We start from the raw sequence: 288,358 nt of genomic DNA, 5'->3' as shown, positions 1-288,358 counted from the left end.
GGTCTAAAATACCGGCTACGAATATTTCAGTCGAACCTGAAGGAAGGTTCTGAAGTTCCGCTCTAGGTTTTACCATTCGAACATGTTCCTCAGGTCGAGAGGTATTTATAAATATTTCTGCATTACTTGCTTCCGAAAGATGGAGCCCAATGCAGCAATATACTGCTTCTTGTGCAGATATGTCTGTGCCTGATATAAATTTGTGACCTATATGTTTAAGTTTTTGCTTAATAGTCTATTTTCCAGCATTTACCTCTGATATAGCTTTATTTAAGAGCCTAGAAATTCCCCTGTTAGACTTGTTAATATAATTAATTATATATGAACAGCAAGCATATGCATCCAGTATATATTAGATATCCATATTTGCTCTATGGAGTTCCAAAATCAGAGGATTATAAGCGTTTATAAAACGATCCTGTAATTTTCTTTTTAGAAAAATTTTGGGTTTTGTTAAACTTGACCTTAGGGCTAACAAATAGTCATCAAAAGACATATTTATTCTACTATCAGACAGGAAGTGTTCAAAATCGTTTAAATTAGAAATGTCTTCTGTAGTCATATTTGAATTTAAAACGTTTTGAATTTTGAAAAAGTTTTCCTTGTGTCTTTCTGAATTTTGACTTGTTTCTGTAAGAGGTAACAGTATTTGCGTTGTAGGCATTGGTGGATATGGAATACCAAAACGACAAAACTGTTGTCCTCTTATTTCCCTAGTACAAGACCGACTGTGGTTATGCTTTTGATAACCCAAATAATTTTCTAAGTGGCTGATCGAACCATCAGTAGAAATATAATTGTCAATAAAACTAATGACATCAGGGAATGTCTGAGGATCTTGAAGGTTGATCCTGGGAGCATTATTAAGCCAATACATGCCATGTAATTGCGGGGAACCTCTCTGTTGAAACTCCACTCTCCAGTAGAAATTTGTAACAAAATGCTGTCCAAAAATGCCGGCGTTATCTTTAAAAAGCTTAAGAATTTGTCGATAGCGGTACTCAAAATATCTAGCACAAGTAACCGCGTCTGACCGAATTAAGCGATATCTATCTTGGGTTATTAAACTGTTGGCTTCCTCTTCCGAAATATCTTTAGAATCAACAGTTTTAGAGAGGATGACCAAAAGCTCAACCCACTGAGATTCTGCAGCCGATAAAGTGATAAAGAAGGTTGGAAGCCCAAATTGGGGAATCATAGCGATTGCCTTTTTCTTCTCAGCTTCCCAGTGCGCAGGTGAGGATCTAACGCCTTTCAAAACCTTCTAACCATCATCGTGTTGAATCAAGTTTTGAACAAAGTTTTCGTTTAATAGATTTTGGGCCGTAACTCGGTTGCGACCTGAAAACTTTCTAAGGCAAATGAATATACTATTCTTAATTTGTAGCAGTTCTAATTTTTTGTAATCATAGAACAACTTTGGAATGGTACACGCTCTTCTGTCAAAACGGCGAATTTCAGAACGTATTATCTTGCTATACGTTTCAGAGCATGTACGCTTCTGCGCAACGTATATTGTTCCAAATGACAACTCTTCTGAATTATTATCTTGAATTATGTCAATTGGTCTTTGTGCTTCACCTGGCGCTATAACTAAACGGTTATAGTCTAAGTTTTCTACAGGAATATTGTCCAAAAGAGTTTCTTGACCGCCTGGATTTAGCTCTGAAGGAAAAAGACCCGTGGGAATATTATTACCTGAGGGATTATCATGAGAAGTTTGTGCCGCATGAAAAGATTGAACCAATCGGGAATCCTCTGCAGATGCAACAAACGGAACTTCTTCTTGGTCATTAAATTCTGAAATCCAGTTTTTATTAATATGTGTGTTGAGCTCACGGTACAGAGGGGTATTCACTAAGAACTGCAAAGCTTCCATAATCTTTGCGGGGCGTATGTTATCGATCATGTAATCATGCTTATATTCCAAACGCCTTCTTAAGGCAATTTGTATAATATGAGCCTCATCAAAGGACCTTGGTAGAGATGTCACAATATTGTTAACAGAAATTGGTATATTAACAACAGCACCTTTGAACAAACTCTGAACTTGATATCCTAACGGACGGATTGTCATAAAAGGCAATCTAGGCATTATGAGACGTTCTTCAATTGGGGTTAAACCTTTCAAACAATCCGGTATTTCAGGAAAGTCTAGACCGTTACTTAAACATATTTTTGGAACGTTCTTTTTAACAATTAACAATTTAACAGCACAAAAATTGAAATTTCCATCTGATGGAAATTTTTGCATTAAAAAGAAGGCGGATGCAGCATTCGGGTGACCTTGCCGCCGCAGCAAATACATATTTCAGTAGGGCCCTTATTTAAATTTTGGAAATAAATGTTTTTGAAATCTGTTAAATTGCCACTATTATCAGTTTCTATAACATTATTTTCTCTCGTTAATCGGATTCGTTGGGACTGCCTTTGGATTTCAATTTGTCTATTGAGTGGGTTGTCTCTACGAAGGCGAACTTGACCTTGTCTAAGACGTCTCTAATTCAAAATTTCTTCCCTCATACCCCTCCTACTAAGCTGTCGACGTTGTGTTTCTCTATCACGCTCCCCTCTCCTTATTTCAGGATTTCCTCTTGCATGTTCCCTTTGCATTTGATCACGAATGCGCTCTAAATTCCTATACTCAGGATTTCTTGCGCGAAGTTCTCTATGATCCCTAGTGTTCCTACTTTGTTCATCATAACGTACGTCAGGTTTTTCTCAACTAGATCTATGACCTCGAGTATTTCTTATTTGCTCTTCAGAGCGAATTTGCGGATCTTGCCGCCTTGTTCTATGTTGGACAGTATTTGCAATTTGCTCAACAGATCGAACCTCGGCGTCTTCACGCCGAGACCTATGACCTCGAGTATCTCTTATTTGCTCTTCAGAGCGAATTTTCGGATCTTGCCGCCTTGTTCTATGTTGAACAGTATTTGCAATTTGCTCAACAGATCGAACCTCGGGGTCTTCACGCCGAGATCTATGACCTCGAGTATTTCTTGTTTTCTCTTCAGAGCGAATTTGGGGATCTTGCCGCCTTGTTCTATGTTGAACAGTATTTGCAACTTGCTCAACAGATCGAACCTCGGGGTCTTCACGCCGAGACCTATGACCTCGAGTATCTCTTATTTGCTCTTCAGAGCGAATTTGCGGATTTTCCCGCCTGGTTGATTTGTATTGATAATTTGTTCGGACAGACGTACATCGGAATCTAATCTACGATTAGCGTGACTTACAGTATTTTGTGACTGCTCACTATCTTTATATAAAGAGTTTGCACGAAGAACTCTCATACGTCTTCTATTCTGAAGACGACTTAGTAATATAGATTTTCTACTTAATCTAGGCATAATTAATTAATAATAAATGAATTAATATATAAAATACTTATAGATAATACTTACATAATTCAGTCCGTCCGGGTGTTAAAAGTTGGTCCTAGGTGCTGCTCTCTTTCACTGTAATTCCTTGTAAGTCCTTGCTATGCTATTGTTCGTCACTATACACTGTACTGTGTAATACACTAAAATTAGTTTGAATAAAGCACTTTGCTTGTAAAGACATCTAGTGAAACTGAAACTACAAACACAGTGTACTGATATTTATTATACTCTTGCAACATGTTGGTACAGCTTACGTACTTTTGTATACCTATATATTACTTAGCTATTCACTAACATAATAATACATAATATTTAGTTATAAGTATATTTTAGAAATTAGTAGTTTATTTCATTATATTGAAATTAAGTTCTCGGAAAATCCCTCCGTAAATTACTTTTGTTAAACGCTTTCTAAAACAGGGGGATCTATGGTACCTATTTTGAAGGGTCTACCCATGAAGGCTACATTAACAATAACTTACATATAAGGTTGTCAAGAACGAAGGAAAGCTTTAAAATAGCGCGAATTTCGGCGTTAGTGAACTCCATGTTTACACGTCTATAACTGTTGAACGCAATATCCAAACTAATCATGCATAGCGTTGTTTTGTAGGTTATATCAAGACCTTTCAAATTATGTACAGTGTTGCCAGATACGAGCTCTGTAGCGCTTTGTACATAGCAGCGAAATTCAAAAGACAAAAAAGCGTCAAAAGATATTTGACAACCTTATATAATTAAGTATGGTATACACATATGTAGAACAGGTATGTATATTTTCTTCTTTCTGTCTTAATATCTAAACCTTTCATAAGCTGCCAACGGCGCTAGGTAAAAATGTAATTTTCTTGAGTTTACAGTTCACCATATTAAAATGTGTCGCAAAACTGAAATAATAGATAATAGCATTTTAACCGATGGGTTCGCAGTTTATCTATTACCACATAAAAATGATGTTCGTCCAGCACATTGTTGTCTGGTATATTTTATAATAAGTTCAACATGATGGCTGAGAAAATATACCTAACCACTGATTGTCACCAAATATTAGAAGAAATATATGTATATAGAAATCTATATCTATCACTTTAGGTGATGCAAACAACTCTTTGGTGAACAAAACTATACTCTGTTGCAACATGTTGCGAAAGTATAAAAATGTTGCGAAAGAATTCAACATTCAATACTCGATTATTATTTGGTATCTTATTAACTTTTGTTATTGATCATAGATTTATTTTGTGTCAATACTATTTTTTTCTCCGAAATGTTAACTTTAATAAAAAGAAGCTATTTAACTCAAACATGGTATATGTGATATAAACTGAATCAAAGGGGTTAGATTTAATATGTGGGGTATATGAGGTTGCTGTTGTACCAGAGGAGCGTAAATCAGTATATTAGGGTTATAAGGTTTAAACAGTGTCTAGACCAATTTTATTCATATGCAGCGATATACATTATTTAAAAAAAAAAACTGTCCATTTAATTTCATTAAATTATCAAATTGACGAGAAAAAGTATACCATAAGTAGTACATGTGAGCTGGGAAAATCAAAGACCAGAAAATTCCTCCAAACCATATATTGAAAAATGTTGAATTAAACATCCATTATTAAATGATATCGTGATTAAATTACAATCAAATTTGGTATCTTCTTGACTTATATTAAAGGCCATAAACTTAGTCTCACTTTTATTGCTTGAAGTGAGATATACATAAGTATGAATGTGATATTAAATCCACCAATGTGGCTAAATTTTATATAATAAGCTTAGGTGGCAAACGTCAACCAGAGAATCGGAATCCATTATATGAAGGTGTGAGGTTTAGACTTAGTATATACTAATTTCATTCTAATTCAGCGTCAAACCACATAATTTTTAAGAAATCTTTTCCACTTAATTTCGTTAAAATATCACGTTGATCAACCGGAACGGTGTAAAGTCAGGTGGAAAGACGGAAATCATATATACCTATATTGGGGATAGAGAAATATATTAATTTTGACATTGCTATACTCGAGAACATATTTTAAAGCAATTTTATATATAAAAAAATATATTAATACTCACTGACCGACATATTCGGCATAAAACTGGTTAGAATAACGAAAAGCATTATAAGTAGTATATGGAATTTGAGGGCAGTATTAACCCGATTTTATTAATTTTTTCCAATACCACATACTACTAACATGCCACAGACTAATAAAATGCTCCCACTGTTTCATTAAGGTACCTCACATACCATCACCAATCAAATGGACTAAAGTCAGACGAATGTTCGAAAATCCTGATATTAGTTACATGGGGGCTAAGGAAAATTTTCACCCGATTTGATCTTGTTATGAGTAAAACACGCTCTCTCATTTTCATTGAGATAACTCACATATGCGGTATAAAGTCACGCGGAAGTTCAAAAATATTTATATTAGATATATGAGGGCTACAAGAACTATTGATCCGATTCAACCCATTTTTGAAACAAAGACAAACTATTATCGATAATTTCATTTATTTATTCTATTATATGAATTTCAATTATATATCTTACACAATGGCCGATATTTACGGTAAAAAGTCAACTATAGGTACTGGGGTCCACATATTCAGTACCTATGGGCTTGAACAGTTTTGGTTCGATTTAGAGAATTTTTGGTCACAAGGTGGCATACTTTAAACGTATTATTCACGCAAGGGTTTACGCCGATATAATCATTGTTGCTTGATTTGCATAGTGGAAAGTGAAAGAATCAAGTGGAATTTAAAATGGTGTCATATGGAAAATAGGCGTGGTTGTAATCCGATTTCGCCTATTTTCGCACTATGATATAGAAACATGAAAAGAACGTTACGCACCGAATTTGGTTGAAATCGGTTAAGCAGATCTCAAGATATGGGTTTTCACCTAAAAGTGGGCTGTGCCACGCCCACTGTCTAATTTTGAACGCGGTTCCTATAAAGTCATCTTATACCATCTCAGAGATAAAATTTAATGTCTCTGGCGTGTTTAGTGCTTGATTTATCGCGCTTTTAGTAGTTTTTAACAGTACCATTATATGGGGAGTGGGCGGAGTTGCCACCCGATTTCAACTATTTTCACACCGTCAATAGAAGTGCTAAAAACATTTGCTTCTAGTGAATTTTGTTATTATAGCATTAGCGGTTTAGGAGATATGCACATTTAACCAATTAGGGGCGGGACCACGCCCACTTTAAAAAAAAATTTAACTGCAGATGCCCCTACCTAATGTGATCTCTTGTACCAAATAACAGTCTTGTATCTTATTGCGGAGCTTAGTTATGACAATTTATTTGTTTTTGATTAATGGCGTTTTGTAGTCGTGGCAGTGGTCCGATTACGCCTATCTGCAATACCAACCGTCTTACTGTACCAAGAAACATGTGTACCAAGTTTCATAAAGATATCTCAATTTTTACTCAAGTTACAGCTTGCACGGACGGACAGACGGACGGACGGACAGACAGTTACTTGGAATTCAACTCGTCTCTTCATCCTGATCATTTATATATACATAACCCTATATCTGACTCGATTAGTTTTAGGTGATACAAACAACCGTTAGGTAAACAAAACTATTATACTCTGTAGCAACATGTTGCGAGAGTATAATAAATTCTCAAAATTCTTACTCGATATGTTTATTGTCGTGCTCACATCAATAAAAAAATTTTGGTCGTTATAGCGAAAAAGTTTAGGCCCTATCGCATATGTGACTTAATTCAAGAAGGCTGTTGTAGCGAAACGGCGTATAACCATATAACGAGCGCCCGTATGGTGAGATATGAGTGTATTAAGGAGCGGGGCCAAACCCATTTTTCGAACAAATGACAAATGTCCCTCGATGTCACAATCTCCTTTATATTTTTATACTCTTGCAACATGTTGATACAGAGTATAATAGTTTTGTTCACCGAACGGTTGTCTGTATCACCTAAAAATTATTCCATTAGATAAAGGGCTATATATGTATATGTAAATGATCAGGATGATGAGACGAGTTTAATTGCAAGTAACTGCCTGTCCGTCCGTTTGTGCAAGCGCTAACTTGAGTAAAAATTAAGATATCTTGATGAAACTTGGTACACATGTTCCTTTGCAAAAAACTAAGGCCAAGTTCGTAGATGGGCGTAATCCAACTACGTCCACGCCCACAAAACACCATTAATTGAAAACTTATAAATTGCCATAACTGAGCCGCAAATTAAGATCACATTAAAGCCTCCCCTTAACCTGCATCTTTAAAATCTTCAAAAATAAGGTGTGTCCCCGCCCCCTGAAAAGTGTAATGAATATATCCCTCCTTACAAATAGTTTGTGAAAACTGGTGAAATCGGATGATAATCCCGCCCCCTCCCCATATAACGATTTTTAGAAAAACTACTAAAAGTATTATAACTCAATAACTAAATGCTTCAGAGACGTTAAATTAATTAATTTTCTCACGATGTGAACTGTTCAAGCCCCTAGGTACCGAAGATGTGGACCCCAGTGCCCATAGTTGACTTTTTATTGAAAATACCGAGTCCCTTCCTGACAAAAGTATTTCTAAATGTCAAAAATGGATTGAATCGGGTCAATACTTTCCTTGGTCCTCATATACCTTAATAATATAAATATTTTCGAACTTCCGGATGATTTTATACCGCATATATCGGCCAATATTTGAGTAGAATATAAATGAATGCATTTTTATGCCTAAAATTAGTCAAATCGGGTGAAAACTTAACCAAGCCCTTATATAACTAATTTCAGAATTTTCGAACATCCGTCTGACTTTACTCCATATACTTAGATTGGTGATAGTATGTTAGGTGCATTAATAAAACCCAGGCAGTATTTTATTTGTACCTGGCATGTTAATAGTATTTGCTATTGGCAAAAATAGATCAAATCGGGTCAATACTACCCCCAACTCTCATATACTACATTTAATGATTTTCGTTTTCTAACAAGTTTTATGGCGAATATGTGGCGAATATGATCTCAAGTATACCTGAGCAATGTCCAAATAAATGCAATCAGCACATCCCTTTCTCTGCCCCCAATATACCCCATATTCCGTCTTTCCATCTGACTTTGAACCATACAGGTTGGAAAAAATTTAATATTTTAATTTAATTAAATAGAAAAGTTCTCTTAAAAATTTTGTGGTTTACCGATGAATTAGAATGGATTGGTATAGACCTAAGTCACTATATATTAAATATCGCTTCTTCGGTTGAGTTGATATCACATGTATCTCATTTGAAGATGTTTATAATATAATTTTAGCTGACGTGAACTAAAATATAGCGATAAAATTAAGTCTAAGTTAATGATCTTCAATATAAATTAAGAAGTACCAAATTTGATTGTAATCTTTTCCCCATTTTTTCGAATACTGAATGCAAAATTCTTTCGCAACAATTTTTATACTCTCGCAACCTGTTGCTACTGAGTATAATAGTTTTGTTCACCTAACGGTTGTTTGTATCACCTAAAACTAATCGAGTTAGATATAGGGTTATGTATATATAAATGATCAGGATGAAGAGACGAGTTGAAATCCGGGTGACTGTCTGTCCGTCCGTCCGTCCGTGCAAGCTCTAACTTGAGTAAAAATTGAGATATCTTTATGAAACTTGGTAGACATGTTTCTTGGTACCGTGAGACGGTTGGTATTGCATTTGGGCATAATCGGACCACTGCCACGCCCACAAAACGCCATTAATCAAAAACAAATAACTTGCCATAACTAAGCTCCCCAATAAGATACAAGACTGTTATTTGGTACACAGGATCACATTAGGTGGGGGCATCTGCAGTTAAAATTTTTTTTTTTAAGTGGGCGTGGTCTCGCCTCTAATAGGTTTAATGTGCATATCTCCTAAACCGAAATCGGGTGGCAACTCCGCCCACTCCCCATATAATGGTACTGTTAAAAACTACTAAAAGCGCACAGCCCACTTTTAGGTGAAAACCCATATCTTGAGATCTGCTTAACCGATTTCAACCAAATTCGGTGCGTAACGTTCTTTTCATGTTTCTATGTCATAGTGCGAAAATGGATTACAACCACGCCTATTTTCCATATGACACCATTTTAAATTCCACTTGATTCTTTCACTTTCCACTATGCAAATCAAGCAACAATGATTATATCGGCGTAAACCCTTGCGTGAATAATACGTTTAAAGTATGCCACCTTGTGACCAAAAATTCTCTAAATCGAACCAAAACTGTTCAAGCCCATAGGTACTGAATATGTGGACCCCAGTACCTATAGTTGACTTTTTACCGTAAATATCGGCCATTGTGTAAGATATATAATTGAAATTCATATAATAGAATAAATAAATGAAATTATCGATAATAGTTTGTCTTTGTTTCAAAAATGGGTTGAATCGGATCAATAGTTCTTGTAGTCCTCATATATCTAATATAAATATTTTTGAACTTCCGCGTGACTTTATACCGCATATGTGAGTTATCTCAAAGAAAATGAGAGAGCGTGTTTTACTCATAACAAGATCAAATCGGGCTAAATTTTCCTTAGCCCCCATGTATCTAATATCAGGATTTTCGAACATTCGTCTGACTTTAGTCCATTTGATTGGTGATGGTATGTGAGGTACCTTAATGAAACAGTGGGAGCATTTTATTAGTCTGTGGCATGTTAGTAGTATGTGGTATTGGAAAAAATTAATAAAATCGGGTTAATACTGCCCTCAAATTCCATATACTACTTATAATGCTTTTCGTTATTCTAACCAGTTTTATGCCGAATATGTCGGTCAGTGAGTATTAATATTTTTTTTTATATATAAAATTGCTTTAAAATATGTTCTCGAGTATAGCAATGTCAAAATTAATATATTTCTCTATCCCCAATATAGGTATATATGATTTCCGTCTTTCCACCTGACTTTACACCGTTCCGGTTGATCAACGTGATATTTTAACGAAATTAAGTGGAAAAGATTTCTTAAAAATTATGTGGTTTGACGCTGAATTAGAATGGAATTAGTATATAGTAAGTCTAAACCTCACACCTTCATATAATGAATTCCGATTCTCTGGTTGACGTTTGCTAACCTAAGCTTATAATATAAAATTTAGCCACTTTGGTGGATTTAATATCACATTCATACTTATGTATATCTCACTTCAAGCAATAAAAGTGAGACTAAGTTTATGGCCTTTAATATAAGTCAAGAAGATACCAAATTTGATTGTAATTTAATCACGATATCATTTAATAATGGATGTTTAATCAACATTTTTTAATATACGGTTTGGAGGAATTTTCTGGTCTTTGATTTTCCCATCTCACATGTACTACTTATGGTATAATTTTTTTCGTCAATTTGATAATTTAATGAAATTAAATGGACAGTTTTTCTTAAAAATAATGTATATCGCTGCGTATGAATGCAATTGGTCTAGACTTTGTTTAAACCTTATAACCCTAATATACTGATTTCCGCTCCTCTGGTACAACAGCAACCTCATATTAAATCTAACCCATTTGGTTCAGTTTATATCACATATACCATATTTGAGTTAAATAGCTTCTATTTATAAAAGTTAACATTTCGGAGAAAAAAATAGTATTGACACAAAATAAATCTATGATCAATTACATAAGTTAATAAGATACCAAATAATAATCGAGTAATGAATGTTGAATTCGCAACATTTTTATACTTTCGTAACATGTTGCAACAGAGTATAGTTTTGTTCACCAAAGAGTTGTTTGCATCTCCTAAAGTGATAGATATAGATTTCTATATACATATATTTCTTCTAATATTTGGTGATAATCAGTGGTTAGGTATATTTTCTCAGCCATCATGTTGAACTTATTATAAAATATACCAGACAACAATGCTAAAAAAGTTTCTTAGAGTGCTGGACTTTGTATAGAGCAAAAAAATCTTTCTACAAAAAATTGCATGAAATAAATATTAGTAATGTAGTATCAAAAGCGACACATTTTAATATGAAGGTCATGAAGTGAACTGTAAACTCAAGAAAATTACATTTTTACCTAGCGCCGTTGGCAGCTTATGAAAGGTTTAGATATTAAGACAGAAAGAAGAAAATCTACATACCTGTTCTACATATGTGTATACCATAATTAAATTTATGTAAGTTATTGTTAATTTAGCCTTCATGGGTAGACCCTTCAAAATAGGTACCATAGATCCCCTTGTTTTAGAAAGCGTTTAACAAAAGTAATTTACGGAGGGATTTTCCGAGAACTTAATTTCAATGCAAAGAAATAAACTACTGATTTCTAAAATATAAATATAACTAAATATTATGTATTCTTATGTTAGTGAATAGCTAAATAATATATAGGTATACAAAAGTACGTAACCTGTACAAACATGTTGCAAGAGTGTAATAAATATCAGTACACTGTGTTTGTAGTTTCAGTTTCACTAGATGTCTTTACAAGCAAAGTGCTTAATTCAAACTAATTTTAGTGTATTATACAGTACAGAGTACAGTGACGAGCAATAGCATAGCAAGGACTTACAAGGAAACAGTGAAAGAGAGCAGCACCTAGGATCCAACTTTTAACACCCGGACGTACTGAATTATATAAGTATTATCCATAAGTATTTTATATATTAATTCATTTATTATTAATTAATTATGCCTAGATTAAGTAGAAAATCTATATTACTAAGTCGCCTTCAGAATAGAAGACGTATGAGAGTTCTTCGTGCGAACTTATTATATAGAGATAGTGAGCAGTCACAAAATACTGTAAGTCACGCTAATCGTAGATTAGATTCCGATGTACGTCTGTCCGAACAAATAATCAATACAAATCAACATAGAACCAGGCGGGAAAATCCGCAAATTCGCTCTGAAGAGCAAATAAGAAATACTCGAGGTCATAGGTCTCGGCGTGAAGACCCCGAGGTTCGATCTGTTGAGCAAATTGCAAATACTGTTCAACATAGAACAAGGCGGCAAGATCCGCAAATTCGCTCTGAAGAGCAAACAAGAAATACTCGAGGTCATAGGTTTCGACGTGAAGACCCCGAGGTTCGATCTGTTGAGCAAGTTGCAAATACTGTTCAACATAGAACAAGGCGGCAAAATCCACAAATTCGCTCTGAAGAGCAAATAAGAAATACACGAGGTCATAGGTTTCGGCGTGAAGACCCCGAGGTTCGATCTGTTGAGCAAATTACAAATACTGTTCAACATAGAACAAGGCGGCAAGATCCCCAAATTCGCTCTGAAGAGCAAATAAGAAATACTCGAGGTCATAGATCTCGTCGGGAAAATCCTGAGGTACGTTATGATGAACAAAGTAGGAACACTAGGGATCATAGAGAACTTCGCGCAAGAATTCCTGAGTATAGGAATTTAGAGCGCATTCGTGATCAAATGCAAAGGGAACATGCAAGAAGAAATCCTGAAATAAGGAGAGAGGAGCGTGATAGAGAAACACAACGTCGACAGCTTAGTAGGAGGGGCATGAGGGAAGAAATTTTGAATCAGAGACGTCTTAGACAAGGTCAAGTTCGCCTTCGTAGAGATAACCCACTCAATAGACAAATTGAAAACCAAAGGCAGTCCCAACGAATCCGATTAACGAGAGAAAATAATGTTATAGAAACTGATAATAGTGGCAATTTAACAGATTCCAAAAACATTTATTTCCAAAATATAAGTAAGGGCCCTACTGAAATATGTATTTGCTGCGGCGGCTTATGGTTTTCACACCAAGTTCGCAAATTAAATTTCGAAACTATTGCGCAAGGTTACCCGAATGCTGCATCCGCCTTCTTTTTAATGCAAAAATTTCCTTCAGAAGATGGAAATTACAATTTTGTGCTACTTGCAAAAATGCGATTGTTGAAAAGAACGTTCCAAAAATATGTTTAGCTAACGGTCTAGAATTTCCTGAAATACCGGATTGTTTTAAAGGTTTAACTCCAATTGAAGAACGTCTCATAATGCCTAGATTGCCTTTTATGACAATCCGTCCGTTAGGATATCAAAGTCAGAGTTTGCTCAAAGGTGCTGTTGTTAATATACCAATTTCTGTTAACAATATCGTGACATCTCTACCAAGGTCCTTTGATGAGGCTCATGTTATACAAATTCACTTAAGAAGGCGTTTGGAATACAATCATGATTACATGATCGATACCATACGCCCCGCAAAGATTATGGAAGCTTTGCAGTTCTTAGTGAATACCCCTCTGTATCGTGAGCACAATATACATATTAATGAAAACTGGATTTCAGAATTTAATAACCAAGAAGAAGTTCCGTTTGTTGCATCTGCAGAGGATTCCCGATTGGTTCAATCTTTTCATGCGGGACAAACTTCTCATGATAATCCCTCAGGTAATAATATTCCCACGGGTCTTTTACCTTCAGAGCTAAATCCAGGCGGTCAAGAAACTCTTTTGGACAATATTCCTGTAGAAAACTTAGACTATAACCGTTTAGTTATAGCGCCAGGTGAAGGACAAAGACCAATTGAGATAATTCAAGATAATAATTCAGAAGAGTTGTCATTTGGAACAATATACGTTGGGCAGAAGCGTACATGCTCTGAAACGTATAGCAAGATAATACGTTCTGAAATTCGTCGTTTTGACAGAAGAGCGTGTACCATTCCAAAGTTGTTCTATGATTACAAAAGTTAGAACTGCTACAAATTAAGAATAGTACATCCATTTGCCTTAGAAAGTTTTCAGGTCGCAACCGAGTTACGGCCCAACATCTATTAAACTAAAACTTTGTTCAAAACTTGATTCAACACGATGATGGTTACAAGGTTTTGAAAGGCGTTAGATCCTCACCTGCGCACTGGGAAGCTGAGAAGAAAAAGGCAATCGCTATGATTCGCCAATTTGGGCTTCCAACCTTCTTTATCACTTTATCGGCTGCAGAATCTCAGTGGGTTGAGCTTTTGGTCATCCTCTCTAAAACTGTTGATTCTAAAGATATTTCGGAAGAGGAAGCCAACAGTTTAATAACCCAAGATAGATATCGCTTAATTCGGTCAGACGCGGTTACTTGTGCTAGATATTTTGAGTACCGCTATCGACAAATTCTTAAGCTTTTTAAAGATAACGCCGGCATTTTTGGACAGCATTTTGTTACAAATTTCTACTGGAGAGTGGAGTTTCAACAGAGAGGTTCCCCGCAATTACATGGCATGTATTGGCTTAATAATGCTCCCAGGATCAACCTTCAAGATCCTCAGACATTCCCTGATGTCATTAGTTTTATTGACAATTATATTTCTACTGATGGTTCGATCAGCCACTTAGAAAATTATTTGGGTTATCAAAAGCATAACCACAGTCGGTCTTGTACTAGGGAAATAAGAGGACAACAGTTTTGTCGTTTTGGTATTCCATATCCACCAATGCCTTCAACGCAAATACTGTTACCTCTTACAGAAACAAGTCAAAATTCAGAAAGACACAAGGAAAACTTTTTCAAAATTCAAAACGTTTTAAATTCAAATATGACTACAGAAGACATTTCTAATTTAAACGATTTTGAACACTTCCTGTCTGATAGTAGAATAAATATGTCTTTTAATGACTATTTGTTAGCCCTAAGGTCAAGTTTAACAAAACCCAAAATTTTTCTAAAAAGAAAATTACAGGATCGTTTTATAAACGCTTATAATCCTCTGATTTTGGAACTCCATAGAGCAAATACGGATGTCCAATATATACTGGATGCATATGCTTGCTGTTCATATATAATTAATTATATTAACAAGTCTAACAGGGGAATTTCTAGGCTCTTGAATGAAGCTATATCAGAGGTAAATGCTGGAAATTATACTATTAAGCAAAAACTTAAACATATAGGTCACAAATTTATATCAGGCACAGAAATATCTGCACAAGAAGCAGTATATTGCTGCATTGGGCTCCATCTTTCGGAAGCAAGTAATGCAGAAATATTTATAAATACCTCTCGACCTGAGGAACGTGTTCGAATGGTAAAACCTAGAGCGGAACTTCAGAACCTTCCTTCAGGTTCGACTGAAATATTCGTAGCCGGTAATTTAGACCGTTATGTTCAAAGATCCGATCAGTTAGAAACTCTTTGTTTAGCTGAATTTGCATCTAGGTATAAGTATTTTAAATCTAGTAGAAGAGCACAAGATAGTGATCATGAAGAAGAAGATAGGAAAGACGATAATTTACCAGAAAGCGGGGTTGTCATGCCTCTTAAAGACGGTAGCGGTTTTGTGAAAAAACGTACCAAACCTTGTATTATTCGGTATAGAAGGTTTAACCCAGATTTGGCCAGAGTTGAGTATTTCCGCGAAATGTTAATGCTTTACTGTCCTTGGCGGAATGAACAGCAAGATCTCATTGAAAACGATAATGAGCAGACTTGCATAACACATCGTATTATAATTGAGGAAAATCAAAGAAAATATGATGTTTTTGAGCAAAGAGAACTTGAAAATGTTGTAAAAAGTCTTTATAATGAAATAGACTTGGACGAAGGTGCTCAAAATGAACTACCTATCGTGGAAAATGAGTTCAGAGTGTTGGCACTTCCAGAAATAAACCCAAATATAAATTTGCTAGACTTGCATGGCGAAGATTCAACAGATAATGGCACCGAATCTGATTGCAATATTAGACTTATTAAACTACCCCCTTTAATTCCAGTTGAGGAATTATTTTCTTTAGTTCAAAGTCTAAATACTAAGCAAAGAACCTATTTGACACATTTTATGCACCACCTAAAAAGAAATCTCCCATTTTATGAGTTCATTGGCGGCGGTGCAGGTGTAGGAAAGAGTCGTTTGATATCTGCAATATATCAAGCTCTAAACCATCGTTACAATTCTATACCTGGATCCAATCCAAGTTCCTTAAAAGTTCTTCTTTGCGCACCTACGGGTAAAGCAGCATTCGGAATAGGTGGAATGACCCTTCATTCAATATTCTCTTTACCTGTTAATCAGTTGAATAGAGAGTTGAGGCCACTTAGCAATGACACAGTGAATTCATTGTATTCCAGACTTATCGATTTAAAATTAATCATAATTGATGAAATATCGATGATAGGTGCTCGTATGTTTAGCTCTATTGATGCGAGATTAAAACAAATTTTCAAAACAGACAGCCCCTTCGGTGGTATACCGATCATAGTGTTTGGTGATTTGAAGCAACTCTCACCTGTTGGAGATAGGTGGATATTCTCTCCTAATCCCAATGATGCATACCGCACTTTCACCCTTGGGCTCAGTCAGTCCCAATAGAAGCTTTCCTTTCAACTGCAAAAGACTCAGTTAAAGGAATTGGTATAAATGAAAATGATAATATTTTGGAAAGAGTTAAACTTTTCAAAACTTCTGAAACGCAGGGACTGCCCTATGAATTGACACTAAAAACCTCCGTATATGATTACAGTGAACATAAACACGTGTGATGGCTTGGTTAATGGGACAGCTGGACAACTTATGCAAATTGATTTCCATTGTTCTTTTCCAACAATTCTGTGGATTAAATTTTTGGAACCTTCTGTTGGTTTGATAGCACGATCAAAAAAGCCTCATCCTCTAGAAAGTTCCTGGACACCAATCGAAAAAGTTCTAAAATCTTTTCAATATAAAAGAAATGAGCAAATTTCAATTGAAAGAAATCAGTTTCCAGTTGTTCCGGCTGAGGGAATAACTATTCATAAAAGTCAGGGTGCCACATATAATAAAGTTGTAGTTCATACTCAACCCAGATTGCCTAGAGCTTCAATATATGTCGCTTGTAGTCGAGCTACTTCTGCAGAAGGTCTATTCATCATAGGAAATTTTATTCCTCCTAACAAATTTTCTTAATCGGATCCCGTATTTAGGGAACTGAGGGAATTGAACACAAATAAAGCTTTGACAACAAGTTTCAATTTTATGATTTACCGAACATCAGGACATCAAATTTTATTCCATAATGTTCAGAGTCTTCACGCTCACATTAATGATATAAAAAGCGACTGTTTGATGCTATCTTCAGATATTTTATGTTTTGTAGAAACTTGGAGTTATCCTTGCGAAAATTTTGATATACCAGGATTTACTCCAATTAACGAGCTGGGAATAGATAGCACGGAAACAACCAACAGAAATAAACGGGGCATTATAATATATGCAAAGCATAGTATTGCTTGCTCTATAGAATCAAAGGCTGTAAAGAAAATTTATTCAGGCCGCAAAGTTTTAGAAGCGGTTGTGTTTAAATGTTTCGATATTAATATTCTGGTTCTATATAGAAATTCAGCTTTCTCTGTCAGACAATTAATTGTAGAACTTCAGGAAGTCCTTACTTCTGAGTTAGGCAATCAAAATGTGCTAATTGATGGAGATTTTAACATTTGTTTAATGTCTACAGGGAGTGCAATAAGAAATCTGCTCCAAGAAAACTTTAGTTCCCTGCTTGGTGCAGAATATTCAACTACACCTGCCGGTACACAAATTGATTGGGCATTTTCAAACATGGATCCTTCCCGTGTAAATGCAATTACTTTTGAGACAGTACACAGCTATCATGACAGTATTTGTGTCTCTATTTCGAACTAAAGTTTTCAGACTTAGTGCAATAGTTCTTAATTTTTTTTTTCAAATATAATCGAATTGGAATGGTATAGGAATTTTGACAGTAGTTTTTAGGCAATTTTAAGAAAAAGATGTAAATAATCTAATTAAGAAAATTTAAATTATATATATAATTTGTTATTATATATGACATTATTGTATAAATATATGATAGAAATTAAATGTTATAAGGAAAAAAAAATATAATTTGGATATATGTATAAGAATCTCCACAAAAATTTATGTTTAATATTGTAAATATTATATACAAATTAATATAATAATATTATATAATTTTAAAGTTGTTAATATTTATCATTTTTAAGCTAAATATGTATAATAATATCGATATAATAAATAAATAATGTTATTCATGGTTCAAAAACGATTTCTTTTCCTACTTCTCAATACAGTTGTAATGCATTCTATATAAAATCAATTATAAGCGTATACAAAAAGCACAAGAACGATTTCTCATAATTTGAGTAAATTTAGTTTACAAATTGCTCTAATTATTTTCACTGTGAGTTAAATGTAAATAACTAAGGCAACAGTTCCTACTTCTAATTATTAAAATATATAAAGAAGTCTCAAACGAATATACCATTTAACTTTGCGAGCGTATAAAATGTTCGGTTACATCCGAACTTAGCCCTTCCTTACTTGTTGTTACGTGTCTTCGTGCATGTTGTTCTCAGAGGTTGAGTGTGGTGGTGTCGTCGGGGGAGCTTGAAATCCTTAGTGTTTCTAGGTGTGTTGTGTTTCATTAGGGCGCGCCAGTTTTACACGAGTAGAGTGGTGTGTATGTGTAGGGGAGGTTTATCTCATTTAAACACAAGTCCTGGATAGTGGTAATGCAAATCTATATTCACTACATCACGTCGTCTCGCCTTATTGTAGTTTTGTTTGTTGATTTTTCGCTATTAATTAACCAATATTATTTCTAAAAATCGTGAGGGATCCTACTTGGTCAGTTGAAACAACAATATTTTGTGATGTCAAAAAAAGTTCATGCGAAGGCCAAAGGGCCAACGATAGAATGCAATAGGTCAAAGGGACCGGGTGGAGTGCGAGCAGTTTCCAATGATTCCGCTAGTCAGGCACACAATAGTCTAATGACGTAGTAGTTTAATAACAACTATATAATTCATTTTTAATCATATATCACTAACCAGACGCTACTATATTCTCTTTTTGTTTCAAAAACTACACATATAACAAAAAGATTCTTTTTACAATCGGAAGCAATAATATTCCTGCAAACGCGCTTTTTAAACTTTCTGTGGGAATAACCACATTTATCTTCATATAAGGGTATTCTTCGAAACCATTAGGTATAAAAAACTTGACTAGGAAGATTATAAAATAGCATCCTGATCAGTTAAAGGCTGTTGGGGTACTCCCGTCTTCTTTTGTTGATGAAAACTCTATAGATAATACTTTTATTGTCAAGGTAGTTGCTAGATTAGTTAATTGTCTGCAGTTGTAACTCGAAGGTAAATCATCCGATCGCTTCTCTTTTTTCTGCTTATTTTGTATATGATTCTTTGTACAATTACCCCAAATTTTCGAATACATGAAAATGTAATATTGGAGGACCAAAAATCATCTAGGTTTTGTGCAATAAGTCTTCCATTTTGTTAACTTTACAATTTTTTAACAATCGTAGGACATTATATAAACACTTGTATACATATTAATAATATTTTTTTGTTTTTTTGGGCCCCAGTAAAACTCTCTAGACCTTTAAGTGACTTGTAAAATAGTGTACGAGTATAACTCTAAAAATCATGTTTTTTGAATTGAAACTATTTATGTACGAGTATACCATATTTATTAATTATGCATTAATATATCCTCAATGTTTTAAGATATTTCACGCAGTAAAATTCTAAAACTCATCTTTTTTTAGGTGGTCACACTTGGTATGCCCTTTAAAATGTTAAGACTTAAATAATTTAGATAGAATTCTATGTTTATTCATCTCTACTATATGTAACATACCTTATAGTTAAACAAAGTAAAAGGGGTTTTAAATCTAATTAAATTAATGTGTTTGTATGTAAATATGAATTTCAAAGTCAAATTAAATTCTAATTAAAGGCAATTATTTCCTATAAACGTGCCAAATGTCAATTGTTTAAGAGAAACAAATATGTATATATTGCCCTTATGTACGTATGTATGTATGAATGTAGCACACAAAAACTTTTGGCTAATATAGGCTCATAAGGTTTTAATTAATTTCACTGCTGTTGACAAAAGTCGTATTTTATCATTGTTTCTGCTCGGCGAGAAAGTTATTTTATGTTCGTTGACTTATGTTATGCGATTCAAGAGCGAATAAATAAATAATTCAGTGGGATTAATATGACTTTGTTAATGAGGATAATTCAAATATAGATTATGAATGGCCGTTAATTGTTTGATGAAGAGTTTAGCAAGACGCTTTGAGATTGTGGCATTTAAGCGATTCGAACCGAATGCTAATGCCTGTATGCTGTGCTGTATTTCAGATATGATATGTAGTTTTGAATGGAAAGGTAGGTCGAAAGAATTCTAAGCCGTAAGGGGCAACAATAAGCTATCATTAAACTTATTGTACACCCAAGAGAGTATCTGCTAAAAACCATTAAAAAATTCAGGACTGGATTTAATAAAGCATCTAGATAATAATAACCCAACGGCAAGGGGCGCAATCGCATACGAGAGTTTTTTAAGTGTTGAGATCTAAAACTGCTCAGCTAAAACTAGAGCTAAGATTTATAGTTACGATATAATAAATTGTTAAATTTTCATTTATTAAGAGAAAACAATAAAGTCTTTTTAATTTTGAAAAGTGAGTCAGATAAGTCAAATGTGCGGGAATGAGAATTAAAATCATGACATATGCGGCGGAATGGCTCGTTTAGTTCAAAATTTGGTATACAGGATTTTAGCAGTAAAGGTCTAAACTGCCTCGAAAGGCGAATCGGGATATTAAATTTAATTTCAGACAGGAGAAAAGAACTACAAACAGTTCCATTCAAAAGATTCACTAAGAATATTATGCCAAGCATTTCCCTACGACTAGAAAGTGTAGGTAGATTAATAAGTTTTAAACGACTAGTGTATGTAGGTAGACTTACCCTAGAATCCCATCGGAAATGCGCTAAGGCGAAAAGTAAAAATTGTTTTTGAACAGACTCTAACTTGTCAGAATGGATTTGGTAGCTAGGGTTCTATACAACAGAGTCATATTCCAATATAGGTCTAACCAAAGTTGTATAAAGTGTTTTAGTAATATACGGATCTCTAAATTCTTTAGACCAACGTTTAACCAAACTGAGGACAGCTTTTGCTTTCCAGACCATGAAGACTAAAATTAAGCTTAGGGTCCATATTAACTCCCAAATCAACATAATTAAAAACTTGCTCTAGAATATGATGTTTTATTACATAAGAAGAGTGGTGCACAGATCTACGGGAAAAGCACATCATTTTACATTTATTGAGATTCAATGGCAAATCATTTCTATCACACCATGCAACCATATTGCTTGAGTCTGTTTGCAACAGACACCTTTCCTCAGTTGAAGTGTATGATTTAAAAAGCCTTACGTCGTCAGCGTATAATAAAATTTTTGAGAATTCTATTACTGAAGAGATATCGTTAATAAACAACAAGAACAGAATCGGGCCAAGATGACTACCTTATCCCTTCCTTACTTTTATACTCTCGCAACCTGTTGCTACAGAGTATAATAGTTTTGTTCACCTAACGGTTGTTTGTATCACCTAAAACTAATCGAGTTAGATATTAGGGTTATATATATATAAATGATCAGGATGAAGAGACGAGTTGAAATCCGGGTGACTGTCTGTCCGTCTGTCCGTCCGTCCGTCCGTGCAAGCTCTAACTTGAGTAAAAATTGAGATATCTTTATGAAACTTGGTAGATATGTTTCTTGGTACCGTGAGACAGTTGGTATTGCAGATGGGCGTAATCGGACCACTGCCACGCCCACAAATCGCCATTAATCAAAAACAAATAAATTGGTATAACTAAGCTCCCCAATAAGATACAATACTGTTATTTGGTACACAGGATCACATTAGGTGGGGGCATCTGCAGTTAAATTATTTTTTTTAAAGTGGGCGTGGTCCCGCCTCTAATAGGTTTAATGTGCATATCTCCTAAACCGCTAATGCTATAATAACAAAATTCACTAGGAGCAAATGTTTTTAGCACTTCTATTGACGGTGTTAAATTAGTTGAAATCGGGTGGCAACTCCGCCCACTCCCCATATAACGGTACTGTTAAAAACTACTAAAAGCGCGATAAATCAAGCACTAAACACGCCAGAGACATTAAATTTTATCTCTGAGGTGGTATGAATTGGCTTTATAGGAACCGCGTTCAAAATTAGTCAGTGGGCGTGGCACAGCCCACTTTTAGGTGAAAACCCATATCTTGAGAACTGCTCTACCGATTTCAACCAAATTCGGTGCATAACGTTCTTTTCATGTTTCTATGTCATAGTGCGAAATCGGGCTACAACCACGCTTACTTCCCATGTAACACCATTTTCAATTCCATCTGATTCTTTTACTTTCCACTATGCAAATCAGGTAACAATGATTATATCGGGGTAAAACTTTGCGTGAATAATGCAAATAAAGTATGCCACCTTGCGGCCAAAAATTGTCTAAATCGAACCAAAACTGTTCAAACCCCTAAGTACTAAATATGTGGACCCCAGTGCCTATAGTTGACCTTCTACCGAAAATATCAGTCAATCCACAAAGAAATCTCAAACGAGTATACCATTTGACTTTGCGAGAGTACAAAAAGTTCGGTTACATCCGAACTTAGCCCTTCCTTACTTGTTAGTATGAAGTTTTACCAACATCTGAAGGCATTTGATTCAAGTTGCAAGAGTAAAATTGTTCGGTTACACCCTAACTTAGCCCTTGCTTAATTGTTTCAATTAACAGTATTTTGTGGGCCTGGCAATAGTTCGATTTCGTCAATCTGAAATTCGACCTCCTTATGGTGTTAAGGAACATGTGTACGAAGTTTCATCAAAATATCTCAATTTTAACTAAAGTTGTAGACGGAGAGACGTACAGAAAAACGCAGAGATAGACATCCGGAATTATATGCGTTTCATCAACTTGATCCAAGTACTTCAAGTTCTTCGACTTAAGCTACTTTCGCATTTAACCACAGATTTGATATCATTAAAGTAACGACTTGTCCATCATATTAAATTGTGTGAAACGATTAGCCATTAGAAGCTTTATACATTTTTGCCCACCAACAGTTCTCAAGCCCTGTGCATCACTTAAATTGTCAAATGAATTAGCCTCAAATAACTGAATTTCTTGAGTCAATGGACTTTTGTTGTTTGCATGATGAACCCTTTTCAACGTTTACACAAATACATACATGCATACTTATGTCCTACGTCTAAAAATGGCAACACACACTCAAAATGGCATTATACATTACTTAGATTAGAAACGTAGTTAAGTATGTGTACTTTTATACTTACTCATGCAAAAAATATAATATATATTCCAGACAGGAAAAAATCACAACAATAAGTGTATTTACAGCTACGAGAATATATATACTTTTGTAAGTGCGTGTCCATATAAATATTTTTATAGCAGTCACTTGTTTACTATTTTACTACGTACAAATGTAAACACACTTCAAAGTACATAGCTAAACGAAATGTGTATACACATTCGGGTGTCCCTAATTTCCAAAGTTAATTTGTATACTCTTACAACAAGAGTATAAAGGTTTTGTTCACCTAACGGTATCACCTAAAACTAATCGAGATAGATATGGAGTTATATACCATGAGTATATATAAATGATCAGCATGACGAGACGAGTTGAAATCCGGATGACTGTTTGTCCATCCGTCTGTCCGTCTGTCTGTGCAAGCTGTAACTTGAGTAAAAATTGAGATTAATGAAACTTGATACGCGTGTTCCTTGGCAAAAAAGGGAGAACAAGTTCACTGCCACACCCACAAAGTACTTAATTAAGATATAAAAATGTAATTTGGTTTAGATAATCGCAATAGCAAGAGGCATCTGTTAGTTATCTTATTTAAATATCTGTTAAACCACTTAAGATACAATATTCAAACTCGCTCAGGACACATTTCTTAATCACATAAGCCGACAATGTAAAAATGGATGAAATCGAATGTCCACTCCCCATATAACGGTTCTGTTATAAACTACTAAAAGCATGATAAATCAATAAATAAATACGCCAGAAGAGGGCTTTATAGTCACCGGGGTCAAAATAATTGCGGGTACCGCCCACATTTAAGTGCCCATATCTCGGGACCTACTCGACCGATATCGACACTTTAAAAATTGTCAGAATCGGACTACAACTGTTCAAGCCCAGATACCGAATATATGTACCTAATATGCAACTTTCAATATATATTTATAAATTTCCTTGGAAATATTTTCTCAAGTATACCTGAGCAATGTCCAAATTACTGCAATCATGCCCATCCCTTTCTCTGCCCTCTCCATTATTTTTGCATGAAATTGAATGCTTTAATTTTTACTTTTCGTATCCAGCCTTATTCAAATGGCTCCAAACGGTTTTTTTTGCAATGTTTAGGTCCTGCACAATTGTAATGGATGTTTGGACGCGGCGATTTCGATTAATTGATCGGACTTCCAGAGCGTGGTGCATCTTTGACATCGAAATTACCGGAACGGAATCGACGAAACCAAAATTGCGCATGATTCGCTGTTACAGTACAAGTAGAGTACAAGAGAGTCATGTAAGTTTCACTATTTATAACTCAAGAACGGTTTAACCGATTTGGTTGAAAATTGGTGGGGAGATAGCTTAGAACCGGGAAACGGACATAGGATATTTTTTATCTCTTTATGTTAAAAGTCAATACCATTCATAAATACAACAATTTTATTTCAAATCATAAGCCTGTGTTCAAAATTCATGTATCATTTGAATATTTTATTACTTCAAAAAAAATATATATAATAACAACACATAGCTACTGCAAGAGTAAAGTAATTTTTGTATACATATGTATATGGATTATACTGATTGTTGCTACTGAACAAAGCGGTTTTTTTAGGACCATGTGGAACCGGTAAGACATTTTTAATATCACAACAGAAAGTAGCATTGATAGTTGCATCGTCAAGGCATTGCGATGTGGCTGTTTTACCACTGCCTGGAATCGCCGACAGCCCGGCCATTTTTCGCTTATCTTAAGGCAATAAGATTAACGAATGTTTAAGTAATCGTTCTTATGGTGAAATGTTGAAACACTTCAAGTGACCATAAGTATAATATGTGCGAGCGATAGCAAACTGACCCACCATCAGATATATTGCAACTTCTAGATATTGGGAATGGTAGAATTGAACTGCAACCAAATACGCAGTGCGTCACGAAAAAACTTGATTAATTGAAAGTATATTCCTGAAAGTAAAAATTAATTTTTTGGATCATAACTGGCTCAATAATATGGCTACATTAGCGGCTAAAAATGTAGAAGCTGATGAAATTAATTTCCAATTGAATTTTCAGTAATTAGTTGTTGTCAGGATAAATATACTCTGAATGACATCACATAATCTTCGGTTGAAATTTTTTGACCTATTATTATTCAGCGCAACATTAATCCACCTCGCAACTGTACACGTTTGGTAATCAAAAAGACTACAAGAAAAAGGATTGTAGCAATCATTTTGACTAGAAAATTTAATGGAGAAATTGTCGTCTTGCCACGTTTTCCAATGATACTGTCAGAATGCACGATACGAATAGACCGTGTTTAAATCATTTTACTTTTCCCATGTACATATAGACCATGAGATTTTTTTATCTTTTGCATAAAATTTTTTATCTCCAAAACATATAAATCGGAACGTCTGAAAAGATATTGTAATAAAAAATTTTCAGCTATACAAAAAATATTTTTTTTTTCATAAAAACATTTTTTTTAAGTTATAAGCAATTAAAGTTATACATCGAATGTACTGACGTTCTTACAGTATCATGTCGTATTAATAACACAATTCAATATTTAATGTACTGCGAATAACTTTTAAAGAAATATTTCTATGGAAAAAATCATTCAAACCATTTTTATATAGTATTAAGCCTAAAACTGAAACTCCAGGGGGTGTCTGCAAAAAACATTTAACATGAGAAATAATGGAGACCCTAACACATTTTTATGGTATTTGCTAATGGACAAAAGGCAGCACTTGACATGTATTGTCAACAGAGAGTATGCAAATGTCAAGTGTACATACCCTCTAGGGAAATATGCGAACTACAGCGATATTGCACGAAGCTCTCTAGAAATGAAAGTAGCCTAGTTGTGCTTATCTACAATTCTGTTGCTTGGAAAAATTTAACATATATGTAATAAGTAAAGTATAATGAAACTCAAGCTAAAGCATATGTTAAATAATTTAGAAAAACTAATTCTTACCGCAAGGGGCTAACGCCACTCCAGAATAAAACAAGTAAAAAGGGACTACGTTCGGGTATAACAGAACATTTTATGCTCTTGCAATTTGCAAGGATCAAAGCCGGGAAAACACCTTCAGGTATTGGCAATAATAAAAAACCAATTTCATTTATATTGAGTATCAAACCATTAATTAATTTTATAACTTTTAAGAAAACGAGTACACTTAATTTTATTAAAATATCACACATTTTGTCACAAAGACAGGTCGAAAGTCGGAAATCCATATATAGAGTATATTGAAGGCAGAAGAATGAAAGGGCTGATTGCATTATTTTTGACATTGTTCGGTACTATACTTGAGAACTTATTTTCAAGCTATTTTCTAAAAATATAATTATATTACATTATATCATATATGGAGTAAAGTTAGCCGGATGTGACAAAATCCTGAATATCAGTTATATAGGGCTAAAGATAGATACACTGTCATTAAAAAAATATGCTGTCTAATTTTTATTGAGATAACTCACATATTGGCTGAATATGCGGTATAAAGTCACCAGGAAGTTCGAAAATCTTTATATTAAGTATATGAGGGCTAAGAGATGTATATTGGATGTTACAAACTTCGTGGCAAACTTAATTTACACTGTTCAAAGTATAAATATATATATTTTTCACTCGATACTAGTGCTAAAAATATACATATATAAAAGGTGGCGCATGAACCGTGCTACAAAAACAAACCGTAATAACTTTTATTTTAACCAATGCATTACATTTTTTTTTCTTTTATTGTATAGCAAATTTTATTTTATTTTGCATAATAAATTATTTTTAAAATTTATGGACCGTAAATGAGCTCCTGCTCAGCCCCGCATATTCGAAGCCTAATTAGGAAATTATTCATTGCACCCTGAAGGGTTAAAGTCGGGATTGCCTCAATTATCGATTTAACGGACTGGGTTTTGTTTTGTACACTTCTTTCTTGACATAACCCCATAAAAAAGTCTGGTGCAGTCAGGTCAGGAGACCTTGGGGACAAGCTGAAAGTGGAGTTTCTTGGTATTAATTTGTTTTCAAATTTTCATTTAAACCAAACGCTATTGAAAAGGATATGTCTTCGGCGCAGTTCTGGGTAAAAAAAACTCATTTTACATCTTTAAATAGCGGTGCAGTTACTGTTACACCATTTTCTTCAAAGAATTATGGCCCGACAATACACCTTGATGAAACTACGCAACACACAGTGACTCGTTCTGGTTGAAGCTCCGTCTCGTGGATTATTTTTAGATTCGATTCACTCCATATACGGCAATTTTGCTTGTTTACATTTCTGTTTAGATCAAAATTGGCCTCATCAGACATAAACAGATATTTTAACAAGTTATTGTCTCTATAGCCATTTCAAAATTCAAGTCGAATAGGCAAATCTAGAGGGTTTAGTCGACTTTTTATTTGAACTTTGTGTGGAAACAGGTTAAAGTCATCATGAATTATCCGTTGTAATGACCGTCTTCTAACTCCAAGTTGCGCCGATAAGTTGCGAGTCGAAACTCTAGGATTTGCCTGAATTGACGATGCAGCAACCGCGATTGTTTCTTGAGCACGAGCATACAGACCTCGATGGTATGATCTTCTTGCGATACTTCTAAATCCGGCAAACATTTGTACCAAACTGATAATGGTTCATCTACTCGGGGGAGGACCGCCAAAATCCCGTCTGAATTCCATTTGAACGTAAATCCAAATATCCAAAACCCTCTTTTCAGTATCCCAAGCATTCATTTTTCTAAAAATTTAAAAAATAATCTGCCAAACAAAATAAAACTAAGTCAAATATTCACACAGAAAAAAAGTTATTACGGTTTGTTTTTGTGGCACGATTCGTGCGCTACCCTGTATTACACAACAACATATCGAGATTTTTTTTATTCCCGACCACGTTTGTCACGTTTCGAAATTTTTATAGGATAATTCTATAAACATTTTTAGGAGATATTTTGAATATATGGTATATAAATATAGATCGAAAATTGGCGGAAAATATTTTCTGACCCTGGAACCTTACAATGGCCGGCCTACAGCCACCGATATGCTATTTCAAATTTTATTTTAAAATTTAATTGGTGTAACTCTAATATTAGATACTTATTAAAGCTTTTCCTGCTATTTACGAAGAGAGGATTTTACTAAGACGACTATTGAAATCTCATATTCGGATTTATGACGGCTTATAACTCGTTTTGGCTTGTTAACGACATAAATAACTAAAAACTTATAAATTTCCTAAGTGGGGTTTTAACGTCAGATGTACTCAGTGCAAGTTGAATTTGAAAATGTAGGTGGATTAGAAGAAAAAGCATTTTTTCCGTTAGCAATATGTAGTAACACCAAAAATATATAAAATCGGGTCAATACTATCACTATTTTCCATATACCTAATATAAAATTTTCAAAGTTCCGATTGGCTTTATTCCACATGTACGTACGATATCGTTAGAAAACTTAAGTGAACGTATAATATTGGTTATATTATAGTATACCGCCGAAAATATGTGAATTTAGTTAACGAAATACATAATACCCTTATACTACATATGTTCATAAAATGATTTTTGTTATTTTTACAAACCTTATGCCGATTATGTCGGTCAGTGTGTGAGTTATTTATTTATAAAACGGCTTGAAAATATATTCTCGTGTATAACTTAACAATATCAAAGGTTAATGCAATAAGCTTAGACCTTTCTCTGACCCCAATATACCCTGTATAGTGATTTCCAACTCTCCAACTATAAATCGTTTAGGTTGCCCAAGTTTTTAATGAAATTAAGTGGACAAGTTTTCTTAAAGATTATAAAATTATATTAATGGTTTAGCGCTAAATGGGTATGTAAGGTAAATAAGTTTTATGTGTAAGTTTTGGTGTAAACCTCATATCCCTAATATAATAAATTCCCATCCTTCGGTTGACGTTTTCCACGTCATCTCAATATATTCAATTTAGCCGCTTCGGTTGAGTTTATATCACATATGTTCTATTTAAAGATGATTTTAATATAATGTTCGCAAATTCGAATAAAACAAACAATAACATAATTATTTAATAAAATAGCAAATTTTAAATTTCATTTTAAAGGAGGTGAATTCTTTCGCAATATTTTGAATATAAAGTTTTGTCACACCTGAAAGTATTTCCCATACTTTAATCCTTGTAACTTACAAGAGTATAAAATGTTCGGTTACACCCGAAATTAGTCCTTCTTTACTTTCCAACAACAACACCAACTACACATACATAGGATAACAAAATTTATGTTTAATTTTCCCTGCAAAACTTTTCGGAACTCCATTCTTGAATGCGAACCTATAATTTATAATTTTCTACCATTTTGACTCTTCTGTTCTTCGATAGATTGGGAAATTCCTGACCTAAATTGGGCCTTGAAAATCTTAATGGCGGGTATTCTAAATATTATTCTACCTTATCCATGGTAAGCAAAATATGAGACTACCATACCAACATACAAATGAACTATTCAACACTCGAGTCGACGCCGAAAAACGCTTCAAAACAGTTTTCTCACATTGATCAGCTTCGGTCAGTTTCCACTCTGCGCTGTCCGTGCCATTTCGTGTGAAAATGTACCCGCATAGTTCTCGAATTCGTCAGCTTTGCTCTCGGCTCAGCTTTGAGCGTCCACCCTGCAGACTCCCTAAGTTGGTATTTCTATTTATTTGTATACAATGAATTTCCCTTGGGTGAACTGTGCTGTTTGATTGTGTGGTTGAACTTTCAGAACTCAACGAACTTTCAACTTGTTGTATTTTAAATAGATAAACTGACTGGATGTGCATATGTAAGTCGTCGTGTCTTTGTATGCCCTAAGTGATGGGTTACAATAAAACTTCTAATAATACAGGTGAGCTGACTAATTTTTCTTTGCCATGTTTGTGAGGCAATCAATCAGATTGAAAGGATTCCTATCAATTTCCTCTGGTATTTTAAATATTTTGCTTTCTTACAAAAAAGCTCTAACAAAAAGTTAATCATTCAATTTGCCGGTTTCATTTAATCCAGTACCTTTTTCAATTTTACTTCTTTTTAGTTTTGTACTTTATTTACAACGACCCTTTTTTTGAAATTTCCCTCCTGCTCTGGCTGTCAGTCTTCTTAGCCATAAATGTGCTCCCATCAATGATACTTGTTGAAGGAACTACTGCTGTCAACTTGCGGCCAATTTTCTAATTTTACATTTTTTAAAGAATGTTTGTAGATATACACAATTTTTTTACACACATGTATTTGCAAATAAGTTTAATATTTTATACTCGTACATAATTTCTCAGGGGTTATATACAGTGAAATAAATACCAGTGAAATACCAGTGAAAATAGTATACTCGTTTGAGATTTCTTTATATATTTTAATAATTAGAAGTATGAACTGTTTCCGCAGTTATTTACATTAACAGTGAAATTAATCAGAGCAATGTGTAGACTAAATTTACTCAAATTATGTGAAATCGTTCTTGTGTTTTGTTTCATACGCTTATAATTGATTTTATGAAGAATGCATTATAACTGTATTGAGGAGTATGAACAGAAATCGTTTTTTGACAATGAATAAATTTTTACACTCTCTTGCAACATGTTGCTACAGAGTATAATAGTTTTGTTCACCTAATGGTTATTTGTAATACCTAAAACTAGTCGAGTTCGATATAGGGTTATATATATATAAATGATCAGAAGGAGGAGACAAGTTGAAGTCCGGGTGACTGTACTGAGAACAAATATTTTAAGCACTTCTCTCGACAGTGTAAAAATGAATGAAATGAAATATAACGGTAATGTTAGAAGCTACTAAAAGCGCGATAAATCAAGCACTAAACACGCCAGAAACATAAAATATTAGAATTTTATCTCTGGGATGGTATGAGATGATTTTATAGGAACCGCGTTCAAAATTAGACAGTGGGCGTGGCACCGCCCACTTTTAGGCGAAACCCCATATCTTGGGATCTGCTTAACCGATTTCAACCAAATTCGGTACATAACATTCTTATCAAAAATCTATGTCATAGGGCGAAAATGAAAGAAACATTTCCCATACAACATCATTTCCATCCCAAAATTCCATCTGATTCTTTCACTTTTTTCTATGCAAATCAAGCAACAATAGCTGTATCAGAGAAAAACTTTGCGTAAATAATGCATTTAAAGTCCACCTTGTGACCAAAAATTGTCTAAATCGAACCAAAACTGTTCAAGCCACAAGATACTGAATATGTGAACCCCAGTGCCTATAGTTGACTTTTTACCGAAAACCGTCTTACGGTGAGAAACATGTGTACCAAGTTTCATAAAGATATCTCAATTTTTAGTCAAGTTACAGCTTGCACAGATAGATAATATTCGTTTGTGTATATGCTTGTGTTTTCAAAAATTCTTTTACCGGAGTTTGGAATTATTCTTGACTTTGTTTTAGAAAATAGTTTTCAAGATTACTTTCCAAAGTTTTAGTTAGTAGGGTTTCAGAACAATATTTAATTTGACCCTTATCCTGGGCACATCTTCATTTAGATCTTCGGTTCCTTCATCAGATATTTAATAATATTTCCCTCATTGACAATGTCAATATTACACAAGTATTATCCCGTATTAACAATTTCGTCGGATAACAAAGAGTCATCCGAATGCTGACTTTACTGATTTTCCGTTATAAGCTTCATCTGATAACGTCAATATGGAAACATTTTCCTCTGCATCAAAGACAAAAATTTCACTCACACTTTTTTGAAAACGAGCTTTTGAAAAACAGTTTTTAATTGTTTCCACCGCTACGTTGTCCCATGCAGTCTTTATGAAATAAACAGCCTTCAAAATGTGAAATGTTTTTGAAAGTTTTTTTTATTGAAATGTCTTCTACTCTTGTGAAAAAATATTGTATTTGTAGTGAAATTTTACATCTTAACATGTTTATGTTCGTCCTCACATTTTTACATATGGTAAATGTATGGTATGGTGTGTATGGTATTTACTCATATTATTTGTACATAGATATCGACTTTTCGGCTTAGTTACTCTACCTTTACTTCAATTATTGATCATCGTAGTCCGCAAATAACAGATTCGCGTCCGCTCATCAGAGTATTTTTATTGTTTTCTTTACACTTTCCTTCAGTAATTCAATTTTCTTGTCCGTTATCGAGAGGTCCGGACTGTTGTTCTAAAAAGCCAACGTGAATCTTGGTTCCTGAATTTTTATCCGGTTAAGAGAAGGATCCGTTTATTGGAGGTGTCCACAAGTAGAGGTTTCACTACGTAAAAATCTTATACTGATGATTATGTTTAGTTGCATTTTATCTAAAGGAAAATGATTTGGAAGACTTTTTTGTAGCTTTTTATGTTTTGCAACAAATGCTTAGATTGAAAAACCAAACTGACCTTTATACTAACATTATTTCAGGTAGCAGAGTGTTATCTTCACTTTTTCTTTCAAGGAATACATTCCTGGCAGTTTCAAAAAAAAAAAATGAAAAGAATTTCTGTATTTTGGTTTTTTTGTATTTTGATGTCGAACTCTTGTGAATAATTCCTTCTTTCTAAAATATTATTATTTTGTATCTGAATTTTCGCCTTTTTACTCAAATAAGAACCTTTTTCGCACATTCTGAGTTATCTTCGAACTCTCTACTGCAATAAGTGCCGTTTCAGACAGGGATGCAAAAGAGTCTGATGTTTTTCAAATTTTCTTTTGGTGTCGCTCTGGGCATTCACACGGTCAAAAAGAGTCCAGCAACTCGAGTCTAGTTTTTCTGCATTCCTTTTCACAAAATTTTCGTAAATATTTGTGCGGTTCGACTGCGCAACACCGCGCAACACTGCGTGCTGCGTATTTCATTTGTATGTTGAGATGATGGTCACACATTTTGCTTGCAATGAATTACCATGAATATGGTAGAACAATATGCATAGTACAAGTACCAACCCGCTAAATAGTTTCAAAAAAATACTAAAGACGGGAATTCCCTAATCCACAAGAATGTATTGAATATCCGCAACTAATATTTTCAAGGCCAAATTTATAATAGCAATTTCCTAATCTTTAAGTATTAAAAACTCATAATTTCTTTACTCCGTATTAAAAATTCATAATTTCTTTACTCCATAATCTATATCTTAATTTTCTCCTTATTTACAATTTGTCATAATATTTCTATTATTCTATGCATACGTATTTGCATATTACATACAAAAATAGATAACAGAACTCAAATTTGCGATCGAATTCATTTGAAACCGAGCGCTCTTGCAACCATTTAAAGAATTTGAAAGTGAAAAGGAATGCTGAAAAGGGTAGCAGCGAGCTGTTACGAACAAGAACACAAAGCGTGCCACCCGAACACGAGTGGCACGGTCCCTTCGTCTTTCCTCGTCATCCCCTCACCCACAATAAACTGGTATGAGACTCTTTTGCGTCCCAATGTGAAACGGCACTAACACACCATCATTTTCAACTCATCGATAAATCACATATGTCAGATATACATTTTTTTGCTTTGCTTCTCCCATCAAGTTCTCAACTACAACAATAATTATTGCAGGCAATACACATATTTGATGCTTACTCCAAAAGATCAAAGGCCCTTAAAGTAAACGAGAATCTCACTTTTAAATTTAAGGCATGAACTCTCTCAAAACATGTTTATTTAAATTTAAGTAACTAATCCACTCAAAAGTCTTCTAGTGGCTTTTAGCACTTTACTTGTACTAGGTTGTTAATGTTGATGTGATCTGACAAAATTTTATTTTAGGTTTAAACAGATATTGAACCCAGGTCCTGATTAGTAGCAACGTAGACTAACCACCACATCGTGACAGCATCATAGTTCCCTTTCTCTTGTCATTATTTATTTCAAATAACCATATCGTTCCATTATTATAATTTTTAAATTAAGGGACACACTACGCCAATACAAAGGACATGTAAAGAATGGAGCCTATTGATCAGTGGGAAACTCAGTATACATCAATTGGGTACACAGTTATATATCAAAAAAGGAAACGTAAAAGACGTTCACTAGGCCCTTCAGCTCAAAGACTGCTTGAAACAAACGACCACCACAGGGCATAACATAAAATTACTTTGGGCTATTTTGTGTGGTGGACAGATCAAAAGGATTATATTTCTAGAAAAGAGGGAATTGAGTATTATGAGTATATACCTATCTGTCTCAAAAACTTGGTACAGGAAAATTGGCAAAGTGCTGAGCAAATACTGAGGTTAATTCAACATAGAGTATTAGCTCTCTCAATGCCCAACCGGCAACTGTTTCCAACCTAAAAGAAACCGAACAAGTCAAACTACTGTAATAATTCTTCCAAAACTTTTTCTTATCAGCAGAAGAATACGTCCTACTTAATTTAAATAAGTTAAAACCATCTTTTAGTTATGGCCCAGACATGATACCCTCATGCTTCCTAAAAAATAGTGCCAAATATATTTACTTACCTTTGACAAGGATATTTAATTCCTCTCTTAAACACTTTATATTTCCTTCAATATGGAAACAGTCAATTATAATTCCTTTGCATAAAAGTGGATTTAGATCCAACATTGAAAACTATAGAGGTATCGCAAAACTATCAGTTATACCTAAACTTTTTGAAGCTATCATCACTGACCATATAACCTTTTCGATTTCTCCGTTAATTTCCTCATTTCAGCATGGATTTCGTAAAGGGAATTCGACTATAACAAACTTGCTTGAATTTGTAAACCATGTATTATTGGGTTTTAGGGAACATAAGCATACGGATGTTACATACACAGACTTTAGCAAAGCTTTCGATAAAGTAAATCTCTCGATTCTCATACATTAACTTGATCTGCTGGGCTTTCAGCAAAGATTCCTTCAATGGGTATCTTCCTATCTTTATAATAGAACACAACGAGTGATATTTAAGGATACACCTTCAGATACAATTAATGTTTCTTCAGGTGTTCCGCAAGGTAGTCATCTTGGCCCGATTCTGTTCTTGTTGTTTATTAACGATATCTCTTCAGTAATAGAATTCTCAAAAATTTTATTATACGCTGACGACGTAAGGCTTTTTAAATCATACACTTCAACTGAGGAAAGGTGTCTGTTGCAAACAGACTCAAGCAATATGGTTGCATGGTGTGATAGAAATGATTTGCCATTGAATCTCAATAAATGTAAAATGATGTGCTTTTCCCGTAGATCTGTGCACCACTCTTCTTATGTAATAAAACATCATATTCTAGAGCAAGTTTTTAACTATGTTGATTTGGGAGTTAATATGGACCCTAAGCTTAATTTTAGTCTTCATATTGATACCATGGTCTGGAAAGCAAAAGCTGTCCTCAGTTTGGTTAAACGTTGGTCTAAAGAATTTAGAGATCCGTATATTACTAAAACACTTTATACAACTTTGGTTAGACCTATATTGGAATATGACTCTGTTGTATAGAACCCTAGCTACCAAATCCATTCTGACAAGTTAGAGTCTGTTCAAAAACAATTTTTACTTTTCGCCTTAGCGCATTTCCGATGGGATTCTAGGGTAAGTCTACCTACATACACTAGTCGTTTAAAACTTATTAATCTACCTACACTTTCTAGTCGTAGGGAAATGCTTGGCATAATATTCTTAGTGAATCTTTTGAATGGAACTGTTTGTAGTTCTTTTCTCCTGTCTGAAATTAAATTTAATATCCCGATTCGCCTTTCGAGGCAGTTTAGACCTTTACTGCTAAAATCCTGTATACCAAATTTTGAACTAAACGAGCCATTCCGCCGCATATGTCATGATTTTAATTCTCATTCCCGCACATTTGACTTATCTGACTCACTTTTCAAAATTAAAAAGACTTTATTGTTTTCTCTTAATAAATGAAAATTTAACAATTTATTATATCGTAACTATAAATCTTAGCTCTAGTTTTAGCTGAGCAGTTTTAGATCTCAACACTTAAAAAACTCTCGTATGCGATTGCGCCCCTTGCCGTTGGGTTATTATTATCTAGATGCTTTATTAAATCCAGTCCTGAATTTTTTAATGGTTTTTAGCAGATACTCTCTTGGGTGTACAATAAGTTTAATGATAGCTTATTGTTGCCCCTTACGGCTTAGAATTCTTTCGACCTACCTTTCCATTCAAAACTACATATCATATCTGAAATACAGCACAGCATACAGGCATTAGCATTCGGTTCGAATCGCTTAAATGCCACAATCTCAAAGCGTCTTGCTAAACTCTTCATCAAACAATTAACGGCCATTCATAATCTATATTTGAATTATCCTCATTAACAAAGTCATATTAATCCCACTGAATTATTTATTTATTCGCTCTTGAATCGCATAACATAAGTCAACGAACATAAAATAACTTTCTCGCCGAGCAGAAACAATGATAAAATACGACTTTTGTCAACAGCAGTGAAATTAATTAAAACCTTATGAGCCTATATTAGCCAAAAGTTTTTGTGTGCTACATTCATACATACATACGTACATAAGGGCAATATATACATATTTGTTTCTCTTAAACAATTGACATTTGGCACGTTTATAGGAAATAATTGCCTTTAATTAGAATTTAATTTGACTTTGAAATTCATATTTACATACAAACACATTAATTTAATTAGATTTAAAACCCCTTTTACTTTGTTTAACTATAAGGTATGTTACATATAGTAGAGATGAATAAACATAGAATTCTATCTAAATTATTTAAGTCTTAACATTTTAAAGGGCATACCAAGTGTGACCACCTAAAAAAAGATGAGTTTTAGAATTTTACTGCGTGAAATATCTTAAAACATTGAGGATATATTAATGCATAATTAATAAATATGGTATACTCGTACATAAATAGTTTCAATTCAAAAAACATGATTTTTAGAGTTATACTCGTACACTATTTTACAAGTCACTTAAAGGTCTAGAGAGTTTTACTGGGGCCCAAAAAAACAAAAAAATATTATTAATATGTATACAAGTGTTTATATAATGTCCTACGATTGTTAAAAAATTGTAAAGTTAACAAAATGGAAGACTTATTGCACAAAACCTAGATGATTTTTGGTCCTCCAATATTACATTTTCATGTAATCGAAAATTTGGGGTAATTGTACAAAGAATCATATACAAAATAAGCAGAAAAAAGAGAAGCGATCGGATGATTTACCTTCGAGTTACAACTGCAGACAATTAACTAATCTAGCAACTACCTTGACAATAAAAGTATTATCTATAGAGTTTTCATCAACAAAAGAAGACGGGAGTACCCCAACAGCCTTTAACTGATCAGGATGCTATTTTATAATCTTCCTAGTCAAGTTTTTCATACCTAATGGTTTCGAAGAATACCCTTATATGAAGATAAATGTGGTTATTCCCACAGAAAGTTTAAAAAGCGCGTTTGCAGGAATATTATTGCTTCCGATTGTAAAAAGAATCTTTTTGTTATATGTGTAGTTTTTGAAACAAAAAGGGAATATAGTAGCGTCTGGTTAGTGATATATGATTAAAAATGAATTATATAGTAGTTATTAAACTACTACGTCATTAGACTATTGTGTGCCTGACTAGCGGAATCATTGGAAACTGCTCGCACTCCACCCGGCCCCTTTGACCTATTGCATTCTATCGTTGGCCCTTTGGCCTTCGCATGAACTTTTTTTGACATCACAAAATATTGTTGTTTCAACTGACCAAGTAGGATCCCTCACGATTTTTAGAAATAATATTGGTTAATTAATAGCGAAAAATCAACAAACAAAACTACAATAAGGCGAGACGACGTGATGTAGTGAATATAGATTTGCATTACCACTATCCAGGACTTGTGTTAAAATGAGATAAACCTCCCCTACACACACACACCACTCTACTCGTGTAAAACTGGCGCGCCCTAATGAAACACAACACACCTAGAAACACTAAGGATTTCAAGCCCCCCCGACGACACCACCACACTCAACCTCTGAGAACAACATGCACGAAGACACGTAACAACAAGTAAGGAAGGGCTAAGTTCGGATGTAACCGAACATTTTATACGCTCGCAAAGTTAAATGGTATATTCGTTTGAGACTTCTTTATATATTTTAATAATTAGAAGTAGGAACTGTTGCCTTAGTTATTTACATTTAACTCACAGTGAAAATAATTAGAGCAATTTGTAAACTAAATTTACTCAAATTATGAGAAATCGTTCTTGTGCTTTTTGTATACGCTTATAATTGATTTTATATAGAATGCATTACAACTGTATTGAGAAGTAGGAAAAGAAATCGCTTTTGAACAATGAATAACATTTTTTATTTATTATATCGATATTATTATACATATTTAGCTTAAAAATAATAAATATTAACAACTTTAAAAATTATATAATATTATTATATTAATTTGTATATAATATTTACAATATTAAACATAAATTTTTGTAGAGATTCTTATACATATATCCAAATTATATTTCTTTTTTCCTTATACTATTTAATTTCTATCATATATTTATACAATAATGTCATATATAATAACAAATTATATATATAATTTAAATTTTCTTAATTAGATTATTTACATATTATTTTTAAAATTGTCTTAAAAACTACTGTCAAAATTCCTATACCATTCCAATTCGATTATATTTGAAAAAAAAAATTAAGAACTATTGCACTAAGTCTGAAAACTTTAGTTCGAAATAGAGACACAAATACTGTCATGATAGCTGTGTACTGTCTCAAAAGTAATTGCATTTACACGGGAAGGATCCATGTTTGAAAATGCCCAATCAATTTGTGTACCGGCAGGTGTAGTTGAATATTCTGCACCAAGCAGGGAACTAAAGTTTTTTTCTTGGAGCAGATTTCTTATTGCACTCCCTGTAGACATTAAACAAATGTTAAAATCTCCAACAATTAGCACATTTTGATTGCCTAACTCAGAAGTAAGGACTTCCTGAAGTTCTACAATTAATTGTCTGACAGAGAAAACTGAATTTCTATATAGAACCAGAATATTAATATTGAAACATTTAAACACAACCGCTTCTAAAACTTTGCGGCCTGAATAAATTTTCTTTACAGCCTTTGATTCTATAGAGCAAGCAATACTATGCTTTGCATATATTATAATGCCCCGTTTATTTCTGTTGGTTGTTTCCATGCTATCTATCCTCAGCTCGTTAATTGGAGTAAATACTGGTATATCAAAACTTTCGCAAGGATAACTCCAAGTTTCTACAAAACATAAAATATCTGAAGATAGCATCAAACAGTCGCTTGTTATATCATTAATGTGAGCGTAAAGGCTCTGAACATTATGGAATAAAATTTGATGTCCTGATGTTCGGGAAATCATAAAATTGAAACTTGTTGTCAAAGCTTTATTTGTGTTCAATTCCCTCAGTTCCCTAAATACAGGATCCGATTCAGAAAATTTGTTAGGCGGAATAAAATTTCCTATGATGAAAAGACCTTCTGCAGAAGTAGCTCGACTACAAGCGACATATATTGAAGCTCTAGGCATTCTGGGTCAAGTATGAACTACAACTTTATTATATGTGGCACCCTGACTTTTATACATAGTTATTCCCTCAGCCGGAACAACTGGAAACTGATTTCTTTCAATTGAAATTTGTTTATTTTTTTATATTGAAAAGATTTTAGAACTTTTTCAATTGGTGTCCAAGAACTTTCTAGAGGATGAGGCTTTTTTGATCGTGCTATCAAACCAACAGAAGGTTCCAAAAATTCAATTCACAGAATTGTTGGAAAAGAACAATGGAAATCAATTTGCATAAGTTGTCCAGCTGTCCCATTAACCAAGCCATCACACGTGTTTATGTTCACTGTAATCATATACGGAGGTTTTTAGTGTCAATTCATAGGGCAGTCCCTGCGTTTCAGAAGTTTTAAAAAGTTTAACTCTTTCCAAAATATTATCATTTTCATTTATACCAATTCCTTTAACTGAGTCTTTTGCAGTTGAAAGGAAAGCTTCTGTTGGGATTCGACTGAGCTTAAGGGCATTGAAATTATTTGTCTCTTCATTGTACCAAAATAAATGTATGGCATCATCGGGAACTTCTTTGAAATTAACTACTCGAGTTTCAATGAGTGATATGTCCTCATTTGTCATAGTACCAGATGCCATATGATTTAATGCAATTGCAAAGGCCTGATCCTCCCGTGGTCTCATTATCTCTGTTTATTCAAAGTATTTAAATAACTCCCACAAAGGAATTAGGAGAGAATATCCACCTATCTCCAACAGGTGAGAGTTGCTTCAAATCACCAAACACTATGATCGGTATACCACCGAAGGGGCTGTCTGTTTTGAAAAACCATCGATATTTCATCAATTATGATTAATTTTAAATCGATAAGTCTGGAATACAATGAATTCACTGTGTCATTGCTAAGTGGCCTCAACTCTCTATTCAACTGATTAACAGGTAAAGAGAATATTGAATGAAGGGTCATTCCACATACTTATTCCGAATGCTGCTTTACCCGTAGGTGCGCAAAGAAGAACTTTTAAGGAACTTGGATTAGATCCAGGTATAGAATTGTAACGATGGTTAAGAGCTTGATATATTGCAGATATCAAACGACTCTTTCCTACACCTGCACCGCCGCCAATGAACTCATAAAATGGGAGATTTGTTTTTAGGTGGTGCATCAAATGTGTCAAATAGGTTCTTTGCTTAGTATTTAGACTTTGAACTAAAGAAAATAATTCCTCAACTGGAATTAAAGGGGGTAGTTTAATAAGTCTAATATTGCAATCAGATTCAGTGCCATTATCTGTTGAATCTTCGCCATGCAAGTCCAGCAAATTTATATTTGGGTTTATTTCTGGAAGTGCCAACACTCTGAACTCATTTTCCACGATAGGTAGTTCATTTTGAGCACCTTCGTCCAAGTCTATTTCATTATAAAGACTTTCTAGAACATTTTCAAGTTCTCTTTGCTCAAAAACATCATATTTTCTTTGATTTTCCTCAATTATAATACGATGTGTTATGCAAGTCTGCTCATTATCGTTTTCAATGATATCTTGCTGTTCATTCCGCCAAGGACAGTAAAGCATTAACATTTCGCGGAAATACTCAACTCTGGCCAAATCTGGGTTAAACCTTCTATACCGAATAATACAAGGTTTGGTACGTTTTTTCACAAAACCGCTGCCGTCTTTAAGAGGCATGACAACCCCGCTTTCTGGTAAATTATCGTCTTTCCTATCTTCTTCTTCATGATCACTATCTTGTGCTCTTCTACTAGATTTAAAATATTTATACCTAGATGCAAAATCAGCTAAACAAAGAGTTTCTAACTGATCGGATCTTTGAACATAACGGTCTAAAATACCGGCTACGAATATTTCAGTCGAACCTGAAGGAAGGTTCTGAAGTTCCGCTCTAGGTTTTACCATTCGAACATGTTCCTCAGGTCGAGAGGTATTTATAAATATTTCTGCATTACTTGCTTCCGAAAGATGGAGCCCAATACAGCAATATACTGCTTCTTGTGCAGATATTTCTGTGCCTGATATAAATTTGTGACCTATATGTTTAAGTTTTTGCTTAATAGTATAATTTCCAGCATTTACCTCTGATATAGCTTCATATAAGAGCCTAGTAATTCCCCTGTTAGACTTGTTAATATAATTAATTATATATGAACAGCAAGCATATGCATCCAGTATATATTGGACATCCATATTTGCTCTATGGAGTTCCAAAATCAGAGGATTATAAGCGTTTATAAAACGATCCTGTAATTTTCTTTTTAGAAAAATTTTGGGTTTTGTTAAACTTGACCTAAGGGCTAACAAATAGTTATCAAAAGACATATTTATTCTACTATCAGACAGAAAGTGTTCAAAATCGTTTAAATTAGAAATGTCTTCTGTAGTCATATTTGAATTTAAAACGTTTTGAATTTTGAAAAAGTTTTCCTTGTGTCTTTCTGAATTTTGACTTGTTTCTGTAAGACGTAACAGTATTTGCGTTGTAGGCATTGGTGGATATGGAATACCAAAACGACAAAACTGTTGTCCTCTTATTTCCCTAGTACAAGACCAACTGTGGTTATGCTTTTGATAACCCAAATAATTTTCTAAGTGGCTGATCGAACCATCAGTAGAAATATAATTGTCAATAAAACTAACGACATCAGGGAATGTCTGAGGATCTTGAAGGTTGATCCTGGGAGCATTATTAAGCCAATACATGCCATGTAATTGCGGGGAACCTCTCTGTTGAAACTCCACTCTCCAGTAGAAATTTGTAACAAAATGCTCTCCAAAAATGCCGGCGTTATCTTTAAAAAGCTTAAGAATTTGTCGATAGCGGTACTCAAAATATCTAGCACAAGTAACCGCGTCTGACCGAAATATCTTTAGAATCAACAGTTTTAGAGGGATGACCAAAAGCTCAACCCACTGAGATTCTGCAGCCGATAAAGTGATAAAGAAGGTTGGAAGCCCAAATTGGGGAATCATAGCGATTGCCTTTTTCTTCTCAGCTTCCCAGTGCGCAGGTGAGGATCTAACGCCTTTCAAAACCTTGTAACCATCATGAAAAGATTGAACCAATCGGGAATCCTCTGCAGATGCAACAAACGGAACTTCTTCTTGGTCATTAATTTCTGAAATCCAGTTTTCATTAATATGTGTATTGTGCTCACGATACAGAGGGGTATTCACTAAGAACTGCAAAGCTTCCATAATCTTTGCGGGGCGTATGGTATCGATCATGTAATCATGATTGTATTCCAAACGCCTTCTTAAGTGAATTTGTATAACGGGCGCCTCATCAAAGGACCTTGTTAGCTAAACATATTTTTGGAACGTTCTTTTTAAGAATCGCATTTTTGCAAGTAGCACAAAAATTGTAATTTCCATCTTCTGAAGGAAATTTTTGCATCAAAAAGAAGGCGGATGCAGCATTCGGGTGACCTTGCGCAATAGTTTCGAAATTTAATTTGCCAACTTGGTGTGAAAACCATACGCCGCAGCAAATACATATTTCAGTAGGGCCCTTATTTATATTTTGGAAATATATGTTTTTGAAATCTGTTAAATTGCCACTATTATCAGTTTCTATAACATTATTTTCTCTCGTTAATCGGATTCGTTGGGACTGCCTTTGGTTTTCAATTTGTCTATTGAGTGGGTTATCTCTACGAAGGCGAACTTGACCTTGTCTAAGACGTCTCTGATTCAAAATTTCTTCCCTCATACCCTTCCTACTAAGCTGTCGACGTTGTGTTTCTCTATCACGCTCCTCTCTCCTTATTTCAGGATTTCCTCTTGCATTTTCCCTTTGCATTTGATCACGAATGCGCTCTAAATTCCTATACTCAGGATTTCTTGCGCGAAGTTCTCTATGATCCCTAGTGTTACTACTTTGTTCATCATAACGTACCTCAGGATTTTCTCGACGAGATCTATGACCTCGAGTATTTCTTATTTGCTCTTCAGAGCGAATTTGCGGATCTTGCTGCCTTGTTCTATGTTGAACAGTATTTGCAATTTGCTCAACAGATCGAACCTCGGGGTCTTCACGCCGAGACCTATGACCTCGAGTATCTCTTAACTCTCATACGTCTTCTATTCTGAAGACGACTTAGTAATATAGATTTTCTACTTAATCTAGGCATGATTAATTAATAATAAATGGATAATACTTATATAATTCAGTCCGTCCGGGTGTTAAAAGTTGGATCCTAGGTGCTGCTCTCTTTCACTGTTTCCTTGTAAGTCTTTGCTATGCTATTGCTCGTCACTGTATACTGTACTGTGTAATACACTAAAATTAGTTTGAATAAAGCACTTTGCTTGTAAAGACATCTAGTGAAACTGAAACTACAAACACAGTGTACTGATATTTATTATACTCTTGGAACATGTTGGTACAGCTTACGTACTTTTGTATACCTATATATTACTTAGCTATTCACTAACATAATAATACATAATATTTAATTATATTTATATTTTAGAAATTAGTATTTTATTTCATTGTATTGAAATTAAGTTCTCGGAAAATCCCTCCGTAAATTACTTTTGTTAAACGCTTTCTAAAACAGGGGGATCTATGGTACCTAGTTTAAAGGGTCTACCCATGAAGGCTAAATTAACAATAACTTAGAGGTGGTATGTAGATTTTCTTCTTTCTGTCTTAATATCTAAACCTTTCATAAGCTGCCAACGGCGCTAGGTAAAAATGTAATTTTCTTGAGTTTACAGTTCACCTCATGACCTTCATATTAAAATGTGTCGCAAAACTGAAATAATAGACAGTAGCATGTAAACCGATGGTCGCAGTTTATCTATAACCACATAAAAAGGGTCTTTAGCTCTTTTGATACTACATTACTAATATTTATTTCATGAAATTTTTTCTAGAAAGATTTTTTTGCTCTATACAAAGTCCAGCACTCTAAGAAACTTTTTTAGCATTGTTGTCTGGTATATTTTATAATAAGTTCAACATGATGGCTGAGAAAATATACCTAACCACTGATTATCACCAAATATTAGAAGAGATATATGTATATAGAAATCTATATCTATCACTTTAGGTGATGCAAACAACTCTTTGGTGAACAAAACTATACTCTGTTGCAACATGTTGCGAAAGTATAAAAATGTTGCGAAAGAATTCAACATTCATTACTCGATTATTATTTGGTATCTTATTAACTTATGTAATTGATCATAGATTTATTTTGTGTCAATACTATTTTTTTCTCCGAAATGTTAACTTTTATAAAAAAAAGCTATTTAACTCAAACATGGTATATGTGATATAAACTGAACCAAAGGGGTTAGATTTAATATGTGGGGTATATGAGGTTGCTGCTGTACCAGAGGAGAGGAAATTACAATCAAATTTGGTATCTTCTTGACTTATATTAAAGGCCATAAGCTTAGTCTCAGTTTTATTGCTTGAAGTGAGATATACATAAGTATGAATGTGATATTAACTCCAGCAAAGTAGCTAAATTTTATATTATAAGCTTAGGTGGCAAAGGTCAACCAGAGAATCGGAATTAATTATATGAAGGTGTGAGGTTTAGACTTAGTATATACTAATTTCATTCTAATTCACCGTCAAACCACATAATTTTTAAGAAATCTTTTCCACTTAATTTCGTTAAAATATCACGTTGATCAACCGGAACGGTGTAAAGCCAGGTGGAAAGACGGAAATCATATATACCTATATTGGGGATAGAGAAATATATTAATTTTGACATTGCTCAGCTATACTCGAGAACATATTTTGAAGCAATTTTATATATAACAAGTAAGGAAGGGCTAAGTTCGGATGTAACCGAACAGTTTATACTCTCGCAAAGTCAAATGGTATACTCGTTTGAGATTTCTTTGTGGATTGACTGATATTTTCGGTAGAAGGTCAACTATAGGCACTGGGGTCCACATATTTAGTACTTAGTTGTTTAAACTGTTTTGGTTCGATTTAGACAATTTTTGGCCGCAAGGTGGCATACTTTAATTGCATTATTCACGCAAAGTTTTACGCCGATATAATCATTGTTGCTTGATTTGCATAGTGGAAAGTGAAAGAATCAAGTGGTATTTAAAATGGTGTCATATGGAAAATAGGCGTGGTTGTAATCCGATTTCGCCCATTTTCGCACTATGACATAGAAACATGAAAAGAACATTACGCACCGAATTTGGTTGAAATTGGTTAAGCAGATCTCAAGATATGGGTTTTCACCTAAAAGTGGGCTGTGCCACGCCCACTGTCTAATTTTGAACGCGGTTCCTATATCTTATACCATCTCAGAGATAAAATTTAATGTCTCTGACGTGTTTAGTGCTTGATTTATCGCGCTTTTAGTAGTTTTTAACAGTACCGTTATGTGGGGAGTAGGCGGAGTTGCCACCCGATTTCAACTATTTTCACACCGTCAATAGAAGTGCTAAAAACATTTGCTTCCGGTGAATTTTATTATTATAGCTTTAGTAGCTTAGGAGATATGCACATTAAACCTATTAGGGGCGGGACCACGCCCACTTAAAAAAAAATTTTAACTGCAGATACCCCTCCCTAATGTAATCTCGTGTACCAAATAACAGTCTTGTATCTTATTGCGGAGCTTAGTTATGACAATTTATTTGTTTTTGATTAATGGCGTTTTGTGGACGTGGCAGTGGTCCGATTACGCCCATCTGCAATACCAACCGTCTTACTGTACCAAGAAACATGTGTACCAAGTTTCATAAAGATAACTCAATTTTTACTCAAGTTACAGCTTGCACGGACGGACAGACGGATAGACGGACGGACGGACAGACAGTCACCCGGATTTCAACTCGTCTCTTCATCCTGATCATTTATATATACATAACCCTATATCTAACTCGATTAGTTTTAGGTGATACAAACAACCGTTAGGTAAACAAAACTATTATACTCTGTAGCAACATGTTGCGAGAGTATAAAAATAACGAAATCATCGCTCCCACTGCATTCGCTACTTTACAAGAAACTGCTGATGGGTTCACCAGAAAACTCACATTTATTAAGTCAGTAATGACGGACAGTTTACTTGTCAACTGACCTTCACTGTTATTGTTCAACAGAGACATCTTCGAATCATATTGCTTACATGTGTAAGAATGAAATTGCTGCTTCCGTTAATCAACAACTGCGCAAAACAATTTTTACTGTTCTTCTCGCCACAAACGAAAAGTGTTGCACGCTTTTTTGGGTTTGGTGTTCAAAATTTACATTCTTATGAAGGAGAGGAGTTTTCAAATATGATATACTTGTACATATATACGTAAGTTAAATAAGTTTCAAAAAAATATATATATTTAGTTAGTTTCCATTTGCATTTTTAAATTCTGAAATATCCACTGATTGAGGAAAGACGTACGCAGAGCTATTGAGGGGAAGAGATGGCATCGAGTGAAAATTTCTTTTCATATTTTTTTATTTAATTATATTTTTTGTTGCAATCCTTTTTTATTTATGTATATGATTATAAATAATTTTGATTAAAAGTTAAAAGAGTATTAAAGAAATCAAATTATATTATCTACTGCGCAAAATAATTTTTCACTTGTGTTAGATTTACAGTCATGACATTGCAGCTATGATAGCGTTTCAGCCATCACTGACAATTTTCAGCTATGATGGATTTATGGTCAGCAATGACTCAGAAAAAGACATGAGAGTGAACAGTATAGATATATAGTGAATCAATTCCTAATACACATGTGTTAAAGAGAGATGCAAACTCACACACATACGTTTGTTTACATCAGTTTGTGCTCAAGGCTCTTAAGAGAATGAACTTGTTCTGCGCGTTGACAAAATTTTTTCAGCTATGACTGTCATATTATCGGTCAGATGATTGTCACTTGTAGAGTATATACAATTCGACTGCCTAATTCAATTCGTTTTTATACTTCGATACAAAAGCGATCAAGCGCGCTACAATTCGTTTCGTCAGCGATCCTGTAACCATCAACTATTATCATTTCGTTCGACATCGATCCCACACAGCTATCTTTACCACAGTATTTAAATAAGTGTTAAATTTACAAAATAAAATTAGAATCCATTTAAGCCGTATAAAGTGCGGGTCGATTCCAGTACTGTAACAAGCTGTCGTGAGAAGTGCATGCAAATAGTCCACCCAAGACACTAAGCCAAACCAATTCTCATAACAATTCTTTCCATATAATCCGACCTCGTCGAAAGAGATCGTTTCCTGAGCCTATCGCTAAGTGACTTTGATGATAGTTAATTTTACGGTTTTACGCAACAAGGTTTAAATAACAATAACAATAACAAAAACTTGATTTATATAGTAGCTTGACTAACATCAAGCAAAGTTGTTTTAAAATAACTGTCGCAGGCAGCCAGGCAATAAAATGATTCTTTGTTTTTGTTGTTTTAGCAGCAAAAAACATTCCTGAAGAAATTTCGAAGTCCGTTCCGGTTACTTAGACCCGATTGTCGTGGAAGTGGTGATGATTTTTTATTAATATTCGGTTATCTGTTAAACGATCTTATATCATGTTCCCACCAAAAATTTTAAGTGATTAGATTAATATAATCTATTCACTAATCTAGACTGTTTTTACCATTGTATAAATCTACAAGTAACCAATCATTGTAGGCTTTTACAACGGTTTTTACTGCCGTTGGAGACTTATAAAATAGCTGTCTTTGTCTAGCTGACCGAAGCGGTGGCATTTTTTCTCGCCACAACTCTATTAGATCGGCTTCGGTCTCACTCTACATTACTCTCCTGATTTAAACTCTTGCAACATGTTGCTACAGAGTATAATAGTTTCGTCAACTATAAATTATATAAATGATTATTTTGTCAAAATCAAATATATAGAGTTATATATACATACTCGTGCATAAATGATCAGGATGTCGAGACGAAATCCAGGTCACTTTCTGTCCGTCCGTATGTCTGTGCAAGCTGTAAAAATTGAGATATCCTACCTGCACCTGTGGGCTAAAAATTTTTACTAAAATTCGCTTAGTACAATTCCTATAAGAAATCCTACCGAAAGTGTGAAAATGGTTTTGAAAAAAAATACTAAAAACGCGATAAATCAATAACGCCAAAGGCATTAAATTTTACACCCAGAATGACTCTAGAACACAAATCAAGAACCTAGGAATATATTCAGATCAAACTTTGCATAAATAGTGCGTCTGAGGTATGCCAACTAGAGTCTAAAAATTATCAAAATCGGAATAACACCGTTTCCACACATACTGAATGTGTAAGTTCCAGTGCGTGTGGCTAAATTTTGTCGGAATATCAGTCAATTAGTGAGATATATAATTGATATTCGTGGTGAATGTTTCTTTGATAATATAATACCCCTGTACCAAAAATGGGTTGAATCGGGTCAATACTTCATATAAAGATGTTCGTACTACCAGTTGACTTTATACCACATGTATTGGCCAATGTGGAAGTTATTTAAATGAAATTGAGAGATATTTAACTGATATTTAACTGATAGTCAGTATTTTGAAACATCCGGCTGACTTTACTCTATATACATATACGCTTATATTTATATATTTACATTTTTGCTTGAAAATAAGTTCTCAAGTATATTCAAACAATGTCAAAAATTAATGCAATCATCCCTTCCATTTCTCTGTCCCCAATATATCCTATATAGTGATTTCGGACTTTCCACCTGGCTTTAAACCGTTTAGGTTAATCAAAATATTTGAAATTTTGAGGAAATTAAATGAACACGATTCTTAATTAAATGAATTGGGTTTGATCTAAATTTCATATGCCTAGTACAATGAAACGGTTGAATTTAGTATCACATACATATATCTTCTATTTTTTTATGATGATTTTAGTATAATTTTTTGCAGACGAGATGTAAAATATAATAATAAAACTAAGCCTATAACCTTCAGAATAAGTTAATATAATACCAAATTTGATTGTAATCCATTCAGGATTCCATCGATCAATAAAGTTGAATCCTTTCGCTAATTTTTTTTTAATATACAGTTTATCCAGCAAATGAAGGTATTTAGCTGGCTTAGCGAGTGGCAAGAGTTAAAATGTTCAGTTACACCCGAATTTAGCCCTTCCTTACTTGTTTATTTTTTTCTAATTTTCTCCATTTTGACAGTTTGCAGTGTCTAAATCAGCTGTAATAATGTGAAAAATATCTCTATGGACAAACAGATGGCTCTAAATCAGAGTCGCACAGGGAGATTTCGAGTACTTTAGCTTCAAACCTCCTCGACGAAATTAACAAGTGTCAATCAATGCAAAATCTTGCTAAATCTAACAGATGAGTAAGATAATTTTCCCACCAGCCTCGGTCGGAACATGGTACTAATAGTACAAAAGCAAAACGTTAGCTAACAATTTTACTCATTTCAACAAGTTGCGGGACTATACAAATATTTTTTTATGTGGTAACGCTTTTGAATGGAGTTGTTGTTGTTGTTGTTATAACGATTATCTAATCCCCGTTTGGGTGATAAATTCTAGATTCGTTGTCGTCGAGGTCATCTAACGGAAGGCCCAGGAAACGAGCAGTTTCGACGGGATCGGACCATAGGGAGAGTGGTGTTAGATGAGTGGGGTTTGTTGGGCATGCAAAGAGGTGGTTAGTGTCATGCGGAGACTCATTGCATGCAGGACATGTGTTTGGTATGTCAGGGTCTATTCTGGATAGGTAGGAGTTTAACCTGCTACAGTATCCAGAACGAAGTTGCGCGAGGGTCACTCTAGATTCGCGAGGCAACTCGAGCTCTGTGTCTGCAATGGGTGGTGGTTTGACTCGTATTACGCCGTTCACTGAAAGGGAGTCGGTGAAGGTGTTAATGGCTCCACTGTGAATGGCGGTCAGTGCTTGTCTGAAGTTAGTTGCGTCCGAAGTCTGGTCGGCGTGCTGTCTGATGTCGTCGACGTAGTCAAGGAAGGACCTCTTGATGTTCCTAGGAGGCTGCTCCGCTGCAAGCAGGCGTCTGCAGGGGTGGTTTCTGCGAAAACATCCCAGCAGAAACTGCTTGGAGAGGAGCTCGTTATGTTCCTTAACCGGAAGCATACGGGCCTCGCTATGTAGGTGTTCGATTGGGGACATCAAGAGGCACCCCGTGATAGTCCGGAGTGCAGTGTTCTGACAAGTCTGAAGCTTCTTATTCTGCGTGTCACTGCATCCAGGCGACCATATTGCGGCTGCATAATTGAGGACCGGCCGGCCGATTGCCTTGTATGTTGCCAACAACGTTTCTTTGTCCTTTTCCCATGAGCTGCCGGCAAGCGACTTGAGGATTTTGTTGCGGCTCTGTACTTTGGCAGTTATCGCGGTCGTATGAGGAGTGAAAGAGCACAGACACAGCACCAAAGTGACGCCTAAAATTTTAGGGTTATTTACTGTCGGAATTTTTGTGCCATCGACTGAAATGTTCAGGTCCAGTCTGTACTCCTTCGTCCAATTGGTGAAGATGGTCGCTGTGGATTTAGTGGGGGAGAGTGTTGAGTTCCTTGCAGAAAAGAAGCGAGAAAGATCGGAGAGGTAGCCGTTTACTTTTGAACACATGCCATCGATTCCATTACCCGACGTCAATATCGTACAGTCATCTGCGTACGAGGTCATTGAAATTCCCGCTGGTGGCTGGGGGAGTTTTGAAATGTAGAAATTAAACAGTAGCGGGGAGGGGACACCGCCCTGCGGAACCCCCTGTTTAATTTTCCTGAGTTTGGAGTTTTGACCTCGAAATAGTACGGATGAGTGTCGACCGCTCAGGTAGTTCATGGTTCACCGCTTCAGCCCTGGAGGGAGCGTTGATTGTTCCAGGTCCTCAAGTAGCGTTGCGTGATTGACTGTGTCAAAAGCTTTTGACAAGTCCAACGCTACGAGGATCGTCCTCTCGCAGGGTGGCTTCTGGTTCAGGCCATGAACTATCTGGGCGTTTATGACGCTAAGTGCTGTGGTGGTACTGTGCACTTTACGGAAGCCATGCTGATGGTCTGCTAGGCTCAGGTGGTGGGTGAATGACGGGAGTAACAAGGCCTCAAGTGTCTTCACTACTGGGGAAAGGAGAGTTATCGGGCGATAAGACTCCCCTTTGTTGGCGGGTTTCCCAGGTTTCAGCAGTGGGACCACTCTTCCGACTTTCCACACATCGGGTATTTGAAGAGTGGATATCGACAGGTTGAGGACCTTGGTGGGGTAGTTTACTCCCGTTGGGCCTAGATGTTTTAACATCAGCATGCTTATTCCGTCAGGGCCGATGGATTTAGACGATTTCGCCTTTTTGATGACATTCTGAACCTCCCCATCGGTGAAAGTAAGTGGTGCGCAGTCTTTTGGCATTTTGCGCAGCCGTCGGGTAACACATCGTTTGGCCTTGTCGGTCGAAGGGTGCAGTATAAACTGCCGGCTAAAGTAGCTCGCGCACTTCTTCGGGTCCGAGGAGGCATGGCCATCGAATTGAATTTCAACCCGATCGTCATGTTTCCTCGGATTTGACAGGGCCTTGACAGTAGTCCGAAGCTTACTCACACCGGTGGAGAGGTTGCAGGACTTCAGGTGCTCTATCCATTTTGTCCGCTTATGATGGTTTACCATTTGCCGAATCTCCAAATTGAGATCCCTTATTCGGGGATCACAGGGATCGGCATGGCGTAAGGTGTCGCACCCATTTGCTAATACAGCTGCTTCGGCTGGGAAATTAGGGCGGAGTTCCGCTATTCTTCCAGCCGGTATGAAGCGAGCTGTAGCAGCAGCGATCACCTTGCGGAATTGACGCTCGCCAACGATGACGTCCATAGGAATGGATAGTGCGTTGAAGGTGCTCTCAGTAAATTCTGTGAAGCCGACCCAGTTAGCTTTGTTAAAGTTAACATAGGTGCGGTTATCCACAGAAATAAAGTCAGGAGGTTTCTCGATCGAGATAATTATGGGCAGATGGTCTGATGCAAGAGTTAGCATAGGTCGCCAGGTTATACTATTTATCAGACCACCGCTAGCGATGGTAATATCTGGCGAGTTATTACAGGTGCCCATAATTCTGGTGGGGGCTTCGTCGTTCATTGTGCAGAATGTCGAATCGTCTATCTGTTCCGCCAGCTCCATCCCCCTACGATCGTTTGACAGGCAGGAATTGGTTGGTCAGATTGGGAGTTATGCTGTCTATGTGAGCTCCTTAGGACCGTGGAGGTCCTATCTTGGCCACTCGACTGGAGTGGCAGCGCAATGCGCGAACATGGTGCAGGTTGCACGGCCGTTGAGGCAGATGTCGCATTATTGCGTTGACAGCATGGGGCCACGTAACTCGTGGTCCACTCCCTGTGTGTCTTAAGGCCCGAGCAGGTCTTAAGATGGCTCCATCCATTGCATGTATTGCACCTAACCGAGGTGGAATTTGGATGGAGCCTTTTGAATGGAGTCGATATAATTGCTTAATATTGTGATGAACGCGGAAGATAGAACAAAATTGAATCGACGATAAATTGCCGGCAGCCCTTATATAGTAGATCTTTAACAAAACCACGCCACTAGAACATTCTGGCAACTATGAGTTCGCTGACTAGTTGCTTCTGGCAATTTATCGTCGGTTCGATTTTATTCTATCATCAATCATCTCTTTCACAGCTGATTTTAAACCACGACTTGATGTTTCTGCAGTAATTAGCTGATATAACGTAATTAAAATGTTGAAAAAGTCTAAAAATATCGCCTTTCTTGGTATGTTCCGATTATACACAACCGCCGCGGCGGCAGCGGTTAAACCAAATTTAGTTACAGCTTTTCCCAGAAAGCAAAAGCCCTTAATCAGTTGTAAACGAACGCAGTTCCATTTATATGTACCAGCGCCGGCGGATAGTAACTTTGGAACAATACCGCTAGCTACTAGTGGGTGGAAGCATTACAAATCCAAAGATGATTTTATGGTATTTAACGCGATCTTAAGTAAGGCAGATATACAATCTGAGATGGTAAACTTAGATGAATTTCTCAGTTCAAACAATATTAGTTTTAATGAAAAATTGATGGAGAATCTCAGAAATTACCTGAAAATAAAAGCCTTAACGAACATTCAAACCAAAGCTATACCAAAAGTGTATGACAGTCATCATGTGTTGATTGCTGCAGAAACTGGATGTGGGAAAACACTCGCCTATATGTTACCCATTTTACAACAGATTATTGAACGAAAGCGGGCGCAAGCGGAGAATAGCATTCGAAAGTTCAATACGCCGTGGGCTGTCATCATTACACCTGGCCGTGAACTGGCAGTCCAAATAGGCACTGTAGCTGAAAAACTATGCCAGCACTCAGATTTCCAAATCAAAACGATTCTTGGCGGAAACACAAAGCGCTTAATGGTCAACCCCGAATTTGCGGATGTTGACGTTCTAGTTTCCACAGTGGGTGCTCTCAGCAAACTTGTAACAACCGGTATATATCGCATGGAAGAAGTGCGACATGTAGTGTTAGATGAAGCTGATACTTTGTTAGACGACAGCTTCTCCGACAAACTTGGATATTTTCTGAGACGTTTTCCTGTATGAAATTTTTAATGATTTTTTTTTTTAATATATTAACAAAAATGTATATACCCGTAGTTTCACAAAAATCACACACAGGATGAACATAATATCGGCACGCAACTGATATTGGCGTCTGCGACGATGCCTACAAACACAGAAGAAATATTACAAAAAGTAATAGATATACAGACGCTGCACGAAGTTTCGAGCCCGAATTTGCACAAGTTGATGCCACATGTAGAGCAACGATTTATGCGGATTTCGAAGCAAAGTCGGCCCTCCAATTTGATCAATTTAGTCAAAAAAGATATCGCTAAAAAGCATCCTGTCATTGTGTTCAGCAATAAATCGGCCACAAGTGATTTTGTAGATATATTTCTTAATAACAATGGTGTGCGAAGCGTAAATTTAAACGGCGATATGCTTATGAAAATACGTATTGGACGCTTTGAACAATTCCAAAACGGAAAGTATGATGTTCTATCGACTACGGATATTGGTAGCCGTGGACTAGACACTACAAGCGCACGACATGTAATCAATTTCGATTTTCCGTTGCACGTATCTGATTACATACATCGCTGCGGGCGTATTGGACGTGTAGGTGATTTGACACCATCTCTAGTTACGAATTTCATATCCTCACGGCGCGAGGTAGAAGTAGTACAGAGAATTGAACATGCGGCTCGAACGGGCGGTCTTCTACCGAACGTTAATGCGAACATAAAAAATATAATAAATAAACGAATATTGAAGGATATGCAAGCAGCGGGAATAAAGGTTCCAGAAGAGGAAGTATTTTAGGTTTACATTGATTTACATATTCTCCGAAAGAAAAGTTTTAATTTTTAACAAATTCAGTGTATTAAAACATTACATAACTTAATAATAAAATGTTTATATTCTTACATAATAGTAACTACTGAGTGGTACAATACGACGCTCGTTCGTTAACGGTTTATATAGCTTTCGTCGGGCTATAAGAATATCGTTATGTCCACTTAAAATTCCTAATGATTTAGATTCCGAAGCTGAAATTGCAGAATTTGTGGGCATCTTAGACTTAATTATTACTGGCCGACAGCCTGCAAACTTGAATCGTATATTACCAGCACGATTCATTTGTAGATTCGGTGATACCAAATCCGGAAAGACCTCTTTTATTTTTGGCTTGGGCTTCAATGCTTTGTTTGGATCATCCCCATGACACATAGCCGCAGCCAAAGCATTCCATTCTAAGCGACGTACTCCTGGTTTAGAGTATATTTTAAATGTGCCCAGCTTGCGCCGCAGAAAGCGTGTCGTTAAGAACTTCTCAAAATATCCTATGGTAGCAAAAGTTAATAAACATAAACATATTATGAAGAATACATACTTACGCGCATAATATAGTAAAAAGGGCTGTAATTGGTCTGCTCCACATAAATATTCTAGCCACTCATATAAAAAAATGTCATCAGGTCCCTTAATAAACACAGCGCTAAGCTTTAAGTATAAATATTTATAAATTACCAATAAAAGCAAAATGTATTGATCTAATCGAATTACCGAAAATTCGTTCCTATAACTTTCAGGTACATCATCTACGTTGAATTCGTAAATGAATGGTATGAATTCACGAAAAGCGAACTCACCCAAAGCGATCAAACCACGCACAGCACGACTTATGTATCGAAAATCTGTAGTAAAAAAAAATAATAATTTATATTACTAAAAATTAATTGATATTTTCTTTTCTAAATTCACCTCTTTCTATTGACACACTGCGACCTTTGAAAAATCGTTGTAATCTTCTCGTTATATGAAATATGCACTCCTTTTGGAAGTAACCATTTGAAGTTGCCAAATGACCTATTGTATCACACAAATCATCTACATGTTTCCAATCAACAGGACTGGCAAAATAAGGGGATACTTCAGGACTCATTTCAATATCACCATCTTGTTCATCATCAGTTTGCAATTTATATACCTTCTCTTCATTCGTATTTTGAATATTAAATATATCTGACTGGTCGATAAATTCTGACTTTACTTCCATTTTATCTTCAGCCTTTACTTCTTCTATTTCAATTTTTATGCTAGCACTGTTGCTTTGCTCCCCTGATTTAGAGTTCGGATGTATTTTTATGCTCTCATATGGGGCAAGCAGTTGTGATATAAGTATCTCAGATAAATGAAAATATTCCACACGTAGGTTTTGCAAGCGAGAATGTGTATTACACGAGCAGGCGCGAAGTAGACGCCAACAGCGCAAACTGATATCCTCATTTTGTTTAAAAGCCAATATTTGTATTAACTTAGAAAGAATAACACGACAGCAAGCACCAAGAAGGGGAGAAAAAGCCGCTTCTGAGAGAGCGAAATCTAGTTCATCTTCATTCCCATAAAGCAAGACTTTAATATAAAAATTAAATTAGAATTAGAAATAAAATAATCAAATTCTTTACCCTTAATCAAACTGGGAATAAATTTTTTAATCTGTTCATTTTGTTTGTCATCAATGGGCCAGGTGCATTCATAATCTGGACCATCTGTGATTTTCATGCTAACTTCTTTCTGATATTCATCCCGCAGCTCTATAATTTTATCCTAAAACAAAGAAAAAACGTCAACTTCGGTTCCACCGTACTAATAATACGCTTCACAAATACAAAAGATTCCATACAAGAACTTGATTTTGTCAATTTTGGAGATTGTATCGTTGCCTTGGACAATAATCCATCCCAAATTTCGTGAAAATATCTTGTCAAATAAAAAAGTTTTTCATACAAGTACTGGATATTGATTGACCAGTTTGTATGGGAGCTGTTTTTTGAAAAGAAAAGAACGTGTGCAAAATTTCAGATCGATACCCCACAAACTAATTGACTAGTTCGCCTATATACACACAAACAGACGGACATAGCTAAATCAACTTAGCTCGCCATGCTGATCATTTTTATGCAATAATATTCATAGGGTCTCGAATGTTTCTTTATGGGTATTACAAATGTCGTGGCAAATTTTATATACCCTGTTCAGGGTATAAAAATAAAATTTGAATACAAAAATTCCCCAAATCATTTATGAATTTACCGAATAAAAGAAGTAACTGCCATCGTAGTCAATGCGATCCCATTCGCTATCTATTGCACCTAATGCAGGCGGTACATCAGCATCAGTCAATACCTCATTTACCAAATCGTATGTAACGGTGCCGCCAGAATGCCGTGCATATGTTTTAATATTCTTTAATTTAAATATAAAAATACTCTTTAAAAATTAGCAAAAACAAAATAGAGGAATTTTAAAGATACTTACATTCACCAATTCCCATAATTTATAGGAAACATCTTCAGCGACACGAGCACATACTTCTGTTGATAATTCTAAATCACTCTGATCATGTTGCTCCCAAATAATTTTCACCGAGCGCCCTTCTAGTCCAGCATAACTTTTTGCGTGATTCTATTCAACCATTTTAAACAAATATTTTATTAACAGAATCTATGAAAATTCACATAACCACTTACCCTGAAATTGCTATTGGCGTCCGTGCCACAACCGCCACCGTTTGTAATGGTATTTAAAGATGAATCAAATAAATGACTAGGATTGCTGGTAGTAGGCGTAGTTGGTGTAGATATAATATTGTTCGATAAAATATTTGTTTGGTTGTTACCAAGACTGGTCGAATTTTTAAGACCGCTGCCACTGGTACCGGTTGTGTCAGATTTGGATGTTTTTGTACGAGATTTAGTGGCCTTTTTGCTGGATTTACTTGCCGGTGTTTTTGCAGACTCTTCTGCCGAATTAGAATTACTAGCCTTCATTATGGACTTTTCTTCCAAGCACTAATTAAATATAGTCATCACATAACTTTCAAATAAAATTATATACAACTAAAGAAGTGAGTCGCAAAAAAGAAGGATATCGGTTTTTATTAAACGATACGTGCCTTATTTTATCGTTTCAAATTTTCCATACGAGGGTAGGTGAGGTTATATGAAATAATTCATTAAATTTTTTTTTTGATAATTATTTACGTGAGTAATTAAAAATAATTTACAAGCAAAACAAAAAACGAAAATAAACTAAATTTACAGATTTGTGATCTTCGCGTCAAAGTAAGACGATTTAAGAAATATATATAATTTTCACCCTCCTTCGTTGGGGGACCTAAACTATACATTTACCAAAAAAATTATGTTCTCTGGTGACATTTGACTTTTTCCACCATAAGTATTTCATAAAAAGTATGATTGCTGAGCCATACATTAGGAAATTTATTGGAACCCCATAATTTAGTTTTATATAAATTGTTCTAATTGATGTTAAGTCTCATATTTTAAAAATATAATAAAAAAACCGAGCAGAGAAATAACCAATCGAAGACAGCTATTTTTTTATATACTCAGTTTATCGGTTCAAAGCATTCACTAAATTATTCTTATGTTATCGCTAAACTCATTTCTCAAAATCAGCTGTTTTGATTAGAAACAGTTGTGTTATACGCAGTCATCCTTGACGCAGTTCCGATATATGTATTTATAAATAAATCCTTAAAGCAAATAAAATGTCGGAGAGTGCCAATTTACGACAAAATTTACAAAATGTTCCATCAATATTTGAGATAAGTGCCGCTGAAACTCTGGATTCTCTTATCTATCCAGCACTTAGTAAAATATTTGATTACCTTAATTTTGGAGTGGACTTCAACCTTTTCGGTGTTAACATGGTAAAAGGAGAGGTGTCAGCTATATTGACATGGGTGCTCCAATATTTATATTTGCGCAACAGAGACTCTTCATTTGGAGAAAGTTTCTATGGTTTGCAGCGAACAGGCATTACATCAGGCGAATTAATGACGAGGCAGCAGAAAGTGTTATCTGCTAGTATCTTAACACTAATGCCAGTTTTAGAGCAGAAGTTAAAAACACGTAGTGCTCATCACGAAGATATTTCAATTTGGGAACGACAATTGCTTTATGCTCTTCGTGCGTACCATGCTTCTAAAGCGATACACACCTTCCTATATCTAATAAAATATGCCGGAAGCCACTCTCCTATTTTTCAAGCATTAAATTTATCATTGAGATACCCTAACGAACCACCAAAAGACGATAAGACCACATATGTGTTTCTTAAGTTACTCGAATTTTTTGCTTTCTTTCTCCAATTCATACAATGGTGGTATTCTAACGATCAGCGGCGCAAAATAGGAGGAACCTTAAAAAATCCAGAGCCATTTAAAAATAAGCCTAACGTGTCAAGAGAGAATACACTACCAAAAGGTGATTGCCCGGTGTGTCTCATGAAAATTCAAACACCCACCGCGTGCAGCATATCTGGATACGTATTCTGCTGGAAATGTATAATTTCCCACTTGAAAGAACGTTCTACTTGTCCAGTTACTGGATACAAAATAACACTTGATGACTTAGTTCGAATTTACGAAATATGATATTATATTAATCTCTATTGCTTATCACGCATTAACGAATTTAAGCAATAAATTTGATATACAGTAGGCTTTAGTGTTACTGTTTTCGTGGCTGTGGTTTGAATGTACCTACAGTGTTTGCTCAAAAACAAAAAGACAATAAAGGATATTTAATATAATATCTCAGTTAGATTTATTATTGCTATCTACTTATATGATTTTAGCACTAAAAATGTTTTGAGCAAAATATAACATACCAAGCACGTACATACATATGTATGTGCACTGTTTTGAGCGTACATTAATTTGTTTATTATTTATAATTCACTTCTAACCTTTGTGTAAAAAATAAGTTTTTCATTTGTAAAGTTAAGTAATCTTTTGACTTAATATATGCATATGTATACTTGCACTTAAGGTGCCGGAATAAAAAAAGATATATACTATTGCAATTGTAACAATTAATTAAAATTGAGATAAGTAAAGCCCTCGTTCCCAGTCAAAGGTAACGTGCATAGCATGGAAATCCCAGTATGCAGTCATATGATAAGCCATATTTGTTAGCACAACGACATACTCGAAAAGAGCAAAAAATGTGTAAACTAAATAAAAAGATACAAAGTACATTTGTTATTTGATGATATTTCATTCATATTATAACTTACCTCCTGGCTCACAAGACGAATTGTGCCGCAAAAAGCAGTAACCAGCCAAAATAAAAGCAGTTACATTAGTTATAAAAAAATTTCTTTTGTACAACAGTGATTTCTCTTCAATTGGCAAGAGCGATATCTTACGTCCGTTTTTGTTGAGAAAGTAAGATATAAGCATATACATTTCACTGCAGGCAATAAAAACAACGAAAGAATTTCGATGTATCGGATAATTATCTAACGATGTCCACAATGACAGACTTAGAAGCGCGAAATTCTCCACCAGATTTAGCAAGCATGCAAAAATAGCATATACACGTCGATTACGCCTTATTGTATCCTTATAGTATTGCATGTACATTTTGACAACAGCTATTCGAAAGGGTAATTGCATTGTAATCGCCAAACGCCAAACGGTTTTTTGTGGTTCGTAATTTCCAATGGCTGCCGATATTGAGGGTAAATAGTTAGGTACATCACAGTGCGTTGATGTTGAACGTTCAAATTCAAAGATTACCGACCAAATTACACAAAATGCAAAACTGCCAAGTGGCAGACTCACAACTGCAAAAGCAATTCTTCCAAAAGGAACGCGAAATAAAGGTTTTGGACCATCCAATCGGGTATATGTGGTTAATGTTGGTAACATATCTTAAAATAGTTTTGTCACAGTTTTGTCTACTTAATAATTAACATCGTACATGAATATATTAACACCCTATTTTTTCCACGCCCTCAATATGAAGACATTTTTGCTTAAATCGACTTGAATTAGCACCCAAATCAGCTGAGGAGTTTGACAACTTCTTATTTATTGATTTTGGTAAACAAAAATAATATATATGAATCGATAGTTCGATTATTTATTGATGTTCGATGTATTTTTCATCGAAAAATAATCGACATTGCTGTTAACAATTTTAGGGTCCAAATTTATTATCTTTATATTGTGACGAACACGGATGATAGAACAAAATCGAATCAACGATAAACTGCCAGAAGCAGCTAGTTAGCGAATTCGTAGTTGCCAGAATGTTCTAGAAGTAATGTTTTGTTACAGATTCACTATATAAGGGCTGCCGGATTGTGCAGCAAACACAGTTCTAGTTAGAGTGTTGTCGTGATAAGAACAATTGAGACATAAGCAAGAAGTTGTAAGCTCGAATAACGAGCAATAAGTGTTAAGTTGTTGGAGTTAGAAATATAGATAAGTGTGTAGCCATTAAATTGGGGAGTTTATCGAGAAATCCGTTACAATTGGTGTCAGAAGTGGGATTGTCAAATAAATTCCCAAAGAGAGAATTGTTTGAAAATGGCCAAGTTTAACGATCTGAAGATTCCACAACTGAAAAAGGAGCTGCAAAAACGTGGCTTTGCAACAAAGGGAGTAAAGTCCAAATTACAGTCGCGGTTAAGAAGAGCCATGGAAGCAAAGAACAATAATGTTGAGGAATATGTCTGTCAATCGGAATTAGAGGAAGAGACAACAAAGAAACAAGATAAGGAAGTGACTCAATATTCAGTAGAGGTTATTTATACTGCGTTGGAATCCTTCTTTGAAAGTTTTTCAGCACAGTTGTCAGCACCGAAAGAGCTCGACGTGCATATGTCAGCGCAGGTATCTTCACAGTTGGAAGAGGAGGAAGCATGTGAACCAGGATCTTCACAGAATAAAGAGCAAGAAGCTTGTATACCAGCACAAGTGTCTTCGCAGTCGAAAGAACTGAACGGGCGCATGCCAGCGCAGGTGTCCTCACAGTCGGAAGAGGAGGAAGTGTGTGTACCAGTACAAGGGTCCTCACAGTCGAAACAGCTGGAACTGCGTATGTCAGGGAAGGTGTTCTCACAGTTGGAAGAGGAGGAAGCGTGTGAACCAGTAAAAGGTTCCTCACAGGTAGAAGAGCAAGAAGCTTGGATACCAGCACAAGTGTCCTTACAGTTGGAAGAGCAAGAAGCGTGTATACCATCACAGGTGGAAGATCACCATAAAATTGAACCTGAAACGGATGACTCTGTGCAAGAAGATCCAGAATTGGAAGGTGCATTACATAAGGTGGAGTTGAACCAATGTACAACGATTGGAGAAATAACTACAGGAAAGCCAGTCACAAAATCATATTGGGCAGAACGGAGCAGTTTAAAGTTAGTGTATGGCTGCTTGCATCGAGTATGGAAAAGCGAAAATGGGCAAACCTTCCGAGGACTTATGGTTGTTCCAAGGGTTGGAATTCCTGATGTTCTTAACGTGCAGTACAAATGTCCAAGAGGAGGGCACTTGAGAGACATGAAATCCTTGGAGCATTCGAAGCAAAGGTTTTATTGGACTGGTTGTCAATCAGCTATAGAAAGGATTGCGAAATATGCTGAGAACATTGTAGCTAAAGGATCAAAGTCCAGGAGTCATGGGCAGATGAAACAGCACAATACGCGTGCGGCAGTTGAGAAAATAGGCGTGTATGAAGATGGTCCATTCCCCACCAATAAATTAGGAAATAGTCATGTTTTGGTAGTCAAGGACCATTTCAACGAATGGCCACAAGTATACACAATTCCTAACCAAGAGACTGAACCAGTGGCGGAGGCATTCATCAACAAGTGGGTAACGAGATTCGGTGTTCCAATGGAGTTACGTTCTGATCAAGAATGGAATCTCGAGTCAGCTTTAAATCAAGGGATGTACCAGAAACTGAGTATCCGGAAATCAGACTTAGGTGGAGGGCAGTGTGACGAACACGGATGATAGAACAAAATCGAATCAACGACAAACTGCCAATAGCAGCTAGTTAGCGAATTCGTAGTTGCCAGAATGTTCTAGAAGCAATGTTTTGTTAGAGATTTACTATATAAGGGCTGCCGGATTGTGCAGCAAACACAGTTCTAGTTAGAGTGTTGTCGTGATAAGAGCAATCAAGCTATAAGCAAGAAGTTGTAAGCTCGAATAACGAGCAATAAGTGTTAAGTTGTTGGAATTAGAAATAAAGATAAGTGTTTAGCCATTAAATTGGGACTTTTATTTAACAATCCAGTGATCGAACTCAAGAGTGAGTTACAGGTAGACGATTTATCGAGAAATCCGGTACAATATTGTGACGAATATGGATGATGACAAAATCGAACCGACGATAAAATTGGCCAGAAGCAACTAGACAGCGAATTCGTAGTTGCCAGAATGTACTCGATTAGTTTTATTAAAGATGTACTATATAAGGGCTGCCAAATTGTGCAGCACATACAGTTCATAAGAAGTTGTAAACTCGAATAGCGAGCAATAAGTGTTAAGTTATTGGAATTAGAAATAAAGATAAGTGTATAGCATTAAATTGGGACTTTTATTTAACAATCCAGTGATCGAACTCAAGAGTGAGTTACAAGGTAAACGATTTATCGAGAAATCCGTTACAATATTTAATCGTACAAGTTCAATCTTAATCCATAGTCAAGTCAAGGATGACATGATACGAGACTCTCTCATTTGCCCTAATATTTCTGGGAAACGAAATTTTAAGGAACGATACAAATACTTTTGAATAACGTGCAACCAAAATTTTTTTTGCTAATTTAATTTAAAACGTTAATCATAAAATCATTATGTTGTTGTTGTAGTGGCAGAATTTTTTCGAGTTGACAGTCCTAGGCCGGAAAAAATTTGGGTCCGTTCCGGTTACTTAGACCCGACTGTTATGGGAACGGATAAAATCATTATATTTTATTATGACTTGTATTGTTTCTTTGTTATAGTTTTTTTATTTATATATTATTTTGTTACGTTATATAATTTCAAAAAAATTGTATAATATGGATATTTGCGTGATATAGACTCACTCGGAAACCGAGCATTTAAAAATAATATCGAAATGCAAAATACACAAAAGGTATTTTTAAAATACCCAATTTATTTTCTTTCGACAGTGGCATGATTGACAATGTTATAAATGTAATAAAAAATATTTGGTAGATGTATAGTTTAAGTCAGAGATAAAGTTTGGGTTTCCCAAAAAAAGGAGCTCCAAAAATTGTTTTTTTTTCTTAAATCGTCTTATTTTGAGGCGAAAATTACAAATCGGTGAGGAACAAGTGAATTTTTTTAAATAATTTATTCACATTTTTTTAAATAATTTATTCACATGTAAGTATGTATAAAAATATATTTAACACACTTTGCTCATATTTTTCCAAGTACCTTATTTGTTGTTGTTGTTGTTGTAACGGCAGAATTCTGTAGAATTCACCTAAAATTTGTTTGTATCACCCAAAACTATTCGCGTTAGGTATAGGCTTATGTCTATATAACTGATAAGGGTGACGAGACGAATTGAAATCCGAGTGACTGTCTGTCCGTCCGTCTGTTTGTGCATGCGATAACTTGAGTAAAAATTGAAATATCTTAATGAAACTTGGTACCCAAGAAGGGGTGGTATTGCAGATTGGCGTAATCGGGCCACTGCCACGCCCTCAAAATCGCAATCTAAAAAGTGCCATAACTAAGCTCCAAATGAAGATACTTCTGCTCAAATATAAACGAGACTGGCTCAATAAAACAAAAACGGTTAAATATTCTTCAATATTTATTTTATCCCCTTCAAAATAGTCACCATTAGAGGCGATACACATATGCCACCTTTTTTTCCAATCTTCATAACACTTCTGGTAGGCCGCTTTAGGTATGGCTTTCAGTTCCTTCTTCGAATTCTCCTTTATGACTTCAATCGACTGAAAATGCTTTCCACGAAGCGGCAATTTGAGTTTAGGGAAAAGAAAAAAGTCACACGGTGCCATGTCGGGTGAATACGGTGCTTGCGGAACAATATTTACGTTGTTTTTGGTCATATAATCGCGTACAAGACGAGACGTATGAGCTGGCGCAAGGAACAAGTCGAGCAGACACACGTCTCATGCCCAAAACATCGTGAATAATGCTATGAGCGGATCCATTTAATATGTTGAGCTCACTAGCTATCTCTTCTTTACTTTTTCGACGTTTTCTTCGTTTATTGACGTTGCTGGACGACGATCATGGGGCAAGTTCTCCAGCGATGTACGGCCGTCCTTGAACGACTTACCAATCAAAAATACGTGAATGTGATAGGCAAGACTCCCCATATGCCTTCTGCAACATTTTCATTGCGTCCGTCGCACTTATTCCATTGGAATAACAAAATTTCAAACAAACACTTTTTGCTCAACGTTAATTTCCATAGTAAAATTCGAAAAACACACTCGAGGTTGACTTGTTTATAGTGCCGTAAAAAAAAAACTATGTGAGAGATCGCGCTCAAATTTGACATGTAAACATATAACAGTCCTTCCAACCTAAGCAAAAAAAAGTATGGCCATATGTCATGTCCTTGTCGAGTTATGAATAAAGTCTCGTTTATATTTGAGCAGGAGTATAACTGGAATTTTGTACAGGGGGACCACAGAGGAGCACCTGAGCTGAAAAATAAAAAAAAGAAGGCGTGGTTCTCCCCTTAATAGGTTTACTGTGTATTTCTCACAAACCTCTAAGGATATATCCAATAGGGTTGATTAGCATCTCCTCAAACGGTGTGAAAATTGGTGAAATCGGATAGTGACCACTCCCACTCCACAAATAACTGTTGAAAACTACTGAATGCGCGATAACTTATTAAGTAAATACGCCAGAAGCATTAAATTTCACATCCTATATAGTTCGGAAGGGAATAATATTGACCCGTCCAAAACTTGACAATGGGAGTGGCACCGCCGGAGAAATTCTATATCCCAGGACCTAATCCATCAATTCCAGCCAAATTTGGTTCAAACCATTCTCCTGATATACGTCTACTTCCTATATAACACAATTATAAATTCTATCTGATTCTTTCACTTTCTAGTACACAAATAAAGATACAATGAATGTATCGGGATAAAACTTTGCACATATAGTGCCTTTAAGGTTTTTCTTTTCATGTCTAAAAATTGCAAAATCGGACTCAAAATTGTTGAACTGCCCAGATATAAAAATGCACCCCAATATGTATTTTTACTGAAAATATCAGACAATCTGTGAAATATATTACTGAAACTCGTAGAGAATATTTTTCTGATAATACGTTACCGGTCTGTCCAATTTGGGTAGAATCGGGTCATAACTGCCTTTAGCCCTCATATATATTTTGACGAACACGACGCGACCAAAACAGAATCGGCGATAAATTACCACAATTAACCAGACAGTGAAATTCGTAGTTGCCAGAATGTTCAAGTGACGATGTTTTGGCAGAAAATGTGGATTTACTAATCTGCGTTCTCTGAACCTTCTCTATAATTCTACGCTCTCTGCCTTCTTATAATATACGTTCTCTGTCGCAATTATTATCGTTTTCATGTTTTGCTTTTCTCTATATTCTTATTTCCATTGCAGAGAGAAACGAATTTAGAACGCAAAAATACTTTAAGGAAAAGTACTGGATTTAATATAAATTAAAATATTAGAAAAAAAGAATTATTGTATAACATAAACTTTAATTTTAAATACGTTAGACTGCTATAAGCTACGGAAGAGATGACTATTTTAACGAAACCATCCAATGAGAAAAAAGGGGAGAAGGTACCACTGCCATTGGCTTTGGGTGGCCATGACGATGCATCATCATTCCGAGGAGGGGCAGCACACGGAAACCTTTTGGGTGTAAGTTCAGTTACTTTTTTTCTTTCTTATTTTGTACTTTTCGGTTAATTACAGCTAAGTAAAAAATTTGTGTTTTAAATGCTAATTACATATGGATGTGTATGTAAAGGGCACAAAATTAAATAAGTATTTATTTTAAATTTTGTATTATACAACAAACACAAGAGTTAACCTTCCAATTATTGTATTTCAAGTAAACAACAACATAACGCTATGTGATATTGGAGTTTTTTTCATTCTACATGCATACATACATATGTATGAACATGTTGTAGTTGCCATTTCGTCCTTTATAGTAGTGATACTTATTGATTTTCCTAATATAATTTTTTATTTTTAATATTATTTTAAAGAAATCCATACAAGTATTGGCAACAAAAAACTACTGTATCCCAACCCACAATGTAAGCAATTATATTGTTCCTAATATATCGAACAAATATTATTAATATTTTTCATATATGAAATTTTCGTACATATATGCAAGCTATTAGTCGAATTCATGCTACCACCTTTATACAAGTACGGGTATAAACATATTTACAACTCTACATGTTTGTATGTGAAACGGCTTGCCCAATATTTCAAATGCATTAGAAATATTCCTACATAAAAAAAAATAAAAATGAAAAGAAATGCCGTTAATAAAAATACACTGCACTAAATATGCTCAAAGTAATTAAAATAATAATATAATATTAAATTTTTATATGAATATTATTAACACAGGCTCACTATCAGGGAGACATAGATGGCGAATCTATGGTCTTCAATCGCCCACCCTCATGCATCAAAACTGTGTTGTTATTTCTAATTGCTGTCGTAGTCATGATGATGGGCCTACTTGGTGGATTTACTCTATATCGCGCTTATGCACCCACTACTTCGAATTTACATTACCGTGCACTTTGCGATATTCCATATATGCAGACTGGTAATATAACTATACCGCGTCTATATGAAGAACATGATGAGCTAGATTGGCGTAACCTCTTTTCGCGTTTTACAAACTACAACGGGAATAACGACTTGAGTGATGATTTCTTCCGTGAGGAAATCGATGTGGATATGAGCGATTCTGAAAGTTTCGCAAGAATTGATGTACCCGATTTCAAAGATGGACGGCGGGGACGTTTTATGCATGATTTTAAAAAGAATCAATCGGCAATTATTGATACCACAGCAAATCGCTGTTTCATAATGCCACTTGACCGTGACACCACATTACCACCAAAGAGTTTTGTAGATTTAATGCAAAAGATGGGCTCGGGATACTACAACATCGACACTGATCGCGTACGTCGCAATATGCGTGTAGTTACCCCGCCAGTAACTGATCTCTCAATGATCTCAGAGCGAATTGCAAACGAATGCTATGATATGAGAGTTTACATGATGGAGAACTACGTTTCAGGAGGTTAGTATAATTGCTAATTTTTTATACTCTCGCAACATGTTGCACAGAGTATAATAGTTTTGGTCACCTAACGTGTGTTTGTACCATCCAAAACTAATCAAGATATATATAGGGTTATAGCTACATAAATGATCAGGGTGACAAGACGACTTGAAATTCGGGTGACTGTAAAAGTTAAGATATCTTTATGAAATTACATAGGTACATACGTTCTTGGTGCCCAAGGAGGGTTGGTATTGCAGATGGGCGTGATCGGATCACTGCCCCGCGCAAAAAAGGCCATTAAACGAAGCCGTTCCCATAACAGTCCGGTCTACGTAACCGGAACAGACCCAGATTTTTACCGGCCAAGGACTGTCAACTCGGCAAAATTCTGCCGCTACAACAACAACAACGAATCCCTATAAAGTGCCATAACTAAGCACAAAATAAAGACACAAAACTGTAATTTGGTACAAGGGATCGCAGTGGTGAAAGGCGCTTGGATGCTAAACAATTCATAAAAGTTTCACCAAATCTTCTCTTATTACTATTGTACACTATAGAAATAGGCTAAATCGGTTGACAACCACGCCTACTTCCCATATACTAAACTTTTAAATTCCTTCTGATTCTTTCACTTTTCAGTATTCAGATCAAACATCAATGAAGTTATTAAGGTAAAACTTTGCACAAATAGTTTCCTAAGGGTATTTAATCTTACGCCTAAAAATTGTCATAATCGGATTATACTTTTGAAAGTCGCAGACACCAAATATGTGGACACCAGTGCATATAGCAGATTTTTTTACCGAATATATCGGTTAGTCTGTGGATTCTATTATTGAAATTTGGGGAAATAATATTGTGATAACAGCATGCCTTTTTGTCAAAGATGGGCAAAATCGGGTCAATACTTCCTTAGCCCCCAAATACCTAATATATATATTGTCGAACATCCAGTTGAGTTTATACCGCTACTATCAGTCAATATGTAAGAAATCTTAATAAAATTCCGAAAGAATCTCTTTCTTATAATAGTGTATCTTCTTATCTGTAATTGTAAATAATGGATGGAATACTTCCTACTTTAAAATATAAACGAAAGTCACTTCACCTTGCGGAATATAAAATGTTCGGTTACACCCGAACTTAGGCTTTCCTTACTTGTAGTTATTACTTTCATTAAGTCATCATATATGTAAATACACACTTGCAAATCAAACTATTAAAATTTATATAATTTTCAGTATTTAAACGTGAAGCTATTCCTGTGGCAGAAACTGACAGGTTCACTGAATTCATGGGCAAAGGTGTCGTTGAATTTAATTTGATAAATATGAATGATATAGAGGAATTTGAACGCAAACAGCAGTAAAATCATTCAAAATTTGTGTAGAAATCTTATACGTTAATGCCGGTGCTTGCAAGCATTTTTGTAGAATGTAGTTTGTATGATTGTAAAACTTGATGTTGATAAATGGACGGCTATATTTAAATTTAATAACCGAAAACAAAATTTATTTTTCATATATAATTAATTACTCTTATTGTATATTTTTATTGCAAATTATTGTATGGAGGATATATGCAAAATATTTTATATAAATATATTTGATTTTTTTATTATTTCAAAATTATCATTACTAAAACATTGTATTCCATCGACTTGTATTAATTTTATTATTACTAAAAATATATGAAAATTAATCATGATTTTTTAGATAGATTAAAAATTGTATTTTATATATTAACATCCGACTTTATTATATTCACTTGCGTACATTTCTTAAATAAAATTGAAATAACAATCAAAAATGCATCAAGTTAAGCGATCAAGTATGGTTAACAAATTCAACAAAAACAAAAAGAAAATTTAATGACAAACAATTTGAGCATACAAACAAAGCAAAAGTATTGTATTTTAAAAAACCCGAAATATCAATTATTGTGCATAAGAAACAATTGCGTACCTAAAAGAAAATTAATTGTGACAAATATTAAAATCGTGTATGTATATCTCAACATGCATCTGTATGTAATAAACTCGCAGTTCGGCAGAAGTAACATCTGTTGGTATCAGGTGGTGGTATGTTCAGAAAATTAGTAGAGTCTTCAATAATATGACTACATCATAAAAATCAATACTAAACTTCATTGTCGCACTGGTTATACATTATAATTATTTCCTATTACAACTTTACAAAAGATTTTAAGTAGTAACATACTTTATATATTCCAATGTACTATAATAATTATTAAATAAAATATATTCGAATTTTTCTTGGTCAATTTTTAAACACAAATTATTTTACATAATTTTAAAAAAGTATTTATTATATTCGATTGTGATGCACTAGTTCCATTTTACATAATTTGAAAGTGCCCCTACATATATTTTATAATCTATGCATATGATTGTCAAGTTTTGAATCGTTTGGAACTATTACTAAAGAAAGCACTCTCGATTTTGAACAAAACAAGAAAATGAGTTGAACATATCAACATGATTGCTTTTTACGATTAGTTCGATATTTAATGACAACAAGATATACAATGAATAAAATTTTCAATGTTAATATATGATGTTAATAAAGGAAAATCCCCTTCAGTCATAATTTTTGAGTTTTTATTAATATTTTATAAATTTACGGATAGTTGCACTCAAATTTCTCATCGTAGTTGTGATGAGCGTAATGAGGTTGAGCTAAGTTATATTCGCCGGCTGTCACGCCTTACACATACCTACTGGTACTTAGTAATGTCAGATGGAATTGATGCTGAAGTATTCAAAGCAAAAACCATGCGTATTTTTTTGGGGCCCTTACACATGATCAGTACATATGCAATCACTTTCCGGCAGCCACTACTTCTACTGTATTCCTGCGTGTGCGTAATTATTTTGGTGTTTTCGGAGAAGTCATAATACCAATTATGCCTTGAAAACTTTTTAAGTAAAGAACCTAATGGATTAAATGTTTTTTTTTTAATTTATTTATTTTACTCAGTTTACTTAAAACTACTTAATATTAAATTATTATATATGTATTCAGCCTTACAAACATTAAATATATTTATATAAAAGGTTGGCACAGCGCCAATGTGTGATCCACTCCAAAAGCAACTTTTATTACTTTGCCGTTCACTGCTGCCTTAAAGGGGAAAAATTGATCTTTTTTATGGCCTAAGCCTAGATGGCCGAAACGATTCTTGCCCCACATAAAGAGATCCCCATCAGAGTTTATCGCACCCATATGAAAAACGCCACACCCAATAGACGTCACATGCGTTTTGTCACTGAAGTCATTGCGACCGAACAAAGGTGGCAATAATTGTTGTGGTTTCGAAGTTTGCTCCACATAAGGACCAAAGCCTAGTATACCGTAACCCCAAGTATATACAAGTCCATCCTCATTTAATAGCATGCAAAACGATCCGCCTGAAGCTATATCTTTAATCTTGCCAATGCCTTTAGTTAAGGATAATGCGCGTGGTGTATTGACTTGGGTATCGGCATTTTCACTACTATCTAGTTGCCCGTATTCAGAATTTCCCCAGCCAAATACTTCTCCTTTATCGTTTAAAGCTAAAACACAATCGGATGCGCATGCCAACTTTGTTATGCGTTGATCAATAATTTCACCTTTGGCTAATTCAATTTCACTACTCGTATCATAATGTCCTTTTCCCGTTTGACCATCTGCACCCCAACCACAAGTGTATACACAACCCAGTTTAGTTAGGAACATAGTGTGATCTTGACCACATTCCACAGAGATAATTTCATCATTTGGCATACAAATTTCATTTTCAGATAGCCGGTGTATAACCGCACTACCACGATAGTCCTCATTTTCAATTATAGCTCGTCCGCACTGACCATATGAATTGTTGCCCATAGTAAAAATGGTTCCATTTTGTGTAACTACGACCAAGTGTGCACGTCCAGCGGCCATGCAACGCACTTGCATATCTGGGTCAGTTTCATTTTCTAGCCTAGGAAGATTTATGGCGCTTGGGTAGATTATTACATCTAATTTAGATGTATCTTTTAGGCTGCCCTTAACTTGAAATCCCAACTGTGAATCAGTATTTAGTCCAGAGCCAAAGACAGTCTGACCATCGGATCGTTGAACTGCAAAAGCAGAGAACCCATAGCCGGCCGCAATGTCTATGACATCTGTGTTAACTGAAAACTGCATTCGCGTTGGATGGTGGACTATTTCTGTGTAGCGCTCTTTGGCTTTTCGAATGTTAGTTTGTAGCCCCAGAGCACCTGTCTCCTGAAACCCCCAAGCATAAACTCGACGCTGTTTTGGATCTGACACTTTGGGAGTATAAGCTGTAAAGGGAATTAAAAGCTATTTATATCGCTCGAAAAACCATTCTACTTACTCAAAACCTTTGATTTATCTTGCATTAAAACGCTTCGTTTTGTTTTAGTAGTGTATTGACGTTCTGACAGACGGTAAATTCTTGTTAAGTTTCGCAACATTTTTGTAATCGATTTAAGGATTATTTATTATGAAATTAAAAAAACGAGGAACCACTACACGAAAAAAACTAGTTTGAAAATTTTTATCACAGCTGTTTTCGAAGTGCGAACAGCTGTCCTGGGCATGCATGAAATCGTGTACATAGGTATATTAAGGTGGTTCCTTTTAGTAAAATTAGAGATATTCAAAGTAATTATTATATATATGCATGGAGATCAATCCATTTAATATATTCAAAAACTTACAGCAAGTATACATGAAAATACTTTATATCTACATCTGTACATCATAATATAAATTATAATTGGTACCACTCAATTGATTCTCATAGATAGATAGATAGATAGATTAGTTTTGAGGTATGCACCGCGACCTATGATCTATTGTGCCCTGTGCCAGCGGTGGACTATGAACTACCTGAGCGGTCGGCTTTCATCCGTACTGTTTCGAGGTCAAAACTCCAAACTTAGGAAAATTAAACAGGGGGTTCCGAAGAGCGGTGTCCTCTCCACACTACTGTTTAATTTTTATATATCGAAACTCCCCCAGCCACCAGCGGGAATTTCAGTGACCTCGTACGCTGATGACTGTACGATATTGACGTCGGGAAATGGAATCGATGGCATGTGTTCAAAAGTAAACAGCTACCTCTCCGATCTTTCTCGCTTCTTCTCTGCAAGGAACCTAACACTCTCTCCCACTAAATCCACAGCGACTATCTTCACAATTTGGACTAAGGAGTACAGATTGGACCTGAACATTTCAGTCGATGGCACAAAAATTCCGACAGTAAATAATCCTAAAATTTTAGGCGTCACTTTGGACAGTCTGTGCTCTTTCACTCCTCACACGACCGCGATAACTGCCAAAGTACAGAGCCGCAACAAAATCCTCAAGTCGCTTGCCGGCAGCTCTTGGGGAAAAGACAAAAAAACGTTGTTGGCAACATACAAGGCAATCGGCCGGCCGGTCCTAAATTATGCAGCCCCAATATGGTCGCCTGGATGCAGTGACACGCAGAAGAAGAAGCTTCAGACCTGTCAGAACACTGTACTCCGAACTATCACGGGATGCCTCTTGATGTCTCCAATCGAACACCTACATAGTGAGGTCCGTATGCTTCCGGTTAAGGAACACAACGAACTCCTCTCCAAGCAGTTTCTACTGGGATGTTTTCGTAGAAACCACCCCTGTAGTCGCCTGACTGTAGCGGAGCCGCCTCCTAGGAACATCAAGTGGTCTCTCCTTGACTACGTCGACGACATTAGACAGTACTCCGACCGGACTTCGGATACAACGAACTTCAGACAGGCACTGACCGCCATTCACAGTGGAGCCATCAACACCTTCACAGATTCCCTCTCAGTGAATGGCGTAATAGGAGTCAAACCACCACCCATAGCAGACATAGAGCTCGAGTTGCCTCGCGAAACCAGAGTGACCCTCGCGCAACTTCGTTCCGGATACTGTAGCAGGTTAAACTCCTACTTATCCAGAATAGACCCCGACATACTAAACACATGTCCTGCGTGCAATGAGTCTCCGCAAGACACTAACCATCTCTTTGCATGCCCAACTAACCCCACTCATCTAACACCCTTCTCCCTATGGTCCGACCCCGTCGAAACAGCTCGTTTCCTGGGCCTCTCGTTAGATGACCTCGACGACAACGAATCTGGAATTTATCATCCAAACGGGGACTAGGTAACCGTTACAACAACAATATCTATTGTGCCCTCCCCTAAGTAATATCGACTCATCTAGCCCCAGCATGTTGATAAACTCCAATATTCTGCTGGGTGCTAGTGAAGCAAAACAATTCCTGTTTGGAAACATGAATCCCAGGGCCTTGATTCTGCGTCTGCAGACTGCTGTGCAGTTCATTAGCAGATGTTCTGGGGTTTCCGGCTCCATGTCACAGAACCGGCAGTTTGCAGAGGTGGCTAAGCCCATGTTGAAGACATGCCGGAATTTGTTCCTCGGGAGATTGATTACGACTTTAAACCGTTTGCGGTCGTAACCCCCCATTAGCAACCTGGCATGGCGCATGCCTTGAAGTTGTTGCCAACGTTTCTCCCTGCCTGCTCTTTCTTCCATTCGGAGCAGCTCTTTAATGGTATATGGACCAACCGCTATGCATGGTTCCGGTCCTACCATTTTTGTGGAGGCTGCAGAGCGGGCCAACTCGTCAGCCAGTTCGTTCCCAGCTATACCCCTGTGGCCAGGCACCCAAATAAGGTGCACTCGGTTTTGGTCTGATAGGCTGTTCAGCCGTTCTATACACTCCTGCACTTCTCATAGATGGCATTTCTTACGTTACCAAATTTGCAAACAGAATATAAAAATTTTTAATATATGTAAATAAAATTTCGAACCTCACCGAATATACATATGTGAGAATTGTGATATTTATTAAGAATTTATTCATATTTATTCTTATCCAAGAGATCTTTGGAGCAAAACTTTTAATAAAAGCCAGAGTAATATGTGCTTGAATTGCAGTGCCATCTATATTATTAAATTGATAACTTCAATATTCTTATATGTATAAAGCTTATGAAACTGATTGTTTTGGCAACACTAGAGAAAAGTAAATAATGTTTACACGGATACCCTGGTTCAGGTTGCAGACAGATGGCGATGAAAAAGAGTTGTTGGAACGAAATTGTCGGAGTGTCAAAGTATTGAAGAAAAATCGTGAACCAGTGAAAAATTTGATATAATCGAAGTTATTTAAAATACTTACACTGAATAATGTTATAATATAATGATTATAGTATTTAATGATATGAGTAAAGTGTATATATTCAATATATTTTGGAGTGTGTTGGCTAATGGGCGAAGTCACCAAGTGAAAATTTCAGTGAAGCAGATTAATTAGCTATAAAAATCAATATTAAATTAATATAAAAAATAACAATAAATAACGTGCAAAAGTGCTAAGCAAATAATTTACTATTATACCGGTTAAAGTCAATTCGTCGATTTTTCTACTCTGAAAAAATTGTTATAATTAACGAGCACCGCCCTTAAATAGTGTACCAAGTACCGAGTGTTGATGCGAATACATAAATAGAGTTCTTTGAATTTTTATTCAAACAATCTAGGACAATATATCTGGATTAACAACAATAATTTTTGGCATATCGGCGTAATGTTATTACATTAAAAGGCTGGGACTGTGCGAAATTGCTTTTCGATAAAAACCGAAAATTGTCTCCGGTAGGTACACACAAAAATTCATTCTACTTTTTGCTCCTCTTTTTATACTCTGTGCACATTCGCTCGTGTGCAATATGCGCTCCTGTTCCACAATTATGCTTGGTCGTACTCTCCACTCAATAAAGAGGGGATCTTCCTGCCTATAGATAGAAGAGTCCTTCGCCAATAAAGCCATATCTTTGGTTGGTGAATCTACAACAATTTTGAAAATTTTTTCCTTTGGCATACGTTTGGCCTTCCTGTTTCGATTTTTTATATCAACATATATATTGGTGATGGGTGGATAATGGATAGGGTGGAAAACCGTTCAGGCTCATTCGGTATGTTTTCGGTTTCACGAGAATACGAACACAATTCTTATGATTTGCGTTCTCAAATAACATTTAAACTCACCACACAATGCGAAAACTGGTTTTTCCGATTTAATGGTAAATAATTATTAATATAAACTAGTTTTCAGTTAAAAATTTTTAATTACTGTTTCATGATGAATTATAAAAATATATTCCTATTAGGAAAACACAATTTATGTTTTATACCCTTCTGAAATTAATAATATTTGTTTCATCCCTTAAATAGTTCCTCTTTTGCATATGAGAGCATTATTTTGCCGACTTCGGATGGGAGTTTCCATATTCACCTCCCTTGTTTTCGCGTCTTCCCAAATTCTACCTTCAAAAAAGTTTTTAATCTCCTTACATATAATTAAAAGCTATTTAATAAATATTATGTTTTTATATGGATAAAGTAAAATTTGGGCGTGGTTTATTGCATGTTCTATAAGTATATAGAAATTATAAATTAAATAATAATTATATACATTAAGTAGGTGCCAACATTTCAGCATAATACAAGTGTATATTAAAAACATTCAACTGTTTTTTGGATAAGGATCTGATAATATGAGACTGTGTGGGGTATAACTTTGGGAATTTTTTTTTTATTGTTTCTTATTTTCGTGTTAGTATACCAGTAAGAATTATTTACTTACATATATACTTTTAAGTTAAATAAAAACATATCTATATAATGGCACACGTTAGCATAAATTTTCTATCTATACAAACATATAGGTATATGCGGTCTCACATCGATGGTGGTGTGACAAACGATAATTCATTTGTCTTGCATTTCCTTTTGTGCCAATGACTTAACCTTTGCGTATATTATCAGAAAGGCGGTTATGGGTAGTGTTCATGGCTATGTTTACCAAACTACAGGTTGGTTGCAAAGTTTCTGCTATCACCAAGAAATAGCACTACTAGCTCCAAGTCACTACCAGCTTCCTCAAGTTGGTACATCTGTCGTGAGAACACACGCAAAGTTACAAGTCATTCTGTCAATTAATTCTTTGTTTACAAGCCATTTGAAGTTGACGTGTCAGTGAATTTTTTTAATATGGAAAAAATTTAAAATCGCACTGTGATTAGATTCTTTGTTTTGAAAGGTTTAAAAGCAAAGGAAATTCATGAAAAATTGTTAGAAGTGTATAGGGAGTCCTCATATTCAAAACGCACGGTTGAACTTTGGACAGGTGAATTTAAACGTGGTCGTACTAGGCTTGAAGCCGATCCACGCGAAGAACGACCACAAATCCCAGCCATACCAGAAATCATTAAGCAAGTTCATAATATTGTTAGTGAAGATCCAAGTTTGACTAAGCGTGAAATTGCTAATGCCATAGGCATCTCAGACGAACGAGTACTTCATATTTTACATGGAGAATTACATATGAAAAAGCTGTTTGGAAAGTTAGTGCCGCACACGTTAACAATTCACCAAAAACTGAATCGAAAAAAAATATTCAGGATAATTTGTACCGTATTCACCTGATTTGGCTCCCAGCATTTACTACCTCTTGAGAAACTTGAAACAATTCCTTCGCGATTTTCGTCGAATGAAAAAGCTATTAGAACTGTAGACGGGTATTTTGCAGAGATTCCAGTCATTATAGGAATGGCATAAAATTATTGGATGATCATTGGACTAAGTGTATTGAAATTAAGGAATATTATATTGAATAAAAAAATGTATTTCGTACCAAAAACAGTATTTCATTTCGAGCGCAGAAACTTTTAAACCAACCTGTATACACAAAAAAAAATAAAACACCACCTCACTCCTGGTAATGTAAGGTGATATTGGCAACACCACCACCAACAAAGTACTTTCCTTAAATTAATGTTTATATGCTACTTTTACTTAACGCAAACCTATTTCCATGTATGTACATATGTATGTATGTATGGACATTATTTCTCATGCCGTCTGTAACAAAGGCCTTTGGTAATTCTCATGGCTGTGTTTGAAGTTGATTAATATGTGGTCAGTAATACTAGTAAACGAATGTAATTTTTTTTATAGTATATGTATTCACATTATTCTCCATAAAATTTTTTTGCTCATATTAATATCACTTGTAAAATGCAATAATTCTTAAAATAATGGTCCCCCTAATCTAATAATTGTACATACAAATGTATTTGTTCTATGGCCTTATATTCACTTGAAGTGTGCACTCGGCAACAAGCAATCAGCAGCAAAGCCGGCATCAACAAATATATTCCAAAAACAAAATGTCCATGTATAAAGTATCTCTACCTATGTAAATTTGCCGATTATTTACAAATTTTATGAACGTACATCAGTATATAGTACATCATAGGTATATCGTACGTGTGTAGTGGTGTATGTCCACACAAATGCGTACAATTTTCATTTTTGTACACTTAAACTCTGATGACATTCTGTTTAAAAGGATTATTTCGTAAATTCCACGTTGAACGCGCATTATTTCATTAACGTGCTACATAGGTATATATGTACAGCTATTTGTACATGTACATATCTATATTAATTTTAGTTTTTATGTACTTCGTTACTCATTTGGCTTGTTGTCATTGTTTCTGAACATATACAAGTTAACTATTCTGCAAACCGCCGTAATTATGAGAGAAAACAGAGTTAACCAAATTTGCTTTTCCAATATCAAATATTTACATCCGAAAACAGTGTGCAGATTTCAGATAGGTAGTGGTTTTTAAGTACACGATGGGGTTTGTGCACATTTTAAAAAGGGCATTTTTATACTCTTGCAACTTGCAAGGATCAAACCCGGCGAGTTATCGAAAATCATGTATGTAGTATATGGGAGTTTGGGTAATTCGTGGACCAATTTCACATATTTTCGATATTAAACTATAGTATATCCAATATTATGCGTTCAGTTATACTTGTTAAGATATCTTACTCATGGTATAGTATTGACCCGATTTTATCTATTTTTGGCATTACTACATATTGTTTACAGATAAAGACGTTTTCTGTGTTTTATTAAGGTACCTCATATACTATCACCAATATATAATATAAATAGTAAAGCCAACCGAATGTTTGAAAATCCTTATATTAGTTATATGGAGTCTAGGGCAAGTCTTCACCCGATTTAGACACATAGATGCACCATTATTAGAAAAACACGCCCGCTCAATTTTATTAAGATAACTCCTATATTGGCCGATATATGGGTATAAAGCCAGTCGGAAGTTCGAAAACCTTTCTATTAGGTATATGGGGGCTAAGAGAAGTATTGACCCGATTCAATCCATATTTGATATACAGGCATAATATTATCTGGAAAAGATTTTCTCCGAATTTCAATTATATATCTCATACATTAAACGATAATTTCGGTAAAAAGTCAACCATCGACATAGGAGTCCACCTCTTCGGTCATATATCGAGCAGTTATGGCCCTATTTTGACAGATTTTAGACTTGAGATGGTATATATCAAAATCAATCTTGTTGCCAAGTTTTATTTCAATATATTCATTAGTGCTTGATTTATATACTAGAAGTTATGTGGAAAGTAAGCGTGGTTGTAATCCGATTTCGCCCATTTTTGCACTGTAACATAGGCAAGTCAGGATAATTTATTGGTTTTCGATTAATGGCGTTTTGTGGGCGTGGCAGTGGTCCGATTACGCCCATCTACAATACCAACCTTCTTATGCTGCCAAGATATCTCAATTTTTACTTAAGTTATAGCTTGCACAGACGGACGGATGGACAGACCGACGAACAGACATTCACCTGGATTTCAACTCGTCTCTTCATCCTAATCATTTATGTACCTTATATTATATTTAACTTGATTAGTTTGAGCTGATACAATCAACCGTTAGGTGAACAGAACTATTATACTCTGTATTAACATGTTGCAAGAGTATACAAGTATTTGAAACGTTCTTTTCAAATTATAGTATGTTATTTTTAAAAGTATACACTATCCAAATATGCAAAAAAAAAAAAAACAAGTAAGGAAGGGCTAAGTTCGGATGTAACCGAACATTTTATACTCTCGCAAAGTCAAATGGTATACGCGTTTGAGATTTCTTTGTGGATTGGCTGATATTTTCGGTAGAAGGTCAACTATAGGCACTGGGGTCCACATATTTAGTACTTAGGGGCTTGAACAGTTTTGGTTCGATTTAGACAATTTTTGGTCACAAGGTGGCATACTTTAAACGTATTATTCACGCAAAGTTTTACCCCGATATAATCATTGTTGCTTGATATGCATAGTGGAAAGTGAAAGAATCAGATGGAATTGAAAATGGTGTTATATGGGAAATAGGCGTGGTTGTAGTCCGATTTCGCCCATTTTCGCACTATACCATAGAAATATGAAAATAACGTTAAGTACCGAATTTTGTTGAAATTGGATAAGCAGACCTCAAGATATGGGGTTTCACCTAAAAGTGGGCTGTGCCACGCCCACCGTCTAATTTTGAACGCGGTTCCCATAAAGTCATCTCATACCATCCCAGAGATAAAATTTAATGTCTCTGGAGTGTTTAGTGCTTGATTTATCGCGCTTTTAGTAGTTTTTAACAGTACCGTTATATGGGGAGTGGGCGGAGTTGCCACCCGATTTTAACTATTTTCACACCGTCAATAGAAGTACTAAAAACATTTGCTTCCAGTGAATTTTGTTAATATAGCATTAGCAGTTTAGGAGATATGCTCATTAAACTTATTAGAGGCGGGACCACGCCCATTTAAAAAAAATAAATTTTAACTGCAGATGCCCCTCCCTATTGTGATCCTGTGTACCGAATAACAGTCTTGTATCTTATTGCGGAGCTTAGTTACGGCAATTTATTTGTTTTTGATTAATGGCGTTTTGTGGGCGTGGCAGTGGTCCGATTACGCCCATCTGCAATACCAACCGTCTCACGGTACCAAGAAACATGTCTACCAAGTTTCATAAAGATATCTCAATTTTTACTCAAGTTACAGCTTGCACGGACCAACAGACGGACGGACGGACGGACAGTCACCCGGATTTCAACTCGTCTCTTCATCCTGATCATTTATATATATATAACCCTATATCTAACTCGATTAGTTTTAGGTGATACAAACAACCGTTAGGTGAACAAAACTATTATACTCTGTAGCAACAGGTTGCGAGAGTATAACAAATGTACCCTTTAACCAAAAGATTAACAAATTACTCCAAATTTACTTTCGTTTAGGGGCCGTAAATATTGATTATTGTTGTGATTTTTATATGAAAAAATCAATAACTTTGATTCGACATACAAAAAAACAGATAATGTCATGTTAGTCCTTTTTCGATCTAAGCATTTCCATTATGATTGGTTAATTTCGATTTTTAATGAGTTTCTTCACCGATACCTCGCAACCTGTTGCTACAGAGTATAATAGTTTTGTTCACCTAACGGTTGTTTGTATCACCTAAAACTAATCGTTAGATATAGGGTTATGTATATATGAATGATCAAGATGAAGAGACGAGTTGAAATCCGGGTGACTGTCTGTCCGTCCGTCCGTCCGTGCAAGCTCTAACTTGAGTAAAAATTGAGATATCATTATGAAACTTGGTAGACATGTTTCTTGGTACCGTGAGACGGTTGGTATTGCAGATGGGCGTAATCGGACCACTGCCACGCCCACAAAACGCCATTAATCAAAAACAAATAAATTGCACTAACTAAGCTCCGCAATAAGATACAAGACTGTTATTCGGTACACAGGATCACAATAGGGAGGGGCATCTGCAGTTAAAATTTTTTTTTAAAGCGTGCGTGGTCCCGCCCCTATTAGGTTTAATGAGCATATCTCCTAAACTGCTAAAGCTATAATAACAAAATTCACTGAGAACAAATGTTTTTAGCACCTCTATCTACGGTGTGAAATCGGGTGGCAACTCCGCCCACTCCCCATATAATGGTACTGCTAAAAACTACTAAAAGCGCGATAAATCAAGCACTAAACACGCCAGAGACATTAAATTTTATCTCTGGGATGGTATGAGATGACTTTATAGGAACCGCGTTCAAAATTAGACAGTGGGCGTGGCACAGCCCACTTTTAGGTGAACACCCATATCTTGAGATCTGCTTAACCGATTTCAACCAAATTCGGTGCATAACGTTCTTTTCATATTTCTATGTCATAGTGCGAAAATGGGCGAAATCGGACTACAACCACGTAACTTCCCATATAACACCATTTTAAATTCCATCTGATTCTTCCACTTTCCACTATGCAAATCAGGCAACAATGACTGTATCGGGAGAAAACTTTACGTGAATAATGCGATTAAAGTATGCCACCTTGTGGCCAAAAATTGTCTAAATCGAACCAAAACTGTTCAAGCCCCTAAGTACTAAATATGTGGACCCCAGTGCCTATAGTTGACCTTCTACCGAAAATATCAGTCAATCCACAAAGAAATCTCAAACGAGTATACTATTTGACTTTGCGAGAGTATAAAATGTTCGGTTACATCCGAACTTAGCCCTTCCTTACTTGTTATTTTTTTTTTCCTGAAAAATAAAGATTATTTATGATTTATTATAAAATTAATCATTATCGGTAAAGAAAATTGTAAAATTTAATGTATAATCATTATTACGTGATTTTTAAAATAAAACATATCTGCTTCGGTTAGTAATATATTTTTGATAATAATATAAATGCATTCAACTTTTAATTTTTCAAATGTTTTGATTTTGCTCTTTATCTTTATTGCAACGTATCAATTTTGGAAAACTTAATAATTTTCTACTTTTTGGCAATTCTGTGAGAAGCTGCTTAGAATCCGAAAAATAACTGAAAAATAGTTTCATAGAATTATCCATTTATGAATTCCTAATCTCTGTATAAACAACATAAATGTTCATTTGTGTGTATATCAGTGTTTTAATTACTATACGGAAGACACTTTCTTTAGGCATGATGGAATGTTACCATTTCTTCAGCAATAAATTTATTTTACGTGATTTTCTCATTTTTCTGCAGCCAAATTAAAACACTGCTAGCAAAAAATATATGCTTTAATTAAATTTAGCCAACTTCACGTGCTGTCTTGGCTAGCGCTAGTTCCACATTGCGTTGGTATCATCCATTTCAGTATTGTGGGTTGACATTTGGTCTTAAAACTTTTCTACCTTTAAAGTATGCTTACTTTTTTCTTTCTTTCTGTCACAGTTATAGTTGTCTTCCATTCACGTTTTGCTTCATCAGAAACATGGCACCTCATTTTGTGCCATTCGTCATTTTCTCTACACTGCAAACTGAACAGATTTCCGTAACATACCAGAAGGCAACTACTGTGGTTGCCTCTTTGCTGAAGACCTGAAGGTCTTCACTTCAGTCTAATGAAGATATGGTGTGATCATAAAGCGAAAAAGTGACAAAAAAGGGATACAAACAATGAAAGAACTTAGAAACAAGCACTTTGAATAATAATTTTACTAAGGCAGGAAAATATCTACAAATGCACACATGTACTACAGTGTGCAAGTCATTATTTAAATAGAAGCAAGTGCTACGAGTATCTAACTCAAAGCGAAGTTCATTGGCCATAAACTGCAGTCGCTGAAGCACCAAATGAGGAGCTACTGTGGCAAAAATAAATTAAGTAAGCAGCAATGCTTGTCACATTCGTTTATTTACTCTGTATACATGTACATACATACATACATACATACATCCATATGTATGTGCATGCAATTAGGAAGGTGCTATATTGCTTTTCAGTGTGATCTTCTAACTGGCGCATGTGCCCCAAAGTTATTGATTGAAATCCACTATTCCTTACATTCTAAAAAATAATAGAAACAAGTAAGGAAGGGCTAAGTTCGGATGTAACCGAACATTTTATACTCTCGCAAAGTCAAATGGTATACGCGTTTGCGATTCCTTTTTGGATTGGCTGATATTTTCGGTAGAAGGTCAACTATAGGCACTGGGGTTCACATATTTAGTACTTAGGGGCTTGAACAGTTTTGGTTCGATTTAGACAATTTTTGGTCACAAGGTGGCATACTTTCAACGTATTATTCACGCAAAGTTTTACCCTGATATAATCATTGTTGCTTGATGGAAAGTGAAAGAATCAGATGGAATTGAAAATGGTGTTATATGGGAAATAGGCGTGGTTGTAGTCCGATTTCGCCTATTTTCGCACTATGACATAGAAATATGAAAAGAACGTTATGCACCGAATTTGGTTGAAATCGGTTAAGCAGATCCCAATATATGGGTTTTCACCTAAAAGTGGGCGGTGCCAAGCCCACTGTCTAATTTTGAACGCGGTTTCTATAAAGTCATCTCATACCATCCCAAAGATAAAATTTAATGTCTCTGGTGTGTTTAGTGCTTGATTTATCGCGCTTTTAGTTGTTGTTGTTGTAGCGGCAGAATTCTGCCGGGTTGACAGTCCTTGACCCAACTGTCGTGGGAACGGATCGTGCTTTTAGTAATTTTTAAAACTACTAAAAAACTATCTCGCTTTTAGTAGTTTTTAACAGTACCGTTATATGGGGAGTGGGTGGAGTTTCCACCCGATTTCAACTATTTTCACACTGTAGGTAGCGGTTCTAAAAGCATTTGCTTCCATTTGCACATTAAACCTATTAGAGGCGGGACCACGCCCGTTTAAAAAAAAATTTTTAACTGCAGATGCCCCTCCCTAATGTGATCCTGTGTACCAAATAACAGTCTTGTACGTTATTGCGGAGCTTAGTTATGGCAATTTATTTGGTTTTGATTAGTGGCGTTTTGTGGGCGTGGCAGTGGTCCGATTACGCCCATCTGCAATGCCAACCGTCTCACGGTACCAAGAAACATGTCTACCAAGTTTCTTAAAGGTATCTCAATTTTTACTCAAGTTACAGCTTGCACGGACGGACAGACAGACGGACGGACAGACGGACGGACAGTCACCCGGATTTCAACTCGTCTCTTCATCCTGATCATTTATATATACATAACCCTGTATCTAACTCGATTAGTTTTAGGTGATACAAACAACCTTTAGGTGAACAAAACTATTATACTCTGTAGCAACAGATTGCGAGAGTATAAAAAGAAAAGTTGTGTGTGTGTGCACCAAACGTATGTTAGATAAACGAGCGCACCAAAGCCCCTTGGCAATTAATATTTATGTATTTCTCATTCGGAGGCAGTTTAAAACACTTTATTGGTGCCGCCATAAATTGAAGTGAGGAAGATTCTGACCGAATTTAAGAATATACTTGGGTCTAGATTTGTGGTATCAAGTTTAACTTCCATAAACGCTGATGGGCTGTATATGGTGATCCATTTCGAGGTTCCCTATTTTTTTTTAAAGGAAAAAACAGAAAATTCAAACTTAATGGGAAATATTTATTGTCATTCGAAAGAACATTCCTTGGCATTTAATTTTTGAAAACTATCTCTTTCAAATGTTGGCCGTGGCTACGTCTCAGATGGTCCATTCGGTGACTCGTTCGAGCATTTCGACTAGTAACTGGCGAATGTCACGCGTGATGTTTTGCTCCAAGGCCTGAATCGAAGCAGGATTGTCCGCATAGACTTAAGACTTAAGGTACATCCCACGATCTTGGTGGCCAATCGATCGGCCCAAAACGTGAAATTATCTGCTCACCGAAGTGTTCTCTCAATAAATCCATTGATTGATACGATGTGTGAGAAGTGGCGCCGTCTTGTTGAAACCAAATGTCGCCTAGAAGCTTCAATTCCAGGCATCAAACAGTCGGTTATCATGGCGCGATAACGGTCGCCATTGACGGTTGCGTTCTCACCGGCATAATTTTTGAAGAAATATAGACGGATGATAACACCGGCCCACAAACCAGACCAAACCGTAGTTTTTTCTGGATGAAATAGCAGCTCTTGAATCTCTTCAGGTTGCTCTTCGTCCCAAATGCGGCAATTTTGCTTATTTACATACCCATTGAGCCGGAAATGGGCATCATCGCTGAACAAAATTTGGCTCAAAAATGTCGGATATTCTTGGAACTTTACAAGAGCCCATAGAGGGGATCGATGTCGCTTGGGAAGGTCGAGCGGCAGTTTTTGCACAAGCTGTATTTTGTACGCTTTCAATTTAAGATCTCGACGTTAAATGCGCCAAGTCGTTCCATACGTCAGTCCGAGTTGCTACGATCCACGCCGAAACAACTCTCCACGATCTTCGTGTACACTCTTAGCTATGGCCGCTATATTTTCTTTACTGCGTGCTGGACGTGGTCTATTCGTTCGAATATTATTCAATAATGAATGCTTCGTCTGGGAAAGATGGGTGATGGTGTTGCAAATAGTACGCTCAGTAGGCCGATTATGTTAACCATAAGTAGAGCGAAGCGCACGAAAAACATTATTTACAAAAGGTAAGTTTTCGTAATAAAGTTGGACGAATTGTAAACGTTGTTCAGGCGTAAGTCTTTCCATGTCACGACTCACGGTAATCTGTCAGAAAAGACTATTGAAAAGAGTAGCGTTATAAACAATACAATTCATGTATGTATACTCTTTGCGTTTCGTTGAAACGGAGTTGCCATATTTTTATACTGTCGCAACCTGTTGCTACAGAGTATAATAGTTTTGTTCACCTAAAACTAATCGAGTTATTATATTATTAATAAGGTTATATATATATAAATGATCAGGATGAAGAGACGAGTTGAAATCCGGGTGACTGTCCGTCCGTTCGTCCGTCTGTCCGTCCGTGCAAGCTGTAACTTGAGTAAAAATTGAGCTACCTTTATGAAACTTGGTAGACATGTTTCTTGGTACCGTGAGACAGTTGGTATTGTAGATGGGCGTAATCGCACCACTGCCACGCCCACAAAACGCCATTAATCAAAAACAAATAAATTGCCATAACTAAGCTCCGCAATAAGATACAAGACTGTTATTTGGTACACAGGATCACATTAGTCAGGGGCATCTGCAGTTAAAATTTTTTTTTTTTAAATGGGCGTGGTCCCGCCTCTAATAGGTTTAATGTGCATATCTCCTAAACCGCTAATGCTATATTAACAAAATTCACTGGAAGGAAATGTTTTTAGCACTTCTATTGACGGTGTGAAAATAGTTGAAATCGGGTGGCAACTCCGCCCACTCCCCATATAACGGTACTGTTAAAAACTACTAAAAGCGCGATAAATCAAGCACTAAACACGCCAGAGACATTAAATTTTATCTCTGGGATGGTATGAGATGACTTTATAGGAACCGCGTTCAAAATTAGACAGTGGGCGTGGCCCACTTATGTGTGAAAACCCATATCTTGAGATCTGCTTAACCAATTTCAACAAAATTCGGTATATGACGTTATTTTCATATTTCTATATTACAGTGCGAAAATGGGCGAAATCGGACTACAACCACGCCTATTTCCCATGTAACACATTTTCAATTCCATCTGATTTTTCCCCTTTCCATTAAGCATATCAAGCAACAATGATTATATCGGGGTAAAACTTTGCGTGAATAATACGTTTAAAGTATGGCACCTTGTGACCAAAAATTGTCTAAATCGAACCAAAACTGTTCAAGCCCCTAAGTACTAAATATGTGAACCCCAGTGCCTATAGTTGACCTTCTACCGAAAATATCAGCCAATCCACAAAGAAATCTCAAACGAGTATACCATTTTACTTGAAATGTTCGGTTACATCCGAACTTAGCCCTTCCTTACTTGTTAATTATTTAATTTTACATTCCAAAAAACTACTGCGATTTAGTTGGGAAATTACATTGCAATTAAATATATATGTACTTGAACAAAAAAAAAAGACAAGCCATGACGGTGAATATATGTATATTGATATTCTTGAAAGGGCAAAGTTAATAGATTTCACAGGAATAGTTCAGTTATATTTACAGGTTTCTGCGCAAATGAAAAAATACTGTTTTTGATACGAAATATATTTTTTTATTCAATATAATCTGCCTTAACTTCTATACACTTTTTCCAATGATCCTCCAATAATTTTATGCCATCCCCATAATGACTTTCTTGAAGCTCTGCAAAATAGCCGTCTACGGTTGTAATAGCTTCTTCATTCGACGAAAAACGCTTTCCACGAAGTAGTTGTTTCAGGTTTCTGAAGAGATAGCAGTCGCTGGGAGCCAAACCTGGTGAATACGGTGAATGCTCAAGCAATTCGTACTTTAATTCGCTGAACTTTGTCATTGTTAAAAAATAATTATATATAATATAATAATAATAAAACGACGCATAAAATCGGTTTTATTCTGCTCAAAACGCTCCAAATTACGCTGAAAAATTTGTTTTCGATCCAGTTTTTGTTGAATTGTAATTCTCCATGTAAAATATGTAGTACTCGTTCGCCTGAGATGGCTATGGTATTAGCAATTTCACGCTTAGTCAAACTTGGATCTTCACTAACAATATTATGAACTTGCTCAGTGATTTCTGGTGTGGTTGGGGTTTTAGGTCGTCCTTCGCGTGGATCGTCTTCAAGCCTAGTACGACCACGTTTAGATTCACCAGCAGACGAATAAAAAATCCCTTAGAAAAAGTCTTCGTACAGGGTACATAAGTCGAGCAAAGATATTCTTTCACCGAATTCTTCTTAAAATGTAATAGAAAGCCGAATATCCCCAACGTTTTAAATCTTCCGCTAGAGGTTTTGGCATGTATTTGATTCCAAAGGCCCAAAACTTGTTTTCATCGGACAAAATAACCTTCTGCCAAAACTTCCGGGGCTTGTTTAAGTGTTCTTTCGTGGCGATATAAATGACTTCCCGTGTGCGACTGGACTATTAAAACTAGCTTTTTTGTTTTAATTTTACGAATCGTGTAAGTGCAGAGGCATTTCTTAAAATTTTGAGCGATTTTGGTTGCAGTAAGGCGAAGGGTTTTGCGTCATATTGTCTGTCACATGGTTGTGTGTTTTACGCTTGAATTGATTGAATTGAATTGATGCTTCATGCACGCGGTGCACAAACTTATATTATATTACGGGATTTGAGAACAAAACCCAATAATAATCATCGAAAATCGCTTTATTGTGTTTTATTCTCATTCTCCATTAAGATCTATATACTTCTGCATGCATTTGAACCAAATGTCGAGCTTGAGGTATCTCTAAAAAAAATCGTTCTGAACGAATCAATCGTCTCTTCAGGTGTCGAAAAACGTTGACATCTTAGTTTATTAATATTGCCTTAAATAATAATCCATGTCAAATTTCGTGAAGATACCTCGTCAAATGAAAGAGTTTTCTATACAAACACTTGATTTCGATTGTTCAGTTTGTATGACAGCTATATGCTGTACTGATCTGTTCTGAACAATTGTTTTGGAGATAACATTGTTGGATTAGACAAAAACTCATGCCTAATTTCGTAAAGATACCTCGTCAAATGAAAAAGTTTTCCTTGCAAGTACTTTACTCCGATCGTTCAGTTAATATCGTTATTATAATTACCGTTCCGACAAATGAGCAGCTTCTTAGTAAGAAAAGGACAGGTGCAAAATTTCAGATCGATAGCTTAATAACTGAGGGACTAGTTTGTATATATACAGACAGACGGACATGGCTAAATCAACTCAGCTCATCATGCTGATCATGTACATATGTATATATTTTATAGGATCTCCGACGTTTCCTTCTGGGTGTTACAAACTTCGTGGCAAACTTAATAAACCCTGTTTAGGGTACAGGTATAATAATCACGTGAATATATTCGCGATTTAATTAGATTTTGTTCCTGAGGTGAATATTTTAAGTTACTGTAAACAACACAAATAGAGACCGTGTGTCAAAACGTTTTGAGTATGTATAACATCAAAAATGTAAAATTTTACGATAAAGTTGTCAGATTGCAACACTAGGGTTGCATATTAGCATATTATATACAAATCACATCACTAAAAATTGGAAGAAACAAGATTTAATGGTAGGTTTACGTTTTATGGCTGATTTTTCCATGAGGAGATCATATTTGAACAATTACCAACATGTCCCCACTGATACCGATATCGCCACGTAATGTTTATTTTGGTATACGTTTGTCGAACGCTATTATCGGGGGGGTAATACTCTAAAACGATTATATTATATATCGACAAAAGACCTTGACCCTATCACAAATCTGCCGATACCGGTTAGTTTACCTGTATAGTTAAAGAAGGTAGAGTACAGTTTTTTTAACCTAAATCTAACAGAAGGCGTACATACATAAAGGAATCATCTCATTCTACATTGTTCTCTGACAACAGTAAATCGCAACATTACAACGAAACTCCAATCCATTCTCAGTTCAATAGTAACGAAATAAGTTGGTCTCTATATATCACTACGGCTATGGAATAATTATTATCATTAAATTTCTCGATCCTTACTTCCCTGAAGTAGACTGGATTTCGAAGCAGTAAATCTGTTACTACTTTAATGTTAGCTAAAGTGATCTCGGATTCACGAAATTAGACTTCTTACCAACGTTCCTTCTGACAAGAACTGTGTACTCTATGTGCTGTCCCATGAAAAGCTTGCCTTAGTGCACATATACTATGTTTATTTTGCATTTTACATATTTGCAAGTATTCTACTCGAGGTGAATTCTAAATGAAGTTAATCTGAGGGCTGCCACGCGAAACTTTTTTCATTTCGAAATATTTTTAATATTAACAAACAGTAGCTACATATTATAGTACACTTATTTCATATATCTTTGATTTACTTTCATCACATCGACTTTTAATAAGCTGAAAAATTAAAGTATGGAGAAAAATTTGATAAATTTGAGTAATATTTTTGGTAAATAATTATATTTTTTTTAAAAAAATAGCAATACGGGAGCCCTGTTTTAATTAGATTAAATGCAAATCTGCTGTTTAATGTTTTCTGAATGCAAAAAAAAAGTGGAATTGTATAGAATTTTTTTAAATACATCAAAAACAGGCAGCAAATGTTGATGGATAAAATATTTATATTTAATTTCTGAAACAATTTATCAAATCAAGAAACAAACAGCAAAGTTGTACAGGCAATTTTTCACAACAATATACCCGGCACAAAAGATCAGCTGACTTAACGTTCAACTTAACTCTAAAGTAGTTTATGCACCCGAGTTAACACGTTTACCTATGTAAAAAAAATATGTATATTCTATCCAAGTTGACCATTTAACACGTGGTGAAAAAACGTTTATGAATGTGGGTTGAACTTACCCGCGTAGAATAGAACCGAGTAGAAATGAAGCATAAACATGGTAATAGCTAGCTAATCAACTCTTGCATTTTTATTATACTTTACACTATTTATTTATGTCAATTGTGGACGTAATACATTTCATAGTAAAACCCGATGACATTTGAAAATACATAAGTATTATTTGTTCGATTTAAGTCAAATATGCGCCGTTTTGTTCGTAAACTTGTTGCCAACGAGATGCCAACTTCATTATACCCCTCTCGTAGAAGGCTGCGTCCCTATTGGCAAAAAACTCGGAGAGCCAATTTTCACAGGCCTCTCTTGAGGCCAAATTCTCACCATTAACCGCGTTCGCCATAAACAGGAAAATATCGTTATCACTTGGTTCTAAGTCCGGACTATAAGGCGGGTGCATTAGGATCTCCATTCCGAGCTCACGGAGCTTCTAGCGCGTCACCAAAGACGTGTGTGGCCTGGCGTTGTCCTGATGGAACACAATTCGGCCTCTGTTGATCAAAGATGGCCGCTTCTGGATGAGTGCTGCCTTCAAGCGGTCGAGTTGTTGGCAGTAGAGGGTCGAATTGAGCGTTTGGCCATAGGGGTGCAGCTCGTAGTAGATGATTCCGTGCCAATAACACCAAACACACAGCGAACCTTCTTGGCTCTCAATCCGGTCTTGGCCAACGTCTGTGCCGCTACCCCGAGCTTTGACCACGACCGTTTGCGCTCGATGTTGTCGTAAGTGACCCATTTTTCATCGCCAGTCACAATCCGCTTCAGAAACGGGTCGATTTTGTTGCGATTCGCAGATGGAAATTCGGTCCATCATGTTTTTTTGTGTTAGTTCGTGTGGCACCCAAACATCGAGAATTGAATTCAAGGTTATGCAAATGGTTTCAAACGGTTTTCTGGCTTATCTTTAGTTCCTCAGCAATTAAATAAGTGCTCACGTGTCGGTCTGTTTCCACTATTTCCATGATTGGAACGGAACCTAGCAAACCACTTTTGTGCTACACGTTTGTTTACAGTATCGGGCCCATAAACTAAATTAATTTTCTCAGCCGCTTTTCCTGCTTTTTCGACTTGATCTAAGAAAAATTGTAAAATATAGCGAATCTTCTCTTCAATACTTGCCGTTTATGCTTCAATCAATCGAAAAACTGCCGAAGACAAACTTTTAGCGCGAACAAACACGTATAGTATGCCATGATGCGACACGTAAAGTTATTTAAGTTATTTTTATTATTAAATGAACAATATTGACTTGTCTGTTAGATATTTATATACACGAATATACAAATCTGATTATTTTACTAAAAATAAAATTCAAACTCTCACTCTTATCGATTCTATAGATCGGACCACTATAGCATATAGCTGCCATACAAACTGAACGATGAGAATCAAGTTCTTGTATGGAAAATTTTTAACTTCCCGCTAAGAAAATGGAAAATTTTCTAAAAATCGGGAAGATATTGGTTTCACCCCATTTTGCAAAAATCGAGTTTTCAACAGATCTCGACGTTCTGAGGGTCGAGGAAGCTTCCCCGAACATTTCTACGATGATGTCCGTATGTCTGTATGTATGTGTGGATGTATGTGTGGATGTATGTGTGTGTGTGTGTGGATGTATGTGACCCTCTTGTAACTATTAAACTGCTCAACCGATTTGAATAAACTAAACGGCATTCCAAAGGGTTTCATTGCACTTGAATTTCGTGTAAGTTTGGACCCAATCGGACCAGTAGATTTCGAAAAATCTCAAAAATAAAAATTTTGAAAAATCGTTTTTTTTCGAATTTTTTCCAAACGACTTGACCGATCGACACCAAAAACTAATCAGTTCTAAACCTTGAAGAAACACATCGTTTGCCGCAAACCGGGTCGAAATCGGTTGATTTACTTGCTAGATATCGAAAATTTCGAAGAATTTCGAAGAGCTCCAAAGCAGTGAAAAAAGCGAAATTTGAACGTTAGCGTATGAAATTAGAGGGAAGTTGCAGGGATGGCCCTTGAGGCCAACCGTTTTCCACATTTTTTTTAATTGACGAGAGAAATTGTTCAGATCGGACTACTATAGCATATAGCTGTCACACAAATTGATCGATCAAGTTCTTGTATGGAAACTTTTATATTTGTGAAGGGCATTATAGCCTCGGCGTAAATGACATTAAAGTTTTTCATTGTTTTAATCTGTAATAGATAATAATTAAATGTTAAAAGTTCTAATTCGTATATATATACAATTCTTGGGCGCACACGAGCAATGCTTTTTGGACGTTTTAGTTTAGTCCTTTTACGTTTTATCACTGTGGTCTAACCACTTGGCATTCCCGATTGTGTGTGCATTTGTGGAGGTGTGATGCCTTATGATGTGTAAGTGTCTGATATGTGAAGGACTCGGACACGTGTCTCTTCGCGACATACGGTATCAACTGCTGTGATTTGATGCATGCTCTCCAAAGGGTTAATGATTCATAATAGGGGCTCTAATACTTTATCTTATCATAGCTTGACCAATCTTGCTTATTATCATATCGTTAGTTATGAAGGCCAATACTTTATGGACACACAAAATTATAGTGTTGCTTCCTGAGACAGAAACTGAATTACATTACGCCTGGAAGACACTGCAGTGGTCTGGTAAACGGAATGCGATTTTGGTGTCTAACCACCTCCCACTTGATTATCTAGTTTGGATCCATTAGTGTAGATGCTAATCCCGTCATTCCTGTCCACCTCGTCGCTTTCCCACTCCTCTCCGGTGGGGAAAGCAATATTGTGGACCGAATTTAGATTCTATTCTACTGGATTGTGGAAATCCGTGGTAGTGGGTAGGAACGGGAATTTACTAATTATTTTTGAATGTCCCTTGTTGCAAGGGACTAATTGGGAGGATTCCCTCAGTCTGAGAGCTGACTTTGCTGCCAATTGCTTACAGAACAAGTCTGTTGGCAGTAAATGTAAAATGACGTTTAGTTCCTGGCTTGGCGTTGTCCTAAGAGCTCCACTAACGCATATACTGGCTGCTCTTTGTATATTTTCCATACGCCTGACCGCGTATTTCTTTTCCAATATTGGCCACTATACCAATATACCGCATGTAATAGAGTGCCGTAGCTGCTTTCCTCACCCTAGTTTTTTTTCCATAAAAGCTTCCTGTCTAAGATTAGTCCTAAGTAGCTTGCCTTATCTGCAATTGTTAGTCTGCTATCATTTAATACTTGCGCCGTATACTAGCTCCGTCTTACTAGCATTTAAGTTTAGTCCGCACGATACGGCCCAACGATTTATATAGTCTAAGATTGTTTGCCTAAGGTTTGCGAGATTATTCGGGAATTTACCTCTAACCGAAACTGCCACATCGTCAGCGTAGGCCATAATATTTACCCCGTTCTTTTCTAGATCCAACAGCAATTTACTCATTGTCAGGATGCAGGGGAGTGGGGATAGCACGCCTCCTTGAGGTGTACCCCTTTGGACAGATCTGCATATCGTTGACGCTCCCAGCGTTGAAATTATTGACCTGCTCGTGAGCATCTGTTCAATTAATTTTCTGAGAGGTTTAGAGATGTCCAGATCCTTAAGCGCACTCAGTATGGCCCTAGGCTGGATATTATTAAGGGCTCCTTCTATATCTAAGAAGACAATTAGAGTGTATTCTTTAACTTCCAGAGATTTTCCAATCTCCGCCACCACAAAGCTTAGCGCTATTTCTGCGGATTTTCCTTTAGAATACGCATGCTGCGAACCAGCCAGCTTTCCTGGTTATAGTTTGTTTCTTATATGTATTTCTATTAGCCTTTCTAACGTTTTTAGAAGGAATGAGGAGAGTCTAATTGTTCTGAAATCCTTTGGACTTGTATGCGAGATTTTGTCTGCCTTAAGTATGTATATTACTTTGACTTCCCTCCAAAGCGAAGGGATATAGTTTAATTAAAGCGCTCCCTTAAGAATGGTTACTAGCCAATCTATTATGTAATTCTGCGACTGATGTAATTGAGCCTGGAATAGACCGTCTGGTCCCGTCGACTTGAAGGGCTTGAAACTATTTATTGCCCAGCGTATTTTGTCTCTGACATTATGTTTATAAGAGTGTAGTCTATTTCTGCTCCGCTGTCTTGAGTATATTCTACAGTATGGCTTTCAGAGCTACCTGGGAAGTTTATTTAACATTAGTAGTCCTAGTGACTCTCCACTGGATATCGTCCAACTGCGGTCTGGCTTCTAAAGATATCCAATAATATGCACCGATTGTGCCATTCTTTTCTTAAGTCGAGAAGATTCTGCCGTGTTCTCGATATCATTACAAAAAGATTTCCAAGAATTTATTTTTGCTCTCCTAACTTCCTTTTTTTATGACCTAAGGAATTTTTAATAATTATCCCAGTCTGACTCGTCTCGGGATAGCTTAGCTAAATTGAACTGCTTTCTGCATTCTTTAATTTCGGGAGTCCACCATGGGGGCCTAATTCTACCCCAACTTCGTGTTATTGGAAAAGCCCCTTCTAATACTTGCCGGAAAGATTCCGTGAATCAATTAACGTGGATGTCGAGATCATCCCTACTTTTGGGCTGAAACGGCGGAGTCATAAGGATACATTTTTCCAGCTCTTGCATGTGCACCTGCCAGTTCGTTTTCCTATGATTTCTAAAGTCATTGCCCCTATCGGCCCTTTCCTCTATTATACATTCAATATACCGGTGATCCGAAAAGGAATGTTCTTCGAGGACTCTTCATTGGGTTACCCTGTTAAGTAGTTCTTCCGACACAAGGGTAATATCTAGTACTTCTTGTCGGTTTCTTGTGATGGCGGCCCTTCCCTTAGTACACACTATAAGCTTAGAGCCTAGAAGGTAATTAAAGAGACACTCACCTCTGTCATTGACATCTGTGCTGCCTCAGACCGTATGATGCGCGTTTGAGTCGTATCCGAGTATAGTCATGTACTTGGATGCCTCGCTATCCCGTACCACCTCTTACCATCAGAGGTGGCACCAGCGTTGTATGGCATATAGGACGACACCAGCCGGTAACTACTTATGCCCGTTTCCCAGCTTACTTCTGCTTTGGCGTTGTTGCTGTAATGATGTAATATAAAAACGTTAAGGTTTTTCTTTGCCATTATGCAGGCTCTGATTTTACCTTCACAATTTGTCATAAATAGCTTATAGTTCGGTGTCCCCAATCCGCAAATACGCCCTACATTAACCAATGACTCCTAAATGAGGAAAAACTCAGGCTGTTCTATTGCCACGCGCTTAATTACGGCTGCTGAAGCTAGTTTGATGTGATGAAGATTATTTTGTAGAAGACGCATTAACTATTGTTATATTTGCGTCTTCCTGAGAGTCTCTTAAAAGCTCTCTCTCAGTATTCATGTTTGAGAGTCTGGCAGGAAGCTCAGACCCGCAGCCGAGTCTGCATCGCGGCCCTATTGGTCTCCACGCCATATTCTGCTAAATTGTCCTCAAATGCCTTGCCTGCGTGGACAGGCTCGGATTGCAGGCTCTTATAAGTTGCAAAATTTGGTCCGGCTGTGATGGTGTAGCCGGGATCCATACCTTTGCCCTTGGTCTGGATGGTATGTCCTTTTTATCCACTGATACCAATTTTGCACCGGGGTATACCTTCCCTACCTTGGCTTTAGCAGCTTTGTACAATGCGACCGATCTCTCGCCGTCGCATGCAATCAATTTGATTTGGCCCTGGATTGCTTAGTAGCTTATTAGCACTTCCAGCGCTACATTTGTCAGCCTGCACCCATTTCTTTGGGAGCTCCCTCGTTAGCTCCTCTTTGGTTAGCGGTTGGATCTCTACTTTCCTCAGTAAATCCGGGCCCTAAATATTAAATACAGGCCACTTTCCGGCAGACGCACTACCAGCAGCAACCCCTTTGGCATCTTCCCCTCTTTGCAGCCGTGTTTTGGCTGCAGGGTTTGAATCTGGCTGCCTCTGCTTCCTTGGGGCCAGCTTTAGCTTCTGCCCCTTTACTTGTGCTTGCCTTATCATCAAGACCAAGCTTCACTCTTGTCCTTTTGCTGGTTGTTGCCGAGCTCGTTCCAAAAGCTGCTCTTTTATGTGAGCAACTAGCTCCCTCCGGCTTTCTTAATGGAGATCCGGGCTCCTTTGTATTTTTGTTATTAATGTTCATAATAGGTCTCACGATTGTGGGGGAAAGTATGTTTGCTTGCGCATAGCCCCCGCTACTCAAGTAAGGTTATCTTATTACGGAAGGCGCCAGGTAAGCTTCGTTCGAGACTAGGCTATTTAAGGGTCCCCAGTCAGGTTGATCCTCGGCACGGGTCGCATGACATCTTGATCCAGCCCTTTATAGTACCTCCGACCATGGTAGGGCTTCTTATCTGTATGCTGTGCTATTGAAGAACAACGAACACACAGGTAAGAAGTCTGACCTTAGCTAGATCCCTCACGACTACGGCAAGGGCTGACTGTTGCCAGCTCGTCCCCGCTTACGTCGTGAAATTGTGGTATCTATTACCAGACGGATCCCTCGGGGAGGGTTCAGCGGAGGATTTCTGAGAACCATGCAACCAGTAAAGTGTATTTTATATTTTCCCGATATTCGTTGAATGTTACACGATTAGATAACACGCTGCTATTGTGGCCAAAAGTGAACAATAACATGGTTCTTCATGCGGATTATTATGTATATTCCCAGCATAAATATTTGTTATATTTGAAACAATGGGAAGAATTAAAAATTAAGGAAGAATATTTTTTAAACGTTTGAATTTATTTCCATAAACTTCACCAATACCAATATATTACTTACATAAACATATTTATATTTGTTTATCAGTTGTGCACGCGACCTTCACCTTTAATGCTTTTTCTTTTTAAGGTGTCAGTATACATACATATTATACACAAATTTTGCATGGACGCACTGTAGACAAATGGAGTAAAGCAAACAATTGTTACGTATTATTGTTAAGCAATGAATGATTTGCTGACACAGTTGAAATATACCAGTCTTGCATTTATGCTTTCTTCCACTCTCTTCCGCTCCCGCTCTTTCCAGACTTCGCACAAGTAATTTGCAGATATACATACATTCACACATATATATTTTATACATACAAACATATGTATAAATTAAGTAGATCGGTTAAGCCGAAGTTATGATTCATTGGCTTTTGTATATTCATAGCTATATAAATATTTCTATTATAAATTAATGTTTTTCATAGCCAACACTATATATAATAGTAAATTCAAGCAGCACAATGGATTAATAAAGTTTCTGAATTACTCAGCTTGCTCCGGATAGTATACGAGTTTACCAGATTATTAAAGACATATGTTTAACAATTCGTTCTTCTCGGGTTCATTTGAGGTCGTAGGTGTATAGGAGTTTCTACAGACTTTTTAAGGCTATAAAAAAGATTTCTTATAATTTTTATCCGCTGTTTTGAGTTATGTGAGCTGGGTGTCTGAAAATTATAGTTATTTACAAGTATATAATATATATGTATGTATATCTAAGATCTTTATTGCTTTGCTCTGGTTTTAAGTTATACATACATAAATACACGCTGCTTTTATACCCTGAAGAGGGTATATTAAGCTTGCCACGAAGTTTGTAACACCCAGAAGAAAACGTCGGAGACCCTATAAAATATATACATAAATGATTAGCATGATGAGCTGAGTTGATTTAGCCATGTCCGTCTGTCTGTCCGCCTGTATATACGCGAACTAGTCCCTCAGACATCGTCGTGTTGACATTGCTCAGCAGATGTTGGACTCAGTCCGCGACGACCTAGATCTGATCCAGAGGGTCATAACTGGTGACAAATCATAGATTTATGCTTATGACGTTATCATACAAAATTTTATACAAATTCTTTGATCTATATTTTGGAATAAGCAAAACACAAAGACGAACCAAAACGCGTCCAAGCAAAACAGCTGTCATAAATTAACTAAACGTTCAAACTGACCGACCTTGTTGGCATAAATAAGGAATATGAGAACCAACCTAACGCAACAAAATCGAAAATCGAATGCACGTAGCCCGCGAAAATTCAAAACTCGTAATAGTTTTTGAACAAACCTTGTACCTTCATAATTTATTAGTAAAATAACAAATATTTATAAATATTAAAATTTTGAAATAATTCAATTGAGTGATTCGAAAAAGAGTAATAAAACCAGCGCAGAAGAACTCTATACGTATGGAACCAAATGTAAAATGCTCTCAGAATTCAAACGTTTATCATAAAGAAAGGTCACGGATATCCCTTATACAGAGTGTAGTAAAAATAAATCTACTATATTTTTTATTAAATTGAAGTTTTTTTTTGCATAGTTGGAATATTCAGATTTATATCTATTATGCACCCTTTAGTTCGATAACTTGTTACCATTTTTATGGTAATTTTATAATGTCACTCTAAAAGAAACCTTTGTCTCTATTGGCAAAAAACTGGTACGAACAACCAGCAAAATCATTCGCAATAGATAGGAATAGGTAGTAATTCCTTGGTGCGAGGTCTGGAATATTCGGTGAATGCATAAGAATCTCCCAACCATGCTCCCGAAGCCTTTGGCGAGTCACTATCGATATGTGTGGCCTGGCCTTCTCGTGACGGAACACAATTCCTCTCCCAAAAGCCAAATCAAGCTGCTTCTCGGCGATTCATTCTTTCAGTTCAATTGTTGACAGCACCCGTACGAGTGAAGAGTTTGGCCGGGAAGCACCTTATAGTAGATGACTGCATGCCAATACCAGGAAATACATACCAAAACATTTCTGACCGTTAATCCTGGCTTGGCCACAGTTTGCGCCGGATCACTGATTTCATGACGAGTGTTTTTGCTTGACATTGTCGTAAGTGACCCAAATTTCATCACCAGCAACCACCCGGTTCAGAAATGGATCCATTTCGTTTCGATTCAGCTTCGATTGAAAATTCGGTTAATAAGGTTTTTTACGTTAACGAGCTTCTTTTTGTATCCAGTCTTATTTAAATTGTCATTTATTGAAGAAAAACAAATCCTATCACGCTAGGTTACCTACAATCACTTAACTTTAGTTTAAGATTTCTTATATATTGACCGTTGAATACTTCGGCATATAGGGGGTTGCGATTGAAAACTCCGGTTGAAATATGTTTAAACTAATGTAATTATTCGAGAATAAATATACCACTTCTTAATAGAAATAAAAGGTAAGGAAGTTCTAAGTTCGGGTGTAACCGAACATTTTATATTCTCGCAACTTGCAAGGATTAAAGCCGGGAAATTACTTCAGGTGTTGGCAAAATTATATATTAAAGGAAGTATTGATCCGATTCAACCCACTTTCGACACAAAACAGACTATTATCGAGAGTTTCATTTATTTATTTTATTTTATGAATTTCAATTATATATCTTACACATTGACCGATATTTTCGGTAAAAAGTCAACTATAGGGCGTGGTTGTAATCTGATTTCGCCCATTTTCGCACTATAACATAGAAATATAAACATAATGTTATGTACGGTTGAAATCAGTTAAACATATCCCAAGTTTTGAGTTTTTACCTGAAAGTGGGCGGTGCCACGGTGCCATTTCAGAGATAAAATTTAATGTCTCTGGCGTGTTTAGTGCTTGATTTAGCGTGCTTTTAGTAGTTTTTACCGGTACCGTTATATGGGGAGTGGGGGCCCATTTTCACACTGTCGATAGAGGTGCTAAAAACATTTGTTCTCAGTGAATTTTGTTATTATAGCTTTAGCGGCTTAAGAGATATGCACATTAAACCTATAAGGGGCGGAACCACGCCCAATTAAAAAAAAAATTTAATGTACAGATGCCCATTCCTAATGTGATCCTGTATACCAAATAACATTTTTGCATCTTATTGTGGAGCTTAGTTATGGCAATTTATTTGTTTTTGATTAATGGCGTTTTGTGGGCGTGGCAGTGGTCCGATTATCCATCTGCAACACCAACTGTCTTAAAGAACCAAGAAACATGTGTACCAAGTTTCATAAAGATATCTCAATTTTTACTCAAGTTACAGCTTGCACGGACAGACGGACGGACACACAGTCACCCTCGTCTCTTCATCCTGATCATTTATATATATAACCCTATATCTAACTCGATTAGTTTTAGGTGATACAAACAACCGTTAGGTGAACAAAACTATTATACTCTGTAGCACCAAGTTGCGAGAGTATAAAAATAATATGGCCTGAACCGAACTGACTGAACTGACGATGAATATTCTAGTACTAGTTTATGTATAACGTACGAGGGTGAATTCGGTATTATTGTAAGCTGCATATATTGTAAATATAGGTTTAGTTGCTAACTTTTCTTTCGTGAGCTATAAATACTTTTCTCTGACCCATAGCGGATTTTGATAAGCCATGGCAGCTTCGTTGAAAGGCGCACAATAAATGTCTTTCTTCAAGAACCAACAATATCAAGTGTGTCGAATTACATGACGAAGTATTTTTTAGATAGTGGAAAACATAATGAAATGAATGTATGTGTATGTAGGTTAAGTAATCCAATTGTAGAGGGTTTTGAATATTTATACATATACTTGTACATATGTATATGCGGTTAAAAATAATGAGTTCAAACTAAATATTTCTATTAGGTTATGCACCCGTTAAAGTTTCGATAAATTTAAGAGTTTGAATATTAACTTTTACAGCTAATTGCTTTACACAGTACAAATATGTTCAAGACAGAGCTTACAATTAAAGTCAGCTAGCCTACGTACCATACGTGATTATTGCCTTTACATTTTTTGTTGCAATCATAAAATTAATTTATGTGTTTTAAATTTAGATTTTTTCTCGATAACACAAGTAAAAAGTGAATCCGCTGTCGTTTCGTTCGCTGTTGTTAAATTACCTTTTCTATTTGGCAAACGAAGTGTTTAACTTTTTCCATCACTGTTATAACAACTCTTGTTGTAATTGTTATTTGTTGTTTTTGTTATTACTGCTTACTGTCGCCATCATAAGGTTTAAAATGTAGTTTTTGCTTCCAGATACTACAACTTTCACTTGTTTTCGTTTGTTTGCATTTTGAATCTTGTCATGTCTCTACTACAGTTGAAGCATATCATGGAGCCACATGTAATTACGACAATACTAACAATTATTATTATTAGTTTCAAACTCATATTTACCATTTTCGGTTTTTACTCACTACTCATGCCTGATAAACGTAATTCATGTGTTTTTGTTTATTACGGTGTCCATTATTTCCCAAGCTGATGTTTTTTGAAAACGCCCTTTGAAGTTTCAGTTTTTGTCCTAAAAAAGACACAACATAACAAGCTCTTGATTTTAAATTTAAACCCTAACCAAATTATATTTTTTGTTCCAATGTATATAACATGGGATTATTTGATATTTTGCATAAAAAAAATATTCGACTGTAAAAAAAAGATCTTATTGTTTTTTTCTATAAACACATTCTTTAAAAGCTATACGCAGTTATTGTGACCAGAAAGTTTCCGAAAATTGAGATATCGTTGTGAAACTTGGTACACATATTTCTTGGTAAGACGGTTGGTATTGCAGATGGGCGTTATCGGACCACTGCCACGCCCACAAAACGCCATTAATCAAAAACAAATAAATTGCCATAACTAAGCTTCACAACAAGATACAAGACTTTTATTTGGTATACAGGATCACATTAGGGAGGGGTATCGGGTGACCACCCCGCCCACTCCCCATATAACGGTACTGTTAAAAACTACTAAAAGCCTTATAAATCAAGCACTAAATAAGCCAGAGACATTAAATTTTATCTCTGGGATGGTATAAGATGATTTTATAGGAATCACGTTCAAAATTAGATAGTGGGCGTGGCACCGCTCACTTCTAGGTGAAAACCCAAAAAAATTCGGTACATAATATTCTTCTCATATTTTTATGTTATAGTACGAAATGGGCGAAATCGGATTACAACCACGCCTATTTCCCATATAACATCATTTTAAATTCCATCTGATTTTTTCACTTTCCAGTATGCAAATTAAGCCACAATGATTATATCGGCGTAAAACTTTGCGTTTAAAGTATGCCACCTTGTGACCAAAAATTATCTAAATTGAACCAAAACTGTTCGGCTTAGGTTAGGTTATAGGGTCGATCCTAAGAAGGATTACACTTGGGCAGCTTAAACGCCGGTCCGTTGTGGTACCTAAAACTCCTATGAGCTGGATCAATGCCTATGACAAACTTGTTGAGACGGCCAATATCTATTTCGACCAGATCTTCTGGTCCGCCGAAAGTGTGATTGCAGAGATGTTTCATTCTCAGCCTAGCAAAAGCCAGACAGTGGAGGAAAAAGTGCCGGGATGTTTCCACCGCACCGCGTCTGCTGAGTGAATGCGAGGTCCATTGGTCCAGAGCCAGAACGCAAAACGTTAGTGGAGATCCAACTCGATACCATTCCAATGGGAGTGGGGCAAAGGGTGCCTCCCCTGTTAGCTCATCGGCAGTGCAGTTGCCAGCGATTCCGCTGTGACCAGGCACCCAAACGAGCTGGATCTTGAAGTGGCCTGATGCTAATTCTAGTGAGGACAGACACTTCTTGACTAGCTTTGAGGGCTAGCACGGTTGAGGGCTAGTATTGCTACTCTGCTGTCGGAGTGAATGCTCACCTCCCTAAACGAGGCTGCACTTCATAGCAGGACTTCTACCTCTACCTTGATCGCAGCCACTTCCGGCTGAAAAACGCTACAGTGGTCCGGTAGCCTGAAGATGAGATTGCCGGAGAGCTCTTTACAGAAACCCCCCCCCCCCAACATTCCCTCACGAGTGGCCGCAGTGGCGCAGTGATCCAAATTTTCAGGAATGCAGCTGAAGGAGGAGAGAATTGCGGCGTGTCCTTGTTCGGACCTCTTCATAGGCCCAGTTTCTCTGAGCCTTACAGCACACTTCGCAGCAATGCAACTGCCGGCAATGTCCGCAGGTGCTATGCTTAAAATAGTATTAAGAACTATCGTTGGTGTGGTTTGCAGTGCACCGGAGACTCCGATGAGCGCCGCTCTTTGGATCCGCACAAGCTTTTTAGCCAGAGTAGTCTTTACGAGCGCCCTCCACCATACGAATACACCATAGAACAATATTGGTTTGACTACGGTTTCGTAGAGCCAGAAAACCACCATTGGTGAGAGTCCCCAACTTTTCCCTATAGTTCCCCTGCAGCAATATAAGGCGACTGATGCCTTCTTAACTCTCTCCTCGATGTTTGGCCTCCTAGAAAACTTTCTATCAAGGATAAGCCCAAGGTATTTCACCTTATCAACAGGTTGAAGACGTGAACCCCAGAAAGAGGAGGGAGGCACATTTAGGATCCTCCTAGTAAATAAAACCATATCGGTTTTACTTGGGCTGATGGATAGGCCGTGTTTTATGCTTTGGGCGCGAGGCGTGAAAGCTGAACCTAATATATTTATGATCGGAAAAGGAATGGTCGTCTAGAATTCTCCATTCCGAGATCAAGCGAACAATTTCTCTAGAGGCTAGCGTGACGTCAAGGACTTCCGCCCTGCTGGCTGTCACAAAAGTAGGGCAGTTCCCCTATTGCAAATAAAAAGATCTACGCCACAAATAAAATCAAAAAGTGACTCATCTCTTGTGTTTGTGTCCGTACTCTCTCAGATGGTGTGCCTTGAATTGGCATCCGAGCCTATTAGAACCGCGGCTCCTTTATGACTGGCCTTTGCCAGAGCCCTCGTCAACAGGTTCGGAGGTGGCTCCACCTCGTCGTCGTGCGGCATATAGGCTGAGACAAGCCAGAGTTCTCTAGCACTGTCCTCCAGCCAAGCAGTGACAACGTCCTCGTTGCTGAAATTAGGTAAAAGAAAAACGTTAAGTTCGTTTTTGACCATCACACAGACTCTGGTTCTACCTGTGCTGCTTGCCTCCAGGAGCTAATGGCTTTTTGTCCTTAGTCCAGATATTCCATAGCTGCTCAGCCACGGTTCCTGGATAAGGACAACGTCGGCTTCGTCCCTTCTTAGACGAAGCAAAAGATCGGCGGAGGACGGTTTTGAGTGCTGAAGGTTAATTTGGAGGATCTTCATCCCCTCACTCTTCTCCAGCAGTGCGAGTTCCGCACCATCATCTGTGCCAGCGACGCCAGGCTCTTCGAACAGGCGCTCGAGACTAAAGACGGATCCATCATAACCTGACGATCCGCCCCCCGTGCTCACCGCATCCGAGAGGATAGGGTCGATATCCATTTTCGAGTGGGCATCTTTCCCGCTCTCTTCCACCCCAGCGGAGGCAGCGGGCCATCCGCCCTGGCCTCTGTTGGGAACATCCTGAAAACGACCCTCTCGAAGCCATAGCCTATGGCCCCTTTTGTGACACTGAGAGGAGCGAGGGACTCCTTGTTGAGCAGTATCCGCGCTTGCCGATATGGCTCCTCGGTCTTCTCCAGGAGGTGGGAAGAGATGGATTGCTGTACGGCAACATCTCTTCAATTTCGGCCGGAAGCTAGATCCGAGCCCGAGGCCGCATCGGAAGATCCGATTGGGCTCGCACGGCCCCACTTCCCCGTGACCCACGTCGCTCAGCACTTGTTTTGGCCTACTCAAGAGTGCTAGCATGCTGATCAAAAAAAATCTTGGCAGCCAACCGACGATCAGACTTCAGCTTTTTAGCTGCAGTCACGCGGCAGACTCATGCCGACCACCCTTGCCTTACCGCCCCTAGCGAAGATAAGCCAAGCACCCCCTGGATTTTTATCCTCACCCTTTACCGGGGACGATTTTGTCCCCCTCGGTGAAAGAGTCCCCCCCAGGGAACCGTCCACTATAGCAGAGGTCAGTTTGGACCTGCTTCCCCCCTCGTTCTAAGTATTTTTGTTAATATTCATTTTTGTTGGGTCCCAACTCAGAGCTGCTATCCGCCTTCCGGAAAGGTAGTCGCCTTTTATGGTCCCAAGGTTGTCTCAGTTACGAGGCCAAGGCGAGGGTTGACGCACGCCCTTATGAGGCAGTGCGTTCAGAGCCGACCATTGGAACATTGGAACCCGTTTCGACTCGATGAGGCCGTAAAAGGAAATTCGCAGAGGGAACTGAAGGCCTACAAGGCATATTTCGATGGTTAGAGAAAGAGGTGGCATCTGTGTATCGCTTTAGAAGGAGCATATTTTGAAGGCGACAAAATAAATATTGATGCAGATTTCGATGGTTAGAGAAAGAGGTGGCATCTGTGTATCGCTTTAGAAGGAGCATATTTTGAAGGCGACAAAATAAATATTGATGCATTAAACATTTTTGGTTATATTAACAATTTACGGAAACTTTCTGGTCAAATGTACTGAAAATGTGCAAAAGATCAAAAAGTCCCATATTAAATGTTTGGGAAAAGTAAGATGATTTAGGCACCTTTTAAATTGAAAATAAACTGCTTATTTTCGTTGGATTCTTTTTCTTTGGGGTAAAAACTGAAACTTCAACTTCTTCTATTACTATTTTCGCACGAAATATTATATATGATAAGGGTTTAAAAAATGTTTTGATAAAGCGAAAGTTATACTTATGTATTTTGTATAAAAATATCTAAATATCAAACAGAATTTTAACATTGTCTAAGAAGATAAAATTATGAACTAATAATGAAAGTTTTAATTTTTCGCCAAAATACTCGCTTTTCTAATAAATGAACATTGTGTATGATTCAGCTCAACTTTTATCATTAGCGATTTCTTAAGATTTTTCCGGTTACTTTCGATTACTGATAAACTGATACGTTAATAGCACACAACTCTTTATGACTTATACATATGTATAGGAGGGCAACTGCATCATGATTTAAAATGCTGAAATTAAAATGTAATGATTTTCGATTATAGTTCCTTCTTTTCTATACTTTTTTTTAAACGTCAAAGTCTGTAGATTTCTCAGTCTTGTACCTCGTCATCGTGGCTAAATTTACTTTCAGCAAGCTTTTTTTAGGTTTTGAGAACAGGAAATAGTCGCCAGGATTTTAAAGCATAAGCAGAATGAACTCGTTGAAAAAAATAATTTTATATATTTTTTTACAAAAGCCGATTTATTTGATATTTATTAGTGGATATGAAACATTTAGTTTTATGAAAATAAAAGTGATTGAATGTTCGACAGTAACATATAAACAAAACAAAACATGCGGACGAATAGGAAATCCATTAAAAAAAGTCTGCGTATAAGCACCGCGACATAAGGAGGAACATGGGAAAGTCCAAGAGGCGTGGTATTCAATACCGAATTCAGTTTGTAAAGCTCTAGTGTAATCTATGCTGAAAAGCTGTGCTCTCGAAAATAAAGGTTTTGTAACCAAATTCTTACATATATGCATTTTTTAATTATAATAGTCAACTATTTAGGAGTTTTGGTTTCATGATTCTATTTTATTGTGAATTGAAATTCCTGACAGTTCCTTTAAAAGTTGTCTGCTGATAATCCTTAAATTTCAATTAAGTTATTTTTATACTCTTGCAACCTGTTGCTACAGAGTATAATAGTTTTGTTCACCTAACGGTTGTTTGTATCACCTAAAACTAATCGAGTTAGATATTGTATATATAAATGATCAGGATGAAGAGACGAGTTGAAATCCGGGTGACTGTGTGTCCGTCCGTCTGTCCGTGCAAACTGTAACTTGAGTGAAAATTGAGATATCTTTATGAAACTTGGTACACATGTTTCTTGGTACCGTGAGACGGTTGGTATTGCAGATGGGCGTAATCGGACCACTGCCACGCCCACAAAACGCCATTATTTAAAAACAAATAAATTGCCATAACTAAGCTCCACAACAAGATACAAGACTCTTATTTGGTATACAGGATCACCATAGGGAAGGGCATCTGCAGTTAAATTTTTTTTTTTAAAGCTTGCGTGGTCCCGCCCCTAATAGGTTTAATATGCATATCTCCTAAACCGCTAATGCTATAATAACAAAATTCACTGGAAGCAAATTTTTTTAGAACCTCTACCTACAGTGTGAAAATGGGTGAAATCGGGTGGCAACTCCGCCCACTTCCCATATAACGGTACTGTTAACTACTACTAAAGCGCGATAAATCAAGCACTAAACACGCCAGAGACATTAAATTTTATCTCTGACTTTATAGGAACCGCGTTCAAAATTAGACAGTGGGCTTGGCACAGCCCACTTTTAGGTGAAAACCCATATCTTGAGATCTGCTTAACCAATTTGAGTAAAATTCGGTACATAACGTTCTTTTCATTTTCCTATGTTATAGTGCGAAAATGGGCGAAATCAGATTACAACCACGCCTATTTCCCATATAACACATTTTCAATTCCATCTGATTCATTCACTTTCCACTATGCATATCAAGCAAGAATGATTATATCGGGGTAAAACTTTGCGTGAATAATACGTTTAAAGTATGCCACCTTGTGACCAAAAATTGTCTAAATCGAAATAAAACTGTTCAAGCCCCTAAGTACTAAATATGTGGACCCCAGTGCCTATAGTTGACCTACCGAAAATATCAGCCAATCCACAAAGAAATCTCAAACGAGTATACTATTTAACTTTGCGAGAGTATAAAATGTTCGGTTACATCCGAACTTAGCCTTTCTTTACTTGTTCCTTTTGAAATGTTTAAAATAAATTTTATTAACTATAAAAAATAAGTGTTTCCTCTTAAGAACTGTGGTAACACTTTTTTTTTTGAAATAGAAAAAAGAAAATTGTTATTCTATTTTATTATCCGTAACTGTACATGCTATAAAGCCAACCGGCTGTTTGAAATTATTATATTTGATATATGGAGCTTATAGTTCTATTAAAAAACCTCATAGATTGACCGATACTTATGGTATAAAGTCAACCGGAAGTTTGATAGGGCAATTATTAACCCAATTTAATCCATTTTTGACACAAGAGTTGATTAATATCAGGAAAAGCTTCTCTCCGAATTTTAGTAATAGAAGTATATGTTTATCATAGATCGACCGATATTTTCAGTAAAAAGTCGGCCATAGTCACTAGGGTCGACATATTTGGCATCTGGGGACTTGAAAAGTTATTATCCAACTTTGACAATTTTTAGACTTGTGATGGCATACCATAAATACACCATTTGTGCAAAGCTGTATCACGATATATTTATTGGTGCTTGATTTGTATACTGTAAAATGAAAGAATCAGATAGATTTGAAAATTGCGTTATGTGGAAAGTAGGTGTGGTTGTGATCGAGCATTTTCACAATGGTTTCGAGCATTTTCACAATATGATAAAATGGAGATGAAAGGATAACTTATGTACTTAATTCGGTTGAAATCGGTTGAGACGTTCTTGAGGTACGTGATTTCATCTAAAGGTGTCCAATGCCTTTGCATGGCATCTTGACTGTGAAATTTATTGCTTTTGACGTATTTAAATAATGAGTTATAGCTTTTTTTGTAATTTTTGAACATAACTGTTGTATGGAGAGTGGGTGGTGTTATCATTCGATTTTACCGTTTGGACCACGCCCAATTTTAAAAAATTTTCAAACCTCTCTTGCAACTCGTTGGACCATATAACAGTTTTGTATCTTTCTATTCTATATGTTTGTTCTCTGGTTTTGCATTTCAATTTTCATAATTTTTGTGGACCTTTTTTGAAGCAGTACATTTGTCCACTAAACAAATTAAGATTTAACTTTTGATTGATTACACAGTTATAAATTCAAACGAATTAGGTCTTAATAGATGGGCAGACTGCACTAATATGTTATTGATGTCTATAGTATATCATATTGTATGTATGAAAGCGAGTACAAGTTCTAAAGAAATAGTTTCAATTAAAACTAAACAGTTACGGACATAGGGTGAGCGTCGTATTATATAAAAACTAATATAAAATAAATAATAGGCTTTATGAATAAAATATTTTTTAAATAGAACTGTTATTATCATATCTACACAATTTTTATCTATGTAACTTCTAAAAATATATGTAGTGGTTATAGAATATAATTTTGTAACTACTTAATCATTTCTCTTATACATACATATATGCAATGAATATTTGAACTTATATAGTCCCAGTAAGTGGTTTTTTGTTTAATAATAAAATTAAATTGAAACATACTGTAAAACAACTTTTTCACACCCAACTATTACATCCATTGAAGTGATATGAGATAATCACTCTGATAGCAGAATACTCTGTGAGGATTTATTACGACCGCAACTCATTTTGGGAATAATTATGTAGGTTCGCACATATACCATACAAAAATATAATTTATTTGCTATTTATTTAAATACAATGCATAAGTGTACGATACATACATACTACGTAATTTTACAGCACACCATCATATTTTGGATTTGTTACGAAATATTATTTTTTGCATTTGCTATTATTGTATATAATTGTTATTCTATTTGCTTATTTACTGCTAGTGAATGGCTTAATTTTAATTTGTTGGCATTTTCTCTTTCTTTATTTGTTTTCTTTCTGCATTTCTTGATTGATTACATCAACCAACTGAACTCGTATGCACATCAATTTTGGTTCAAACACATCATACACATCGCCAACTGTCGTCTATTCGTTGTTGTTATCGTTGTTATAGCAATGAATGAACTCAATTGGCAACGCGTCAGACTAACCGAGGGCAACATTGAAACTATTTTCACTTATACTCAGGAGCCAAATTGCCGCCGTTGTGATTAGCATCATCCATAAATCTAGTGAGAACCCGTAGGACGACGCCTCCTCCGCGCTTAGAGGAGCACTGGAATGTTGGAATATCCCCAACGATTTGCTCGCAATATCCCCGATTCCTCAACGGCGAGTAACGTACCGATAAATCAACAACAACATCAACATCAATTACACCATCACAATCATAATCACCAGCAATCACATAAACAACCACACGTATTGATAGGCAGTAGTAGTGGTGGTGGCTTAGTCGGTGCCCACTACCACCAACAATATCCACTTCAGCCATATCCAGCAACACCGGGTTCGCCAGCACATCAACATCGGCATACACCACAACAACAACACGCAACAGCGATTGCCGTGGCCGCCTCATATCAACCACGCTCACAGTCGCAACAGCAGCAGCAGCAACACCAACGCACCCTGTCGACCGCATCCAGTTGTAGTGCACAGCACAAGAGCGTGACCTTCGGTCAAGTGACGGCAGCGTCAAATATCGCCGGATACCCAGGCGATTACAGCGGCGGCAGCAGCAGCGGTAACTCCAGTTGCGGTCAACAATCAATGGCGGGCAACATGAAACACGGTTGGTACTAAACAAAAAGTAGACCGCATACATACATAATTGCATAAGCATAAACAATAATATATAATATAATAACATTAAACGTTGTTCCAAAAAAAAAAAATCTGCTAAAATAAATTTGAGTAAAACAGAAACATTTTTTACCGCTTTTTGTGTGAAGTCTAACCGTCGGGCAAAGCCGAGCATTAAGCGCGTATGTATGTTTGTGTGTTGCTACTTTAAGTCGGTTGTAATTGTTTATTGAATGCAAATTACTTTTGATATTTCTCTTTGGTATTTTACAGGCAAATCACAAGAAGACGTTTGCTACGTTGTAGCCAAATACGATTATGCGGCGCAAGGTGCGCAAGAATTAGATTTGCGAAAAAATGAACGCTATTTACTGCTAGACGATTCGAAACATTGGTGGCGTGTGCAAAATAATCGCAATCTGTCAGGTTATGTGCCTAGCAATTATGTGAAGAAGGAGAAACCGTCATTATTCGATAGGTGAGTTGGCGCCTACTTAAGTACTTAGAAGGAAAAATACAATTTACTGCAACTGAACTTACACTTTTTACTCTTTAATAACTTTTCTTGCTTTTTTATGAATGCTACACTAATTATGAGTCTTAATTTCTGTAATGTGTTAGTTTTGTCTATAATTTTGTTTGGTATTCATGCTGCTTTATATACTTTATGGTTTTCGTATTCGTAGTTTGCTCGCCTATTGTTTGCAATCACTACACAAAAAACACTAAAACCAAAATCAAATTGAAGATATTTTGTATTGAATGATTCGGTTATTCATAGATTGGCTGACGAGTAGCTAACAGGAATCTTAAAAAAAATGTATTCTTCTAGTATGTTATCCTGTCCACTAAAAGATTCGCCTTTAACTTTTCTAAAACTGTATATTGAATTAGTTGAGGAATATGATTTAATAGGTGATACACTTTCGTCTGCGGAATCTAACTCAATATTTTTCAAATATTTCCCAACAATTTTTTTTAAACCAATTTATGTTTATTTTATCAGACCGAATCGTTTTGTTTTTACAAATGTAGGTTTTTTTAAACGACTTATAAAGATATATATGTATATCAATCCGAGCTCAATGTTTTGATATTACTTGTAAAACGACAACCGATGCTAGAATAATTGTCCTTCACTTCGTATACAGGATTTACAAAAGTGAATTTAAAACTTGATAAATGTTTGGCAAATGATGTGTTCCAATTTATGGTGTTATTTGTTAATTGTTCTTCTGGAGAACATATTAGGAGAGTATCAACACAAGATAAAATATTGAGAATCTTATTATTAAAGTTGAAGTTGGGCATAAATGTAGCATTACATAATATACATAGATATCCTCCATCGTTATATTAATGGAAATCCACCCATATATATGGTACATATAGTTTAATCAAAAGTCCACATACCTATCCTATGACATGTAGCCCAACCTTCTTAAATTTGAATCGTTAGCAAACAATTACCGCGTTCATCCTTAGATTTGTTAATAAAAAACAAATAACTCGGTCTAATTTTGATTGTTAATTTGTACTTTGCTTTCTTGCAGCATTAAGAAAAAGGTGAAAAAAGGCTCTGGTTCGAAAACATTACCAAATTGTTCCCCCTCAAGACAAATTGAAAGTCCAACAATGTCGCGGCGTTTACCACCAGATCCAGCCGAAGCTATTGGCACTGCAATCGTTAAATATAATTATCAAGCCCAACAGCCAGACGAACTGTCACTGAGCAAAGGAACACGTATCCTCATACTCGAAAAGTCAAACGATGGCTGGTGGCGTGGCCAGAGTGGAAATGCCGTCGGATGGTTTCCAAGTAATTACACAACTGAGGATTGTGATAATGACGGTGAAATACACACATATGCCATGGCGGAGAATGTGCTGGACATTGTGGTAAATTTTTTTTTTATTTGTGAAATTTTTTACCAAATTTAATAAAATGAAATTTCAATGACATATACATACCATTAATTTAAATTATATTCACTTTAGGTCGCGCTTTATAGTTTCTCATCGAACAATGACCAAGAACTGTCATTTGAGAAAGGTGACAGACTCGAAATTGTCGATCGTCCAGCATCTGATCCAGATTGGTATAAGGCAAGAAATAATCAAGGTCAAGTCGGTTTAGTTCCACGCAACTATCTCCAAGAGTTAAACGATTATCTAGCTACACCGTTCCGCAATAATAGCGGTGGCAACGGCAATGGCGGCGGAGGCGGTAGCAGTGGCGGTGACTCAATCGATCGTCGCAATGACGGCATGTCAGCACAATCGTCACCACCTATGGCACCTATGGAAAGGCCAAATTTGGCTGGAAAATCTTGGTATTATGGCGCTATCACCCGTAGCCAATGTGACACAGTATTGAATCAACATGGACATGATGGTGATTTCCTTATACGAGATAGTGAGACTAATGTAAGCATAATAGTAGTGGTAGTATAGTCCTGGAACTAGAACTATTTTTAGTGTTTTTAATTACATTTTGTTATTATATTGTTTATTTAAAATGCTAAACTATTTTGTTGATTACGTATTGTCTTATGTCGAAAGACTATAACAACATTTAAGCAGAACAGGTAATACAGTTATGTAATGATTATTTTCGGCCAATTTAAATATCACTTATCATTTCTAGTAACCAAAAAGAAAGATCTTAGATATTCTTGAACTCAAAAACTCAACATAACGCTTAATTACTATCGTTCATACGGCAGTCGGTTCGACGTAACCGAATTAAATTTTCATCAGGTAAAGGACTGACTTAATACAATCTCCAATCGGTATCAGTCACGTTCCTTTGCTGTTCTGTATGCAAGATAAGAGTACGTAGCAATATAACTTGGGTCAGTTTATATCCTTGTTGGTGTTCGTTATGGACGTATTCTGGCCCGTGCACAATACGGTAGTAAAGTCTAACGCTTCCGAAACCACTATAAATGAAGCTGCAAAACAATGCAAAGCCACGGCAGTCACTCAGTGAATTTTGTACTAGCAACAACACCCATATATTAGACTTCTTCAATTTAAGTGCAATGAAAATTAATTAAGGAATGTCATTAGTTATTTAGTAGAGGAGAGTGTTAGGCTCCTTGCAGAGAAGAAACAATAAATTCGTGAAGATAGTTATTTACTTCTTCTTTGTCCGCAATTTTCTGCCAATGAAGAGAGTCTCAAAAAAGTCTCAAGTTGCTAACGGGCAGCACATGGGTAAAAGAGAAAAAACAGAGAAAAAAAAATTAACTTGCCAATTCAACCGCTTCAAATTATAAAGCTGTTCTATCGAGAAGCATGAATTTATAATGAAGCTAAGGAAATGAAACAGAACTTACAGGGAATCGAAATTATAGTGGAATACAGCTCCAGAATGATATGCAATGCTATAAAATACAATGATAAAGGGGAAAATCGTGGGGGAAAATTTCAAAAAAATTAATATTACAGGACAGACAGATTATACGTTATGTGAAAATCAAGCCCTACGCATCATCCAAAATGGATAAAAAATAATTTAAGCTTATCGGTTACTACTCTTATAGATCGTAGAAAAATATTTTAAAACGATTTAAAGAAAAGGAGTCCCCGGAAAGTAACTTATTTGACATTTGACTAAGAATAAAGTTCTCAAAAAAACATTTCAATTTGCCATCTAAAAAATGGCGGAATGTGCTGTGGACTGGTAAAAGCAACATTTTTTTGAAGGAACAAGGTCCAGAAAGTATGTCCGTCCACTACCAAACACATAATATCATACCAGGTACACTACCAAAACTTTTAAATATTGTGGTCTGAGTATTATAGTATGGCCTACCTTTTCGTACCATGGTGTCGGTCCTATTTCGTTGTATTGTCCTGGCCGGCGTAAGCACTGGACCTGAATTCAATTAAACATTTTTGGGGAGATGTGTGCAACAGCAAATCCATCAAGTAGAACACAACTTTGGTTAGTGTTTTAAGGATTCAATAGACTCTATACAACGTCGGTGTATGGATGTATTAAATAATAAAGGTTTTAAACCAAATATTAGTAAACTGAAAGTATGTAGTATTTGAAAATTGTATGGATAACTGGATTTTTTCTGTTTTTCTTTCAACAAAATAGTACTACTAATTTCGTGAACAGATTTTTAAATAAATTTTGTTAGTAAAAAATACATATTTATTAATTTTTTTTATGTTAGTTATTACACTACTACTATTTTCATTAATACAGCTGTTTGATAAAATATAATATTTCTTTCCCAATTTCAGATGGGTGATTATTCGGTTTCTCTTAAGGCGCCAGGCCGCAATAAGCACTTCCGTGTACACGTTGAGAATAGCATGTACTGCATTGGCCAACGTAAATTTCACACACTAGATCAATTAGTAGATCATTACCAAAGAGCACCGATTTATACGAATAAGCAAGGCGAAAAATTATATTTGGTACGACCGTTACCAAAGGCAAACGGCACGTAAGCAAACTACATTTGCGGCAGCAGTTTGGCATAATCCTCGTTATGCCAATACATTACATTCATCAGAAAAAAATATACGCAACTAAATAGTAACACACAACTCATAAATATATAAATATTCATCGATACTGGGCATTTTAGGAAGTTTGCTGATGTTGCTACTACTGCTGCTACTACCGTCTCGCGGTATCACCGCAACAAATTTAATATAATTATATAATTTTACCGATATACATAAATGTAATGAAATATACAACATTACTTATAACGATTAATGTGTAAATGAAAAGCCACAGCAAGCGCTAAAACAAAGTAAGCAAATTTAAAAACAATAAAAAATAAAAATAAAGCAACAACAAACATGATAACAATTAGAAAGAGATGAGTATCGTCAAATTATCACAATTTAATGCGAAACCTTTGCTATTTTAAGCTTTAAAGAGCAAATTAAATAACGTAGAAGCGACTACCAAAATACGAAAAATTAAATTTATATATTATACAATATATACATATATATTGCATAAATTTATGAATCAATTAATGGATACAAATATATATATATATATATATATATATATATATATATAAATGAGCGTAATAACTGGCACTTGCATATTATGGTATTATATATTTTAGTTGATAATTATTACCATAGTTATTATCTTCGATTATTTGTTCTTCTTCAACTCTAATGAAGACAGTTTTGAAGAAAGCAAGCACGGAAAAAAGCGGGTTAATTCGAGTTAAGTTGCTAACAATTTTCAAGTAGCCAGCATTTTCGACAATATTTGTTCCAGCGCTACATTACGCGCTGCAAAATGTGAACGTGTGCGCACTGAAATCTCATTGTTTATTGCAAACATATTTATAGATATTTATATTAGATTTAGAAGAAGCGATTGATTTTAAACATCAGATAAGTTTTTTTACAATGTACAAGTGAAAAAATATTTTGGTTGTTGCTAAAACTATTTTAGGTAGATATGAAAACACAATTTTTGAGCTTAATTGACTTAAATTAATGCTTCACTGTTTATGGGCGCGAGTTTGAGAGCATTTTTTAAGCGCGAAATTTGTTGTAAATATTTGTAATTATTAAACATACTATTTGGAGTAATATTTTCGAAAATAAAGTAGCATTTTCCTATATTCTACAAAAGAATTTTATTACACAAAGTGCTTGTCGATTTTTTAAATTTTTAAAATACTCATACTTATTGCTTTGTTAATTTTCATATGAGATAACTTGTTTTGTAACTTGGAGAACGCAAATGTCCTTATTGTTTTAGTTATTTTATGTACATATATATGATGACTACTCGAAAATTTAGTATTGGATCGTAATTTGTTCTTACATGCCTGCATTCCAAGAAAAGGGCTATGCAACTATTTGAAGCTTGTTTTGTCACTGAAATGAGAAACATTGCAGCAAATATTTGTTAAATTTTCTTCGAACAATCAGGGTTACATCTACGATAGAATTCATTTGTAGCGATGGATTGCGTACTTTTTTGATTGATAAAATACCGATATATATACCGATCCAAATTATGGAACAAAATCGCATACTTTTCCTTGTGTAATATTAAAATGCTCAAGCCATTTAGTAGGTGAAAAATTCAATAGTTTTCTTTCTGCACTCTCTGATGGTTTAGTGAAGTCTAACTTAACAAAATGTGAATATAATTTAGTGAAATGGAATCTAAAATAACGTTTAATATGATTTTCACTACAAAAAAATGAATGCTTTGAATGCTAATGTAAAATAAAATAAGTATATTATACAGTAAAAGCTTTTAAGGAAAGGTCTGATATGAAGTCATGTATATCCACAAATATAATTACCATATATCATAATTACAAAAGACAAAAAATCATACCATATGAGAAATTAACAAAATAATAAACGTATGAGGCCAGAGACTTTGCAAAAATGTGCTAAGAAACGAAAAAAGATTTTAAAGGGTTTGTGATTATGCTGGTTCGAATTTTTCTAACTTATCAGTTGCGCCACTTAAGTAAAAGAAAAAACAAACGAAAAATTCTTTTACAAAACACAATTTCAAAAATTATCAGCTATTTAGTCCACAAAAAAACCGAGTTTTGCGTACTTACAAATAGCTCCCTTTATTTTCGTACAGCTTGCACAGACATACTAGTATGTAGTAAGCTATATAAAGTAAATTGAAAAATAAACAATACTTTATATATACATAAACCATAAAATATTGTAACATGTACACTATAATATGCAAATAATATATGTATGAAATTTCATTACTATTATAAATTATTCAAAAACATATATTATATAAAAAATAAAACACTGAAAAAATGAAGTAAACATATTTTAAATAGAACAGACTAACGTAGGAAAATAAAAGTAATGATTATATAAACATATATATATGTGCTGTACTAGTATGTGTAAATGTCATTCGTGGTCTCATGCACCTATGTATGTATGTACGTAGCTGCTCAGCTCTGTAGTCAACTATTTAGCACTAAAACAACTGAGCAACGGAGCGCCAAAATCCGGTAAACACTTTCGAACCAGCCCAGCTGCTTCCTTTTATTATTAAATGTACTAAATTATTATATTATAAATATAAAAATAAATATTATATAAGTAATACGACAAAAATAATGCTCTAAAAGTCCCACTTGCGAATATAAATAGTTTAATTCTTAACTTTTTAAATTTAAAATATTTAAAAAAGTAATTATTATAAGACAGATAAAAGAATGCAGACGATTACTGCAGAGTGTTGGAACTTTAAATATGGAAGAGATATGAGTTTCAATAATAAATGACGAATATTTAGAAGAAATAATATTAATTTCGTAAGTAGCTTTTTTAATTTGTTTTAACTTTTCACTGTGTTCAGAACGAAGTAAATAGTCATTATTGATTGTATGCCAATATAATGCATACAAATAAAGTTATTTATGTTCTTTTTAATGTTTTAATTTAAATATAAAGCTCTATAATTGTACTCCTCTGCCTCATAAGTATAAAGAATATTCCCAAACGAAATCTCTTCATTGCCGAATTTGCGTTTATAGCCAAGCGCTATGCTTCCATTTCTTAAGAATGTCTTTTTTCATCAAAATATTAGGAAAGTCATAATAGTTCGGCGCTCTTGGTTATATGACCATTTTTTTTCGAACCATTCACGTAGATGTGCATATTGTGACCAAGAGCTCAACTGACTTAATAATAGTGCCGCAAGCAGTATAAAATAGTCGTTTAGAAAAATTTCATCATTCACTATGTGCTGCACTTGGGTAAGTTACTTATTCTTGCATATCTATTGCTTTCTCTATATATGTAACCAACATTTTTATATTTTTATGTAAGTATTGTAAATTTTTTTTTATTTGTTAAAGAAAATTTGTAAGTGAATGTAAAACAAAATAAATATAAATTAATGAATACACAATTAATATAATAAATATTATTAAATGACACAGTAAACCGAATTAGTACCATGTGTAGTTGTACCTTTTTTCTACTTATTTAATATGCGCAATTTTTTACTTTGAATAATGAACGGAAAACATGAAAACTATAAAAAAAAAAAAACACACACACATGTGCGGAAGATATCGTGTGCAAGAAATAAATGAGGTGAGGCGCAAAAATGCTACTAAGATATTAAAAGAGAAAATAAATGAAATGAGTGAACAAACTAGAAATTAAACCGAAATGGAAATGGAAATACGAATACAAAAAAAGCAAATACAAATGGAAATAATTGAAAAATAAATATTTGGCTTTTTATTTTATTCAACTATTGGCTCATAAGTGGTAAAAATGGACTTATACCATTAAATTTCATATTTATGATAGATTTCTATGTCGCGGTTGAATCACGGTACACATATAACAGAACATTTTAGTTTATAATACATGTATTTATACAAACAATCTTGATTGTAAAATATATCTTTGGTACCACTGTTCATAAATATTTTGGCGGCAGTTGAACTACAAAGTTTGCAGAATACTTGCGATACTATAACAAGATGCGGAAGGCCACTGAAGCCAGTATTCTTGAAAACGCAGATAACAACCACAAGTATGCATTTTTTGAAAGCACTGTTCAAAGTATTGGGCAGTATTGTTCAATATTTAAAATTTTTTTTTAGAACTCGTAAAAATAAACATAAAGATACTGAAAATAACGACGTTCATTCGAATTTAAAACAGTTATGTTTAGTAGGACTGAATTAATTTCTACGTTCGTCGTGAAATGACTAATTTGGCAATTTTAAAGAATTTGAAAAGCTGTTTACTATCAATTTATAAAAATGCAGCCTTTAGGCACAATTATTGCAATTAAAAATAATAATTTAAAGAAATTATGAATCAATAAAAAACGTAAGTTCTTAAAAAATATTTCACAATAAAAAAGTATGAATGTAAATATTAATTGAAAAAATGCATAAATTATTTTAAGAGCTAAGATATTTTGAAGACCAATTTTGGTAAATATTTAGTTAGTAAATATGTCATAAATAAAGTATACATATTTTCTTCAAAGATATTCAAGTTTGGAAGCACAAAAGTTCGCAAAATAGTTTAGGAAACCACTCAAGATCTGTTTCCTGATTTTTATATTTCTGCGTACTATGACAAATGTGGATTGCCCACTTAATTGTCTGCGGTAGGTAATCGATATCCACTCGTAATGTAAATTTTTGAATACCGTTGTGAACTGGTAACTATACTCGATCTAGTATAGATACGTAATAGGGTATTATAATATTACTTACTAATCTAGACGGGCTTAAGTGAATCAAATTGTGGTCAATTTATATGCCGATCGTTGTGAGACGATTATCGATGAGATAATACGGATACAGATAGTTTTGAATCTCATCAGCACCTCTTGGAAACCATATACCAACTGTAGTTTACCAGAAAAAGATCTACCATTTGAATTTATTAATGAGGAATCGTACTACGTAGATAATTTATGTAATTATTTGTATTTATTTATTTATTTGCATACATATAACTTCGTTATGATTTAAACTTTTGATAACTGATATTAATCGATACACTGCCTCAATTGTGAGAGATGTATAAATGCGTAGTGTTGTAATGAATAAATGTATGCATTGTCCACAATATGAATTTAAACACATAAACCACAATGATAAATTTAAAGGAAATATTTCATACATTAGCTTTTTAGTTATTGCAACAGAGTTTTTAAACGAATTCGAATACAAAAATATCTCAGACAAATAGTCGTTGTAAACTTTATAGTATAAAGTTTATACGAATAGTATTTTTTTATTCGTTTACTTAACTAATTAAGGCCACAAAGCAATTGATCCTTGCATAAGTAAAAAAAATTATACTTTTATAAATATTAAATGTTAAAAACACTTTTTGTTACTTTGGATAAACTCTTAAATCAAATTAATTTCCTTTATTTGTTACATTTGGAGTCAATTCTATCGATCACTATATACACCATAAATTATTATACATATGAATATAAATATTAATATTTTTAATAAAAATGATTTTATTTTCTCGTAAAATTAAGCTTTTTAATAATAGAGAATAGGTTGCATTTTTATTGAGTTCAAAAATAAACTTTAACAGGAAAATAATGTTAAAATGTTTTTTTTTAATTTTAAATAGCTTCATGAATTTTTTTGTAGTATTGTAATAATTTATCATATTAACAAATAATGGATAATAGTCAGGTTTGGTGTGTTCGTCCTTGAAAAGCTAAATGTTGATCACTACAAAATATATTTTGTGGAACTAGTTTTATTTTGGTTTCTATTAAGTATTTTATAATAGTACGTTTGATGTTGCCTAAGTTTTCTGTGAAGAACTATGTATATCTGTTTGGAAACTATTCTGCAAACTTTTGTACGGAATTGTTTTTATTTTAGGTATAATTTCCATCATTCTTTTTTGTTACATGCTTCTCCATCAATCTTGGAAAAAAGCCTAAAATAAATCATACTTTAGGAACTGATAGAAAGGAATTGAAGTAAAGAATTATTTGGCGCAACATCTACTGCTATTGAGTATGCCTGATGGTGTTGATCAAAAGAGTGTTACTTCAAATTTTAAGTGACATGCGAACTCTTGAATGTTTTTATAAAAATATTATTTTGTATAGCGATCGTTATTAAAAATAAGTTTTTATTTTATGGTCACGACCGCCAATTGAAGCCACGACCCATTGAGTGATAGTCATAGCAACGCACTCTTTTAGAGTAGCCTCCATATAGATAAGTTACAGTTATCAGATATTTCATGTATAACTGACACTTTCAAATATTTACAGATATTTACAAAGTAAACATCGCTGAGATCCATTCAAGGATATTGATTAAACATTAATAAGGTGGAATTAATGTTAGAACAATACTATACATAGATAAAATTTTTTGTAAGAGAGTGGCAACGATACTCAAATACAATTTATTAGAAAAAGTTACAATCACCTTCAACTTTTCAGCTCTGTCGAAGTGGTAAACTCTCAGCATAAGTTTTATTTTTTGTGGTTGAGTTTTCTAAAGATTTTAACTATAGTTGCTTGAAATTACTTAGCATTTATCTATTCACATTGTTATACCACAGTTGGTATTCTTATTTTTGAAGTAAAGTGCGTTGGACTCAGAGAAAAATGACAGAGTTTTATTTTGGCAGAGTCTAAAATGTTTTTTTGTCTATACCAAAAAGGTTCGAGAATGTTTTCATTTTTCTGATCGAATATTGTTAGAAGTAGAAACTTTTATCGAATCGAAATGAAGAACATGCTGCTAGATTTTCAAGTATAAGTTTTGAATATTTTTCAGAAGTTACGCAGTTTTATTTATTATAGCATTCAACGAGATAACTAACTACTTGAAATTCAAATAAAACAAAACCAATTGAAATTTCCACATGTTCAATATAATGTGTGTGTGTATATTTCGTTAAGAATGGAAAATTTAAATTTAGTGCTAACAAATGAAAAGGCATGGTAATAATATTGACTTCTTCAACAAGCTAAAATAAAAATAAAAAAATTAAAAAAGACATACGCATCAACATACATATACATATGTATTTATTTTACAAAAGATAATAACATTTTTTTTATTGTATTTTTATTTTAAAATATACATAGATGCAAAAAAAGGAGGATAAAATGGAGTTTCGAGTCTTAGCTAATTTGGTAAATAATCATACACACTCACACACAATAGTTTGTATCTAATTTTCTTGAAAATAAATATTAATTAAGAAATTTTATGGTAGTTTAAAAATCGTTTGAAGCATTTACAAATTTAAAAACTAATTTTCCACTAGGCAACAGCAAATAAATATTGTTAGCCTTCAAAAAAAAAATGTATTAACATTTGGTAACTATACAATGCCACAACTGACAAAGCTTATTTATTAAATTAACTGTTTCGTTAAGCGATATAGTCGTATGTATTGTTTGTGGGTTTAAACTTTTTTATTTTACATTTATGAAACCGCCTTTCTTCATATGAGATTTTTGCAAAATTTTCTACATATTGTGGCTATCTAATTATTATTTTTTTTACAATAATCAAAATATTTCATTTAATTTTGCAACGTTTCTATTTAATATTTAACATTTTTGATTTACATTTTACTTTTTATAGTTGAAATTTACATTTTATTAGGTCGTTGTTAAACCTAAATATGCTTAGTTTTTAGTTAGTTTCATTTTAAAGCATTTCCGTTTCATTTTGTTCTATACAGCTACTAGAGCATTTTTGTTGTATGTAACATATTTCTATGAATTTGTTCATTTCATTGGCCGGCAAAGGATTTTTCTCGTGTACGATAAAATTAAAGGGAATCAAATACTAAAACTTTCTCTTTTTTAGGTATGTATAAGTGTTTTTTGATTTTGAAGTTATATAGACGAATTTATGTATATTAAGTTATCAGATTATTCATACATATTATTAGATGTAAATGTATGTAAAAGAGATTTGCGCCTACTAAATATTTTACTTCGCCTCAAATGGAATATTTTACGCAGTATTTATATATATTTTAATAGTTTCTATATTTAAAATGTATTCCATTGTTAGAGTTTCTTAAACTCCTGCTGAGCAAGTTAAATCGAGAGCAATTCAGGCAAATCATTTCTAGATCTTTTTGGTTGGTTGTCATAAAAAGTATCGTTATTAATTTCTTTTCATATATACATATATGTATATATACATCAATTATATATACATATATATAAATTTCTTACGCACGGTCTCAATTTAAATATATTTGGAAACAATTAATTTGGTTTAATGAACATGATCAACTTTCGCCTCAGTATTAAACTAATATTCTTCCTGGAATTCATGTATTTGTATTTGCAGGACAATACACATAATTCCATGTCAGTAGTTATATATAAAGTTAATAAGGATGCGCTTTGTAGTTACGCTTGGGCTCCGACTCATACCGATTACCGCAAATATCTCATAAGAAGGGATTATTGGTGCTCATTGCACCGCTTGCCTGTAAATAGTAAAGCAAATAATCAATTAATACGATACTTAATTAATACATAATTGTTGGTGGTAAAATTCGTGACATACTGCAAATGGGTTGTTGAATGCTGCGCCGCCGCCGGCGCCAGTGGCCGCAATCGCCGTTGGCTGTAATGCTCCTAGACCGAACCCACAACCGCTTGGCCCAGCCCCCATTACAGTGAGCGGAAACATAGCAGACGTTGTGCCGGCTGAAGTTGCTGCATTACTAAAGCCGTTACTATAATTGTAGAAATGTGCTGCGGCTGGTGCATGTGACGGTATGCCATTGCCATTCGATATCACTGTCATTTGACCAAAATAATTTTGTGTTGCTGTTGGCGATGTTCCGTGAGTGACGGCCTGGAACGGATTTGCCTGCTGATGCTTGAAGGGATTAACGCCATTACTAAAGTCATCTAAAAAAATTGAATACATATTAAAAATATAATAAAATATGTTTTATATTGCATAAAATAGGGTATTATGTAAGGAGTTCGTGATTCTAAATACTACAACAAAATAAACAAAATAAGCAAACAATTGCGGGTTATTTTCTTGAGGGTTAGTCCAATCATTTGATATAAGAACTTTGTGACAAATAGGTAATTTCTTACTATGACTTAATATCATTATTTATTGTGAACTCGGTTTAAATACCAATACTATACTTGAATGATTTGAACAACCTTAAACCCAATCCGTATCACTTTTTACCAGTTTTATCTTCAACACTTTTTTGGAAAAAGGGTAAAGTTGTCAATAGTTTGCAGAACATTTACTTCTCACTCTTCTAGGAAATACTGCACCTTTTCTATCTAACGCAATTGAATCATTTGTAACAGTTTTTGGAAAAACTTGGATCATTTTAACCGTTGAAAATAAAAATGAAATTAAGATTAGATCAAAATCGTGAATATTAGTTATATGGGGGCAAGTTTTCGCCAAATTTTATGCATTTAAAGCACAAAGATACATTGTTATTAGTAAAACACGCTCTCTCGATTTCATTAAAATAACTAGCGCATTGGCCGATATATGTGTATGTATTATCAAAAAATATTTTCCTCGAAATTCAATTTCATATCTTACAAATTAACCGATATTTTCGGCAAAAAGTCAGCCATACGCACTGGGGCCACATATTTGACGTCTGGGTTCAAAAAAGTTATAGACCGATTTGGACAATTTTCGGTTATACATCCAGACACATTGATTTGTTTTTAATGCGTATACTGAATGTGAAAAAATCAGATGGAATTTAAAACTGTTATATGAAAAGTGGTTTTTTCGCACTGTAATGTAGGAATGTCAGGACAATATTACATACCGCATTTGATTACAATCGGTCGAGTAGGTCCCGAGATACATATGTCGTTTCGCCTAAATTTGGGCGGTGCCACGCTCATTATCCAAATTTAAGACCGCTATAAAAGCCTTTCGTACCACCTCGGGTGAAAATTTATACGTCTCTGGCGTATTTATTTTTAGATTTAGATCACTTTTAGTAATTTTTAACAGAACCTTTATATAGGGAGTGGGCGGGGCGGTTATAATCCGAATTCACCCATTTATACAGAGTGAGTAGGGATGCCAAAAAGATTTGCCCTGAGCGAATTGGGTTATTTTAGCTTAAATAATTTAGGAGATATGTACATTCAACTTATTAGAGGGCGGGGCGACGCCCACATTTTCATTATTTTTTTAGCCATAGATGTCCCTTGATAATGCCATTCTTTGAACTAAATATCAATATTTCATCAAATATTGTATCTTAGTTATAATACTTAATATGTTTTCGATTAATGGGCGTGCCAATGGCCCGATTCCGCCATCTGTAATACTAAACTTCCTTGGTGGCATGGAATATGTGTGCCAAGTTTCATCAAGATATCTCCATTTTTACTCAAGTTATCGCTCGCATAGACGCACAGACGGACGGATAGACAGACTGTCAATCGGAATTCAACTCGTCTCGTCATCTTGATCATTTATATACCTATATATAACTCCATATCTATATCGATTAGTTTCAGGTTATACAAATAACCGTTAGATGAACAAAACTATTATACTATGTAACAACATATTGCTAGAGTAAAATAATAAGAAAATGTAAAAGTTTAACCATTGTTTTTTTGAAATTGTTTACTTTTTTTTATAATACTTTATTAACAATTGCAAAGTTTACTTACTGGCTCCAAATGCGTCCACACTGTAGGCATTCACAACTGTGGCCGCTGCTTTGCTTTCCCGCAATTGCTCGTCCAGATCTTTGAGTGCCGCATATCTATCTTCGCTGGGTGTTGAGCTTAGTGTATTATTGTTGTTGTGGCTATTATTATGCTGATTATTCATCGTTCGAGAGTTGTTATTCGGTATGGGTAGACCTATGAATTAAGAAATTTTTGAGCAATGTAGATAAAATATTCGAAATTTAGCAACAATATGTTAGTGTAAAGAATATGGACGTGCGATTAAATATTGGCAAATATACTTATATACAATATGTATAGTTATAAATAAAAGTTTTTATACAAATCAGGGATTAATATGGCATTTGGCGTTTTCAACAGTAATTGCAGTAATCGGACCAATATAAATTTCCACCAGGTAGCTGTGGTATGTAGCCTATAAAGGAAAATATTAGTTCGTTAAATGATAACATACTACGAATAATCAACCAATTTGAACACTTCTAAAAAATAAATATGCACTGAAAATACTTTTTGGCCCAAGTTTTACTACAAAAATATTGCCGATGGTAATATAGTGCTATAATAATGTATCTAACGAAATAAAATTTAGCATATGAATTAAAACAACTACCATAGCCATTCTCTGCGATTGTACTGCATATCGTCACTTTATTATTATTATATTATTCCTATTTAAATCTACAAACGATACGCTAAATCTCTAGGTAATTATAAAACATAAAAACCAATAATAATGATAGGTCTAGTAAAAAGAAATCCATTAATGATTTCTGTATTAAATTGAAGAATAGTTAGAATGATTCGATTTAGTTTTTGTTCCATAACTTGTCTTTTTGAAGGTAATGTCATAATGCCACTCTCATAAAAACTTACGTTTCTATTGGCGAAAAAGTCGAAAATTCGATGAATTAGCAAAATTCTTAGCTATAAATATGAACAGGCAGTAATCACGCGGTGCCATTCCTCTACTATAAAGTATCGTATACCCACCCAATTAAGCCCCTCTTATTGGCCGCTTAAAGGTCGATTGCTTCTTTCAGCAATTATTGATAGTATTGGTAGTGAGCATCTTTTCATAAAAAGTAATCATCCCTTTCAGAAATGAACCGATTTTGTTGCGATTCAACAGCGAATTGCAGATGGGATTTCAGCCTTCTTCAAATGGCTACAAACGGGTTTTTATGCAATGTTTAGCTCCTGGACAATCGAAACTGTGCTTATATGACGAAGGAATCTACGATTTCCATTATTTTACAATACATCTATTGAAAAAATAAGAGATTTCGTTTTAATAGACCTTATATTATATACGGAGCAAAAATTTGCCTACTTCGCCTAATCTTCCGCAAAAATCGATATATCATAAGAAACTTAAGTATTGTCATGCAAAATAGACCAAAATAGCAGAACGATCCCGTCTACTTCCTATTTAACTCCGATTTGTATTCGTTCTCTATGTAAGACTTTGAAATGGATAAAAACATTCTCTGAAGAAAACTTTTTACATGAAATCGGAAAACAGCTCCGCTGAAATTTTCAGCTATAGTTTCATGAATGCCGTTAACATTACCAAATAGCGAAATAACAGATTGCCGCAATATATATTATGGATATTTTGAACCATGAGGGAGATATCCGGGTATAGTTGTAACACGCAACAAACGTAAAACTGCCAACCAGCTCAGTTGCTTTGCTTTAAAAAAATAATGGTATTTGTAAGTTTCGACCTAAATTTTCATATTTTAAGTACCAACGAATAAATTTAGTCAAATCGAAGCTTGTGCGATATGTATACTTATAAGAATACAACAAAAGCAATAATAAATTTAATATGCAACATCAACAAACAATAGGAAAACGTATCGAAAAAAGGCAGCATAAATTTATAAAAAAAAAAAAACAATAAAACAAACAAACGAATGCAATAAAATCAACGTCAAATGAAAAACATAACTTACACCAATTGCTACAAAAGCAATTACTATAAGGTGAGTGCAAATTGCAGGATGGATCTATTATTGGATCCCCCACTGGTATTGAATTACTTGGCATACAACCCTTCGTACAACTTCCTGAAATGCAATTTGGATGAAACGGATTGAAACATTCAGGTGGAACTGGCATTGGAGCCGGTTGCATTTGTGTTTGTTGTAAAAATGGATTTGAATATGCAGACACATGTGGCTGACAGTAAGATCGATTATATAACGTACTGTACGATGGTGTTGGTTCCAGACAGGCTTCAGCATTGGTTTCACATCCATTTTGTGGTCGTTTCTGCGCTGTATTTATAATGGTCTGTTGCGGTAAGGCGGCATAACTGAGGCCAGCAATAGTTGCGTCCACTTGGGAAGGTTGCCCATTCATGGGTGGCGTACAGATACCTGGGGAGCAGGGCGTGGCGTAGCCTGTCGGGCCATAAAACTGTGGTTGTGCGCAAAGTATGGGCGAGCACTGTTGTGGCTCGGCATTTAGAGATTTTGGAGCGCCCGCAACATCTGATACCGTAGCTCTACTGCCCATCATATTTAGGTTATTTGGTGGCCAAAAGGGTGTATTATTTGCAAACTGACACCAATCTATTTGCGGCACATTGCCAGCGCAGAAATTGCTCTGATCCGGATTAGGCTGTTGACTGAGAGCTTGATTACACACATTAGGTATTGGAGGCACACAATTGACCGGTGGACAATAGCCACAGTAGTCAGCTTGTTGTACGGGGCATTGGTCCGGTGGATAGGATTGAGAGTTTCTCAATTGGGATGCCAATTCAGTGACGGCATTTTGCATTGTTGAACCAAGCGCTTGTACTGGTGGCTTCTCGACACTATTCACGATTTTAGCTGGTTCAATGGGAGTATCACCGCCATTTTTCTCAACTGCTGTGCTCGATTTACGGTAGCCATTGGTGTCATTCTCCGCTGTGTCAGAATGTGTTGTGGCTTGTCTGATATCGGCATACAAATTTTTATCTAACACATACTCAGCTGCTGATCCAGACTGTGGTGTGGATCCAATATCGGTGGGAACTTCCGAACTTTTCGCACTTGACACAGAATTTTGTTTACTGTCTTTGCTGTCTTTTTGCTGGCCACCGGTGCAACGTTTTATCACAGTTTTTCTAATAAAACTATAATCGGCTGTATGGAAAACAATTATAAAATGTATCAAAGGAAGGAAAAATATAGTGAATCCTGTCAGGTGGTCAAAGTGCAAAGATTGTGTTTTTTGGGAAGAAAAGTAAATGACTTAAAATATAATGAATAATAGTGTTTATATAAAAGATGCCCCATTTGAATATTTTAAGATTTAAAATTCGTTTTTCGGAATTAATTAAACTAGCACATAATTTACCAACTTTAATGAACTCCAAAAAATAGTATTTTAGAATAAGCTAGAATCACTGCATGTATCCTGAGTCCTTTCTATTTAATATTCTGACAAGCTCCTTAAAATTTTATAAAGCGTAAATTCCTTACCATATTTCCATACTTTCATTACTTATATACATTTATATACATTACGATTATATTTGTTGTCCCTACTTTCAAACCAGCACTATATAATGTAGCGAATAACATATAAATTAACAACTAAATACCATATGTCATATACATAGTAATATAAGGTTGTAAAATATCTCCCTTCCGCTTTTTTGTCTTTTGAATTTCGCGGCTATGTACAAAGCGCTACAGAGCTCGTATCTGGCAACACTATACATAATTTGAAAGGTCTTGACATAACCTACAAAACAACGCTATGCATGATTAGTTTGGATATTGCGTTCAACAGTTATAGACGTGTAAACATGGAGTTCACTAACGCCGAAATTCGCGCTATTTTAAAGTTTTCCTTCGTTAAAGGCAAATCCGCTAGAGAAACGTTCCGTGAGATTAATGGTGTTTTGGGGGATGGTACTCTATCACTTCGAACCGCGGAGGAATGGTTTCGACGATTCAGAGCCGGTGAAAACGACACCATGGATAAGCCAGCCGGCGGAAGACCTGTGACGACAAATACCGATCAAATCATGGAATACATCGAGCTAGACCGGCATATGGCATCTCGTGACATCGCCCAGGAGATGGGAGTTAGTCACCAAACCATTTTGAACCATCTGCAGAAGGCTGGATACAAAAAAAAGTTTGATGTTTGGGTGCCGCATAATTTGACGCAAAAAAACCTTCTGGACCGAATCAACGCCTGCGATATGCTGCTGAAACGGAATATACTCATCCCATTCTTGAAGCGGATGGTGACTGTCGACGAAAAATGGATTACATACGACAATATCAAGCGAAAACGGTCGTGGTCGAAGGCCGGTGAATCGTCGCAAACAGTGGCCAAGCCGGGATTGACGGCCAGGAAGGTTTTGCTGTGTGTTTGGTGGGATTGGAAGGGAATCATCCACTATGAGCTGCTCCCATATGGCCAAACGCTTAATTCTACCATCTACTGCGAACAACTGGACCGCTTGAAGCAGGCGATCGACCAGAAGCGTCCAGAATTGGCCAACAGGAAGGGTGTAGTGTTCCACCAGGACAACGCCAGACCACACACTTCGTTGATGACTCGTCAGAAGCTACGGGAGCTCGGATGGGAGGTTTTATCGCATCCACCATATAGCCCGGACGGAGCGCCAAGTGATTACCACCTGTTCCTGTCCATTGCGAATGCCCTTGGTGGTATGAAGTTGAACTCAAAAGAGGCTTGTGAAAAGTGGCTGTCCGAATTCTTCGCAAATAAGGAGGGGGGCTTCTACGAGGAAGGTATTATGAAGTTGCCGTCTAGATGTAAACAGATCATCGAACAAAACGGCGCATATTTTAACTAAATCCGATCACTGTAACACTTTTTATAAAGCATTGAATGAAGAGCAAAAAAGCGGAAGGGAGATATTTTATAATTGAGCACAAGCAATTTTTATCAAACCAAGGGAAAGGAAAGCTAACTTCACATTATTTGCAATTCTTCCGAAATATTTCAAATGATTACCATAAAATTTGGGGAACCACAAGCAGTAACATTACTTTATTTCCAATTCTTCTTCACTTGTTAACCTGTTTGAAACTCAGTCAGATTCGTTCTAATTGTTTTTTGACAAGGATGAAATCGAAAATTTGTTTCACATTTGTTTTATTTTATTTTCTTAAGATATAAACAGTGATATTAAACAACTAAAATATGATTATAGGTTAGGTTCCAACAAAAAATGATGTTGATGGTTAAGATTTATTAGTTTGCGCCTATAGCGTTATTAAATACTTAGCTATGGTATATGATTTCAAAGTTATATTCAAACTGTATTTAATGTATTTTGACTAGCCCCTAATGAAATAATATAAAATCGGCCTATTAATTTGGTTAAGAGCTGAACTATTCGTGTTAAAACTACCACAAACAAGTAAGGAAGGGTTAAGTTCGGGTGTAACCGAACATTTCGTACTCTTGCAACTTGCAAGGATAAGCCGGATTTTATCATTGCAAGTTACAAGAGTATAAATTTTCGGCAGTATTATACGTTCAGTAAATTTTGATAAGATATCTTACATATAGACAAATTTATACGGTATGGAGCCAACCGGAAATTTGAATATGTTATGTTAGGTATATGAAAGATAGGGATAGTATTGAGCCGATTTTTCTATTTTTAGCATTATTACATATGAATAACAGAAAAACATGCTGTCTGAGTTTCATTAAGATACCTCAGGTGCCATCACCAATATAAAAGGATTAAAGTCAACCGGATGTTTGAAAATTGTAATATTAGTTATATGGGGTCTAGGGTAAGTTTTCACTCGAATTTATCTATTTTAGGAAAGGCATAAGGAAACATTATTATTAAAAAATACGTTCTTTCAACTTTGTTAAGTTAGCTCACATATTGACCGGTATTTGCGGTATACATCCAGCTCAAAGTTCGAACATTTTTCTATTAGGTATATAGCGACTTAAGTAAATATTGATTCGATTCAGCCTATTTTTGGACTACAGGCATACTATCATCAGGAAAGGATTTGCTCCGAATTTCAATAACGTATCTCACAGATAGGCCGATATTATCAAAGAAAACTTCGCGAAAGGATCTGAGGTCCACATAATCGGCACATAAGGGCTTGAATAGTTGTAGCCCGATTTTGACCATTATTGGTCATCAGGTGTTGCATACATAGGTACTTTTCGTGCAAAGTTTTATACCGTTATATTTATTGATGCTTGATTTCTATACTGGAAAGTGAAATAATCAGATGGAATTTTAAATTGTGTTACATTGGAAGTAGGCGTGGTTTGAGTCCGATTGCGCGCATTTTTGCACTGTAAAGTAGAAATATCAGAATAATGAATTGAAATCGGTCGAGCACCTCCCAATATATGGGATAAATGTGGACGGTGCCACGCCCATTGACAGCGGTTCCTATAAAGCCCACTCGTATCATCTCGGGTGTAAAATTTTGTTTATATCGCTTTTATTATACATTTATCGCACTTTTAGTAGTTTTCAACAAAACCTTTACATGGGGTTATCCTTCGATTTCATTTATTTTCACACTGTCGTAAGAGGTGTTGAGAAATATGGGCGATATAGCTTGAAACATTTTTCAAACCACAGATGAACAACTTAGTGCAATTCGTTGTATCAAATTACAGTTTCGTATCTTAATTTTGGCTTAGTTATGGCACTTTATACGTTTTCGATTATTGGCATATTGTCCTCGCCTTTTTACTAAGGAACACGTGCGGCAAATTTCGTACCGATATCTTAATTTTTGTTCAAGTTACAGCTTGCTCTGACAGACGGACGGACGAATAGACAGACATCTAATCGGATTTCAAATCGTCTCATTATCCTATATACAGGTTGGTTGTGAAGTGTCTGCCCTCGCCAAGAAATAGCACTACTACCTCCAAAGTCACAACGATCAGCAAAAAAGCTTATGGCATCAGTTTTTTGGGATGCAAAAGGATTTTGTTGATTGATTATCTGCAGAAAGGTAAAACAATCAACACTGAATATTATTGCAGCCTTTTGGATCAGCTGGATGAAAAAATTCGCGAGAGAAGTACTGGTTTGCAGCACAAAAATAATTTTTCATCAAGACAATGCACCTGCTCACAAAGGTGTTTTAACAATGACAAAATTCAATGAATTGAGGTACGATTTGCTTGAGTATTCACCGTATTAACCAGATCTGGTATTCATCAAAAACAACTTCTACCTCTTCAGAAAAATGAAACAATTCCTCCGCGGAAAGCATTTTTCGTCGAATGAAGAAGCTATTACAACCGTAGACGGGTATTTTGCAGAGTTTCCGGAAAGTATATTCCGTACCAAAAACAGTATTTTTTCATTTTTACAAATATCCGTTAGGTGAACAAAACTATTATACTCTGTAGCAACCAGATTTCAAATGTGAGTTACCGTTGCATTAGAAATTTACATACAAGTACTTGTATATACAAACAGAAGCATATGTAAAAATCAACTATAGTGGAGTATATTATACCGGAAAGCAATATATACATGTGTACTTACCAGCCGCATTAAAAATGGGCGCATGTTCGAAATCGGCAAAATTCTCGGATGTGCCATTGTCGATCGTATCGCTGTGAGAGCTATTGTCATTCGTCTGACCATGGCCATTTAATAGATGATATTGTTGTTGCTGCTTTTTCAATGGTTGTATTCTAGCATAGCCGTTACTCGATATCGCATTGGCACCTCCATTCGATATCGGATGCGAACTTATTTTGTTACGAGCCAATGTCGTTGAAGCATCGAAAATATTCGCCGAACCAAAATCGGCAACAAAGTCTGCGTCCGCTCCGAAACCGTTCACACTTGTCGAGCTGCTACTGTCCGATATTCGGCTGGATGTCATATGCAAGACATTGAGCCCATTATGATTGCTGCCGCCATTGTTATTTATATTATTGTTTTTCGGCATAAACGCATCTTGCAAATGGCTATAGCCGTTCTGTTGATGTTGTTGTGGCCGACTTATGGCGGACGTTGACCTGGCCGAGCTATTTGGTGCGGACACTGTTGTCGTAGTGACGGATTTATGTAAACCATTCATGGTGGTACGCTGTGAATTGGGTGGCGTCAGTTGGAAGCTTCGCTCTCCATTTTTGTATTGATTTTTAGTATTGTGCGCATTATGACCAAATCCGTTGGTCACATGCACAAAATCTATTTGTCCATCACCTTTGCTCTTGTAAGTGTTGCTGCCGTTTGATGTTGTTGCTGCTGAGGAGCTACCTGTTGCTGTAGTCGCCCTTACTCCAGATGTTGTCGCCACTTCCACTGCTGCCCCTGCCGCCGGTGCCGTCACCGAACTGCTTTTAAGTGAAACGGCATTCGTCAAAGATTTAAGTGGACTAGCTGGCTCCAAGTAATAACGTTTTCGTTCATATTTGTCAATCATCAATTCCCGCTGATCTTGATGTACGACTCGCTTGGGATCCCAAAGACCCAGCCAAGTTTTAGCGCATTCATCGTTTCCATGACTTTTTAGAAAATCGACATCGTCTTGTGTGAATGTAGCCATAGAAATGGATTTTACTCGATGTGGTGGGGTGAGACCGCGACTGTGAACGACAAAGAGAAAAGGCATGTAGTAACTAGGTTAAGTTGATGTAATTAATGTGAAATAATTTTGAAAAAAATATATGTTGCAGTACAAAAAAATTTCAATATTAGTTCAATTAAAACGGAAGCCAAAACGAAATTTCAAGAAATCTAATTTGAAAGAAGCTGATAGATAAAAGTTTAAATTAAATTCAAAGCGATATTCCAAAGTATATTTGAAATACGTACATACATACATAAATTTATATCGAGTTAGATGTTTTATAAAAGAAATCCCGATAAAATATCTGATACTAAAGTTTTTCGTTGCGGTTTAAATATGGTTATAATAGGCCTTGTAAAAATAAATCCATTATATTTTTAATTGATGGCTTTATTAAACTGTATCTCCCACACTTTGGAACCAATTACTCGTAAATAAGGCAGAATTTTAGTACGTTTAAATATGTTCCATGAAGTCTTTATCGAAACCTTTTGTAAATCATATTACCGCCAAATGGCTTTCAGTTCTTATATTGCCTATTTGATATACATATGTTGGCTTTTTAAAAGTAATGCATTTTTATTTGGAACATAGATATCACAGCTATATTTGTCAACGAATAGTAATTTATTTCCAATATAATATTATTTGGAAATGTACATAAAAGAATACCTTATGAAAATAATAACAAATCTTTTAAAAAATAGAGTTCAAGTATTCTAGACTTCAAAGTAATATTATTATAGAGTCGAGTACGTAATCTGAACCCATATGAAATGTTTCGGAAACATCAACTCAATTCCATTCTAACCTTAAGCCTGATTGAGCCCTTCGCAAGAAACAAAACTATTCTTTATTTTCTTAGCTTGTATGTCTTTGTTTTTATGTCGGTATCTCAAGTCTCAAAATGATCGAAATCGGACCGTGGACTCCAGATGTGGACTCTAGAGGCTAAGGCTGACTTTTGGCCGGAAATATCGGTCAATGTGAGAGATATGTAATTCAAAGGAGAAGAGTACCCTTTCCTGATAATATTATGTCTGTATATCAAAACTGGATGGAATCGGGTCAATACTTCCCTTAGCCCCCATAAACCTAATATAAAGATTTTCGAACTTCCGGATGACTTTATACCGCTCTCAATCAGAGAGCGTATTTTTCTAATAACATTGTGTTTTTGTGAAAACTTGACCTAGCCCCCATATAACTAATAATAGGATTGAGGTATGTGGTATTAGCAAAAATTTAAGAATCAGGTTAATACTACCCCCAACTCCCATATACTACTTATGATGATTTTCGTTATTCTAATAAGTTTATGTCGAATATGTCGGTCAGTGAGCATTATCTATATATCAAATTGCTTCAAAATATGTTCTCGAGTATACCTGGTCTATGTCTCATATCTCTAATATAATGAATTCCGATCCTCTGGTTGACGTTTTCCACATCAACTCAATATATTATATTTAGCCTCTTCGGTCGAGTTGACATCACATACATACAAGTATATCTAATTTGAAGATGTTTTTAATATAATTTTAGCAATAAAACTAAGTTTAATTTTATGGCCTTCAATATAAGTCAAGAAAATACCAAACTTGATTGTAATTTATTCACGATTTCATCGAATAATAGGTGTTTAATTTTTTCGTAAAATTTTTTCAAATGAAGGAATTTCTTGGTCTTTGATTTTTGCAAGTTTCAAGATCATAAAATGTTCGGTTACACCCAAAATTAGCCCTTTCTTACTTGTTTAATATCCAGTTTTGCCAGCACATGAAGGGAGTTGATTCTAACAAGTTGAAATAGCATAAAATATTCGATTCCACCCAAATTTAGCCCTTCCTTACTTGTTGTAATTAATACAAGAAAAAGTTAACTTCGGCTGCATCGAAGCATAACATAATACCATTCACAGGCGCATTTCTTTTAACAAATTCTTTATCTTGATTTTAATCGGTCAGTTTGTATGAGAGCTATAGGCTATAGTGATCCAATCTAGACCATATATTCGGAGATTGTACAATAATCTTAGATAATAACACTGGAAAAGAGTAGTTTTGTTTTATGAAGTTTCTTAGCCGATTTTGTAGGATTTTGCCACGCTGTATCCAAATCTGTAATCTGTTTTTCTCCAGCAGTTCGATTTTTCGTAATATGAATATGAACATATTACATTTTAATCCAAAAATAACAAAAAAAATTTAGAATTGAAAATTATATTGCCTTACTTAACATGAAAAAAACTTCTTGCATGAGTAGAAACATCAGTCCCTTTTTGAATGATCCAGTAGTAATCAGCCATCCTATTTGCATTCCAATGACCCTGGTATCGCTCTTCCATAGTGTGAATATCCTGATGAAAGCGTTCTCCTTTTTCTTCGCTTAAGTCGTCTAAATTTTCAGGGAAGCGGTCTAAATGGCTGAAGAGGAAGTGCATCTTGTTGCTCATGTTAGATCCAAGTATCTGGAAGTGCAACATTAGCTGCCCAATGCAATGAATGTAGTCTGGAGACTTTTTATATTTAAAAAATTTTGCACAACCCATATAAATTCAATCCATGCAGATTTCTTCTTATCTATCATACAATCAGTAAAATGTTGGTACTTTATTAAATCCCTGAGTTAAGGACCGTCAAAAATACCAGCGTAAATTTTTTGTGCTCATTTTCGGAAATATTTCACTTATATATTTAAAACATTTCCCATCCTTATTCAGAGCTTTTACAAACTGTTTTATCAGACCTAACTTTAACATATATGAATAGGGGATAATATTATATAATTGGAATTCATTACATTCAAATAGCCCTTTTTTATAGAGGAATACATATTTAAACGGCATTCTCTAAGCATATAGTCACCACAAAAACAGCACAATAACTATTCGAATCGTTTAAACAAGTCCTTTTTAATGTAGAAATAGCGATTTATTTATGCAATTTAGTAATTATTTGCCCTGAAAATTAATTCAAGCAAGCCGAGTAAGGATATTTCAATAAGTACCTGTTTCACTAAAACTAGAGCTACTAGAAAGAAACTGAGGGTAAATTTGAGATCAGTGACGTCAAAAACAGTTTATAAACTTCATAAAACAAAAACCAAGTTTAATTTTGTTTACTAGTGTAATCTATATCAAATAGGATCACCGAGGTTTTATTTATGGGAAACTTTATATGTATGTAATAAAACATTTATTGCAAACAATAATGTTTGAAAAAATTTTTGACTTATTAAAAGGTATTCAGTTTGAAAACCGTCGATCTTACAGAAAAATCCGTTAGACTTTATTAAGTACGCATTACTCATCAAGTATAAGTAGCATGTACATATTGTACATATACACAAATATTAGTGAAATTACTTTTTATTCATTTTATTGCCCTTATCCGGTATAATTCAGACACACGAAGACAGATATTCAAAAAGCTGTTTTATATATTTCCGCACTTAAATGAGCTATGATAACTTTTAAAAGTCAAATCGACTTCAAAATAACGTTTTGCTGGAAATAATTTGGTGGATAAGAATGTTTCAATTCATTGTGCTTCGAAATCCACAAACAAACATAGTTTTATGGCCGTTTGTACATACTAATGGACATAACATACATATGCATATAATTTGTGCATGCGTTGTTAACTACAGGAAGTCGCTACACCATATGGATACCCACTCAGCATGCCGCTCCAGTAATGGTGCTCACGACAACGCATACCTGTATAAATATATACTTTACAACCGCTTACAAAAATGTATTTTTATTTGGAAATTTAACGCCTGTTGCACAAAAAACCCAACTGCTACAAATCGAAGGAATATGTACATATGTATTATATATAAAAATGTTTGTAAGTACTTGCATAGGTAAGAAGTGCGGTATACATTTTTCGCAACACGCAAAGGCGGCAGCAACATAACGGGCCGACAGAACGGCAATCAGCTGGAAAGGTCGTTGTTAGTCGTGTTGTCTGGTCGACTGGAAATAATTACTCACCGCCGTTGTTACACAGCCAAACATACATATGTATATACATGCATAAGTACTTAAGTCTGTATGCTTTATGTACATATTTAATAGCACAAACAGTCACCGCCATTCCTCCCTTCCGTGCTTACCGCCCGTATCAAACCAAATTTGTCAAAAATTATGTAACGCAGAAATCAGTTGTTCTCTTTTATTTTCATTTCACTAATGTTGCCATTGTTCTATTATATACATGATTTTTCACACGTTTAGTTTTTTAGTTATAGTTTTCATAATGTAAAAGCTTAAAACTAAAATTTCAACTATTAAAAATAGTTTTCATATTTTTAAATAAGTGTATTCGACTGTGATTTTGAATTATTTTAAGAATATTTCAAATATATTCTAGTTCATTTTTTAATTACTACAAAATATCGAGATTGGTAACCCTGCATTGCAAGGGATTGCTCTCTCACTCTCAGCTCATTCGTTTCTACGGAAAAAATCCAATCTTCGCGGATATCCTACCCTACGGTCTGTTGAAGCGGATGGTAGAAGCGGTGGTGACTGTTCATTTACATTGCGCTCTCATAAGATAGGTCGTATCAGCTGATTCGGTTCACGGTTTTGCGTCGGTGACTGTTTCTGCCATAAGTTCTGTGAAGGTACGTTACGGTCTGTTTGTTTGTCAACAGTAAATACTAAGACATTAGCTTTACGAAGCAGGTAATTAGAGGAGAGACAATCATTACATATGTATATATGTTTGTATATATTTTGGTGCACTAACCTACAAGAAAAGCAGTTCACGCTGTTGTTGTTTTTCTTTCTTTGCATTCATATGTTAGTTATGTTCAAAAATAAGTAGGCTGCAGTCAAATATTGCATCGGCCAAAATAAATCGGGTATGGATTGCAGCTTCACTTATGGAGTGTTTAACATTCAATGTCAAAGTATTTACAGTTACGTCTTAAAGAGTATGCGGAACCTTCTAAATTTTGTAAGTTAGATATTGTGGACGAATAATGGGGGATAGACGTAGCTTAAAATATGAGATTATTAAAAAACTCCTTTGATCCGAATGAATTTTATGAAGACAGAGTCGAAATTGTTATCTACGATGTAAAACTTTTATAACGGTATTGCATGTACATTTGGTGGGAATAGGGATTGGTTGTTTGTGATAACAATTAAAATATATAGGAACAGATTCTGATTGTGGCTTTTTTTAATGAGCACACTTTATTAGTGAATATATTTCTGAAAATAAAAAAGGAAAAACGTTAACTTCGGCAGCACGAAGCTATAATATCCTTGATTTTGATCGGTTAGTTTCTATGGCAGTTATATGCTATAGTAGTCCGACCTGAATAATATGTTGGGAGATTGTAGCGCTGTCTTGAATTACGACTGTGATCAAAAAGTAAGGTGAAATTGTCATTTAAAACTTCCAGACATTAGGTAGGCATGTACTTTTTTTTCTAGGTTGGTAGGGTTGAATTGCAAATAACATTTGTTACGTGTCTTTTGTCGAAAGGTTTAATTATCTCCGAGCTACACGTTTTTTTTTAAACAACCAAAAGTGAATTTAACAATGGTTGATTTTGTTGAACAAAGAGCTTGCGTAAAATTTTATTTGCGAAACGAATATACTTGCGTGGATACGTTAAAAATATTGCGAAAGACCTTTAGTGATACAACTATGACACAAAAACGTTTATAAGTGGTACAATGTGGGCAAAGCGGGCCGAGAACGCGTTAAAGACGAACCGCGGTCTGAATGACCATCAACCTCTATCGACGCGGGCCACGTTAAAAAAATTGTAGTTTTAGCGGCCTCTGTGATAGTGTTGGAATACCAATTGGCTCAGCTCAAATCATTTTGAAGAATGTTTTGTGTCTCAAACGCGTCAAGTCCCGATTGATGCCTTCATCCCTATAATGCTTGAACTAAAACTCGACTCATATTGTTCCGCAACCACCGTATTCGACTGGGTTGGCTCCGTGCGACTACTTAGCAAACTCAAAAGCTCAATCCAGGGACCCCCGTTTTGACACGATTGAGGAGATAAAAACCAATATATACGAAAGATATATTGTATACCTATATATATATATATATATATATATATATACATATATATTTCATGGGCTCTTTAATTGTTGGATGACATTAATACAGTTGCATTTATTATTTTCCCTGAAATTTCAGGTAACGGGTGGGCACAACAATTTTTAAATTTGCAAAAAATATTAATAAGCATACGCCATCTATCATATTTTTGTGAAAAAAGTTGAATGAGACAAAGTGCTATACTGTTACATATGCATAGTTCAATACCGAACTAATTCTACCATTTAATAGTATTCCCATGTACATATAAAGAGGTTATTTTGATTATGATACCGCGAAGTAATTTTTTTGCCATGTCGTTCTAAGTTAAACGCGAACTCGGAATAGCCAATCTTTGAACAGAGGATTGAACAGAGAATAGATTTTAATGAAAAGACATAACTAAATGACATTACGTGGATTCCTTGCGTATAACATTTATGATAACTTGAGAGTTTGTAATAAAAAAATATCATTTGGGTTTATAAGCTAAAGTAGTGCGTATTCGCCAATATTTGCAATGATTCCGCATTAGATATTGGTTAACATCTCATTCATTCGAACATATACATATGTGCACTTAAATACAAGTATATCATAGAAAGATGTGTGATTGTAGAACTTCAATATAAATATTTTCCCCGTATGAGTTGGTCTTGACACAGTTCACTTAAATGCACATAAATAAACAATAGTAGCGAAACGTAAACACGAACGCACGTGTTTGCTTAATATTTTGCGATTTACATAACGCATTAACCACCTTATGCAAGAGTGCGAGAAGAAATCTTAAATCTGAGATACTTCTTTTTATACTCTCGCAACCTGTTGCTACAGAGTATAATAGTTTTGTTCACCTAACGGTTGTTTGTATCACCTAAAATTAATCGAGTTAGATATAGGGTTATATATATATAAATGATCAGGATGAAGAGACGAGTTGAAATCCGGGTGACTGTCTGTCCGTCCGTCCGTCTGTCCGTCCGTCTGTCCGTCCGTCCGTCTGTCCGTCCGTCCGTCCGTGCAAGCTCTAACTTGAGTAAAAATTGAGATATCTTTATGAAACTTGGTAGACATGTTTCATGGTACCGTGAGACGGTTGGTATTGCAGATGGGCGTAATCGGACCACTGCCACGCCCACAAAACGCCATTGATCAAAAACAAATAACTTGCCATAACTAAGCTCCGCAATAAGATACAAGACTGTTATTTGGTACACAGGATCATATTAGGGAGGGGCATCTGCAGTTAAAATTTTTTTTAAAAAGTGGGCGTGGTCCCGCCTCTAATAGGTTTAATGTGCATATCTCCTAAACCGCTAATGCTATAATAACAAAATTCACTGGAAGCAAATGTTTTTAGCACTTCTATTGACGGTGTGAAAATAGTTGAAATCGGGTGGCAACTCCGCCCACTCCCCATATAACGGTACTGTTAAAAACTACTAAAAGCGCGATAAATCAAGCACTAAACACGCCAGAGACATTAAATTTTATCTCTGAGATGGTACAAGATGACTTTATAGGAACCGCGTTCAAAATTAGACAGTGGGCGTGGCACAGCCCACTTTTAGGTGAAAACCCATATCTTGAGATCTGTTCAACCGATTTCAACCAAATTCGGTGCATAACGTTCTTTTCATGTTTCTATGTCATAGTGCGAAAATGGGCGAAATCGGACTACAACCACGCTTACTTCCCATGTAACACCATTTTCAATTCCATCTGATTCTTTCACATTCCACTATGCAAATCAGGTAAAAATGATTATATCGGGGTAAAACTTTGCGTGAATAATGCAATTAAAGTATGCCACCTTGCGGCCAAAAATTGTCTAAATCGAACCAAAACTGTTCAAACCCCTAAGTACTAAATATGTGGACCCCAGTGCCTATAGTTGACCTTCTACCGAAAATATCAGTCAATCCACAAAGAAATCTCAAACGAGTATACCATTTGACCTTGCGAGAGTATAAAATGTTCGGTTACATCCGAACTTAGGCCTTCCTTACTTGTTTATTATCTTGCCTTGCAGTACACAAAAGGCTTACTTGGACTACTCATTGTAGTTCAAAGAAAATAGTTTCTAAACGCCTGAAAAGTCATGAAAGGCGAAACAAAAGCGAGAGGAACCAACTTATTGCTGAATCGTAGACCACGAGATATCGGGGGAGGGGGCAAGGAAATGTGCAATATAAAAAGGCAGAACAGAAATGTGCATATTAGATTGTGTTGTAAGGAAAAAATGGCGGTCCGGCTCAATGGCAATTTTTCGCAATGGCATACAAACACACATCCTATTGCGCAAATTTTTCGTTTTCAGTGCATATATACCTCTAAGGTACCTGCTACGCATTTGAAATGTGTGCTAATGGCCAATGTCATACTGAATGCTTATATACCATGGCACTATTTCATGCCGCATGTTAGAATTAAGAAGGCCTTTATGGTGCTATGGTAATTTTATGTGGTGCACTTCTATAAATATATATGTATGCATGCACATATGGATATGTATATACATATTAGTATGTGATATACAAATTTATGTACATATGCACGCTTAATTACCTTCCGATTTTGAACTATATACTACATTACCGATATTCTATTAGAGTAGTTCAATATACAAGTATGTATATACTTTAACCAAAACAAAAACGATGTATCCTAATCATAAAACTACTTATGTAAGCTATTACGTCCAGTAAAAAGTTCGTGCGGTTTTTATCTAAGAGATGGCGTTATGGTCCATAGTACTACTTGTAGTGTTAGTGTGCTTTTACATTGGGTCTCAAAAGAGTCTCATTTTTTTCAAATTTTCTTTCGGTGTCGCTCTGTGCATTCACACGGTCAAAGAGAGTCCAGCAACTCGAGTCTAGTTTTTCTGCATTCCTTTTCACAAATATTTGTGCGGTTAGACTGCGCAACACTGCGTGCTGCGTATTTCATTTGTATGTTGAGATGATGGTCACACATTTTGCTTGCAATGAATTACCATGAATATGGTAGAACAATATGCATAATACAAGTAACTACCCGCTAAATAGTTTCAAAGAAATACTAAAGACGGGAATTCCCTAATCCACAAGAATGTATTGAATATCCGCTACTAATATTTTCAAGGCCAAATTTATAATAGGAATTTCCTAATCTTTAAGTATTAAAAACTCATAACTTCTTTACTCCGTATTAAAAATTCATAATTTCTTTACTCCATAATCTATATCTTAATTTTCTGCTTATTTACAATTTTTCAAAATATTTCTATTGTTCTATGCATACATACATATTTGCATATTACATACAAAAAATAGATAACAGAATTCAAATTTGCGAACGAATTCATTTAAAACCGATCGCTCTTGCAACCATTAAAAGAATTTGAAACTGAAAAGGAATGCTGAAAAGGGTAGCAGCGAGCTGTTACGAACATGAACACAAAGCGTGCCACCCGAACACGAGTGGCACGGTCCCTTCGTCTTTCCTCGTCGTCCCCTCGCCCACAATAAAATGGTTTGAGACTCTTTTGAGTCCCAATGTAAAAGTGCACTTACGTGTCACATCATGTCATACTATACGGCGCAGAAAACGTGTTTATTCGCGCTAAAAGTTTGTCTTTGACAGTTTTTCGATTGATTCTCAGTACGTTGTGAGCGCTCGTCAAAGATGGACATCAGCAAAGAGAAAATTCGCTATATTTTTCAATTTTTCTTCGATCAAGCCGAAAAAGCAGCCAAAGCGGCTGAAAAAAATAATTTAGTTTATGGGCCCGATACTGTAAACGAACGTGTAACACGAAAGTGGTTTGCTAGGTTCCGTTCCGGTAATTTCGATGTCAAAGATGCACCACGCGTCGGGAGGCATGTCGTCGTAAATTGCGATAAAATCATGGAAATAGTGGAAACAGACCGTCACGTGAGCACTTATTTAATTACTAAGGAACTAAAGATAAGCCAGAAAACCGTTTGGGACCATTTGCATAACCTTGGATTCAAAAAGAAGCTCGATGTTTGGGTGCCATACGAACTAACACAAAAAAACATGATGGACCGAATTTCCATCTGCGAATCGCTGCTGAATCGCAACAAAATCGACCCGTTTCTGAAGTGGATTGTGACTGGCGATGAAAAATGGGTCACTAACGACAACATCGAGCGCAAACGGTCGTGGTCAAAGCTCAAGGAAGCGGCCCAGACGGTGGCCAAGACCGGATTGACGGCCAGGAAGGTTTTGCTATGTGTTTGGTGGGATTGGCAAGGAATCATCTACTACGAGCTGCTCCAACAACTGGACCGCTTGAAGGCAGCACTCATCCAGAAGAGGCCATCTTTGATCATCAGAGGCCGAATTGTGTTCCATCAGAACAACGCCAGATCACACACGTTTTTGGTGACGCGCTAGAAGCTCCGGGAGCTCGGATGGGAGGTCATAATGCACCCACCTTATAGTCCGGACCTGGCACCAGGTGATTACCACCTTTTCCTGTCAATGGCGAACGCGCTAAATGGTGAGAAGTTTGCCTCAAGAGAGGCCTGTGAAAATTGGCTCTCCGAGTTTTTGCCAATAGGGACGCAACCTTCTACGAAAGGGGTATAAAGAAGTTGGCAACAAGTTTACGAACAAAACGGCACATATTTGACTTAAATCGGACGGATGTACACAAAGTTATCATCTTTTGAAAAATCAATAAAAAACCGAACGAACTTTTTACTTTACCTAATATTTCAAACACGTTCTATAACATTTTGTACCAGTTTCTTCGCATTATGCCTTGATATTTTCTCGGAATTTGGATGATATGGACGAGTCCGTGCACATTTGAAAGATGTCGGATCCTAATATTTGTTTCTTCGAAAGCGAAAAAATACTTCCCAGGGCATGAAAATTACCCAATATAGTTTTTTATACTCTCGCAACCTGATGCTACAGAGTATAATAGTTTGGTTCACCTAACGGTTGTTTGTATCACCTAAAACTAATCGAGTTAGATATAGGGTTATGTATATATAAATGATCAAGATGAAGAGACGAGTTGAAATCCGTGACTGTCTGTCCGTCCGTCCGTGCAAGCTCTAACTTGAGTAAAAATTGAGATATGTTTATGAAACTTGGTAGACATGTTTCTTGGTACCGTAAGACGGTTGGTATTGCAGATGGGCGTAATCGGACCACTGCCACACCCACAAAACGCCATTAATCAAAAACAAATAAATTGCCATAACTAAGCTCCACAACAAGATACAAGACTCTTATTTGGTACACAGGATTACATTAGGGAGGGGCATTTGCAGTTAAAAAAATGTTTTTTAAGTGGGCGTGGTCCCGCTCCTAATAGATTTAATGTGCATATCTCCTAAACCGCTAAAGCTATAATAACAACATTCACTGGAAGCAATTTTTTTTAGAACCTCTACCTACAGTGTGAAAATAGTTGAAATCGGGTGGCAACTCCTCCCACTCCCCATATAACGGTACTGTTAAAAACTACTAAAAGCGCGATAAATCAAGCACGAAACACGCCAGAGACATTAAATTTTATCTTTGGGATGGTATGAGATAACTTTACATGAACCGCGTTCAAAATTAGACAGTGGGTGTGTCACCGCCCACTTTTAGGTGAAAACCCATATCTTGGGGTCTGCTTAACCGATTTCAACCAAATTCGGTGTATAACGTTCTTTTTATATTTCTATGTCATAGTGCGAAAATGGACTACAACCACGCCTATTTCCCATATAACACCATTTTCCATTCCATCTGATTCTTTCACTTTCCACTATGCATATCAAGCAACAATGATTATATCGGGGTAAAACTTTGCGTGAATCATATGTTTAAAGTATGCCACCTTGTGACCAAAAATTGTCTAAATCGAACCAAAACTGTTCAAGCCCCTAAGTACTAAATATGTGGACCCCAGTGCCTATAGTTGACCTTCTACCGAAAATATCAGCCAATCCACAAAGAAATCTCAAACGCGTATACCATTTGACTTTGCGAGAGTATAAAATGTTCGGTTACAACCAAACTTAGCCCTTCCTTACTTGTTTATTAATACATTCTTTTATAATAAAAATATTAGGGTGGGTCGAAAAAATATGTTTTTGTTTTCGCTTGGCACTCTGAAAAATTGGTTGATAGACATCGCACATGGCTAATCTACTTTACTTCGCCTTGTGAATTATTTCTCTTATTGAAATATTCTATGTAGTCATAATTCTAACACTCTGTATAATACTAAGAAAAAGATAAAACACCTAACTGATGTATTCACCCAAAACGTCCTTGTTCTAAAGAAAATACTGAATACTTATTGAATGCAATTGTAGTAAGAAATTATTTTATTTTTGGCAGTGTGAAAAATTTAAAGTTCAATCCTTGAAGTGCTCGTTTTGCGCTTCCGTTTTGCGGTGGGTTTACAGGTTTTCCAATACTCAACTGTACCACAACTACTGTTGCTGAATTAGTAATTCATAGAAGAAATAGTTCCGACGAAAACGATTTTTCAACGAAACAGAACCTACAACGACATATATACATATACATTTGTACATAAATTCACTCACACGTGTTACTGGAGATCGAGACGACCTTGAGCTGAGCATTTTGCAACGTTTAAGTTTATTTTTATACTCTACTGCAGTGCACTCTCTTATGTACGTATAAATTTAAGCTCATATTATATTACATAAATATATATGTATGTATAAAAATTTACCCCACTTTAAAAATCTATTGCGCTTTCGTGTATAGGAGTGCATGTGTTCGTAGAGTGTACAGTTGAAGCAACTGATTGCAGTGTTTTCCATATTTGAAAAAGTATTTTTATACACATGCAGCAAAAGTGTTTTTTTTACCTATATAAAGTTTGCATGTGTGTATTTGTAATCAGTATTAGCCAAGAAAGTAGGCTATAGGATTGCATTTACACATTTGTATGGTTTTGGATTATAAATGGGTACGATATTGAAAGACGAGATTTTAGATTTAAATGAAACGCAATAGTTATAAGTGTTTGACAGTGATCGAATGTACCCAAAACTCTTTCTCAAAAGAAACGGTAGCACCCGATTTTTAAGATAAATAGTACATAAGTACTCACAATAACTCAAAGCTACTCAGTATACAAAATATTGGTGGTGGCTCACGAGAAATTATTTTGTGTAAAAATTACACAACTTTATTTCAGACATGTTTACGTTTTCGATATACAATTGGTATCCATTTATTTTTTGCTAAAATTAAAATAAAACATTTATATATACAATTTTTGTTATTATATTTTTTAATACATTACTATATAAATTGTGTTTAGCGAACTGAAATTTAGTATTTACATTGTGTATTTAATTAAAGTACCTTTTAATCTGATAAGTATTCAATATTTAAAAGTATTCGTTGCTTATTAACACAAATGATTTCTTGCAATATCCGTATATTTTTGAAATTTACGCGCACTACCGAAACTCACATAATTGTTTCACTCTTTTGAAACGAATAAATATTCAAATTTTCGTTTCCGATTACATTATTAGTCAAATAACAAATTTGAAATAAAATAGTTCATTATACACAATTCCTAAAAACTAGTAAATGAAGGTAGATTTATAAGTTACAAACGACTAGTGTATGGAGGTAGACTTACCCTAGAATCCCATCGTAACTTGTCAGAATGGATTTGGTTGCTAGGGTTCCATAAAATACAGAGCCATCGTAGAATAATGCGAATAACAAGCCGTTTTATTAACATGAGGACTAAACTATGACTACATATTTATTAGATAGACGGAAGTTGCTATATATATTATTTAATAAATAAATATAGGTTATAACGAAATGTATCCTTTTTTAACGAATTTTACATAATGTTCATTTTAGGAGTAGGAAAAGCAGTTTTAATAATTCAATTAGCTAGATCTAGAATGACAACTTCTATAAGTGGGTAAAAGAAATAATTAAACAACTGGATATTAATTCCTGTTAAAGGTAAACAATTTTTAAGACATGCACGGTCTTTCAACTAAGACATGCTGATATTAAAATTACACAAACAAGCTGTGTATACGCACGACCGCATATGTATATTGGTTCGGTTCATATTAACTTTAGCTTCGAAATGAAGGAATGATTCCTTATAGATGGGCGAAATCGGACCACTGCCACGCCCACAAAACGCCATTACTCAAAAACCTATAAAGTGTCAAAACTAAGCACCAAATAAGAATACAAAACTGTAACTTGGCACAGGGGATCGCAGTAGCTAGTGGCACATGTGGGCTAACAATGTTGAAAAAGTTGGCGAGAACCCGCTCTCTAAGAGGCTTAATGTAAATATGTCCTAAACTATTCAAGCTATTATAACCAAATTCGCTCAGGACAAAACTGTTCTGTTAAAAACTACTAAAAGTGCGATAAACAATAAAAAAATGCGGCAGAGACATAAAATTTTACCCCCGAGATCATAGAAGAGGGGTTAATAGTGCCGCTGTCAAAATTTTACGATTGGTGTGACATCGCCCAGATTTAGGTGATAGCCCATATCTCGGGAATTGCTTGACTGATTTCAATCAAATTCGGTTGGGAGCATTATTCTGACATGACTGCGACATATGCAGTGAGAAAACAAACCACGCCTACTTCTCATATAACAAAGTTTTAAATTCCACCTGAGCACAAAGGCATGCTGTTATCACAAAAATATTTTCCCCGAATTTCAACACTAGAACTCACAGACAGACCGATATGTTCGGTAAAAAATCAGCCATACGTACTGGTGCCCACACATTTGGTATCTGCGTCCATAAAAAGTTATAATCTGATTCCGACAATTGGGCGTAAGATTAAATACCTCAAGGACACTATTTGTGCAAAGTTTTACCCCAATACCTTAATTGATGTTTGTGCCATTGCCTAATTTTAACACCGGTCGTCAAGCCCTTCCCTATTATCTTGGTTGTGAAATTTAATGCTTGTGGCGCATTTATTCAGTAAGTTATCGCACTTTTAATAATTTTCAAAATAATTGATATATGAGGAGTGGGCGTAGTTATTATCTGATTTTATCCACTTTTACAGTGTATAAAGAAATGCTAAAACAAAAAAAAAAGCTTCACAGATGCAAAGGTTCCTTACAATAACTTGATTCCGATATAATTCCGTGAATTTAACTCGTCAAATAAAAAAGTTTTTCATGTAAGCACTTTACACCGATCGTTCAGTTAATATGACAGCTATATGTTATAGTCATCCGATCTATACAATTTTTTCGGAGATTGCATTATTGCCTTAAATAATAATCCATGCAAAATTTCGTTAAGAGACCTCGTCAAATAAAAGAGTTTTCCATATAAACACGATCCAGGTCCGATATCGGCCGTTCTGATAAATGAGCAGGTTCTTAGTGAGGAAAGGACAAGTGCAAAATTTTGAGAAAAGGCCTCAGCGTATTCTATAAGACTGTGCATATTTGCATGTTTTTTTATAAACAGTCAGATAAGTGTACAATTAACAATGAGAAAAAATATATTCAGAAATTATTTCTAATAAATGAAAAAAAATATATCCAGAAATTATTTCTAATAAACTTCTATAAAATAAATTATTTCGTTGGCAGTATGAAATTTGAACAACACAACAAGAAGTTATCTACTTGATTAATATTAGATATAATAAGAATATTCCATAGTTAGCAATGAATGAGCAAATGATGAGTTCAAAATATAACGAAACGAATTTAGCTAACGTACGTTGATTACACAACTGCTCAAAAGTCTCACATCTAAGAAAAGCATCAATTGTTTGTTGTCTGATGTAAAGAATTTCTTTGGAGGTTGTAGCGATGCTTTGGACAATTTGCCATGCCAAATTTCAACGAGATACTTCGTTAAATAAAAAAGTTTTCCATACAAGCACTTAATTCCGATCGTTCAGTTTGTATGGCAGCTTTATGCTATAGTGGTCCGATATCGGCGGTTCTGCAAATGAGCAGCTGCTTGGAAAGAAACAAAATTTCAAAACGATATCTCAAAAACTGAGGGACTAGTTTGCTTATATACATATATATATATACAGGCGGACAGACAGAGGGACATGGCTAAATCGACTCAGCTCGTCACGTTGATCATTTATACATGTATATACCGATGTTTCCTTTTGGGAGTTACAAGCATCGTAGCAAACGTAATATACCTTGTTCAGGATATAAATATAAATGATCAGCATGATGAGCTGAGTCGATTTAGCCATGTCCGTCTGTATACGCAAACTAGTCGCTCAGTTTTTGAAATATCGATCGGAAATTTTTCATATGTTCTTCTCTCCCCAAGAAGATGTTAATTTGTCGGAACCGCCGATATCAGACCACTATAGCATATAGCTGCCATACAAACTGAATGATCGGAAACCAGTGCTTGTATGGAAAACTTTTTTATTTAACGAAGTATCTCGTTGAAATTTGGCATGGCAAATTGTCCAAAGCATCGCTACAACCTCCAAAGAAATTCTTTACATCAGACAACAAACAATTGATGCTTTTCTTAGATGTGAGACTTTTGAGCAGTTGTGTAATCAACGTACGTTAGCTAAATTCGTTTCGTTATATTTTGAAGAGTAGCGAATAGAACAACCAGAATCATATAGATCGGCATATACAATACATACTTTTTTGTATTAAAGTGGATATCTGGGTAAATATTTTTACGAGGTTAAACTTAGCGTGCAGAAAGTTGACGAATCGAATACAACTATCACAAATATATAATACGTTTTCTTATAATATGTTGCAATTTTATTTTTAGTTAAATACACTATAAACATTTCAGAGCCTTCATCATTACAGTACCTACGGGTTCATTAGATGATGCTCGTAAAATTAGTTTAATTCCTTGCAGGGCCACTGGTCGCCATGCACATGATATCGGTGGTGGTGCAAGGTGAAAGCTGCACTATTTTTCAAGCGTCATATAGGTAACACGTCACAAGCAGGTTTACAACACTGTCAACTATTTGGCTTTTGGCCAAGCACAGAGTCATACAATAGCAACGATAACTTGGCACCCAGTCACTTGTACGTGTAATTTGCAGGATATGCTCTTCATAGACAATGGAATGGATATGCTTGCGAATACCAGTATGTACTCGTATGTACGAACATAAGCATAGACATTTTCGAATGGGCCTTCGTGTGGCGCTTAAGCAATAATGCACACTAGTTAGATACTTGAATTTAGTTACTTGAACTTGTTTTATTGGCAGGTCAAATATGTAAAATAAATGCATTGTATTGTAAAATAAAGACCATAGTATTAACCTTGCTAACATTTTTGTAAATGTTAACTAACATACACATTCATTTTTAGCTGGTGGGTTAGGTGAAATGTTAAACTAAGTAGTAATTCATTGTTTAAAGGCTTTTAAAAATGTTACTTACTCAATCACAATTTTCAATTTTTACTACCTACATATAGCGACTAAATTTGCGGTTCAATTTTCTGGTAATAGCACAAATGATTTAACCTAAGTATCTTGATTTATTTAATTAATTTAACATTAATATTTACTATTAACTTCGGAGCAAATTGCTATTAACCGTATAAATTAACAGCAGTAGAGCTACTGTTGTGACGTTATGAGCAATTTTTGGAGTGGACATCTGTGTATGTTATGTATGTTAGAGACGCTAACGTTAGCGACAGTTTCGATATTCATTTTAAAGACAGATACTCCACAACCTTATGAAAAACTTAAATTTTGTTGTTTAAGTCAATTAAACGAAAATATAGAATTTCTTACCAAATTAAAAAAATGTCATCCCAGTTCGAGCTTTGCGTCCAGAAAAACTGCTTTTGAATAAAACTATTATAGATTCACTTTAAAAATATTAGAAAGTAGTTTTGCTTACATCGCAATTTTATCTCCCAATTCGTGCACGTCATTAAGTGATTCATATATGCACACCTGGATTTCATAGAATATAAATACAAAAATGTTTTATTTATTCTGTCTACGCCCGGGCTGTCAAAGTTGCGTGTTCTTTTTTCAGAGTTAACCAGAAGTAAGGTAAGTTGCCCAGGCGATGTTAATTTTTTGGTTTTGATAGTTATTTTTTTCTACTAATTATAATAAATCGATCAGTTTTGTTAACCTTTAACTAGGGACATGACGTCTCATAGGCTACTGCTTTTAAAGTTAAATTTTGTCATAAAATTGCATCTAATGTAATCAAGAAAAACCAAAAAAATCACAAAAGTTTTTTCTGAAATAAAAAAATAAAAAATTTAACACCTACTCAATTTGGCACAAATCGACTTTAAAAAATCTCCTCTGTCTATAATCTTAGGCTGATACATATTGTATAATATGTAGGCATTTATGGCGCTCAAGTTCATAATGCGGTAAAATACCCCCATTGGCCACCTTCTCATTCGGCGGCTGCTGGAAAAAATGGAACACTTTTTATCTGCTTTATCAACGCCTCCTTTTGTTGTGTTATAATACAGAATAATTTCTGGCTTTTTCGTATTCTCAACAACTCGTCAATATCATCTTCATTGGCAGATTGGTCTGAAGCTAGCAAAAGGGCATTGAATTCCTGTTCAAATTATGGACTGTCTACTCGTAATATTTTTCTCTTTGATGAATTCGTGGGTTCACGTTTCTTAGCGTTTTCAACTATTTTGCATAAAATATTTTGAAAAAATATTTGTGTGACAAATAGGGACATGTAGCCTTACACGCTACGGCCGATTTTCTAATTAGTTATATAACGAACGTCACATCTGCTTCCTTCCGGGGTCATGGCAAGCGGGAGGAAGTCGTCAATTCTGAGAATTTGCAAAACACGCGACGCCTGTGAGACTACACGTCACTAATTAAAGGTTAAGCTTAATAATAAATATTTCAAATGAGTCGGTTGGCATTTTTTTGTTCTCTTGTCATGAAACAAATGGAACATTTATATAAAGTTGCCATATATGTAATGAGGAAACAATTTCATCGAAAAAATAAAAAGCTACAAGTATATGATTTTGTAATGTCTTTTCATTATTCACCTTATTTAACAAACATATACATAAATATATAACTATAATTATAAATTTTTCTCTAATCAACGAAAATGGTTAATTTCACAACAAATAAATAGGTTTCACTATACAACCACATTTGCTATAGATTGTTCTCTAAAGAAAAAATTAAGGGGTCATTCCATGTGACGATTTCAAAAAAACATAGTTTTTTTTGCATAAATCCAATTTAGAGCATTCATAGAATGTGCTGGTAAACTAATTTTCCGAAATTTAATTTAGTTGGAAAGTTACAGGAATGAGAAAGTAAGGTCTTTAGAGCGCGTAGCCTACACACATGAATTTTCGAACGTGGTTTTCTCGAAACTATAATTTTTAAACTGGCGTCCACTATTTCTCAAAAACGGTTATATCGATTGCTTTAAAATTTTAAAAGTAGATTCATCACACATGTGGCTATCGCCCGAACAGGATTTTTGAAAAATATTGAAACGTTTTTTCATTTTTTCAAAAGTAGCCACAAATAATTATGAAATTTTGAGTTTTAATATTTAAAGCATTTGAAAAATTTAATTTTCAAAATTAGTAAAAGATCCTAGTTCCGGCGATAACCATCTACCTACAGATTACCTTTTTTCAATGTGGGTGCCATTTGAGCGATAAATCTCGCAATTAACAAAATATTTTTGCTTAAAAATATTTAGTAAAAATTTGGAAGCTATGTGATTTTTCATTTTACTATGAAAAATTCCGAAAAAACCTTAAAAAAACGGCCGTCACACGGGATAAGCCTTTAAAGAGAAAAGAAAATAGTTTTTATTATACCATGTTAATATATTCTACATATCTGCATTATGGCATATATTAATTGTTTTAACATTGAGATTTTATCTTGCGGAAACTATATATAATCATATCACCCGATAGTTCTAAAAACCAAGCCCAGTTGGACAGTCTGTTTGGTGAAATATTTGATTGTGTTACATATCATTGAATCTAGAAAAATTATCATATATTTGATAATTGACATACTTGTATTTCAAAAGTGTTTTTAGCTATACGGCGAATTTTTTACGATGATCTTTATTTACCTGTGTTCAAGATTTCACTGTTCGAAACTTTATTGGTTGATTGAGGTAACTTGTGTAAAAATTAAATTTTTGTATTATTGACATCAAATGTACTTTTCACTTAATTAAAGATTTTATTGCACAACAAACAAAATGAGCATAAATAAAATTTGGGCTGCGATAGGGCTAAGGGGTTTCAAATATAAGGTTGTCTATCTCCCTTCCGCTTTTTTGCTCTTCATTCAATGCTTTATAAAAAGTGTTACAGTGATCGGATTTAGTTAAAATATGCGCCGTTTTGTTCGATGATCTGTTTCCATCTAGACGGCAACTTCATAATACCTTCCTCGTAGAAGCCCCCCTCCTTATTTGCGAAGAATTCGGACAGCCACTTTTCACAAGCCTCTTTTGAGTTCAACTTCACACCACCAAGGGCATTCGCCATGGACAGGAAGAGTGGTAATCACTTGGCGCTACGTCCGGGCTATATGGTGGATGCGATAAAACCTCCCATCCGAGCTCCCGTAGCTTCTGGCGAGTCATCAACGAAGTGTGTGGTCTGGCGTTGTCCTGGTGGAACACTACACCCTTCCTGTTGGCCAATTCTGGACGCTTCTGGTCGATCGCCTGCTTCAAGCGGTCCAGTTGTTCGCAGTAGATGGTAGAATTAAGCGTCTGGCCATATGGGAGCAGCTCATAGTGGATGATTCCCTTCCAATCCCACCAAACACACAGCAAAACCTTCCTGGCCGTCAATCCCGGCTTGGCCACTGTTTGCGACGATTCACCGGCCTTCGACCACGACCGTTTTCGCTTGATATTGTCGTATGTGATGCCATTTGCCGGTCTAACTCGATGTATTCCATGATTTGATCGGTATTTGTCGTCACAGGTCTTCCGCCGGCTGGCTTATCCATGGTGTCGTTTTCACCGGCTCTGAATCGTCGAAACCATTCCTCCGCGGTTCGAAGTGATAGAGTACCATCCCCCAAAACACCATTAATCTCACGGAACGTTTCTCTAGCGGATTTGCCTTTAACGAAGGAAAACTTTAAAATAGCGCGAATTTCGGCGTTAGTGAACTCCATGTTTATAACTGTTGAACGCAATATCCAAACTAATCATGCATAGCGTTGTTTTGTAGGTTATGTCAAGACCTTTCAAATTATGTATAGTGTTGCCAGATACGAGCTCTGTAGCGCTTTGTACATAGCCGCGAAATTCCAAAGACAAAAAAGCGGAAGGGAGATATTTGACAACCTTATATTACAAGTATAATGATTTTATTTCCAAACTTTTAAAATAGGACACTAATAGAGACAAACCGAAATGTAGATAAATGGCACACCATACACACAAGAAAAACTCGAACAGAACTTATAAGAAACATGTAAGGAAGGGCTAACTTTATTTCACAAAATTTTACGAAACATTCATTGTTCGATGAAAATGAATAGTTTATAATCAAATTTGTATCTTATTAACATATATTATTGGTCACAGATTCAATTAGTTTTATAACTATATTTTACTTTCCATCAGCGAAAATTATATTAAAATCATATTCAAATAAAATATATTTGAAATTCAACCGAAAAGGCTAAATTTAATATATTGTATTGAGTGGATGTGCAAAACGTTAAAGAGAAGATCGAAATTGATTATATTAGGGATATGAGGTTTGGACCAAGGTCAATATATCTGTGCTGTTTTCAATAAACTTTGACATTGCTTAGGTATATTGAAGAACATATTTTGAAGCAACTCTATAAATATAATATATAACTTATAAACTGACACCAAGGACATTATATGTTCGTTATAAAGCCATCCGAAAGTTTAAAAATCGTATATTAGGTATATGAGAGATAAGAGTAGTATTGAACCGCTTTTATCAATTTTTGCCATTATCACATATTATTAAGAGAAACAAGTACGAAAGAGCTAAGTTCGGGTGTAATCGAACATTTTATACTCTCGCAAATTAAAGTCATATACGGGATTTTCGTATATATTTTAGTCAAAAGTAGTAAGTATTGCATCCATTATTTACAATCACAGGCAAGAAAAAACACTAATATTAGAAAGAGACTCTTTCGGAATTTCATTAAGATTTCTTCAATATTGACCGATAGATGTGGTATAAAGTCAACCGGAAATTCGAAAATTATTATATTAGGTATGTAGGGGTTAAGGAAAGTATTGACCCGATTTTATCCATCTTTGGCACAAGGCCAAGCTGTTATCACAAAAACATTCTCTCCGAATTTCAATACTAGAGCTCATAGACTGACCGATATGTTCGGTAAAAATCAGCCATATGCACTAGTGCCCACACATTTGGTGTCTGCGGCCATGCAAAGTTATAGTCCGATTCCGACAATTTTTGGGCGTAAGATTAAGTACCTTGAGGACACTATTTGTGCAAAGTTTTACCGGTATACCTTCATTGATGTTCGATTTGTATACTGTAGAGTGAAAGAATTATATGGAATTTAAAATTTTGTTATATGGGAAGTAGGCGTGGTTGTCAACCGATTGCGCCCATTTTTATAGCGTACAATAGTAATAATTGGGTAACCTCACACACAAAATTTGATTGCAATTGGTTAAGTCTACGGTGCCACGCCCATTGTCTAATTTTCACACCGGCTCCTACTAAGTTCTTCTTTGTCATCCTGGCAGTGGTATTTAATGCTCTTTAATCAGGGAGTTATTACACTTTTAGTAATTTTCAACATAAGCGTTATATTGGGAGTGGGCGTGGTTATTATCTGATTTTACCTATTTTCTTAGTGTATATAGAAATGCTAAAAAGACTACTTCCCAGCAAGTTTGGTTTATATTGCTCCATTGGTTCATTAGAGAGCGGGTCACGTCCACTTTGAAAAAAAGTTTAGCCCCCTCACCACTAGGATCCCTTGCACCAAATGAGAGTTATGTACCTTAATTTAGTGATTAGTAATGACACTGTATAGGTTTTCGACTAATGGAGTTTAGTGGGCGTGGCAATGGTCTGATTACGCCCATCTGCAATACCAACCGTCTTACGGTACCAACAAACATGTGTACCAAGTTTCATCAATATATCTAAATTTTTATTCAAGCTAATGCTTGCACGAGCAGACGGATGAATGGACACACAGTCACTTGAATTTTAATTCATCTCGTCACCCTGATCATTTATATATATATATGTCTCGATTAGTTTTAAGTGATCCAAAAGACCGTTAATTGAACAAAACTATTATACTCTGTAGCAACATGTTGCAAGAGTATACAAATTAGAAGCATTTTTTATTTTGAGAATTATATAATATAATATATAATAATATAATACATACATTTTTTTAGAAAAACAACAAAACATCCATTAAACATATATACAAAATGAAAGTGGTGTTAAAATCTTATGTCACTCACTCAAGTTTGACAGTTGACTACAAAGGGCAACGGAAAAATCATCAAATCACATTTTTTTTTTAAAATGAACATTTGTAACGGATAGAAAAAATGACAAAAAAAAATGTAAAATAATAGAAAGAAGTATTAAACTATTTTAATTAAAAGACTAAAAATTAAAAACAAAAATAATAATTTATCGGTTTATACTTAAAAATGGACTCTCAAGCTGAAAAAAAGCTACCTAGCTTTAATAGACAACAACGAAGTATAACTTGAAAATTTTTATTTTTAAGCAATTAAGGAAGGCTTAAAGTCGAATGTAATCGAAAATTTTTTCAAAATTTTTAGTTTACATAATCCACTGCACCAAATAATAGGTTTATATCTTAATTTAGTGCTTAGTTATGGCTGTTAAAGGTTTTCGATTAATGGCGTTTTGTGACCGTGGAAGTAGTTCCAAGGAAGACGTATAGGAAGTTTCAATACGACGTCTTAATTTTTACTCAAGTTATCGATTGCACAGACGGACAGAAAGACAGTTACTCGGAATTCAATTCGTCTCGTCATCCTGGATCATTTATATATATAATTAACCCTAAATCTAACTTGATTAGTTTTAGGTGACACAAACAAAAGTAAAAAGTGTTGCAAGAATATAATAATCTGTATATCAATAATATGTATTTGGATAGATAGCAAATTTGAAAGAAAAACTGTACCACCCTAACATTGTGAAATGTATCTGTATATCATAAAGATATTGACCAGAAACATAAAACTGAGGACATATTTGATCATTAATTGCTTGTGTTTGTTCTGAGCTGACACCTGCAACTGATTGCGTAATACCTAGATACCATTAAATTACAACAAAGCGTGAATAATGAAAAAAAGATTAAAATGTTACACTACAAATGCTGACTGTGCATTACATTGACAAGCAACAAACCGGTAGCAATTAACTGAAGATTAACTGCTGAAAAAAGGGACATATAAAAACCGGAAACACAACAAAGGCTAAAATTAATTACAAACCTTACCAAAATTATGATTTATAGGTTGGTTTAAAAGTTTCTGCGGTCAAAATAAAATACTGTTTTGGTACGAAATATATTCTTTATTTAATATAATCTTAACTTCAATACACTTATTCCAATGATCCTCCAAGAGTTTTATATAATAATAATAATTATAATATAATAATAATAAAACGATGCAAGAAATCGGTTTTATTCTGCTTAAAACGCTCCAAATTACGCTGCAAAATTTGTTTTCGATTTAGTTTTTGTTGAATTGTTAACGTGTGCGGCACTTTCCAAACACTTTCATATGTAATTCTCCATGTAAAATATAAAGTAAAGAGAGCGGCTAACCACTTGAATCAAGTATCCGCATCTTCTATTGTACGAATTCAACTCTATAACTTTGTTGTTGCTTTTGCATGTAACTTTTTTTTTTTTGACAAGAGAGTAACGCGCAAAGATAGCGACCAGAGAAATACCGAATCGAAGACAGCTATTGTTTCTGCTCTTTAGCTTCAAACGAAAAATTACATTTCCACAAGACCTGATAAATACTGTGGATCCTTCAAAATACCTTTCATTATCTTAGTAGGGGATATGATGTGATAATATTAGTTCGCCAAATGTTCGGGTTGAGCAAAATTGGCTCTCACCCCAGACAACTTTGATGATATCCATTGTTTTATAGATTGAAATTAATTTTTAATAGCGTACTTTGACCATGAAAAGCCAAACCCTAGCGATCTTTTGCTTTTTTCTATACTCGTAACGACAAACGAATCATTATTTCATCGCCATATATGATAGGACAAGAGAGGGTCCAAGCATAGCAATTATTTGGGTGGACTAGGTTAAAAAAAGGGTTTAAAATTTATTTGATCGCCATTTAGATTTATTTCAGATTTTTTACAATTAAAATTAACGTGTGCAGACGAAAAGCCTGAATTCGGAAATAATCGTGGGGAAGTAGAAAGTGACTTAGATTGAATGAAGACGTCATCAGTGTATCAAATACTTATTATAATACCTTAAAAATTTATTACACAATATGTATAAATAGCTCTAAAAAATAACTTGATTAATTACATCGAACTAGATGATATTTCAAGTTTTTATATGGGAGATATGGAACTGTATCCATATGTTAGAGTATGTGCGGTAAATATGTATACACAATGTTTATTTCAATTTGTTAAGGTCGATACAATGGGTTGATCTCAAAATATGAAAAATTTGTATTTACTCATTTATTGTACTTACATACTAACAACATACATAATTTCTTTATGAAATTGTTTGACTATGACTTATCACCAAAAATATGCATATTGGATTATGGCTTTTAAAGTTTGAATAGGTAATTAAAAAATCTTCAGGGTATACATATGTATGTACATTTCTAAGCGAGTTCCTGTTACGTTAATAACAAAACGATAAATCAAATACATACAGACACAGCGCCAGTAACCACAAGAGAGAGAGAGAAGGTAAAAGTATTTACGTCTGCGATTGATAAGCGTGACCGCGCGGTACAGCTAAAAGAAAGTGAAAGTCTAATGTTGAGTATACATACTTGTATATGAATATGCATATGGTTGCGTGTGTGTGTATCTATGTACGTAGGTGCCTTTAAATCTGTATAAACGGATGTTTTTCGAGATTTCCCAGTTGCAACGTATTTTGTGGTCGCTGAAGTGTGTATACTGCATTTAGCTGCACAATGGCAGTGAGGAAACTCTAAACGAGTCTAAAACAAAACCGCTAAAAATTAGCTAAAAAGCCGCAGATAAATACTGTAAATATACACACGGACATTTCTACATATTTCTATAAGTATATACATATAAAAGTGTACATATATACTATATGTAGTAACCGAATTTAGGTGGAAGTAAAAAGCACTACTGAAGTCATGCAATTTCAAGGCAGGCTTATATACATCAGTAAATACGCATATATTTATGTGCAGTGAGATACTCGTATATTCATCTCTGCGACTTGATATAAAATAAATTGTGTTTAAATGGGTTTTACCCACTATACATATGAGAATTGCGTCAAAGGGATGCCTATCAAACCATTTTACACGAAGGGGTCTTAACAATTTACCATAAATTCCCCAATATGACCTAATTGTGTATAATATAAAAGATTTTTAAGTTTCAGAGCAACATCCTGCATGGGTCTAAGTCAGCGCTTTTTGTCATGTGGCATAGGTGGGAATTGAAGTGCGCGCGCCATTTTTCTACCATAACGTATGTACATAATCATGTGTAACTAATTAGCTATTTCTGTTACATATTTATTTGCCAATTATAAAGTCGGTCATATTTGCTCTACGTTTACAGCAAAGCAATAATACAGGAGCTAGTACCTCACTTCGATTTTAGCTTAAAATTATCAAAAAAAAGGTCAATCGCCTATTGGAGTTCATGACGCTGATCGTAATTTGTACCATATACCCATTGCAGCTGATAGTTGATCATCAGTGCATCAAACATGTGACCACCAAGTGATATGTCCTGAGGTCGAATGCTGCCTGAAATCCAAAACTTTAATAACGCTCAAGAACTAAGGTAAGCAAACCAGTGCATCTTTGATTTGAGAAAACTTCCAAATTAAAATATCGGGTCTTCGAATGCTACTTAAAATTTGCCTTGGACTAATTTCTCTATTTAGTAATTTATAAAATAAATATTAACTATGGTTCAAAAATTTATAGTAAATTAGGTTCGAAACAAATTAGTGGTCAGCTAGGTAAATAAAGGCAATAAAATACTCGTATGTATTTAGGGGCTTCATTTGATGGAAATATTTTTTCTCTGTGCTACCTAAAAATCTGTTATTTTAGAAAAAATAAAAAAAATTATCAATTTCTAATATAAATAACATGGGAATTTTTCTTCAGTTTCAATTCGACTAACAAGATTTCTTCGGTTATGTGATGGATATTTTTTCTGACTCACCCACCTACAGGAAATTCTGTGGGTGAGATGTGAAAATTAAATCTGGCAACATACCTAGAAGTATACAAATCAAAAGTGATCTGAAAATCAAATAAAAATTCCTAAAGCCTCATCCAAAAGTTTTTCTGTAGCCTCCATTGTTTACCATATGTATGCACGTATAAATAATTGCATATTTACCTCATAGCTTTATCGGCGCTGGAAATGTTCAAACATTTATTTGTGTACATTTAATATATTATAAACAAATAAAGTACGAAACAATAATATTTCACAGTGAAGTAAAAAAAAAAGAATTGATTGCTTCCGTTAAAGCACCCAGAAAAACCGAAGCCGATAACTAAAAGCTTATAAACCATAAAATCAGCCAAATACCAATGTTTATTTGAACGCAGAAATTAAGGAACAAGTGTATGCATTGGAAAGCAAATATAATTCTTATCACACCAAATAAGTATCGTTTATTTATTCTCATACTTTTGGGCTTATGAAACGAAATACATTGCCAGATTAAATTGCCATTAGCATCCATCAACTTCTATGTACATAGTGAGTTTTGGGTTGGTTACTATATATACATATATGTACTCTCTATACCATATAAAGCATATATGGTAAATAAGGCGACGTCATGATTGCAACCAGCTAAGCACGAGAACCCAACCTCATTGGCGGCCTGTTTTGAACTCGCAGTACTAGGCACCAGCCGACACAAAAAGTTGGCACGAACGAAATTGGAAAACCTAAACAAACCGAAAAGTAAACAGTAACAAGTAAGGAAGAGCTAAGTTCGGATGTAACCGAACAGTTTAAACTCACGTATAGTCAAACGGTATACTCGTTTGAGATTTTTTTATATATTTTGTTTGGTTTGCATAGTGGATATAGGCGTGGTTGTAATCTGATTTTGCCTATTTTCGCGCTATAACATAGAAATATAAGAAGAATGTTATGTACCGAATTCGGTTGAAATCGGTTGAGCAGATCCCAAGATATAGGTTTTCACCTAAAAGTGGGCGGTGCCACGCCAAAAGTCATCTTCTAAAAGTCATCTCCTACCATCCCAGAGATAAAATTTAATGTCTCCGGCGTGTTTAGTGCTTGATTCATCGCGGTTTTAGTAGTTTTTAACAATACCGTTATATGGGGAGTGGGCGGAGTTGCTACCCAATTTCACCAATTTTCACACTGTCGATAGAGGTGCTAAAAAACATTTATTCTCAGTGGATTTTGTTATTATAACTTTTGCTTAGGTTTAGGGGATATGCACATTAAACCTATAAGGTGACAGGACCACGCCCACTTTTTAAAAATTTTTTAAACTGCAGATGCACGTACCTAATATGATCCTGTATACCAAATAACAGTCTTGTATCTTATTGTGGAGCCTATGTATATTGCAATTCATTCGTTTTTGATAAATAGCGTTTTGTGGGCGTGGCAGTGGTTCGATTACGCCCATCTGCAATACCAACAGTTTTACAGTACCAAGAAACATGTATACCAAGTTTCATAAATATATCTAAATTTTTACTCAAGTTACAGCTTGCACAGACGGACGGACAGACAGTCACCCGGATTTCAACTCGTCTCTTCATCCTGATCATTTATATTATATATGTATATAACCCTATATCTAACTCGATTAGTTTTAGGTGATCCAAACAACCGAACAAAAGTATTGTACTCTGTAGCAATATGTTGCGAGAGTATAAAAATAATTGCGCTGCCGACTCAACAAGTCATACCACACACGCGTAGGTGCACACAGGCGGAGTTTACAAGGTAGCCTTACAAATACTTAAAACTTGCCGAAAAGTGTATTTATCAACAATTAACGATGACTGATGTTGTAGCTAGACAGATGATAGCGGAGTACCGGTGTAAATAAATGTATAACAAAAAATGATATATTTATTAATAATACATGGTATATATGTATGAGAAAAGTATTAATAAACTTTATGCAAATAAATTCTCATGGAACGATTTTTTGCGCTAGAACAGCTGATTTTCTTTGGAATAGAGTTTAAATCTTCAGCTAAAATAAGAAGTTACAGAACACAGACATCATCAAATGATGAGGTATGATGGATATACTTTTTTTTTACATATATGTATGTACATATGTATATATAAATATGTAAGTAAGTAGTTGGAAAATTTTAAAAGAGCAATGAAAAATACCCAGGAAACTGCAACCAAAGAAGCACAATTAAACTCATTCATATACATACAGTGTACAGCTGACGAAAATAACCCGGATAAATTGTTAGCATTTCTTTATTTAATTATTTATTTCTCTTATAAAAACAAAATACATTTTTCTTTTTCAATAACCGTTATTTTTTAGTAATATTATCAAAAAGAGTATATTAAACCAACCGTACCTTCACTTATTCTGTACACTGTATGTCTATGGACATATAAGTACATAGTGTATGTATAAGAAAACAGGTTTTATTTATTATACTAACGTACATCTTCGAAGTTGTTGCTTAAAGTCTTAAAATTTGCACTCGCTTTAGATATACATAGTTTTATATGTGTTGTACATTTATTTATATACTCGTATGTATGTATGTATGTATGTATATGCATTGTATACTTGTTTTCGTTCCATTCCATTTTAGTGACTTGTTTCGTTTCCTTTCCTGTTCTTTACTCATATTTCGGTTTAATTCATGAAATACAAAAAAATTTATATTTGTGTATACTATATTTACACTGTTTATAACTGCAATTTGGATGCGACCAGTTAGCCGGCATAGGTTCAATAACGGCTAAAGCAGAATAGCAACAGCAGCAGTGGCACCGGTTTCAATTTGGCAGCAAGCGCTATACATATATTTTTTGGCAAGCTTATGAATAGGCGGTGCGTTCGAGCCATTCATCCATACTAAATGTCGCCCGATTTAATTCATCCGTGTCGCGTTCTCGGAATATATCGATGTAGGTCTTTGTCTTCACGGCGCACATCAAAAAGTCATCAAAGCTGATTTTCCCCTCGCGTGACGTGTAACGACGTCCCAACGCATTCAACACTCGATTATTGAGGCGGTAACCAGCCGAATTGAGTGCGTCACGCAATTGGAAACTTTCTATTTCGCCACTGTGATCGCGATCGTAGAATTTAAATACCGCTTTCCATTTGGCAATGTCTGTAAGTAGTGATTCAAATTCCTCGAAACCCAAATTTCCCGATTGGTCTTTGTCCATCATAGCAACCATTGAACGGCAAGCGTCTTTCGAAAATGTGTTGCCATCGATCATGACATCTCGTAGTGAATGATCAAGTATGCGTTTAAGTTCCATCCAATCCACTTCCATATCGCTGCCAGCAATACTCTTGAAAAGGCGACGTAAATTCTCACGTTGTGGATCCTCTTCTTTAGGAGGCGGTATATTTGGTTTAATACGATCATCCACCTCACAATAGCCCACTGAATCATCGTTCTCATCCATAACGTTCGCAGTCTCCGAGAACACACGTATAATGTATTCACCCTCTTCGTTGGGATCAAAGGTTGAGGGCACAATAAGATAATTGCCAGGCGGCAACTTGAAGCGCGCACATACTTCGCGTGTGTTAATAAAATGTGGTGAACGTGCCACAGATGCACGATATTTGAAAAAATTTAGACCCTGTGGCCGTGTCTCCATGTCGCGATCGGTTAAGTGATAAATTGCAAAACCGATTGTTAGACACTCCATACCACGGTTTCGTTTTGAACGGCGATTCTTCTGCATCAATGCAACAATGACTGTACATTTGCCATCATCATCATCTTCATCAGGATCGGTCAGTGTGATCACATATTGCGGGTTGTGCCAGAAGGTTTCTAGAAAATTACGGCAACCGCCAGCTGTAACACCAGCTGCCCATTCACCTTCAAACATTTTCATTTCCCATTTTCTCTTGCCACTATCTTCCTGCTCTTCGGTCAAAGAGTCCGGTGACAAATTACAAATCTCCACACGATCAAAATTGTTAAGAAACTCTTGGAAAGGCATCCAAAATTCGCCGTCTGCGTCAAAAGTGAGTCCCAACTCTTCCTTCTGTGAATCAGGTATATAACGCCATTCTGCAGAGTTATCACTGAAAGGCCCGTTCCATTCGGCATCATTTCCCCAGGGATTGCGCATACGTATCATCGGCAATTTACCCTGGCGATTTGGCGTATGTATATCGATCATGCACACACGAGATATTGAATAGGCATGACCACGTATAAGACCTTGTGGAGTTTCTGCCTCAAATACATTTGGATCTGGTTCCAATGAGCAACCCATCAACGAGTTGCGATTCATGGCCTTAATAAGTATGTTAAATAGATTTGGTGGCGCTTCCTTTAAATCATACCATTCGGTAACGCCACCAGTGAAATCTTCCATAGCCTCGCATGTGGTACCGCCCTTAAGCGCCTCATAGGAACCATGTAATTTAGCATAAGCTTTTTCTAACAAAGCGCTCCAGAATTCATTGCGCTCTGTGGAGTGCATATATATCAGTTCTCCACGGTATGTTGGCAATCGATCATCAACCACTACTTCCACCCATTTACCATACTGCCAGAAGCAGAAATGGAATATGCCAGCGTAGTTTTCTTCAAAGCTTTGATCTGGCGGCACCACACGGAAGAACAAGTTTGGATCCGAAGTTAAATTTGCTGCAGCTGCCAGCAGCCAACAGTCGCCCAATTCACCTTGTTGCACATCGAATCGCGAGTAACCATCAACAAAGAACTGTGGATCATCGGAAATTTCGTGCGGACGCAGCCATTCAATGTAGCGATCAGGGCGACGTGAAAACATAAGTGAGTCATTATTCGCTTGAAAATCTGGATCTTCAAAAAATGTGCCGTTGTCTAAGCAACTACTACGTAGCGTATCATATGGTACATGTGAATCATCTCGTGCCCGCAATTCACTTGACTTCTCCTTCATCCAGAACATATTCTCGCTTTCAGGTACCTTTACAGCGGAAAAAGGTATCTCCGGCACACCTACAGAGGGCTCCTCATCTGGTGATGGTAGTTTCTCATTCGCTGATTCACTTACAATACAACCACCACCACCACCATATGTTGGCATTGCACCATCTGGTAGTGTAGGTATCGTTGGATAGAGGCTGGAAGGCGATGTAGGGGGTGGCACACTGTAAGGCAATGGCATGCCAGTTGGCATCATTGGATAGGGTAACGCCGGCGCCGCCGATGATGGATACGCAGTGGGATATGGCGCCGTAGGGTATGGTGCATACGGTTGAGGCATGCCAGTGGGGTAAGGCACGCTTTGTGAAGGTTGCGGCCCCAAGGTCGGGTACAGCGATTGTCGTGGGGGATATAGCATAGCAGATGATGGTGGATATGGTGCTGAACTTTGAATTCCAGGCATTTGCGTTGGTGAAGTTGACATGCCATAGCTTAAACGTACAGCGTTTGGATCTGGTGGTGCAGTTGGATACGGCAGCGACGGATATAAACCCGTTTTTGGTGTTTCACTAGCACTTTGTTCATTTTTATTATAGCCAAGTGCGGCTAAATTGACTAAACCAATTCCAGTGGAATGGTAGTTTTTTGGAAAATAGTTTCTGGGATCGTACATTTAAAATGTTTTGTGTAAATTTAAATTATATTTCCCTTGTTTTCTTTACTTTTGACACTAAATCGATACAAAAGAGATTCACTCGCACAGACGTTACACTTCATCAACTGCTTCCATACACTAATTTCAACGCATACCACGACAAGGCATCAGAACTGCTGCTGTTGAGAGTGGCTGACTGGCTGGTCGTGCTAAGTGAATTCAGTGTTGCATTGCGCCAGCAAGTATTTACACACGAACGGAGTATACAAAACAAAAATATTAATGTTTTTAGTTCGTTTGTCTGCTTTTAGTTTGTTTTTGCTTTCATTTTTCTTTTGCTTTTCGTTTCGCAAAGATGAAATTTATTGACATTACGCTCTCTGAGGAGAAATTGGCAAATCGTCGTGAAAAAGAGAGTGTCAAGCATAAATGTGACGCAGAAAATATGTGGATTTTTTGTATATAAAATATATCTTAAAGTTGTATGCACAAGTTTTCCGCTTTAAATTAAGAAAATGTGTATAAATATTATTAAGGTATTTTAGCCCAAGCACTTTCAACGCTCGTTATAATAAAAATCTTTATTGCACAACAAAACAATTTCCTTTCGTTTATGTCCATTGCAACCCTGTGCGTTGGACTGTATTAGCTTCTCACATCCATATGCAATCAAGGTTGAAGCGACTGTGCCTATTTCATATGCCTGTTTGTATGTTTAAACATTTCACTCGCTTGGCTCTCTTGGGGTTAAATTTATTGCCATTCAGCTGAATTTTCAGGTTATTGCTGCTGCTGTAGTTGTTGTTTATGTTAAAGAGAAATAATTGTGACTCACTAAGTACTACCGGCCCGACGAATCATATAATACGCGTATGTCGTTGCACATACATACAAAAACATTATATGTATGCGCATACATACGTATATATCGAAGCACAAATTTACCCACATAGCAGAGGCACAGTAAACGTATGGAGGCTTACAACAGCAACAGCTGAGGTTTAATAGAAACGAATTGCAAAACAACGCAATTCTTTCTATGCGATAAAAAATGATTGGTTAATAACACATACATGTTAAGTTAATTCATATAAAATACAATTTTATTTATATACACAATACAATTTTATTTATATATATTTGTCTATAAGTATGTTTATTGCATTATTTTTTATTAGAAATAAATAATAATACAAAAAAAAAAGAATTATTTCAATGAAGAACGTAACCATTATTTGAGTTTATAGACTATATAAGTAGCTGATTCATTGAACCTTAAAATGATCAGCAAAACAATTCGAAAGAAATTTATTTTCACCAAAGAAAGAAACCGATTGGCAACGAACAAAAAAAAAATAAATAAAAATTAAATAAAATTAAAACCAAACAAAATTGTTCCAAAATCAAATATTTAAAGTCAAAATCAAGTATTAACAAGTAAGGAAGGGCTAAGTTCGGATGTAACCGAACATTTTATACTCTCGCAAGGTCAAATAGTATACTCGTTTGAGATTTCTTTGTGGATTGACTGATATTTTCGGTAGAAGGTCAACTATAGGCACTGGGGTCCACATATTTAGTACTTAGGGGTTTGAACAGTTTTGGTTCGATTTAGATAATTTTTGGCCACAAGGTGGCATACTTTAATCGCATTATTCACGCAAAGTTTTATCCCGATACAGTCATTGTTGCCTGATTTGCATAGTGGAAAGTGAAAGAATCAGATGGAATTTAAAATGGTGTTATATAGGCAATAGGCGTGGTTGTAGTCCGATTTCGCCCATTTTCGCACTATGACATAGAAACATGAAAAGAACGTTATGCACTGAATTTGGTTGAAATCGGTTGAGCAGATCTCAAGATATGGGTTTTCACCTAAAAGTGGGCTGTGCCACGCCCACTGTCTAATTATGAACGCGGTTTCTATAAAGCCAATTTATACCATCTCAGAGATAAAATTTAATGTCTCTGGCGTATTTAGTGCTTGATTTATCGCGCTTTTAGTAGTTTTTAACAGTACCGTTATATGGGGAGTGGGCGGAGTTGCAACCCGATTTCAACTATTTTCACACCGTCAATAGAAGCGCTAAAAACATTTGCTTCTAGTGAATTTTGTTATTATAGCATTAGCGGTTTAGGAGATATGCACATTAAACCTATTAGAGGCGGGACCACGCCCACTTTTAAAAAAAAAAGTTCTAACTGCAGATGCCCCTCCCTAATGTGATCCTGTGTACCAAATAACAGTCTTTTATCTTATTGCGGAGCTTAGTTATGGCAAGTTATTTGTTTTTGATTAATGGCGTGGGCGTGGCAGTGGTCCGATTACGCCCATTTGCAATACCAACCGTCTCACGGTACCAAGAAACATGTCTACCAAGTTTCATAAAGATATCTCAATTTTTACTCAAGTTAGAGCTTGCACGGACGGACGGACGGACAGACAGTCACCCGGATTTCAACTCGTCTCTTCATCCTGATCATTTATATATATATAACCCTATATCTAACTCGATTAGTTTTAGGTGATACAAACAACCGTTAGGTGAACAAAACTATTATACTCTGTAGCAACAGGTTGCGAGAGTATAAAAATACAGTAGTGATTGGATGATGGTTGCTATAAGCTAAATCTATGATGAACTCACTAATTTCTTCGTAATTCCTATATTATGTAGTTTTAAAATTTAATTTTTTTAATTTAACACCAAGTCTAATTCTTACAATTATTACAGAAGAATTTAAAATTAAATTGCTAAAAAATAGGTACATGTAACACCTCTACTAGGTGCATGTCCGAGATTTTCTTTTTTCATGTAGTTCGGAAACTGATTCGACCCAGGTCTTGGGCAATATTAGTGCGCACCTCTAACCACTACGAAAACAATTTACTAATTAAGTGTCAGTTAACGAATTTAAAATCCATCTTGATGCATAAGTATTACATAATATTATTCGGAATCTTCATTATACAATTTTTGATAACAAATACGGAATACCTAAAAGCATCGTTTATAAATAATGTTTTATTATAGAAAGTCTTTACCTGATTAAACTTTACTTAGCTCGGACTCAAAAAAGTGTCTTTGAAGTAACTGGAAAATATCTTAGGATTAAACCGATAGAGAATTTCTGAACTGTTCACAGGTATCATGTGAATAAATACAATTTTGAGAGACAGGCAATCAAATACGGATTAAAAATAAAATCGGGCGAATACCAAACTGACTAAATTTGTAAATGTCTTTCTCAATTCAGTATAATTTTATGTTTTTATGCAAATTATTAGTATTTTTATGGACAAATACCCTTTTCTAAAATTTTGTGCTTATGCAAAGTTTTTCTTATTCGAATTATTTTTATAGAAAAAATTGATTTTTCATATGAAACGTTATTTTTTATTCTCAGAAAAATTCTGCGATAACCATTATTTGACCCCTAGTGTATTATAAAAATATATGTGTTTATTTATTTTATATTGTAAATATAAAATAAACAGATTTTATTATTCCACTTTATTAAGAAAACATTTATACAATTATATAAAATTATGTTGTCACTCATCCGTAATCATCATCTTAGGGTGCCTGCAGAGCGAACGCTAAAGGACGAGCCGAGCCCAAAGCTGACGAATGCGAGAAATAAGCTTCAAAACTGTGTGCGTACAATTCCATACAAAATTTACCAGGCATCGCAGAGCGTGGAGCTGATCAATGTGAGAAAAAAGCTTTGAAGCACTTTTCGGCGCCGATGCGAGATTCAGCGCGGATTTCGGCGCGTACTTTGCTATTATACTGTTCTGTTCCGTTTCTTATTCGTAACAGATTCTTTTAACTACAAAGGATTTAATTCGAATATCAGCTCGGCTTTCAACTGACGAATGCGATAAATCAGCTTTAAAACTCTGCCCGATTTCATTCGATATCGCTTTCGTCAGCTTTACGCTCGGCTCGGCTTTAAGCGCTCTCTCTTGACAAAAGTTAGCTGTGTTTTCTAAAATTCCAAATTTTTAGTATGCGCTCGCCTTTTTCACAACGACATTATGGCCAAAAGGTTACATAAAAGATTTATAATGTTGCTATATAACTTTACTTTTTGAAATGAGTTCTTCTGAGTAAGAATATGTTATTAGAAATTAATATTGAAATTAGTTTTAGTCATATTTTTTACAAATATTCAAAAATAGTGTACGGCGAACTAATACCAGCTAATGTCGATTTACCCCAAACATGTGGCTTATCGAACATGTAACTTGTATAAATGAAATGTAATAACCTAACCTACTGATGATAGAATATAAAAAGATTAAACCACTTTATTGAGATATTCACACACTTTATTCAATTGAATGCATTTGGCTAGTAGCGAATAAAAGTTAAACAAAGCGAATTAAAGACCACGGTACAATCTTTAGCTTTATAACACAGGTATAAGAAAAGTCATGGAGCAATTTTAAGTATGTATTCTTAAAAATGTTGACACTGCAAATAGAATTGAATTGCGCATAACCGTTTAGTTTTTTTTTTATTTAAAATAAACCTGAATGCCGAAGGAAAATTGGAAATACGAGTGTTTTTAATACCACAAAATGCGGTGTGAAACCTGCGAAATTTTTTGTCTTCGTACTATTGTTTATTATGCTTCGCTGTTTGCTCGTTTCCTACGAATGCAAATGTATTTAAGTCAACGTTATTAAGTAGTAGTTAAAAAATTTTAAATAGATATTCGCCAGATTACAAAATTTTTATAGGTGTTCCATCGCTGTCACATTGTGTCTATCTGAGCTCAATGATCCGTTTGCGTTATTAACATCGTATTAACGAAATGATATTGTATGTATAAGTCCATGGATTGTAGACATTACGTTTTAAAACGGCCGACTTTATTAGTCGAAGTTATTACGCCGTATTATTAATTAATTGTGATGAACTTGAAAAACTGGTGCAGATATAATGAATTTCATGATAAAAAGTGAGCTCAAAGTCAGACTCAGTTTTGCATTGAAGATATGAGAAGGTCATCAAAGATACTGATATATAGCTTCAACAAAGCAGTAGCTTCCTGAGGAGAAAAGAACGTGTACAAATTTTCAGATTGATATCTCAAAACCTGAGGCACGTATATAAAGAAAGACGATAACGAATCACCTCACGCTTATCACGCTGATTATTTATATGTATATGTCACCGACGCTTCTTTCTGGGTGTTGCAAACTTTATGGCAATCTTAATATATAATAATTTGGACTAAGGATCATTTTATAAAAAGAAAATATTTTGAAATCTTTGCCATCGTTATATCATAATTATTTTAAATTTTCTACCGTATGACTTCGTGTGCACTTTGTGGAAGTGCGGCATAGAATAATATTTTAACTCCAAAGGATAGCCACTTAAATATCCATGTTCAAATTTTTTTGTTTCAGCTTCTTTATTGCGCACCTTTTCCATTACGTCAAATTCAGTGACAGTCGTAGTCAAAGCATATACCTTTTTTAGCACATACCATACTTTTTGAGCAAAATAACAACCTAGTGGAAAAAGTTAAACTAATGGTTGTCCATCAAGTTACTATGAAATGTCAGCATATTTCAATTCACAACTTTTTGTTATTTTTATAATATTTCTTGATGTCACGAAAATATACGGCACTGAAGTTTTCTATTGTCAATTTAGCGTAAACAAATTTAACCACGAATAAGTCATTTTGTTAAGTCTATCCCTTCCATATGTCATTATGTTCAGTTTATCCTACTCATATTTAGTATATGTCCAATCAAATTTGTAAACGATTTTAAGCGCAATCTACCAGTCTGAATAGTTTCTTTCCTGTATTCAATATGAGACTCACACGGGTATATATATGAACAAAATCAAATGATCGGTGAGAATTTTTGTCCGAATACTTTATTTTATGTGATCCAAAAAATACATACATTTTTTATGCTTTTCGTTTATATAGGAAATTTTATCGGTCTAAACTTGTTCTACTCATCGGACAGCGTATATACTTTTTTGAAGCACTCTCTGAACATATTTTAAGATCATCGATATCGACAAATGGATTGTGTACCGGGCATAAAAGTTCGGTTGCGCCAAGTTATTTATTTGATATTTGTTGACGACGACGACATTGTTACGTTTTTGATCTTTAGTAGAATTTTGGCTTCTTTGCTGGTGAAATCTAAACAAATGACTAGTTAGACCATTGTCTCCGTCACTGCGTGCAGTTAAATAAGACCAGCTGTAAAATCAAATTGCTTTGATTGTGTGTGGGGCTGGACATGTACAAAACATTACAAAGTGGGAGTAACAAATAAAAAGTTGACGCAGATTGTAAGCTGGCATTTATTATGCATAAGGTGTTGTACATACTGATATACATAAATAAAAGCGCATATTTTTATACTCTCGCAACCTGTTGCTACAGAGTATAATAGTTTTGTTCACCTAACGGTTGTTTGTATCACCTAAAATTAATCGAGTTAGATATAGGGTTATATATATATAAATGATCAGGATGAAGAGACGAGTTGAAATCCGGGTGACTGTCTGTCCGTCCGTCCGTCTGTCCGTCCGTCTGTCCGTCTGTCCGTCCGTCCGTGCAAGCTCTAACTTGAGTAAAAATTGAGATATCTTTATGAAACTTGGTAGACATGTTTCATGGTACCGTGAGACGGTTGGTATTGCAGATGGGCGTAATCGGACCACTGCCACGCCCACAAAACGCCATTAATCAAAAACAAATAACTTGCCATAACTAAGCTCCGCAATAAGATACAAGACTGTTATTTGGTACACAGGATCACATTAGGGAGGGGCATCTGCAGTTAAAATTTTTTTTTAAAAAGTGGGCGTGGTCCCGCCTCTAATAGGTTTAATGTGCATATCTCCTAAACCGCTAATGCTATAATAACAAAATTCACTGGAAGCAAATGTTTTTAGCACTTCTATTGACGGTGTGAAAATAGTTGAAATCGGGTGGCAACTCCGCCCACTCCCCATATAACGGTACTGTTAAAAACTACTAAAAGCGCGATAAATCAAGCACTAAACACGCCAGAGACATTAAATTTTATCTCTGAGATGGTATAAGATGACTTTATAGGAACCGCGTTCAAAATTAGACAGTGGGCGTGGTACAGCCCACTTTTAGGTGAAAACCCATATCTTGAGATCTGCTTAACCGATTTCAACCAAATTCGGTGCATAACGTTCTTTTCATGTTTCTATGTCATAGTGCGAAAATGGGCGAAATCGGATTACAACCACGCCTATTTTCCATATGACACCATTTTAAATACCACTTGATTCTTTCACTTTCCACTATGCAAATCAAGCAACAATGATTATATCGGCGTAAAACTTTGCGTGAATAATACGTTTAAAGTATGCCACCTTGTGACCAAAAATTTTCTAAATCGAACCAAAACTGTTCAAGCCCCTAAGTACTAAATATGTGGACCCCAGTGCCTATAGTTGACCTTCTACCGAAAATATCAGTCAATCCACAAAGAAATCTCAAACGAGTATACCATTTGACTTTGCGAGAGTATAAAATGTTCGGTTACATCCGAACTTAGCCCTTCCTTACTTGTTAAACATACATATGTACATACATATATAGCAAAAATATATATACATATAAATAAATGTGTAATGAATCGTCGTTGAATAAAAACAAAGAAAATTTACAACGTTTATTCTAAATGCTCACTGGCATAATGGAAATGTTGAATAATTTAATAAGCGTATTCTGATTTATTCACATGTTTAACTTCCTGATGATTTTTTTCTAGTTGTAGAATATTTTATATATATCTGAATAGATATTAGAGCATGTTTTGACTCTTTAATCCGTATCCTCAGATTTCTAAATATAATGCTTTTATCTATACTAATATTATAAAGAGGAAAGATTTGATTGTTTGTTTGTTTCAATTGAAAAGGCTCCGAAACTAGTTGACGGATTTTCAAAATTGGGAAACTACACTCGCTCCGGTGAACATAGACTATATTATATTTTCAAAATAGTTAGAGTCATTACTAAAAGCCAATAATGTAACTTAAGGTGTAAAAAAAGTACCAAAAAATTCCTTACATAGCGTGCGCTGGAAATACTATTGATTTTAGAACAAAATAACGTACTACGACTTTGCAAAACATATATGTATTTATCTATGACGCGACAGTATATGTCTAACTGTTATAGTTAAGTCACAATAAGCGTTATTTTATTCAAAACAAGAAAACGTTAACTTTGGTTGCACCGAAGCGATAATATTTAGAACTTTATTCCGATCATTCAAATTGTATAGCAGCTAATATATATCTATACTATATTATAAATGCGAAAGTCCGTTTGTTTGTTAAGCTTTCACGCAAAAACTACTTAACAGATCATCATGAAATTTTGTACATATACTCTTAGAGGTGTCAGAATGAACATAGGATACTTTTTATTACAAGATTTATAAATTTTTTACGGATTATTAAAAAAATTATTTTGGAAGATTATATATGTTTGGAAAATAAATTTGAAAATTTTGAAATTGAAAAAAAAAAGTTTGGCAGAAATGATTGTTTGTCGAAAAAATTAAAAATGAAAGAAAACATAAATGTATAAAAAACGTAAATCAGAGAAATAACACCAATATTATACTCTTATATACTTTAAAAATGCCTCGAAAGCGGAAATCTGCGCTATCAAGAAATTCTTCGTCGGTCCGTAAAGCTAAAGTTGCACGAAATCAAGAATCTGAAGTTCACGCAGAGCTGAGAAGACAACAGCAAGCAGAGCGACAACGTGTTTTGAGAGCAGCTGAAACTTCTCATCAGACACGAGTACGTTCAGAAAGACAGGCTAAGCAGCAGGACGCTAGAAGAGCGACGGAAACGCAAGAACAATTGCAGGCAAGAATAATTCATGATGCAGAAGTAAGGACCACGCGTCGTCGAAATTTCATGACTAAGGATTGGTCTGTATTTAATGGTACTGGTTTTCAATATGATCTCTTAGTTGAGTATTCTAATCATCCCTTAATTGTTATTGGCTCAATGGATAAAAAATGTCAGTATTGTGATGCTTTTAAATGGAAAGATGAAACTGCTGGAATGTGCTGCAGCACTGGTAAAGTTTCACTTTCATTACTTGGTGAACCAGAAGAACCTTTAAAAACTTTATTGTTTAGTGTTACAGATGAGTCAAAACGATTTCTAAGTAAAATAAGGAAGTATAATTCTTACTTTAGAATGACATCCTTCGGAGTTGATAAAGTGATAATAATGCTTGGATTTTCACCAACCTTTACTGTACAAGGACAAATATATCGTCAAATTGGATTACTTTTTCCAGGAAATAAAGATCAGCATAAATTTTTGCAGGTGTATTTTATGGGTGATGAACAAAATGAAGTAAATCTTCGTTGCCAGTATATAGATGGAGTAGAAAGAGAAACATTATTAAAAATTCAACGAATGTTACACAGTCACAATGATTTGGTGAAGATTTTTAAAAGTGCGATAGACAACTGGCCTTCAGATAATTACAAAGTTGTCATTCATGCTGATCGAACTACACGTGGTGAACATGAGAGGCGTTATAATGCACCGATGGTCAATGAAGTTGCTGTTTTGGTTACTGGTGACCCGTGCTCACTTCGCGACATAGTGTTACGAGCACATGATAATGCGTTAAAGCGCGTAGCTGATACTCATAAATTTTATGACGCTTTGCAGTATCTATTAATTTTCAGTAAAGGTGAATCAGGACATCATTTCAATATTTCAGTCATCAATCCGACAACGAACGAGCCAATTCCAAATAAAAAAGTTTCCTGTATGGACCTTTATGCGTATTATATGAAGCATCGAGAGCATGACATCAATCTGCTTCTGCGTACAAGCCATCTCTTCAATAAATTTTTAGTAGATATGTATAATAAAGTAGAGAGTGAACGTCTTCGTTACATTTCTCTAAATCAGAAAAAATTAAGTGCTGAAAATTACATACATCTACAAGATGCGATTAACGCAAATGATAATATTAAACCTTATGCAATTGGCAAAATGGTTATTCTGCCGTCCACTTTTGTGAACAGTCCCCGTTATCGAATGCCATATGTACTCCATTGAATGGCAAAAACGAGGTCTACCGCATGTGTACATATTGATTTGGTTAAAACAGAAGCTACTTCCTAATCAAATAGACAAAATAATTAGCGCTGAAATTCCAGATACAGAAGAAGATAAAAATCTGTACGACACGGTTATTAAAAACATGATTCACGGTCCCTGTGGAACTCCAAACCCTGCATCACCTTGCACGAAAGATGGCAAGTGTTCAAAAAAATATCCTCGGGAACTGATTAGAGAAACAGTTCATAGTGATAAGGGTTACCCGTTATATAGACGAAGGGCGCCTGCAGATGGTGGTAAACATGTTAACATTCCTACTCACAGTGGGGAATTAAAGAGTTTTGATAATAGCTGGGTTGTGCCCTATTCGCCAATTTTGTGTAAAATTTTCAACGCCCACATAAATGTTGAAGCCTGTAATTCTGTACGTGCGATTAAGTATATTTGCAAGTATAACAATAAAGGAAGTGATCAGACAATCTTCAATTTGCATAATAAAGATGCTGTGCAGGTCCCCAATGAAATACAAAAATACCAAGCGGAAAGATATGTCAGTAGCAACGAAGCCGCGTGGCGGCTTCTTGGTTTTCCACTGCATGAAAGATATCCTACTGTTACACATCTTGCAGTACATTTAGAAAACGGACGGCGTGTTTTTTTTAATGACAATATTTTTCAAGACAGAATTTTGTCTCCCCCTGAGACAACATTGACTGCGTTTTTCAAGCTTTGTCAGAATGATAATTTTGCAAAGGCATTATTGTACTCTGAGGTCCCCCGTTATTATAGATGGAACACCTCCAACACCAAAAAAACAATGGCAACGTCGCATTCAAGTACACCTGTAGAAAATCAACCTGGGGTTAAAGTATCAGATGCTCTTGGTCGTGTCTATACCGTGCACGTTACAAATTTCGAATATTCTTTTGTCTGCGTATGTTATTGCACCATGTTAGAGGTCCAACTAGCTTTGCAGAACTTAAAATTGTTAATGGTCAGAGATGTCAAACATACAGAGAAGCATGTGAGGCACGACGATTGTTAGAAAATGATAATCATTGGGACGAAACTATGGAGGAAGCCGTACAATGTCGATCACCAGATAGAATAAGGAAACTTTACGCTACACTTTTATCTTTTTGCGGTCTTTCTAACCCTCAAATTCTTTGGGATCAGTACATAGAATGCATGGCATGACATGTAAAATATCTTCAACATAAACTTCAGCAAGTACATACAGATATGACTTTCAATGAACATATTTACAACCAAACGCTAATTCTAATTGAAAACAAGGTTTTACAATTGTTGGAAAAAATTAGATGATTTTGGAATGAAAAGTCCTCGAAGAGATAATGAGGATGATTTTAACAATGAAATTGCTCGAAAGCAAAATTATGATTTCATAGCACTGCAGCAACAAGTTGAAGAATTAATCCCTCTGTTACTTCCAGAGCAAGCTCGTGTTTTCCGTCAAGTTTTACATAGAATATAATCCGGCAAAAGTAGAGTCTTCTTTCTCGATGCACCAAGAAGAACAGGAAAAACGTTTTTGCTCAACTTATTATTAATGTACATCAAAAAACAGACAAATAGCAGTTGCAGTAGCTTCTTCGGATATTGCAACAAAGGTTTTAAACGGCGGCCGTACTGCACATTCCGTTTTGAAATTACCATTAAATCTTGCACAGGAAGATTAACCCATCTGTAATTTCAGTAAAAATAGTTCTCGAGGTAGTAATGTAAGCTTTTAGTGTGGGATGAATGTACAGTGTCTCACAAAAAGGCTATAGAATATTTAATGGAGGAATGGTAGTTTTACTGGTTATGTATAACTTTCAAGAGAATTTTGTAATTTAGTAGCAAATGATGTGGATCTCATTGCCAATGTTTTTCCAGAGTTGAAACAAAATTTGAGTAGTGATCAGTGGCTGTGCACAAGAGCAATATTAGCAACAAAAAATTAAGTTGTTAATAGAATCTATAATGACATTTTAAAAGAGGTGGAAGGGGAAATGATGGAATATTTGTCAATGGATACAATTGTGGAATTAAGTACATCATATCCTGTTGAGTTTTTAAATTCACCTGAACTGTCGGGTGTACCATCTCATAAGCTTAAATTGAAACTACCAGTAATGCTTATGCGAAATTTAAATGCTCCTCTGCTATGTAATGGAACACGACTTCGGATAACGAAATTGGGACAGAACATACTTGGCGCTACTATTTTAAGAGTTGTTGGTAAAGGAAAAAGTGTGATCATACCTCGGATTCCAATTATTCCCACTGACCTTCCATTCCAATATAAAAGCGTTCAGTTTCCCACAAGGACAAACATTACAGGTGGCAGGAGTACATTTAGAAAAGTCATGCTTTTCACATGGTCAACTATATGTAGCCTGTTCGCGTGTATCTAATGCCCGGAATCTAGACATATTTGCACCTAACGGAAAAACGTATAATATAGTTTATAAAAATATCCTTGATTAATCATCTATACTGCTTATTTTTAATTGTTACATTTCAAAATTATTTATTTTCGTTATAGTGAAATATATTTTAATCTTTGTTGTATTGCTTCAATAAAGTATATTTTAAAATTCATTGCATTTAGTAAGTTTTTCAAGTAAGTAATCCAAGCCAAGCAATAAAATATATTCTTTATATTGATCCGTTTCTACTATAATGATATCTGATACTTATTTGATGGATTCGATGCGAGCGAAGTCACGGGTAAAAGCTAGTATGATATAGTGATCTGATGTGAACAATTTCTTCGGAGATGACATTGCTGCCTTGAATAATAACTCGTGCTTAATTTCGTGAAGATACCTCGTCAAATGAAATACTTTTTCATACAAACATTTGATTCCGATCGTTCAGTTTGTATGGCAGCTATATGCTATAGTGATCTGATCTGAACAATTTTTTCGGAGATAATATTGTTGGCTTAAATTCAAAAATTTTGATATTAGTTACATGGGTGCGAGGTAAAATTTTATCCATTTTAAGCACAAAGATACCTTGTCATAAGTAAAACATGCTCTCTCATTTTCATATGAGATCTGTAGGAAGTATTGATCCAATTCAACCCGTTTTTTCACACAAAAACAAATAAAATGTTACGAACCGAATTTCGTTGAAATCGGGTAAGTAGATCCCAAGATATGGGTTTTCATATGAAGTCATTTCATAATAGAGAGAGAGTTAAAATTTTATGTCTCTGGCGTGTTAGTGCTTGATTTGTCGCGCTTTCAGTAGTTTTTAACAGTACCGTTATATGGGGAGTGGGCGAGGTTGTCACTCGATTTCACTCATTTCAACACTGCATCTGCAATAACAACCGTCTTACGGTACCAAAAAACATGTGTACCAAGTTTCATAAAGATATATCCATTTTTACTCAAGTTACAGCTTGCACAGATGGACAGACGGACGGACGAACAGACAATCACCCGAATTTCAACTCGTCTCTTCATCCTGATCATTTATCTTATTAACTTATACTGAATTTAGTTTTATTAATATACAAGGTGCGTTCTAAAGTAAACAGTAAAAAAGTAACAAAGTAAACTCTAGTGACGTCGTCTTTATGTCGTTAGAATCTGCTATGTAGTGCGTTAGAATCTGCTATCCTTTATCGACTTCCAGTAAAAATTTCATGACATCACATCTATTGAAAGTCAAGTTATTGCGTTGTAAGTGTCAGTATGTTTTTGTCATCGGTGCGAAAATGAGCTTCGAACAAAGAGCCAACATTAAATTTTGTTTTAAAATTGGTAAAACTTTTCCCGAAACGTTTCAATTGATGAAACACGTTTATGGCGATGATTGCCCATTTCGTAGCTGAGTGCACGAGTGGTTTCAACGTTTTCAAAATGGTCGTGAGGACATAAATGAGAAATGAGCCGAAACCCAAAAAATCGCGCCTGGAGAAGTCAAAAGTGAAGACAATGCTGATTTGTTTTTAAGATTCCAAGGGTATTGTCCACAAAGAATTTGTTCCACCCAGCAAAACGTTAATGCGGTATTCTACCTTGGAGTTTTGAAGCGTTTAGTGTGCCATATTCGACGTGTTCGGCCCGAATATCACGAAGCTGGAAGTTGGCGTTTGTTGCACGATAATGCGCCGTCTCATCGATCGACGCTTGTGGCCGTGCGGCTTCTACCTTTTCGGAAAAATGCATTTGCCGATGAAAGGAAAGCGTAATGCAGACGTGAAGGCCATTCAAAAGGCTTGCACCGGTATACTGGCGCACGATACCGGGCAACGAGCTAAAACACTCGTTCGACATGCTTTTGGACCGTGCAAAAAGCTGTATTAAAGCAGAAGGAGACTTTTTTGAATAAAATTAATTGATTTTGCCGATAAAACCATTTGTTCTGTCTTTTTTTTAAAAGTCCTGTTTACTGTGGAACGCACCTTGTATTTTAATCGCGTCAAGGAAAATTATATTAAAACATCTTCAACTAAGATGTATGTTTGTGATATAAACTTAACGGAAGAGGCACAATTTAATGTGTTGAGTTGATGTGGAAGATGTCAACCAGAGGATTGAAATTTATATATTAAGCACATGAGGTTTAGACCAAGGCCTAGGCCAATTATATTCATATTCAGTTTTCAAGGAAACTTATCCATTTATTGTAGTTTCAGTAAAATATCACACATTTAGACCAACCTGTACGGTTTGAAGTCAGGTGAAAAGTTGGGTGCCAAGTAGCATATGTAGCAAGTTCCATCAAGGTATATAAATTTTTACTCAAGTTATCGCTTGCACGGACAGACGGGCAGACAGTCACTCGGAATTCAACTCGTCTCGTTATCCTGATAACTTATATATGTATGTATATGTAGCCCTATATCTAAATCGATTATTTTTGGGTGATACAAAGAATCATTAGGTGAAAAAAACTATTATACTATGTAGCAATACGTTGCTAGAGTATAAAAAGTATAATATATTATATAACGACAATGTGTACTAAAACGTATGATTTAATAAGGTAGGAAAATTCAAAAAATAAAATGCTTTGATTCCAATAATATTTAAATGTATGGTATATGGACGGGTATTTTCGGTAACTATTAAATGCATTACGAAGCATTGCTACCAACAAATTAACAGGGTTTTAGAAACCTTACCTTGACAGACCATGTCAACGTCCACATTAAGGGCTGAGCCAAAAGTTATTCCTCTAAAATCATATTAGTTCACATGCATACGAGTACAATAACATTTAATTGACAGCCGCAACTAGAAAAATAAGGTTGTCTTACATTCATAATTGATTTAAATTAAGTTAAGTGCACTTTCTCGCACTCAAGCAAATCAAAAGCAACCATTCCTTCGGCGAAATTAGCGATAACGCGTTCACCTATTGACTCTGGCGGAAAAATTCAAGGAAAAGATGAACGTAAAACTAAAGTAGCCTCATATGTATAAATATACACTACCAATATGTGATACAATTAAAAACAAAATTCCACTGATTATATATTAGAAAATAAAAAAGGGATTTTAAAATGACTTATAGAAAATTATATTTTTTAATTAACATCATAATGATGTCAATACATTTACTATATAAACTAACCTGTACCAATTATAAAACGATTAATAGTATACTCGTGTTATTTGATTTAGGTATTCAATTCAGTCCATAATTGAACTAAATTATTTTGAATTTATATATATTGAACTAGTATGAAACTGATATAATTCTGACCAAAATCTGTCAATTGACATCTTAAAGAACAAGTCAAGTATAGTCTTAATTGAAACAAGAAAAAACATTAACTTCGGTTGCACCGAAGCTATAATAGCCTTCACAAATACATAAGCTCCTTACAAGAACTTGATTTCGATCGTTCAATTTGTATGGCAGCTATATGTTATAGTAATCTGATCTGAACAATTTCTGCGGAGAATAATTTGTTGCCTCGTGCCAAATTTCGTGAAGGTACCTCGTCAAATAAAAAAAAATTCCATGCATGCACTTTACTCCGATCGTTCAGTTAATAGACCAACTATATGCTTTAGTCATTCGATCTGAATAATTTCTTCGGAGATTGCATTGCTGCCTTAGAAAATAACTCATGTCAAATTTCGTGAAGATACCTCGTCAAATTTTATACTTTTCCATTCAAGCACTTGATTCCGATTGTTCAGTTTGTATGCCAGCTATATGCTATTGTGGTCCGATATGGGCCGTTCCGACAAATGAGAAGTTTCTTGGTGAGAAAAGGACAGGTTCAGAATTCCAGATCGATAGCTTGAAAACTGAGGGACTAGTTTGTATATATACAGACAGACGGACAGATGGTTAAATCAACTCAACTCGTCATGCTGATCATTTATATATATGTTTTATAGGGTCTCCGACGTTTCCTTCGGGGTGTTACAAACTTCATGGCAAACTTAATATACCTTGTTCAGGGTATAAAAAGACAGTTGGTAGACTATGTAGCTGAGCACATACCGGTGGTGGTGTCGTTTTTATACTCTCGCAACCTGATGCTACAGAATATAATAGTTTTGTTCACCTAACGGTTATTTGTATCACCTAAAACTAATCGAGTTAGATATAGGGTGATATATATATAAATGATCAAGATGAAGAGACGAGTTGAAATCCGGGTGACTGTCTGTCCGTCCGTGCAAGCTCTAACTTGAGTAAAAATTGAGATATCTTTATGAAACTTGGTAGACATGTTTCTTGGTACCGTGAGACGGTTTGTATTGCAGATGGGCGTAATCGGACCACTGCCACGCCCACAAAACGCCATTAATCAAAAACAAATAAATTGCCATAACTAAGCTCCGCAGTAAGATACAAGCCTATTATTTGGTACACAAGATCACATTAGGGAGGGGCATCTGCAGTTTAAACTTTTTTTTTTAAAGTGGGCGTGGTCCCGCCTCTAATAGGTTTAATGTGCATATCTCCCAAACCGCTAATGCTAAAATAACAAAATTCACTGGAAGCAAATGTTTTTAGCACTTCTATTGACGGTGTGAAAATTGACACGCCAGAGACATTAAATTTTATCTCTGGGATGGTGTGAGATGACTTTATAGGAACCGCGTTCAAAATTAGACATTGGGCGTGCACAACCCACTTTTAGGTGAAAACCCATATCTTGAGATCTGCTTAACCAATTACAACAAAATTCGGTACATAACGTTATTTTCATATTTCTATATTATAGTGCGAAAATGGGCGAAATCGGACTACAACCACGCCTATTTCCCATATAACACCATTTTCAATTCCATCTGATTCTTTCAGCAACAATGATTATATCGGGGTAAAACTTTGCGTGAATAATACGTTTAAAGTATGCCACCTTGTGACCAAAAATTGTCTAAATCGAACCAAAACTGTTTAAGCCCCTAAGTACTAAATATGTGGACCCCAGTGCCTATAGTTGACCTTCTACCGAAAATATCAGCCAACCCACAAAGAAATCTCAAACGAGTATTAAATTATTAATAAACATTTGACTTTGCGAGAGTATAAAATGTTCGGTTACATCCGAACTTAGCCCTTCCTTACTTGTTACAAGATGATTTCACGCATCAGTCATCACAGTGGCGCATGGATCCATTGAAGTGAATGACTCGCCATGTTAAACACCGTGTTTAACTTTTAACTTAAGACTCTCTACGAGTAATTTGACTTTATAAATAAATGTGTGATAAGGCAGTTTTTCCTTCGCCTTCGAGGGGGGAGTTAGCCACGCAATAGCGGAATTGTGCATTGAACTTTCCTGATCGGTAACAACAGAATAGATACGAGTATTTTTTAATTACCTTGATAATTAATATACTAATAATTAAGTGACTAATTTATATTTTAAAATTTCACATTAAAACGTTTACCTGAATAAATTAGTCATTAAATGCTTCTTGATGTTCGAAATTGCTTAATAATAAAAACTCACGTTTGGTTACCATTTGAAACTCCTATAAATGACATAAAAAACTAGGCATGCGCTGGTTGATCTTCCAAACGTTGTATTGAGGAGTTTAATGGAACCTATTTGAATAAATAATAATTTTGAAAGATAATATGATGTGCATTTTATTGTATATCCATAAAGTTCGGTTATTTTTAAAATACACCTTTTATGTACAATAAATTGTCAAATTTTTTGTGGATACATAAGAACATATATAACTCAGAACTTTTTTTGCAACCATACTACAAATATCAATTCAAGAACATTTTTATTAAAAACCTCTGATTTGCACAATATACACAATTTAATCTTCATTGTAAAATAAAGGCAAACGTCATAGTCAGATGAAATGAACAAAATTTCAAACGATGTAACCTTCATTTGGCCACAACTGTATGCAAATAGTTGCTGTTTGCGGATTAGTATGCACTAAAGTACTTATATAGGAAGTACGTTTCCTTAAGCAACACTTAAATTGTAAACATAGACACTAAATGATATTCCTCTATGAACATCTCGTGCTATAAACTTGAATATATTCATTCATGGGTCTTCTTCAATGGACAAATGCAAATGCTCGTGTGTGTATGTAAATAGATTATCGGTCTGTATATATACTTAAATATATCAAGCTCAAAGCAAAAGTTTTTATTTTTATGTAATCTATTGTACACACATTCATTCATATGCGTCTATGCGAGTTCAATACCTTTGTAAATGGAGTTCAATGCAATATCACCAATTTGAATCCGTCTTTCCTTATGTCGAGATGGAGAGCCACAAATATTGATTTGCTTTAAGTGTACTTGGTTTTTGGCTATCTATGTATATTTGCGTAAAAGATAAGTATGCACTTATGCCATGATTCTGATTTCAATACTTGATTAAATTATATAAACAAATGCTGTTACGCTGATCCACAAGAGATCGGCATCTTTGCGAATGGAAAACGTGAGCGGCCACAAGCTATTAAAGCATACAATTAAAAGCACTTAAAGGAATGAGACGCAAATTAATATTTATATTACTATTCCAAGTAAAGAATACATAAACTGTATATATATATATGTATTATATATACATATGTATTTATGTATACAAAATACTTCACGTTTAAAAGTCAAATCACTTAATTACTGTTTTCCCAGTATAGCTAAGTCAACAATAAGTTTACATAAATTTATTATTCAATACAAAGTTACTGATCTACTGATATTGCATTTCTATTTGCCTTGTCTTATTTGCTTGGCATCTTTTGTTTTGATTGACAATTTTATATTCATAAGCAAATGAATAAGTTACACAAAAATGGGGAAACCTATTAAAAATGGTGAAATATAAGGATTTTTTAATTTTTTATTTTATTAAATTAAATATATAATGTGTATTTACCCAAGCATAATTATTAATAAAAAAACAGATATGCTCTCGAAGCAATTTTGCCGACAAAAATGTCTTTACCAATTATGATGTCATTGATACTTCACAAAATATTAACACATTTCAAATTTGTTTATATACAAGAAAAGAGATTTCCCCTAAATTTGTGCTATTTACAATTGCTTTGACCAATAAACTCGACCGAAGAGGCTAAATCAAATAAATGTTATAACTATTGAGTTGATTTGGAAAACGTCAACCAGATGATTGGAATTCATTATATTAGGGATATGAGGTTTAGACCAAGGTATACATTCTAATTCGGCGCCATACAACATAATTTTTAAGAAAACTTGTTCATTTAGATTATTTAAAATATATATTCAACAACCTGAACGGTTTAAAATCAGGTGGAAAGACGGAAGTCATTATATGAGGTATATTAGGGTCATTGATTGACATATTCGACATAAAATTTATTAGAAAAACAAAAATCATTATATGCAGTATATGGAAGTTGGGGGTAGTATTCAGGGGTGTTGTAGGATCTGATAGTTGTCAGAATCAGAATTGAAACCGATAAAAAAATGTAGTAGGTGTCATAAATTCAGATAGTATTGGTTTGGCGTCGAAACAGAAATTGTATCGGTTTTGGGTGTCACGAAAACCAATTTTATCGGTTTTGTTTTCAGAGACAAAGCAAGAGGATAGTCGCTAACAGATTTGAAATGTGTAATTAGCAACCAAATGCGTCTTTACAATAAAGCATAAAAGCATAAAATAAACATACAAGTAAATGCAAACCAAATTTCACATGCGACTTCCCAGGTGGATTATTGTGATTTTTTAATTTAAATAAAAATAAAAATAGCGGCACTCATTGTAAATTTTAGTTCTTTATTCGGTACTTCAAATTTATCGAATTTATCATTTCCAAGTTTTGTCAATTCGGACAACTACGCAAATCTGTCTTCGATTCCACAACAGCCCTGATTGATTCGATTTTATGTATTGTTTGCCAATGACGAGTGTGAAATTACATTAGAAATTTCCAAAAACCTCACACAATTTACTTAAAAACATTGCGTATTAGTAACAACTAAGTAAGGTTATTTTATGTCATACATATTATTAATTATTTATTATAACAAAGTTAACGTATTTTGAAACAATTGTTATGTTCCTTATATTGTGTGATATTATGATATTAACACACAAGTAAAAGATACGACTAAACAATTTTATATCAAATTTATTTATTAAAAATATAAAGAAATGTAAGATTATTCCAAATCTGTATGTTCACAAATTCTACTATGCGGACATAATAATTAAAAAATACATATTACATACATTATTTAATACATAAAATTGGCATTAGTAGTTCAATTGATTATTTTTTATACCGGCACAGATGTCGGAAACTAGGTGCACCGCGTATCGATGGATGTGCCGCGCGTTCAGTGAGAACAATGGGAGGGGAGGACAAAAAATTCAATATCTACGGAATAGCATAAATGAACAAACTTGTATTTGCAGATTATTAAACATGAACGTTTTCAGCGTTGTTTTACATATTTTAGCGTGACAAACGCATGAAAATAAAATTGGCGATTTAGCGTAATTCCACTTGACTTGGTTTAAATACATTTATTTTACGAAATGTATACAAATACGATTTTTATTTATTCAAATTTAAGAACTTGTTATATAGATTTACACTAATATCGAGTAATACTCATTTGATTTTCTAATTATCAATCAATTATTTCATCATAAACTACTTATACAAAAATCTTTTAAAAGCATATCTGATTGATTTGTAAAAACTTTATATGGCGTAAACAATGATCTTGTGTATTGCTAAAACAAATATTATCCATTATATATACACACATTCGTCCTCATATTTTTCTGATCTACTCGAATATTTCTTCATAATTGGCATGTGTCAAAAAATGTACAAAAGTATCTCTCATATCTGAAAAAATAATACGTGTGCTGAACACTTAGGCCAATCTACATAAACACGTACAAGTATTTACCAAGCCAAAAAACATTAATTATTCACAAAATTTAATTATTATTTGTTTACGTCTAGGAAACTTCTTAAATTGAAATCACACACTATTTACATTTTAAATAACTGAAATCAATAAACGATAATTTGCTTAAAATCAGTAAATAACATGTAAGGAAGTTTTCGGAGTAAGGAAGCCCGGAAATTTTTATTGTATATATATTTTATTATATGAATTTCAATTATATATTTTTTAAAAAATTTTAAATTGCAGATCCCCCTCCCTAATTTGATCCTGTATACCAAATAACAGTCTTGTATCTTATTGTGGAGCTTACTTATGACAATTTATTTGTTTTTGATGAATGGCGTTTTGTGGGCGTGGCAGTGGTCCGATTACGCCCGTCTGCAATAGAAACATGTGTACCAAGTTTCATAAAGATATCTCCATTTTTACTCAATTTACAGCTTGCGCAGACAGACGGACGGACAGTCACCCGGATTTCAACTCGTCATTTCATCCTGATCATTTATATATATACCTATAACTCTATACAAACAACCGTTAGGTGAACAAAACTATTATACTCAGTAGCAACAAGTTGCGAGAGTATAAAAACATTTATATGGAGTAAGGTCAGCCGAATGTTTCAAACTCAAGAATACATTTATATGGGGCTAAAGCAAGTTTTCGCCTGATACACTGAAATTAGAAAAACACTAGCACATTAGCCGATATACATATATGGTATAAAATCAACTGGAAGTTCGAAAATCTTTATATCAGGTAAATGGGGGCTAAGGGAAGTATTGATTCGATTCAACCCATTTTTGACACAAAGGTATATTATTATCAAAAAACATGCAAATTTTTATCCCGATATATTAATTAGAGCTTGATTTGTATACTGGAAAATGAAAAAATCAGATGGAATATATAATTGTGTTATTTGTTCGGTTCGGAGATATGTGATTTACTTAAATGTGGGCGGTGCCACGCTCGTTGTCCAATTTTGACACCTGATCCTATGAAGCGCTTTTGTGTCATCTCGGATATAAAATTTAGTGTCTCTGACGCATTTCGTTATTGATTGTTATCGCAGTTTTTAACAAAACCGTTATATGCATAACTATTTTCGCTTTAATTAAAAAAACATTGGAAAGTTACAACATTCCTTTAAAAGATTACCGTGAACAGGGCTACGAAATGGTAGTAATATGAGCGGTAAATATGAAGAAGCGCAAAATCACATCCAACGGAAAATTAAGTATGCAGGTCTTTCGCCCTGTGGTGCCCACACGCTAAATTTGGATGGATTCAACTTGGCTGAACGCCATCCTTGAGCAATGTTTCAATATTTTCAGTAATATCTTACAACATTGGGAAATTCTGAAATCCAAAATACCCAATTCACTTCACTGTCTTCCTCATACAAAGTGATCTGCCAGAATCGATTCCGTCAAGCCATTTGCGAAAAATCTTCACGGATTGATAAACAGCGCAGAAACTCGTCGGAACGTTGAAAGAATTTTAAATAAATGAGCAAATTTGAGTACGTTTTTATGGCCTCCATATGGTTTAAAATCATTCAGTCAATCAATGACTGAAACTTAATTCTTCAAGAGATGAATGCCACCATCGACGCTGAAGTTAGAAATATACACTAGGTAGAAAAAGTCTTCGCTCACTGGGTACAAAATCTTTTGAACTAAAATAAAAGTTTGACTAATTGACCAATTAAAAAAATTTTTTTTTGTGTTATCAAATCACATCTTTTCACTTAAAAAAAACGTTTTGTCATGGAATGTATTAATTTTCTCGTATCTTGAGCTGACATTTAACTCCATTCGTCTAATATAACGGTCTTGAACATTTCTTTGCTGGTAATCGTATGTGTGCGAATTCTGCGCTCCAATAAAGCCCATAAATGCTCAATTGGATTGAGGTCAGGTGATTGTGAAGGTGAATGTAGCTGTTTTGTAGCATTATAAAGAAGCCAACGGCGAACAAGTTCCGCTGTATGCTTAGGGTCATTGTCCTGTTGGAAACAAAACACGTTTGGCAATCCTAATTTGTCGTTTTAAAATATTTAAATAAACAAATTTATTCATTAAATTTTCGATAAACTCAATACCACCAACTCCACTTGCTGCCATACACCCCCTCAATTGAACTCCACCCCCACCATGCTTTACGGTTGAAGTAAGATTTCGCGATTCAAAGGCCGTACAAGTTTTTCGCCACACCATCTGTCTTCCCTTTTTCCAAATATGCTATATTTTTTCTTATCCGCTTCATACGGTTTTTTTTTTAAAGAAATAAATGGCTTTTTGCGTGCCACTACTGGATGACGTATCGCACTGATGACTCCGTTCTGCTGACAACTCGTCCAATTTCACGAAAGCTTTTACCGTCCTCTAATTTTAATATTATTTTGCCCTCATCAACACTTATTTCTTTGCCTTTTGCACTCATTTCGATTAAAGCTGAATAATTCGAAAAATTTACTCACATTTTCCTTCGATTATCTAAACCTGTATTATTGACACGTCCAAAAAATTATCAGCTCTTAAACGCGTAGAAACTACAAAAAACTAATGTAATAAGCAGTGAGCGGATACTTTTTCTGCTTATTCTCCATTAGTATGCGCATCTGATATTCTGAAAAGAACTTCAAAAATGCATATATTTATACTCTCGCAACCTGTTGCTACAGAGTATAATAGTTTTGTTCACCTAACGGTTGTTTGTATCACCTTAAACTAATCGAGTTAGATATAGGGTTATATATATATAAATGATCAGGATGAAGAGACGAGTTGAAATCCGGGTGACTGTCTGTCCGTCCGTCCGTCCGTCCGTCCGTGCAAGCTCTAACTTTAGTAAAAATTGAGATATCTTTAAGAAACTTGGTAGACATGTTTCTTGGTACCGTGAGACGGTTGGTATTGCAGATGGGCGTAATCGGACCACTGCCACGCCCACAAAACGCCATTAATCAAAAACAAATAACTTGCCATAACTAAGCTCCGCAATAAGATACAAGATTGTTATTTGGTACACAGGATCACATTAGAAAGGGGCATCTGCACTTTTTTTTAAAAAGTGGGCGTGGTCCCGCCTCTAATAGGTTTAATGTGCATATCTCCTAAACTGCTAATGCTATATTAACAAAATTCACTAGAAGCAAATGTTTTTAGCACTTCTATTGACGGTGTGAAAATAGTTGAAATCGGGTGGCAACTCCGCCCACTCCCCATATAACGGTACTGTTAAAAACTACTAAAAGCGCGATAAATCAAGCACTAAACACGCCAGAGACATTAAATTTTATCTCTGAGATGGTACAAGATGACTTTATAGGAACCGCGTTCAAAATTAGACAGTGGGCGTGGCACAGCCCACTTTTAGGTGAAAACCCATATCTTGAGATCTGCTTAACCGATTTCAACCAAATTCGGAGCGTAACGTTCTTTTCATGTTTCTATGTCGGAATCGGACTACAACCACGCTTACTTCCCATGTAACACCATTCCATCTGATTCTTTCACTTTCCACTATGCAAATCAGGTAACAATGATTATATCAGGGTAAAACTTTGCGTGAATAATGCAATTAAAGTATGCCACCTTGCGGCCAAAAATTGTCTAAATCGAACTAAAACTGTTCAACCCCCTAAGTACTAAATATGTGGACCCCAGTGCCTATAGTTGACCTTCTACCGAAAATATCAGTCAATCCACAAAGAAATCTCAAACGAGTATACCATTTGGCTTTGCGAGAGTATAAAATGTTCGGTTACATCCGAACTTAGCCCTTCCTTACTTGTTTATTAATATTATTATTGAAACACATTCCACGGATTGGTGAGCGGAGACTTTTTCTACCTAGTGTATAAAGCTTGCTTGTGGATTTGTAATTTCTGCGCGATCAGAGAAAAGCAATTTATAATTAATGCAAAATTATGGCAGAGAACTTAGAACATTTCGAAACAATTTTATCATCAGCATGAAACAAAAACACAGAAACGACCTACATGAAGAAGTGGATGTAAATAGCAGTAAAGAAAAAATTTAATTCTAACGAAATCGTTCTAATTTCTATGACAGTTCCATGATATGAAATAAGATGAACTCAACGCTCCTGCAAAAAATTTTGGCAAAAAAGTTCCGTTGATGTATAAGTTGTCCAATGAAGCTATTCACTTCAAACACGTTTACGATGCATATTTTGATAACCTTCTATCATACAACTTATTGAATATTCGAAAATTAGGAAGACTTTTCCCAAATATTTGCATCGCTTGGATAATATTTTAAACTTTACCAGTTTCTGTTTCAAATATGGAATTAAAAAATCGTTTAGTGCTTGAGCAGGGATCAAACATTTTTATCGATCATGCTCGTCATTGGGCTACACTGTGCCTAGACTATTACCGACGCATTCGCTGTCGCCAAAGCTCGAAAAGCTCACTTCTAAGTTCCAAAATATTGAAGATTGAGGGATTTTAAACAGTAACAGTAGGTTTCAAAAGAACCGCTTTATCATTAGTTATGTAAAGGGTGTTTTTTTAGAGGTATAGAACTTTAAATTGCAATAAAACAACGATGGATTAATTGATTGACATGAAAGAATATCTTGTGGCATTACATTTTAAATATGATTTCTGGCATGCGACCGCCACGGCTAGCTCGGATGTAGTCCAATCTGGACTGACTTTTTCCAACATTTGTGGCCGTATGTCGGCAATAACACGGCGAAAGTTGTCTTCCAAATGGTTAAACGTTTGTGGCTTATGCGCATAGACCAATGACTTTTCATAACCCCACAGAAAGTAGTCTAGCGGTATTAAATCACAAGATCTTGGAGGCCAATTCACAGGTCCAAAACGTGAAATTAGGCGGTCATCAAATTTGTCTTTCAATAAATCGATTTTCATGGTTGTTCAATTCAAGAATGAAAAAGTTAGTAATCATGACTCTATACCGATCACCATTGACTGTAACGTTCTGGCCATCATCGTTTTTGAAGAAGTACGGACCAATGATTCCACCAGCCCATAAAGCGCACCAAACAGTCAGTTTTTCTGGATGTAACGGTGTTTTCTTTGTTGACGTAGCCATTCAACCAGAACTGCGCTTCATCGCATCATATTATAAAAAAACGACGTAGTTTGCGATACGTATTCCGCACAGAACCATTATTTTCGAAATAAAATTGCACTATTTGCAAGCGTTGTTCAGGCGTGAGTCTATTCATGATGAATTGCCAAACCAAACTGAGAATAAATCACTGCTGCTGTTAAATCAGTCGCCATCTTGAACAGTAATGCCAACTTAAAGTTCTATACCTCAAAAAAACACCCGATATATCGATAAAGAAAGGTTTGAATGAGTTGATTCAGTTTTGCTATCGTTATATCTATATATTCCAGTATAATCTGAAAAAATATTTTTTACTGAAAGTCTATGTATGAACTGATTTATACATTATTGATTTTCAAAATCGTACAAAACAAATTTGTTCTACCCAACATCAACAAGAAACAAATTTGATAAAGATGTGATGACAGCATAAATCATTACGTCGTATTTGAGTTATTCTTGGAAAACATTGAAGTAGTAATGGGAAGACAGTTAATAAAATTTATAAAGTATTAGATAAGTTCCTGTAAGGAGGAAACCTGCACCTTTTTATCCCTGAGCCCGATTTTACACTCGGCGGCCCTCTACATACTTGGATAATGATTTGCGTTATTTTTACAACCCTTATGTCGAATATGTCTATCAGTTTGTGAGTTTTATATTTATAAATCTGCTTGAAAATAAGTTCTCGAGTATACCTGAGCAATGTCAAAGGTTAATAAAATTAATGTATAACTCCTAATGGCACTTATCGGTATGAGAGTCTTTATAGCAATCAAACTCAGTTTTCAATGCATTCCGCTCACTACCAACAATAGTAGAAAAAGTACCGTTAGAAAAAAAATAGTTTCTATAGAATTTATACAGTTTATTTTTAGAACACGAACACATTTTTCAGTATTTGATAGATATATAATGTCTTTATAGCAATTAAACAAAGTATATTTTAGTACCTTAATTCATGTACATATGCAAAAATGCGCTTTGTAAAGAAAATCTGTATAAAGGTACTAACTTAAGTGGCGCTAACAGTAAAGTGCCTACATTCGACTGACTCATAGCCACAACAGCTGCAGTCAAGTGTCTGTCATCCGCTCTGTGTTCTGAAAATGCCTCTAGTGAGGATTACGCAGTAAAACTTTAAGTGTGCGTTACCTTTGAGAGACTTCAATTTAAAAGATACACAGCTTAATATAGGAGACTAAAATATATCCAAAGCGTAGGTATCTATCTGAACTTGGTTACGGTATATGATATCAGTTGCATAAGTTTGTAATTTTCCTATGCTTACCTCTGTTAAAAGGGCTCGCTCATATTAATTCGTATGTGTATAAGGAGATTTTCATGCGCACGTTGGCTTAATGACTTTACGTAAACCAACGAAGTTTTCTTGTAATTAAATATGCAGTACCCGAGAAGAGCACATAGAAAGAAATAACTTACATTCGTAGGCACATAAAGGATAATTAAACTTATAGTTGCGAAGAAAACACTTACCTGTAAAGAGAAAAAAATGGTTAATAGTAAAAAAATTTTGTTGAGCTTAATAACATTCATATTTCATTAAACAATAATACTAAAAGCTAGTTTCATTTATATATTCATAAAAGAATATGAGATCAAAATAAATGAATATATTTCTTACTATGTTTTATCCTTCATTTCATTACACATTTTGAAATCGATCACTTTCATAGGGTATTTTTATTGATAATTGGAATATTACAATATATAATTTGAGTTAGTCCAATCGTTAGAAGTGATATCAAGCAATTTTTCAATACTCAAAACTACAGATAAATTACAAAACTATTATTTTTAATTTTTTGAGAGAGCCCATGATCTCATAGTTAGGGCTGGTAACGCTGAAATCAAACGCTATTGAACAAAAAACTGGCAAAACTGTGAGTTGCCACTAATAGCAGTTTATTTTCAATGAAGTGGATTTTGTTGTAAGAGAATACATAATGTACTACTAAAAAAATTAAAAAATATTTTAAATCTAATTTTTTTTGGTTTTTAAAACGATTTTCGAAACATAGATTTACTTTTAACGTTATATTTTGGTTAGCATTTTATGGTCTCTACTCTTGAAAATGTTCTACTTTGTACTCTTTTATTCGATCAAAACTGAAATCAACTGGCTTCATAAGGAAAACTGTATGGAGTTTTTACAGACGGTTTTCATTCGGTTTGTCTTCCGATTAAGTTTGCACTTTTGATACGATTATTTTTCACGTGTAAATAAAGATGCATATCCGACAGATATGATACCTAGATCTTTTTTGCGAAAAAATTTACAAGCGTCTTAGCTACAATAAAATATAAGCGTGTGAGAAAACATCAATGTTTTTTGTTCATTTGTAGTTTTTTCCCAATCGGGATTTAAAATCACGGGATCAGCTCCGTTTAAAAACCACTTAGCTATGGGGCTCCTTTGACCGGTAGTTACCCGTAAGCTAGTGGCAAAATGTATGCGCAGTGAAGTTTTCCTTACAGTCATTTAACAAATAGCTACTGGAAAACAGATATCTTTTAAAAAATCAAACACAGGTGGTGTTTCATTTTAGTGTTAGTGTTTGAAGAGATTTTACAGATGGTTGGAAAATTTATCTTGAACACTTATTCGGGAACCAACCTGGTTTAATCAAATAAATATTTGTAGTTTGTGTTGCAATTTTCTTACATTTTCTTTTTTACCGAGTATAGTTTTCGAGATTTGCTTTAGTTAATGGGAGAACGGAATTAAGGAAAAACTAAAGCTCAAAGTATTATTAAGATATTGGATAATGGGTACTAAAATTCAATACAGAACTCAAGTTTTTTATGTTAAACTTGCAGGGTATAATGATATTTGTATATATAGGGTATTAACCAACAGATCTTGAAATTTTCGAAATCTTCAGCAGCAAAATAGAAATGAAGAATATTCAAAAATGTCAAAATAGTCCTTGCGATATACTACAGTTATCTCTGTACTTTAATGATGACCATATGGGACATATACATAAGTACATATTTATATATATGATAGTCATACTAATATTCTATGTAATAGTTCAAAGGTGCAGTAGTGGGACAAAATTCATATGATAATACCGAAGTTTTGATATAGGCCACGGCGAGTTTTTAGGTTGACAACAGTCACAGTTGTTGTTATCTTTAGTGAAAACATATAATTAAGCTAAAATCTTAATTAGTTTAACCTCAATATGAAATATCATTTATTGTTTTAAGAAAAAAAAAAATTAAGTTATTTAAAAGTATAATAATTACTGTGTCATGTGCTTAACATAGTATACGTACGAGTGTGCTTATAGCCAGAATAGCGCTCAACTAATAAATCATCACTCTATGCATATTTGTGTCACCAAGTAAAATCAGAATATTCGTATTTATGCCAATCAGCATATTTTATCTGCGAAGCCAATAGCTTTTGCAGCAACATGCTAGAAATAATATTATGGCAATAACTTTAAAAACGAGTTGGGTTAGAGTGAAATCATTTAATAAAATACACAATAAAGAAACCACCGCGCAAAGAATGAGGACAAAGGGCTTTGGTTGGTAACTAACTTTTAGAGCCATTGAAATACGTATATACGTATATATGTATGTATGTATATAGAAAATGTGTGATATATTGCAGTATATGTGGGCGTCCATTAGCACAAATAAATAGGAACTGTGGCGTCAAATCCCGTTGGTGGCAAATCTGTAGGCGCCGTAACATTTTCGCAATATTAGAAATACACACAAACATATTTACACTGTGTTACAAGCTTAAAATATAATTTTATTGTTAGTAGTAGCAGATTGGACGTAAAATGTGATTGCTATGATGGAAACTTGGTATGAAAATGTGTTATTTGCGAAATATGTATGTATCAATGTAGACTTTTATGTGTGTGATTTTCTTTTTAAGCTGGTTAAGAAATAACTGTAAATATATATGAAAATAAATTTCTAAATGATTACGACTCATTTATTATTTATTTAGTATAAGCAAGTATAAGCAATACCTTTTTATATGTGGTACAGACAGACAGACTTTAAACAGAGTTGAGGGAAATAAATTGCATGACGTTAAGTCGATTACAAAATTATACTTATTTGTAGTATAAAACTTGATATATACAAAAATAAGAAATTCGATAAATGCAAAAATAAAATGCCATTTACAAGAGATAATACACCGAAGCTTAGAAACTCGCTGACAAAATATTTTTTTTGGAATAAAAAAATTGGAGTGGCTACCTCCACATGACAGCTGACGGTAAATCAATAGAAATTAATTTTTATCTATTATAGTATTTTACTACTTTCTGTATCCCTATTTTAAACATACGAACGTGAATAATTATATTTATTTGATAAGGACTTAAAGAATCTCTAAGGGGAGTACTGCCACAATTGTCACTAACGGGTTCAAGTAATTATTAATTAGTCACAACTAATGCTTCTACCGTCGGTTTCGTGGAATATTCGCGAAAATTGAATTCTTCTCATAGAAAGGAGTCAGCTGATTGCTCTCTTACAACGCAGAGTTACCAGTCTCGATATTTTGTAATATACTCATACCTCGCCATACGGCCGCTCATTATACAGCGTTTCGCTATAATGGCCTTCTTGAATTATGGCACATTTTCGATACGGTCTAAAATGTTTCGCTATAACGGCCAAACATTTTTTTATCGATGTGAGCACGACAGTAAACATATCCAGTGAGAACTCTGTAACCTTATACTTTAAGAATTTATTTTTATCCTTTCATTGACAAAGAATGAGCATCCTCTTAGAAAACGATCCTGACGTCGAACGTAGAGCTATAGTTTCTCGAGGAATTAACACAGCATTAGCAGTTATAAATCTCTTAAAAACGAAATAGACAAGAGGACAAGACAAACAACGTAGGACAATTTTTTTCAGGTCCATCCTTATCAGCAAAAAATTATGATGACTGTATTCTGCTGCTTACCATTTGTTCATCATCTTCAGATTTAAATGATTAAAAAAAATTAATTATGTAATACATACATATTCACTTTTGTTTATAGATTGTTGGATTTTGGGGTCCGATATTTTTTTATGTATAAATATATATACTTGTTATGTATGTATTTTTGATTTAATGGAAATGAAAAGATAAGAATGACTTTTGAATAATAAATCATGTTACATATTTAACAAATTTGAAACCGATCTCATTGAATTTGCATGAATTTGTATTAAAATAATTGATTCCTTATACGGCTTTTCGCTTTACAGCCTAGTTTCGTGGAACGTATCTAGGCCGTTAAGCAAGGTATGAGTCTAATTAAGAAAATTAACTAGAATATATTTGCAATATTCTTAAACTAACTCAAAATCGCAGTCGAATACAAATATTTATACAAGGTGCGTTCCAAAGTAAACAGTAAAAAAGTAACAAAGTAAACTCTAGTGACGTCATCTATATGTCGACTAGTGCGTTAGAATTTGCTATCCTTTATCGACTTCCAGCAAAAATTTCATGAAATTACATCTATTGGAAGTGAAGTTATTGCGTTTTAAGTGTCAGTATGTTTTTGTCATCGGTGCGAAAATGAGCTTCGAACAAAGAGCCAACATTAAATTTTGTTTTAAAATTGATAAAACTTTTACCGAAACGTTTTAATTAATAAAACCAGTTTATGGCGATGATTGCCTATCCCGTAGCAGAGTGCACGAGTGGTTTCAACGTTTTCAAAGTGGTCGTGTGGACATAAATGAGAAATGAATGCCGAAACCCAAAAAATCGCCCCTGGAGAAGTCAAAAGTGAAGACAATGCTGATTTGTTTTTATGATTCCAAGGGTATTGTCCTTAAAGAATTTGTTCCACCGGCCATAACGTTAATGCGGTATTCTACCTTGGAGTTTTGAAGCGTTTGGTGTGCCATATTCGACGTGTTCGGCCCGAATATCACGAAGCTGGAAGTTGGCGTTTGTTGCACGATAATGCGCCGTCTCATCGATCGACGCTTGTGGCCGATTATTTGACCAAAAATCAGATTTTAACAATCAACCACTCCCCGTATTCACCTGATATGACACCGTGCGACTTCTACCTTTTCGGAAAAATGCATTTGCCGATGAAAGGAAAGCGTTATGCAGACGTGGAGGCCATTCAAAAGGCTTGCACCGGCATACTGGCGGCCATACCGGGCAACGAGCTAAAACACTCGACATGCTTTTGGACCGTGCAAAAAGCTGTATTAAAGCAGAAGGAGACTATTTTGAATAAAATTAATTGATTTTGCCGATAAAACCATTTGTTCTGTCTTTTTTTTAAGTCCTGTTTACTTTAGAACGCACCTTGTAAATAACATAGGTAAAAATGAACAATGAAAACAAAAGAGAACAACAGACTTTGGCATTGCGGGCGTAACTTTTGACAAATTTCGTTTGATCACGGTCACTAACTGAAACATAACCCAAAGCACCAGTGGAAAACAATTATGCTTGCTTGGATATTGAGAATATATATTAAATTTAAAAAATATAAATATAAGAATTAATATTAAAATTATAAATTGCGACTAGTTTCTTTCTATTCCTATTGCAGTAAAATGGGAAGTCCTTAAAAGTTTAAGAATGGATAGTTCTCTTTCGTACACTTCCTCGCATAAAAGGATTCAGTTAGTCATAGGACAGTATGATCAAAATAAAGATATCAAAGTGGGAAAGTATCCTCCTCATTTGATCTAGGATAGAACCGAAACCAAACATGGAATTGGCGCTTTTTGGCTAGTTATGCTTTTTTATACCCTGAACAAAATATATTAAGTTTGCCACAAATATTGTATTACCCTGAAGGAAACGTCGGGGACCCTGTAAAATATAGATACAAATGATGAGCTTATTCGACTTTGCCATATCCGTGTGTCAGTTTTTGAGATATCGATCTGACATTTTATTTTACGAAATTTGGCACAGATTATTGCCCAAGGCAACGGTACAATCTTCGAACAAATTTTTCAAAAATAGTTCCATGTTTTCTTAATGGGAAAAAACATCGTAGATGCAAAGCATAAGCTTAATAAGTGTCATGACAAATGTGGCTCAGAATCTCTCTTAAATTTGACTTCTATTTAATAAAGGCCACAACATAAAGGACACAATCTCAGAAAACATCGTGAAAATTCGTGATTTTGTTGGGTGACCATAAAATGAAATTAGGTGAGTTAGTTTTTGTTGTTGAAGCGCCAGAAAACATCCCTTAAATAATTTGGAATGTTTGTTACTCGATGAGAGTCGTCTAAAGAGTCCGAAACCACAAAAGTTTGCCGGCAAGGTTGTGGTCAGTATTATTTGGGATTCACATGAAATTATAATATCACTTCTCTTCTATATGAGCATATATAAGTACAAATATATACATAAATACAGATACATTTAGATACAGATAAGTAAATACTTGTGGTAGCTATATCCATACTTTATTCAGTATATGTATACACAAGTACATCATAGTCTTAATTTATTTCTCAGCTTCAATACTTCGGTAAGTGACATGTTAATTATAAAAATGCACTTTGTGCGGTAAAACCGGTTTCACCACTATAGTAGTGCGAAAAATCACGCAAGCTTCAAATTTTAGCTTTGAGCAAGATATTATTCACAAGTTTTTTTTCAACTAATTTTAGAAGATGTTTTAGTTCAGATTTATAAACATTAAGCGGGGTCTACAGTGTTTTGCCTGATGGCATAATCTCGAATTTGTTTGTGTATAACAATACCCTTTGCCTTTCGAATGCATATAGACACACAAACTATACATTTAAGAAAAAATCAGTTCATAACGGATGATTTATTTTGAAATTGGTGCCAATGATTTGCGAAAGAAGCATTGTTTATTTTTGGCAATAGTGTACATAATTTTTCTTTCAGCTACGAAATATATACGAGTATACATAAGTATATACTTGTAAATATATACTATATACATAGAGTATATGCTTTTTTCAATTTTCACTCTCCTATGCCGTACTTATCATTAGTAGCATCAAAGTACGACAATAATAAAACGAAATCCTAAAAAAGAAAAGCAAAAGTCAAATATTTTACCAGAAGCAGCAACAGAAAAGTTCAAGGCAAATAAAAAGTTTAGCACATACCCGTATATAGTTATATGGTATATATATACATATGTACATATATATCTGCGAAGTTGTATGGGTGTGAGTGCCACGTCAAGGAAAACTATGATAAATAAGCGACACACAAAGAAATTATGCAAATAAATCGAAAACAACATTAGCATTAACGTAAGCACTGCAGCCTCGATAGGGCAATGATATTTTTATTACTTTGTCTCTTTTTTTCCATCTGCCTCGTCTTTTGTCGTCACATTGAAAATTTGTACGAAATGAGAAATTCTATTATCAATCAGAGCAACCCGCAGAGATGCAGTAAAATCCCAAGTAATGACATTATTGTGTTGCTATGTGTATATATGTATGTATAGGTATATACATATGTATGTATTTAAGTCAGGCTTTTATTTCGGTCACAAAAACTGAAAACGAAAAGAGCCTACTGCTTGTAGGAACAGCTGAGTGATGTATTGACTTTAAGATGGGTGACAGAATATGTTTCAGGGAGCAAATAAACAGTTTAAAAGTTCTTTAGTTATGTTTATAAATCTACTTAATTTTCTTAACTTAGACTTTATTGATTTTTTGCCATGTGCTTGGATGCATTAATTTTGTTATTCATCTCTTAGTAGGAGAGCTTTTATGACTAGGAATTAGAGTAATCATTTGATAATCACTTTCATCAATTTAATTATGAAAATCGATGCGTCGATGCTTTACGTTTCCTATATGTACACAATTTTGTTTTATTTCACGTCTGATGAGGGTTTTCTAATCAATGGTCATCCCAAAACAAAAGATAGATTTAGATAGACAGCGTAGATTTTCAATCAGTACAAATGTTATTATGTCGGGAAGCTTAGAAATTCCAAAAAAATTTGTTTTCCCTCAAAAACCCACTTAAGGGGTTACATGGGTTTCACGGTTTCAAAAAACCAAAAGATTTTTTATTGTATTATTTAATTCTATAAAACCTCTGGAATATTGTCCTAAGTTCTCAAGTTGATACCAGTATATGTTTTCGAGATACAGCTTTGAAAAGTTGCGCGCTCGAGGTCGGCTATATGGTTACTTAAAACTTTAAACGCGTTTTTTTCGAAACTGTGTTTTCAAAGTCGGTTGTCAAGATTTCTCGTGAACTACTCAACCGATCTTGATTAAATTTTATAGAGGTGTTTGAGATAAAATTTACTCGTACTTGGACGAAGGATTAATTTTTTCAATTACAATTATTTAAAAAAAAAATGTCGAGCAAATTTGACCGAAATTTTTATTTTGTTGGAAAAAGGTCTGCAAAAATTCCAATTTAAACTTTCTTTTCCTTCGCTTAAGCACCAGTCTATGGTCTTAACTAAAACTAAAATATATATATTTTTTTGATCCTGCCAGGAGGTATGCTGACAACGCCGACGCACCTTTTTTTCGAGGGGTCACCGGAAATGACTTACAATGGCGGAGTTTTAATTTCTTTTTTTTTGAAAATCTCAGAAATTTTTCTTTAAATGTGTATATTTAAGACACAAAAAAGTTTGAATTAAATAAATAATTTTTTATATAAAAAAAAAATTATTGAAAATGAGATCTTTTTGTATCCTTAAGCTAACGATCTTTTTGAAATTTCTGCACAATAGTCCATAGAGTCCTTAAGTTTTTAAAAGCAATACCAAATAAATTTATATATTTATTTTTGATAGTGATTTATCGTTCAAACCATTCACAGTGGTAAAACTGGTAAAAAATCTGTAAAACAAAATTTGATACCATTGAAGAAAACGGCTATATCACTTTAACTATGATTTTGCTTTCATTTGTACAATTTTTGACAAGAGAAAAAGGGCGAACAGAGAAATAGCAAATATTTATTTAAATACACATAACTTTAAAAGTTTTGAGTACAGGAATTCTCAACTTAAATGTTTTTAAATATTAAATTCAAAAGTTATTTTTAGTATACCCATAGCAGGGATTGTTTATATACTAAAATAATGGTTTGAAATTTTAAATTTCAGTAAAAAATAGGTAACTTCAAATGAAATTCACAAAATTTGTAAGATGAACAAAAAACTAAAAGTAAATAATCAGTGCTATACATCTAAGCCCTAACAAAATTAGCACCCACATTGTGAATTTGATTCTTTATTGAGAAAAGTGAAGTCAAGTGTTTCAAAACGCAGGAAGCCAAACAATTTTAAAAAGGCTTAACCAAATCGAATGCTTTCTGAAATTAAATTTGAAAATAAATAAAGAGAGAACTGCAAATTGGAATGTCACGCAGGAAACTTGATTACAAGAAGCCACACATAAGACACCTTGTACCTTGGAATAACTTTCGAACATACAAGGTACAATTCAAAAGTTCCAGGACTTTTTAAACAACGCGGCTTCTAGTGGCGCCATCTGTCTGAAATTGTTATCCCTCAATTGTGTATTCTTCAGTGTTATCGTATAAAATTTATATAACAGCTGACTTGTATAACAGCTGAGATATCGCGCTACATGTGACATTACATTTGTAGTGTCGGTCGGTCAACAACTCCCCGTATTCACCTGATATGGCACCCTGCGATTTTTATTTGTTCGGAAAACTACATTTGGTCATGAAAGGAAACCGCTATGCTGACGTTGATGCCATCCAAAAGGCGACGACCGCCATCCTCAACGCTATACCGACAAATGACCTAAAAAAGTCATTCTATAACCTTCTTGAACGTGCAAAACGTTGTATTTAGGCGGAAGGAGACTATTTTGAAGGCGACCAATAAATTTTTCAAAAAAAAACGAATAATATTCGTTTTTTAATAAAAGTCCTGAAACTTTTGAATTGCACCTTGTACATATGTGCGTTTATCATGCATTTCCTGTATGCAGTTATTTTTAATTCATGTTTTTAGAATTATATGTAAATACTATGTGTGTATTTAAATATGCGCAAACATGTGCAGCCGCCTGAGAAGAGAAACTAATTGGAATTTAGCAGCGACAACTCTCGTATTACTAAGAGCCAGTTCATACACAGATTCTTTTGTAACCAAACAGGTTTATTGTGGTATTGCAAGAGTGGTCGGTTTTAAATGAATATATACCATTCGTTCAGAAATTTGAATTCTGTTATCTATTTTTTGTATGTGATATGCAAATATGTTTGCATAGAATAATAGAAATATTTTGAAAAATTGTAAATAAGGAGAAAATTAAGATACTCAAAATTCAATTTAAATTTTTAATAACATACCGCATAACTGCAGGGAGTTTAGTTCAAATATCATTTTATTTAAAACAAGAATTGTAACTAATTCAAGAATATTTTATAATAAACAGAAAAAAATATGAAATAAAAAAAGTATGGGTTTTTAATGCTTAAAGATTAGGAAATTCCTTTTACAAATTTGGCCTTGAAAATATTAGTAGCGGGCATTCAATACATTCTGGTGGATTAGAGAATTCCCGACTTGAGTATTTCTTTGAAACTATTAACCGGGTATTATTCATATTGTTCTACCACATCCATTGTAATTCCTTGCAAGCAAAATGTGAGACCACCGCCCAACATACAACTTAAATATGGCACACACTCTAAGTGTCACGTAGCCGAACAAACATTTGCGAAAATTTTATGAAAAGGAATGACAGAAAAACTCGATTTGAGTTGCTGGACTCTTTTTGCTCGTGTGAATGCACAGTGCGACTCCAAAAGAGAATTTGCCGATAATTAGGGTCAAAAGAATCCCCATGTAAACGCAGTATAACCAAACAGACGTAAAATACATTTTAAGCATTTAAACATACACAGGCATACGCATATCGTTATATATTGCAAAGTGTTATAGAAATAAACAGAGGGTTTGATTTTTCATAACTTACATATAGCACATATAAGCCTATGTATGTGAGCACACAATTTATCAAGTTAGGGCTTACTCTACAAATTTAAAAACAAAAAGTAAGGAAGGGCTAAGTTCGGATGTAACCGAACATTTTATACTCTGTCAAAGTCAAATGGTATATTCGTTTTAGAAAAAATATTAATACTCACTGACCGACATATTCGGCATAAAACTGGTTAGAATAACGAAAAGCATTATAGTATTATATGGAAGTTGAGGTTAGTATTAACCCGATTTTATAAATTTTTGCTAATACCACATACTACTAACATGCCACAGACTAATAAAATGCTCCCACTGTTTTATTAAGGTAAATCACATACCATCACTAATCATGTGAAGTAAAGTCAGACGAATGTTCGAAAATCCTGATATTAGTTACGCAGGAGCTAGGTAAAATTTTCACCCGATTTGATCCATTTTAGGCACACAGATAGCAGGTTGTGAGTAAAACTCGCTCTCTCATTTTCATTGAGATAACTTACATATTGGCCGATATATGCTAGACAAAGTCACCCGGAAGTTCAAAAATCTTTATAATAGGTATATGAGGGCTTTAGGAAGTATTGATCTGATTCAACCCATTTTTGACAAAAAAAACATACTATTATCGAGAGTTTCATTTATTTATTTTATTATATGAATTTCCATTATATATATACACATTGACCGATATTTTTGGCACTGGGGTCCACATATACAGCACCGATATAATCATTGTTGCTTGATTTGCATACTGGAAAGTGAAAAAATCAGATGAAATTTAAAATGGTGTTATATGGGAAATAGGCGTGGTTGTAATCCGATTTCGCCCATTTTTGCACTATAACATAAGAAATGAAAAGAATGTTATATATTGAATTTGAATGTCTCTGGCGTGTTTAGTTCTTGATTTATCGCGCTTTTTGTACCGTTATACGGGGAGTGGGCGGGATTGTCACCCGATTTCACACTGTAGGTAGAGGTGCTAAAAACATTTTCTTCCAGTGAATTTTGTTATTATAGCTTTAGCGGTTTAGGAGATATGCACATTAAACCTATTATAGGGCGGGACAACGCCCACTTTTAAAAAAAATTTTAACTGCAGATGACCCTCCCTAATGTGATCCTGTGTACCAAATAACAGTCTTGTATCTTATTGTGGAGCTTAGGTTTGGCAATTTTTTTGTTTTTGATTAATGGCGTTTTGTGGGCGTGGCAGTGGTCCGATTACGCCCATCTGCAATACCAACCGTCTTAAGGTACCACGAAACATGTGCACCAAGTTTCATAAAGATATCTCAATTTTTACTCAAGTTACAGCTTGCACAGGCGGACCGACGGACAGTCACCCGGATTTCAACTCGTCTCTTCATCCTGGTCATTTATATTTATATATATAACACTATATTTAACTTGATTATTTTTGGGTGATACAAACAAACGTTAGGTAAACAAAAAATAATAATTCTTTAAATAAACTAATAGAAATATTGATCGAAAAATACTTGAATCTTCAGTGTTATAGGAATGGCCTCACATATCAAATTTGGTTGAAATTAGTTCAACAGTTTCTGAGATATAGGATTTCATCAAAAGGTTGGCGATGCTACACCTAATTTCCAATTTTTACACCTCCTACTATGAAGCTCGTATTTCAACATAACCGTTATATTGGGCGTGGGCGTGGTTATTATCTGAATTTTTCACAGCGTATCAAAAAGTGCTAAAAACACTTCTTCCCAGTAAATTTGGTTGAGTTAGCTTCAGCGTTTTGGGTGATATGTAGATTAAACCATTTAAGGGGCGTGGCTACACCTACTTACAAAAAAAAATTCAGCCAATAGGTGTCTTTTGTTATCTTAATCTAATGCTTGGTTATGACACAGGTTTTCTTTTAATGGCGTTTTGTAAGCGCGGCAGTCGTCCGATTACGCATATCTGCAATACCGACCTCTTTGGGGCCAAGGAGCATGTGTACCAAGCTTCATCAAGATATCTCAATTGATACTCAAGTTATCGCTTGCACAGAAAATCGAATATCGCGGCAGTCGTCCGATTACGCATATCTACAATACCGACCTCTTTGGGGCCAAGGAGAATGTGTACCAAGCTTCATCAAGATATCTCAATTGATACTCAAGTTATCGCTTGCACAGAAAAAATTACAATTATAACAAGTAAGGAAGGGCTAAGTTCGGATGTAACCGAACATTTTCTACTCTCGCAAAGTCAAATGGTATACTCGTTTTAGATTTCTTTGTGAATCTTGCCGCCTTGTTCTATGTTGACCGATATTTTTGATAAAAAAGTCAGCTATAGACACTGGGGTCCACATATTGAGTACCTAGGGGCTTGAACAGTTTTGATTTGATTTTGACAGTTTTTGGCCACAAAGTAGCATACTTTAAACGTATTATTCACGCAAAGTTTTACGCCGATATAATCATTGTTGCTTGATTTGCATACTGGAAAGTGAAAACATCAGATGGAATTTAAAATGCTGTTATGCGCACCATAGCATAGAAATATGATAAGAATATTATGTACTGAATTTGGTTGAAATCGGTTAAGCAGATCCCAAGATATCTGTTTTCACCTAAATGTGGGCGGTGCCACGCCCATTGTCTAATTTCGAACGCGGCTCCTACAAAGTCAGCTCATACGATCCCTGTGTTAAAATTTAATGACTGTTTAGTGCTTGACTTATCGCGCTTTTAGTAGTTTTTAACATTACCGTTATATGGGGAGTGGGCGGAGTTGTCACGCGATTTCACACCGTAGATAGAGGTGCTAAAAACATTTGTTCTCAGTGAATTTTGTTATTATAGCTTTAGTAGTTTAGGAGATATGCTCATTAAACCTACTAGGGACGGAAGCACGCCCACTTTTGAAAAAAAAATTTAACAGCAGATGCCCCTCCCTAATGCGATCCTGTGTGCCAAACCAGCCTTGTATCTTATTGTGGAGCTTAGTTATGAAAATTTATTTGTTTTTGATTAATGGCGTTTTGTGGGCGCAAGAAAAATGTGTACCAAGTTTCATAAAGATATCTTAATTTTTACTCTAGTTACAGCTTGCACAGACGAACGGACGGAAGGACAGTCAGCCACCCGGATTTCAACTCGTCTCTTCATCCTGATCATTTATATATATATAACCCTATATCTAACTCAATTAGTTTAAGGTGATACAAACAACCGTTAGGTGAACATAACTATTATACTCTGTAGCAACATGTTGCAAGAGCATAAAAACATACATTCATACATACAAGAAGCTAATAAAAGCGTTAAAAAATAGCGTAGCACATGGCAACCATATAGCTATAACAGTAAATTTAATTAAAATCAAAATTTATTATACTTAAATTTTATTGAATATTTTGCACTTAGTAGAAGAGATTTCGAAAAATTGACTATCGACCCTAATGTTTTCATATGTTCTAATCAGTTTAAATTGCAAAAACTATAAAAAATAAAAATAATTATATACATACATATGTATGGAAAGTGTGAAAATAAACAAAAGCATTTTACGTCGCAATAATTCTTTGGATTGAATTTTGCGCGGGCGAATTCGGTAGCTCACACATTCCTCTAACTTAATATACAAAATGTGCATCGCATAGGTACGTTATATACATATTTATATATGTATACATATAAATAGATTTATGTCAATGTATATAGAATTGTAGAAATACATAAATACAAGTACATGCATATATATTTTGTGTACAGCCTTGCACTTGAATTTTTAAAACGCAAAAATAGTCTGTGCACAAAACTGCAATCAATATGAAAATGCAAACTGTTAACTGTTTTATAGTTAGTTATGTATTATTGAAAATAATGTATAATTATTTGTTATTTTTTTATTGTTTTTCTATTGAATTGTGTTTTGTAGCCTGCTTGTCTAATCTTATATACTTCAAGAACCGGCTCACAATTTTATTTCCTTTTTCATTGTATGGGTCATAAACATATGTATACAAATACATATGTTGTTATCGTAAAAAAAAATATTTATAAGCCTAAAACACTAGTTTTATATTTTTATACTCTTGCAACATGTTGGTACAGAGTTAGTACAATAGTTTTGTTCACCTAACGGTTGTTTGTATCACCCAAAAAAAATCGAGTTAAATATAGGGTTATGTATATGCAAATGATCAGGATGAAAAGACGAGTGGAACCGGATGTCTGCCTGTCCGTCCGTCTGTTCGCGCAAGCTGTAGCTTATACATGAGTTCCTTGGCAAGAAAGGTTTACACAAATAGTGCTTTGGGTGTGTCATCTTGAATCTAAAAATTGTCAAAATCGGATCATAACTGTTCAAGCCCTCACATACCGAATAAATGGAATGAAAAGTCGTATGACTGCCTTTTTGCCGGTAAATATGTGAGACATATTATTGAAATTCGGGGGAAATGTTTCATTGATTCATTAATACCATATTATATTACCTTAGCTCTCACATACCTAATATACAGATTTACGAACATTTAGTTGGCTTTATACCACTTATATCGGCCAGTGTGGTGTTTCTGTTTTAATGAAATTTGGAGAGCGTGTTTTTCTAATAAAAGTGTATCTTTATGCTTGAAATAGATAAAATCGGGCGAAAACTTGCCTTAGTCCCCATATAACTGATATTCACGATTTTGAAACATCCGGCTGACTTTACTCTATATATTTGTATACGTATTTATGAAATTGCTTGAAAATAAGTTCTCAGGTAACCTGAGTATATATTTCTCTGCCCACAATGATTTTAGCATAATTTTAGCTGACGGGAAGTAAAATATAGTAATAAAACTAAGTGAGTCTATGACCTTCATAGTAAGTTAATACGATACCAAGTTTCATTGAACAATCAAGTTGAATCTTTTCGCTACATTTCTTAATATAAAGTTTTGCCCCCATCTGAAGGGTTTTCCCCGGCTTTAATCATTGAAAGTTGCAAAGGTATAAAATGTTCGGTTATGCCCGAACTTATCCCTTCCTTACTTGTTGTTTTTATATTAGAAAGCAAGTATTTCTACTAAGTTGTATTCGTATTGTAATGTAAAAGTGCAAACGCAATTTAACTGTACAAAGTCAAAAGCAATAATGTTTTATAACGGTGTTTTGTGCATTAAAAATTCTATATATTTTTTACAATCAATTACTAGTTCAGATCTACTATAAGGACAAAATAGAAATTATTGACTGATTCAATTCTGTAAATTCCTAAGTTATTAAAAGCGGTAAGTGCACTGAGATGATTCTTACCATGTTCGAGGCTCTGAATGAAATGATTACTTCATACATAATAAATATTTAATTATAATCCATATTCCTATTTATTGTGCGAAGATACCATGTCTATTTTGCGTTTATATTAAAAATATCTCATAACTAAGTGCAGGTGGAAAAGTTATAAAAGCAAATAGATTTATGAATTCTATCAGAGTGAAAAATTTTAATGCCAACACCTCGCTGACCTGTCAGAATCATAACTGCTAGCAGTTGATAAAATTTAAAAATCGTTTAGAATGCTTTTCAATTTATTTTCAGTGCATACATGTACAAGGTCCGGCACTCGAAGTGTAACCAACTTCCGACCGCCCGCGCAGCTGACGCACGGGCATCAGCTGTTTGTAAGTTAGCTAAATGACAACTTAGAATATTGTTTACAAGCACACAAAAGCATATTGCCGAGAGTGAACGCAAAAAAAAAATAAATCTGTAATGGACTTCAAACGTAATAGTGTGATTACATTATATATAGCTAGAAAATCACAATCAGCGAATGTTCGAGAGCTCAAACACCTAAAAGTGAATAAAGTTTTCGTTTATCGCACCATAACTCGATATAATAATACCTCTAGCATCGCAAAACGCCATGGTGGTGGTCATCAAAAGACTGCAACGTCATGTGAGATGGATAAAAAAGTGAAGGAGCGACTTGAGCGAAATCCCCCACGAAGTGCCTATCAAATGGCCAAAGAACTGAAAATATCTGACCGTAGCATCCGCCGCATACTAAACAAGTAAGGAAGGGCTAAGTTCGGATGTAACCGAACATTTTATACTCTCGCAAAGTCAAATGGTATACTCGTTTGAGATTTCTTTGTGGATTGAATGATATTTTCGGTAGAAGGTCAACTATAGGCACTGGGGTCCACATATTTAGTACTTAGGGGCTTGAACAGTTTTAGTTCGATTTAGACAATTTTTGGTCACAAGGTGGCATATTTTAAACGTATTATTCTCGCAAAGTTTTACCCCGATATAATCATTGTTGCTTGATATGCATAGTGGAAAGTGAAAGAATCAGATAGAATTGAAAATGTGTTATATGGGAAATAGGCGTGGTTGTAGTCCGATTTTCGCACTATAACATAGAAATATTAAAAGAACGTTATGCACTGAATTTGGTTAAAATCGGTTAGGCAGATCCCAAGATATGGGTTTTCACCTAAAAGTGGGCGGTGCCACGCCCACTGACTAATTTTGAACGCGGTTCCTATAAAGTCATCTCATACCATCTCAGAGATAAAATTTAATGGGGAGTGGGCGGGCTTGTCACCCGATTTCACCCATTTTCACACCGTCAATAGAGGTTCTTAAAACATTTTCTTCCAGTGAATTTTGTTATTATAGCATTAGCGGTTTTGGAGATATACACATTAAACCTATTAGGGGCGGGACCACGCCCACTTTAAAAAAAGTTTTACTGCAGATGCCCCTCCCTAATGTGATCCTATGTACCAAATAACAGTCTTGTATCTTATTGCGGAGCTTAGTTATGGCAATTTGTTTGTTTTTGATTAATGGCGTTTTGTGGGCGTGGCAGTGGTACGATTACGCCCATCTGCAATACCAACCGTCTCCCGGTACCAAGAAACATGTCTACAAAGTTTCATAAAGATATCTCAATTTTTACTCAAGTTAGAGCTTGCACGGACAGACGGACGGACGGACATACAGTCACCCGGATTTCAACTTGTCTCTTCATCCTGATTATTTATATATATATATATATATATAGTTATAAACAATTCTTCAATTCTCAAAACGATTGGATTTACTTGACTGAACGTTCAAACAAGAATTTTAGTCATCGATTGGCCACCAGGAGGCAGCACCCGCCACTGGTAATGGATTGGGCCGCTGTAACCGCAGATGAGCGCTCTAATCGTTTTCATCGAGCGTGGTAGACCATGGACGTTCCAACAAGACTCGGCACCATCCCATAAAGCTCGAGTGAACTAAGAATGGCTGAAAAACAACGTTCCGAACTTCATAACGTCCACACAATGGCTCTCGAATTCATCATATGATAATCCGATGAATTGTTTCCGAATTTTGTGTTATTTTCACACATTTTGTACTTTGAACTGATTAAAAGTTATATTCCAAACTGAATGTATGGCCATTTTAATTGTTTACACTTCGAGTGCCGGACCCTGTAATATAAATATATGTAAAATTAATAAGAAAAGTTGAGCTAAGTTTAGATGTAACCGAACATTTCATACTCTTACAACTTTCTAGGACAAAATCCGGGGAAATACGTTTAGGCGTTGGCAAAATTTCATATTCAATAAAGAATGTGGCGAGAGAATTCAACATTTACTATTCGACGAAATCGTGAATGAATTATGATCAAGTTTGATATTTTATTAAGTTATATTATAGGTCACCGAATCAGTTAGTTTTACAACTAGATTTTATTTCCAGTCAGGAAAAATTATATTAAAATCATTCTTAAATTAGATTATCTGACATAAATTTAACCGAAGAGGCTAAATTTAATATATAAAGTTAATGATATTAGGATATGAGATTAAGGCCAAGGTCTAGACCACCGCCCTCTGTTTAAATTTAAAATCGGCTCCTACAAAGCCTTCTCATATCATCTCAGGTGTAAAATTTTATGTTTCTGGTGCATTTAATTATAGATTTTTCGCACTTTTTTTTAATGAAACCATTATATGGGGAGTGGTTACCATCCGCTTTTACCTATTTTTATGCTGGCCCAAGAACTGTCGAAATCATTTGTCCTGTGCAAATTTGGGTGATATATCTTGAATGGTTGGGGGGATATATACATACAACCTATAAGGGGACGGGGCCACGCCCACTTTTCTACAATTTTCCAATCACAAATGCAAATAGTTGTTACGATTCGTTGTACCAAATTACAGTTTTGTATCTAAATTTGCGGCTTAGTTATGGCCATTTATGTGTTTTCGGTTAATGGCGTTTTGTGGGCGTGGCGTGTTCCACGTACACGTGTACAACTTTTTATTAGGATATCTCAATTTTTGCAAATTTTTAGGGGATACAAACAACCGTTGGGTAAACAAAACTATTATACTCTGTAGGAACATGTTGCAAGATTAAAAATCTTATATGTATGTACAAAGGTATGTTTAAGGTTGTGCTGGTAGAATCTAGTGTCTTTGAGATATGCCTAAACTGGATAAAATCGAAAGAAAACTTGCCTGAGCCCTTGTATAGCTGATATCCATGATTTTGAAACCTCGGCTGATATATTAAATTTAGCCTCTCCGGTTAATTTTATATCGCATATATTTTATACGATGATGATCTAAGCAAATATGATTGCAATCTCTTCATGATTTCTTCAAACAATGATTTTACTAAATTCTTTAATTGAAGGTATTTAGCCGGCTTTGATCCATGCAAGCTGCAAGAGTATAAAATGTTCGGTTACACCCGCACTTAGCGCTTGCTTACTTGTTATACCCTGAACAGGGTATATTAAGTTTGCCACGAAGTTTGTAACACCCAGAAGGAAACGTCGGAGACCCTATAAAATAAATATATATATAAATGATCAGCATGATGAGCTGAGTTGATTTAGCTATGTCCGTCCATCCGTCCGTCTGTATATATGCAAACTAGTCCCACAGTTTTTAAGCTACCAATCTGAAATTTTGCACCTGCCCTTTTCTCCCTGAGAAGCTGCTCATTTGTCGGAAAAGCTATACTATAGCATATAGCTGCCATACAAACTGAATAATCGGAAGCAAGTCCTTGTATTGGAAACTATTTTTATTTGACGTAATATCTTCACGAAATTTGGCATGAGTTATTTTCTAAGGTAACAATGTAATTCACGAAGAAATTGTTTTGATCGGATGACTATAGCATATAGCTGCCATACAAACTGAACTATCGCAATCAAGTGATTGTATGAAAAACTCTTTCATTTGACGAGGTATCTTTACGAAATTAGGCATGAGTTATTGTTTGAGGCAACAACGCAATCTCCGAAAAATTTGAACAGATCCGATTACTATAACATATAGCTGCCATATTAACTGAACGATCGGAGTAATGTCCTTGTATGGAAAACTCTTTCATTTGACGAGGTATCTTCACGAAATTTGGCACAGAATTTTATTTAAAGCAATAGTGCAAGCTCCGAAGAAATTGTACAGATCAGATGACTATAACATATTGCTGCTATATTAACTGAACGATCGGAGTAAAGTGCTTGCATGAAAAACTTTTTCATTTGTCGAGGTATCTTGAGGAAATTTGGCATGAGATCGGATCGCTATGTCATGTAGCTATCATATAAACTGAACGATCGGAGTAAAGTGCCTGCATGGAAAACAATTTTATTTTTATTGCCGATTCACGAAATTAGATCTGAATCAAGTTATTGTAAGGAACCTTTGTATCTCTGAAGGGTATTATAGCTTCGGTGCAACCGAAGTTACCGTTTTTTCTTGTTTTTATTTGTTTTTTATTGTATGTGTGAGGCAACGTTTGTAAATTCAATACAGTAATATTTGATAATAAAAGTAAACTAAATGCATGTATTAAAACTTGATTGGGCATCGTTAACCAGAATATAGGGTTTCACCTAAAGGTGGGCGGTGCTACACCTACTGTCTAATTTTGAATGCGGTTCCTATAAAGTCATCTCATACCATCCCAGAGATAAAATTTAATGTCTCTGGCGTGTTTAGTGCTTGATTTGTCGGGCTTTTAGTAGTTTTTAACAGTACCGTTACAGGGGGGTGGGCGAGGTTGTCACCCGATGTGCACACTTTCGATAGAAGTGCTAAAAACATTTGCTCTTAGTGAATTTTAGTTATTATAGCTTTAGTCTTGCACAGATAGACGGGCGGACGGATAGACCGTCACCCGGTTTTCAACTCGTCTCTTCATCCTGATCATTTATATATATATAATCCTATATCTAACTCGATTAGTTTTAGGTTATACAAACAACCGTTAGGTGAACAAAACTATTATACTCTGTAGCAACAGGTTGCGAGAGTATAACAATAGTAGATTAAATGAAATTAACACTATATTAGAAGCCGGCAAGGGGCCTTTGGTGAACGATTTTGAATGTCTGTCAATGAAAAATTAGCCGAAGCGAAGAAATAAATTTGTCTGAGAGAAGATACCAAATATTTATGTAAATCATTTTGCAATTTTGTAGGATTTCCAAATTTCTGCATTTATATGATATCCTAAATAAATTAAATCGATTTTATTATTTGTAAAGAGTACTTGAATCAATTTCTTATTTTCTTGCTGTAACTGTAAAAATATTTACAAACAAATTTTATTTTTGTTGTATCAAAGTTATTGAAAATATAGCAAAAGACGAAAACTAGAAATAAAAACAATCGGAACTTTCTAACACCTTTTGAACGTGCCTCGCTGAATTTTCGATTTACAGCTAGGGAAGACAAGCTTCGAATGGTGGAACAATATATTTGATATAAACCATTATATAGATAAAAACCAATGTATCTAAACCATGTTTAATACCACTGAAAATTTATACTTACACCCAGATAATGAGCAAATGTCTTCTCTTCAGTCAATACCCTTTCCTGCAGGGTGTGCAAACTATGTCCTCCGCAAGCAAATGCCACCAATACAAGAGGTGTCCCAGACACAAACTCATACAAAATTGTAGGCATCAAGCCTTATAAATGGCTGTGTAGCTATGTAACTGCTCGAATAAAAATAGGTAAAGCGTTTCATTTATCTAGATTGCGGTAAAGCACGCAAATACTTGTGACTGACGGAAACAAATAAACCAAAACGTGTGTATGTATGTAGGCATGTATGAGCAACAAGTAAGTACAAACAACGCAGAATATATTGAATTCTTTCTAAATCTTCTAAAGCACTTCATTTGTATTTCACATTTTGCTGATAACCTGGGAGTGCACAAACGAACATATAAACACATACTTAATTCTAATTATTAATCAGCCGTTAAGTTGAGGCGCCAAAAAGTCTTTGTCGCAAATCCCCAAACATAAAATTTATTGCCTAATTGTTATCATTGTTGATTTGGCAGTCAGTCCAGCTGGAAGCCAAATGGCAATAGCACCATTCTGCAGAAAACACATTTATTCAAAATAATTCTTCAAATCAGCAACGTCTGTTTAGTAAGCCTTTGTCATGCGATTTATTGAGCAATTAAGTTGAGTGAAAATAATTAGCAAAATGACAAATCAATAAATAAGAATTAATCAAATCAATTTCCCTTACACAATTTAACGGCGAAACAGATTGATTGGCTGGTTTAGAGTAATTAACTGTATGTGGACCACTATAATTTTTAAATAAAGTTCGGAAGATAAGAATTATTTTAGAGTAAATATCTAAAAAAAAAAATGTATAAAAACATCTGTACCAAATAATTTTTTTTTATTGCTTTTCTTATATCAAAATAGTCACAGAGCTATGTTGCTGGGTTAAAACATTCGGCAGGTTAAAATCTGGGTCAACAGCGGACGGGAAATTTGCGTTTGGATTCAATAGGTTATATAATTATGCTTATACATATAATAACTTTAGTTCATAAAATGTATTAGTTCTCAGGTATGACTCATAATAATGTCTAATCGTTTCAAGAATATTTTTGCTGAAATGTTCAAATAAGTCATTATTTAAAATTCAATTTAAATTGCCCAGATAACAATAACTTTTCAATTTCTTTCTTAGTATACAAATACATATGTTTAAATGGAAGCTAATTTTATTACTTATAAATTTCTGTATTAATTCATAATTTCATAAGTAGTTATGAGTTATAGAAAGTTTTAGAACGTACCACAAAATGTATACAAGGAAGTGGAAAATATATTTATTAATAATAATAAGCCATGTTTCGAACTGCAATTTTAGAAAATAAGCCTAATAAAATGTAGCTAGCATAAAATTATTCTGTAGTGACTATACAATAAAAAGACGGTCGAATCAACACTATCTATGTTCTGAAATCACGTGATAGTTCTATTTTGAAAAACAAATTCCTACGGTACGAAACACGTTTTAGCCTAAAAACTCTAAGAATGTACCATTCGAATGTGGAGGAACAATTCGTAGACAGATGGTTCAGAAAAAAGCTTATAGCTATGGAGATAAAGTTGCATAAATAGGAAGTTTCCCAAATACAGAAATCAAACTACGAAAGAAACTTGAAGCAATGATTCATTGACATAAGTATCAAATTGCTGAAGACGAAATTTCACTCAAATGGGACATGATATGGGATAACGATTCGAAGCACACAAGCAAAATAGAAATTTTACATTAAGTATTGGAACAAAAATATCTTTTATGTTAGCAATCTTAGAATTTTCTCTTAATATGTACAACCATTTTACTGTATGAAGTATATTTTTACCCGATTTACTTTATTTAGTGACCATGTGTATAAATTTAATTTAAATTTGTGTATATTCAAACCTTCATTAACGGTTCCTAAATCGAAAGTTGAAACAATTACGTTTTGATGCAAATGTGTATGTAAATAAGAAAATTAAGCTTAATTAACTTTCATCTGAAATATATACAATATGTGTTCCAAAGTAAACAGGACTTTTAAAAAAAAGACAGAACAAATGGTTTTATCGGCAAAAACAATTAATTTTATTCAAAATAGTCTCCTTCTACTTTAATACAGCTTTTTGCACGGTCCAAAAGCATGTCGAACGAGTGTTTTAAAAAATTTCGAAAACATATAATTTTTTTATTTTATAATAAAAGAGTGTATATATTTTTTTAAATTTTCTGATTTTTTTTTTTTAATGATAAAAAAAAGCATGACATCGTTGAATGTCGAACCACCCCTGTCACACGATTTCGTCCCAGCCAATGTGTCAAGGACAGGTTAAACTTTAAAATATGAAAAATTAATTTTAAAAATTTTACATTAGAATACCCCATAAATACAACAAATACCAATCATATATTATGTAAATATATATCATATTTTTTGTGATAGACTAAAATGTATATGCATATGTACATACATACATATGTACCATATATGTATGTACACATAATAATTGATGTACTTTTTTTGCAGGCCAACAGTCCTTTAGTCCAAATTTGACAGACCTTTGCCGGAAAACCATAAATACGCGCTCGTTTCTATCATGCAGACCTAACTGTCGTGAGAAACTCTATAAATTAAACCCGTATCTAATTCTATGACCCCTACTGTAAGTAAGCAAGTCGTTAGATAGTCTCTAAATAAAATCAAAAAAGGTCAAACAAGCAAGTGACTTAAGCAAAGTCATGAAAATAATGATGTGTTGAATTCAAATTATCAAATTACAGTACCTAAGAAAGTAGCTTGCGAAATGTAACGTCTTTAAAATGCAAACATGCAATTTCACACAGGTAGTTACATACAATGGATGTAGGTATGTATATATTTTATTTTTATTTCTTTATTTTATATACATACATATGTAAGCAGTTGTACCCTGCTGCGAAGGAAGGAAGGAAGAGCTCTAAAGGTCAAATAACAAACTTTGCAAATGAAGCGATATTCTTAGCTGTCTACTTGTCTGCTCACCTACTTTTTTCTTACAACTGGGTCTGGCTTCGCAGCCAACAGCAGATACGTAACAGAAAGATGGAAATGTAAGGTACACCCTTATTTTAGTAGATAAAATATAAAGATAGCCTGGTTGAAGAAAAGATAATAACTAACTCAGTTTAGAGTTTTGTACCTTTTATCGAGAAAAATTGAAAGTAAATAGCATTTGAATAGCGATGTGAGCGTGTGATATGAAGAAAATGGCTTATGACTTAAAGAAAATGAGGATTATTTTTAAAAATTAGCAATTGTTGGAAAAGCAAACAGATCTTTCTTCAAGTAAGATGGTGGTAAGGTTAAAGATTCGCATATTAAATACTGTTATATGCGGAATATTGCTTATATAACTTATACAAATATGTATATACATATATGGTACATATGTGTATGTTGGCTTTTTGGATGATGAATTGATAGAATTTGAGGGACAGATAGATTATAGCGATAATTGGACATTCTAGCAGGATAACGCGCCGGAGAGTTTTTTAACTCGAGAAATATTCCGTTATTGGACCAACGAGCAATAACCAGAGATCTAAAACCCACCGAGGACCCCTGGGGAATACTTTCCGCAAGAGTTTTCAAAAATGACAGAACATTTCAGATCCCCAAGCAGTTAAAAGAGACAAGAGTGAAATAATATTAGCCCAATTACACTAAAATCCTTGGTAAACTCATTGCCATTTCATCTACAACAAACAATAATTCCAAGAGAAAAACATATAAAATATTAAAATTACAACTTCTTATATTAAAATAACAAAAAATGCACATAAAATTATTTACTACTGAATGAATTTTCGCTTTAATTTTTTTCAGTGCACGTGAGTCTTCATTCATTTTTAATTTTGGTTGTAACATTACTGCTAATATGAACAAAAAAATATAAATTTGCATACGTCAAATAAGGGTCCTACAAATGTGTATATGCCTCTAAATAGCTTATGTATTATTTTCATACGCTAAGCATATAGATTCCACAATAAGCTCTTTCACAGCAGGAATAAAGTCCCAGTTATCTTTACCCACCCAGGAGCACTTTTGTGAATTTTCTAATTAAAAATTTTTTATTTACAAATTCAGATTTTGGAAAAATATTTTTTAATTTAAAAATTGGAGTAACAAATAAACAACAACACTTTCAAGTCAATATCAGGAATGAGAAGGAAAAGAGTAATGATTTTCACATTTTTTAAAACTTTTAACTAAGTAATTAAACGTAAATGGAACAAAGAGTGTTAAGCTATGTTGAAATTTTATTAAAAGTAAGCTTTCTTTTTACAAAGAAAACTTAAATAGTAGAATACGAAATAACTACATATATTCGTAGGACCGAAATAATTAAAAAATAAAAAAATGTGCGTGTCGAAAACATATTTTTGTTTTTAATTTTTAATTATAAACTTGATTAACTTTTTTATTTTCAATCATGTTTCAAATATGTACATAAGTTTCTTTCTTTCAGAACAGAACATATTAGAGCAGGAGCAGAGCATCTTCTAAAGAAAATATTATTTTTTTTATAATTTTTAAATAATAATACCGTTATTGAAATGCCAAAATTTCTATGCGCAAAACTCAAAAGGCACTTATCCTATAAAATAATATAAAGCAATAAGAAATTAATGTAAACTACCAACACAAGTTACATGGCAGTAAATGGTAATATCCTCATCGAAAATCTGACAGTAATACTATATATGTATATACATATGTATGTAGCTTTTGGATAAAACAAGATTGCACGTTAATAGCCAGCGGAAATTATAGTAACTTGTGCGATTTGTATGTTAGTGAAGTGTGTATATTTTCTTAGGCAAAAGGCAAAATGTTTGGCTTCGATTATGTCCAATACAAGTATTTGCAACGGATACGTCAATCGCGTCGGTAATAGTTTATTGAGCATTTCCGCGTACAAAACGTAGCCAAGGAAATAAAATATTAGTAAATAATTCTACACCACGTACATGTGTGCATTTAGGCATGCCCCTTAACTACCGCTGCATACACGCTATACATATGTATGTATGTATGTCCATGTGAGACCAATGCGTGCACATTTTTTGAGTGAATGGCAGTCTAACAACTTCCTCATCTTCTCCCTTCCGCGTTAATTCTTTGCTGCTGCTGTAACAAGTTTTTGTATTAGCCACATACCAGCAACAACCAGTCGTCAACCTATTTAATATATGCCGCATCAAATGCGACCTGATCGCCAGCATTGTGCACTGTGAGGCGACTCATTAGCGATGGCGGAGTCACAAATGCAACAGTGGAATTCAGCTTAAGTAAATTGGGTCATTCGATCGTTAGAGCTAGAGTGAGAACATATGCAACCAACACAAGGGGAGCAGAAAATAAACATACATATACATATATCTGTATACATAAATATAAATAGGAATAGACTAATTTTTTTGCCTCCATTGATGAAAATACACAAACACAGCTCAGATACAAACATACGCTCTTATGGTTTGTGCGTCTCCATGCGGGGCTTCTCAGCGCACATAATTCCATAATTTTCATACGCTAAGCATACAGATTTATATACAGATGCGCATAACTGTATGGTGCAGCTACGCTAATAAACAGCGAAATGCACTAAAAATCGTTTTGTCTTAACACCAATATTTCTATAAGCTGGTAAAACTTTTTGCTTGATTTCAAATTTAAAATGGTTTGTCAAAATTTATTCAAAAAGTCCCGTTAGATTACAAACCTCAGGTCTTTTTCCTTAGTAAGCTTAAATTGCAGTTGGTCACGTAATTAGCAATGCAGCGTTTTAATACTTTTTCATCCACATTTACAAATATTACAATAAATTTGTAAAGTATAGCGCATATTTAGCTTGGTATAAAACGAGCAGACACAAATCTTGTGACGAAAGTACGAGAGTCATTATTATTAATATGCGCAACGATGGGAAGTCCTATTTTTAGATCGCTAAAGATCTCTAAAAGAATAGTCAACGCTGTTCAGTATTTTAAAACCCACAAAAACACACTAAAAGTGCCACACAAGAAAAGACCTCGTATAACTAGAGATGACGAGCGAATCGTAAGCGAATCAAAAAAAAATACCCCAAAAAACAGCAAATGAAATTCGAGTATATATTTTTTGGAAAAATGATAGGTTGAAACTATCAAAAGATGTTTAAGAGAAAAAGGACTCTTTGGGAGGATTTCCCGGAAGAAGAAACTGCTGTCAGAGCGAACTCGTAAAAGTTTGAATTCGCTGAGAAATGTCGTCATTGGACCCTAAAGGGTTGGAAAAGAGTCCTATTTTCGAATGAAACGAAAATAAATAGTTTGACCCCCAATACACTCGTCCCACGCTGAAGCATGGCGGTGGTAATATAATGATAATGAAGCTATAACAAAAATTGAGGGTCATATGGATCAGCGTCAGTAAATTGCTATACTAAGAGACGATGGATGGACGAAAATATTATTTTTTTTATTAGACTGGCCTTCGTGCACACCATTGAGAATCTCTGGGAACTAAAGGTAAAGATGGAATGGGAAGCAATTTCCAAAAACACTTGTGAGAAGCTACTTGAATAAATGCCTCCCAGATGTGAAGCAGTTATTCAAAATAATGGCTTTTCCCCAAAATATTATCTTTTCAATTGAAAAAATTAACTAAATACCAAGCGTTGATAATTATATGACTAAGCGGTTTTGGTAGAACCTTTTCCAAATAGTGAAAAACGTAATGCAGTATAAAATTAAATTAACAATCTACATATTATTTAAAAAGCTGTGAAATGGCGGTTAATTATCCTCAAAATTTTTAAATTACCTATTCTTGTCAACTTTTCGACTTATGAATGTTAACATGATTCAAACAGCAGCGTTGCTAATTAGGTGACTGCAGCTGTATGTAGATATGTATATTTTACAATTCTGGAGTATTGCATTACATGTGCATTATCCAGTTTATTTATGGTGGTGTGCGTGTTTGTCTTCTCATATGCACGTGCTACACTTGCCTGAAAATATGTACATAGGTATATACAAATATGTATGTGCGAACACTTCTGTGGCAAAACCGAAATCTACAATTTCATTTAATGAATAAAAGCTGACATTAAACTAGAATCAACCTATTTGCATTTTTATTGATCTTAATTAACCGATTTACTGAAGTGTTTTAGGTGTTCCATATGTGTGTACATCCATGTATAAAAATATACATAAGTATGGATGTACATACATGTGACCTAAATATTAATTAAGAGTAACTAAATAATGTTTTCAATTGGTGTACTTTTTATGAAAAGGTTTCCTTGCACTTAAAATTACTCGAAGTGCTGTAATTTTGCAGTTTGTTAATTTTCCCGTTTCTAGACAGTCGGGTCTACGTAACCGGAACGGATCCGAAATTTTAATAACTCCCAACTAGACAGAAATTCTCCTAATTATTTGAGAAATGTTTTCTGCTGATAGAACAAGAACAACAATTATAATTTTTTGTACACAAATACCGGTTAATATCCAACGTATATGTTGCAGTTTGTGTTTTAACGACCTAAAGGAATTCTCTTAGCAGTTTCAGCGAAAGTTGCTGTGATACAAACATTTCACCTTATTTAAATCCGAGTAGGTGAGGTTTTATGGGAACGACTGTTACTGGAATGTATTTCTCCAATCTAATATATGCTATGTTCATGTTATAACCCTACTTTTGAAACTTTAGTTAATGAGGGCTAAGGGAAGTAATGACACCATTCAACCCATTTTTAATACATAGACATACTATTATCAGGAAAGGATTCTCTTTGAATTTCAATTAATTCAAGAGTGGGAGGGGTTATCATTCGAATGCATTTCGTTGTACCAAATCAGAGTTTTTTTTCTTAATTTGCGGCTTAATTATGGCAATTTATAGGTTTTCGATTATTTTTAATTTTGTAGGCGTAGTAATAGTCCGATTAGGCCTATCTACTATACCGGACTTTTTTTGGTGCCAAGAAGTTTCATCAAGATATCTGAATTTTTACTCAAGTTACTGCTTCCACGTAAACATATATTTATTGACAAATTTAGGTATACAAAAGTGGTGTCGACTAATAATTAATATAAGAGTTTAGACATTGTCTAATCTACTTAATTATAAGAATGATTATTATGATATAAGCTTAATTATGACAATAAATAAATAGAGGCCAAAATTAAGGAATAAAATATATTTGTATTGTAGAAAAAAATAATAATAATATAATAAATGCTTACACTATAGTTATGAAACAAGTTCAATTATGTGTTGATAAATTGAATTACAGCAATTGGAATTATAATTTTGCGTTAGTTTATGAAGTCTGTCAGACGGTAGCTCTATATTAGACAGAAGGTGCAGATTCATAGTTAGATTGAATATATTACTAGTTTGTACACACACATATAAAAGTATTGTAGGTGTACATAAATACATACATATAAACATCTGCATATATGATGCGCAATTTGTTCATACTAACCTGGTAAATTTCACTTTTTAAACAACGAATACAAATAAAGATTATGAATTCGTTTCTACTTATGCAAATAAGTATATTCATACATACAAGTAGTTGTTTATGCATGTATATGGGCGTGTTGCCATTTTGCATACAGTCATGGCCATGACTTTGAACTAAAAAGTAATGGTTTAGAAATCAGTAAAACTAAAAACTATTCTGATGAACAAGTATGTATGAAAGCAACATACATTAGATATGAGCAAGCATACATAAACAGTGTCGGATAAAACTAAAGTACGAAGTTCACCTTATACACATTTAGTTAAAAACAAAATGTAAACGTTTTGCCAAAGTTTTAATTTTTCTATGAATACAATAGGATTATATGTTTAAAACACAAATTTATCAAGCTGAACCTCTTTTTACTACAAATAAGATTTTGACATACAAAAATTTCGCATAATATGTATATTTGCTAAGACAAAACTAAAGCACTAAACTATATTTATTTACTTATTGACCTTAATTTCAACAAGTCCCGTTAAAATTCCAACTGTAGTTAGAAACCGTTATTTGAAGAGTGTGCGTATTTTTAATACAATTAGATTAATCAATTGTGATCAACTCATGGTGTCAAGGATGACATGATGCGAGACTCTCTCATTTTCGCTGATTTTTCTGTTATTCTCTTTCCCTGATTATTAAAATCAGGGAATTTCGAACAGCTGATGTTAAAAAAGGCGGGATGCCAGAAATAAACCCGCTAAAAATAGCTAACAAAAGCAGTGCGAAAAGAAATTTCAAGGAACGACACAAATACCTATTATACTTTTGAATAACGTGCAACTAAATTTTATTTGTTAATTTAATTTAAAACGTTCATTATAAAACCATGATCTTTTTTTATGACTTGTATTGTTTCTTTGTTATAATTTTTTTATTTATATGCTATTTTTTATGTTATGTGATTTTTTAAAAATTTTATGATGTAAATACAAGTATATAGGGATGTATATGCGTTATATAAGCCTACTCGGGGACGGAGCACCTAAAAATAATATCGAAATGCAAAATACCCCCAAGTTTTTTTTATAATACCCAATCCATTTTCGTTCGACAGTGGCATGATTGGCAAATGTTATAAAAAATGTGGGTTTTGACAGCTCTCTCTCAATTCAAAGAGTCTCGCATCATTTCATCCTTGATGGTGTTGTTTTGTAATAATAAAAAAATATTTGTGAAATGGCGCGTAATAAGTCTCAAAAATTATAAGTCGTTTTCTTTCTTCGGGCTCCCTAACCACAATTTATGTAGCAGGTTAAACTCCTACTTATCCAGAATAGACCCAGACATACCAAACACATGTCCTGCGTGCAATGAGTCTCCGAATTGACACTAACCACCTCTTTGCATGCCCAACGAACACCACTCATCTAACACCCTTTTCCCTATGTTCCGACCCCGTCGAAACAGCTCGTTTCCTGGGCCTCCCGTTAGATGACCTCGACGACAACCAATCTAGAATTTATCACCCAAACGGGGATAAGGTAACCGTTACAACAACAACCACTAGCCTGCAGGACATGGCCATAGTGCGCTTCATAAAAAAGATCCCATTATATCAACTAAATCAATCCAGAGTGAATTGGGCTTGAATATTTCGTGCAGATCCATCCAGCGACGATCTGTAGAAAATAACTTTATAACCTGCAGAAGTGCCAAAAAGCCATAAATTTCGCACAAAACTTGAAAAGCGTGGCTTGAATTTGCAAAAGCTCATGCTAACTGGAGTATTACAAAATGGAGGAGTGTACTTTTTATACTCTCGCAACCTGTTGCTACAGAGTATAATAGTTTTGTTCACCTAACGGTTGTTTGTATCACCTAAAACTAATCGAGTTAGATATAGGGTTATATATATATAAATGATCAGGATGAAGAGACGAGTTGAAATCCGGGTGACTGTCTGTCCGTCCGTCCGTCCGTCCGTCCGTGCAAGCTCTAACTTGAGTAAAAAATGAGATATCTTTATGAAACTTGGTAGACATGTTTCTTGGTACCGTGAGACGGTTGGTATTGCAGATGGGCGTAATCGGACTACTGCCACGCCCACAAAACGCCATTAATCAAAAACAAATAACTTGCCATAACTAAGCTCCGCAATAAGATACAAGACTGTTATTTGGTACACAGGATCACATTAGAAAGGGGCATCTGCAGTTAAAACTTTTTTTTTTAAAGTGGGCGTGGTCCCGCCTCTAATAGGTTTAATGTGCATATCTCCTAAACTGCTAATGCTATATTAACAAAATTCACTAGAAGCAAATGTTTTTAGCACTTCTATTGACGGTGTGAAAATAGTTGAAATCGGGTGGCAACTCCGCCCACTCCCCATATAACGGTACTGTTAAAAACTACTAAAAGCGCGATAAATCAAGCACTAAACACGCCAGAGACATTAAATTTTATCTCTGAGATGGTATAAATTGGCTTTATAGGAACCGCGTTCAAAATTAGTCAGTGGGTGTGGCACAGTCCGCTTTTAGGTGAAAACCCATATCTTGAGATCTGCTCAACCGATTTCAACCAAATTCAGTGCATAACGTTCTTTTCATGTTTCTATGTCATAGTGCGAAAATGGGCGAAATCGGACTACAACCACGCCTATTGCCCATATAACACCATTTTAAATTCCATCTGATTCTTTCACTTTCCACTATGCAAATCAGGCAACAATGACTGTATCGGGATAAAACTGTGCGTGAATAATGCGATTAAAGTATGCCACCTTGTGGCCAAAAATTATCTAAATCGAACCAAAACTGTTTAAGCCCCTAAGTACTAAATATGTGGACCCCATTGCCTATAGTTGACCTTCTACCGAAAATATCAGTCAATCCACAAAGAAATCTCAAACGAGTATACTATTTGACTTTGCGAGAGTATAAAATGTTCGGTTACATCCGAACTTAGCCCTTCCTTACTTGTTTCTGATAAGTTCAAGTACAATATTAAAAGAACTGATGGATTAAAGCTGGTACGATGACCAAAAGGTCAACGTTTAAATCCGCATTATTTACAAGATACTGTGAAACATGGGGGAGGTAATGTAATGGTTTGGGGATATTTCTCAGATCATGGAGTAGGCCCGATCCATCAAACTTATGTCATCAAAAGGATCGTTTTATGTACAAAAACATCCTTCGAAACGTTATGCTTCTTTATGATGACGAGGTAATACCTTTAAAATGGAATTACCAACACGATAACTATCCGAAACAATGTGTAAAGGATTGGTTTATTTCCAATAAAATAGAAGTTTTGAAATAGACCGCGCAATCACCTGATCTCAATCCCATAGAGAATCTATGGGAAATTGTAGATCGTAAACTTCAGCGGGAAAATTGTAAAAACAAGGACTCTCTCTTTACCCAAGTCCAACGGGCATGGAAAAACATTTCTCAAGACATCTTAAATTAATAATTGAATCTATACCACGAAGATGTGAAGCCGTTATAAAAAACAATAGATATGCCACCAAATATTAACAACAAATACTATTGTAATGTGCTTTAGTTTTTTCGTATATATTTTATGTATATTGTTAACCTTTAGGTCATATTAAAGTGTAAAATGAATTAATATGTTACGTTTTTTTTTAATACATCAATAAAAATCTATATTTTTTTAGTGAAATAAAATAGAAAATATTAATTTAATAACAGTAAATAAATTTTATGCAGTTAAATGGTAGGTATTGTAAATTCCGTGCTTTAGTTTTGTCCGACACTGTATATGTATGTACATATGTATTCGTGTATATGAATACCTATGTATTTAATTACAAATGACATCTATCTACACTTTATATCTAGTGCGAATAGGATACAGCTTTGATCGTGATCGCAGTTGCTATTTTTCAGCAAGTTTGTCGATGAAGTTACAGTCTAGCTAAAAGTTGATTCTTTTAAATACTTTGTATTAAATTTTGTCCAAAGGCTTGTTAAACACATATTATTTTGGAACGTGATCCTGCTCTAAAAAAAAAATTTTAAGAAATCGGACAATATCTTTTTTTTCTCTTTTAAACCTGATAACCAAATTCATAGAAATCACAAATAATGAATCATCGATAAAGAAACCACTGATAAAACATGAAAAAGTTGAACCAATCTCAATTTAACTGATATATTTATTATCACTGATATCAAAGCTTTATGCATAAAATTGTTTGAAACAACTATGACTTTATAACCGGTATTTCAAAAAATTTCTAAAATTTATTGATTTTTCAGCGAAGAAAAAATTAAATCCGGTTGTTGTATGTGCCACTTATTGGTGATTTAAATATTATTGGAAGTACTCGGGACAACTAACAATGATTTTAAACTACAGTCGGTAAATAATTTTGGTATCTAAACATGTATAAAATATCTCATTTGCTTAAGAATAGTTTAAATGTTCACTTACAGCACTCCTGAACATCTGGTACAAACAAACGATCCAATTGTCATGTTAACGTACGTGGGACCCTTCTGGCCACAATCAAAACATTGCCTATTGCCACCACCGTTGATCACCAATTCTCTTAATACCTGCAGATACTTGTCATCCTGTTTCTTGCGAACCACAGCTGCCATATCCGCAATTTGTAATGAATGTGACTGCTTAGAGGTACTAAGTTGAGAATGAATTATGTTGTTTTGTTGTTGCTTTTCCCTGAGAATTTGTTGTAATATGTATGGTTCCGCAGTTGTCGTTTTGATCCCCTTGGTTGTAGCTGTTGGAAATTCAGCTTCACTGTCAGATGACGCAAACCGCTCTGTATCCGATGGTGGATTAGAGACAGACGTCCCTTGGGGATCCGTAATTTCGGAATGTAATGAAGAGTTGTAAACAAAAACGAATTGAATTTTGTTGCCTTGTTTTGTTTTTTCCTTAAGTATTGGAAAAGGCGACACAGTTCTTTAAAAAAATTTATAAATTTTTTAAAATCAGTTAATTTCACACGGTAGATTTTCCTATATAATTTTGATATTATTCTGCCCAGAATATAAGCTCCAAATCCCGGTGATTAAGAGGACATAATATGTGTATATTTGGGAGTACAAAATCACAGCACTACACTTTTACGTACTCGTCGCAACCAACCAAACTTATTTATGCAACTGCCACTGTCACTGACACTTTTTACAATGAATCCGCAACAACCATAGCAATTCATCGACAAGTAGTTAGGACCGTTATATATTTGTGTGCATATATATACTTGAATTTTTCTAACTATTTACACACTGCACTTTGCAAACAAATAAAACACCTTTTTATATATTAGTATTATAATCATTTAAATTTTTGCTTTGTTTTATATTGAACTGACGGGCTTTCGATATTAAAACGCATATTACGCGACTCTTGAGGAAAAGTTATTTAGTAAACATCAGCTAACAACAGATAATAAGAAGGACCGTAATATAAATTCCACAACAATACATCAATAAACCACGAAATATAATAAATCTACTACCTCTGTTCTTTTTGCTCAACTGAAAAATAACTTTTGGTCTAGTTAACGTCAAGAGAAAACTTTCAAGTCCAGTGTTGTCTAATGCATATTGAATACTACTTTTGTATGGTATGGATAGTTTAGCCTGCCCATCCCTAAAGCGGAGATACCGCTGTTTCCTGCACAAAGTAAATATGTATATCTTAAAATGTTTTTGGCAGCATTGTCATAGAATTTTGCAAATGGTTTCATGAATAAAGATAATTTCTTAAGTTAAATTAAAAAACAAATTACTGCAAAAGTGAAAAAATGCCAATACAACACTTTTGAATGCGTTCGTAGATCTTTGTAACGTTATTCTGTGTTTAGGTTTAGAGCACAAATGTTATGTGTGAAATTAACAACGCTTACATATGTTTATATTTTATAAATGATTATATTATTAACAAAATAAGAACACAGAAAGGTAGGCTGTTTTGTACATCTACCTCTATGTATATTGATGAAATGATAGCCTTTTGGTTACAGATCGTACTCAAACTGGCATATTTGACAGAAGCGCTTTTTGTGCATCTGTGGCGGCAGAGATACCCAACTCTCATGTCTGAGATAATGGGATGCCCAACTCTTTCCAGTATGAGAGCGCCTCAAAATACCCATCATTTATTAAGATTAAATGTTATTATACATGTATCCGTTAAACATATGCAGAAACCTGTTATACTCTCTTTTTGTGATTTTTTAATATATTAAACAATTGATTTTTGAACTTTCAATACGTAATCAAAAGAATAAGTGTATTGCTCTCAATTAATAAATGTTTTTAAAAATTTTCAATTGAAAATCAATACTACTAAGCCTGACATAGTTTTTCTGCATTCCTTTTCACCAAATTTTCGTAAATATTTGTGCGGTTCGACTGCGCAACACTTAGAGCGTGTTGCATTTCATTTGTATGTTGAGATGTTGGTCACACATTTTGCTTGCAATGAATTACCATGAATATGGTAGAACAATATGCATAATACCTAATACCTACCCGCTTAATAGTTTCAAAGAAATACTTAAGACGGGAATTCCCTAATCCACCAGAATGTATTGAATATCCGCTACTAATATTTTCAAGGCTAAATTTATAACAGGAATTTCCTAATCTTTAAGTATTAAAAATTCATAATTTCTTAACTCCATAATCTATATCTTAATTTTCTCCTTATTTATAATTTTTCAAAATATTTCGATTATTCTATACCATTCAAAGAATTTGAAAGTGAAAAGGAATGCTGACAAGGGTAGCAGCGAGCTATTACGAACAAGAACACAAAGCGTGCCACCCGAACGCCAGTGGCACGGTCCCTTCGTCTTTCCTCGTCGTCCCCTCACCCACAATAAACCGGTTTGGGATACAAAAGAGTCTGTGTGTAAAAGCGATCTTAGTGATCTTCAACTGTTCTGTTCTGTTTACATATTTTTCTATAGAACTTTGACAGTTGTTTGAGTTCAGTAAGTTTTGACGTTTAGCAATTGCGCTCTCGTTTCCAGTGAGAGACGAGTTGGGCATCTCTTTATCTCTGTCTCATGTCATTGAAAGTTCATCCTTATTGGAAGTAAGAGCCGACATTTGTTGACTTTGAGTTGAGTACAGGGCTTATACAATGGTGCAGTGCTTTGATGTAATACAATGAAAATTAAAGAAAACGTGAAATTGAAAAGCATGTGATGAAATCTTTTGTGACGTCATGCCTCGTAGTATTAATTTATAATGATACAAGATAAAAGATATTTATTAATTGAGAGCTAATGCGTTTAATTCACTTTATTAAGTATTAAAAATTTAAAAATCAGTAGTTTTAATATATGTATCACAAAAAAAGATTTAAATTGTTTCTCCATGTGATAAACGGATATATAAATATTAAAATTTTTAATCTTAATAAATTTTAAAGCCCAATATTTATTTTTTAAACTGATCTGGCTACAATGGAAAATGTTATAAAAGATGCAAATTTTGTGGCATCCCTTTATCCCTGCTGGCGGTGTTATTATATATTTACTGCTTTTCCTCACCACCTCTGAGGTTGCAATATAGGCGCGTTACCGATCTTTTTTGGGTGTTCGGTTCCCCACATGGATAATATGATCCGAAACTCTTTGAATCAAGAGAGCGCTGTAAAAGTCCACATTTTTTATAACATTTGACAGTGGTGCCGCTGTGGAAAGAAATAAGTTAGGGAATTTTTATTACATTTTTTGGGAATTTGTAATTTCCACACCACCGCTGAGGTATACAAAAGGCGAGTTACCGAAGTTAGTTTTGGGTGCTCGGTTCCCCCGTAGGCCTATATCACCCATATAGGTACAAAATAAAATTACAATAATTTCCAAAATTCACAAATAATATAAAAATATAGAAAATTTATCATATAAGATAAAATTTAAAATTTTATAAACAAAATATCACATTCACATATAATAAAGCTGTGGACAGCAAATATTTAAAATAAATAAATAAATATAACTAATGCCTAATATTTACATATTTACATATATAGAAAATATCCTACACCCAGTTTTCAGTAATAATTAATTATTTAAAACTATAAGGACCGAAAAGAAAATAAGAGCTTTGAAAATAACTCAACTTTATATATTTACATATATGAGAAAAAAATTCAAAAAATAAAGTTTTCACACATATGCTTCCGTAGGGATTTGAAGATATTTTACCACCTACTCAATTTTATTTTATATATAAACACTTATACAAATATTTTTAATTAACAATACCACATTAACTATTGCTGCTTCAGCATTAAACTTTCTGACGAAAAATAATGAACTGGTTTTGTCAGTTAATTTTAACGGGATTTTATCTGGCAGTTCATTGTTTTGGTTGTCATCTGTTCAGTAGCTCATGAACTCGTGGTTTTTCTTGGCAGCACTGAAAGTTCATGAGCTCTCTCGAAAGGCAAAGAGAGGAGTTTCGGATCATTTTATCTATGGTTCCCCAGGAGGCCTATATTCACCCATATAATATATACACTTCTAAAACAATCTACTTTTCATAACAATTATTCAGGTACATGAATCAGGTTCATGAATATTAATTACATTAACAATAAAAGTTGAAATATTCAACTTGATTTGAACAAAAACGAAAATAAATATATAAAAATCAGGTACAATTCAATTGTATTCATGAACAAATATAAGTGAAAACAATCTACTTGTAATAATTTTAGCAAAAACAAAAATATATATAAAAAATTAGGTGCAATTCAGTAACAATAACAATAATCAAAACAAACTACTAAGTAATAAATAATATTTACAAAATATTCAAAATCACCCACAGCGAAATACTAAATAAAAAAAAACCCTATCAAAGGATTTGTGGTGGAGAGAAGGGTCCTATACTTGGTACACGAAAATACTTAGAAAACAAAAAAATATGTAATAAGCGTACAAACCTAATCACAAAAATTCTCATTTCAAAATCATAGATCCAGGTAACTATGGTGGTTAATGCGGTCTTCGGATAAACATTTTGACAAATATAAAAGAATTCAGACTGACAGACATATATGTAAATTCCGGCACATATAGGCAGACAAACGGACGTGATTATTTATGTGTAACACACAAGAACTTAATGTTTTTGAAATCACTTTGTTTCACTTTTTTGTTAAAAGCATTTACTAAGAAATATGTTCTAATTCTAATGAATAGACATTTTATAGTATCGGAATTACAATTTTCACAACAATAGTATGGTTCTACGTCCACCATTTTTTCAAATAATAATTGGGAAAAGCCGATCCTGTGACAAGTTGAATCAAAATGTTGTGTATAAATATCTTCGATTTTTGACAGAAAATCTATAAACTCAGAGGGTGGTTTTACTATATGGCAATTACTATATTGCTTTTCTGAAGTGAAGAAAAATTCTTCTTCAGTAATACCACCATCAAATATTGGCAAAGGCATTAAACAATTATGTTGTTTAAAATATTTATAATACAAGTATCCGCAGAAATATACAGAAGCATTTTTATGCAGAAAGCTGCTTTCGTCTAAATCCACATTTACCTCGATTTGTATATTTTGAAATGAGGTATAATTGGTAGGTCTTGGTAAACCTTGAAATGTTTGCCAAGAGGTGTTTTGAACCAAAGCGTCGTTACAGGCGCTTTGGAGGGAGCTATTACAAAATGACTCACACTGGTCAACTGGCAAGAGTTCGCAATTCCCTTTGTCTACATTTCAATTCATAGAATTTACAAACCGTTACACAATAATATATTTGATAAAATTGGAAACATTTAATAATATTTCAATACAATAAATATTAATTTAAATAATAATATGTAAATTTAATCTTTAGGAATTAAAACAACTAAAAAATATTTGAATATGGAATAAAAACATTCTTAAAGTTATAAATTTTAGAACATAACACGGCAGCACACTATAGCAGATTTCTGTCATTTGGACGTTTTAGTAGTAGAATATTGTTTGGCAACCCGTACAAAGTGTGACTTTAGTAGCAGAATATTGGTTGGCAACCCGTACCAAGTGTGATTTTAGTAGTAGAATTTTCGAGGCAACCCGTACCAAGTGGGATATTTTTGCATGTGTATTAGTGAAAATCTTAGGATTTGTTACTTGTAGATTTATACAATGGGTTCATAATAGAAGTGTTTTTGCGGAATCATAGCAAAACTCATTCTTGGCAAAACTAATACGAAATGGATGAAGCTAAATGGGCAATCACGGAGCAACTTGGTTTCCAGGCACAATTTAACTGTAAAGTGAAGGAACATTTAACGAAATTTGTTGTCCATCATTTCACAAACAAATGTGTGATTCTAATTACACAGTACGGGGGTCTACCAAATTTATACATGGTTCAATTTGATGCGAACGATGGCCATGACGAACGCATGTCAGCTTTGGTAAGGCAGAAGTTATCAATGCAAAATATTTTATAACTTTTTCTCAATTAGAATATATCCGAGCTACACACGTCGGTGCCAGTGACCATAAAATGCTTATTAGGTGTTGACAAAATGGAGATACGCGCCGGTATACAGTTTTTAATCAACAGAACTAAACTAAGCCAATGTAAAACTGATATTGTAATTACGCTTGGACTAAGGGAAACTAACGGAGATGTCCTTAAAGAAATAGCAGACATTCTCCATAGAAAAGCGTTGTAGAATTTCTAAATATAATCATAAAATAATTTTGTGGTAATAAAATAGTTTTTAAACACAAAATACTATGTTATATATATAATAATTATATTTATAAAAACAAAAAATATATTAATATCAATGACGTTTTATTCTTAATTCTCATAGAGAACAAATAACACGCGGTCAAATTGATGATTACAAATATTTATTGAGCGAAGCATAGTAAACAAAACTCAAAACAGATTGACCATATCATCATATTATCTTACAAAATTATTGAAATATACTAAATATTGTACTTTGAAATCTACATCAAAGCTTATAACTAATGTTTTGCGTTTTATGATTTGTTCTTTCAACATAAAATGTTCGAATTTCTTCTTATAATAATTGCTCATATATTAGAGAATAGTTAAACTATATTTTAGATTTTTCTTAAATCCAACACAAAAACGCTGCCATCCGAAGCGCTGGCACCCACTTTAGTGCCCTTGGAATTCCAACAGACCTCAAAAATACCACCTGTGCCTTTGTAACTGTGTACTAACTGTCCAGACTGAGTACTCCAAATATGTACACATTTATCAAAACTTCCCGACGCTAAATATTTACCGTCTGGACTAAATGCTACCGAATAAACAGGCTCTGTATGTTTCGTAAGAGTATGAATGCATGTGCCACGCTCAACATCCCATAGACGTACAGTGGAGTCAAATGACGCGGAAGCAAGTATTAGATTCGTGTTAGGATTTTGTGTTCCGGGTCCAGTGGGAGACCATTTGATTGTATAGATTTCCTTAGAATGTGCTTGTAAATCATGACAACATTTGTCTTGCTTCATACTCCAAATTTTCAGTGTCATATCGTCCGAGCAGGAAGCAAGCAATTGACCTTGTGGGCACCATTTTATGGCGTTCACCTCATTAGTATGACCTTTAAATGTTTTAATGGGCATATCTGAGCCAAGGCGACACACATGGATACGTTGATCAGTACTGCATGAGGCGAATGATACGTTTGTTTGCCAATCGACATCCAGTGCAGGTGCATTGTGGAAAGAAAATTGTTGGTTACATTGTCCGGTTGAAGCATCCCAGATTATAGTGGTCTTGTCAACACCTGCCGATAGTATATAATTACCCCGTTTATTCCATTTTAATGCAAATATTGGACCCTTATGTTGACCCAGAGTTGATGCCAAGCGACCATCGGTTTTCCATATGCGTGCGTAGCCATCATAACTCCCTGTAGCTAGCAAGGTACCATCGCACTAAAACAAATATGTTTTTAAATGTGTACATTTCTTTTGGTAAACAATATAATCTTTAAAGCATTTACGTGTACTTACATTCCAATCTAACGATGTAACGTCTTTGTTGCTCGGAACTTCGGCGCCTCCCTTTTGAATGCAATGGCGTAAAACTAATTGATTAGGGCTACTGGTTGCATCAGACATATCCCATATGCGTGCAGTGCTATCACCAGAACCACTTGCTAGAAGGTCTCTACTAGGGTTCCAAGCACATATGAATACTTCGCTCTCATGTCCACGGAGAACTGTTGCCTTAGAGGCAGGTATCTCAATACCTTGATCGATATCCATTGGCTCTGTTCCTGTTGTTGAAGCAGTATTACCCAATTGTATTTGGGCCAAAATATCAGAGTTGCCTGCAGCATTGTTATTATTAGCAGTGCTGCCGGTAGAGGTAGTTGTGGTACAGGCACCTGAAATATTTGTTCCAGTTGCTGAACCAGTTACTACTGCATTTGTGGTTGTTGTTGGTTCATTGACATTAGCGTTAGTGCCTGCGTTAATGCCGTTATTGACATTTGTATTTGTTGTAAGATCATTTGTGGCTAAAGAGGTGCCAGATGTTGCTTCCGAGGGGTTGACCTTTTTATTTCCCGTTGAAGGTGTGTCACTAGTTGTTCCAGCAGTAGAATTAGCAGTTCCAACGGATGGTGCACCAGATGTTGCGCTATTTGCAGCTGAATTAGTATTGCCATCAGTTTCATTAGAATCAGCAGATGCAGGAGCTCCTCCCGCCTGTTGTTCATTGTTTGTCGTAGCTCCAGGAGTACTGCCCTCGGATTTTACTTCCGATTTTACGACACCACCTGTGGTTGTTGACGATGCAGCTGCGCTATTGCTGTCTGCACTAGCTTTGCCAGGCTCCGATTTTACTGATGTTGGTTTTGGTGGCTTTACTTCGGGCATAACGGCATCAATTAAACTTAATCCTTCAACTGAACGACCAGCTTCACCATCCTCCCCAACGCTCCATTCAACTTCTGTATACATTAAACCTTTTTGAAGAATGGTGAGAAGAGCAGCTGGTGGTACCAAAGCGCCATTTATGTTGCTTTGTGAAATGTGAGACTCCACACCAAACACAAAAGCCGAATGTACAAAACCTATTACATTTTTATATGTTTAAAATTTTTATAATATTAAGTGGGTAATATAACATATTTTACCGGATTCTTGCAGGTATCTATAAACCAAAAAGTTTACCTCGTCGCTGGAAAAACTCATTTTGTGGATATACTTTACTATGTTCCGGCTACACTTTTTTCAATGTCCTTTTACTAATATATTTCCTCAAAACTTTTTCTCCCGTTTATTATACTTAATTATCGTCTCAATTTTGGAGATATTTATTTAGGCTTATGCATAATTTGAGACATACATAAAATAAATTAATTCTGTGGATTTAACACTTAAATAATTTTTGACGTGTTATTAAGATTTTATGTTACGTAGTTAAGTTAGCTGTGAATACGTTAATTATTGATGTCACATAATGGCAATCTCAAAAATATAGCGTATTACACGTAACACTAATAAACAAATCAGGATATATTTAGTATTATCTGACTTGTGATGATTTTTCTAATTTTACATATAATTAATTTATAAATTTTTACATGCAACATACAAAAGTTGGGCATCATTTAGGCGCCGGTCTATTGTGACTTGTCCTCCTTTGTCAAGAGTTGCTAATATTCGTTGAATGGCAGCACTGCTGAGGAAAAGCGAAAATCAGAGAAAACTGTGCAAAAAGTCAACGTAAGGAAAAATCAATAAAAATTTTCATTTTCACTAGTGGTGTATTGTATTTTATGCAGAAATTTTGTTAAATAAATTACCTGAATCCTTAATGGAATTTAAAGTGAATTAAATAATCAATTATACACGAATATATAAGCTATAAGAAAAGTGGTTTTGCTACGCCCATTTTGACCGAATAGGCCAGAGTCACAGAAAGAAATTGAAATTATTGTTAAATAAGCCGTCGTGTCAAAGTCGCGATCGGTGTCGCCTACTTCGATGCTGTAATCTATAAATCTTAATTCAAGACGTATTTGTTAACATTGCGGTCACCAGTTTGAAATAATAAATCAAAAGTAAGGCGTACAAATAAATTGAAAGTGCACGTTTGTTAAAGATTGTTTTATTACAACTATTTCGCCTTCGTCATCGCTTAATGCAGTTAGGGGCGTGCAGCTAAAAGGCGATAGGGTCGTATTAGTAAAGCGATATAATAGCACTTGCTATATAAAAGAAAAATATTTATGCCATTAGCCGAAAAATTAAACTACTAGAATAACGAAATGAGAAAACTTCTATCAGTTATTGAAATGTGCTATGTTCAAAAGCCGGTTAATTATTTGTGACTGAATTTGAAAGAAAAATGATTCAACTTGCATTCTTTATGCTTGTAGTGTATACCGATATAAGTATATCTGATAGTAAGGTATATTAAACTGTGCCAACTTCACATTGCATTTATTGTTTATTTTGAGATTTTTATGAACGTTGCATTTAAAAATAACGATTGCTAAATGTATTAACTACATAAATTTTTTTTTTTATAATTATACAAACTACAAAAAACAATAAGCACATATTGTATATCACAAATATATTTGCAAATGTATATTTGTAACTAACATTTAATTACTTAACACACGTCCAGATGTAAAATTTAATTTTTTTAAAAGACTCAAGTATCGAAAATTTTTCTATTCCTTAGAAATTTTATTTCTAATAAAATATTTCCCAATGATACGATTTTATAAATGATTGTTTTATGACTAACATAATCATTTAGGTATATAATCATTTGTCGTCGTAAGTGTTATTGAACGAGGATTGACGGAAACATTAAGTAAACATACATTATATATGCACAGGGAATATATGTACATATGTATATACAAGTTTAAATAAAGCGAAGTTGAAACGTTTTATATATTTTTGGCAAAGAATCGCATATAGTATTTTTTACTTTATTTATTTATCAATTATATATGTGTTGGTGATTATAGGGTCAATAAGCGACTTAGTCGTCTCCTTGTGTAAATATGTATATATAAACTATATACATTTATGTACATATATACAAGAAAAAATATTTTAATTATTGAATTAAGTTATAATAGAAGCACCACATAAGGTTTAATTATCTTTGTTATTGTTCTTTTATATCTCTAAAAAGGCCGATTTCAACGCACAGCAAATCACTGCTTTTGTTAATCAGCCAGTCGCTAGTACCGGGCGCAACTAAATTCAAACTACAGCAACTCGGCAGGCATCTTATCTGCCTTGCTGCTGCCTCTGCGTTTATTAGCGAGCACATCGAAACCAATACTCTAAGGCGGATTACGAAAGTTTCGCCATTTGTGTATTAACACATAATATTCAACTGCATAAATAAACGCCGGCGATATACATAGTAGTATTATTTTGAAAAGATTCGTTCGGGTTTACTACAACATTTAAAGTTAAATCATAGCAGCAGGCTCGGCAGCATCAACCAGATTCTCGGAATATTGTTGTTCAACACAAAAGTAAAGGTTTCTTATCGAAGTAGTTTTGCAGTAAATCAGCGAAAATTAATAAATTAACCACTATGGCACCTGTGCGGGGGGACGGCATGAGAGGTTTGGCGGTTTTTATATCGGATATAAGAAATTGTAAGTATTCCAAAAGCGTTGAAACTTTCCAACACAATCGGACATTTCTTTTTCTGATAAGTATTTATGTACATGTACTCACAAACATACATACATGTGCACACAAAGAAATTTATTTAATTTAAATGGTATTTGTATCGCAGGGGCGTAAAAGCACTTCTAAATTGTAGAATGAAGCGTTGCAAGAATTGCTGGTCAGCGACATTTTCCGCTTTAATTTTTATTTCACTGATTTACAGTAACATTTGTGGTTCTCTATAGGCGTATTTTTGGTGTCGTAAACGATCGGAGAAATTATATCGTAATATGTCACACAGCAATTTCCCGTAGGTAAACAATTGTTCCTATGCTTTATTATGTGTTTGCTGGCGCAAATTTTGAGCAGTAAGTGGTTGGTACTGCTTGGCGCCAAGTTTTTAAGAATTGATTGGCATATCACGATGCAGAGGACGCATTTTAATTGAGTGATAGCAATTGAACAATTTAATGTTTGTCACATTTATAACGAATATACATACACGTAACTAATAATATACACATTCTTCGTATGAACCGTACACATTTATTTTAATGAATGCTTCAATTTGTGTCACATACAAAAATTACTTTACTTTATTATTAAAAGTCGTAGAAATCGTAAAAAATAGTACTTACAAAATACTAACAAATTTTTAGTACAATTTTTTATGGAAATCCTCACATTCGCATTCGTAATATAAATGAAAGTACGTTATTTTATAATTAGTTGTGAAAATTTTAAATGAAATTTATAAGTAATTTCTCTGCTACAATTAGAAGTAAAAGTATTATACATTTCTCTTTTGAAGGCTCACAATCTCCTTTTAGAAATTAATGTGTTAAATTCATAAATCCACACATAAATTATTAATAATATATATATGTATATATATTGAATAGGTAAAAGTAAAGAGGCCGAAGTGAAGCGCATCAATAAGGAGCTCGCCAATATACGTAGCAAATTCAAAGGGGATAAGACGCTTGATGGCTATCAAAAGAAGAAGTATGTGTGTAAGCTATTGTTTATTTTTCTACTGGGACATGACATCGACTTTGGCCACATGGAGGCGGTCAATTTACTCTCTTCAAACAAATATTCCGAAAAGCAAATTGTATGTATTATGAACTATATATAATTTACAATGAAATATCTTCATATAATATATTTTTAGGGCTACCTATTCATTTCGGTCTTAGTGAACACCAATAGCGATTTAATACGCTTGATCATACAGTCGATCAAAAATGACTTGCAATCCCGTAATCCTGTTCATGTGAACTTGGCACTGCAGTGTATTGCTAATATTGGTAGTCGGGATATGGCTGAATCTTTCTCGAATGAGATACCAAAGTTATTGGTATCAGGGTGAGTAGCTTCTTCTCTTGTAAACTTTGGCTGTGTCATTTTGTATTTTTATTCACTACAGTGACACAATGGATGTTGTAAAACAATCGGCGGCGCTTTGTCTTCTACGTTTATTCCGTTCCAGTCCAGATATAATACCAGGTGGTGAGTGGACTTCCCGTATCATTCACTTGCTCAATGATCAACATATGGGCGTCGTGACAGCGGCCACTTCCTTGATTGATGCTCTTGTTAAGCGCAATCCAGATGAGTATAAAGGTTGCGTAAATCTAGCCGTTTCGCGCCTCTCACGCATCGTTACAGCCAGTTATACGGATTTACAAGATTACACATATTATTTTGTGCCAGCGCCATGGTTGTCGGTGAAGTTATTGCGCTTGCTACAAAACTACAATCCGGTAACTGAAGAGCCTGGTGTGCGAGCACGTTTGAATGAAACACTGGAGACTATCTTGAATAAGGCGCAAGAACCACCGAAGAGTAAAAAAGTTCAACATTCGAATGCCAAGAATGCAGTGTTGTTCGAGGCTATTAACTTAATTATTCATAGTGACAGTGAGCCGAATTTGTTGGTTCGAGCCTGCAATCAATTGGGACAATTTTTGAGTAATCGCGAGACAAATTTGCGTTATTTGGCATTGGAGTCAATGTGCCATTTGGCCACGTCAGAGTTTTCCCACGAAGAAGTAAAGAAACATCAGGAGGTTGTCATTTTATCTATGAAGGTAAGTCTACAAGAGCTCAGTTGTATAGTCTTACAGATGTTTATGGCTATTTTTCACATTCATCTATAGATGGAAAAAGATGTTTCGGTGCGCCAAATGGCCGTGGATTTGTTGTATGCCATGTGCGATCGTGGCAATGCTGAGGAAATTGTACAAGAAATGCTCAATTACTTGGAGACAGCTGACTATTCCATACGCGAAGAAATGGTGCTTAAAGTGGCGATATTGGCTGAGAAATACGCTACTGATTACACTTGGTATGTAAATGACAATAAACAAAAAATAATGCATGGCAATACCTTATATCCTTAACTTGAAAAGATACATTTTAAACTGAAATATCTCATTTGGATAGGTATGTGGATGTCATTCTCAATCTTATACGTATTGCTGGCGATTACGTCTCTGAGGAGGTGTGGTATCGTGTCATACAGATTGTAATTAATCGGGAAGAAGTTCAAGGCTATGCAGCCAAAACCGTTTTCGAAGCTCTGCAGGCGCCAGCTTGTCATGAAAATATGGTTAAAGTAGGTGGATATATTCTAGGCGAATTTGGCAATCTGATCGCTGGTGACTCACGCTCCGCTCCGCTCGTTCAATTCAAATTGTTGCACTCGAAATATCATCTTTGCTCACCTATGACACGCGCATTATTGCTATCTACCTACATTAAATTTATAAATCTATTCCCTGAGATACGCACCAACATCCAGGAAGTGTTTCGTCAACATAGTAATTTACGCTCTGCGGATGCCGAGTTGCAACAGCGTGCAAGCGAATACTTACAATTGAGTATTGTGGCATCGACTGATGTTTTGGCGACTGTGCTAGAAGAGATGCCATCATTCCCCGAGCGAGAAAGTTCGATTTTGGCCGTTTTGAAGAAGAAGAAACCTGGCCGTGTGCCCGAAAATGAGATACGCGAGTCAAAGAGTCCAGCACCAAATGCGTTGGCGCAGAATAACGTAATCGTAAATCACAAGTACGTATAACATAATGGATTTCGTTTGTTCAAGGCTTAACATAATATTTCAAAAATTATATCAAATGACAGAGTAAATAGCAATGCCAATGCAGACTTGTTAGGTTTGAGCACACCACCAGCTGGTTTAAATAACACTGGAGGCAGTGGAACTTTAATCGATGTATTGGGCGATATCTATGGCAATAACAATGCGGCGACTTACAACACCAAGAAGTTCCTTTTCAAGAATAATGGTGTGCTTTTTGAAAACGAAATGCTGCAAATCGGTGTCAAGAGTGAATTTCGACAAAATCTTGGGCGTTTAGGCTTATTTTATGGCAATAAGACACAAATACCTTTGACGGTAAGTATATTGTTTATTTTTAATTTTCTCTTAATTAATATCATTTGTTATGTAGAATTTTATGCCAGTACTCCAATGGATCGCAGAGGATGCATTGAAGCTTAATGTACAAGTAAAACCTGTTGACCCTACACTGGAAGCTGGCGCACAAATTCAGCAACTACTCACCGCTGAATGCATTGAGGACTACGCGGATGCACCCACAATTGAGGTGAATTTCCGCTATAATAATGTGCCACAGAAATTCAGCATAAAGTTGCCACTGACGTTAAATAAATTTTTTGAGCCCACGGAAATGAATGGCGAGTCATTTTTCGCACGATGGAAAAATTTAGGCGGGTAAGTTGAGCACATGTGTTACTTTTCCAAAGAGTATACGACTCTATATTTTTATTATCGTATCATACAGGGAACAACAAAGAGCACAAAAGGTCTTCAAGGCACAGCAGCCATTGGATCTCCCGGCTGCGCGCAATAAGCTTATGGGATTCGGTATGCAACTATTGGACAATGTGGACCCTAATCCCGATAATATGGTGTGTGCGGGCATTATACACACACAAACGCAACAGGTGGGCTGTCTGTTGAGACTGGAACCGAATAAACAAGCGCAGGTTTTTGATTTATAAATTTCTATGGATTTGAATTATTCTTAACCTAAATTTCGAATTAATTGCAGATGTTTCGACTCACTATACGCGCTAGCAAAGAAACAGTTACCCGCGAAATATGTGATCTACTTTCAGATCAATTTTAAACAAAACTAAATATGAACGACCTTCTATGCGTAGGTTAAAAAGTAAATATTCAATAAAAAAAACAATCTAAACTGATTAAGACTCTACTTTAGCGCTTGCATAGGCTGCGGTTATTAAGCAAAGAACAGACAGAGATACAAAAATGTGTAACGAAAATTATAAGAAATAACTACTATCTATTATTTAGCACAATTCACAAATCTAAAGGCAACCCTTTTTATCAATATATACATACGTAAAAAGAGTATAGAAAGAAAATTTCAAATGTGTGAACAATTGTATAGCTTTTGCAAAATATTAGCATAACAAATTGTGAACAGTTTTTGTTTACAAATTTAGTTTTCCATGTGTGTGAGTGTGAAAGTGTTACGAAAACTCCGGATCGTTAAAATTGCGTTTAAATTACTAGATCCACAACTGAATGATTGACAGTTTAATGTTTGTTTACCATTCATTCTAACCACACCATTTCAAACCACAATTTCACATTTCAAACAAAATAATAGTAATCGCAATGTTTGTTCGTTAAGAATTAAAATAGAAACATGAAATGTAATACTGAAAATTCATGGAAATCGATCAGATATAAAACGATGCAAGCATATTATTTTAAGTTGAATCCTAAAATTGTTGAACAAAGCAACCTATGCGAATAAATATGTAATTAATTAATTTTACATAAAAATTTGTTTGCTTAAAAATATGTTTGAAGGAAAACAATAATAATCAGTAGAAAACGAAATGTATAAAGGAAACAAGAAAAATAGCAATACTTTAAAAAAAAAACAAAGAATAATAGAAATACAACTTTATCTCTAATACAAGAAGGGGCGTAAGCGTGTTGCTCGTCGCTATATGATATGCCGAGAAGTATTCAATGAAATTGAAAGTTAGAAAGCGTGTATTCCTCTATAAATCGACTTGGCTTTCATTAGAAAGGAGTAAAGAATATACTGTATATACCTTTAAAATATATGAGTTCATAATACTTAATATGAATAGTTAAAAAGGAGGTTTTGTTGTAATATATAAATATCAGACAAAACTTTTGTTATCGTTATATCATTATAAACTTCAGTAACTACTATTTAATACTATACTATCGCAAGTATATGCATGCATTGATGTAAAGGAATTTAAATGAATTTAAATAATCTCATACTAGATAAATAATCTCACAGGCATGTTAAAAACCATGGATTTGCAGAACAAAATAATATTAAAATATATTTGTTTGTTGGTGTTTGTGTTGTGCGATTAAGCGATTTTTGTATAATGCATATTAACTGATATGTTTTCTCTTTTGCCTAATATTGTTATGAACTAACATAGCAGTACCGTATTTTTTATGGTTTAATAAACAGTTGACTTAGATGTAGTTGATATATCCTTTATCGTTAGGTGTCAGAGCTTTAATTTATCAATATTTGCAACAAAACGAAAAAAATCATATAATATGTTTGAAATTTCGATTAAAATTACTAAAAAGCATTCCAAAAAAAAAAAGAATTAATTAATTAAAATTTCGATAACTGATTTTTTAATAAAACATAATAGTAAAGATGTTTGAAAAAATATGATTACTTAATCGCATAACCCACATATTTTGTACAAACTCATGAACTCAAAACACCTAGTGGCAAAATATACAAGGCAGGCATAACGTGCCGCTAACAATTTATCGTTATTACAATATATTTATGTATATTATTATTGTATTTTTTTCATGCATTTAATGTATTGTAGTATAAATGTTCACAATCCAAATCTGTGCAACCTAACGAAAGAAATGTTCTCCTGCTTTTTGTACTCATTACGTTTTCATAATGATAAATAGTTGTAAGTTTACGAACAATTAAATGTTAATATGTTTTGTATTATTATATGTTTTTATGCATAATATATATAATCAACAATTTGGATTATGAACTATTTGATATTGCCGTTAAATGCAAATTACATAATATAGCGTATTCCCAAGTAGTGCTATTTATCGTATTGCTATAATAGTGTCATAGTATTAATACAGTTATAAACTTGTTTTTTACTCGAAACACTTTTATATATTACATTTTTTTGATCACAGCACTCTGACAGATCGCCTTAATGTAATATTTATATTTGCAGTTCGATCAGTTGTTTCTGTTTATCACTTTTTTCTGATTTGGGCAAAGGCGAACGTTGCAAATACAATGACTTACAATTAAATAATGTAGTAATTAATCGCTCACACGTTCCGCTTTAAAGCTGTGTAATTTTAATAGTAGTTGAATAGTATCAACTACGAAAAACAGCACTACTTGTGAACTTCATAATAGTATTAAATGTAGTATTTGTCAAATCGTCTATATTTAATGAAGCTAGTTAAGCTACGACGTTAAAAGCATTATGCTACCAGGAAAACGAATAACCAAATTCAATAAAGTATATAAACCTTATGTGAAAAATCTGCAGCCCACGAGTTATATTTACATATATATATATAGTTCTAAATGCCGCCAATAATCATACTAATACTTAATAATTTTTCACTCTACAATCACATAACACTCTGAGCTTCAGTCAACCAACCAACTACGCCACCTTTTTTTCGGGTTGGGAAATATCAATAACTATACCCATAATTTTTTTTCTTCTGTACTATATTACTACATAAACACATAGCTATATTATGACTAGCAATTACTCAGTTTATAGTGTAATGGGAGCTTCAAAGTTAAATTTTAATTTAATTGTAGCAGCAGCATGTTATGTACAGTTAAACACACCTAAAACACCTACCACAATAATATATTTGTATGTATAGAGAATTTATATTTGTATTTATATTACAAATATAGATACACATATTATTAAGTTTTTGAATATCTGATTTGTATTAAATAAATATTAATTACATGCAAAATAATACAATAGTAATAAATAAAAATTGTTGGTAAAAAATTTGCGTATAATTTGGCAAAAAATTGAATGTTGAACTACAAGTGGAACTTCACAGCTATAAATAAAAACATATTCGAAACAGTTTATGAATTATCGTAATAAAATAATTCTATATTATTGTATATTTAAACACATATATTTAATAAAAATACAAACCAGAAATATACATAAAAGAAAAGTGTGTGTATTGAAATTTTTTGAATATTTTAGCGGCACAAATAAGTTAAGTAATGCTAAGTGACTATCTTAACGGCCAATATGTTTTTTTGTCGCTTCTTATTATTTTAGTTCAAACAGGAAATTAGTATAATAACTAATATTATTTTTAATTCTACAAACGATATTTTATAAAAACACAAGCAATTTTATTATATAAATTTAAGAAATTACTTTCTTTATTATAACACTTTTTTGTTTACACACATTTTTATGCATATTCATTAAACATTAGATAGTCATCAACTTAAATCTCGCATTTATGTTCACCGAACTTAGCTCGGTTACTAAATATTTGAAAGAGAATGGTATTTCAATGTATCCCACAGCAGCGCCATCACCGCACAAGCGGCATGTGTCCGGCATCGATTGTAATTTACCAGTCTCTGTGCGCTTAATAATCTTCTTCAGCGGTGCTAATATACTGCCACATTTGCTGCACACTAATGTATGCGTCTTATCGGAGTTGTGGAAAAGCCGATCTTGCAGCAGAAAGGCGGCGCCATGTGATATTAAAGCATCGCGTTCCATCTCACCGAAACGTACACCACCACCACGTTTACGACCCTTTATGGGCTGTTGTGTTATGGCATCGACGGGACCAGTTGAACGCACCTGCCACTTGTCGAACACCATGTGACGCAGCCGCTGATAATGTACCACGCCAAAGAATATGTCTGCCGTCATTTCACGGCCATCTACGCCGGAGTAAAGGCGTTCAGTGCCGTAGTAATTATAACCACCGGCCTCTAGTAAGCGTCCAAAATAATCGATTGCGGTGTGTTTCTCCGAAAAGCGGAATGGTGTTGCATCGTGTACGAGACCATGTAAGGCAGCACTTTTGCCCGCCATTGTTTCGATCATCATAGCTATTGTCATACGCGAAGGGAAACCGTGAGGATTGAAAACAATGTCTGGTATAAGTCCGGTTTCACTGAATGGCAAATCCTCGGCCGGATAACGTTGTGAACAGATGCCTTTTTGTCCAGCACGTGAAGCGAATTTGTCTCCTATTGTGGGTGGACGTGGTATGCGTAGAGTTACGCATACCATACGGCGTACGTTCGCCTTAAAGCTGCCGCAATAGCGTACGCTATCCACAACGCAATCTTCCTTTTCGTCTAATTTTACAACTTTATATGTGGAGGTGTCAGCGTCAAAGTAACTATATTTAGTAAAAAAAAAAAAACAAAAATAAAAAAATTTTACAAAAGTATATATATCGCATGTTTCATTGTATTTACCAGTAGAAAGGGCAACCATGCCAAAGTTTTGTGCCAGCATGTGGCAAACCGTCATTGTCCAATATCTTATTCAACTCTGGCAAATGTGGACTACGCACAAAATAACTTGCACCATCCAATTCGATGAATTTCGATTTATATATGCTACCATATGCGAAGCCACGCTCATGTGCAGACTTGTTTATTATCATGGCATCCTCCATATCGTAGCCGGTGTATGAAATAACTGCCACTATAGCGTTGGTGCCCATGGCAAAGTCATCGAGTTGAACATTGTCGTGATGCACTGGTCGGAAGAGCGGTGTTGTGGGCGTTTGCAAGCGGTACAACTTGTTAGCTGCCTGCTTGGGCCAGTTAAGACATGGCGTGCCCATAGTTTGCTTACCCATCTGACACTGATACATGTTTCTGCGAATTTATTTAAATAAATAATATTTTTTTTTGACATTTTATTTCAAAACATACCTTGGCGATTGATTGTAGTCCGGCATTGGTATTAGATTTGCCAAGTTGCTAAGAAATTCGGTCTTTGACAATTCCATATGTGTTGTGAAGCCAGGATAAAACTCTTTCAAATCAATGGCAATATCCATGTACACTTGCTCCAGCGAGCCAATGTATTCAATTTTTCCAAGCGCTAAATTCTTCACTGGACGCATTAGGCGTGCTGGTCCAACAAAAAGAAATAAACCTGGAAACTGGCCCTTAGCTTTATAAGGTATGTAGGCAATTTCCATCATTTCAGGTAGGTGTCCTTCAATCTTTAGCAAACGCAGTTTATTTACTATTTTGTCTGCATCTGCTTGGCGAATGTGCCCTAACAGTCTGCCTTCCAGAAAGACAGCAAATAACTTGGCATTTGAATCGTAGACTTCCGAATCTAACGGTATCATGCCCATTTCTATTAGGTATTTGGGTATAGCCTATAAAAGATATAAAAAAGTTTGGTAAAAATTTTTATTTTCAGTATAATTTACAAACCTTAACTAGCTCTTTTTTCGGTATGCACGATATGCGACAAGATACAGTCAAGTGATTAAGCAAACCACAAGGTGCACCATCAGGCGTATGGACGGGACAAATGTAGCCCCAAGCATCCGGTAACAATTGACGTGCTTCGGTTGTACGCATTGTGGTAAAGTATGAACCACGATGTACTGCACGAAAATGTGACATGTAACGAATGCGATTTATATTTTCTGCCATCACAACCAAACCAGAATTCTGCATCAGACCCAATCCAGAACGCGAAGGCGCATTACCGGTAGCGAGGAAGGATTCCATGGCGTGCGAAACCCCGCCTGCAGTTCGTAAACAATTTATAAGCAGAGTTGGGGTTATGAGCGCGTCTGGGGCTTCTAAACGTCGAAGTAAATACTTTTTCGCATATTGTAGCCATAGTTCAATACGATCAGCTAAAAATTTCTGATACAAGTGACCTAAAATGTGAAAAAACTTAAATATTTCCAGGTAATTTAGAAAAAAATACAAAATACTTACCAGAAAGTAGAACCTCTTGCATCATAACCGAATCTACATTTTCGATTTTATAGTTTCCTTGTGCACATTGAAACAATTTTTGCACCATAAATACTAACATATCGAACTTTTCTCTATGTGTTTTCAAGTGTATGAGTATTCTTTCATTTAGAATGAAGTCAGTAATATTTGCATCGGTTTTCCATTCGGGCACTTCAGGGAATTTTGAACGGAAAATCTTTCCCAAATAAGATTTACAATCCTTATGCGTATGCAATCCCTCACCGTGCACATCTCTAAGCATTGTCTGTACACATGATACATAATACTGATCTTTTTCATAACCACGTACTAGGTGGCAGTAAATCTGTTCATCAGTAAAGTCCATCAAACAGCGTAATATAAGACATATCGGTATATATGACATCATTTTCATTTGGGAAAACATAAGTTTTGCAGTTCCGTTGTTGAGAAAGTGTAATACATTGTTATATGAGGTCTCATCTTCTCGCACTGTGCGCACCATTATGCCAATTTCACTAAAATTTGCACCGCGATCTTTCCATGAGGAGCGTTTCACTGCGATTGGGTAATTGCGTCTACTCATCAGCAACATACGTATAATACGTTCATTGCCTTTAATGATAAATATTCCTCCCCATTCAGTATCGTGTTCGCCATGTTTTACCATTTCCTCCGGCTTGAGTGAACCGATATTGCACGCACTAGACTTAAGCATTATGGGTACCTCACCGAGATCAACATCTATTGGTGCCTTCTCCAAACCGCTAACTGTCCATCCCACACGCACAGTGCAAATACCCATGTATGAGGTATGTAATTGTCTTGACTCTGTAGGGTATGTCAAACGATTCTTCACATCTATTACAGCCATAGGTACTTGTGGACGAGCAATTTGTATGCTTTCTATACGGAGTTCTATTTGTTCGCCAGCTGGTGTTTTAAAGCTAACTGGGGTCATATACTTTGCACAATTCGTCAAGCCATCGGTTAACATTTCATTGAAGGAATTCAAATGTGGTGCTCCCAAATTTTCTAAATGCTAATCGAAATTGGGAGAAATGTTACAAGTTTCATACAAAGAATTAAAAGTAACTTACCTCATTGAGTTTATCTGGGAATTTTTTAAAGTCGGGACGACTATTTGTAAATGTCGGATATAATTTCATTATAAAGCGTTTTATTTAAGTGTTCAATTCCAAAAATCACATTTAAAATTAAAAACAAACGTGAAATGAACGAAATGTTATCAAAATGTCAAAATAGTCGCTCGCTCGCACGTGTTGTGGCAGCGAAATATGCATAATTTCCCTGGATGCAACACAATCATTTGTTTTTTTGAACAACAGGTATAAAATGATTCGATTTTCTTAATTCAAGATATCGTATTTATAATAATTTTGAATAATACTAAAAAGTTATATCATTTCTATTAACGACAGTTTTCGAATAATGGGAACTATGACGTTCTTATTGTTTTATTGATAGAAATTACTAAACGAATAATTTAGAATGCTGCAGAGTTAAAGTCTTTAAACAAATACAATTTCTGGCATTATGTAAAATATTACCAGGATTTTGCTATAGAAAGATATAACATTTGTGGTTATTCTTGAGTTCGAACCACTTCACGTTTTTATCTATTAAGCTAAATAACAGTGTTTAATACTAGACCGGTATGGTTATCTGTAAAAAACTTCAATTAGCGTCCAGACTTAAGACAAGGTCGAGCCCAAAAATTGTTCACTAAATAGCTTAAACACAATACGGACCGTCGGACGAATTTTCGCAGAGTGTTGCCGCCGTGTAAAACACAATACGGACGATTTTCGTCGCAGCTAGTGTATATTCCGCGCTCAAATATATCACAATAAATGACAAAACCAAATATAAACAATCTTAATACTTTGACGCCGCTGTCGGCGATAAAAATTAGAAATAGCTCTATCTCAAAAATCGTCATGGCGGTCGAAATTCGCCGCCGTTGCGTATTGTGTTCATCTTCATATACAATCGTGTGTTCTAATCACCGACGGCGTCGCTGCGTACGACGAGTTTTCGTCGTCGCCCATACTGTGTTTAAGCTTAAAAGTCGTCATACACGACAAACATGTGCTAGAGCTGCAAAATCTACCGATAGTCGGACCACTCGATAGTTTCGATAGTTTAAAAAGATACTATTTACTTATGTTTCGTTGGTTTAAATTAAGAGACCTTGGCTGTATACAATTCATGTTTATTAAATAATCATTAAATTTATTTATAAAACAAAACATGAACTATAACGGAAAATACAAGAACATTACTAAAGTTGCACATACAATTTTTCATGTTACCATATAAACTGCTACACTACTACATTTTTTATACATTTACAAATGTAATATAAGAACAAGAAATTTATACTTAACATACGTTTCAGTTGAATACTGTAATACTCAATTCACTTGTTGTTGTTTAAAAATAATAGTTTGATGACTTTTTTAGCTTTTAGTGCCGTTATCCTATCTAATATTAGCAATTCATCATGGCCAAACATTTTCTCCGACCTTGTAGAAGTAATTTATTAGAAAGTGAGCAGCTAGATTTTGCTTGTGATTAACATGGCAGTGAATAAATTTTTCAGTAAGATAATGCCCCAATCCACGTGGCAAAGGAGACAAAGGAGTTCTTTAACTTCCGACAGACTCAATTACTTCAGTGGCCTGCATGAGTACATACATATAAGGTTGTCAAACTTTCCGCTTTTTTGCTCTTCATTCAATGCTTTATAAAAAGTGTTACAGTGATCGGATTTAGTTAAAATATGCGCCGTTTTGTTCGATGATCTGTTTCCATCTAGACGGCAACTTCATAATACCTTCCTCGTAGAAGCCCCCTCCTTATTTGCGAAGAATTCGGACAGCCACTTTTCACAAGCCTCTTTTGAGTTCAACTTCACACCACCAAGAGCATTCGCAATGGACAGGAACAGCTGGTAATCACTTGGCGCTACGTCCGAGCTCCCGTAGCTTCTGACGAGTCATCAACGAAGTGTGTGGTCTGGCGTTGTCCTGGTGGAACACTACACCCTTCCTGTTGGCCAATTCTGGACGCTTCTGGTCGATCGCCTGCTTCAAGCGGTCCAGTTGTTCGCAGTAGATGGTAGAATTAAGCGTCTGGCCATATGGGAGCAGCTCATAGTGGATGATTCCCTTCCAATCCCACCAAACACACAGCAAAACCATCCTGGCCGTCAATCCCGGCTTAGCCACTGTTTGGGACGATTCACCGGCCTTCGACCACGACCGTTTTCGCTTGATATTGTCGTATGTGATCCATTTTTCGTCGCCAGTCATCATCCGCTTCAAGAATGGGACGAGTTAGTTCCGTTTCAGCAGCATATCGCAGGCGTTGATTCGGTCCAGAAGGTTTTTTTGCGTCAAATTATGCGGCACCCAAACATCAAACTTTTTTTTGTATCCAGCCTTCTGCAGATGGTTCAAAATGGTTTGGTGACTAACTCCCATCTCCTGGGCGATGTCACGAGATGTTATATGCCGGTCTAACTCGATGTATTCCATGATTTGATCGGTATTTGTCGTCACAGGTCTTCCGCCGGCTGGCTTATCCATGGTGTCGTTTTCACCGGCTCTGAATCGTCGAAACCATTCCTCCGCGGTTCGAAGTGATAGAGTACCATCCCCCAAAACACCATTAATCTCACGGAACGTTTCTCTAGCGGATTTGCCTTTAACGAAGGAAAACTTTAAAATAGCGCGAATTTCGGCGTTAGTGAACTCCATGTTTACACGTCTATAACTGTTGAACGCAATATCCAAACTAATCATGCATAGCGTTGTTTTGTAGGTTATGTCAAGACCTTTCAAATTATGTATAGTGTTGCCAGATACGAGCTCTGTAGCGCTTTGTACATAGCCGCGAAATTCAAAAGACAAAAAAGCGGAAGGGAGATATTTGACAACCTTATATATTGTGAAATTCGGTCACAACAGAATGTTCACATAATATATTTCAATTTCCTAATTTTATTCTCCAAATTCAGGTGTAATAAATAAAATAGAGATTACTTGACACGGTTCTTTATACATATTAAAATATGGAGAACCGTGGCGTTAAAAATGCGGAATTGCGGCCGCATATAAGAATAAGTAAGATTATGTGCAGCCGGCTTTTCAATACAATAGAAATTCTTACCTAATTGTAAATATTTCCGGAACATTCCTTCTAACACATCCAACAGCTAAATAAAGCGTAAAAAATAATTTGAAACCCGCCCACGCAACCAAGCCAAGAATGAAAAGATTATTTTAAGGCTACCAATTGGACTACATATTTTTTATTACCAGACTATATCATAATGTAGCTAAACTAAATAAAATTTTATGAAAATTGTTAGTAAGTCAAAGTAAGTTAAGGCCCAATCCATTGATAGTCAAAATAAACTATTGATAGTGAAACGAAAATAAAACTATCGATAGTCCCATCGATTGTTTTGCAGGTCTAGTATGTGCGCAAGTGAGATTTACTCGTGTTTGGGCTTGTGTGCACACATTTGCTCATTGTTGGTATAATGTGATGTATAAATACAGTGGAGTGCATAAAAATGCTATTATAATAAATTTATGTAAGAATTATAGATAGATAGATTAGTTGTGAGGTATGCACCGCGACCTATGGTCAATTGTGCCCTCCCCTAAGTCATATCGACTCATCTAGCCCCAGCATGTTGATAAACTCCAATATTCTGCTGGGTGCTAGTGAAGCGATATAATCCCTGTTTGGAAACATGGACCCTAGGGCCTTGATTCTGCGGCTGCAGACTGTTGTACAGTTCATTAACAGATGTTCTGGGGTTTCCGGCTCCATGTCACAGAACCGGCAGTTTGCAGAAGAGATTAAGCCCATGTTGAATAGGTGCTTATTGAGCCTGCAATGGCCAGTGTAAAACGCGACAAGCAGCCGTTATTTGTTCCTCGGGAGATTGATTACGACTTTAAACCGCCGTTTGCGGTCATAACCCCGCCTTAGCAACTTAGCATGGCGCATGCCTTGAAGTTGTTGCTATTGCCTCTCACTGCCTGCTGTTTCCTCCCTACGGATCAGCTCTTTAATGGTATGTGTGACCAACCGCTATGCATGGTACAGGTCCTACCATTTTTGTGTAGGCTGCAGAACGGCCCAACTCGTCAGCCAGTTCGTTCCCGGCTATACCCCTGTGGCCAGGCACCCAAATAAGGTGCACACGGTTGTGGTCTGATAAGCTGTTCAGCCGTTCTATACACTCCTGAACTAGAAGCGATCTGACCTCATAGGCAGAGATCGCTTTTAGTGCCGCCTGACTATCGCTGAGTATAGCAATACTTTTATTGCGATAGTTGCGTTGGAGGTTTATCTCTACACACCGACTTATAGCATAGACCTCGGCTTGGAAAATGCTCGGAAAACTTCTCATGCGAATGGAGAGTTTGGTGCTTGGCCCAGCGACCCCTGCACCAATCCCTTCCGCCGTTTACAAGTCGTCGGTGTACCACTTGATAGTGCTTTCCCTTAGCAGCAGGTCCATTGATGAATCATTCCATTCTGCCCTGCTGCCAAGGGTAACTTTTTACTTCTTAGTGAAGCTTAATACTTTGGTAATGCTGTCCCTTGGGAGAAGGGCCAGTGGCATTTCCTCACTTAGCGCCTTCATCTGCTGGGACGAGATTACCTTCCCTCTGCTGCCATTTGGAGCAGAGTCTGTTTGGCTGTCTGTTTGATTACCATATGTAGCGGTGTAAGTTCTAGCATTACTACCAGTGCGGCAGTCGGACACGTACGCATTCCGCCCGGTGCGCAGATGAAGGCAAGCCTTTGCAGCTTCGACAGTTTAAGTCCTATCGAAGTCTGCGATGTTTAAGAAATATCAAAATATCCCTGACAGCGGATTCCATTGCTAGTTAGCAGCTCAAGGAGATCGTCCACAACTAGGCTCCAAAGTAGGGGTAGTACGTAGTACGGCTGGGATCCATGTGCGTACTGGTGCTGCCACACTCCTTTTCTTCAGTGCTTTTGACACGCTTTCGTGAGACGTATTGTCAAAAGCACCTTCGATATCAAGGAAGGTGCATAACATCACCTCGCCCCCATCTAACGAACTCTGGATCTCCGAGGTTAGCTGACACAGAGCAGTATTTGTTGATCTGCCTGCTCTGTCTCTTCGATCGTATTTCGTGGTCTATGATCTTTTCCATACTCTTGAGCAGGAAGGGAGTAACACTGATTGGCCTGAAGGATTTCGCCAATGAGTAGTCTTTCCTTCCTACTTTGGGTATGAAGATTACCTTTGCAGTGCGCCATGGTTCTGGGATATATGCCAGCGCTAGGCTATCCCTCATCAGCCGAACAAGCTGGGGCAGTAGTACCTGCTCCCCCTGTTGCAGAAACGCTGGAAGGATGCCATCCGCACCCGGAGACTTATATTTTTCAAAGGAGGCCAAAGCCCACTTGATGGAGTCTGCAGTGAAGAGCTGTTTTGCGACTATACAGTCTAAGCGTGATGGTATAGGTCCCATCCGTCTTTTAATTGCTGGTACTGTGTCCGTCTTGCCTCTAGCCAGAGCCTTGCTGCCTCTGGCGTTGAGGAGACGCTTTCACACAGCTTCTTGAAGCTCTTCTGCTTCCTAATCTCCTTATTGTAAGCAGTTAAGCTGCACCTATAATCGTCCCAGCTTCCGGTGCGCTTAGCCTTGTTAAATAGCTTGCGTACCGCTTTTCTTAATTTTGAGAGTCTACTAGACCACCAGGAGCAGTTGCGACTCTTGGTGGTTGTCTTTAGGGGACAGCTGCTGTGATATGCCTCTATAATGGATTCGCTTAGAGCAGACAATCTGCTTTCCTATCCAGAAGCTGTAGCACTTCTATCTAGTGCTAGCATCACTCACCCCAGTTGGGAGATGCCGAAAATGTCTTGCGACTTAAGCCTCTGCACCACGGCAAGGTGCCTGCCATTCGCAGAGGTATAAAAAGTAACAGTGATTTATCAGCTCCAGATTAATCGAATGAATATCCGAGTATTTTTTCAAAAAGCGAATGAATTGCATTGTATTTCCTGTCCTGATTAATTGAACCATTAATCGCTTAATTACTAATTTAATCAAATCTTCTTCATATCAAAACTCGGGCTACATCTCGCTTCAATATTGACCAATCCGGCATCACTGCTCGTGAACAAAAGAACCTTGCCAATTCTTAGAATGCCATCACTGATTTCAATGTAAAGGCACATCACTGTTTTTGTTAATATATCACAAAATCACAAAAATGGATTTAAAAAGTTTTTCCATATGATTACATATATATATGTGTATAATAATATTTAATCTTTATATATAAATGTTGGGTATTTTAATTTAAATGCCCAAAAATTATTATTTTGTTCGATCTGACTACAATGGAAAATGTTATAAAAAACGCTAATTTTGAGGCGCTCTCACAATGAAAAGAGTTGGGCATCCCATTACCCCTGCGCATCACTATCTTTGCTAATTCGGAAATTTAAACGCACCTGTTCAAAATGGCAAATCTTTGGAAAATTAATTTTACCTATGAGCCCTTTATAGCAAAAAGCGGAGGCACAATAACGATACATTTCTTCAAGAGGAGCTAAATTTTTATTTTAATTGCCAAGTTCTAGATCTGAAACGAACCACTGCCGAGGCATGGGAAGAAATGAAGATTGTTTATGATAAACTTTATCTACTTTCCTACAAACAGTCGCACTTGATTGGTACATCCGTACCCACAGTACGTATATTTTCTAAAGCTGGGCAATAGCTCAGGAAAACCGAAGCAGATGAACAACCAAAAAGCTTTTAAAACTAGTGTAACGGGTGATCCAAGTAGAGGTACTTTTTTCAATAGCCTTTTTTTGGCAGATTACGCGTGACTCGTGTCATGCTATCATGTTATGTTTGTTCAGTATTGTTTACGCTTTAACAACGTTTATAAATCGTTCAACTTCATTACGAAAATTCACGTTCTGTAAATAATGTTTTTTGCGAGCTTCGCTTAACTTATGGTCAACATAATCGGCCTACTGAGCGTACTATTTATAGCACCATCACCCATCTTGAAACCCAGCATTCATTATTGAATAATATTTGACCGAATAGACCACGTCCAGCTCGCAGTGAAGAAAACATAACGGCCATAGCTGAGAGTGTACACGAAGACCGTGGAGAGTCGATTCGGCGACGTTCGAAGCAACCGTAGTCTGTAGGCTGATAAGCCACGCATAGACCTGTTTTGGTCCTTAGCGATACTATATGTAGTGCCGTAAATTAGTCTATGGGAAGTAGTCATCATTTTGGATGCCAGCGCTTGACGCGAATTGCAACAGCTGCCCTTGGGTGCCCCAAATAATTGAAGCGTTGTCTTGCCAATATGGGACAAGTATACAAGGTTCTCCTGGTGTCTTGCTTTTGACAAATCCTGCAGGCTTCTTGATCTGTCAGCCCCTTTTTGCAGGTATACGCTGCCACCAGACTGTGACCAGTGAGCTTTCCAACCATAGTCCTACAGTATCTACCAGTAGGAACTTTGTGAATTTCTGATCTATCGATCACTGCTGTTTACCAATGTTGGTCATGCTTTTCGATGACAGCCATACGGAACTTAGTACTTATATACAATAATATTAGGAGCTTCGTCTAAAGAGATTTCGTAGTATCACTTTGTAAAACACAGAATTACCATAGGAACGTCGAACTCGATCAACGGTAAAACATTCAGAGTGGCTAATCAGATTTGGCTTCTGCAGCGAATAGGTATTACTCGATATCGAATATATTATATACTAGAATAGTAAATTTGTTAAATACAAAAAAAATATTCGTACATACTTGTACATATATGCAAATGCACAATCATGCTTACTAATTTATGTTATTATTTTTCTCCGAGACGTCTATTATTGCACGTGCTGGTACCTACTTTTTGGTGCGCAATTTTCTTTGTTGCAGACAAAGGAACTGTAAGCCAAACGCCAGCAGGTTAATATGTATTATATAGTATATACAAGTATGTATGTACATTGTTGTACATATAGAAAATTTTAATGCATCAATATAGAATGCATACGTATTCATATGAATTCCAAAGCAAAATCAAAGTGCACTGAACTCAACAAAGTTTATCTACGACAAATTGTGGGGATAAACTTTTATAGTTTTTGAATAATGCACAATCCAAAATATACCTACACATGTACATACATATGTGTGTGTATATGCAATTCTAAACGAAAACAAATAATTGTCGAGTGTAAAATGCTTTGAAAGCTATCGCATTCAATTTGACCCGGAATATCTAGTAAAGCTTTTTCTTAGTCCAAGAGTTCATTTCGAGTTAAGAGGTTACGGTAGTCTAGGGTCCTAGGTCGTTTAATCTTGACAATTTATTTTAGTAGCAAGGAAAAAAGAAACAAAATTATTTTTGGCTTTATTATTATAATATGTTGCGTGTTTTTATATAGAAATCTTCACTACTTTCCTAAATCAAATAAAAAATAGAATTTTAATCTACATCTCTATAGCAAAATAGGTAGATACCCAGTTTTACATAAATTTTTCGTAATATGGTGGACGTTTAAAAAGGTTCCATCTTTGCCCGAGAAAATGTGTAGACATTTGCTTTTAATAAAGTTGCAGTAATAAGGAAAATATGATACGCATTTCGCTAGTTAAATCCTAGGTAGTTTGATAGATGCTGTACAGTTAAAATTTCGTTTGGATATTTGTGATATTCTCCAAGTACTAACATACTATAATCGCCGGAAGTGAAAAATGTATGGTAGTTTGCAGGAAACCGCGTTTGAAGTTTTACTTGATAGAATTGACTGTCCCTAACGCATTTCACAAATTGAATAATGTTTCTTGCACAAGCCAAAAAATTAAAATTTTTGAAAAATCTTAGACTGGCTTTACTTATTAATACTAGCATTTCATCAATAAACGAATATTCAATTGATAGAGGCTTCGACTCTGAATTAATTTTCTTCGCTCATAATGACATTTCTGGCCCCGTATTTCAGTATTTCAAGCAGGAAAAACTGATAGAGCAAAATCGGGTGAACAAATTATCTGAGTGATACGAGTAGTATTAACTTGGTGACCTCTACTCGTTGTTTTATTAATGTACAAAAATTCAGTTACTATCGCAAGGGTCGACATTCTAAACATTGAAATCATTAAACAAATTGCGTTGCATCGATTTTTTCGAGATAGTGAAGGCTTCGAATACCTCTTTAAAGCTAAGCATTTTTCGACCAAATTTTTTTCACTTGTAATTATCAACAGATGTGGATGGATATAAGCTTTCCACGATTCCACGAGAGTTGCATTCTGATAGAAAAAAATTCTTTTTGTTTGCCTTTGATTTACCTTTGAACCTTAGTATGGTATACCGGCATGTATAATGTGAAAGATATTTTAGAGATCTATTATCATTTGCAAACCCTAAAAAAAATTGTCACCCACCGATTAAAATAAAATCGTAAAATATATATATAAATGATCAGGTGCAAACTGTAACTTGAGTAAAAATCGAGATATCGTAATGAAACTTTGTACATGAGTTCCTTAGCAAAAGAGAAAGGGGGAGTTCGTAAATGGGCATAATCGGAACACTGCCACGCAACCAAAACAAAATTATTCGAAAACCTATAAAATGTCATAACTACTTGCAAAATTAAGGCATAAAACTGTTATTTGGTACAGGGCATTGTAGTAGCAAGGAGCACCTGGGCTAAAATGTAGAAAAAATAATAAAGCTAATAAAGCCCAAATTTCCACAGGGAAATTTTTTTCAACGCTTTTTACGATAGTGTTAAAATAGTTGAAATCGAATTAAAACCCCGCACTCTCCTCATATAATGGTTCTGTTAAAAACCCCCTAAAAGCGCAATAATTCAATAAATAAGAGACATTAAATTTTACACTCAAAATGGTACGAGAGGGCTTTATAGGAGACAGGGTCAAAATAACACGATGGGCGTGTCACCGTCCACATTTAGATGAAAACCCATCTCTCAGGACCTACTCTACCAATTTCAACCAAATTCGGTACATAACATTTCCTGACGAGCCTATTCCACATTGTGAAAATAGGCGCAAACGGACTACAACCACGGCTACTTCCCATATGGTAGAATATTAAATTCCATCTGAAGTGAAATCCCTTTCCAGTATACAAATCAATCAATAATGAATGCATCGGAATAAAACTTTGCCCGAATAGTGGGCTTAAAGTAGGTCACCTTATGAACAAAAATCGTTAAAATCGCACTACAACAGCTTAAGCCTCCAGATACCGAATGCGTAGAACCCATTTCCTACAGCGAACATTTTATCGAAATAACGGTATGCTTGTATGTCAAAAATGGTTTGAATCCGATGAAGTCTTTTTTTAGACGCCATTACATATTACAAAAATTTTCGAACTTCCGGTTTTCTTTATACCGCATACATCGGCCAATATGTGAGTTATGTTAATGAAAACAAGAGAGCGAGTAACATCAATGTATCTTTGTGCCTAAAAATCGGGTGAAAACTTGCCCTAGTTCCCCATATAACTAATATAAAATTTTCGAACTTTCGGTTGGGCTTATACCATTTATATTGGTCAATACGTAAGATATCTTTGCAAAATTAGCTGAACGTATAATATTGGATGTACTATAGTTTAATGCCGAAACTATGTGAAATTAGTCTACGAACTACTGCAACTTTCATATACTACATATATTGATTTACATTATTTTATTAAACCTTATGCCGAATATGTCGGTCAGTGTGTGAATTATTTATTTAAAAATTGCTTGAAAATATATTCTCGATGTATAACTGAGTAATGCTAAAGGCTTACACGACAAGCCCAGATGTTCTTTTGCCCCCAACATCCTGTGTAGTGATTTCCGACTTTCCAGCTGACTTTAAACCGATTAGATTATTCAACATGTGTTATATTTTAATCAAATTAAGTAAACAAGTTTTTATAAAAATTATATGGTTTAGCGTTGAATATGAATGGAGTTAGTCTAGACCTTGGTCTAAACGTTATATGATAATATATTTAATTTAGCCCTTTCATTTCAGTTAATATCAAATATGGATGTATATTTGAATAAAAATAGGTTGAAATTGAAAAAAATGTTCCTTATAAAATGTAGCTTTTGTTTATAAAAAAAAGTAAAAAAAAAATCACCGTATATCTCATTGGAAAGCTGAGAAAAAATCGTAAACATTAGGCTAGTTAATTATTTTTATAACGCAATACCTTTCATTTAATGCACAAATGTTTAAAGATACTTTTCTCGAGCTGAAATTTTAAAAATGCATACCTCCAAAATTGTTCATATTGACTGGAAATAAAAAAATACTTGTCCAATATTTCGCTTCAAAGAACACAAAAAAAAATGTTTTGTACGAAAAAAATGTTTGAATGCAAATTTTGGATGGAATATATATGGTGTTGAATTCCGAGTGACTATCTGTCTGTCTGTCCGTCTGTCCGTCCGTGCAAGCGATAACTTAAATAAAAATTAAAATATCTTAAATAAACTTGGTACACGTGGGCGTGAGCTTAATCGGACCACTGCACTAAAAAAATTCGCTATTAATCGAAAATCTATACAACGCCATAACTAAGCACTAAATGAAGATATAAAGCTGGAGCACCTGTGGGCTAAAAATGTCGAAAAATTGGACGTGGTCCGCCTTAATGTACATATCTCCTAACTCACTAACGCTACAATAACCAAATTCACTTAGGACAAGTCCTATAAGAACCCCTACCGACAGTGTGAAAACGGATGAAATCAGCCGTCCCCACATGTAACGGTTTTTTTAATAACTACTAAAAGCGCGATAAATCAATAACTAAACGCGATAGAGACATTAAATTTTACATCCAGGATGATACAATGGAGCTTTATAGGAACCGGGGTCAAAATTGGGGGATAGGCGTGCCTCCACCCACATTTAAGTGAAATCACATATCTCCAGACCTACCTCATCAATTTAAACCAAATTCGGTACAAAAAATTATTTTAACATTCCAATGTAACAGTACGAAAATGGACAAAATCGGACAGTAACCACGCCTAGTTCCCATATAACACAGCTTTAAATTCCAATCTGATTTTTTTTACTTTCCAGTATACAAATCAAGTACCAATAATATATCAGAATACAAATTTGCACGCATATTTCCTTTAAGGTATGCCATCTCAGGTCTACAAATTGTCAAAATTGGACCATATGTATTCAAGCCGCCAGATACCGGATATGTGAACCCCAGAGCCTATGGCTGGCTTTTCGCCGAAAATATTAGTCAATCTGTGAGATATTTATGTTATTAAAATTCAAGGAAAATATTTCTTCTATCATAATATACTTTTATGTCAAAAATGGGTTAAATCGGGTAAATATTGTACTTCCATATAGATTGGAGTCTTATCCGCAGAAGCATTTTATTAGTATGTGGCATGTTAGTAGTATGTGATATTGGCATAAATAGGTACAATAGGTTCAATACTAGATCTAACTCCCATATAGTATATAAAGATTTTCGTCTTTCTAACAAGCCTTATGCCGAATATGTCCTTCAGTGTCTGAGTTATATATTTAAAAAAATGCGTGAAAATAAGTTTTCAAGTATATCTGAGCAATGCCCAAATTAATGCATTTCTCTGCCCTAATTATATTCTCCATACAGTGATTTTCGTCTTTCTATCCATAATGAAATTAAACGGATAAGTTTTCTGAAAAATTATATGGTTTAGCGCTGAAATAGAATGGAATTGGTCTAGACCTCGGTCTATACCTCATATCCCTAAGATAATGAATTCCGATCCTCTGATTGACGATTCCCACATCAAATCAATATATCGGGTTTTCCAATAGGGATGATATGATTTCTAAGTGTCGTTTGGCGATTTTTAATATGTAACGATTTGTAATTTTTATACTCTTGCAACATGTTGTTACAGTGTATAATAGTTTTGTTCACCTAACGGTTGTTTGTATCACCTAAACCTAATCGAATTAGATATAGGGTTATGAATGTATATTTAAATAATCAGATTTCTACAAGAAAAGATTACAAATTTCTTTGAAAAAGAATTCAAAATGTTCATAAAAAGTATAAAATAAAAATTTGAAGTGGAATTAAGTAGTCTAGTTGAAATCCGGGTGACTGTCCGTCCGTCTATGCAAGCTGTAACTTGAGTAAAAATTTAGATATCTTTACGAAACTTGGTACACATGTTTCTTGGTACCGTAAGACGGTTGGTATTGCAGATGGGCATAATCGGACCACGCCCACAAAACGCCATTAATTAAAAACAAATAAATTGCCATAACTAAGCTCCACAACAAGATACAAGACTATTATTTGGTATACAGGATAACATTTAAGAGGGACATCTGCAGCTTAAATTTGTTATAAAAATTGGGCGAAGTCCCGCCCCTAATCGATTTAAAAGTGTGACAACCTCGCTCACTCCCCATATAACGGTACTGTTAAAAATACTAAAAGCGCGATAAATCAAGCATTAAACACGCCAGTGACATTAAGTTTTTCCTCTGGGGTGGTATGAGTTGACTTTATACGAACCGACTTCAAAATCTGACAGTGGGCGTGGCACCTTCCACTTTTAGGTGAAAACCCATATCTTGCGATCTGCTTAACCAATTTCAACCAAATTCGGTACATAACATTCTTCTTATATTTCTATGTTATAGTGCGAAAATAGGTGAAATCGGATTACAACCATGCCTACTGCCCACATAACACAATTTTAGATTCTATCTGATTCTTTTACTTTCCTCTATGAAAATCAAGCTACAATGATTGTAAAACTTTGGTAAAACTTTCGGGGTAAAGCTTTGAGTGAATAATGCGTTTAAAATATGCCACCTTGTGACCAAAAATTGTCTAAATCGAACCAAAACTGTTCAAGCCCCTAGGTACTAAATATGAGCAAACCCAGTGCAGTTGACTTTTTACCGAAAATATCGGTCAAAGTGTAAGATATATAATTGAAATACATATAATAAAATAAATAAATGAAACTGCAAGTTGCGAGAGTATAAAATGTTCGGTTGCACCCGAACTTAGAACTTCCTTACTGGTTTTTTTGTATTCAGCAATTTTTATAATTTCATCATGTAAAGATATACGCAAAAATAACGTTTACAAATTATTAAATTTTATTATCAAAATAATCGCTCTCCAATTGCAACTTTTCGTGCGCTTTTGCCATTTTATGGTCGTATTAATCGTCCACCTGTGCTCGCTATTCGTTGAATTGTTGAAAATTTCGAGCGTACATTTTCTTCAATAAGACAAAAGACCGCTCGAAGTAACGGAGATATAAGTGTTGCTGAAGACCGCAATTTGTTGATTTCAAAACGTTCTCAAGAATTGGGACTGCCTCAAACCACAACCAGGATTTGGGCTTGCATTCGTATAAAATTGTTCTCACTCAAGAATTGAAACCATTCGACTACCGTAAACGTCGTGAATTTGCTGATTTTGCCAATTTTTCCTTGGAATAACTTGAAAAGGATAACGATAACGATGTTCGATCTTCTCCGATGAAGCTCACTTTCACCTAAGTGGTGCGGTAAAAAAAAATGTCGAACAACCATTATCTTCACCTAAATTAACAGTTTGGTGTGATTTTTAGTCTGGTGAAATCAATCGCTGGTGACACCGTTACTGTCAATGGAGAGGCGGTATAGATCGATAGTAACCAACTTTTTATGTCCGCAATTGGAAGAAGTTGGTTTTGACAACATCAGTTCTAACAAAATGGGGCTACATGCCAAACAGCATGTGCAACAATCGAATTATTGCAAGAAAATTTTTGAAGAAGTACGGACCAATGATTCCTCCAGCCCATAAAGCGCACCAACCTGTCAGTTTTTCTGGATGTAACGGTGTTTTGACATACACTTGAGGATTAGCTTCACTCCAAATGCGGCAGTTTTGTTTGTTGACGTAGCCATTCAACCAGAAGTGCGCTTCATCGCATCATATAATAAAATGAACGTAGTGCGCGATACGTATTCCGCACAGAACCATTATTTTCGAAATAAAACTGCAAAATTTGCAAGCGTTGTTCAGGCGTGAGTCTATTCATGATGAATTGCCAAACCAAACTGAGAAAAAGTCACTTGACAGCTGTTAAATCGGTCGCATCTTGAACAGTAATGCCAACTTAAAGTTCTATACCTCGAAAAAAACACTTGTTACTTATATGACATTCTTTTGGAGGCAGTCGGTTTGAAATTTCTTTTCCTTTTTTTTGCCATATCCAAAAGACAAAGCGTTCTATAAGCTCGTAAGACAGATTAATAAGAATAGTCATTTTCGATGTAACTCATACTTTAATTTGAATAAACAGAAATAGTAACAATGGTGATTATAATATAAAAAGTAAGGAAGATTATACTATATACTGTCACAATTTGAAGGAATCAAAACATAGACTTCAAACTTAGTTATTAGACGAAATTTTGAATTGTTTGATATTTTATTAGCCTAAATTATGGTTTAGAACCGATTTTACCAATTTTCAGCATCAAACTACAGTGTATCTAATGACCAAGATTATGTCCTTTGTTAAGGAATCTTACATTTTGAGAGATATGTATGGCATGAAATCAACTAGGTAATGACATACAATATTTTTAGTATATGATAAGATCTCTCCATAATTTTGAACTTAATTATGAATGAATGAATATTATGAATGAATTAGATATGATAATATCCCCATAATGGAGCAATTTCATATGAGAGTTACAACATGTCAATGGTACAATTTGTTCACAGTTGCCTAAGATCTTTATGAACAAATAAAAAGGAACACAGAAAATGGGTAGTTTAATTGGTTTCATCCTTAATTATAAGTCCAAGAGTTTGAAAATTGTAGAAAATAATATCCGAAAATGCCGGTATCAATCAGATTGATATCCAGATTTTATCGGTACCAACATATACTCGAATATACGGATATTGACTATCTTAGCTAACATTTTACGCTTATCATAATGTGATTTTATTCCAAATAAGGATACTACAAAATAATGTACTACTATCTGTAGTCGCAGTCTTAATTTAAAATTTCCGAAAAATTAAATTATATGTGGGATATATCTAATATGAGGTTTCTCTTTCTTGCTTACTTATATGCCATACGCTTGCCAATGATGAGATCTGGCCACGATTGGTTTAATGCTTCATATTCACAAACATTTTTTTTGGATAACCTTTTTCAAATTCAAGCACTTTTTTTATACATTCCCGATCCAAAATGGTGCAAGTGTCCTTGCAATCGTCAATAATTTCAGTTTCATCAATGGTATCCCATTGAGATAAACTGATTATCCAATGATTGTCTGTCAATAAACTGTATACAGATTCTGATTGTCCGTGCATTGCTTGTGCATCGAATAAATGAAACTATCCGCTTTTGTTCTGTAAAGATACGTTAAACGTGGAAATATACACAATATAGAACTGTAACCATATCATATAGGTGAAAGTATGATAAATGGAGCTATCGCATAATATGAGAAAATTTTTAAAATGATCACATTATGTTTGTGGGTCAGTCTTCAAACTTACAATATGAGAGGTTTTATCATAGCTTTGAATTTCAAACACAAATCGCACAAAGAAGTATTAGGCAAATGGCAAGAACCTGAAAATATATGAGAACATTTACTTTAAAAAAATTCACTTAAGAGTTGAAAATTTTAAAACATATCAATAAAAAGAGTTTATACAATTTTTTTAAATCAAATCTCTTTTAGAACCGATAATAAGATCGATAGAAATTGTGTTTCGTATTAAAAGTCCGTCGGTATCGCTGTATGTCGAGCACAACAATAGCAAACGTTGGCTTTCTTTAGATTGCTTTCTGCTATACTCGAATGAAAAATGTTCAGAATTTTCGATGTTTGTAATTTTCCGAAAGCTTGCTGTTATTATTACAATAAATATATTTGTAAAGTAGTTGCTATCTATTTTTTAGTTCAATTAATAAAGCGAGTGCAATATTAGAATATTGATGTGTGGTTTGGAGATATTTTTGATGAGTATGAATATTTCAAAAAAGGGGAGGTAGAAAACAGCTATATCATAAGGAAACTCTCTATACATCTCGAAATATCACCCCAACCAACATTATATTTATATATACATATATCTGTATTTATATTTTGGTGTAAGTTTTTTCCCAAGATGATTTGTTTTTTACAAACGCTACCTTAAATTTCAGTTTTTACCCTAAAAAAGAGGATCCAACGTAAACAAGCTGCTTATTATCAATTTAACCCGTGCCTAAATAATTTTTCTTTTTCCATACATTCTACATGAGATTTTTTTTATTTTTTGCAATAAATTTTTTATATCCAAAACAAATAAGCCTACAACTTTAAAATATCAATCTTCTAATACAAAACTTCCCGTTCTACAAAAAAGGTATTGATAATTTTTTTCATAAAAACATTTATTTAAAAGTTATGCACAGTTAAATTTAAGCACTCTAATCATACAGTACACCATGTCGTAACCCAGAATGTATAAGTCACTTGTGTGAATGCTCAGTACATTTCATGTATAATTTTAATTGCATATAACTTTTAAAGGAATGGTTTTATGGAAAATGTCAGTAAGATCTTTTTCGTAGAGCGAAAAATTTTGTATTAAAATATCAATTTATTATTGATTAAGACAAAATATCAAAAAATTCCATGTTATACACATGGGTAAAGAGATATAATTTATGCATGGATTAAATTGAAAATAAAGAGCTTGTTTATATTGGATCCTTGTTTTTAGGGCAAAAACTGATTTTCCACGGGTGTCTGCAAAAAACTATTAATTTGGGAAATATCCGACAATCTAATATATTGTAGTAGCTCACGCCCATATTTAATACAATTTTTAACACGAGGTGGCCCAGGTATAGAATGAATAAAGGTGGACTCTTTCGCCTGCCTTCGGTATGAGTACGACCCTCGCCCCTCTACAAAGGTGATTAGGTAAGGTATCAGCACAGTTGATACATTCTGCATCATGGCTGTAAAAATACCGTCCATACTAGGCGATTTAAATGGTTGGAAGCCGCTTATTGCCCAAAGTATTTTTTCCTTAGTTATAATATCTGTAGAGGTGTACTTTACGCTATCTTTTACAGGTTGGAGATCTGTAGTGTCTGTGCATTCTGTAAAATGTATGTTGATCAGGTCTACCAGTGGTTCCTGGGAACTCTACTTGAAATCTCACATATATATAGTCAGAAAACGCGGATGTACGAAGCACCTCCCAATCTTCTCAGTGATTATTTTGCTAGTGTTATATCAAGAACGTTCTTCAAGGTAGGGCCAATATATGTTGGTTCCTCCCTTAGCTATAGCTATATTATTTGTCATTATAAAGTTTAGTAAAGACTCAACCCTTTCGTTGGTATCCCCGCCACCCCATACTGTGTGCGCATTGGCGTCTGCGCCTATCACCAGGGGGTCCTTTGCTTTATCTGCCACGTTAACCAACATCCGGAGTTCTACCGTTGGCGGTTCACCATCATGAGACGTGTAACAAAATGCAAGGAGTAGCGTCGCATCCTTGCCATCCTTTACGACTACTACAGTCAGGTCAACTGTATGACTGCATACTTTTCTTTACCAGTATGGGTGCTCTTAACTTGTTTATTGCTCACGGGAAGTATGTATAGTATGGTTGACTTTAGTCCAGATACCATATTTCCCGAGGCTATCCATTGCTCATAAACAAAAGATATGTTGTAGGTGATCCTCTCTAAATTGAGGAGGATTTCGGCAGAGGCTACCTCTCTTTTGAGCAGATTTAGTTGAAGAGTTCAGGTTAAGTTCGGAGTTCTTCGTACACGCTATTTACGTCCCATGCCATCTTCCCCAACCGTTCGTATAGAATATCCCCGGCCGACTTTTTTATTTGGACGATTTAGTTTTGGCTGCTATCTTCCTTGTTGGAGCGTTCAGCACCCTACAATCTTCCGTCAACAAATCCGAAATTTGTCCTCTGAGTAGCCACAGTGCATCCTCCGGTTTTACCTTGCGTGGTATAAGGACGCTCGCCTTCGGAATGGACGGAATGCAACTGCGGTTGCTACAGGCCTTTAAGCTTCGAAACTGCTTCCTTTACCCATAGCAATGAGGGGTCGTCCTTACACTTTAGGATCTTGACTGCATTGAGCCAGCCCGCACCATCGAAAGTTGGCATAGGCGTGCGTTTTCATCTAGTCTTGCGAATAGCGCATTCAGAAGCTTCATCTCTACCTCTTTCCACTTCTTCTCCGTAATTTGTCCAACCAAGTTGCTTTGGCACTCATTGACACGATTAAGTGTCTCTTGGCTATCTCAATTGCCATCGCTGCCACCCTGGACATAGAAGGTTATTTTCGATCGAGTCCTCCATATTGTGTTCAGGGAACCTCTACCCTTAGCATATTTTACCTACTGCAAGGTACCTCATTAGCAATGACAGAAGTAGATATACCCTCCACCAATGTCATATGCAAAGCAAGTTACCAGGAAGAGGTGAAAGTATTCCGCCCACTGCCTTGGCTAGACGCCGCCTACTCGCACCACCAAGGCCTGCTCTAAAAAACTAGTCAAGATGTCAAGCCGTGATGGTGTTAGCAGCGACGTCCATTATCCGGTCAGCATTCGCGAGGAGGATATAGCTACCAATCGAGATATAAAATATCATATCTTTTTGGGTGGAACAAACAGAACACACTAAAATTTACTAAAATCAGTTCAGTTGTTTAGTAGTTTACCCCGGACAAAACGTATTATGTATTTTTTATATATAATATTATATATACATATATACATATAGTGGATATAGTCGTCGGTATTTTAAAATTCGCATTGAAAGAAACCTACCGGAATGGCTATTACATAACATATATTTATAACATATTATATTACGTTACGTTACGTTATTTTCTTCTGAAAGAGTGTTTTTACTTTTCGTTTGTATAATTTCTTTATTGATTAACGTCCACCGCTTTTGAATATAAAAACTTGTATTTGTTCAATATTAATTTCGAGTAATGATTAGGTTATAAATTTCAATTCGATCAGATTTGCAGGAAACGGAGTATATCTTCACTAATAATAGTTAATTTTAAATACTTTTGACTTTTTGGATTAAATTTGTTTTTACTTTCCACATATAATTTGTACATAGAGCTAGATTTCAATAAAAAAATTTATTTTGATTTCGATTTCGAAAAACTTGATCGAATCGATATATAGATCAATTGGTTGTCAAAGCTTCAAGTCTACTTAAAAAGAGAGTTAAGCCGTGGACGCACTTGAAGATTTGGCACAACTCTTATTTCTTACCCTTACAAAAATATATACATATGAATACATACATATTTCATCAACATAATGCTTAATATGGTTCACAGGAGGACAGGAGGTCTGAAATCTTATTTGAGGAATGGTATAAATTCCCCCACTGTTTAGAATGGAGGAAAAAGTCAGCTTATAACGATAAGAGCAGTACACTATGAAAGATAACATTGTTTGTTGAGCTTATACTATATCGCCGAGTAATAATCTTGCATTAAATTTATTCGGATAAATATAAAATGTCAAACCAACTAACTTTTAGGAATATGAGTACTGTACTATCGCTCTAAGCACATGTTTTGTAGATAAGGGCGTTATAAAGATTTCTCTTAAAGGAGGCCTTCAGAGTCTATCCAAAACATATGAGTTCTTAAAAAAATGCAGCCACTTAACGGCTACTTAGACGAGTGGTCAAAAGTGCAAAACTCTAATCGTCAATTTTAGAAGACAAAAAACTCTATTTGGCATTAGTTTTTAACATAAAGACATACAGGTCAATCTAACAGCTCTGCAAATAAATCGATCTAAAGTCATGTTGACCAAAATATGTAAGCCACTTTGGGTGTGCGCTTTTCCTTTAGAGTTTCAGAGCGTCTTTTTTTGGTAATTACATAATATCTAGTGATGCCAAGAAGGGATAAAATCGGGCTAATAATGAAATTTCAACCGTTCGATTGTTGTAGAGCATTCAGTTTCCTATAAAAAAAGAAAAACATACAAAACTGTAAGACGAAGGACCTTTCTGTTATGATTAAGAGCCCTTACGTGGAGAGACTTTCGTAGAGGTGTCTAAGGACATATTTTTCAGGGTACCAAGCGAGAAAAAATATTCGTTTTTTTTACCCAACCTAACGTATATATAACTTTATATTTATTTCGATTAGTTTTAGGTGTTACAAGTAATCATTAGGTGAAACTCCTACGTTTTATAGCAAAATGGTGCGAGAGTATAAAATATGTCAAGTATGGTTTAATTTGGCCTAATTTATTTGGGTGGAAATACTTACATCTTCTAAGAAAATGCTGCTATATTGAACGGCATTAGTTTTGTTAAGGACTCTTAGTCAGAAAAATTTCTTTTAAACATCCGGTATACTAGATATTATAATTTTAAATAGTCATGTATCTTTAGTTAGTGTGGTCGGGTTTTTAAGAATTTTTAGTACACTTTCCATCATCATACAGTAAAGTGTTGGAAAAAGATGGCATCATGTAAATTTCTATATACAAGGTGCTTTCCAAAGTAAACAGAACTTTAAAAAAAATACAGAACAAATGGTTTTATCGGCAAAATCAATTAATTTTATTCAAAATAGTCTCCTTCTGCTTTAATACAGCTTTTTGCACGGTCCAAAAGCATGTCGAACGAGTGTTTTAGCTCGTTGCCCGGTATGGCCGCAAGCCTTTTGAATGGCCTCCACGTCTGCATAACGCTTTCCTTTCATCGGCAAATGCATTTTTCCGAAAAGGTAGAAGTCGCACGGTGCCATATCAGGTGAATACGGGGAGTGGTTGATTGTTAAAATCTGATTTTTGGTCAAATAATCGGCCACAAGCGTCGATCGATGAGACGGCGCATTATCGTGCAACAAACGCCAACTTCCAGCTTCGTGATATTCGGGCCGAACACGTCGAATACGGCGCACCAAACGCTTCAAAACTCCAAGGCAGATTACCGTATTAACGTTTTGGCCGGGGGGAACAAATTCTTTGTGGACCATACATACATACATACAGATGGCGCCACTAGAGTTTATTTTGTTACTTTTTTACTGTTTACTTTGGAACGCACCTTGTAAATATGGTTTGTATAGCTCATGTTAGCTTTTGACATTTTTCGCATTTTTGTTGTTGCAGGGCAAATATCCTTAAGTAAATCTAACATTATATATGTACGCAAATATGGATGAATTCTGTATACGGTTGTATAACAAATTCTTCGGCTATCAATTATATTGTTAAAAGTTCTACTATTTTTATCTATCATCTATTCTGAATGTACAATATATGAGACATGATAACAAATATTATACTATATGAAATAAGTATTTAAAGCAATACTCATTACTTTTAGAAAAGCTGCCTGTAAATTAACAAAAATTTTGGGCGTATCAGAATTCATGCAATATTTTTATTAATATATAATTGCATACATTAAAAAAATGAATAAATCAAAAAAAAAACTTTTACTTCGGCGACACCGAGCTATAATTTCTTGTAAACTTGTCAGGATTATTGGCAATGGTGTAATCTCTAAGGAAATTGTTCAGATCGAATTACTATAGCATATATTTGCCATAAAAACTGACAGATCAAAATTCAGTGCAACCGGTTTTTTCAGGTTTTTTTTAGTTAAAGCAATAAAACTTCATAGTAATTTATGGTGCTTACATAATTTTCTTCTTACACTTTGCGTTCAGAAACTAAATTCATTGAGTCAATATTTCTTTAAAGACTAAATTAAAAAGTGCAGTGCGAAATACTTAGAACGTAAATTTGGGAACATGCTTTTCTAATAATTCTAGGAGTACTTACGCTGACAATATGAGCGAAATCAGTAAGAGTGAAGTTATTAACATTGTCCATAATTTTATTCTCCTGCATGGTTCTGATTCATAATTGCATTTTTTGCAGTACCATATTAAGAGAAGAATCCTAAAAATAAAAGCAGATTTTTTTTATATACAACCTATAAAATAAACTTGGGGTAGAGTTCCAAAAGGAAATTTTTACAATAAAAGTAGGTATATCGCTTCATAAAGTTCAAACATTTATAATTCTTATACTATCGCAAACAGTTTGTTTGATGTAACAATTGTTTGTATCACCAAAAATCGCGATATAAATGAAGTTATAAATATATAAATGATCAGGATGACGGGACGAGTTAAAATCCGACTGACTGTCTGTCTGTCCGTCCGTGTAAGCCGTACCTTGAGTAAAAATGAAAATATCTTGATGAAACTTGGTACACATAGTCTTTGTCATACAAGGGAGCCTGGTATTGCAGATGGGCGGAATCGGAAATTTCCACGCCCACAAAACGCCATTAATCGAAAACCTATAAAGTGCGATGTTTAGCCGCTAAATTAAGATATAAAACGGTAATTAAGTACAAGAGACTGTAGTAGCCAGGGACACCTGTGGGCAAACAATTCGGGTAGGCGTGGCTTATGGTTAAATATACATATCTTCCAAGCCGCTAGAGATAATTTAACCAAACTTACTACGAAAAAGTTTCTATAGCATTTTTTCATACACCGTGAACATAGTAAAGTCAGATAATAACCACGCCCATTTTCCAAATAACGGTTATGTATTGCGATAACTCAGTCAATAAATTCGGCAGAAGCATTAAATTTCACATATTAGAAGGTACGAATGCATACCGCAGCCCACCTTTAGGTAAAGTCCCCATTTCTCAGGAGCTATTTGACAAATTTCAACAAAATTTGGGGTGTAAAGTTACCCAAACATTCCTATCATACCCTGTGAAAGTGGGTGAAATTGGAGGACAACCACGCCTACTTCCTACATAACAAACTTTTAAATATCATATGATTATTTCACTTACAGTAAATAAATTAAACATCAATGAAGTTATCAGAATAAAACTTTGCACAAGTAGAGGCCTCGAGGTATTTCACCAAATATGTGGACCCCAGTACATATGGCATAAGGCAGTGGCCAGAGTGCACCGCACCGCAGCTCTCAGATTTGTATCAGCTTACCGATCAGTCTCAGGTGATGAAATATTAGTTATAAATGTAATGCTCTAATTGACCTTCTGACATACGAAAGGAAAAAGCTGTGGGAGCTAAAGAAAACGTCTGAATATAGCAAGAGCGCAATAGAGTAAATAAAGAAATATACGATATCAGCATGGGAACGAAGATGGGAGAATGAGAGTCACGGCAGATGGACGGCCAGAATTATAAGAGCCCTAAACATATGGCCAAGTCATAAATTCGGAGAAGTCGACTTCTACATAACACAGCTGCTATCCGGTCACGGATACTTCAAAAAGTATCTCCACAGAATGGGAAAGGTCGAAGAGCCGTCATGCCTTTACAATGACGCGACAGCAGACGACGCTGAACACACATTTTTTAAATGTGTGCTATGACAAAGGGAACGCATCGCTATAGAAGACCTGGTCAGTCCAATAAACGTAGACAACTTAATCAGTGTCATGGTAGAGAGCGAAGATAACTGGGGGATTATCCAGAAATTCGCAGAAGTTTTGGTACGCAGCAAAAAGCGGGACCTGAACGCAGGTGCCAGATGTAAATCTCTCAATGAGAAAAATGGAACGCCACCTTGAAGTAATGCAAACACAGTTCCAGGGTGGGTGACGGTCAGGGCCCCATCTAAGAGGGGGCAAGCCGGGCATTTGCTCAGAGCGACAAAAAATGCGAGGCGAAAAAATTTACTTATTCCTATCTTTCGACCTTTTGTTCAATATTTTTGAGGTATCGATACTTTTAACAAAATTTTAGTCACATCATTAGATTTGGGTCGTAGGAGACTACCCTTCAATATAGACAATGCCCTAGAGACCAATTTTCGTCATATTCGTGAATAATATAGCGGTTAATAAGTGATACAGAATTAAAATGTTTAATCTATTTATGTGAAATATATGCTAAGTCTACAAGTTGGTTCTATTCTTAAATTTAAAAGTGACGTGATTTTTGTGCGGTAATACGTAATATTGAACACACCTTGCTAAAAAGTGTGCTTACTTTTTGTTCCTTAAAGTAAATAGTAAAATAGTTTTAGTGCAGATTTCACCATTTCCGGATAGCCTATTCGTCAATTAAATTTTCAGTCTTTGACAGTTGTTGTATGATTTTGACAGTTATTATTTGCCAACTAGGCTATTCAGGACTGTAACAGGTGATGAATTTAATTAATTTGATATTGACCGCAAGGTATGTTAAAAATGTTTTAAGTGGTAAGTAAATTTATTTCATATTTTTATATTTTACCGTACAGAATGGATGACGGTAGATCATGCTTGTCGGGAATATAAAAACCGAAGACTTGAAAAAGACGCAGAGCGACAAAAGCAAGCAGGGGCATTAGAGTCCTTTTTAAAGAAAGGTGAGCTAAACAAACCATCACGTATACCGGAAACCGGCGCTATTGCTGAGATTCCCCTTAAACCTGAAGAAGAACATACGTCCGATCCCAATATAATCTGTGAACTTGGTGCTTCTACTTCTGGGACAAGCGCTATTACAGGTGAAGCTGCTATTGTAGGTGAAGGTGCTATTGCAACTCCAAATGAAAAAAACATATTATGGAAGCTATCATTACATCGAAATATTATTCTATTATTTTAGATTGTACTCCACACGCTAGTAAAACTGAGCAGATGAACATGATAATTAGGTACATTTCTAATATTCAATTTCAAGACCTTTCAAGAACGTCAGAGATTTTAATAAATGAAAGTTTTTTAGGATTTACACCAATCGAGAAATCTACAGGTCTGGCATTAACAGAAATTATCGTGAAACAATTATCAGCACTTGGATTGTCTTTAGGAAACATAAGAGGATAAGGGTACGATAATGGATCTAATAGGAAAGGTATTGAAAGTGGCGTCCAAACCAGGATTAAAAACATCAATCCACGGGCATTTTACGTTTCTTGCAGTAGTCATTCTTTAACTTAGTAGTAAACGACATGGCAAAGGCCTCACTGGAAGCTACAATTTTTTTTTTAATGCTGTGCAAAAAATAAATTTTGTTTTTCCACTTTAACATTAAGGTGGTCAATTCTTTTGAATAATGTGACACTTAGTGACACGAGATGGGAAAGTCGAATTGGAGCAATAAAACCACTAAGACATCAAATAGGACAAGTTTATGATGCATTGTTTAGTGGCTACCGAAACACAGATATGGATACCTCCACACGAGACGAAGCTTCGGGTTTGTTGAACCAAATTAAACAGTTTAAATTTTTATGTTCTACTTGTACAAGTATTATAATTTGGTACGAAACTTTGAATCGCGTAAACCCTGTTAGTAAATTAATGCAAAGTAAAGATTTTTACATAGTTTCATTATTTTATTAAATTACTTAAAAATACAAAAGATTTCTTTGAAAACTCACGTTCAGATGAGTATTTTACTCCAGTTCTTGAAGACGCTAAAGCCTTAGCTTCTGAAATTGATTGCGAGGTGTTAGACTTTGAAAATGTGGCTAGACCTCGTGCACGATCCAAGAAAAAGCATTTTACTTATGAGTGTGTTTACGAACCAATCATTGAGCCTCGTCAAAAATACATACAATGGATACAGCCATAAACTCTTTAGAATTAAGATTTTCCCAGGTTTCTGAGCACAGTAAACATTTTCCTTTTATGTATAACATATATGCCTTAAGAATACTCCCAAAAGATGATTGATTGATTGTTAGAACATTGTAAGAATCTCGAGGGCGACTAAAATGCATTTGTGAGGAGTTGTCAGTCCTTTGTATGTTTTTAAATAGTAATTTATAGGAGATAAAGACGTTTTAAAATTTGTAACAGATTTAAGATTTGGTCCAAATATCAGTATTGCGCTCAGGATCCTTTTAACTTTACCAGTAACCGTCGCAAGTGGTGAAAGAAGCTTTTCTAAATTAAAAATATTAAAAAATTATCTGCGATCTACCATGACACAGAATAGATTATCTGGATTGGCTATGATTTCAATAGAACACAAGATTTGCGACAGTATAAATTTATCAGATGTTATAAAAGAAAAAACTGTTTAATTTTTGGTTTCATTATTTTAAAAAATAACTGATTTGGTTTGTATTAACATAATTGTATTTGTTTATCAGTATTAAATTTTAAAACAAATCTTTTGTTGTGTATTTTTTATACGTACCGTATGAACCTTAACTTAAATTATATGGACCGATTGACCTTAACAAACAATTAAACAGCTTGGCCCTAATCTTTTTAACTTCTGAAACGATTTTGATATAAAATGTTTATTGTTCCTTTAGTTTGAGGGCAACATTAGTAATACATAGGCAACATTAGCCCGAAACAGGGAAAAATAGCACAAGGGAAAAGAGGCCCATGCGCAGCAGTGAATTGCAATAGGTTGATGATGATAATAAAGTTGAAAGGTACATAACTATGTCAATAAAAAAATGGTATAATTTCTGTGAAATTCCTTATAAAGACATACATTGTATACTTACTCACATAAAAATACTCATCAACTTTCATATAGGTGCTTCTTCAGAAGGTCCAATAGACTGACGTGAATATTATAGGTAGGTATAACCCCAACAATATCACGTATTTTATGTAGGTACTTGTATACTTAGCATCCTTCAACAAAACTAGCTCATGACTTATATAGCTTTGTGTATGTAAAGGGCGGCAAAAATGATCTTCCCCCGGAGCGGCTAAATAGCTAGATCGGTTGACGGTTCCCTAGCGAGGTGATATGCAAGTAACACATACCGTTGCTGTGACGACAGCACTGATGATGTGGAAGGCATTTTCCACCCCCTCAGCCGCAAAAAAAAAACAGTTCGGGTGTAAAATGTTATACTCAAAGACGGCAAAGTACTTTTAGGTGTATAAGGTTTGTTAGAACAACGAAAATGTTATTATATGTAGTATATGGAAGTTTGTGTAATTTGTGCACAAGATAATTAAATTGCTCATATATTATATATATAAAATATGTAGGTCCAAAACAGGTCAAACTGATTTAGTTTGTGTGTTTGAAGCTTCTAATTATTTTTGATTACTGATCTTTAAACGTAAGAACTGGTGTTACCGGCCCAAAGTTATCTAAAAATAATAGCGTAATTTTTTTAAAAATAGGGTTAGGTATATATATATATAATATATAGTTTAAAGTATCCGAATCCATCGTCCTGTGAAAATGCTTTATTATTTAAATATATTTACTAATTATTTTTTAAAAGTGTGCCCACGTGAAGTTAATTGAAACTTAATTATATATTATATAAAATTATATATTATATACTAAAAATTAATTGCTGGGAGGAAAACAATTCCGAAAAAATTATATAAAATATTCTTTCAATATATGAAAATAAAAATATTTTTTTCGTCGTTATATATTCCTTCATTAACTTTTGATTTTAATTACAAAGTAAATTGTTTGGTGCAAAGTGCAGAATGCTCAATATTCATACTTTTTCAATGAAATTCTTTCCGTTGGAAATGAAACTGTATTTCCATTATATTTTTAATAATTGCTAATATAAATATATTTTTTTGGTTCCAAATGGTTGTTATTTGCTTGGATGGCAACAGAAAGACAATGATAAATAAATTCTTTGCCTTGACAATTTACTTATATAAAAAATAGAACTCAAAGGCTGAACCTTCAAGACAGATAAATAAAATGGTTGTTCATAGAGCGAACACTAAAGAAGAGAAGAGAGAAGAGAACCACCAACAATTGTCAAATAAGTTCAAGAGACTTCGCATGACCCTGATAAAAAGCTGTTTAAGTTTCTGGTTGAAGCACTACAATTTCTTTACTGGCATAGACACCGCTTACGCGGTCGCTATTTGGCGCTAATTGGAGATACTAAGTGCAGCCAGGTCCTTCAACACTTAATCTCTCCAGCGGGGTGAAGGTCTTCCTCTGTTTCCACCGGCGGGTACTGAATTGAATACTTTCAAAGCTAGAGTGTCCTCCTCCATCTGGGTAACATGGCCTAGCCAGCGTAGCCACTGTCTCTTGATTCGTTGAACTATGTGAATGTCGCCGTATATCGTTCTATCGACTGCTGTATTCGCCGTAAAAAACTTTCTCTCGAACACTTATAACGACGATTCATCAGATGTTGTCATTGTCCATGATTCGGCACCATATAGCAGGAGGGGAATGATGAGGGATTTATAGAGTTTGGTATTTGTTCGTCGAGAGAGAACTAAAAATTTTCAATTGCTTGCTAAGTTCAAAGTAGCACTTGTTGGCAACAGTGATTTTGCGATGGATTTCAAGGCTTATATTGGTGTTGGTGTTAATACTGGATCCAAGATAGACGAAATTATCTACGACTTCAAAGTTATAACTGTCAGTAATGTAATAGATTGAAACAGTCAAACTATAGGGAGTCTCCTTTTCTGAAACAGGTCTTGGTATCGAAAAGCTCAGAGATCATAACGGAGCGTTTGGTGTGGCTCTACGTCAGTTTACAGATCCGTATTAGTTTTGCGGGGATACCAAATTCAGACATAGCGGCATAAAGGCAGCTCCTTTTCGTGTTGTCGAAGGCGGCTTTAAAATCGACGAAGATGTGGTGTGTATCGATCTTCTTTTCACGGGTCTTTTCCAAGATTTGGCGAGTGATGAATATCTGGTCCATAGTCTAATTTCCAGGTCTAAAGCTACACTGATAAGGTCCAATCAGTTTGTTGACAGTTGGCTTCAGTCTTTTGCACACTACGCTCGAATGGACCTTATATGCGATTTTAAGGAGTCTTATCCCAGTATAATTGGCACAGATTGTGTGGTCCTCCTTTTTGTGGATTGGGCAGAGCACACTTAGGTTCCAATCCAACCATATCCTGCCAAGAAGCTGATGAACGCACCTTGTCAGTTCTTTGTAATTGCTATTCCAATCTCTTCATAGTCGGGCAATAGAACATCTATTCCATCCTTATCGATTGGAGAATCGGGTTCCCCATCTTCTGATGCTACACTTTCACCGCCGATCAGCAGGCTGGAGAAGTGTTCCCTCCATAAATTCGGTATGCTCTGGACATCAGCCACTATATCACCCCTTTGGGTCATGCAATAGTATTCTCCGGTTTTGAAAATCTTCCGTTAGGCGCCGCATCTTTTCATAGAATTTTCGAGCGTTACCCCTGTCGGCCAGCTTCTCAAGCTCTTCATACTCACGCACCCCGGCCTCTTTCTGTTTTGTCTGCATATGCGTCTCGCTTTCCTCTTCAACTCTTGGTATCTATTCCACCCCGCTTGTGTTGTAGTCGATCACAACATTGCGTGTTAGGCAGTCTGCTTTCTCTGCACTGCGACACGACAGTCCTAATCGTACCAGCTGTTCTTTCGATCTTTCCAAAAATAGTTTCGATTGCGGCTAGCCGTAAGGAGCTCGAAATGCCGACCCACAGTTTCCTTATACCGAGTTGCTGATGAGTGCTCTCAGAGAGCAGGAGTGCAAATCGAGTAGAAAACCGTTTAGCTGTCGGTTGTGATTGTAGCTTCTCGACGTGGCTCAAGTGACTTCGGAAGACAAACATTTTTTGATGCCGGAAATTTTTGAATTTGGAAATTCAATTTAGAATTTACTGTTAAATCAGAGTCCGTCGAACCGTCAGAGAGCCAGTGTGCGTGTGTTATTATTGAATGAAGTATTGAGTAATTGCGATAGAATGCGATTTATTGAAATATGCATAAAACAAGCTAATCTCCTTTGCATAATGATGCACAGCGCGCCAGTTAGACGTTTGGTGGATATTTATTTTTGCCATTTATTCGGTACGAAGAATGTAACACAACTTATTGAGGCATTACGAGAACAATATAAATTCTGAAATAAATAAAGGTAATTTGAATTAATCCATCGCTTCTTCTGGTGGCGAAACTGGACATTGAGCACGTAGTTTGTTCTTGATTTGAACCAGGACTGTATCGTGTCATATTTTAGATCAAGGAAAAAACTCTTTAGGAGCAGTTTAATGAAAAATTTCTCTTTGGAATCTCAAAATAGTTAATTATTGATTGCTAAGGCTTCTTAATTCAAATCGATGAGGTGTCACCGCAATTTTACCATACATACTGCGCTATCTTACACACTAATTCTTAATGAAATGTAAGTGTTTTTTTTTTATTTAATGTGAAGAACAATCTATAAAATTAAGTTTTGAATATAACATCATTCAAATGGCTTCCACGACTCTTTTGCAGGATAAACCCAATTTTCGAGTACTTTTTCCACTAAATCAAGTCGTATATCATAAATAGCACGTTTAATATTGACTTCTAAAGCTTGAAAAGAGTCTGGTTTATTGCTAAAGACTTGCAATAACTTCAACTAACCCCACAAGAAGTAATCTAATGGTGTTAAATCACAACTTCTTGGAGGCCTTTCAATGTCACAATTTCTTGAAGTTATCGAACCTTCAAACTTTTCTTACAATAATTCGGTTGTTGCACTGTTGTGTGCCACGTAACATAGACCCATTTTGTTGGAACCAGATGTTGTCAAGAACAACTTCTTCCAATTGCGGACATAAAAAGTTGGTTACTGTCTATTTAGGTGAATGTGGTTGTTCATGAATAATTTGTGGATTTTTTTCGCACCAGAATCGACAGTTTAGTTTATTTACCGCATCACGCACCATAACCATACCAACTATAAAATGGCGAAACCGCACGATAAATTGAAATTGGTGAACGATTATTTCGATAACAAAATTAAATAATTTGTAAACGTTGTTCTTGCGTATATTTTCTATGATGAAATTGTAAACATTACTGAATACAAAGAAAAAAAATTCAGATCATGACACATTAAAAATGGCCTAAACGACACTTAGAAATCATATCATTCCTATTGGAAAACTCGATACTAACCTATGTTTTGCAAAACTAATTTTGGTACAATTGAAACCATAAATTGAAATATCCCGTTCAGATAGTAACGCTTTACACCAAAAACAGTCGCTTTTAATTTAATAGGACTGTTTGAGCTGGTGTTTATTTCAAAACCTTCATAGATTGTCAATATCGATAGATACGGTCTTGACGGTAACTGTCTTCAACAATATATAAAATTGTTTGGGATGTAGAGCGGACATGTCTTTTTAAAATGCAGAATTTTATTGTTGGTTTTAATGTTAAGACAAAAGTACGCCTCCATCTTACAGTGTGTAATCAACTTGTTTGATTACTTTTTATAACGCTTTTTTTAACTTCACGTGTATGTTTGTAACTTTTTTTATGTGCAAGCAATAATTGAGTATAAATTGAGAGACATATCTTGATAACACTTGCTACATATGATCCTTGGCTCCCAAGAGAAGTCGGTATTGCCGATGGGCGTAATCGGACTACTGTCACGCCCACAAAATGCTATTCTACCTATCTCAACTATAAAGTATATACAATAAACCCTCCTATAACACGCTACTCTCAGAACGCGGTTTGCATATAACGGGGAGCTGAAAATGCGACAGCCTTCCTACAACGCGGTTTTCTCAGAACGCGGTTTCCATATAACGCGGAGCTGAAAATGCGACCTATATCCTTATCTAATAGCGACATCGGTTTTAGTCTTTTCAGAGTTCTTTCACAGTGCACACGCTTTGTTGGTGACCAAGTCTTTCTAAAATTTTAATTAAATTTTTCTGCACCGTCCGTTCGTTCAGCTTTTTGCTGTTTAATTTGTGGTTTATAATTGGACAACATTACACAATACTGTAAGTAATATTGTTCATTTGTTCTAATATAATAATAATTAAGTAATTATTAACCCTAGATTTGCATCATGTCAAACACGAAAGAAACAAGGAAAGGGTTAAAAAAAAAGTTTATATCTCTTGAAGATAAAATCGAAATTCTAAATTGATTAGAAGGCGGGGAAAAATTAACGTCGGTTTCAAAATCAACCAAGTTGAATGAATCTACAATTCGAACCCTAAAGAAAACTGAAGACAATATAAGAAAAACTGTGGCAGATGGCTGTCCGTTAGGTGCGAAACGTGTTACTCGCACACGAAATTCTAATCTGGTTAAAACGGAAAAGGCGTTAATGATCTGGTTGGAAGACTGTATAGCCAAAAATATTCCTATCAGTGGAAATCTTATCAAGCAGAAAGCACTTAAAATCTATGAACATTTAACGAATACTGGGCATTCTTCTGCAGAGCTAGAAAATCATTCGTTTGTCGCGAATAAAGGGTGGTTTGAAAAACTAAAAATAAAAGGTACTCATTACACAATATTAAGTTTCAAGGAGAACAGGCCTCAGTAGGTGCTGAGGCTGCCGAGAATTATAAGCTGGAATTAGCCAGAATTATCAATAAAGCAGGCTATTCACCTCATCAGATTTTTTACCAGCTAGAACCTTCATTTTGAAAAATCAAAGGCGCTCTCAGGGGCTTAAACCTTCAAAAGAACGTGTCACCCTTCATATGTGCAGCAATCTTTCAGGGAGCCTGATGATAAAACCTATGATAATAAGTCGTACTTCAACTTTCCGTGTTATGAAAAACATTAATAAGACCGAATTGCCTGTCTTCTGGCGATCTAATAAGTAAGCTTGGATGACCCAAGATTTATTTAAGGATTGGTTTTATAATTGTTTTATCCCGGCAGTGGAAACCCATACGATGGAAAAAAATTTGTATTTCAAAGTTTTATTGGTTGTTGATAACGCTGGTTGCCACAACATACAACTGGATCATCCATATGTAAAAATTGCCTTCTTTCCTCCTAACTGCGCGACATCAATACAACCTTTGGACTAAGGAGTCATTCTGACTTTAAAAATGTATTACACACGCTAAGTTTTCCAAACCATTTTCGACAGATTAGAAAGTGGTGGAAATAAAACTCTTATTCAAGTTTGGATGGAATTTTATATTTTAGATTATATTAAAACCGTGTCATCGGCTTGCGCCGAAATTAAACCATCAACGCTTAATGCGTGTTGAAAACCCCTTTTACCTGAAATGGTTCAAGCAATACAAGATGATTCTAAATAAAATTTCTCTCCCAGTTACAGAAATAGTAAATATTGCTTCTCGTTTAGGCGATGAAGAATTTACAACAAACCATCAGGATGTAAGAGAACTCGCACTCGGGGAAGAAACTTTAGATGAGGATGAACTGATGGATTTAATTGATGCACCCACCTCAAATCCATTGGTAAACGAAAATAAGGAAAACGAATGGGGGAAAA

General features: G+C 35.0%; 12 protein-coding genes and 1 pseudogene across 25 annotated transcripts; 5 read left to right on the top strand and 8 right to left on the bottom strand.

Annotated features, from left to right (window-relative positions):
* Nucleotides 1–53,676: 53,676 nt before the first annotated feature.
* On the top strand, nt 53,677–55,518 carry Dbp21E2 (putative ATP-dependent RNA helicase Dbp21E2). The gene is made up of 2 exons (XM_014237957.3): nt 53,677–54,614; nt 54,675–55,518. Exons 1-2 carry the CDS (start codon nt 53,760–53,762, stop codon nt 55,401–55,403), a joined length of 1,584 nt encoding a protein of 527 aa, XP_014093432.1. The 5' UTR covers nt 53,677–53,759; the 3' UTR covers nt 55,404–55,518.
* Saf6 (SAGA factor-like TAF6) lies at nt 55,411–58,522 on the bottom strand. 3 transcript variants are annotated; one of them, XM_014237956.3, is made up of 9 exons: nt 58,115–58,522; nt 57,903–58,049; nt 57,678–57,830; nt 57,050–57,191; nt 56,346–56,996; nt 56,148–56,278; nt 55,979–56,084; nt 55,709–55,924; nt 55,411–55,630 (listed from the first exon to the last, which is right to left on the bottom strand). In XM_014237956.3, the coding sequence occupies exons 1-9, from the start codon at nt 58,412–58,414 to the stop codon at nt 55,497–55,499; spliced, it is 1,980 nt and encodes a 659-aa protein (XP_014093431.1). In that variant the 5' UTR covers nt 58,415–58,522; the 3' UTR covers nt 55,411–55,496. The 3 variants fall into 3 exon arrangements, with proteins under 3 accessions (XP_014093431.1, XP_014093430.1, XP_036231673.1); XM_014237955.3 differs by having other exon boundaries at nt 55,411–55,924; nt 58,115–58,518; XM_036375780.2 differs by lacking the exon at nt 57,678–57,830 and having other exon boundaries at nt 55,411–55,924; nt 58,115–58,521.
* A 635-nt stretch (nt 58,523–59,157) lies between these two features.
* Nucleotides 59,158–60,657, top strand: Pex12 (peroxin 12). Its single transcript, XM_014237941.3, has one exon. The coding sequence runs from the start codon at nt 59,158–59,160 to the stop codon at nt 60,043–60,045; it is 888 nt and encodes a 295-aa protein (XP_014093416.1). The 3' UTR covers nt 60,046–60,657.
* On the bottom strand, nt 60,194–61,566 carry LOC106619711 (Post-GPI attachment to proteins 2). Its single transcript, XM_014237942.3, has 2 exons — nt 60,690–61,566; nt 60,194–60,626 (listed from the first exon to the last, which is right to left on the bottom strand). Exons 1-2 carry the CDS (start codon nt 61,324–61,326, stop codon nt 60,490–60,492), a joined length of 774 nt encoding a protein of 257 aa, XP_014093417.1. The 5' UTR covers nt 61,327–61,566; the 3' UTR covers nt 60,194–60,489.
* Nucleotides 61,567–66,959: 5,393 nt separating this feature from the next.
* LOC106619719 (integral membrane protein 2B) lies at nt 66,960–71,343 on the top strand. 3 transcript variants are annotated; one of them, XM_070106348.1, is made up of 4 exons: nt 66,960–67,102; nt 67,182–67,329; nt 68,059–68,746; nt 68,948–69,168. In XM_070106348.1, the coding sequence occupies exons 2-4, from the start codon at nt 67,204–67,206 to the stop codon at nt 69,151–69,153; spliced, it is 1,020 nt and encodes a 339-aa protein (XP_069962449.1). In that variant the 5' UTR covers nt 66,960–67,102; nt 67,182–67,203; the 3' UTR covers nt 69,154–69,168. The 3 variants fall into 3 exon arrangements, with proteins under 3 accessions (XP_069962449.1, XP_069962450.1, XP_069962451.1); XM_070106349.1 differs by lacking the exon at nt 68,948–69,168 and adding an exon at nt 69,374–69,588 and having other exon boundaries at nt 67,041–67,329; XM_070106350.1 differs by lacking the exon at nt 68,948–69,168 and adding an exon at nt 69,976–71,343 and having other exon boundaries at nt 67,042–67,329.
* Nucleotides 71,344–71,696: 353 nt separating this feature from the next.
* LOC106619720 (RCC1-like G exchanging factor-like protein) lies at nt 71,697–73,322 on the bottom strand. The gene is made up of 2 exons (XM_014237954.3): nt 73,121–73,322; nt 71,697–73,067 (listed from the first exon to the last, which is right to left on the bottom strand). Exons 1-2 carry the CDS (start codon nt 73,218–73,220, stop codon nt 71,800–71,802), a joined length of 1,368 nt encoding a protein of 455 aa, XP_014093429.1. The 5' UTR covers nt 73,221–73,322; the 3' UTR covers nt 71,697–71,799.
* Nucleotides 73,323–75,843: 2,521 nt separating this feature from the next.
* dock (SH2/SH3 adaptor protein dock) lies at nt 75,844–120,478 on the top strand. Its single transcript, XM_014237951.3, has 6 exons — nt 75,844–76,443; nt 111,545–112,225; nt 112,510–112,714; nt 113,790–114,135; nt 114,235–114,663; nt 116,497–120,478. Exons 2-6 carry the CDS (start codon nt 111,712–111,714, stop codon nt 116,704–116,706), a joined length of 1,704 nt encoding a protein of 567 aa, XP_014093426.1. The 5' UTR covers nt 75,844–76,443; nt 111,545–111,711; the 3' UTR covers nt 116,707–120,478.
* A 1,206-nt stretch (nt 120,479–121,684) lies between these two features.
* On the bottom strand, nt 121,685–232,780 carry drongo (Arf GTPase activating protein drongo). Of its 6 annotated transcripts, XM_070106345.1 has the most exons (8): nt 231,651–231,768; nt 187,283–187,377; nt 134,997–136,051; nt 129,673–130,599; nt 129,418–129,531; nt 127,436–127,630; nt 125,310–125,659; nt 121,685–125,229 (listed from the first exon to the last, which is right to left on the bottom strand). In XM_070106345.1, exons 2-8 carry the CDS (start codon nt 187,315–187,317, stop codon nt 125,191–125,193), a joined length of 2,715 nt encoding a protein of 904 aa, XP_069962446.1. In that variant the 5' UTR covers nt 187,318–187,377; nt 231,651–231,768; the 3' UTR covers nt 121,685–125,190. The 6 variants fall into 6 exon arrangements, with proteins under 6 accessions (XP_069962446.1, XP_069962444.1, XP_069962447.1 ...); XM_070106343.1 differs by lacking the exon at nt 187,283–187,377 and having other exon boundaries at nt 231,651–232,767; XM_070106346.1 differs by lacking the exons at nt 187,283–187,377; nt 231,651–231,768 and adding an exon at nt 214,902–214,920.
* On the bottom strand, nt 166,042–169,679 carry CalpB (Calpain-B). Its single transcript, XM_014237947.3, has one exon. It carries the CDS (start codon nt 169,211–169,213, stop codon nt 166,469–166,471), a length of 2,745 nt encoding a protein of 914 aa, XP_014093422.1. The 5' UTR covers nt 169,214–169,679; the 3' UTR covers nt 166,042–166,468.
* Nucleotides 232,781–238,072: 5,292 nt separating the features above from the next.
* On the bottom strand, nt 238,073–240,723 carry ebi (transducin beta like ebi). 2 transcript variants are annotated; one of them, XM_014237945.3, is made up of 3 exons: nt 240,363–240,723; nt 239,233–240,299; nt 238,073–239,154 (listed from the first exon to the last, which is right to left on the bottom strand). In XM_014237945.3, exons 1-3 carry the CDS (start codon nt 240,418–240,420, stop codon nt 238,309–238,311), a joined length of 1,971 nt encoding a protein of 656 aa, XP_014093420.3. In that variant the 5' UTR covers nt 240,421–240,723; the 3' UTR covers nt 238,073–238,308. The 2 variants fall into 2 exon arrangements, with proteins under 2 accessions (XP_014093420.3, XP_036231561.2); XM_036375668.2 differs by having other exon boundaries at nt 240,400–240,723.
* A 129-nt stretch (nt 240,724–240,852) lies between these two features.
* AP-2alpha (adaptor protein complex 2, subunit alpha) lies at nt 240,853–249,512 on the top strand. Of its 4 annotated transcripts, none has more exons than XM_014237944.3 (11): nt 240,853–240,954; nt 242,387–242,864; nt 243,783–243,994; nt 244,055–244,248; nt 244,310–244,973; nt 245,043–245,230; nt 245,329–245,955; nt 246,028–246,301; nt 246,357–246,640; nt 246,711–246,915; nt 246,981–249,512. In XM_014237944.3, the coding sequence occupies exons 2-11, from the start codon at nt 242,801–242,803 to the stop codon at nt 247,056–247,058; spliced, it is 2,790 nt and encodes a 929-aa protein (XP_014093419.2). In that variant the 5' UTR covers nt 240,853–240,954; nt 242,387–242,800; the 3' UTR covers nt 247,059–249,512. The 4 variants fall into 4 exon arrangements, with proteins under 4 accessions (XP_014093419.2, XP_014093418.2, XP_069962443.1 ...); XM_014237943.3 differs by lacking the exon at nt 240,853–240,954 and adding an exon at nt 241,156–241,292; XM_036375640.2 differs by lacking the exon at nt 240,853–240,954 and adding an exon at nt 241,391–241,642.
* Nucleotides 249,513–250,365: 853 nt separating this feature from the next.
* Polr1B (RNA polymerase I subunit Rpl135) lies at nt 250,366–254,361 on the bottom strand. The gene is made up of 6 exons (XM_014237958.3): nt 254,063–254,361; nt 252,963–254,004; nt 252,444–252,901; nt 251,928–252,385; nt 251,463–251,870; nt 250,366–251,383 (listed from the first exon to the last, which is right to left on the bottom strand). Exons 1-6 carry the CDS (start codon nt 254,129–254,131, stop codon nt 250,450–250,452), a joined length of 3,369 nt encoding a protein of 1,122 aa, XP_014093433.2. The 5' UTR covers nt 254,132–254,361; the 3' UTR covers nt 250,366–250,449.
* Nucleotides 254,362–283,911: 29,550 nt separating this feature from the next.
* Nucleotides 283,912–284,693, bottom strand: LOC138855938 (uncharacterized; annotated as a pseudogene).
* Nucleotides 284,694–288,358: the final 3,665 nt, after the last annotated feature.

The sequence above is a fragment of the Bactrocera oleae genome, chromosome 3, assembly GCF_042242935.1.
Source record: "Bactrocera oleae isolate idBacOlea1 chromosome 3, idBacOlea1, whole genome shotgun sequence".
In the NCBI taxonomy this organism is placed as follows: Eukaryota; Metazoa; Arthropoda; class Insecta; order Diptera; family Tephritidae; genus Bactrocera; species Bactrocera oleae.
The sequence above is the reverse complement of the archived record's forward strand: the minus strand, read 5'-3'. Positions and strand labels throughout refer to the sequence as shown.

Excerpts from the sequence above, each read along its gene's own strand:
- Dbp21E2 (XM_014237957.3), top strand. The coding sequence starts at position 53,760 with ATGTTGAAAAAGTCTAAAAATATCGCCTTTCTTGGTATGTTCCGATTA. Across the intron at positions 54,615-54,674 it reads ATTTTCTGAGACGTTTTCCT|TTTCACAAAAATCACACACA; the intron begins GTATGAAATTTT and ends ATATACCCGTAG.
- Saf6 (XM_014237955.3), bottom strand. The coding sequence starts at position 58,414 with ATGAAGGCTAGTAATTCTAATTCGGCAGAAGAGTCTGCAAAAACACCG. Across the intron at positions 56,085-56,147 it reads GTTATAGGAACGAATTTTCG|CTTAGCGCTGTGTTTATTAA; the intron begins GTAATTCGATTA and ends TTATACTTAAAG. Across the intron at positions 55,925-55,978 it reads CTTTTTACTATATTATGCGC|GATATTTTGAGAAGTTCTTA; the intron begins GTAAGTATGTAT and ends TTGCTACCATAG.
- Pex12 (XM_014237941.3), top strand. The coding sequence starts at position 59,158 with ATGTCGGAGAGTGCCAATTTACGACAAAATTTACAAAATGTTCCATCA.
- LOC106619711 (XM_014237942.3), bottom strand. The coding sequence starts at position 61,326 with ATGTTACCAACATTAACCACATATACCCGATTGGATGGTCCAAAACCT. Across the intron at positions 60,627-60,689 it reads TTCGTCTTGTGAGCCAGGAG|TTTACACATTTTTTGCTCTT; the intron begins GTAAGTTATAAT and ends CTTTTTATTTAG.
- LOC106619719 (XM_070106348.1), top strand. The coding sequence starts at position 67,204 with ATGACTATTTTAACGAAACCATCCAATGAGAAAAAAGGGGAGAAGGTA. Across the intron at positions 67,330-68,058 it reads CACACGGAAACCTTTTGGGT|GCTCACTATCAGGGAGACAT; the intron begins GTAAGTTCAGTT and ends TTATTAACACAG. Across the intron at positions 68,747-68,947 it reads GGAGAACTACGTTTCAGGAG|GTACATACGTTCTTGGTGCC; the intron begins GTTAGTATAATT and ends GAAATTACATAG.
- LOC106619720 (XM_014237954.3), bottom strand. The coding sequence starts at position 73,220 with ATGTTGCGAAACTTAACAAGAATTTACCGTCTGTCAGAACGTCAATAC. Across the intron at positions 73,068-73,120 it reads AGATAAATCAAAGGTTTTGA|CTTATACTCCCAAAGTGTCA; the intron begins GTAAGTAGAATG and ends TTCCCTTTACAG.
- dock (XM_014237951.3), top strand. The coding sequence starts at position 111,712 with ATGTTGGAATATCCCCAACGATTTGCTCGCAATATCCCCGATTCCTCA. Across the intron at positions 114,136-114,234 it reads AGAATGTGCTGGACATTGTG|GTCGCGCTTTATAGTTTCTC; the intron begins GTAAATTTTTTT and ends TATTCACTTTAG. Across the intron at positions 114,664-116,496 it reads TACGAGATAGTGAGACTAAT|ATGGGTGATTATTCGGTTTC; the intron begins GTAAGCATAATA and ends TCCCAATTTCAG.
- CalpB (XM_014237947.3), bottom strand. The coding sequence starts at position 169,213 with ATGTACGATCCCAGAAACTATTTTCCAAAAAACTACCATTCCACTGGA.
- drongo (XM_070106343.1), bottom strand. The coding sequence starts at position 231,820 with ATGGCAGCTGTGGTTCGCAAGAAACAGGATGACAAGTATCTGCAGGTA. Across the intron at positions 129,532-129,672 it reads GGAACCAACACCATCGTACA|GAAGTTGTACGAAGGGTTGT; the intron begins GTACGTTATATA and ends ATTGCATTTCAG. Across the intron at positions 127,631-129,417 it reads TTGCTTTTGTAGCAATTGGT|GTCTACCCATACCGAATAAC; the intron begins GTAAGTTATGTT and ends CTTAATTCATAG.
- ebi (XM_014237945.3), bottom strand. The coding sequence starts at position 240,420 with ATGAGTTTTTCCAGCGACGAGGTAAACTTTTTGGTTTATAGATACCTG. Across the intron at positions 240,300-240,362 it reads TAGATACCTGCAAGAATCCG|GTTTTGTACATTCGGCTTTT; the intron begins GTAAAATATGTT and ends AAAATGTAATAG. Across the intron at positions 239,155-239,232 it reads TTACATCGTTAGATTGGAAT|TGCGATGGTACCTTGCTAGC; the intron begins GTAAGTACACGT and ends TATTTGTTTTAG.
- AP-2alpha (XM_014237944.3), top strand. The coding sequence starts at position 242,801 with ATGGCACCTGTGCGGGGGGACGGCATGAGAGGTTTGGCGGTTTTTATA. Across the intron at positions 245,956-246,027 it reads AACGTAATCGTAAATCACAA|AGTAAATAGCAATGCCAATG; the intron begins GTACGTATAACA and ends ATCAAATGACAG. Across the intron at positions 246,916-246,980 it reads AACCGAATAAACAAGCGCAG|ATGTTTCGACTCACTATACG; the intron begins GTTTTTGATTTA and ends AATTAATTGCAG.
- Polr1B (XM_014237958.3), bottom strand. The coding sequence starts at position 254,131 with ATGAAATTATATCCGACATTTACAAATAGTCGTCCCGACTTTAAAAAA. Across the intron at positions 252,386-252,443 it reads CGAAAAAAGAGCTAGTTAAG|GCTATACCCAAATACCTAAT; the intron begins GTTTGTAAATTA and ends TATCTTTTATAG. Across the intron at positions 251,384-251,462 it reads CATGGTTGCCCTTTCTACTG|TTACTTTGACGCTGACACCT; the intron begins GTAAATACAATG and ends TACTAAATATAG.